The 288,358-nt window shown below is 27.8% G+C and overlaps 14 protein-coding genes and 2 pseudogenes across 30 annotated transcripts; 8 read left to right on the top strand and 8 right to left on the bottom strand.

Moving 5' to 3' along the window:
• Positions 1-2,350: 2,350 nt before the first annotated feature.
• LOC149061143 (uncharacterized) lies at positions 2,351-3,839 on the top strand (annotated as a pseudogene).
• A 12,536-nt stretch (positions 3,840-16,375) lies between these two features.
• On the bottom strand, positions 16,376-29,133 carry LOC149061142 (uncharacterized). The gene is made up of 3 exons (XM_089230854.1): positions 28,644-29,133; positions 26,712-26,910; positions 16,376-16,463 (listed from the first exon to the last, which is right to left on the bottom strand). The coding sequence occupies exons 1-2, from the start codon at positions 29,131-29,133 to the stop codon at positions 26,720-26,722; spliced, it is 681 nt and encodes a 226-aa protein (XP_089086980.1). The 3' UTR covers positions 16,376-16,463; positions 26,712-26,719.
• Positions 29,134-42,447: 13,314 nt separating this feature from the next.
• On the bottom strand, positions 42,448-50,413 carry LOC149061141 (uncharacterized; annotated as a pseudogene).
• A 6,891-nt stretch (positions 50,414-57,304) lies between these two features.
• Positions 57,305-58,787, top strand: LOC149061140 (52 kDa repressor of the inhibitor of the protein kinase-like). The gene is made up of 2 exons (XM_089216217.1): positions 57,305-57,444; positions 57,516-58,787. The coding sequence occupies exons 1-2, from the start codon at positions 57,385-57,387 to the stop codon at positions 58,695-58,697; spliced, it is 1,242 nt and encodes a 413-aa protein (XP_089072343.1). The 5' UTR covers positions 57,305-57,384; the 3' UTR covers positions 58,698-58,787.
• Positions 58,788-82,712: 23,925 nt separating this feature from the next.
• Positions 82,713-84,156, bottom strand: LOC149061139 (uncharacterized). The gene is made up of 7 exons (XM_089230852.1): positions 84,050-84,156; positions 83,881-83,985; positions 83,703-83,801; positions 83,552-83,629; positions 83,240-83,493; positions 82,902-83,079; positions 82,713-82,825 (listed from the first exon to the last, which is right to left on the bottom strand). Exons 3-7 carry the CDS (start codon positions 83,728-83,730, stop codon positions 82,713-82,715), a joined length of 651 nt encoding a protein of 216 aa, XP_089086978.1. The 5' UTR covers positions 83,731-83,801; positions 83,881-83,985; positions 84,050-84,156.
• A 4,644-nt stretch (positions 84,157-88,800) lies between these two features.
• LOC149061138 (zinc finger MYM-type protein 1-like) lies at positions 88,801-90,225 on the top strand. Its single transcript, XM_089230851.1, has 2 exons — positions 88,801-89,960; positions 90,033-90,225. The coding sequence occupies exons 1-2, from the start codon at positions 88,801-88,803 to the stop codon at positions 90,223-90,225; spliced, it is 1,353 nt and encodes a 450-aa protein (XP_089086977.1).
• Positions 90,226-97,512: 7,287 nt separating this feature from the next.
• On the bottom strand, positions 97,513-99,158 carry LOC149061137 (uncharacterized). The gene is made up of 5 exons (XM_089217917.1): positions 98,946-99,158; positions 98,704-98,870; positions 98,525-98,602; positions 98,337-98,441; positions 97,513-98,250 (listed from the first exon to the last, which is right to left on the bottom strand). The coding sequence occupies exons 1-5, from the start codon at positions 99,008-99,010 to the stop codon at positions 97,955-97,957; spliced, it is 711 nt and encodes a 236-aa protein (XP_089074043.1). The 5' UTR covers positions 99,011-99,158; the 3' UTR covers positions 97,513-97,954.
• Positions 99,159-117,405: 18,247 nt separating this feature from the next.
• LOC149061136 (SCAN domain-containing protein 3-like) lies at positions 117,406-118,338 on the top strand. The gene has a single exon (XM_089230850.1). It carries the CDS (start codon positions 117,406-117,408, stop codon positions 118,336-118,338), a length of 933 nt encoding a protein of 310 aa, XP_089086976.1.
• Positions 118,339-118,360: 22 nt separating this feature from the next.
• Positions 118,361-119,212, top strand: LOC107169469 (protein ZBED8L-like). Its single transcript, XM_015519215.2, has one exon. It carries the CDS (start codon positions 118,361-118,363, stop codon positions 119,210-119,212), a length of 852 nt encoding a protein of 283 aa, XP_015374701.2.
• Positions 119,213-120,688: 1,476 nt separating this feature from the next.
• On the bottom strand, positions 120,689-125,912 carry LOC107169475 (uncharacterized). 9 transcript variants are annotated; one of them, XM_089217275.1, is made up of 6 exons: positions 125,816-125,912; positions 125,239-125,505; positions 124,275-124,953; positions 123,466-123,610; positions 122,210-122,383; positions 120,689-122,087 (listed from the first exon to the last, which is right to left on the bottom strand). In XM_089217275.1, exons 3-6 carry the CDS (start codon positions 124,284-124,286, stop codon positions 121,900-121,902), a joined length of 519 nt encoding a protein of 172 aa, XP_089073401.1. In that variant the 5' UTR covers positions 124,287-124,953; positions 125,239-125,505; positions 125,816-125,912; the 3' UTR covers positions 120,689-121,899. The 9 variants fall into 9 exon arrangements, with proteins under 9 accessions (XP_089073401.1, XP_089073402.1, XP_089073404.1 ...); XM_089217276.1 differs by lacking the exon at positions 125,816-125,912 and having other exon boundaries at positions 124,275-124,474; positions 124,584-124,953; positions 125,239-125,623; XM_089217280.1 differs by lacking the exon at positions 125,816-125,912 and adding an exon at positions 122,662-122,809 and having other exon boundaries at positions 120,690-122,087; positions 125,239-125,607.
• Positions 125,913-145,977: 20,065 nt separating this feature from the next.
• Positions 145,978-175,158, top strand: exex (motor neuron and pancreas homeobox extra-extra). The gene is made up of 3 exons (XM_015519219.2): positions 145,978-146,724; positions 170,286-170,446; positions 174,335-175,158. Exons 1-3 carry the CDS (start codon positions 146,103-146,105, stop codon positions 174,686-174,688), a joined length of 1,137 nt encoding a protein of 378 aa, XP_015374705.2. The 5' UTR covers positions 145,978-146,102; the 3' UTR covers positions 174,689-175,158.
• LOC149061135 (uncharacterized) lies at positions 160,215-189,504 on the bottom strand. The gene is made up of 4 exons (XM_089216752.1): positions 189,402-189,504; positions 161,124-161,326; positions 160,881-161,040; positions 160,215-160,795 (listed from the first exon to the last, which is right to left on the bottom strand). Exons 2-4 carry the CDS (start codon positions 161,289-161,291, stop codon positions 160,710-160,712), a joined length of 414 nt encoding a protein of 137 aa, XP_089072878.1. The 5' UTR covers positions 161,292-161,326; positions 189,402-189,504; the 3' UTR covers positions 160,215-160,709.
• On the top strand, positions 187,078-207,679 carry LOC107169470 (angiotensin-converting enzyme-like). Its single transcript, XM_089216750.1, has 15 exons — positions 187,078-187,496; positions 191,139-191,276; positions 194,192-194,350; positions 195,833-195,935; positions 196,019-196,162; positions 196,531-196,722; positions 197,054-197,168; positions 198,718-198,870; positions 201,558-201,682; positions 201,760-201,858; positions 201,932-202,008; positions 203,503-203,663; positions 205,759-205,881; positions 207,110-207,291; positions 207,354-207,679. The coding sequence occupies exons 1-15, from the start codon at positions 187,404-187,406 to the stop codon at positions 207,452-207,454; spliced, it is 1,965 nt and encodes a 654-aa protein (XP_089072876.1). The 5' UTR covers positions 187,078-187,403; the 3' UTR covers positions 207,455-207,679.
• A 176-nt stretch (positions 207,680-207,855) lies between these two features.
• Positions 207,856-210,461, bottom strand: LOC149061134 (uncharacterized). Its single transcript, XM_089230849.1, has 3 exons — positions 209,117-210,461; positions 208,644-208,924; positions 207,856-207,927 (listed from the first exon to the last, which is right to left on the bottom strand). The coding sequence occupies exons 1-3, from the start codon at positions 210,459-210,461 to the stop codon at positions 207,856-207,858; spliced, it is 1,698 nt and encodes a 565-aa protein (XP_089086975.1).
• An 8,834-nt stretch (positions 210,462-219,295) lies between these two features.
• Rab3-GEF (Rab3 GDP-GTP exchange factor) lies at positions 219,296-253,957 on the top strand. 9 transcript variants are annotated; one of them, XR_016189595.1, is made up of 35 exons: positions 219,296-219,464; positions 226,338-226,964; positions 229,551-229,719; positions 229,809-229,941; positions 230,818-230,911; positions 231,115-231,266; positions 231,351-231,495; positions 232,063-232,224; positions 232,316-232,447; positions 232,550-232,620; positions 232,694-232,826; positions 232,897-233,099; positions 233,835-234,286; positions 234,378-234,500; positions 234,608-234,816; positions 236,946-237,122; positions 237,251-237,691; positions 238,578-238,812; positions 238,911-239,006; positions 239,087-239,226; positions 239,299-239,457; positions 239,534-239,713; positions 241,216-241,348; positions 241,739-241,905; positions 242,969-243,145; positions 243,315-243,465; positions 243,581-243,710; positions 243,773-243,989; positions 245,054-245,326; positions 245,827-246,006; positions 248,138-248,146; positions 250,606-250,678; positions 250,751-250,797; positions 252,338-252,483; positions 253,216-253,353. XR_016189595.1 is itself a non-coding variant. In XM_089216747.1 (34 exons), exons 2-34 carry the CDS (start codon positions 226,785-226,787, stop codon positions 253,357-253,359), a joined length of 5,484 nt encoding a protein of 1,827 aa, XP_089072873.1. In that variant the 5' UTR covers positions 219,297-219,464; positions 226,338-226,784; the 3' UTR covers positions 253,360-253,957. The 9 variants fall into 9 exon arrangements, 5 of the variants coding, with proteins under 5 accessions (XP_089072873.1, XP_089072871.1, XP_089072875.1 ...); XR_016189596.1 differs by lacking the exon at positions 248,138-248,146; XR_016189597.1 differs by lacking the exon at positions 252,338-252,483 and having other exon boundaries at positions 219,297-219,464; positions 248,138-248,177; positions 253,216-253,367.
• Positions 253,958-255,207: 1,250 nt separating this feature from the next.
• On the bottom strand, positions 255,208-269,838 carry bbc (choline/ethanolaminephosphotransferase 1 bbc). The gene is made up of 9 exons (XM_015521665.2): positions 269,589-269,838; positions 269,085-269,428; positions 258,942-259,089; positions 258,766-258,888; positions 258,579-258,682; positions 256,181-256,312; positions 255,966-256,124; positions 255,765-255,890; positions 255,208-255,697 (listed from the first exon to the last, which is right to left on the bottom strand). The coding sequence occupies exons 2-9, from the start codon at positions 269,322-269,324 to the stop codon at positions 255,452-255,454; spliced, it is 1,278 nt and encodes a 425-aa protein (XP_015377151.1). The 5' UTR covers positions 269,325-269,428; positions 269,589-269,838; the 3' UTR covers positions 255,208-255,451.
• Positions 269,839-288,358: the final 18,520 nt, after the last annotated feature.

Genomic DNA, 288,358 nt, shown 5'->3' with positions numbered 1-288,358 from the left:
ATATTTCCTTCCATGCACTCCTCGTTAAGTTTCTGTCTTTGTACATTTCTAGAGTTTTATCCCAAATTACTGGCCGTTCTTCGATCATAGTGATCAGAAGTTCTAAATTCACAGATTCAGACATATTTTTATAGATATATGTCTGAATCTCAAAGTTATCTCTGTCTTGTAGAAAAAATTTTAATAGAAAATATGCCACTAGTCACGACGACGATGAACACAAATTGACTAGGTACTAATTACTACAAATACTACCAAAAAACCTAAATAACGGGTACCGGATAAACTTAATCGGATATGAAACGGAAAGTGTGAAAGGTTATATCTATTAATGTAGTCTCGATAAACGTTCCGACGACGGAAATATATCGAGGCAATCCGTCGATTCATCCGATAACGGGCCGGCGGGTTATTTGTCCGTTGGTTAAAACGGATAGTGTGAACGGATAGTATAAATAACTATGTTTCTTATCTACTCCGTTTTCTATTTTCATCCGATCCGTTTCCGTTGCCGTTAAAGAAACGGACTGTGTGAAAGAGGCCTAAGATAATAATACGCGCGCTCGGTTACCTAACTACTCCGTGCGCAGCACCCACACACCGACCGACCTGTGTAAAATGTGTATATGTGTATATCCAGCGCGACGGTAGTGGCGCGAAGCTAAGTAAAAAAAAAGCGAAGCGGTCACTACCGTAGTATATTACACGAGCCAGAGTTTGCCCATTGAATGTGTGTAAATTTGCCCGTTTTCTTTAGCCAGGGCTACAGACCTAATGAATGAACGAATTGGTCTGTTTGTGGTATCAATAGATCGGGCATGATTTGTAGATTATACCTTTGTCATTTTCGAAAAAATTGGTTGAATAATAACGAATATATTAGCAAAAAAATCAAGTATTTTTGAAGCAAAAAGATATTGTGCTTGACCGTTTTTAGTTATTACGTTTCACGCAGCAGCGCACGAGACCGTATTACCCCCTCTATTCCGTATACATTTTCGTCGCGGTCGTACACTGGGCAGCGGTTGCGACTTGCGGACTTGCGGTTCCCGCCCTTGCCCGCGTCTTTGCTTATCGTATTCGTAATTTCTGTTATCGACATTCATCATGAAAAAATAAAAATTTTTAATAAAAATTATTTTGTCACGACATTCATATTTTTGGCGACGTTCGATGTAGATGCGTATAGCCGCCGCCGCGCCGGTAGAAAAACTACGTTTTATCTCATTTTATTTGTTGTAGTTGTAGTAGGCCATACTACCAGCTATACTACTATATTATTTATTTATATTATAATTTGTGATTCTTTATTTCTAAAATGGTTTCTAAAACATATAAACAGAAGTTACGAAAAAGGAAAAACTATTGAGAAAAAAAAAACGACAAATACAATGTGTATGGATGAATGTTTAATAAAGATAATAGATAAATGGCTACCATGTAATTACACTGCAATACATTTTGAACGATGGCCTCGAGGGGGTAAAAATGTACATATCATAATAATGGAAAAAAAAAATTGAATATGATTAAAAAAAAAAATTAGAGTATATTAAATAAACAAACATAATAATAAAATAAATTAATAAAAACATAAAAAATTACATATTACATGCCAGTACATAAAAATATGTTATAAAAAACTACTGATATCCCAACAAAAACACTTCGTCGACTCCGTGTAAAAAATTGCTAAGTAAAAAAACACTAGTCATCTATAAGACTTCAGCATTATAAATATGTGATATCATAAATAAATGCTAAGTTAACTTAAATTTGAATAAAACTAGTAATTTATAATACTTAAACATTATAAAGCTGTGATATCAAGAATAAATGCTAAGTAAATTAAATTTTTAATTAATTGATTCTATCTCAATCATTTATTTACTTGGCTAGAATTTATATATTTCGACAAATAAACATGTCTATTCATAACTGGATTATTTAAAAAATTTCCATGACAAATGATACTAAATTTGTTTTATAAAAAAGTCTTAGTTATTAATTTATAAAGAAAATAAATTCTAGCCAAGTAAATAAATGATTGAGATAGAATCAATTAATTTAAAATTTAATTTACTTAGCATTTATTCTTGATATCACAGCTTTATAATGTTTAAGTATTATAAATTACTAGTTTTTTTCAAATTTAAGTTAACTTAGTATTTATTTATGATATCACATATTTATAATGCTGAAGTCTTATAGATGACTAGTGTTTTTTTACTTAGCAATTTTTTACACGGAGTCGACGAAGTGTTTTTGTTGGGATAGCACTCAACAGGAGGTGGACAGGGTCGCCGAGCAATTTAGCAAAATTAGTGCTTGTTCAGATTTAAAATCTAAAATGTTAGCACAGCGTACAGCATGGTTTAGATCATTGAAAAGAAGTGATGTAGTTGATAGTCAATTAAATAATATGAGGATTTGCTCAATACATTTTATAGGTGGTAAGTAAATTTATCCACTATGTTTAGAGTTTGTTGATTGTAATTTCATAAATAGGTAAACCAGCCAAATACCATGATAAAAAAAACCCAGATTGGATTCCTACAATAAAAATGGGATATAATACTAATAATGGTACCTAATAAATTTTTTCTAGTATTTCATGTGAAAGTATTAATTATTTTTTTATTTATAGACAAAGCTAGTTGTACACCTAAATTAGAGAGATACCACCGGGCAAATAAGAGATATAAATTGAAACCAACTTCTTTGCTTAATAATGTTCCTACAAGTGTAGTCGATTCAGTTGATTCACAAAATACAAAAATTGAAGAACCTATTATTATTCATAGTAATGATAATCAGCTTATACATAATATTGAAACTGGTACTTCTTGCAACACTGATTTGAAAATGTCTGATATAAAAGAATTGGAACAATTAAAAACCAAATATGCCGAATTGCAAAATGAAGTGGACTATTTAAATTTGTCTGAAAAGTCATTTGTTGGACGTGAAAAAATGTTCACTTATTATACTGGTTTAGAGTCAATAGCAGTTTTTAATTTAATTTTGGATCATATTAAACCTGGGCTGAATTCTAAAAACCAAAGACTTTCTGAATATCAAAAATTGTTGTTGTGCTTGATGAAATTAAGATTGAACTTGCCATTAACAGATTTAGGTTTTAGATTCAATATTTCTTGTTCAACTGCTTCAATTATATTTCGTAAAGTCATATATTTATTAGAACACATGTTCAAAAAGTTAATTTATTGGCCTGAAAGAGAAGTTTTGCGTAGCACAATGCCTAGGTCTTTTTTTTTAAACTTTTGGAAACAGTGTTGCTGTAATAATTGACTGTTTTGAAATAGGTATCGAAAAACCATCAAGCTTAAGCAAAAGCTCAAACATGGTCAAGTTAGAAAAATAAAAATACAGTGAAATATTTGATTGCAATAACTCCTCAGGGAGTAATATCATTTATTTCTCAAGGTTGGGTTGGGAGAACCAGTGATAAACATATAACTGAAAATTGCAGTTTACTAAACAATTTATTACCTGGAGATGTGGTATTGGCTGATCGTGGGTTTACTATTAGTGAAAGTGTAGGGTTTCACTGTGCAACTTTAAAAACTCCTGCATTTACCAAAGGTGTACCCCAGCTTCACCCTTGCACCATTGAAGAAACAAGAAAAATTGCTTCTGTACGAATTCACGTTGAACGTATTATAGGTTTGACTCGTTCAAAGTTTAAAATTTTGAACGGTCCTATTCAAATAACCACATTGAAAAAGCAGTATGATGAAACATGTCTTTTAGATTCAATAGTTATTGTATGTTGTGCATTAATTAACATGTGTAGCTCAGTTGTACCCTTGGATTAATTGTTTTAAAGTTAAAGTAAATGATGTGTACCTATTCTGTATTGATAATTTAAATGATTTATAAACATAAATAAGACTAGTAAAATGTTATTGTTTATTTCAACTTAAATTTAATGATATATTAATTACAAATGGGACATTTCCACTGTTTTTTTGTAGGTTTACGTTTGATTCCAAGACATTTGTAATGATACCAAAGATTTGGACAACCCTCTTGAGTACACATTATCATCTTTCCACCTACATTTTTTTTACATGTGCAATAACAATATAATATATTTTGGTTATCTTCCTCAATACTTGTCTCTTCAATGGAATGTCTATTAGTAAAATATCTGCCTTGTAACTCGGGTAATATTGCTTCATAGAAAAACCATTTGGATTTCGTTATTATGTCCATGCATATATCATTGTTAATATATATACGTTCTATATGGTGTTCATTTGGGGACCATACCACAAAATCTCCATACTTAGCTTCACATAACAATAACTGCGTTTGAATTTGATAAAAGTGCTGATGATTTTCTTTAAGTTTTCCATTACTCAAGTAACTAAGACTTTCTAAATCTTTACCATGTGTTAGGTTGTATGGACATTTAATCTCTAAACATCCTTTACCACAACAGTCACAGTACACTATGCCATCTGGACTAGCTCCGATGAATGAAAAATTTGGATTGATGACAAGTCCACTATCTGTCACTGAAAAATTGATATGATCATTTTTTTAACTTGTCAACATACATTTTCTTACCATCAATTTCATGAATTTTACCCCATTCGGTTGCTTTATTTTTAAAAGAATTACTCAACGGATAACAAATTGATTTAATTGAGGCTTATGTTAGACTCATATGACTTGACAGAACAAACTTCCTTTACCCTCGAGGCAGTAATTCTACCAGTTCTGTATAAAAACCATTCTTTAGAATTTGATTGCAATTTTGTTTCTATTTCAATTTCATCACAGACTGATTTAGTTAAACAGAAGTCAATTTTTGAACCAAGAGTAATAAGTTCTTCTCTGCTAAGCTTAGCATTTTCATCTTTATACATATTTGAATAATATTTTGGGAATACATCTGTTTTGAAATTTAAATTATATGGTGAGACAACCTTTAAAATAGCGGCATTGCTATTTATTACTTCTAATTTGGATAAAAAGCTATGAAAAGTCTGATTATCGTCAAGGGTTTTTGATAACTTTATAACAAAATCTTTTTTTTGTTTTTGAGGTTGTATACATTCTGAATTCATTGTTTTTGGATGATTGAAATGAATATTATTGATTTTTTGGATTTCAACATTATTTTTATTTGATGGAGGTACCCAGTATGCTGAAACATCTGTTATTGACTTAGATGATTGTGACTTTTTTAAACATGCATACTCTAAGTAAAATAGCAGTGCACCAACATGTGAACTGCATTCACCTAATCCTGCTATACAGGTACAATGTGCAGCCCAAACATCCCCACAACTCTTCAATATAAGCCAAGGCAAAAGCTTAGAATCATTCAACCGTTGAGAATGAGCCACTTATTGTTAATTAGAAAAATTAAATACTTAATAAATTTAAAGCAATGTTTTACCTAGTAGTAGCAGATTATCTAGTCATGGGTAACAATACATTGAATATGTTATCCTATAAACAAATATTTTAATATTTTAGACACAAACATATTTTAAAAATGATTTGCAATTAAATTAGAAGTTAATGCCATAAAAAAAAAAAAATAATAACTGAATATTTTGTTAACAAGTTGACTGCCATGAGGACCATATTTGGTACTCACGTGGTTTGTCTCCTGTGCCAAACATTTTAAACACGTCTTGATCTACAGGCTTTGAGTATCAATTCTGGTACTCACACCGTTTGACTCTCAGGGTTTGAGGGTCAATATTGGTACTCACTTTTTTTTCGTGATTACGTCACTGAGAACCATTTCTGATGCTCAATTCGTAATGGAAAGAGGAGAAAATTTCAAACTGAATACAAAAACAGCGCTCAAATTCAATGTTTTTTAAAATAAAAATGAAATTATCAAAAAAAAAAAATTATACAACTCGTATTAACATTATACTACAGTATACACTTAAAGCTTTTTAGTTAAAATATTAATAAATCAAACATAAATATATTTAAAAAAAAGTTATGCAACTTGTATTCATATTATACACTTAAGGCTTGTTTAGTTAAAATATTAATAAATCAAACAAATATATTTTTTTTAAAGTTATACAACTCGTATTCATATTATACTCTTTAAGCTTTTTTAGTTAAAATATCAATAAATCAAACATAAATATATTATAAATATTATTATTATTATATAATAGCTATATAATTTTAAATTATATTTTTTTTGTTGAATGCAATTTGAAAAAACAATCCAAACAGAGATGTTTAGAACAGCCTGGACACTTCGTTAGTACTTTACGTGTAATTTTTTGTGCATGTTCCCTTCCACCTTGTTGAACCATTTCGAAATAACAATTTGAACATCTACCACGACGATTAGAATTAACAATCTTATGAATTTCTCTTTCAGTTGGTTTGGGTACCATTGGTATGTCGGCTTTCATTAGTAAAGCTTGAACTCTATTTTCTCTGAATTCTGTCACACCCATTTTATTACCAGTCACAGTATTGAATAATGTCAATGCATTTAATTAACTTGTATTTAGTAGAATTTCAAATGCAATTTTTCGATACCATTTTAAAGATCGACGAAGTGGTGAATGGTAAGAATTTCTCAAATCAGAAATATCGACAAAACCTTTTGCCTTATTATAATCCATTACCATTTTTGGTTTGAATAATTTTTAAGCACGTTTATTAGTTGTTTCTATTAAATTGTCTTTGTGTTTTGTTGACAACATAAGTACATCGCGTTTGTCCTTCCACTTCATAATCACAATTTTATTTTCATTTTGGCTTGATTTTATTTCACCTTTCTTTAATTTAGCGTTTATTACGTCTTTCGGGTTTAACTTCCTGTTAGAACGTAATGTACATACAAGATTTGTTGATCGGCTTAAAAGTTCATTTGCTAAACTGACTGATGTGTACCAGTTGTCTGTAAATATGGTTCTACCCTCATCTAAGTAATCTGCAGCTAACTCCATTACAATTTTCGTTGAAATTGCTACTCCCGGGATAGCTTCTTGACCAGCATATATTTTAAATCCAATAGTATACCCATCATTTATACATAATTTAAATATTTTTATGCCGTATCGATGCCTTTTATTTTTTATGTATTAATGCGTAACGATAGTGCGAGCGAGACTGGTGAAAAACGGCGGCCGTGCAAAATTGTCCGGCGGCGGAGACGATATGGTATCGTTGCATAATAATATTATATTTTATAATTCACATTACAATTAACAAAGATAATCAATAATAAAAATAAATCAGTATGGTATGTGTGTGTGGATCGGTGGCGGTGTCGGCGTGCTGTTTACATTTCGGGCCTCAACACCATGAATCATTATCGTTTTTCCTCTTTAGCTATTATTAATATTGAAAGAGATGTATCGAATAATATAAATTCTGAAGATATTTTAGAGATATTATATTCCAAAGAAAATAGACGTTTAATGTTGTAACAGAAAAAAAAAAATTTTGAAGACAAATTCAGTCCATCCGGAATAGTTTTGGACAAATTAATGAAATTATTTCCCTTTTTCAAGGAAGTTCAAAACGAAATTTTGTACTGCAATCTGTTCTACAATCCTCACTACAGTCACTTTGTGAAACTAGGTGGGTTGAGAGGCATACAGCAGTGACGCAATTTTTGACTGGAATATCGGAAATTATGGATTCTCTTCATAAAATAAGCAATTGGAATGATCGAGAATCATCTAGTAAAGCCAAGGTTTTAAAGAATTCAATTGACTGCGAATTCGTCATCACTCTTTATGTTGCTTCACATATATTTTCAATTACACAACCATTAAGCGTAATTTTGCAAAAAAAAAATTTTGATAAACAGTCTGCAGTTAACTACATAAATAAAACTATTGAAATTTTAAATAAACTTAGATTAGACGGCAAAACAGAGTTTCAAGATTTGTACTTCAAAGCTGTGGAACAAATGGATAAATTAGAGATTACTGTAAAAAAGCCAAGAACAATATCAATACAGGATCACAGACAGAACCCAGGGATTACAAATGTAGAAGACTATTTCTGTGTAACAGTATACATTCCGTTATTAGATTTTATGATAACTGATATAAAATCCAGATTCACAGAAGAAACATTGGGCGTGTATAATCTTGGAATATTTGAATCTATTTGGAATCAGTTTCTAAATATACATGGATTAAATGGCAGATTTGCAAATAGAGAAGCTTTTATTGGAAAGTTGCAAGGGGAAATGATTTGGTGGAAAGAATATTGAAATAGAGAAAAAAATGATATTCCTGATACACCTCTAAAATCATTAGAACATTGTGATAAAGATATGTTCCTAACAATACATATACTTTTAAAGATTTTAGCTAGTTTTCCAATTAGTATAGCTTCGGCAGAGAGGAGTTTTTCCGCCCTTGAAAGGATAAAAACTTGGCTGCGGTGCAATATGTTAGAAGAAAGACTGCCAAGATTGGCGATTATTCATTGTCACCGAGATGAACATGTTGACATAGATGAAATAATAAACATTTTTTCAAAAAATAACAGAAAAAAAGATTTTGTAATTTAAAAATTTTTATTCATTTGTATAAATGTATAAAATAAACTTTTTTCATATATACTGAATGTTTCATATTATATTTAAATGTATGTAAGTACATTAGGTACCTAATTAAAAATTAAAATTAAAAGTAAGTGTATTATAAAACAGTAAATCCCATCATAATCACCAGTATGACTGATTTCTTTATACAACTAATGTCTACTAATCCTATTATTTAATTTTATTCATGTATTCATATATATATAGCCAGATTGCCCCCCCTCCGTTTAGGATCTTTGTATCCGCCCTTGCCGAGAGCTTAGTACAAAAAAACATTACATCGGATATAGCTAAGGTTTTTTTTTATTACCTCTTACTCCGAAACGCATTACAACATTTTAACATACAGATGATTATAGCGTCTCACACGAAGGCTTACCCAGGTTCGGCGTGGAGCGTACGTTGACGAAACTTAATTTTAAGGTTGCCAACCCGCAGCCGAGATTCGAAAATCGGAGCATACGGGATTTTTTTATAAATGATAAGTAACTAGTTAAAAATAATAATTCACACCAGATTTGGGGGTGAGATAATTGTATATTAATGTTTTATTTAAATAAGAAACATAATAATAATAATCAAGTTATGACCAAGAAAAGTCATGTGACATAAAACCCTGGTCTCAAAAAAAAGAGTTACCGACATGAGAAAAAAAACATACAATAATAATAATATAATTTAAATTGCTATATAAGCGCGGCTCTGACGAGCGGTTACCGGCGTGAATAATACCTAAAATGATAGAACACCGGCCAAAGTGTATATTACAATATATACATGTTTTATGTTACCGTTACCAAACCATTTGAATGTCGTCATCAAGATGCCCGTGGTGAGATATTTGTCTCTACACCATCATGGTGTTGTCCGGCAGAAAGGCAAAAAGATACTTAACTTTTTGTGTCGGGCTGTACGCGCCATACACGCACAATCATTATGTGACCATATTGTGTAAGAGGTAAAAAACTTTTGTGGTCGGCCGGTGGTCTTACTATAGATACTTTAATACTATAATATGCGCGGTGATAATGCAGTGTCTGCAGTGTCAGCCGGTCGAACCTACCATGAGTGCTGGGTGGCGGTAATACCTAGTGACGGCTAGTGTGTGTACGCCGGTTTTTGGTATTTAAATAACTGTTATCCTCAGGTTTCAGCATCGGATGTGTCCGCGGGACGGAGAGCGCTATCGCTTATTGTTAAGAGGACGCCACACCCGCATGTGTTGTCTTCGTCGTACAAGTGCGTAGCATATCAAATTTTACGCTCAGCAGATCACGTTTATCTCCGTTATTTTAAAATTTAGAGTAAATTGCCCTATTATAAAAATTAAAGGCAAGATTATTACCGAGTGCATCTAATAGGCTTTTTATTATATTTTAATTTTAAAGCGAGTAATGAGTATTTTAAAATTGTAAATAATTTTTATATCTAAAAATACTCATAACTCGGCTTAAAATTAAAATATAATAAAAAGCCTATGAGATGCACTCGGTAATAATCTTGCCTTTAATTTTTATAATAGGTCAATTCACTCTAAATTTTAAAATAACGGAGATAAATGTGATCTGCTGAGCGTAAAATTTGCTATGCTACGCACTTGTACGACGAAGACAACACATGCGGGTGTGGCGTCCTCTTAAATAATAATAATATGGGTGATCGAATTTTTACCGTTACATGATATGATGTATATAAAATCATAACCTTAAAACGAATATCGTAATCTAAATTAAGACAATATTGAATATACATTACATAAAGTATGAATAATAATATATGTAAAGTACTTAAGTTTTTATTTTGTATTTAGAATTTATTATAAGTTTTTATTTTTAAGAATTTACTTATATTATTTCTGTTTTCAATATTTTAATATTTTGTAAGTTTTATAAAATTATTTTTTATATAATATACAATTATTACAGTTACAAATGTTACAAATTTGAAATAAACCTACTAATTTTTCATTTTTAGCGTTACAACTATGAAGCCTTACAATGCATTTGGAAAAAAAATAAATAAAAAATGGTCTATATTGGACCACTGACTTATATTCATATAACATGTCAAAAACTTGGTCAGTTATTTTTATCAAGCAACATTCATAACATTTTTTAAAGTAATCAGATGGCCACTTATCATCAAAACCATAAAACAATACAAGTGTTCGAACTTGCCGCTATTATTACGCCATGCGGCAACCGGTCCGCGAGACAGCGCATTGCGCGGTCATTGACCTCGGCAAAGTCGTCGCCGCGCCGTCAACTTTAGTCAGTCCTACGCTCACCATTGATCGGACCGTGCGTCTCGTTGTGTCCGGCCGTTCCTTTTGTCGCCCTGTTTTTTTCGCGACCATCTCGTGGCGTTATACTTGTACTCAGTGGCGCCGAAGTCCTAAAAATCTAGTAGGGCGAAAAATATTTCAAGAGGCTCAACATCTTAATATCGGAAAAAATACCGTGGAGAGGAAAATGGTCAATATGAAGCGGCCCTATCTTAAATTTTCAAAGTATGTCGGGCCATGGCCCGACCTTAACTTAGGGTTCGGCGCCACTGCTTGTACTGTATCGTTTTGTTTGTGCTGTCACTTTGCCCGCAATTATTAATTATTATCGACGTGCCATATTCCGCACCACGACCGGCGAATTCGACGTGTCGTATTTATTGCGTAACGGCGCCTTCAATATCGTGATTACGTACAATTGCGCCTTACCAAATACTATAGATTAGAATACGGGAAGCTCGTAGATTTTCTAGGGGACACTGTAGAGGTCCAAATTATAGTAGGTTGCCTATTCAATCCCCTTATTTAGTTTTATGTGTTTTGATTGTTGTGATAAGATAATTCATTATGATGAGTGATAACTGATAGATAATGATTTAATAATTAATTAATTAATTTAAATATTAATTAATATAAATTATAATAACTATACCTACAGGGCACAGATTACCATACAAATTTTAATTTTAATTCAAAATTTAAATATTTATATAACAAATTACCAAAGTATATCAAATGTACCTCTCATGTAAGTGAATATTGCTGTTTTGTTCAACATTACCTATAAGTCAACATCGAGTCATCGACACATAGTTAACCTACAGTATGTAAGTAGTTTTACTTATGTTTTAAATAATTGTCTACGGTTTGAAAACAATATGTTTTTTTTTTTTATTCAAACAATTTATTTATCAAAAGTATAATCTAGTCAGAATAAATATTTATTTTTTGAATGCATTTATTTGCCTTTAAGGCTATAACAAAATAAACCTCTACTATTGATAAATGGATATTATAATATATAGTTTATAATTAATATACCTAATAAATAATAATTTTTTGAAAATTTTATCAAAATATAATGAATATTACTGAATGATTATATAGGTAAATTGATTAATATTGAAGTATATTAAAATTAGGCCTTAGATTAGGTACTTGCATAAGAAAATAAATACATTAGATAAATAAACAACAAAATAATTTTAAACATAAATAAATAATATTATAATATACCTATCTAATAACTTTTTTACTCGCTTTCTTATTAATATTATTATAATTATTAAATAAGATTTAAAAAATAAATAGTTTAATAATATGTACCTATTATTGATAATTATTTTATCATAATACCTAGTACCTATGTTGTATTCAATTTAAATTGTCATAATAAAAATAAATAAGGTAAATTACAATATTAAGTAAATAAAATAAATTCATAGTTATTTCTATACATGGGTTATTTTCTTAAGTTTATTACTTTTGGAATTAATTTTGCAAACTTCTAAGTTATTATTATAATTTTTATATAACTATTTATTAAGACATTTAAAAGTTTTGTTAAAAATTCTACTTTACAGTTATCACATATACCCAAAGGCTTTCTACAAGCTAAATCAATGATCTTTATAATTTCTTTTCTAATAGAAGTCGTTCTATATTTAAATTAAATATACAGGTTACCTTTTTTGAATATTCCAGTGTATTTTTAAAAGGAAATAATAATTTTGCATTTTCATAAGCCTTCATATCTATATGTGTATTGTCCAGGCTGAATTCAGACTATCTGTCACTTGTAGCTGCCAGATTCTGGGTACATTAGAATGAGTTACCTTACTACAAATCCATCCAGTTACATATCCAATGGCACAAGCCTGATGATCCTCCATCAATATGTTTTGGATATTTATTGATGATAAATCTAAGTCTGACAGATCTTCTGTGTTACACAATTGATCTTTATTAATTTAATTTTTATTTTAATATTTTTCAGGTCACTAAATTTTGTTAAAAACTGCACTGCATCAGTTTCATAATTGCTGCTCTCTGGCGGCGTCAATAAACTATTGCACATACACATACAAATGGCAGAGTGAAATTTTGTAGCATCCGGTGTGATATTATTACCTCCTTTACTTCTTACAATAGAAAACACATTTTTCAATGCAGTCTTGGGTAAGCCGTATTATCATTAAAAATTCTATGCCATATTTTTCATTTAACTCATTGTATAACAGTTTTAATGCGTTAATATTCTCTATCCAACCTTTAATACATGGTGGCAGTTTACCCATTCTATTTTTTATCTTCAAATTATTTAAAAATTGTTCAGCTTTATCCAAAAACTTCCAATGACAAGAATTTTTAGTAAGCAGTTTTCTTAATTTTTTAGGATCTCTGTGTGTGATACTATTAAAAACATCAAATAGATTATCAAAAAATGTTGCTGTATGTATTGCAGAAGTTTTCATTTGGTTTAAGGAAATTAATGTCATCATGCCAGAACTCACAGAATGGCTAAGTGTTTGTGTGGCCAAACAAACACTCAGGCGAGAATGGTGGTAAAGTCATATGAATTTTATTCAATTTCGGAGCTAGTCTTGGTTTTTATCCAAATTGTAGAAATCTATTAAATCAGTCCAAGTATACAATTCATTTTCATGACTGAAATCATATTTTTTTTAATTATTTCTCACAGACTTTATTAAGTGAGGACTATAATGAAAAAAATATATATTTTTACCATTGTAATTAATGAATGGCTGACTATGTGTAACATTTAATTGATTTCTCATACCTATGTTGTTTGTTCCTTGGTAGCAGATGATTACTTTGGGAATGAAACCAACATCTCTAACTTTATCAATTGTGTGTATTAAAATGTCTTTAAGTTTGCTACTAGAAACTGGTCCTTTAGAAAAGAAATATCCAACAATTTGTTTCCAGGGCCTTGTTAAACTTTTTATAATTATAACTAGTGCTTGATCACAGCATTGATTGGATTTTATGTCAAACAAACCATCAGTACCAAAATCTTCAAATCCACTAAACTGGTCATTCTATGAGTTATAAGAAATTAGTTTTTTTAATGACATTTCATCCATTATTATTGATACGAGCTTATTTTCTGCTGGAGCATCTAAAAACTTGGTTTTCAAGACCTCCGAGACATTTAAATTTATTCGACAATAAACTTCCAAGGACTGAAGCCAATTTCGTATGCATCTCACTGTAGGAAGACAAGTACTTGCGCATGAAGTTGTACGCCTTTGGTGAATTATAGTACAAACTGTGCGCAAATGATTTTTGATTTTCCTTATATCTGCGACCATATTTGTTTATATTAGATAGTTTTAACTGGTTTTTTAAAATAAAATTATTATTCAATGTTCTTTGGAATAAATTCTTATTCATTTTTAATTTGTTAAGATTCTTTTTTTTTAACATCTGTATCCTAGTGTTCTTTTTATTTATTAACTTTTGCATTGTTCTAATTTTTAATCTTAATCTCTTATTTTCCTGGTCACATAATTGAGGATTATGATAGACATGTAAGCGATAATCTAAACATTGTCAAATAAAATATTCTGTTAGTATGCTAGCCGTTATTGAAAAGACAAATATGTATTTAAAAGAATGGACGCTCTTAAAATAATGAGAACTATCTATCTACAGATTCTTAAAATTTACTTTCTTAGGTTCAATAATGTTATTTTTTTTTTTAAGCTAACATCAACTGACATGGAAAATTGGAAAATAAGAAATCAATTAACATGATATTGTATAAATTCAATTAAGAAAAGTCAATACTAGTATCTTCATAATATTAATAGTAACAATATAAGTATGGGGATAAAATTATGTTGAGTAAAAAAGGTTAACAACGCCAGCTATAATATCATATTTACTCTTTCTATATTGTGTTTCTGTTGTATTAAAATTATACCATATAGTGTATTCATTAACTATTGTTTGTTAAATAATACAAATTGAGGAAATTTACTATATCTTGTACAGTTGTACATAGGTATTGGCTATCCCCACTCAAAGGAACATAAAAACTAAGAATTAAATAAATCTATAAATCAAACAAGTATTGAAATATCATTAAAACTGTAACAGCCATTACACAATATTGTATTCATTGTAATTTTAATCTTCAATTTAATTTGTTGTTTCATAAGACATGTAGTTTTTTTTTTTTATTATTAATGAATAATGATACCCTCGCAACATGGGCCATTGGGTTTACAGTGAGAAATTTATATAAAAAAAAAAATTACATGAATTGTATCTATATCTAAATTATATTAAATTAAATTAAATTTTGGTTAGAAGATTGGCGGCTGTGATGAATTGTATGATGTTGGTAATGGATTGAGGATGGTTGCGTAATATTTCTGAAAGTGATGATTTGGGCAGGTTGAAGCTTGTTCGGGTATTGAGATATGTTCGGCAATCGGTGAGGATATGTTTGATGGTTACTTGAACACCGCAGGATATTGGAGGATATTAGAAAACTGTGGGAGATTTTTGCATGTCCTATTCTCAGTCTGGTTATTATTACTTCATAATACATAAGACATGTAGTGTTCATGTATATTGATTCCATTTATCCGTCTGTGTTAGGTTTATCTCATGACTCATTGATATGTAAATTATATTGATGTACAATTTTCAAACACATACAAAATAAAATAAACAAGTTAATTATTTTTAATTAATAAAGAATCGTTGTTACTTACCATAATTACTAATTGAATGAATATCAATGTGTACAAATAAATAGTACTTCAAAAACGATGTAGGAATTTTGTCAGTGTTATATGAAACGGGAATTAAATAGATGTAAAAAATATAATAATTAATAAAGCTTAGACAATTCACTTAAAAACCAGCAGTAAAATCTTAACAGACATTGGAATCTATAGCAAATAGTAAGTAGTACGCTTTGCTTCAAATGACTATTTTAAAATAGGTTATTGAAGAAGAAATAGTATGTTTCTACCTACCAAAATGTCCACACACACGTCCCTATGTTTTATTAACAATAATATCCGAGAACTCTTCATCCCCATTTGTGCGGTACAATTATGTGGCATTGACATAAAAATAATATTATTGTTCTATATGCCTATTGTGAAAATAAACCACTATCTATCCAGTGAATAGTTTAGATATATCCAACACCTGCATTCTAAATTACTTTACGTTACAAGACATTTACGTAAGTATATAATAATTGCATATCCCTCAAAAGTAATGGAAAAAAAAATAAAAATCCCGAAGCTCAAATTATATGACTTTATAGTTTTTATATTTCAAATACTAACTAGAAACTATTTTTTGATTTTTAGACATTATACAGTAATATAACATTAACTTATGAATTCTTACTAAATCGTATTTGTGTATTTAAAATTAAATAAGATAAAAAAAATAGAAATTAAAATTAAATTAAAAATATAATGTAATATGAAAGCATAATACTGGAGAAAGCCATCTGTTTTCTTCACGATGTAATTTTGTCATTTCTTAAGTCCATGATGTCGTATAACCTCCGCCGCATTAAGTATTATCCATCATCATCTAGGTAAATAATAATAATATATTTTATTATGATTAGTTCGTTAGTATTACCATTGATTAAATATACATAGATAGTTCATATAATGATAAAATATGGCAGCGCTGAAATCACGACTATGGGAGCCAGAAATTTGGTAGTGTGGGAGCCAGACACCTGGCGCGGTGTCTACCTAGTAGTCCAATGGTCAGTGACAGGTATTACAAAACGCAGAAGCCAGGATCGAATTTGCCATGCCTATAAAAAATTTTTGCAACTTTTTTGATATATTTTTTTATTTTTTTATCGATTCTCAGTCAAGATAGAATCTGTTCTATAATTAATGGTGAAATTATAGCAGTGTGAGAGGTCGACTATTGAGTGCACTGTTATGTATTTACTATTTTGGTTTTACCATTGATTAAGTTTATACTATAATTTTCTAAATATAAATTTTACACTATTAATAAAGTATAGACATTGATTAAATATACATATTTAATCAATGGTATAGATTTAATGAGCTTGATTCAGCGATTATTTATAACTGGGTAAATTCAGTAAGAAACTAGGTTTATTATTTTTGATTATTATAATATTATATATTAATTTAACAGTTTGTTTGTGTTCGAACTTTAAAGTGAACAGATCTCCCATAATTACTGTAATAATTATTTATTGTATTAATTATCATCTTAATTGTAAATTGAGAAATTTTAAATCTAAAAAAATGTCACGGAAAAGTGGGAACGTATGTGCATATTACGGATGCGGAAAAAGTCCTAGGAATTATGATGGATTAAGGTTATTTCGTTTCCCAAAAAACCAAGAATTATGTAAAAAATGGATTCAGAATTCAGGTATAAGCTTAACTAATTTTATACATAAAATAATTGTTAAATACAGTAGTCGGATTAGATACACTGATATTGGTGAATTGTTCTTATTAATTTGAACTGAAGTTCATGATTGGAAATACAAATTGTATTACTAGAATTATATTGACTTTGTAATATTTAATGTAGAAATAATATACATTTTATAAGTACCTATAATTAAAATAATTATTAAAGTTTCTAATTTGTAACGATTTGTAATAAATTGTGACAAATTTTTCATGTTTGTCATTACGCTAATTATAAATGATATTTGTACGAAAATATAAACAATAGGTATATATATTCTTTTTCTATTCATAAATAAAAATTAACATTATACATTATTTATACAACATTTTATCTATCTATTTTAAGCAAGCTTGTGAGTTGTGATAGAGATAGAGAATAATACAAAATTGATTATTTTAAACAAATGAATAAAAAAAACTACAGATAAGTATATTCAAATAAAATATAAGAAAAAATAATTGCTTAAAACTTAATTGAATAAGTATATTAAAAATAATTTAAATGATCATATAGGGTACTTATTAAAAAAAGAATTTAAACATGTGATTACGGAAACAGAACTAAAAGCTTTAGCTAAAATCTAAAAATTACCATTAATATAAAATATTTTTAACATTACTTTGCCTAACGTGGATGTTTTATTTATACTGAATATTCATTAAGTTAAAATGAAGTTGGCCTAGATAAGGGGTTTACTGTGCTTTACTGTAATTTCCTTTTTAATAAAACGATTAACTACAAAAAATATAGCAACATTTTTTAAAAGGATTTAATTGGCAATAAGTAGGTACACTCAGATCATTATAATTTTTATTTGTAGAACCGTCTAGCGTACGTTTATTTAAACAGATTTCAACAATATTATTAAGTTAATCAAAAAAAAATAATTTAAAATAAATTTTAATTTTATTGTTTATAGGTACTTGTAATATTATTGTTTATTAAAATAAAACTAAATAATTTATTTTTTATATTTAATTTTATAAATGTATATTATTGCTGCAAATTTAATAAACTAAACATTATGTATACACATAAAAAAGTTATTTACATTTATTGGTACAATAAAGGTACAATAGTATACTAAAAAGATTTATGAGACATAAAATATAAGAAATTAAAATAGGTAATTGTTTTCCTCGATATCCTTATAATATATTTATCCCGTTACTTATTTTAATTATTACTTATTTTTAATATGTTTACAAAATACAGGTAATATTAAGCTCATAGATTTTGATCTCGAAGAGTTAAACAAAAAACATTTATGTATGTTACATTTCTCCGATACTGATTTTACTTTCAATAAACGTAATTTAATAAAATCGGCCGTTCCAAAAGTATTTGAAACTGATAATGTAACTTTAAAAGTATCAACTCCAAAAAAAACTTATATTCCGAAGCATTTTCCAAAAAGCCCCGAACAATCATCGACGTTATTTCAATCCAAAAGATCAAGAATAAATTCTCCAGATACAACTCCCACCAGTGGCAAAGATTATCATTTGAAAAATACAGATATTTTGTATTTACCAACACCAACGAAATCTTCAAAAAATCTTTCATCAAAATCGTACTTATCATCATCATCTCCAAAATCTCCAAACACTAAATCGATAATACAAACAACAATGAATTTTCCAAGTCCTTCAATCACTCCAAAAGTACTTTTTCCAAATTTAAATAGTCAAAAGAACAAAATGAATAAAAAGATACAACAATTAAAACAAGTAGTTAAAAACCAGAGTAAATTATTAAAAAACAAACGTGCTTCAATCTCAAAACTCCGTAAAAATTTGCTAATTTCAAGGTCCAATTTAAGAAACAAAAATATTTTTAATACAATACAATTTTCATCACGTGATTCTAAGGCACTAGTAAAAATGCAAGTTTTAAGATCTAAAACACAGAGAAAACCGTGGGATTTTGATGAAAAACAATTTGCATTAAGCCTATTTTATAAATCACCTTCAGCTTATAAATTTTTAAGAAACTCAAAACAAATTATTTTACCTGGATTATCTACTATACGTCGTTGGATTGGGAGTTCCAAGTTTAAAACTGGTTTCAATTTGGGAATTTTAAAACAATTAAAAATCAAAGCTGATACTATGACTGAAGAGGAACGTTTTTGTACATTAGTGTTTGACGAAATGAAAATTAAAAATTACCTTGAATATTCCAAGTTTCTTGATCTTATAGAAGGGTACGAAGATCTAGGTACTAAAGGTAGATCAAATAAATTGGCTGGTCAAGCATTATTGTTTATGATACGAGGAGTATATTCAAACTGGAAATTGCCTTTTGCGTATTTTTTACCATCAACATCAGTGAGTCATAAAATATTAAGTGAACTTTTGATAGAAGCAATTAATAAAATATTCGAGTGTGGCTTTACAGTTTTATCAATGGTATGCGATCAAGGAACAAATAATGTTTCAGCACTACAAAAAGATTTAAACATGACTAAAGATAAACCATATATTGAAATTAGAGGGAGAAAAGTATTTTCAATATTTGATGTTCCTCATTTATATAAAAATTTAAGAAACAATTTTATAAAAAATAATTTTATTTACAAAGAAAATGAAACATCTTTTCAAGATTTAAAAGACACGTATGAATTGGACAAGAATAGTGGTACAAGCCGTTCACTTTTAAAAATTACCAACAATCATATGAATCCTGGTCCATTCCAATTAATGTCCTGCAAACTTGCCATGCAACTGTTTAGTAATTCCATGTCGGCTACAATGGAATCGTGTATCCTCACTAAACAGCTAAAATCTAAAACTGCACCTCATACCATGGAAATGATAAAAGATTTAAATAATCTATTAGATGTTTTAAACAGTAATAGTTTATTCAATCCAAATCCGTTTAAGTGTGCCATTTCTCAAGAACGTCCTCAGCAATTGCAATATTTACTCGAAGCGAGAAATTGGATTGAAAAACTTGAGAAAAAAATAACAAAAAAACGACAGGATACCAGACCACCATGCTTTGACGGTTTAATTTGGACAATCAACTCAATTATGATGATATATGCTCAGCAATGTGAGTTAGGATATACCTATTTACTCACTAGTAGATTTAATTCAGATGTGATAGAAAATACTTTTTCTGTTTTCCGCCAAAGAGGTGGCTATAATAGGTAAGTGAAATTTAAGCAAATTAATAAAACCTAATATATATATATATATGTGTGCATGTGTATATTGTATGCTATACAATATAAGTAAACGGGGGACATGCTATACTATTTACTATAGCATGTCCCCCGTTTACTTCGTTGTTCGTTATATTGGTGTTAAATTTGGTTGCCATCTACGGTAGTTTTTTTTTAAAAAAAAATTAACTTATTTTTTATAACCAATGGCAACCATTTAAAAAACCAACAAAAAATTTCTATTCGTTTTTTTTAATCAATGCAAAAATCATTTAAATAATGAAAATAATATATAATTTTTTTAAAAAAAAATAGTGTCCCCTGTTTCCACCAAAAATAACGATCTTTCCATTTTCAATACATTCGTCAATACATTTTCCGACAGTCTCCATTATCAGAGATATGAAATATATTATTATATGTTTATTGTATGAACTATAAACACATATTATATTATAAGTATAACTACCAAAAACATTCTTATTTAAAATTATTTATGTTTAATTAATTAATTAATGTTTGTGTAGAAAACAATATTATATTTAGTTATACATGATATACTCAATATGTAATTACAAAATAATTAATTTTATTAGTGTTTAGTAGTAAAATATAAAAATATAGATACAATAAATAAAACAATATTATAATGATATTCAGTAAATACAAAATACCTATTTGGTTATATTAATGCTTAGTAATAAAATATAAGCAAAATAATGAGGGGTTAAAATTCTATAATTTATAACTAGTGATAAAAGAAATTCCGTTTTTTTTTTTTAATTTAGGCAAAAAAAGTATTGGTAACTGGTGACATTTAAAAAATAAATTAAATTGTGAACTACACTCTAATTATGGTACCTTTTTAGGGTTGAAACTATTAGTATAAAATAACTCAGAGAATCTATATAGTTTCTATAAACAATAAACATACTAACTTTTATTAAAATTGGTCCAGAAATTTTTGAATCTATATAGGATAAACAATTATTTATTTTTATATACATTTAAGATTATTATTAAAATATGTTTAAGGAATCCAACGGCCAGGGTATTCAGAACCACATTTAGAATGAATATAAAAATAAATTTAATGAAACCACCTGATCAGTCTAACTGCGAACCTGATGGTGATTTGAATTTAATGTACAAAACAAATATTAATTTAGAAGATGGTAATGACAGCTGCAGTTCAAGTTGCTCGTCAAATCTTTCACTTTCTTCATTGTCATCAATTGAAGTTTTCTCGGAAGAAAATGATCCACCCAATGTCACATTGGAAGACTGCTCTAATGCCTATTTTGCCGGGTATTTAGGTAAAAAGTGCGTTGATAAATTTAAATGCAGCATTTGTGAAGGCAACATGTTGAAAGATATTGAAGATGCTACTTTTAACAATCAAGAATTTTTAATATTTTGTAAAAATTATTCTTCCGAAAATTCTTTATTACATTTAAAAAGGCCAACAGTAGATTTCACAGAGTTTGTGTCCTTAGCACAGAAAATCATAAAAAAAACTGTCGAAAAAATGCCTCATAAGAAAAATATTTCAAAATTTATTTTTTCCAAAATTAAAAATGATTTATCTTCAGTTATAAATTTCAATTCTTCTTGTGAACCACACATCGATTTTCTAGTAACGCATTTAATTAATTGTAAATTGTTAAGAGATTTTAATTGGAAATCAAAAAATATTAAAAGTAATGCTAAAGACAAAAATAAAAATAAGTTAAGTATTTTAAAAAATAATTGAATCAACATAATTTATATTTATTAAAAATACAAATAAAGTAAGTTTTTATTTTAAATTGTTAAAACGTATTTATTTATTTTTTTTATGTCATATTTGTTATTTATATTATTTTATACATTTTCCCATTTAAATACGACGAATACGAAAAAAACAGCTTGTATTAATTCAACGCGTCGAGCTGTCGAACACATTGGATACTATTTCTGGAATAGAAATGGACCCACGATACTACGGTCTACGATAGTTCCTACTTGTCTTGTTGTATTCGTCATGTAGGATCAAATTGTTACTCGTTATCGCAAATTATTTATATTAAAACCGGTATTTATAAGTGTACGACGATATGACCCCCCCGTTATTCTCTGTCTATCTAATTATAATTTTCAATGAACAATGCAACCGCGCCATCTATCGATATTTAATCAATGCCTTAATCAAGTTTCCAAATCGTTCATAGACATGGGCTATCTATGTATATTTAATCAATGGTATTACTAATCATATTAATTTTCTAAACATAATTATTATTAAACATCTTATAAAAAATAAAATACAGTTGGTCAAAAAAGTGTACATACACTTTTTTTAAAATAAACGTTTTTGTATTTCAGAAGTTGCGTTCCATTCAATTAAAATTACATTTTTCAACTACCTACTATTTATTTCGAACATTATGTGCTCAATTTTTCTTCATATTTAATCTCATAATTGTTCGACATGATTCATATCGGTCGATTGTGGAGAGTGAGATGTATGTAGTTCTTTAACTCTAACCCCTAAACCCAATTAGTCCACACGGCTTTTTAAATCATATCTTAAAATATCTAATGAAATATATTGATCCATTATACCATCTATAAACATAAATTTGCAATATTCTTGCTGTTCATTGTTCATTTATTCCTCTACCATTAGATAAAAATACATTAAATTTCTATTCATCTTAAAAAATTACAGAATTCCAGAAACTTGAAGACTTATCGACATGAGCTTTTGAGAAAGCTATAATTCCTTTTTGTCAACAGTACTTATAAATGGTTTCTGTCTAGAAGTACACCCATTATATACAAATATCTTCAATACATTTCTCATTGTTTGTGGCACTTACGTTTACTCTATATTCTTTGTTAACTATACCCGTTAAGTATAGTGCACTAGTCTTGGGATTTTCTACTACAGTTCTTAAAATTTCCTGCCGTTGGTTTGAGTCGAACGACCTAATCGAGGCCTATTGAACCGATAGCGTGTGATTTGTTTACATTTCAAGGAAAGGATTGTTTTTCTTCTCTTAGTTGAATAATTAATATATTGATATTAGTATAGTAAGTACTTCCATGGTCAACGTAATAAAGAAAACTATTTTAATTTATTTAAATATGAAAGACAACAATAAATTGTTAAAACACTCCGTTAGACTACATAACGGTTAGTACACTAAAGGGAAAAATGAATATATGGAACCTTTTTTTGGCAAAAATAATTTGATTAGATGGAATTTTCAAACGATTGTATCTACACTCATACATTTTAATCTAAATTTGTCACAGATATTAAATAATTGATTGTTAAGTAATGTTTTGGTTAATGAATAAACAATGCTGATGTAGTAATGTGTAAAACATTTACTGAATTAATTTTATAAATTAAAATGTAATGTATGCAAACTTTTTTTACCGAGTGGAAATCAATAATATCTATTAAAATTTCTAATTAATTCTAAATTGTAACCCAAAATATTGTACCAGTATATTGAGTTGTATATTTTGATCAGTGAAAAAAATTTGCCATTAACGGCTAGAAAGACTCAAACTATTTAAAAAAAATTGTAGCATATATACATAATAGTAAATAATAACAATAATGATAATAAAATAGTCATAAGCGTTTGTTGAAAATGTCATGTACCTATCTAAAAGTGTTCTGTTTTAATTATACAGCAAATAAGAAATTGTTAATTTGTGGGTGAATAACCTAGTCGGAATTATCTGAACTTCTAACGCTTTAAAAAATGTATGTGATTTTCTAGTATTTTTTTTTTTTTGTGAAGGTAGATACACTTATGAGGAATTTTGTATTGAATTTTGTATACATTTCTAATTCAAAATTTTTTTCAAACTTTCGTAATTTTGACAAACTTTATTAAAGTCAAAAATATTATAGATTTATGTTTAACTTTTTTTTCCATTACATAAAAAGCTAGTAATGTACCTAAGCTACCTTTTATTACATTTTCAAGGTTTTACCCTAGTGAAAAATTATCAATCGACAATAATGAACAAAAAGATGTAAATGTATCATGAATATAAATAGCTCAAGAGTAATTGAAATATTTTGAAAATTTGAATATCTATAGAAAATGACTATACTAATATTTATATACACCAAAAAAATGTATTTTGTCAAAAACTTGTTTTACATAAGAAAACACTTTTTATCTTAATTTGTTTTTGTTTTTCTACATATTTTCAAAATTGCTTTATACAAGTATATTATTATACAATTGTACCGACCAGATAAGACTGAAGTAAAATGTAAAATAATTTTTACTACCTCAAAAAATTATAACAGACAGAAAAAAACACATCAATTATGTAAAATCAATACAAACAATGTTCAGCTCAAAATCTACAATTTATCATAATTATAGGCCAAACACTTCTGGTCTCTTGAACCTCCCGTAAGTACACCACTTTTTGGGAGAGGCCTAGATGCTTTAACCCTCAGTGGAAATTGTATACATCATTATGTCATGTATTTATTTAAAAAATAGTTCATAAGTCTAAAAATCCATATATTTTAAATATAAATTAAAGTATTAATATTTTTATCAAATTGTATTTACAAGTTTATTATTGTTTGTAATAACTGTCTGAAACAATTGCCTGGGTACATAAGTTACAACTGTTGTATATATTCCGATTACAATTTTATTTTAAATAGATTGTGATATATTACGAGAGTTCTAAAGAGAATTTAAAGAAAAAGTTTTCTAAATCAATATTTTCGCATAATATTTTCGTTGTTTAAGATAATAGACAGTAAATTAATTGTTCATTATTTTTATAAAGTATTTTAAATTATTTGATTATTTTTAGATTGTTTATCTATCTATACCGTCAATATTATGTTAAGTACATTTCTTATATAAAACCAAACCTATCCTTAATGGTCAGTCACAGTTACGATCTCAAACATTAATTTTATTTAAATACATGTAAAATAAAATACTTATGCCATTAATGAAAAAGTACAGATAGTTTTAATTTTCAAATTCTATCTATTAATATAGTAATATATATATATAATATACATATATACTATTATCATTGATAATCAATGCTATCATATAATTCATTTAATTAGGCACTCCTTGTCATCCAACAGAATCATGTCTAATTATTACTTGTTAGTAAGTGTTTTTTTGGTCGAAACAATTACAAACACTCAAGGACGTCGTGAGGGGGGGGGTGCAATGCACCCCCTGGCTTAAAAAAAAAATGTATGGTATTGAAAAGATTTTTTGGTATTTGTTTGTTATCGCCCTGCCATAAATAAAATATATTATAATACAATAAACAAATTTAAAAAAATGTATTAAAATTATAAATTTACAAAGGAGGCAATTTAAATTTTAAATTGTATTACAATTATAAATTTAAAAAAATACATAACATAAATTTACAAATGAGGCCAGAATTCAGAAAATATCTTTTTATTATTATATTTTATTAAGCCAGCAACGTACTTATATATTATTATTTATTTGATATTATATTAGTATGGTATAAATATAAAATGTCTCGGAAACTGTAATTATTTCCTAAAATATTTCCCAAAATAGATCATCTATCACGAGCTAAACACGATAACTATATGGCGGGGCGATAACAAACAAGTACCAAAATATATATAAAAAACTTTGTATCCGACGAAAAAACAAAAATAACTTTGTATCGTCATATAATTTGAAAAAATATTTCTCCGTATTTAACTAAAATAATTCAAACATTATTTAGAAATCCTACTATGCATGATGCACCCCCCTGACAAAATTCCTGGCAGCGCCTACGCAAACACTAGTTAATTGTTATATGGTATTTTAAAATGTTTAGCTGAGAAGAATTTAAAAAAAAGCTTAAGCACAGATTAGTTGATTGTGAACGGAATAGTTAAAAACATTTATTGTAAAATTTATTTTATTTCGTATATGGTGATTTTCAGATGAGAATGAGAATCGATTATAAAAATCATAATATAGGTACCTACATATGACAAGTATTTCACCCTGATTATATTATATATAAACGATTACGCTATGAATTCGGCAAATGCAGACAAAGCAGACTTCGAAATTCTGAATTCCATTACTACACTTACACTACGTGTTTGTAAAAATCTTAGTTAAACTTGTAGGTATTTTTGGGTTTAATCGAACACTCACCCTTATATTTAGCCTTTCGTTTTCTTTACCCGTCGATTTTGAAACCAGGTCTTCACTTGCTTTTCAGTAATTCCTAGTTCATTCGCTAAGCATTCTCGCATCATTTTGTTCAAATACTTATGGTTTTGAAATATGCTTTCTAAGATTAGAAGTTGTTCGTTGGTATAATTAATTCGTGTTCTCTTTTGCTTCTCGATATCTAAATATGAATTGATAAGGTATTAAAATGTATTAATAATTATCTAAATGTTTATGTATTTGTATGGATTAGATAAAATTTTCTACAGAATAAAATTGTCTTAAAATAATTCATTTACTTAAAAGATACAATATTTAACTTTAAACATTTTTGACCGGTTACAAGTTACACTTTCAGTTTTAAGTTTAAAGCTAAGGGTAGGTATGTTACTAAATATTTATGTTAATCATTTCAATATAACATTAATACCAATCATTATTTGTTTTAACAATGATTCACACATTACGTAGGTAAGTTATAACAAAAATTAAAATTATTAAAAGATTATGGTACCAAAATCTTATAAATTATAATAAAATAAACTAATAAATACTAGGAATGTACGATTTTAGTACATAGTTATAATATTATATTATTTCGACAAATGGAGTTGACCGTTTTTTGTTGACGAATTTTTAAGTTCCCTACTTATATGATAGAAAACACGCCAAAAACAATAAGGGACTATATTATCACTAATCAGATAATGAAACAAAAATTAAAAAATTAAAATACCTTGCCCCCCCCCCCTTGACAAAATCCTGCGGACGTCCTTGCTTATCCTATAATAATAATAATATATTTTAAAAGCTTTTAAATTTAAAACTAACACAGTAATATGTCTTATGGTTACAATCACCCAATATCTAAAACATCCCGATGTACTAGTCTAAATGTGTCTTTGTTTTAACTACGTTCTCTGACAACTACTTGTATCGTTAGTACGATTTTTCTTTTTGCTATAGTACAGTTATTATTATTGTTAGGTACTTAATTTTAATGTTACTATACATGCATCCTTACTAAAAGCCAATTGTCGTAAAATAGAAATAAATAAATAAAATATCAATATTATGGGGCTAGGTAAATTGAGTCCTAGATAAGTTTGGTACATTTCGAAAGCGGTAAATTGAGTCTAGAGAAAAAATTGGTAGTAAGTAAATATTTTGACTTATGTTAAGCTATTTATATAAAAAATATAATATTTAGATTTATATTGATTAAAAATATTAAAAATATAAATTAATAAAAATAATAAAAAATAATTGTCATTATTATTATACATTACATTATATTATTATACACTCCATTTATTTACAAATTAATAAAAAAAATATATTATCGTTAAAAATTATGATTATTATATTATATATTATGTATTTGATAAAAACTTCATTGATATTAATAATAAACTTAAATGGGGTAATAACATTACTGATGTATTTGGTCATTTGCTCCCTTAGATTTTGTTCCTTATCGAAGGTACGATGTTACAAAGTTATCGACTTTTATTGACTGTGAGTGCTTTGGTATTGTTAAGTGTATCGTTATTTTAACGTTGGGGAAAAAAATAATAATTATATAATTAATAAAAATGCATGTTGCTATTTTCAAAATCATATACATGCTGTCAATGAATGTCCACAAATAACAAATGAAAATTTTATAGTGCATATTTTTAAATTTTAAATGCATATAAATCGTTTTTCCCTGGGACTCAAATTACCTAGGTACTACCTATTTTTCCACGGGACTCAATTTACCGTGTTAGGGTCATTTGGGATTCAATTTACCAATCCCGAATATTATATGTCTGTACTCAATTTTTTTTCGAAGAAATTACTGAAACTGTTGTTACTTATTCAAATAGTTCTAAATATTAATACGTATATAATACATGGATATGAACTCACTCGATGACTTTGAGGTAGATTTTGGTGTTGTGCTAAGTGTGTGGGTCGGGATGGGTGTGTATGAGGGAACAAAAAAACTTTTATGTTCCAGGCAATGGACTTGTGAACCGGGACAAATATAGACGTTATCGGTGGGTGCTGCGCAACTGCATTTGAGTGACATATGATTTGGTAAACTCCAAGCATTCCAGAAAACTGGTGTTGGATGCTGTTGCTGTTTCGTTTCCCACATCCTGTAGCTCATCATATTCCATGTATTTACTTGTTGTTGAAACTGTATCCGTTGATGGTCCTGCCAGATATTTCCCGTACGCAATGTCACCAATGAGTGCTCATGCCAGTTAGTGTCAGGTTGTGGAATATGATTTTCTGCCGCAACGTCATCGTGAATGGTTGGGGGTTCATTGTCAGTAGTCAATTCAGTGACGGGTTGCAAGTCTAAAAAACATTTTAAAACACATTGATATTCAAATTTGGCTTTCTTGCTCATCATCACAGCAGATAATACCACGTCATATTTGATGCCCTGCAACTGCAGCTACGTCTAAAAACAACACCTATTCCACCTAATCGTTCTAAAATAATGTATAAAATGAGCTAAAATCGTGGGTAAAGAAAAAAATATGAGATATGAAAAGGTACACATCAACTGCACCGATCGATATTCGCATGATATAAATTGTGTACGAATTGATACATTTTATGATTACCTCGTTGATACACGAAGATGCAACTTTTCTACTGTATCTTTAGTCATCGTGTAACATATCAGGCGAAAGAACAACAAATGCCAGCGAGCGTTTGGGAAATATTTATATTAACCCCGTCAAAATATTTTTGTTTCTTATGAAGTTTTAAAAATGATACAACTCCAATGATACATAACAATAAATAGCACCGAGAAAGAAAATTGGATTGAAAGTCATAAGTATAATAAACGAAAAACTATAGTTGAAGAAAATATATCCAATTATTTAAATAAAAATTTAGATATGCTAGAAATTGTACAACGGATAAGATACCACTAAAACAAATTTTAATAAGGTAATTAGATGAAGCCTTATTTTAATATCTAAATTTTCTAATTTTAAATTTGTTTTGAAACTTAAATATTGACACAGAATTCAAGAAATTTTAAATTATAAGATAAATTCTAATTATATTAATTATCTATACTAAATTTATAAAAGCTAAGTAAGCTAACTAAGCTAAATTTATAAAAATTAAAATTAACTAAGGAGGTTTGTGTCATTGATTGTTAAAATACTCCAGCGAAATTGATTTATACCTTTTCAATATACTTTTTTTATACCTCTTTAATATACTTTTTTATATTGGCTCAATAGGTGTATACTATTTTAAATTAAAGTCCGGAATATCAGAAAATAATATCACGTAGGTGTCATTTAGATTTTTTGTCTTTATAGATATAATTGTAAGCAACTTAAAAATACTATTATTCGTTCTGTATAGTCCTTAAATATATTTAAAATTAAAGTCAATTAATGCGTTATTACATATTTTTTTTACAATGTTCATTTTAAGGTTAAAAATTATAGCAATAATAGTACCCTATTCTTGATAAATTAACTTAACTCAAATTTAAATATGAATATTAATTGTCAAAGGAGTAATGAATATTCTTAAATAGAAAAAAAACACTTGTATACACGTAAGGGGTAGAGTTAATATTCAAATTATTTTCGTATAAATAGATTTAAATGTAAATATAAATCATATATTTACCGTCAATATTGTAGTTTTCACCGAAGACGTTATAACTTCTGTTAAAATCCATTTCTGAATGCTGTTTTAATATAAATACTTTAGAGAAGAATTGATCAGATGACGATTTTTTCAGCTGTGGGATTCTTCACGATGATATTATGGCCAAGATATCTTATAAAGAATGATGTCGAGTCTGTAGTATCCTTCCTTTTTAAGGCGATGCGAATCCGACTGCGAATCGAGAGCGCATGCGTTATTATTATTATATATTCACATATCTAGGTATATGTACCGAAGGCGTGACTGGGTCGCAGGGATATTTTGACCGCCTACTCCTCTGACCCACAGTCGGCAAATAACCCTTAGCCACAGGTCGAAAAAAATCCCACTCATTCATACACAATAGAGTGGAGGGGATCATCATCATCACACAGTTTTCGAATTTGTTCGTTTTAAAACAAGCCGAGTAACGACCAAACATTTAAATTATTAGTATTTTCTATCATATACACACTCTTGAACTGCCGCCACTGCAACAATCACTTGTTGAAAAGATTAAAGGTTATAGTTACAATTGTAACATAATTATCACATTGTATAAATACATTCACGATACCTATTCATTATAATTATTTTTTTTTTTTTTGGATTGAATATTTACAAATCTAAAATAGATACTAAATTTGAATCGATTTGTGTACTAAAAATAAAAGACAAAATACTCAACAAAGTTTAACAAATAGTAATAATAATTGAATAATGCAACGAACTCTCGTCTTTTATCTCAAAAAACGTAATATGTAGCAATGCAATACAAATAACATTATATTATCAGCATTACCTAGCTTATCACGATTGACGAAACTTCCGAGGACATTAGCTATCTGCTTATAAGTACTAACTTTCAATCCAACAACTTCATTCTTTTCGGACTTATGATCAATGTAATAATAATAATTTTTTGAAAGTTTCTTATATATTGTTCGGATTTTTTTAAATAAATAAAATGATTATTATAATTTATGGTTACTGTATGTAGTTAATTTGAACCGTAATAAAACTGATAAAAATGCTTATTTTCATTCAAAATAGAATGGTTTCATACATTTTAAATGTTTATTACCTATTTTGTTAAATTTGAATAACTGTTTTTAAATAAATTGTGAACATTATAACCATTCGATTTAAATTAAAATCTATGTATACGAACTGTATAACTACATAAGTAATAGATAAATCGCTGGACGAAAATCAAAAGTTATATTTTATTACAGGGTTTGATAACGGTCAGTTATTTCAATACAAATGTACCAATTAATGAGTTAATCGTATAGTACTTATGGAAATTTAGAAATGTATTTGAATTCGTTAATATGTAGTTGTGGCTTGTGTAGGTTACATGTGCATGACTTCAAGGTGTCCCGACAATTGAGCGCGCGACAATTGGGCAAAGACAATTGAGCGCGGCGAAAATTGGGCGCTGTGACAATTAAGCGCTGAGACAGTTGAGCGCTATAACATTTACTGCTGTACACGAAATGACGAAATTAGAAATAAATTTGATCGCACTGTCTTTGAATACCTATATAAACCGTCAGAAAATATTTATGTTTGATGATAATGTTATTACTTATTTGCCGCATCGTTCGTATCGTATCGATACAGTGTTATTAAATCGTTTTTTTTTAGAATAAAATTCCAACGACGATAACGCAGCAGTCGATGTGTAGATTCTTATTGCTGTAAAAAAAGAGGAAAAGTTGAATCGCATGAGAATTCACCAATTTGTTGCAGGCGATGAACCAAAACCAAAAACAAAAATACAAAGATTCAGGATTGAGGATAAAAAATATTTGTGAACAATTTCATTCCAGATCAACTGAACAGTTTTTAAAAGGCATTGCTCATAATATTTAATATTTTAACTTGGCTCATAATGTATTATAAATCATACTATACCTACTTCTTTATTTTTTTAACTTATTATTATATTGTATTATAAACCATACTATGACTTAATTTTTATTTTTCAAATTATTATAATACATTTTTTATTTATTTTTTATTTTTTATATATTGCGCTCAATTATCTTAGCGCTTAATTTTCGCAGCGCTTAATTGTGCGCTCAATAGTCTTCGCTCAATTGTCGTGAATCCGACTTCACATGCATGCACTAAATATCTGTAATATTATTAAAATTATTAAAATAATATATGTATATTAAACTTAATCATAGATATTCAGAGTATAAAAACATAATATTTGTTTCGAAGGCCAAGCGATCGGGCAGTTGTCTACGCCGCAACGATATTGATTTGTAAAATCATGAATTAATGCAAATTTGTACAGGGTAAAAATTAAAACAAGTCAAAACACGCAACCCGCGTTATAGGTAATGGAATAAATTGATGTGATGCAAAGAAACAGATAACCAATTAAATTATTTTGGACGTTGCCGTTACGATGGCATTATAATTTACATTCACCTTCACACGTTTCACTCATTTATTATAACTTGATTACCAATAATTGATAATGTTCGTCTATTTTAATATTTTTACTTGTGAATTTAATGTGTACATACCTACGTATAACATATTGCATGTAAAAAAAAATATGTATAAACAAAATAAAAGTAAAGTAACAAACATTTATAACTATAAGCAATTAATACGATCTATATAGGGAATAGGGCTTTTCGGAGCGGGTGATTTGGAACGGACGTTTTGACGATATATCAATTCTTCGACGTTGTTCGTTTAAGTGCGTGATCTTTTGGATAAAATTAATAGAAAAAAATTGTAATACAATGTAAAAGCCCTTTATATAATAAAATATAAGTAACTTAGTAATTTTAAATCATAAATAAAGAAAAATAATTATAACTATTAAATAGTTAGTAATAAAGATAACATTTATATACAACACGCCATACGTTGAAACGATGATACAGACATAGGTAAATAATCGCCGTATCGCGGATACAGTCACGCGATGAAACAGACTTTATTGTCGAATTGACTTATCGCTTAATTCCTAGATCCCAATCTTTACTATATTATTGTATATAATATCGGTTATATTTTTGTATTGATGTGCACTACTTTATTAAGAACCCACGAACCGTCACTGTTAATATGATAATATTTTCACTCGAGTACGATCAAACCAATTAAAAAAAAAATGTTCTTCGGCTAATATAAAAATAATAATCGTTATCAGTAATTAATAATTAGGCTTGAAATTGTTAAAATTATTAATTATTCAAACACAAACCACTTGAAAGTTTTGTTTGTATGTTCGTCAATCACAGTCATCGATATTATATATTAATATATTATGATGTTAAGTGTAAGTCAGATGAATAGTTGTATAATGTATTTTATAGATCTTGTTATAATATAACATGTTTAAAAATACGATTATGAAGGTGTGGACAAATTGGGCACAGAGTACAAATTATTTTTGGTTTAAATAACAAAATATGGGTAGTAAGTATATCCATTGTATTTGTACATTACAGACGAGTACTCGTATTAAGATATAAAGATATATCTGGTTCAATTAACTGACAGAAATTTAACATTTAGCAAAAATCAGACGCATTATATTATTATCTAAATTATAAATGTATCAATGTATGGCGCCATTCAGAACACGATTTTCTCTATTCAACTTTGTAAAAACTGTCATTGTTATTGAATTTGCAAGCGGTTCATGACAGCGGTATCCGCTACCTATATCCTTTCCTACGGAAGTTTCCAGAATTCCTTCAAAAAGACCTCATTATAAATTATTTTATTGTTAATAAATATAATGTTTCAATACAATCATCGAACTTATCTACGGAAGACGTCAATCTTCCTACAAATATCGTGAAAGGAGACCCATTAATAATAATGTCGTATCTACCTGCACTACCAATGTGTGGTCAGGTATATTATATTGACCGTATAAATATACCTACGCGAAGGATTTGCTGCCGAATGTCCGAGTATAAATATAGGTATAAGTAAATAGTAAGTGCAAGGTAGGTAGTAGGTTTAGCAACACGGAATACGCACTGAATATGAAAACAACGGGAGGTCGCAAAATTTAAAACGGTACCTGTATATACGAAACGAGATTCCTTGTATTGGAACGCAGGTAGCTCAATGTGTATATTATACTAATATAATTAAGTGCAAAGTGGTCATGTTTTTTGTTACTGCCATTTTACATGGATCACTGAATGAACTCGTTCAAATAAACTTGTTATGCAACGATATATAATATGTTAACAATGTTTACATATATATATATATATACGATAGTATATGTATATATAAAAAAAAAGTTTTTTTAAATAAAGCGTGAGCGACTATGGAAATTGGTTGAATAGAATTTTAACTTAATTTACTCAGAAACATATTTAACAGATAACATACGAATGATACGATTAATTAAATTTTACTTATTAATAAAATAAATGCTGTCTTGCAGTTTACTTTGTTCGGGTCGATGGCTTCTGAGTTCTGACAGAATGTTGGATACTTTAGGTTCTTGTATTTTCGATTCAAATATAAGGCGACAACTAGCGTATATAAGTAACTTTAAAGCTTAGTTTTCTTCAATATTAATTTTAAATACAGTTTAACCGTTATAATTATAATTTATAGGATTAGAAACAAATAACCTGTTTGATTAGTGATGGAAGAGGGGGCACGTTTTTCAGTAGACTGCATTTAGGAAAACTCAGACAATTGAATTTTTAATAGTTATTGGCCCGGAAAAATTGTATTCTAAGAAATTCATTCAAAACATGACATTCACATCATATCGTGTGCAGTATAATTTATTAATTAAATTTGATCCCTTCTCTTCAGTATAACTGCAATGATGGAAGGGGGTGTTCGAACAGACTACGGAATCGGTCGTTGTGCGCACTGGGTTCGAATCCTGGCCACGGGGCAGGTGATTGTCTGGAGAGTGACGGCCATCCCCCAACAGACTATGAAAGAAACTTACGGGTGCCCAATTAAAAATTCTGCTAAAAACCCTTACCACACACTTATACCAAACCTACCCAACCAAAACCTACAGTATCCTACCCATACACAGTGGCTTATATTTCCGCGGGTTAATTAATGAAAAAAAAATGTAATATAGCAATAAGCTATAAGCATCGTGGTCAATATGGAGTATTACAAGAAATTTAACTAATTGAGAGAATTAAAAAGTAATAATATATATTTACATGAAATATGAAATATTTTTAGTTTTGAATCACTTGAAAATACTCAATATTCATTATTAATAAATTGTATTCGTTAATTTTATAGTCTATTTTATGAATATAAAATTGGACAACAGTTAACCATTAAGATGAGCTAAACGTTCTACACCATCAGGTATGTTGTATGATTTTATTTAAAATCACAGTATTATATATAATTCTAGATATCGGTTTTTCATATATATATATATATTGGTCCACTGTGTTACTATTCTATTCTACAGTATATTGAGCCGCAGGTTATTGAATGATATGAAGTTAAACAATATATTGGACATTGTTAATTAAAAATCCATCTCATACTTTGTCTGAATTATTATCAAATACATAAATATATAATTATAAGATTTGATTTAATTTGTCATACTGCTAATTAGTGTTACTGGTTTATACCTGTATTGATATATTTTAAAATGTAAATATTTATAATTTATAATTCCTTATACAATTTGGGTCAATTTAAAAATAGTATTACAAAATGTATCATTTGTTAGTTTATGTTAGGCCGTTAAATTAAAGAAAGTGGGCTGGTAACTTTAATCAATTAAATAACGTATAACCCTGCTCCCAATGATATCGGGCGTCGCCCGATTGCGGCTTAAAGTAACCTTTTTACCTTTTCACCTATCCCAATTGCATAATTGTTTGTAGCACTATATTAGGTAGGAAATACTATTGTCAGTAGTTATAAAAATTAAATAAAAATCTCGATTGCGTCCAATACGTATTATGATATAAATATAACTATCGTATTCACAATTTCCAGTCTATTAAAGATAAGTTTCCATTCGAAATTGAATTAACTATTTTATATATCCCATTCAAGTATATTTCAATTCAATTAAAAATGTAATCTACAGTTTATACTCCTCGGGAGACAAAAAAAATTATACAAATCCAAACTACCAAGTTAAAAACTTGTAAATATCTTATTTTGATTTTGTAAAAATAGTGAGTTTTAAAAACCTACATCAAACATTATAACCATTTATTATGTTATTGAATACCTATTATTGAAATCATATATTAATGGTATTTCATATTTTTTTTTTATTGTTAACAATTTATTATTTGACTATTTGTAATGTATACATATACTATATTTACAATCTTATAAAATATAATTTTAAAATTGAATATTTCAATAATACACCCATTCAAAAAGTACTTAAATTAGGAAATATATAATTTGCCATGTATTTAAATTCTTTTTTCATTTTTCTTAATAAAAGTTGGTTTGCAAAATAATAGTTTTTTACGTTTTGTACCTCCAGTGGCGTATTTATGGGGAGGGGATCCCCGGATCTCGACCACCCCCAGAAAATTTTTTTAAAAGATTATAATTAGCTTGCTACGTAGTGGTATCGAGAAAACTAATATTAATTTATATTATGTGTTTTAATGTTTGTATTACAATATTTTTAACCATAACTTGGGTTTAACCTTTGGTTATTTTTTTTATCCCATCGTCGCCATCCGACGACGACAACAACGACGTAATATACAATATACCTATATAATTATATTAGTACGCTATATATTATAGACGATAGTAGACAGTCCGCGATTGTTCGACATTAATCATATTTCGCATTAATTGCAATTTGTTATTGACGGCATCGACATAATATAGTAATCACTATACAAATACACGAACGACAAGCAATTAACAAGAAAGTAACTGCTAATTACTAATTTCTAATTCATTTAATTTACAAATATTATTGTTTCTTATGAAAATGTAAAATGAAAATATTAAAATGATCTGATTTTTATTTGATGCACTACTCAAATTTTTATGCTTACAAATTTACAATGTTTGTATACACTACGTATACATAATACTAATACTGATATTAATGTATTTTATATAATATTATTCCAAACAGATCACAATTATGACTTCTAAAAAGCAACCCAACATTCAGTCTTTTTTCAAATCTACTGTAAATGTTTTACCTACATAAGAAAAAGTTGATAATATACAAAACAAAACAGATTAAGCAGTTTTAATATCAGATACTAATACCCCTACATATGTTTTTGTTTATAGGGAAGATTGAACGGTTTAGCTATACTACAATAAATAAAAACTACTCAATAAAACCTGAAGAAGTTATTAAAGAACTGACGAAAAAAAAGACGTCTACATTTTAGATTCTGAACGAAGTGATGAATGTATTGATTTTACAATGATGTGTGTGTTTTTTTTTTTATGTTTGTTTTTGTGACTACAGCATAACTAGTCGAAATAATGCTTCAATTTAAAACTTTGGGGGTGGTTTCCGATGTAAAAGTGAATATCCTTGGTGCATTAAAGAGGTCAAAAGTAAACATTTACCAACAGTTTTCAAAAAAATCGAGAAAAACAAAAAAAAAAAAAATGACAGAAAAACGGGAATTTTTACGAAAAACCAGTTTTCGACCAAATCGATATTTTTATATGGTTGTAATTCAAAAACTAACCACTGTAAATACTTGAAATTTTCACCAAATGTTAATGTAAGTGATATCAATATACAGTTTAATTTTCAAAAATTTTCGACTTTTTTTGAGTTATTTATAGACCACTGAAATTTTCGATTTTTTTGAGAATTTTTTTTTGAACTGTCAGTAAAAAAATGTTGGACGACCAAAAAAACTTGAAAATTTAATACAAGGTTCCTTATGAGTTGTTCTAATTGTAGATAAAAAAAATTAAAAATTAGTTGTCACAAATTTTTTTTATAAGCGTTTATAGTTCAAAAAATCAACAAATGTAGGTACATAAAATAATGAGAGCTTTCACTTAGAATGATGAGAATAGTAAATAATTATAATATCATAGAATATACATTTGGCACTAAATAAAAGTGGATTGTTCAACAATCCAAGGTCAATCGAAGAAGCTCTCAATCAACATAACTCCGACAACATTCTTAAATTTTTCAAACAAATAGATATAGACAAAAAACTGTAAATATTAGAATATTTTACATTGTATAATAATAATAATAAGATAATCTATAAAGACAATGTCAACTTTTATATTGTATAACTATCATATTTTGTAATTATAGGCTAATAATCCTAGTAATTGAAGCCTTTATGTTAATAAAAAAAAAAAAAAAAAAAAGTGGATTGTGGTAAAAGCTAAAAGTTTACTTACAGAGTCTTTAGATGTTTCAAAAGTCGATTCTGAAATCGCTGGTTCATCATCTGCACTTTTAATTTTTTTTTGAAAAAAAGATAAAATTGAACCACTTCGTTTAGCCATAATGAATTTAATAAAATTAATAATTATACAGTTACGACTTTAGGAGAACCAAATAAAAATTCGTTCGAGATAATTAATATTAATTATAACAATTTATAGTAACTAATGAATATTGATAATAGCAATCGTATTCGTATATTGTACATAATAATTATAGTCTGATATGGACGCGTCGCTATTGCGCATGTTCCCTGTGCTTCGGTGCTACCACGTGCTACGCGGTATGCGGTAAACTATGATGCCACTAAATCGTTTCTAATATTTGACCGCAGGCGTGATAATATGGACTAGTGTATTTGCCATTTGGTTTTGGTATCTCTTATCAGTTATTATGATATTATCATTTATCACAGCAGGAACTTCCAAAGTCAAAACTACACGTCTGACGTCAATCGTCATTATGTGTTTATGTTGATGAACCAGAGATCCAAAATCCACTCGTTAGAAGACTAAAAAAAGCCCACGGAGGGATATATCCCCCATCATCCCCCCTGCGCACGCCACTGTGTACGTATAAAGCACCATACATTTCTAACGAACTCCATAAAACATGTCTTTGTTATTACATTTTAGTCAGTTCGTAACAGCAGTATCCGCCACCTATATCATTTCTAACAGAAATCTCCGGAAACCCTCATTATACATTTATGGTTATATATATGTATATTATATTTTTGAATACAAACACTGAACTTTGACACGTTGGCTGTCTCCGTGCAGGTACTTAGGTATATATATAATATTATATTGACATGCCAACGAGAATGATTCACTGCCGACTGAGAGTATAAAGGTATAATAATGGACAATATAAATGTTACTGTGTAGATATACAATGGGTAAAAACAGGAAGTGTCGACGCCAAGATATAATATAATTTGGTACCTATGTAAAGCGTACATGAATATCTCGCCGCCGACCGACACACACACACAAACAGTCATATAATCTTTGTTATTTTTGTATTAATTATGTGATTGTGAATTTTATTATATAATATGTAGATAATCGCCGCCACCGCACCGGCTGCGCGATTATCATTACTTAACACGGCATCCCAGTCAATCAGTCCGTTCCGTAGTGCCTACGAGGAAGATCCTATATTATTTTATTACGTACGCAAATCGTAGTCAAAAGAAATATATTAATACTGTGCGCGCGAATCGCCACGTATTTTATAATAATATTGTTATATTATAATACCTACTCGTATCATATTGTTTTGTCGGCGCGAATCGCAATAGCTTTTATTATATTGTTCGGTGCAAATCGCCGGTTTATATTATATTTTGTGCGGGCGCATATCGCCAGATTATATTATAATATTGTATAAGGCGCTAATCGCCACTTATTTTTATTATATTTATTAAAAACTGTTCCTAGTTCCTGTTGTGTGTGTGTGTGTGTGTGTGATTTTTTCTTGTATAGCTAGGACCAGCTGGCCAGACTGCGCTATTTATTGATTATTTTTTACATACTATTATTATATTATTAAATTGTTGGGCCAAAAGGGCCATATAGTATCACTGCTTGTTGAGGTTATAGGGGCTCGTATAGCAGCACCCTATATATATATATTTTACCTGTTGGGCCAGAAGGGCCAAATTATTGTATTTTTACTAGTCAGCCATAAGGGCTTTGATTTATTAGTATTATATTTTGTATACCTATCATTAGAAGGTTGCTGTGATTTTTATATTATATTGTGTTATTATTTGAATTATTTGTACATTACAGCAACTTAGTTACCAAAAATCGTGTTACCTTTATTTTTAATTTTAAGTATACACACCTACACACCCACCACACACTAGCACTCTCTGGTCTTGCTCGGCAACCCCGTCCACTTCCTTTGAGTTGCTACACACATATACACACATACACACGGTCGGTCGGTGTGTGAGTGCGCCGCGCGAAGTATTTTGTGACCGGACGTCACGGCCTATTATTGTGTCGTTCCCGGCCCGTACAGGAAGTGTGTATATATATATATATATAATGTACAACAATGTATAAAATACGTTCTAAATCTAGGGACGTCACGAATTCTAAAAACTGTATACATTTAAAGCGCCACCGATTCCTTTCAAAAAGACGCACCTCTTTATGAATGTAGTGGCGGCTCGTGGGTCTTAAATTAAGTAGCGCACATTCATAAAAATATAATCAATATTATGTACAATATAGTATATTTTATACATTGTATTAAATAATAATTGTTTGCAAATGTTAGTTACTTTACTTTTATTTTGTTTATATTTGTTCATATATATATATTTTTTTTTTGATCTAAGACGTCATACACAAGTACATAATATTAAATGCACAAGTAAAAATATTAAGATTGATGAACATTATTAGTTGGTACCTAATCGAAGTACCTATAATAAATTAGTTAAACTGTGAAGTTAAAAATACATTATAACGCCGTAACGACAGAAACATCCAAAATAATTTGCTGGAAACAATTAAATAGGTAATGTGTATGAAATATGAATGTGCTATTCCATTTTATTGCCAGTTGCGTGTTGTCATTTGTTTTTTAATTTGTACCTACCAGTATACCTATAGTAATAATTGTTTGCACTATTGCACTATTATACATATCCGATAGCTTTCCGCAATAACCAACACAAATATTATATTTTTATATAAATAAATAACATTTTAATAATATAGCGTAGGTATATTTAGTTATATTACTATAATACTATGTTTTAATTTTTTCTTATCTGGGTAGGTAGTGCACATATACATGATTAACCCCTGAGTATGGATAATATTATATCAATATAACTAAATATGATAAAATTATCACATTTTTGAGCCATTATTTTACACATATGTATTTCGGAATGACCTTGTCTAATTAAACATGTTATTCAACGATGGAATTGTATTTACAATTAATGTGTATGAACAAATAAGACCCATTATACACATAGGATTAGAAACAAACTCAAACAGTTGGTTATAGGTATCTCATATTATTATTAAAACTAGCTATATTAGCCCGTCGATGCTGGGTTAAAGTAAAAAATAAAATAAAATTGTTGAATAATTATATACATATAAATAACAGTGGTGAATTTATGGAGGGATATGGGGGATAGATCCGCACTTAGTCTCTTATTTGTTACTTATTTATAATATTGTGATGTCAATGGTAAGTGAACTACCCCCTCCTTTTGGAGAAATTAAATGTTTTCAAACGTATATTCCCTTTATGTCAAAATCATAAATACGCGACTGATAAATAAATATGAGGCTTGGGGTGACCACTGTCTTACGTTTAACTGCGGAAACGCTCTAAGGGTACGTACCGGCAATGGCGTGCTGACAAATTCCCAGCTCCGGGTGCAGTCATGAAAAAAACCACCCACCGGCTACTGACTCAGGGACGAGCCCCCCTCTAAAACATAAAAGTGCCTATCATGATGCATTAATGTTACAGTCGTGGTTATTAAGTAATACAAAAAATAAAAATGTTTTCTTTTTGTGTAATCTATAATAATAAAGAGCAAAACAATTAATTTACAAATATTTATTTGAATAAAGGGGCCTCTTCTAGCACTTTAGATGATCTTCCCAGTCTGTCAATTGCTTCATCCATATCAATACTGATGTCTTTTTTGCAAGATAGTAACATAACTACATAAGTGACTCAAGTCTCTCTTGTCCTACCGTTGTCCGTAATCGGTTTTTAATAATCTTAACCTGTTGATAAATAAAAATGAAGTTTTAACAATTATACCTAGGGCTGTTCGATTGTCATAATACATACTCGATTGTCAAAAGTACTAAATAATCGAAAATTTCGATTAATTGAAGATTTTTATCAATAAGTGCTAGAGTGCTCGATTGTTGAAATAGTCAGACATATCGATTAATCTATTAAAAAAATCGATTAATCTATTAAAACAATCAGTTAATATATAAAAACAATCGATTAATCGATAAAAGTTGAATGGTTTTGAGCATTGCTGAATTATATTTCCTGCTAGGTTTATGGTTTACTCATTTAAGATTTTTCAAATGCAATGACTTATCGTTACTCGTTAGATTAATATTTAATATACTTATTTTAAGTACACATAAGAGATGGCTTTCTTTTAAATTATAATTATATATTTTTTTGTAAAACAAAATAAAACACTTCTTTTGGAATTACTGTAATAGTTTTGTAACGTAGTAGTAACGTTTGTAACAATATTTAAATAGTATTTTTTTTTTAGTAAGTTCTGTAACAGTATTTAAATACTTAATCATTTAAAAAAAACTTGTTTCCTTTTAAGACTTAAGTATACATAAGAAATAAGTTAGTTTTACACACTATATAAATAATATAATATAATATAATTTTAAATTATAATTATATATTTTTTTGTAAAAACAAAACAAAATAAAACATTTTTCTTTAGTAATACTTTAATAGTATCTTATATTCTCATGTAATAATATTTAAATTTAATAATCATTTAAAAACTTAAAAAAAACTTGTTTTTTCAATTACACATAAGAAATAACTTTCTTTTAAATACTATATTCCTTTTTAAAAAACAAAATTAAAATTAAAAACAAAACAAAACATTCTTTTTTAGTAATTCAGACTGCAATAATAACTTTTGTACAATATTTAAATAATCATTTAAAAAAAATTAAAAAGGAACTTGTTTTTTCAATTACACATAAGAAATAACTTTTTTTTAAATAATATTTTAAAAAAAAAAAAAACAAAAACAAAACAAAGCAATAGTAACTTTTGTACAATATTTAAATAATCATTTAACAAAATTTAAAAGAAACTTGTTTTCTTTTAAGTACATATAAGAAATTACTTTCTTTTAATACTATAATTTAAAAAAAAAAAACAAAAACAAAATTAAAATTAAAAACAACACTTATTTTGGTAATAGTAACTTATATAAAATATTCAAATCATATATTTAAAAGGAACATTTAAAGTGGATTGCTCACATATTTTTTGTTCATTGACAAAAATATAAGTTGACTACAATGATAATCGGTCAATGATGCCCTAGTGTCTGTTATTATATTCCGAGCACGACTAAAGACTCTTTCTGATGCTACGCTGGTAGCTTGTACACTTAATAACTTTTTAGCAGTCACTGCAAGAATAGGAAACATACTATTATTTAATGACCACCACTTTATTGGATCTTGTTCATATGAAATTTTAGGAAGTTGAAAATAAGAAATAATTTCTTTTGAAATGTACATTACAGGTGTAGAATTTGAATCTTGTAATTGGTCCTACAGTAAATAGACAAAACAATAATAATTAGTACATTTAACAATAATACCTATATATGTATTACTGTATTAGTGTAATAATATTAAATATTCAAATAGTTTAAAATATTCTTACCATATTAACTGTTTCTGAGCTAAATTCAGGGTTGAAAATAGCGGAAAGTGATAATCCTTTAGTTTTTTTTATTTTGATGTACCATTGTACTAGAACTAAATGATGGTGAATCAGATTTGGATTGCCAATATTTCCAGTTTCGTAGACATTCTACTTGTAATGTATATTTGAATAAAGTTTCTTCTGCATTATCAAAATTAAACTGTTCTAATTTGAATCTTGGATCCAAAGCAGTACAAAATTGCAATATTATTGAATTGTTATACCGAGTATGAAGTACATCAATAATTGTTTTGAAAAATAGATTTTTTAACAGGGGTCAAAATAATTATCATGACTCATATCATTGTCAGTTTGTAACTCTTGATATTGCATTTTATTTTCCAACATTTTTATTACAGGAAGAATTGCAGATGCTGTTACATAAGATTCTGCAGATAAATTATCAGATATTACCTGTATTGGTTTCAATACTAACAAGATATTTTTTATTATTTTCATTTCATCTTCTGTTAGCATTTTTTCTTTATGCACACCTTTTTTATGGGTTTTCAGAAATGATGAAAGCGGAAGTTCTTGAGATATAACCACATCCAAAACATCTAGCATAGACCACCATCTTGTCTTTGAAAAAGAGGGAAATTTAGTTAACTTGAATCCATACCTTTCTTGTTCGATACTCAATATGTTGAAATATGCAAATATGTTTTGTATTTTTTTCACTTTTTCTATGATAGGTTTTATTTCTTGTAGAGAAAAAACTTTTTGGACCGAAGTGTTGAAGCTCTGACCAAAACAAGACACATGGGGTACCATTAAATTGTTAATAGCTTTAATGATATTTGCTCCAGAGTCCGTTGTAGCAGCACTAATAGAGATTCCTTTGTCAAATTTAAAATTGTATTCCATCAAAATAACTTGTAAGACATCTGCAATATTTTCCCCTGCGTGACTTTCACTAAGCTCTTCACATCCCAGACAAACACTATCTGAAAGTATAAAAAAAAATAACTTAAACAACATTATTTTAAATACTAGAGACGTTTTAATTAAATATTTACCAAGGTTAAAACATTCGTCCAAAAAGTGGCAAGTGATAGCTATGAATGGTTTATTGGCAACAGAAGTCCAACAATCTGTAGTTATTGATAAATATGGAACTTCTGACAATATTTGTTCAATCTTTAGCTTTGTCTCTTTAAATAAATCTGGAATTCTTTTATTAGTCAGAGTACTTCTGCTTGGTAATTGATAACTCGGATTTAACGCTTTTGTAAACAATTTAAATCATTCTTTTTCTACAATACTATATGGAATCATATCTAATGATATAAAATATGCTAGAGCTTTATCTAGTTTTAATTTTGTACATTTTGGCATAGATTTGAAGGTGAATGCAGTTATGGAAGTTTGCTGGACATGACCACTTTTTACTATTTTACTACTTGCAGCTGAAGTTTGTTCATCTGTTAGACTTGTTTGAGTATCACTTGATTCATTTTGAATATTACTGATATTATCCATTGATAGGTCGTGAGTAATGGTTGAACTAAAAATTTAAATTAAAACATAAAATGTTAATATAAATACTAAAAAACCAAAAATGTTGTAATAAATTCATATTTAAAAACAGGTAATTATTTTAAAAATACAAGTAGGTAGATACTGACCACTGACGTACTGTTAACGTAGCAGATAATTATTAATGATTATGTTTGAAATTAAAAGTTGGAACTTACCTATCTACCGCTGGTTTCTAAATCATCATCTATGTCTTCTGTACCTCTTTTTAATCTGTCTAGTTCATGATATTTATATTTATGAACCGATTTCAAGTGATTCCAGAGATTTGTGGTATTCGTACCAGAGTTCGTCAAGCTTTTGAGACAGATTTCACACTTCGCTCTTGGACCACATTCGGAATTTTTAAAAACGTTTCACACTTGACTCATTTTGATGACTAAGCTTTAAATTCAAGCCAAGCTGCTAAGTAAAAACTAAAGACGAAACGGCAGTCGGACGCTAAAACATATGCTCACTGCTTAATAACACGAATACTGGAAATCAGTTTCAGTATACTTACCTAACCTAACTATAACAACTATAGACTGTATTATCATTTATTTTAATGTTGATAGTCAAAATATGGTATAATATTTTTACCTTGGCGACCACGGTTATACTTGATACCGAGTTCGTTAAAAATGTACATTCGTTTCGGTTAATTGATAATTCGATTAATCGGGTAATGCGATTAATCGGTGGTGAATACTTTTAAAAAAAATAATCGATTAATCGAAACAATCGAACAGCCCTAATTATACCTACCTAAGTACATACAAATTGTATTTATACTCGGAATAAATATACATTTTATTGCACCTTAAATCATTAATTTATTTTTTACAAAAAAGTGACAAAAAATTGTTAATTTTTAAATAATTAATATCACTTTTTTTTTCGTTTCCTAACATTAATTTAATAAGAAGGTTAATAATAAGATATTTAAAAATTTAAACGGCATTCAAATTTAGTGTATGTCTGTATTCAATATTATTACATTTTTAATAATAATACATGTTGGGTTTTGCGACAATAAGGTGAAATTCTGCATTATAATTTTAGTACAAAATTGTAAAAAGGTGCTATATTAATATTTAATTCATAACAAAATGGGTTTAATTATAACATATTTGTTTAGAGCACTTAATTAACATTTCTTATAAAGATTTAAGCATAAGTACTACTCAATTAATGAAACTTCATAATACTTTTGTTGCAAATTAACAGCAGAGCTTAAAAAAAATTAATTAATAATAAGTTAGTAGTTTTACCTTAGAAAATTTGCGTTCAGCAGAAGCAGATGAGGCTGGAATTGTACACATGCCCTTAAAAGCCAAGTATAAGTTTGGAAATGAAGCTAGTAAGCCAAATGAACTAATAAGTTGAATCATTCGTACAGAAAACCCTAATTCTTTAAGATTGTATTTCAAAGCTATCTCATCATCATTATCATTTTTGTCGCTATCAACATTTTTTTCTGCATATCTAGCTTCCAATGATTCAAAATTTGCTGCAAACATTAGATACTCGGACTGTAAATTATCCACATTAATTTCTGGCAACCATTTTGATATATCCATAAAAGTATTTGGAGGAAGTGACACACTGTTTGCAGCATCATTGAGCCGTGAATAAGAAAAAAACTAAGATCAGTCAATACACCGCGATTTGATTTAAAACGACTATCTATAGTCCCAATTATAACATCGAATGTATAAAAATAAACGTTGGTTTTTAATTTAATAATAGCATCAACAGGGGCTTCATCGCTGCAAAATTCATCTACCATTTTCTTCATCCTTCTTATACGTTCTTTTTTTAAATTTGTTTCTTCTAGTTCATGTAGTATATCAAAGTCTTTTGCTTCATTCATTAAGATTTTAAACGACTCTTCGGTTCTTAATTTTATCAATTGCTTTTTGGCACTGTCAATCAAAATTAATGCTTGAATAAAATCTAAAGTAGATGATTGTAAATATCTCGAGAGAGGTGATGTTACATTAAATATCTTTTTCATTAACATCATGGTCAATATAAATTTAAATGAAGTTATATTTTGGTAAACACTTTTAGCTTGAGATGATGTGCTGGTGTCAGTTGATTTTGTGAGGTGTTCTAAAGACTCCACAACAGCCAAGTACTTTGTAAAAACTACATTAATTGCGCGGTCGTGTGAGGTCCAGCGGGTGGTTGATAGATTTTTCATTCTAAATACCCGTGCATTTGGATACAATACAATTTGCGAATCAACAAAGTCTGCTGTCCGTTTTCTAGCAGACATAAATGTAGTCAGGGATTGGATGTTAGAAATAAATGTTTTAATTTCAATACTTGACTCGCAAACATCTACAACGACAAGATTTAACACATGTGCGAAACATCAAATGTAGACAGCTCTTGGATTCTGGGATTGTACATATGTTCTTAATCCCTGATACTCGCCTTGCATTGAACTTGCACCATCATACGCTTGCGAAATAAGTTCTTCTTTCCAATTTAATTTATACTTTTCATAAATATTATTAAAAGTATTGAACAAACCTTTTCCACTAGCCACTTGTAGTGCAAGTAAACGTTCTTGAATTTTACCATCATTAGTTACAAATCTTACTACAAAGGCCAACTGCTCTAACTTGGACAAGTCTGTTGTGGTGTCTATAATTAGAGCAAAAGCACCACTACTTTTTAATTCAACAATTATTTTTTCTCGAACCATTTCACTTAATATTATTAACATTTTATTTTGGGTATTGTTGGATAAAAATGTCAAACAATTTTTTTTTTCACTAATTTTACATAAGTGATGTGAAAGATAAGGATTCTGTGGTAGACGCAGGGGGTTTGGGGGTTTGGGGGTTTGGGGGTTCAACCCCCCCCCCCCCCCCGAAATGAATGGATGATTAATTTAAAACGTAATAGTTATTTTATCTTATGTACCTAAAATTACAGAGTTGTTTTGTTTAAAACATTTTGTTTTAAACATGTTTAAAACAACTAAATAAAACAAATTGAAATTTGTCTTAATCATTTAAAACAGTTGAATAAAACAAACAAAAAAATTATAGCTGAATTTCAATTAAAAAAAAAAAATAAATAAATTTGGACCACATATTAACATATTACAATCGTATTTCAAATAAATTTATATTTTATGGTTTTATGCAATCAGTAAAACAACCGGGTGTTTATTTTCTTAAGAAGTTTCTAGCAGAAGGGGGAAAACTTTAAAATTATGTTCAAAAAGGTTTTTTAAATTAAAATTTGTAGTAACAATTCTATAGCGTTTATTTGTATTAACTTAATAGTTAATTATAAACAGTTGTAAATAATTAAAAACTAAATTAAAAATACTATTTCATAAAGAACAATATGACATAAATTATTGCTTTTCAGTTTTCACTTCTTCAGTCTTTGAAAATATAATAATACCTATTGGTATAATATTAAAAATAAATAATAAAGGTAACATAGATACATTGCTTTTTCTTTTCAGTCTGAAAATTATATAAAAATCTTATTGATAAATTAACAAAATCAAAATTGTGATTAACTTTAACAGTTTAACATATTAATAATTATTATTTAATCATAAGTGAAATCTTTGTTCAGTGATTTAAAAATAGTAACTAATTTTGACGATTTTTAAATTCCAAGTCTGTTTCTTAGTTTCGAATGAACAAGGCCATACGAAGAAAATATGCGTTCAACTCCAGCTGAAGAAGCACTAGCAGTAAATAATTTTGTAACTAGTGATAGCATTTCTGAAGAAACATTTTTTTTTAATGATAACCACCAAGTTAAAGGTTTAACTTGACTGACTGTTCGTTCTTTAAAAAGATAGTCTTTAAAAGGATATGCTTCAGCTTGATATGTTATTATTTCTGGCATAATTTCTTGGTGATATAAATTTATAAAATCTAGAGTAGAATCCATTTGATCAGAATTTAATTTTATTCCTCTATATTTAGGATCCAAAATATAAGCTAATAAATGGTATTCTGTCACTGCCATGTCAAACCTTTTAGTAGCTTTTTCAATCATCAAATCATTGCAAACCTCAAGTTCAAAAAACTGTTTTAATTCCAACCATAAATGAGTTGCTTCACTTAAAGTACATCCATCTGCCTGAACTTTGTCTAATGTTATACTTATTTTTTTTAATTTCACAAGATAGTCTTTTGCAGTCATTTTCATTTCTGTATCTTTAACCTTAGAAAATATTGCAGGATTACATGCAGTCCGGTTCTCATCACACACTTTATATAATATGTGCCAGTTGTCCAAATAACACTGAATCGTGTCTGAAAGTGTATTCCACCTAACATCTCGAGGAATAATTAGAGACTTCCCTCCTTCAAGTTTGTATTTGGCAGCAAAGAAATGTGTGTTTCTAAAATATTTAAAGATTGATTTTATATGACTCTTTACACCTTCAGCTTCTATGTCATGCGCAAATAAATTTAATAAATGAGCTGAGCAGCCGTAAGTTATAATATGTTTATTATTAAGTCCTTCACTCTGAATCACTCATAGCTAAGTTAGTTTTCATTTTACTCATATTACTAGCATTATCGGTAACATCACTGCCAACAGTACAACCAAAACTTTCACATAATTTAATAGTGCTTTCTGCTAATTGAACAAGATAATCCCATGTATGACTATGGTCTTTGGTGTCGATAGTATCTAACAAGTATACAGCATTTTTAGTGTCGCTCATATCAGCTACATCTACAGCTGCACACCAAGGTCACATATAATTGCCGATTCCCCCACTCGAAACCAAACGTATTTTACACAGACAGACGGTGTTCAGACTGAGCTGCACACCAGTTGATGAGTATTTGTTGCATAATTCGATTACATATTAGGAGTATAATAATAAATATAGTCGTTTGTTTGTTTTTAACATTTAATTTTTTTATATAATAAATACAGTTTAACAGAATATATTGTATTAACATTTATTTATTATTAGGTATACATTTTTATTATACATTTTCACTATTATATCTAAGTAATCTATGTGGTGTGCGCACACCTGCACACCTAGGCACGAGCCGCCACTGCATAATCGATATAATATTATTTGCACTGCTACATTATGATTAATGGGTTTCCCTATTTCGTTTACTCGTTAAACGTTAAACGTTACACGTTATAATCTATTGTATTTATTTATATGTTATAATATGACATGTAGTCGTAGTGTATAGGTCATGCGATAACGATCAACAATAGTCAATCGTTTCCTTCGATATTCAGATAATATCAATGTTCCTATGTACCTATATAATATTGTATTACGGTCATTACGGGTGTGCACATTGTCAAGGCATTAAGTCCGAATTAGACATTAGTTAATGTAAATTAGTGTTATATTATTATTATAAAATTGAAAATGAAAAGACAAAATACATCTATAACCGACTATTTTAAAAACTCATCTTCCAAATCCAAAACAATAATTGAAAAAAACGAAGGTAATTACTATTATTATATATTTTTCGTAGTGTCTTAAAACGAATTTATTGATACGTATAGTTTATTATCTTTAATGTATATTGTGTATTAAAAGTGGACAATGACAATAACAAAGACATTGACGACCCTGGTGTCCCCGTAACATTAGAAGAGAGTCCTACAACAAAAAAACAAAAAAATATTGTGTCACAAGTAACTTCAAATCATAAGGTTAGTTAAACTAAATTAGATTATTTTTTTATATCGAAATTTAATATGGATAACATAAACATTTAAACTAACCATGCAAGTATGGCGCGTCGTCTTAAATTATACAATTTGTGTTTTAGTATTTTTAATTCAAAATTATAGACTGAATGATAGGTATCATTGTATACGAAATACGATTCTGAACGGAGATGATTTGTCAGCCTAGGTCCTAAGATATACTAATATACTATATCACATTTAAATAAACATAAACGAATATTTCAAATGTCTATAAATAGCATTAAAATAAGCGAAATATTTTGAAAATTAAATCATGTAAAGAAAATGGCAATCTAAATAACTGTAGAAATTTTCAAGTATCCATGACTTATACTTTTTGAATATTAATAAAAATTTAAATCGTTTGAGGATAAATCGTAATCGTAATTCACGCTACTTCGTGAAAATTTAAAATTTAATTGTGCTTAAAATTTTTTCTGTAATGATGATTCGAGTTTTCTCTATAGCTACTTTAAGGAAAACTTGTGGAAGACATAGTGTTGAATTTTTTATCCTTAGATACAAACACAAAAATTTTATGATTTTTCAACTTCAAAATTATTTGCAAATTTTGGCGATTTTGACATATTTCGTAAAAGTTTTAACTATTAACGCTTATAAAAAAAAATTGTGACTAACGATTTTGGATTTTTTTTAACTACTATAAGAACAACTCATAAGGAACCTTGTATTAAATTTTCAAGTATTTTTGGCCATCCAAAATTTTGAAATCGAAGCATTACCTCGACTAGTTATGCTGTACACAGACACAAAAAAAAAAAATTTTTAAAAACACACATCATTATAAAATCAATACCAAAAAATGATGTTAAATATGAATTATGTTGAATTTCTATTATATCCGTAGGATTTTTAGAATGACATACCAAATTTTTGTCGACAAACATTAAATGATGGTGATAATATAATGTTATAATGCATTCTTGGATGCCAAAAATTGATTTCAAGTTCCCGACTTCAGGCGATCGAAATTTTAAATTTCAGTATTCTTGGTGTCGTTCTTTCGTATGGTTAGTGTATTCAGCTAAAGAAGATGGAGCATATTGCCGATATTGCGTATCATTTGGTTTAAAATCTATTGGTAAAGGAGGTCATGAACGTCCGAATTTTTTTGTTGAAACTGCGTTTAGAGACTGGAAAAAAGCTCTTGAAAAGTTCAGAAAACATCAAACAAAAAAATATCATAAAGATGCTGTGGAAGATGGTCAAAATTACAAATTGGTTTACGAAAATAAAAAAAATGACGTGATCACTGTAATCGACAAGGGAAGAAAAAAACAACAACTTGAAAATAGACAAAAAAAAATTGATTCCTATCATCCGAGCCATTTTGTTTTGCGGTAGACAGGGTATTGCAATGCGAGGTCATCGTGATGATGGTAATTTATTAATAGACATGCCAAAAGAAAACGATGGAAATTTCCGAGCGTGGCTTCGATTTGCTATTGAAAGCGGTGATCATGCTTTGGAGAATCATTTCAAAACTGCGAGTGCTAATGCAATGTACACAAACCATCGCATTGAAAATGAAATTATTGATACATCAGGAAAGTTAATCACAGCCAATATTGTGCAACGAATTAACAAATCAAGATATTTTACTGTGATTGCCGACGAAAGCACTGATATAAGCGGCATAGAGCAATTTTCTATGTGTTTTCGATATGTCGATAAGTGTGATGGTGAATATGTAATTAGAGAAGACTTTGTATGCTTTGTTCCTGTAGTAGACGTTACCGGGAAAGGGCTATTAACTACAATGAAGAACATTGGTATAAACCTGGCTTATATGAGGGGCCAAGGTAAGCCTGAATACTTGACTATGTTTGTGCTATTGTAGTTTTCTGGTTTATTTATTATTACTTTTTTTTTAAACTAACTGAAATGACAGCAGCAGACATAAGGATATCTGCTGAGTTTTTAAGAAATGAATACAGTACAGATTTGGGAACTACATTTTCCAATGAATGTATTCATTTTGGCAGTTATTTAAAAACCATTTCCAAGACTCCTCAAAGTATACGAGATATGTTAGTGTTTATAAGAAAAAATGATTTAAAGGATATCTTTCCTTATGATGTATTGCTTTAAGAATGTTATTGTGTACTCCAGTTAGTAACTGTTCAACTGAGAGATCATTTTCAGCCCTAAAACGCATAAAATCATACTTAAGGTCAAACGAAGAAAGACTATCTGCATTAGCAATTATGAATATAGCAGCTGATGTCACTACCACAGTAAGCTATGATGATATTATCAAGAATTTGCTCAAGACCGTGCTCGACGAAAAATATAATTACCTACATTTTTTTTAAATATTGTTTGTTAACTGTTGAAGTATATAAATATCTATATTAAATATATTTATATTTATTATCTACAAAAAATATTAATTGTATATTTCTTGGTGGGGATGAGGGGGGCGCTAGTAAAATGTTGCCCTAGGGAGCTTAATGTCTAAATGCGCCACTGGCTCAACATCTTTCAAAAGTTATACCATGTACGTCAAAATTTGGTGAGAATTTCAAGTACCTATCTACAGTTTTAAGTTTTTGAGAAACAGCCAAATCTAAAATTCTATTTTGTCAAAAACTGGTGTTGCTAAAAAATACATTCATCACTCCGTTCCAAATCTAAAATAATAAAAATAATAAAATGTCTTGTACTCGGTACTGAAGAAATGAGTAGGTATTAAAAGTGTCTAGGTTACCACAAAAGTGAAATAAAAATTTTGAAGTCACAAACTCCTATGATTTTTACATATAATAATATTTACAGATACAACTTGTATATTTATACTTAACTTAAAACTAAATTTTAATATTTTTTTAAATAATTTCAATTAGTAAAAAAAATATTATATTTTCTAAATTTTCATTACAACAAGCAAATAGCAAGCATAAGTTAAATTGATAAATAATTATTTTTACCTTGTGCAACAGTATCTTCATTGATTGGCAGGGCCGGCGTTAATGGTGGGTGTGGGGGGGTGTCACACCCCCCTACTTGGTATTTTTATGTTAATTAGTCGGCAAATTATTATTTGTATAAGAAGTCGGCAAATTTAAAAATAAAGGTAAAAAGTAGAAAAAGTACCTACTTATTTATTATTGATTATTGATACACAAAAAAAAAATTGTGAATTTTAAATATTATTATTAATTATTATGGTTTCACAATTTTGATGAGTTACAGGTCTGGTAGATTATTTTTTGCTTATGTCATATTTTGAGGCACCCTGAAACGGCTGAAACTACAACAGTGCAATCAGTTTATTTATTATCATCAGTATTGCGGATATAAATAGATTATTAATAGCATTGGTTGTATTTTCCTATTTAGTATTTTACAATACACATCAAAATGTTGTTATCGACGTTATCGTTTTCATTTTATAAATTGAAATTTATTCTATCGACTCCTGTTGTGTTGTTATTGTGTTATATTGTTGGTATTTTCAATTTTGTTAAAAATGAATACGAGTAAAAAGAGAAAAAGGACAAAACTCGAATGCTTAACCTGTGGTAGCACATTCGACGACGATTATAGAAGAAAACATGAATTAAATGTACACGGTGGTAACAGAATAAACGTGAAACATTTTGGCGCTCCTGACAATCCATTTATAGCAGCATCTGCACTGTGTAAAAGGAAAAGTGTACAGCTATCAACAAATAATGAGGAGGTATGATTTGTTTTAGCTTTAGAATTTAAAACCTTCAGATATTTAAGTATATTTATTTATTAGTTTATTCATTATTATTTATTATAAAATAATTTAAACTTTGTGTATAATATAATATAATAAATTAAGATTTTTTCTGAATTTTAAATTTCTGTTTTTAATATGTAGGACAAAGGCCATTTTTCTACCCTATCTTTGGAAACTGTACCTGTACAACTGATATCTTCAGATATACCAAATATTACAAGTAAATTAGATTATTTACACGTTGGTTTTTTACAAAAATCAAATTATATTATTTCAAAATATACTAATTGTTAATAGATAAACAAGACATTGAACTAGTTGAACTAGGAAAATGCATGGAATCTAGAACTGAAGAACCAGAAAAAGGTATGTTAAAACATATCTTATTAATTATATTATTTCAAAATATACTAATTGTTAATAGATAAACAAAACATTGAACTAGTTGAACTAGGAAAATGCATGGAATCTATAACTGAAGAACCAGAAAAAGGTATGTTAAAATATATCTTATTAATTATTTATCATGATATAACTGTAAATCTCTGTAAATATAATACTTATGTATTTTATACCAGATAATATTATAGATGAACTAAAATATGAAGAAAATGGTAAAATAATTGAATCTGATGTCTGCCAACAAGGTGAATACTGAGTTGTATAATTTTTATTTTTATTATTGATAATATTTATTATAAGTATTATTTATAATTAATTAATTTTTAGATACCTACATTTTGCAAAATGTACTATTATATTAAACTAAAATCTATCTCTAAATCAGTACAAAATATTTGTGCTCGTGGATTAGTTTTTGATTAAGTATGTTATATTTATATTTATGTATTATATTTCAACAGGTATTGAATGTATTAGTACAACTAGTCATAATGATTGGGTTGTATGTGCTGGTATGCTTGAATCACTAGTTAACCGTTTTCAACAATGTAGTAGACTTTTAACCACAATTAAAAGTGAATCTTCACCAAACCCAATATTATTTTTAATTGAGACTTCACATATCATAACTTCTATTGAAATTGAATCTAAACAATATTTAATAACAACTGAACAAGTTTTAAGCTCTTTAATACCTAATGAAACTGTTGAATCTGGAAATATTTTGGATAGTTTTCCAGAACATGATCCTGGAAAGAGAGAAATAGTAAAATCATCATCTCAGAGAAAGTATCTTTTGAGTCTTGGGCCATATCAACCTAAATTGGCCAAATATCCAAAAAACTTAAATATTCCTACAGAAAAACAAAGCCAATTTACCTCATTATGGTTCAATGAATTTCCTCACTTGGAATATAGTATACAAAAAGATGCAGCATTTTGTTTTATTTGTTCTCTATTTCCTAATGGCCCTAATAGAAGTTTTGCCGATCCAGCATGGGTTGTAAGTGGTGTTCGAAATTGGCATCAAATGAAGGGGAGGGGAAAAAATAAACAAGGAAAACTGGCTCTACATTTTTCTTCAAAATCACACAACTCAGCATTGATTGATTTTAGAAATTTTTTAACTTCCTCAAACCATATTGACTGCATTCTTAACAAGGTAAATAGACAACAAGCAATTGAAGTAGAACATAAAATACATTTTCATAAAGAAGTGATTACTATATTGTTAGATATTGCCCGTACCCTTGCACGCCAAGGACTTGCGTTCCGCGGTGATATGAATGAGGAGAACGGAAATTTTAATCAATTGGTTCTGTTAATATCGAGGCATAATCCAGCTATGAAAAGATGGCTTGATGATAAAAAATTTAGAAAACACAATGTGACTTATCTTAGCCATGATTCCCAAAATGAATTTATTGACTTACTAGCAGATGAAACAAAGAACACAATTATTGAAGAAGTTAAAAAATCTGATTTTTTTTCCGTGATGGCTGATACAACACCAGATGTTTCACATCAAGATCAATTATCAATTTGTTTACGGTACGTAGATCCTTGTGGAGAAGTTTCTGAAAGATTAGTAGCAGTGTGTGAAGCTTTTGATAAAACTGGTCTGGGAATCGCTGAGAACATTAAAGAAATAATACAAAAAAATGGTCTACCATGTGAAAATATTGCTTTTCAGTCTTATGACTTTGCAAGTAGCATGTCTGGTAAGATAAACGGAACCCAGCAGAAACTATCTGATCTTGTTGGTCATATAATTTATTTTATTCCTTGTCAGGCCCATCGAATAAATACTTTCTTGGAACATAGTTGTGATGCAAGTTCAATGATTGGGGACTTATTTTCTAATCTTGAGGAATTGTATGTTTTTTTTTCATCGAGTACTAAAAGATACGCCCATTTACACTCCAAGTTAACCGAGATAGAAAATTCTTTACATTTACGGAACCTTTCAAAAACCAGGTGGACTGCCCGAGCGGGGTCAATAAAAGCTGTATGGATATCTTATGAGATAATTTTAGAAGCACTTCAAGTAATGTCTTCTGCTCAGAAAATGGATAAAAAAACAAGAACACAAGCTTTTGGACTTTCAAAAAAAATGTTATCATTTGATTTTATTGTTGCTATGTATTTTATGAAGAACATTATGTATAAAATGAAAATTTTAACAGAAAAACTTGAAGCGATAGAACTAAATGTAATTGATGCATTAATGTTATTAAATAATACTATTGAAATTTTAAAAGACATTAATAACGACGATATAGGTATGAATAACCTTGTAGAAAGTTCAATACAATTTGCTTGTAAATTAGGGATTGATCCTAATTACGATTTTAATCGAGTTCATAGAAGACGATTGAAACCCAATAGATTAGATTCAAATCCAATTACACAAACAAACTTTGATATGAAAACATTTTATAGATCAGAATTCAAAAGAGTTCTAGACACATTAATAACATTATCTTCAGAGCATTTAAAGAAATGTATGACTACTATCGAACCTCTTTTCAAAGTATTTTCGACACCTTTACAACCCAATTATATTGCAGACAATTTCAAAAAAATTATTGAACTATTTCCTCCAGGAAGTTCTGCATCCAAATTAACAGACTATGATGGAATTTTTTCCGAGTTTTTAATACTAGTTCATCATTGTAAGGGTATGTTAAATTTATTAGAAATATTAAAAACCTCAGAATCTTTTAAACACCTTTTACCAAATGTGAACATGATGCTACGGTTGGTGTTTACAGCTCCCATTAGTACTGCATCTAATGAACGGGCATTTAGTAAATTAAAAATGGTGAAGAACTATTTAAGATCTACTACGTCTAATGATCGCCTACAAAATTTAATGCTGCTGAACTCAAACAAAGATATTTTGGATAATGTTAATATAACAATGCTTGTTGATAAATGGTCACTTTTGAAAGAAAGAAGAATAATTATGTAAAAATTAAATATCTTATAGAAATATTATAATCTATGTGTATTGTATAACCTACCATATTTTATATTTTGAATGCAAGTAATTTGATAAATACATGAGTACATGACAACATTTTAACAAATTTTAATTATTATTTTTTTTTTTAAGTCGGCAAATTTACCATAGCACACCCCCCCACTTGTTATTCATTCACGCCGGCCCTGTTGATTGGTTTTTTGATTTGATTAACATTGTTGTTTACCATCAGATTATCAATGGAATGGGCTAAAAGTAAAAGTAAAAACATAAGAAATTGTATGTATTTTAATGTCTTGAACTAGCCACTAGGTATTTACTATTTAGCTTACTTTGTAAAATCACATTTTCACTAGCATTGTCATCGATATGGTTTTGATCATTACTAGAATGCACTAAAACAATAATAAGAGAAAAAAATTATATGAAATATATCCAATAGAGCAGTGTTTAAAGTACCTATTTAAGTAGGTAGCTATACTTAAATTGTATTTAATATTTTCTTGAACAGTGTGATTTTAATAGTATTCTAAATAGGTACATTTTTAAAAACCAGAAGAATCTAAAATATACAAAATATTTTCAAAGATTAACTTATGTTATTAATATTTAATGCATATTGCTTAATTTTATAAAATCGAGCAAGTCATAATTAATAAACTAACTAAATATATTAACGAAAAAAATTTAATAATTTGTAATACTTAATTTAATAATTATGACATGGATTTTTCATATTATATCTATTGTACATTGAAAATACTTACATGAAAATTCAGGTTTTCTTTTAGTTTGGTTTTCCAAATCCGTACTTTCTAACTTGTGTTTTAAAGAAGGACTTGGAGTAATTTAACTAAAAAAAGTTGAAATTTTTAAATTCTGTTGCTTTATTTTAGCAACTTTACAAGCATTTACGTGTCGGGACCAATTAATCAAATAAATATTATTATTGTTTTTTCCGCACGCACATACAATTATGTTTTCAGATGAAGACACGATGAATAAAAGTTATAACGAAGTAAAAACGTTGAGGTGGATGTATACACGTCACACAATTACACAAAATGTAACATTACATTATCGAACGAACAAATCGAATGAAAGCGCTTTCATGTGCTTGTTATCTTATTCTTATCGTGCTCGCACCGAATAGTCATTCTAATAATAATCATACACTCGACGACGCGCGTTATAGTTGTTGTGTTTGTTATAGTCTATAAATAGTAAAGACTATGGAAAAATATCTATTATCTATTGGCTATTAGATAGTAGGTACTAAATACCGATCAGCACGCCACTGCGTACCGGCAGGTGTTGCTAGCACCCGAATGGGTGATCATCCTGGTGTTTAGGAACAAATCTTTGCCACACGGCACACATACATTACATATTCCAGACCAACCATTTCCCCCTACAAACAGCTATTAGCCATAATTGCTGGTCATATGATCAATAAACTAATAGAAATAAATAAATAAAATAAATAATTATTAATATTATGATGTATGTAGGTATGTTGTTTATATTTGTGTTATTGTGTAGACCACAGCAACAATAACTTATTATTAGCTATTATTATTATATTATTTATTTAGCATACAATACGGGAATGAGCCTAATTTACGTTTAATATTAATATAATGAAAATTACAAGTGTCCGGAATTACTAGAGCCCAGAACTTGCAATTGCATCTTCTTTTCTAATTGTTACATTCAAGTCTCGTCTTTACAGAAATTTGATTCCTGAAATATACAATTTAATGGTACAATTTTCAATTTGCATTTTTTGCATTTTTACGTAATTTTATGCTTTACGGTCATTTTTTAGTATTTTGGTGTTTATTCATTTTCGTACTTTTTTTTGCATATATTTGCATTTTTCTTGTTTTTCTTGTTTACACTTTATTGTAACATATTCAATTTACATTAGCTTTTCGATTATCGACGTTCGTTAGATTAATCATTTGTTGCTGCAATCTACGATTATTCTATTATTTGATAAACTGTAAGCAGATACTATTTTAGGACAAGTGCACACCTGTGTTATTTTGAAATCCCGTTTCCCCTGCATTATCGCAATGAGATCCGATAATTTTACTGATTCACACGAGACGTACGATATCGCAACAGTGATGGATAAACGGATAGACATTTTACGGCAGTGTAGCTTTGTAAATGTGAAAGACGGACGTGTTTAGTTTATTAATTATCGACTGCCCCGACAACTCTTTGAGTTATAGTATATTTTATTTTAATATTTTATTATTTTATTTAAATTTATTAAATTAAATTAATTTATTTATCGTATAAAAATGCCTAAATACAAAGTTTCGGATAATACTCGATTGAATTCATTAGTAAAGCATTTTGGCAGAGAAGTTTTTTTAACCGATGGTATTATTGTGTTATTTTGTAAAATTTTGGAGGTAATAGTGGTGGCTGACAAAAAATTTTCAGTCCAGCAGCATATTTCTCGTAAAAAACTTGTTAATGGAATTGAACTGAAAAAGATACAACGAGAAAAAAGTACTAGTAAAATTAAACATTTAATTACTGAACCATCTAAGAAATCGTCTTTTAATCATGATCTGTATCATGCATTATTATCCGCAAATATCCCAATGCAAAAATTACATGACGAGGAATTCGAAAATTTTCTGGAGAAATAAACGAATAAAATAATTCCCGATAAATCCACCTTGAGAAAAGGAAATGTTTTTCAGTGCTATATACAATATCGAGAAAATTAGATCTTACCTAGACATTAAGAAAATTTGGGTAACTTTAGATAAAACTATGGACATTGAAGGGCGATATGTAGCTAAGTTGTTGTGGGAACTTTAGAGTTGAATGGCCTCGGAAAATATTTCCTAAGAAATACAGAAGTCTTAGAAAAGGTAAATCATAGTACAATTTCAAAACTGTTCGATGGATCTCTTCAAATTATTAGGCCCAATGGTATTAAACACGATCAAGTACGGCCAATTATTCATAGTTTAATTTTTAAACATCTCAAAATTAATGAAAATGAAAATAGTTTAATGACAAATTTTAAAAGTACTGTTTCACAAGAGCTCTAAGTTCGTTTCGAAATTGGAGAAAATTCTCCGGAAGAAGTTAATATTGCTCTGTTTGCACTAAGGCAGTATTCAGTATATACATTTATTATTATTTATTATATTGTAGCAGCTGCTCACGTTGTCTCCCTGTCGGCTGTGATATTAGTGATATGCTCTTATCAAGTTGATAGTGAGCGGCGTGCGTAGCTCCAACGGTTTTGTTTTATGTATTTTCCTGTCATATTGTATTTATTATGGTTTCTCTCTAGTAACTTCGTTTTCTATTTTTTTTTTTTTTTATTATTTTAGTTGTTTCATTTTTAAATTTAATTCTAGCTATTCTTTTTATATATTATTACGGAATATGATTCGATGATTGAGGATATTAAATACAAGGATTAATTATGTTGTCGCGCAAACGCACGCCGACTGTTTTTCCTTTTTGGAGGTTTCGTGATCATAGCCTTATTACTATAGAGGAAATATGTTGAGTAGAGACAACGGTATAGACTAAGACCAACTATATACTGGTAATATCCTCTGAACTCTATGCCCCGGACAAGCGTGACTAAGCGGTAATGGCGTTTAATTGTTGGCATGAGTAGAGGAGCCAGTGAAGAACCAATGATTCTGTCATTATAAGCAGTCCTGAGAATATTCTCGGATATAGTTATGCTATTATCCTTGTTAATTACCGTTAAGACAACTCCATCTAAAAACCCCTCTAGTAGTAGTGATTGTTCTCTTACGCGAAGGTTATGCGTAAGGGTATTGAGGTCTGACCTTTGATCTCGAATGATATCTTTTGATGCTGATACAATATGTGTTTTATATAACCTAAGATCTGGCTTTGTGAGTTCTATAAAGGTTTGGAAGAAATCTAGGAAGTCTCTTGACTTATGGATCAGCCCTAACATCTCATTAGTGGATATGATGCGTTTAATCAGACTCTAGATATCATCATAGAGATGGTGTCAATCGCCATAGAGTATAAAGGACAATTTTTCACCATCATAAAAACTCTCGAGGCATTCGTTACTGGGGAGATTCTCATCGAGATCGACGACTGGGATAATTCCACCTTCCTACGAAGTGTGACTAGAGATCTCGAGGAGAAGACAGGATATAATTATCGAGGCTCATTGTTGCAAAAGCTTTTGAAAAAATGCGAGATACCTTTACGATACGAGGTAGGATGCATGAGCAAGATACTTGGACACCCATTCGTTGATATGAAAGAAGGTAGTAAAGCTCTACATCAGAAGACTACAGAGAGGCTCCCTATTAATAGCCTAAAAGTAATAGATTGTATTTGTCATGTCAAAGAAAATTATATAAGGAATCACATTGCAAAATATAAAACATGGCCACCATGTGAGCTCACTGGGGACCATGCACCTCGGGTACTAGTTGAAGCAATCGCAAGAAATCTGGATCCTAATAGCCATATTCTGACGCAGAAGTTTACTCCCGTATGCTTATCTGATTATTGTTTTATTACCTTAAGACCTAATCGGAAGTTTTCAAAATTAGAAAATTTCCTTCCATACTTAAAAGACAAAACTATATCACTCCTCCGAAGTCAGATTTTCAATGACCATTTAGATAGTCTTAAGACAGATACTAAGAAACATTGGGCAGACACACGGTTGCTTATCGCCTATTTACTAAACCCAAGGTAGTTACTGACCATGTAGAATACCTGGATGCGTATACTAGATCAGAGACATTAGATGATTTTCTTGATTATCTTGTCATTCGAATTGTACCTAAGGAAAAGAAATTAAAAGAGATGTTTAGGGGGTTTGGATGTAAAACCTATCTCGAGAGGTCAAGGGCGTTAGTGCAAGAAAAGAATACAATGATGTTCCTAGAAGAATTCTCTGATGAACAAGCTATGGCCATCGGGGAGATTGATCTCGGGAAAAAGTTATACGCGTTCCGTACAATCCAGAAGGCCTACAGGAATCATCATGTGTTAAGAATTACAGTAGACGCAAGTGCATGGAACAATCGGCATAGGTCAGAAGTAGTCGACAAAATTATGGCTAAGACCCTTGACGTTATATACGAATGGCCATGTTCAGTAAGACACATCAAAACTATGAGAATAGCGTTTTTTATGTTCCTGACGAAAAATGCACATACATGTGGGATGGTCAACAAGGAGGAATAGAAGGGTTAAATCAAGATACATGGGTAGTAGCGTATATAGCAGAATTGAAAACTGCTCTTGCTAAGTTTAAGCTCAGGTACCATTTACTAGTAAAAGGTGATGATGCCCGCATTATTAAGATCATACCACCTGAATATTTATCTGGGGCACATACTACATTGGGTGATCTCAAGACATCTATCGTAACTGAGGTCTCTCATGTACTAGGACAATTTGGACAGAAGGTCAACATTCAAGAGTCATATGGATCGGAGCATTTCTTTGCATTTTCTAAAGACGCCTCATGCGGGACTATCGAGCTGCCTCAAGCTTATAGGAAAATTCAGAAGTGTTACGGCGCAAATAATGCTTTTTTACCATTCGCCGATGAATATGTAGCAAGCACATTCAGTAATGCACATAGTGCAGCAAAGACCAGTACCAGCACTGTCGCTTGTTATCGTGTAGGTCTCATGTGGGCTCAATATTACCTCATACATGGCTGTGCATTTCATACATTAACAGAGACAGAAAGATTAGCATTCACCTTGATATCGAGTGTTGTAGGAGGGTTACCGATGATCTACCTTCACAACATGTCGGTGCGAGTTGAGGCAGACTTACTAACACCATTTATTGACCTCTGTGAGTATTGTCGTATATACTATCCGAATATATATAAGATTCTCAGACGATTTATGAGAATCTCAAAGGCTAAGTCTGATGATCCTTCAGGTCTTTTGGCTGACCCATATTCTATTCGAATCGACAAACCACCTCTACCATCTACATCCCTTAGACGGATGATATATCCCATTCTTAAGAAGATCATCAGGAATGAGGATATGGTCGACTTATTTGAGGCCGATACTGAGGAGCTTAGAACAAAGTTTATCAAGGTAATTAAAAGCATGAATGTATATAATCCTAAGATTATTGCACTCTTGCAAGCTAGTACTCCACAAGGTCTTATTGATGAATTGATCAGGAAATTTGAGTCATCACGGAGTGTCCAACAATTATTAATAATCAAGTATGGAGTGAAGAAGACAGACGTGTTACTTAGGCGCTTAATCAAAGCTGAATTTCGATTACAAGAGTGGAGAGTGGACCGAGTTAAAAGACACAACTTAGAGGCGAGTACTGATTATGCTGAATGGCCACATCGATGTTCAGCGGAACTTGCGAATGTGGTCAGAGAAGCTAGTTGGGGCAAACCTATTGAATCAATTACAATGCCGGCCTTACAGCATCTGATGATCTACACCACACCATTAGAGAGTAGTGGAGATGAATATAGAGCTCTAAACCATTTCGAGTATAAAATACATCCGATTCTGGAGTCGATCACAAGAACACAGAACCGCCATTTTTCAACATCAGGCTTGAAGCCATTCCTAGGACATTCAACATCGACAGGGACAGTTGCGCCACTAATACATTTCTCCGAAAAAGACCCTATGTTAAGTAAACTCAAATCATTGCTGGAGCTAATTTCACGGACCAGTACTACACATATTACAGAGCAAGGAACTATTTTATCAAGCAACGTTAACCTTCTCATAGAGTATCTTGCTGGTCTGTATACCAAAGAAAGTGTTGAAGAATTAGCACCTTTCGCAGGGAAGCAGAAATCAGGGACAATTGCCCATCACATTAGAGCACCCTCCTTTAGGGAGTCAATAGTCCCAAACTGTTTATCGAATATCTATCAACAAATCACAGGAGATTCAAATACCCATGTGACGTTCCGAACTAAGGCTGATTATTTTTACATTAACTTTCTCCACATACTTTGCTACACCATCAAGATACTCTCTTTCGAACTCGAATTTGGGCCGGTGCTAACCACGCCGCCAATAGTATGGGGAATCACCACTCCTTGTAGCTATTGTAACAGGTCAATAGTGGAAACTCCGATCACAGTTGATCCATCTAAAATACCAGGTCGACGTTTAAGGTCCTTAGCTTCGACCCAAGTTGAAAAGACTGGTCTCAAAATACTTAAAGATTCTTACAATGCATTCCTCGAGAAAGGCGTACATAGGGATGTCACAACTAATGAAGGGCTAATCACTAAACCGATAGCTTACATCGGTATCATGCAAGAGATAGTGGAAGAGTGTTTAGCCTTGCATGACACTTTGGTAGATCGTTACACTCAGCACCACTTGAACCAAGACGGATTAGACCAAAATGGATGCGCAGCTGACGTCCTTTATTTAAATAAAATCAGGTACGCCTCTACGCCAGGGTATAATAATATGGAATAACAATGTATAACAATGTGAATAATAATATAATAATATAGAATAATTATGATAATAATGTGTAACAATATGAGTAGCCCTGCGGGCTCAACAAATGACTATAATGTATAATATAAATAAAAATGCAATATAAAAATATATATATGTGCTTGATTAGCACTAATTAAATGAATATAATATGAATGTATGTATATGTGCTTGATTAGCACTATTTAAATGAATATAATATGAATGTATGTATATGTGCTTCAGTCGGCCAATACAAAAATGAATATGATATAAAAAATGTATATAATATATGCCTCAGTCGGCCAATGCAAAAATGAATATGATATAAAACATAACCAATTGGCACAAAATATAAAATTCTAATAATACAATGATACTATACAAAAAACAAGGTACTCACAAAATACAATTACTTTAATCGGCGGATTTCATCCCACGCGACCGTGCCGGGAACGTAATATAATAATAATAATACACAAAATATAATAACAATGTCAACCGCACACGTGCGACCGCTTTAAAGTAACCGCTGACGAGCAAGCCACAGGAACAAGGAACCACAAAGCCAATACAAATGTTAACTTCTCAAATAAACAACGCATATACAGTTAAGGATTGTGACTTGTATATTTAAAAAGAACAACTTATATACATTTACACAAAAACAAGTACAATAAAAAAATACTACAACATAATATAACGGATTAACATTTAACGCATCAACGCATCCCGCTAACACGTACGCGTACTACGACGACGACGCAACTCTCTCCCTAGACTACCACTCGGTCCATCCTCCTTGTACGACAGCGGACGGTCCCGCGGCGGCAAGACCGACCCGCCATCTAGAGGAGTTTACAAGCGTCCATCCTGGCGTTCTGTCGTCCCCGACAGATGTCGCCACTCACACTCATAGACACTTAACTCTCTTAAAATTCTAAGTTTTACATAAAAAAAAAAAAATAAAAGACAGTTAAACAGACAATTTACTCATTGACATGAAACAATTAATACCATATACAAAGTTCAACAGTAGTAACAAATAACAACTCATCTTCTTAATACAACACAATATATATATATAAACAAACCAAAAAAAAAATCAACAGTAATAATAAGGAACACAATACGTCAGTCCTACCAGGTATAATCTCTCATCCAGGCCGGCTTACGTGCTACACGCTGTGAACGCCCGTCATCAGGAATAGGAGTGCCTAGTGCGACTGGCAGTAAGGAATCAGGTGGGCGTAAGTCTTCAACGTTAGTCAACTCAGTTCCAAGGTTACTCAATCTTCTGTCTTCTTCATACTCGGACGGCAACTCTGCCTCTGGCTCGTTCTGGTCTCCTTCCACTTCATCTTCAGCTGGTAACCTCCACGATTTCAGTTGGGAAACGTGCGCTGTTGTTGCAAACCGACTTCCCTTGGTAGTGTTTAACTCGGTCACCCTGTACACATCTGACGACAGCACTTCAGTCACCACCAACGGTCCCCGATACCTGTCTTGCATCTTCGTTGACTCTCCAGTGCAATTGGGGGCCCTTCTCATTACAACAATCTCTCCTACAGTGTAATGAATGTTATCATGACGATGCATGTCGTAAGCAGTCTTCCTCCTTGCATTTTCCAACTCCATATTCTCTCTAACTCTGGTTTGAAGCTCTTCAGGCGGCGTCCAATCATCTTTGGTAGCGGACAAGGCGAGCAGAGCTCCCTGTTCAAACCTAGGACGATACCCATGGAGCAACTCGAATGGAGTCTTACCCGTCACCTTGGTCTCGCTGTTGTTAAGTAGACGTTGTACTTCTGGCAACATCTTGGCCCACTCGCAACCAGCTCCTCCCATAGTCATTAGTGTGGCCATCACCACACTATGCGTCCTTTCCACCTGACCATTGGCTTGTGGGTGTCGGGACGACGTCCACACTAACTTGATCCCCTGGGCATTACAGTAGTCCTCAAACGCACCAGATGTATAGCATGTTCCACGGTCGGTGATCAGCCTTCCGGGCAGTCCATATTCTTTCACAAACAGTTTTACACATTTTATCAGTGGTTCAGATTTGGTGTCGGGCACAGCATACAACGTAACATATTTGGTCATGTTGTCCACCAGGACCAAAATGTACCTGAGTCCACCGGGTGCCGTTATGAAGGGTCCAACGTGGTCCACATGAACCGTTCCAAACGGTCGTTTCCCAATAGGTATTGGGTGTAACAGACCTGGGCGTTTACCTCTGGGCACACGGGTTAACAAACACTCAAAACACGACCGGATGTGCAGTTTCACGTATCTTCTTATGTCGGGAAACCAGAAGTCCTGTAACACATTCGCTATCGTACGATCCACCGCTGGGTGTCCACTCAAATCATGTGCGGTTACTACTAGACTTTTCCTCATTGACTTTGGCATGACAAATAGTAGTTTGTCCCGAAACTTCCGATACAACAGCTGATCTTTCATAACATAAGACAAGCATATTCTTTCGTCGGGACTTTCTTCGACCATCCTCTTAATATGAGCCACAGCACCGTCAGCGGTTTGACACATCATGACACGTTCTTCTAGCGTTATCAGCACACAAACAGTCTGTCGCTCTGCTAGTGCTTTGTCAAGTGACTCTTCATCGCCCACTGGGGCTCGTGATAAGGCGTCTACATGTGCCATACGCACTCCAGGTCGATACTTCACCTCAAAATCATATTCCTGTAAGGCATCATACCACCGTGCAACTTGGGCGTTAACACTTTTACTGCTGTTCAAGTAAGTGAGAGCTTGACAATCAGTGTATACTACAAACTTTATGCCCAAAAGAAATTGCCTCAATTTATTGACCGCCCATACCACACATAGCAGCTCCAACTTGCTGGAGTGGTATCGCGTTTCTGCATCACTTGTCTTCCTGCTTGCACAATAAACTAGCTTGAGAGGGTCGCCTTCCACCGACGACTGTAACAGCATGGCCCCAAGACCCAACGCGCTCGCGTCAGTATGGAGCTCGGTACACGCAGCTTCCTTCCGGAACATGGTTTGGACCGCGTCACTGGTCAGATTCTGACGTAGCGAGTCGAACGCCACCTGCTGCTCTTCAGCCCAGTTGAACGCTCGTTCACCGCGCATCAGACGGGTCAAGGGTTCCGCAACAACCGCATACTTGTGGACGAACCGCCGGAAGAATCCAGTAAGTCCAAGAAACCTACGGACTTCGTGAACGTCCTTCGGAACAGGATATCCTTCAATGGCACGCACCTTTTCCGTACCGGGCCGTATTTCGCCATTTTCAATGATAAATCCAAGGAAGTTAATTTGCTTAGCGCCAAATGAACACTTCGCGGGTTTCAACGTCAGCTGCGCCTCACGTATTTTCCCCAATACGGCTCGCAAATTGGTTAACATCTCTGTCCAGTCCTTTCCGTCCACAACCATATCATCAAGGTAATTCCGCACGTGGAGTCCCTGGAGCGGACTCAACACACGTTGCATAAGTCGGGTAAACTCAGCGACAGCTCCCGACAGTCCAAACGGCATTCTATTAAACTCACCAGTCGTGTCCGCCGTAATGAAAGCCGTTTTTTCGGAGGCTTCCTTTGTCAAAGGGATCTGCAGGTATCCGCTCGCCAAATCAAGCTGGGCGAACAACCGGCTATCCGCCAATGACTCCAACTGCTCCATCATGTCCGGCAACGGGAAGTGCTGCCGTATCGTCTGTTTATTTAGACGGCGATAGTCAACGCATAACCGGTTCTTCCCCGGTTGCTTGACCAGCAGCACGGGACTGGCATAGGGCGAAGTCGTCTCACTCACCACACCGCACCTTTTCCAGTCCGTGATTATCCTGTGTATCTCTTCACGGTCCGCTTGCGACGTTTTGTACGGTCGACAGACAACCGGCAAACTACCGGGTACCTCTCGTATGTCAACGCGCATCAATGGCGTACATCCAAGTTCGTCCAGGTTCTTGGCGAAACAGCTTCGGTACTCATTTACAAGGGCTAGGAGGTCACTCCGTTCCTCCCGAGTGGCTTCCGCGCTGACATACTGGAAATCGCTCAAGTCCAACATCTGTCGAGCCGGCGGCTCGTGGTCAACCTCCAAGACGTGCAGATAGTCAGACTCCTTAGCGTGACTGGTAACTCCGACCGCCATACTGTCGACACACGTCTCCGCGTTATAGATAAACAGTCGCCCGTGAGCCTTATGGTAGGCCACGGACGGGTGGTCCAACCAAGATCGTCCGACAATCATGTCCGGAGCCTGGACATCGTCGGGCACCACGAGTAACAAGACCTTTCCTGGGTTTACGCCGTCAAGTATAATATTGGTCTCGACTTCTCCCAAGGCACACACCGACGGGACGATCGTACTCACGATCCCGTAAAGCGGGCGCACCGAGGGCTTCACGCGTAAGTCACATCGTAGCGCGACACTCGCCTTGACGAGGGAGTGGTGACTACCAGTGTCGAGCAACACTTCTACTTCCCTATCATTCACCAATCCAACTTTTTTATAAGGATGGTTCAACGCCACAGGTCTCACCTCTGCGCAATTCGTCTGATCCTTTTCCGGGCAGTTAGGTCGAATGTGCCCCTCTACTCCGCAACCAAAACACACAGGTTTACGAGTAGCTTTATCAGGACAGTCACGCGACATATGTCCGATTTTCTTGCACACCCAACAACTGGCGGAGTACGTCTCACTGTTCGACCCACTCGTCTCCATGACAGTCTTGTCGAACTTCTTCCATTTATTAGGGCTCGCCTTTTCTTCAATCCGTTTTCTAGGCAGCTGACGGGTAGGCGTTCCTTTAGCGTGCTGCGGAGCAACATACTTCAGCGCGACCGCTGGCGCATGCAACGACGACATGCGCTCCCAGTTGAGCAGATCACCCAGCAACTCCTCTTCGTCAACATGTGTCCGCCCGACGGCATACAGGGCCATTTCCCTTGATCTAAGTCCCCGCAGGACGTAGTCTTTGGACACTCCAAAACTGTGTCCGATACCCCGACACATGCGGAGCTTGGGCTGCATATACGATATGAGGGTCTCGTTAGTCCCTTGCTTTCGCGCACGCATCTCATCTTCGCGGTCGGCCGCACACGCGTCGCGCACAAATACGAGTCGGAACTTCCGTTCTAATTCTCGCCAATCAGAAAAATCACGACCCGCAAACCAATCCTTTGCTGGACCAGTCAGGTGCATACGGACGTATTGCAATACATAATCAAACGGCCATCGATTAAGGGCCGTCATCCCTTTTATCTCTTCTAGCCAATCTTCAGCTTGCAGTGGAGTCTCGTCTCCAGCGAATGTAGTCATTGCGCGGCTCAGGTCAGGAACTACCCTGTACTCCGGACGCATCGTCGGAGTTGCTACAGGAGCGGGCGCAACAGCTGGCTCGGACACATTCGAAGCACTTAATGTCTTCCGCAGCGCTTCTACTTCCGCTCGCAATATCAACGACTGCTCACTCTGCTGCTTGAGCTGCGCGACGAGATTCACCAATTCCACATATGACGGAGCTTCAATACTAGCCGGTTTCGCGGATCTCTCGTCGTTGTTATCAGCCATCCTTATCAGATCGATTCACAACAAAATATTAACAGGATCTTTGATAAGTACGCTATCAGCCATCTGGTTGTCACAGCTAACCAGGTATCACTATCGCGGTATTCCGGTCACGAGCATAGAACACGTTCTTTGTCCGCTGGTCGCGACGAACCAAGCTAACCTCAAACCACCGCGTAATTTCGGCCGGTAGCCAAAAACACGTTATTATTTTCGAATTTCGAAACTACCGTCACGGCGTTACCTTCGAGTTCCCGAATTCTGATCTCAGCACACCGCACACGGAAACGTATTGAAACGGGTAACTTTAACAACAACGGCGTACGGTCACGAAACGCACTACGCACTACGTTCTTTACGGAACAAATCCCACTTCTGATTAATAAGTATGTTAACTTCTCAAATAAACAACGCATATACAGTTAAGGATTGTGACTTGTATATTTAAAAAGAACAACTTATATACATTTACACAAAAACAAGTACAATAAAAAAATACTACAACATAATATAACGGATTAACATTTAACGCATCCCGCTAACACGTACGCGTACTACGACGACGACGCAACTCTCTCCCTAGACTACCACTCGGTCCATCCTCCTTGTACGACAGCGGACGGTCCCGCGGCGGCAAGACCGACCCGCCATCTAGAGGAGTTTACACAAATAATGACCACCCTGCTGGGAAAATAAGATATAAGATCTGAAAATATTATGATCGTAGAAACGAATACATTACCAAAAGAAATATAATAATGGTGACCGAGTAATAATATAGCAGCTGAACAGCACACGTGGATTTTTATACTTCAAAAAAGCAACAAAAAACGATACGAAGAGTCCCAGAGACAAAAACAAGAATAAAATAAAAAGGGGATCGGAGCTGGTGCGTCCGGACTTTTATAAGCTCGCAGACGGACAGTGTCATCGAAATACAATAAATAAATTAAACTAGAACAATAATTGATTGCACTGCCTCTCAGTAAGCTTGACAAAGAACTTAAAAAATTAGAAAACGAAGTTACTAGAGAGAAACCATAATAAATACAATATGACAGGAAAATACATAAAACAAAACCGTTGGAGCTACGCACGCCGCTCACTATTAACTTGATAAGAGCATATCACTAATATCACAGCCGACAGGGAGATAACGTGAGCAGCTGCTACAATATAATAAATAATAATAAATGTATATACTGAATACTGCCTTAGTGCAAACATGCTCAAATATCTTGTTTGTTAGACCCTAGGTATAAACATTTAAATTTTGAGTATTTGACAGTATAAAAAAAAACATAAAAGAAAAAGTGCGATCAAAAATATTAAATTTATGTACACAATCGGATATCCCAAATAATGTTACACCAACTTAACCTACAGCATTAGACACTTTACTAGGAAATGATTCTGAAGAAAATATTGATGAATTTACAACATACTTATTGGAACCACAAATAAATCATAATTTGGACCCAAATAATTGGTGGTTACAATACGAAAGAATAGCTTTATTGGCTATGCAAATTTTGTCAGTACCAGCTTCATCAGCATCTTCCGATAGAGTTTTTTCAACAGCTGGAAATATAACCACTTCTAAACGCAGCAGATTAGATCCGATCAGCACTTATCTTCTTACATCAAAACAAAAAATTAAAAATGTAAAATGTATTTAATCAATGAAGTTAAACGTACGAGTGTTAATTTATTAATTTATAATGAACAATTATTCTTCTTAAACATATTTATATTTATTTATTTATTGTTGTTACTAAATTATAAATTATATGTTAAACTTATTATTATTATTATTATTATTAATAATTTAATTATGATGTATTTTGCACAATTATATTTATTTTTTTTTGCATTTAAATTTGTGTACCATTTATTTATTTATTATTTTTTTGCTGTAACTTATACATTACTATTAATAATAATTTAATTATGAAATTCGAGTATTTTACATTATTTTTATTTTTGTATTTTAATTGCCCTGTCAAATAGTAAATATCGCTGGCTTCGAGTCCACTTCTCGCAGACCTTTATGCACTATAAGCCATATAATATTATTATTAAACGTTTTGTGTTGCGCGAAAACTTAAACGAATAATTTTCGTTACATATTATATTGTAGCATCGCTGATATTCGAATGTTCTAATATTCAAAAATTCAAATATTCGAATAATTCCCATCACTACTATCTACCCGAGTGGAGTACAAATCAGAACTGCTCTGCGACATACCGACAGAGAAACGGAGGACCTGCAGACGGAAGGATCGAACCAAAGCAACCGGTGGGAGATAACAGAAATTGCCCCCGGACCTTCGATATCATGCCGGTTGGAAATTAACATGCACCCGGGTCGAGAGTCCACAACTAGATCCAGCACATCTGTTGACGAACACATGCGCGTGGAAGGCTGGATCGGGGCCATCCACGGACCAGGCACTTAAAAACCCGGGAAGGTCCCGATATGGGAACGAAACCCCATTCTAAAACCCGTACCGCTTCCAACAAGGATGGGCGCCGCGGCGCAAGTAAAATCTGTCCCGACGACCAAGCCAGCAGGAAACAGGTAGTTGTGGGTACCTGAGAGAACGGCTCTCAAAATCCCATCCCGTAAAAGTCTGGAGAGCCCCTTATCAATTATCAATATTGTAGTATTATATACCTATTACATATCAGAACAAAAAAAATCTATAAGCTTATTCTTAAATCAATACGAAAAAAATGTGTATTTTTCATGAAAATATAATATTTGTATGATGTCGATAAATGCAGCCGTGTATCATTGACTTAAGTCCATTCCACGAGAGAATAATCAGTCCACCGACTGATTTTCGTCCGTGTTTGCGCATGCCACCACTCTGGAGACAACGTTCGAACAGCTTAGTCGGTGAACGCCGGTGGTCGGGCCAAGCCCGGCTATCATCAAGTTGGCCTACTATTGTTGCCCAATTTAATCCAGACCAGTTCCAATATTTAGCAATCATTAAGCAACTAATTGCGACCATCATAACAAAATGTACAACCTACTCTTTTATGGCGAAAATATTATTTTTTGATCCTGAGTGCTAATTTCACTCAGCTTCTTTACAAAGATTTTTTTATTTTAAATTTTTTAAATATGTTATATTCATTCCAGATAATTTTTTTAAATATATATTTTTTTTATTAAATAACGAATTTTTTATAAAATATATATTTTTTATTTAAATATTTTTTTTTTTAGTCATGTTTTATTCAATAAGATTTATTTCAAACATGGACTTCTGTGAAATTTGGTTTATAAAATAATCTATATTTGTAAAAAAAATTGATAAAATCAATCTATATTCCAAAACACGAGTAGATCTCTAAATCGTGTTCCAAAAAAAATTATCTGGATTAAATAACAAATATCTACAAAAATTTTAGTAAAAAATCTATATTACAAAAAAATATATTTTTTTTTGTAGCCAGGTTTGGGGATTTTTCCTTTTTCTGGGGATTTTTAACTCCATAGAGGAAAATGTTGGAAATTTTATTTTTTCTGAGGAAATTTGGCTACTTTATTTATTTTCAAGTTTTTTTTAGGTATTTCTTTTTTATTATCTATGAAGTATTATAAAAATTATTATAAATTAAAGTATTATCACAATATCACAATATTGATAAAAAATTAATATAATAATAATAATAATATTTACCACGGTATTAGACTAAGGGCCGATTTCACCAACACAATTAATCGTGGTTAACGCTTAATCAGCCGAATTTGGCCAGTCAAAACCTATTATCAACTGATTAAAAACGCTATTATTGAGTTATTCGAATGTATATCGAGTGATGAATCAAACACTACCGGATCGCGGATGGCCCAAGAATAAGTCGTATGCCCTTAGTATAGACCCGAATGGCAAAACAAAAAGGAATTCAAAAATTGGTTATGATCAAGTACAAAAGGTAATACTTACTACCATTGTCTATTTTGTGCTGGTCATTATTTAGGAGGGTTATCTGCAGTTATTAAGCATTCTAATACAGAAAAACATTTTAAAAATGCTGCTAGTGTCAAAAAAACAGTTCCTATCAATGACATGAAAATGTTTAAAAAAATACAGACATTAAATAGACAAAGAAAAGAAGCTGAAATTCAAATCGCAATATTTATTACTGAACATGATATTGCATTTCGTACTTCATACTATTTGGTTAGTTTGATTAAAGCCATTTGTCCTGAACTGATGTTGTTAAAAAGTTATTTTGTAACCGTACTAAAACCACAGCCATTATAAATAAATCTTTAGGATGTACATTGCACGGCGTTTGAACATTTAATTAATTAACTTCAAAATCAATATTTATCATTGTAATCGATGAGTCTACTGACAAAGTGTCAGTTAAACATCTGTCATTAATTGTCAGGCTGTTAGACAAAAATAATTATACTGTTAAAGACAAATTTCTTGCCTTAATTAAAGTTTCTGATTGCACTTCTATTGGTATTTACAACGAAATAATTAATTTTTTTACAAAATATGAAATTAATATGCAATGTTCACCATTCAGTTAAAAAGTTATAAGAAGATGATATTCCAAAGTCGTTTGTTATTAAATGCGTTTGTCATTCACTTAAATTGTGTGCTTCGTACGCAGCAGGTAAAATACCTGATTGTGTTGAAAATAAGGTTCGTGATATCTATAGGTAACTACATGAAATATAGTTTTAAAAAACAAAGTGAATTTAAACAGTTTCAAGTGTTATTAAAAATGATTCAAACAAGATGGTTATCATTACATGGTTGTATAAAACGCATATTAGAACAATATTAAAAGCCTTACAATCTTACTTCAAGTCTGAACAACAGTAGGACAGTAAAGCTCATGGCATATATTCAGGAATAATGGATCCAACCTTCGAACTTTACCTTTATTTTTAGATTTTGCACTTCCTATTCTTACAAATTTAAATCAACAATTTCAATCTGAAAAGCCTCAAATTCATAACCTATATTCGAAAATGGCGTATCAAATCGGTGTTTGTTTATTTAGAATTTACTATCTAGGCTATCATTCAATATTTTTTAGATCCAGGGGGCTAACTTCTCGCAGCCCGAATTCATTATACAAACCTCATACCTAATTACAACTGATATGAACAATTTGCAACAAAATGGCTAACCTGTATGTTACAGGTGTAATTCTTTAATGTGTAAAGATGATTATTGATTAATGATTACTATTATAACATCTATAAAATGGCTGAAATATTCCTTCAAAAACTTGTTTGCGCGTTCCAAGAATATGGGTGACTGACTGGTTTTATTGTAAAAAAAATATAGAGAATTTTATCCGTGTTAGTAAGAAGCTCAATTTTTACTTCTTTTAAACATTTTAATTTATATCCTGAATAATAATACCAATTATTTTTTTTTTTAAGTTATTTTTAAGACTAAAAAATCAAAACATTTGTTTTAATAAGCATTTTCTTTATATACAGTGGAACCTCGATAACTCAAATCGGTAGGGGACCGAGTAGCAATTCTTGTATTTAACGTCGGTTATTTAAAACTGTGTTCTAATATCAGTGCTGACACTGTTGATTAACAATCATGAAAAACCCAGACGGTTCAAAGAAGGTTTTGATGTACGACTTATGAACTAATTATTTTAGTTTGGTTTAATGTCGGTTTTATGGACAGTGAACCGTGTATTCAGAATTGAACCAATGTTATTTTGTTATATTGTACAAAATCTTACATTATTAAAATGTAAGTACTTTTCAATTGTTTAATTGTTTTAAATATTAATTATGACTAGGTATTACTTATTTACATGCATGATTAAATTTAATAATTTTCTCTTGTTAACAAAATTATTGTGTGTGTTAAATATTTCTATACTATATTTCTATACTTAATTAATATAATACGTGTTAAAGAACAATTTATGTACTGTGGTGTTAATGGAGGAAAACCGTCTCAACACTAACAGCCAACGTGTCTGACAGGAAATCGGAAGGTTTAAAAAGAAGCAAAGAACGAATTCAAATAACAATAGTTTATTGCACAGCGAACAAACAATACTTTATAACCATATAATTATTACTAACGCGCGAGTCGTTACGACAGCGGTAGGTACTAGGCAGTTCGATCGAGAAGAACAACTTTAAAGCATACCGGTCGCAAAAAAAGGAAGTGAGGAGCCGCGGCGAGCGATGGTGGCTTCGAGCCGGTAACGGCGAAAAAGCTATCGCGCGCGGCGGGAGAAAAAGTGCACTAAAAGTCGTAGCGGGCGACGTAACAAAGAGAATAAACACAAGTAAAATAAGTTAAAATAATTCACGCAGTGAATAATACAAGGAACATAGACAAAAAATACAAGTACAAATAATTCAATGTTAGGAACAACATGGTAACGACAATAATAAACGGACGCGCTAGCGTAAGTGGTGATAACACGTCGTAATCACCACAGTACTTATTGTGCTTATACCTATACACGGCTTTACAATTATTTTTTAATATCTAAACATGTGCCTAAGGGCCCGTATTACAATAGTTGAACTCCAGTTAAACCACGGAATTCGGCTGGTAAAATCAGTGCATAGTTCAAGCATAACCGAGGTTTAAACTATGATTGTAAAACGGGTCCTAAGTGAATTTGTAATAGGTCTTAAAAAAATTACTTATTTTATACGAATCCTATGTTTTTTCTTTACTTATATTATGGAACCATGTAATAATGTCAATGTCATGATCATAAATCATAATATCTACATAACAAAAATAGTATTTTCATAAAATAATTATAAAAAGTGCACATTCATCATATTATGTAAAAATTTAGATGAATTTATGATATGATTGTTTATACTCAAAGCCTATTTTATGTGAAAATTATTGGTATTAGTAAGGACAGTACTTTTTCTTTTATATATTAGATATGTATATATATGTAGTTACCATCTTACAATACAAATAATATGGGGAGAAAAAGTGCATCTATTATTGTTAAATATTAAGTTTTGAAGCATTTGTTGCAATGTTTATCGATACGTTTTATTTGTGTCTAATTTCTTTTACATTCTTGTGTAGATAATACTATAAAATAAGTAGCTTTGTCCAATGAGTTATTTAAGTGTACCAACCATAGAGTGTACTATAGGTAAATACATTATAAATATATAAAATGTTTTTATAATAAAAAAATTTGCAAACTAATGATTATAATATAATATGTTATATACATGTTAACATTTCAGAAAGATTAGTTTGTTGTTTATAATTTCAGAATCCTGACATTTAATTATATTTTTAAATAGGTTAAAGTCTTCCGTCTACCAGATATCGTCAAAGAAAAAGGGTTGCACTCTATGTAACTTCATTACCAGTGTTGGGAATTATCTAGATAAGATTTTTTCAAATAATTCAAGTATCAAAAAAATATTTTTTAATGTATTAAAAAATATTAAAAATAGGTTTTAAATTGCTTTCAAAAATATTTATAAAATGTTAAAATGGCCAATTTTTCATTTAAAATATAATGTTAAAAAAATACATTCCTTTTAAATATTTTTTAAACATTTTTTTTTCTTATGTAATTTTGATAATAAAATAACATAAAAATATTTTTTTCAAATCAATTAAATATTTTTTAAATACCACATTGATGTTTTTATTCCGTTAGAAACACCATTTAAAAATATTATTTTTGATATAAAATTCATAAGATCATAATAATAACTGAATAGGTAGGTGGTTAGATATTTAATAATAGATAAATAATATTTTTTTTTAAATATATATTTTTAACGAAAATATTTTTATTGCTCAAGTTGAAAAATATAATAATATATACATGTTAAGGAATGTAATAACTAAAATGTATATAGTAGTAATACATTGTATTATACAATGATGGTTATAATACATATAAAAGAATGCAATATAAATTCTTATAAATATAATATGTATTATTATAATAATAATAATATATAAAAGAAAAATGTTTATAAGACTTTTTCGTTATTTTTAAATTTTTAATTAATAAATACACAACATACATGTTAAGAAACATAATAATACATATAAAATGTGTGTTTTATAATGGTATAAAATAGTAATCATATAAAAATTAAAAATGATTTCAGTCTGTTTTTTTTTTCTTAAATTGATATATACATTTTTATAAATATAATATGTATTATAGTAATACATAAAGGAAAAATGTCATAAATGGCTCGTTTTTTAAAGTTAAATTTATAAATATACAACTACATTATAAGAAATTTAATAATTTATTATTATTATATAAGTATTATATAAACATATACTTCATCATAATATTATGAAAGTTAAAATATACAATCAAAAAAAATTACTTGTACAGGTATGTCTATTATTTTTTTTTAATTTCAATTGAAATATACTTTAATATTATGTTATAGTGATATCATTGTCATCTGCAATATTATTGTATTCATGATGATGATGATAACCTGCAATTTCTCTATTTTTTTTTTCCTTTGCTGTAAACATATAGAACAATGAGGACAATTTTAAGGGTTAAAATATTAAAATATTTTACTATTTATATTGCGGCTGTATCGATTATACATTGTTTAAGCGTATAGTATATCTTATGCATTAAATAATAATTGTTAAACATAAAAAGTAGACAAAAAAATTGGTTTTTAACAATTTTGATAATTTTTATTATACCTAATCATTTTTATATACCTATACATACAAATTTAAATTATCAATGCTTGTAATATCCAAACAAAGTATCTTATTTAAAATCAATTATTTGCAATTTGTTATTTTTCATATTAAAAAAATAATAATAATTTACTAATTAGGTATCTCATTATTTGGGAATAATTAAATCCACTGTGTTATAATGATCTAGATATTTATAAAACGTTAATATAAACCAACCTTGTTAATCAACAACTTTTTAGTGTTAAGAAATAATATATTAGTTTATTTATCATATATTATTGTTTTTTCAATTACAATTATATTTTCGATTTTTAACAATTAAAGACTAGCTAGGTTATTACTTTGCAATCCTTGTTGGTGCCTGTGCCAGCCATGACATAATGCTATTGATAATATCATTTTTGACATCTTTTTGTTCAGGGAATTTTTGTCTAACAGCGCCTTAAAATAATAACAATTAATTCATAACTATTTCATCATCAGTATATAAAATTATACCATACTTAAACAATGCTCTGTACAATAGTATATTATTGGTATAATAACATATCATATTATAATATAATATATCATCTAATGAAAAAATAAAAAGATACTTTTACCTATAATGACTTAACAAATTTTAAATTCTGAAAATGGGTTTTTTATTTTTTGACCTTTACAGCTGTAATACTTGAGGAGCTCATTAGAAAACATTATTTTTAAGATACTATAAGTGTCTTTGGAAATAAAATACCTCTTCAGAGGCAAAAATTAGTGTTGACACCTATGTAAAACAAAATGTATTTATAATAATATAAAATAGGTATATACAATTATTTGAATTATTCCATAATCATAACAAAAAATACGACATACCAATTTGTTTGTTAATTTTGCAATTTTGATTCTATTTCTCAGAGTTCACTTTCAGTTTTTAATGGAAAACATGATAAACAGTGTTCTTCAGAATTTGTATTTGTCTGACGATTAGATGCCAGTTGATCTTCAATAAAGGATGAAACATCTTGTTTAATATACTTTATACTTGACTTAACTTTATTCATATCAGCTATAAAAACATATTATGTATGGGTTAAAATATTACTCTTGTAATATGTATAAATATAATTTATCAAATAGTATTCAAATTAGTTTTTGGCGCAGTTACCCTAGTAACACAAGGAATCCCAGGGAGTGCCTATGGAATTCTTTTCAGGAATCCCCAGACTCACCTGACCAAATCCGAATTTCCGCTCCCTAGGAGCTCCTTTAAATTACTTGCTGGGACTCCAGAAAAGGAATCAATAGGGAGTCCTTATACAGTCTTAGTTTGGATGCAAATATATCCAATTTTTTTTATAATTTTATAAAATTAATATATTATATATTAAGTAATATAATCCAACTTAAAACAATTAATCCTGAATATACCTGGCACATTATTAAGTATATAATATATTTATATTACCCGTGCCAATACCCTATTCACTATATAATTACAATGTATACAAAAGAAATGTATTTTATAACACTAGGTATATTATTTATAAATATTGACTCAATATTATAATATTATAATAGCATACAAACTTAAAAACAAAAAACAAATACTTTTATAATTAATAATTCATTTTTCCACATGTGAATTATACATATAGGTATATTTCTCCAGCCCCACACATGTAAAATTGAATTTTCCAGGTAAACTGCTAGCAGTAGCGTACACATTTTGTAAACAGTCATACAAATCATGCTAATATTGTGTTAAATATTTGTATATATGAAGAACATTGATCACAATATTAATAATTACGAATAGGATGAAGTACAAAAGTTTTAGATTTAAATCTGAACAAAAATAAACTTCAATATTGATTATACAATAATAAAGCAACATAGCATTTTTCAATTAATAATTAAAGGAACCCATTTAACACCAGAAGAAAAAGATCATATAAATGTTGAATAAATTAACTCTTTCTTTTTTTATTTGTTACACTATTAAAGTGTAAAAAATGTATTTTTCTTTTCTTAACCAACTATAAAACAAAAAATTAATCTAAATAGACGGTTTAGTACTATATTATAATACTTATACTAGTCATTATAGTGTATTGATTATCTTTTAAATATTTATACTTTAAAACAATAGTATTTTTTTAGTAAAAATACATTTTTTTTTACAAAACTATAAACTTGTATCAACTATATAAAAGTTTAATTATAATTTATGTATCTATGTATATTTCATAATAATGCCGCTGAACGTTGAAGACGGTTTATCGAATGACGTGACCAGCTACTTGTTACTTTCTCGGTTTTTTCTTCTGAGAAGTGTGTGCAACGACTACAACCAACATCTAAAATTTAAAAATATTATTTTGTTTTTTAATTTTCAGTAATATGAATTCAAACAATAGACGATTTTTAAATTACCACAAATAAGTTTATACAGCATAGAACTCTTCATTGCATATTTTTTTCCCACCGCATTTGATGGTTTCCTACCAGTGAAGGAAATTAATACACCAATGTTGTCGCTGAATAAGTGATCTAAGGATGACTTCATAAATGTAGTGTCGTCTAACCCTCTAAAACTGCTGATCCTCTTTGCCTGTAATAATATGGTACTAGTTTGAAATTATTAACTGTGTATAATATAATAAAACATTAATATTATGTTACGTGTCACTAACAATCAATATTATACAATTTTAATGATTAATATATAATTTAAGATTAACCTTTTCCTGTGCAATTATTTATATTCATACCAATTTTTCTTTAAATTCAATATCCATTGATAAACGCTGTTCGAATTCATTTAAAGATTGAATATCTTGCAATGGAAAAATTGTTGAAAATTCAATATTCCAATCTTTGTCTGCTGGAGCATCAGACATATTTTTATTTATTAAAAATAAAATTTGTTTTTGGTTGTTTTCTATGATTTCAAACTTTTGAGCCATTTGAACTTGAGATTTGATAAGAAACTTCAAAGCGCCTTCAATGTTGAATTGTTCATTAACTGTAAAGTAAATTTATTATTATTATAACAATTATAAATACTTATGTAAAAATATTACCCTTAATCAGAGTTTTGATACATCCTACTTCAACTGAATTTGTTGGACTTACAGCAACAACTGCTTGCTTGGCCATTTCTGAATATAATTTAAGTAACAAAATATTAAATATTTAGAATTAATATACTTTTATAGTAGTGTACTTAATTACTTTTCTTTGGAGTTTCATTGTGTTCCATTTCGTCTGGGAATAAATCAAAAGAAGTTGTTGATGTAGACGGACTAACATCAAACGTCACAATGCTATTTCCTTAAAAAAATTTGAATTAAATGAAATAAATTCTAAATATTATCAAGATTTAAATAAATAAAGTATTATTAACAATTACTTTTCTTAGTAGTTTTACCATGTAACTTATTATGGCAAAAATCAGTTGAGTTGGTTGATTCTGTTATAGGACTTATTTTTGATGAAGTAATTTGATTATCTGTTTCTTATAAATGTAAAAAAATTGATTAATAGTTCAAAATTGTATTAAATTAAGTTTTACTAATTACTTTTGATTGGAGTATCATCATTATCACTGCTAAACAAAAGATCATTAGATGATTTAAATTGTTCGGATTAGCATTTTTAATATTGCACCACTTTAGAGCTTTTTCATTTAAACCTGAAAATTATAACAAAATAATTCAGTGATAAATATATACATTTATACTTATAGTTGCAATATTAATACTATAACAATAGCTCTAAAAAAAATTTGTAAATTAATAGTTTTTATCATAATTTATTATAAATTAACATTATTTTTGTACTTATGCTTACTTTTAATGGGTTCCATAGACAATGATATGAGATTTGCACAGTATGATTTCCTATTAAAAAAAAACAAAAAAACAATGTTATATTGATCATTGTATAATATAGGTGTTTCATAATTTTAGTAAACAATTTATGAAATAATTTAATATTATCCTCACTCATACATGTAGTCATGGATGACATTCATCAGATGTACAATGTACATCACATTCAAACAACCTGTATAATTTTATCATAGATTTTTAAATGGTGTATTATAATTTATAACAAAATAAATAAACAAATTCATTGAATAATTATAATAAAATAAGAGTGTTAATGTCAATTGATGACTTGAAATTTTTTGAATTAACTGTATGACAGCTAAAATGTTTTTTATAATTTAACTTAGAAAATCACAATGTCGTACCTTTTTTTATAAGAGGTTGTGTAAAACATTTTGGTGGTTTTGGAAGGTTAGGTAACTTTTCAGCATTAATTTTGTTGCCTTAGTTGCGTCTATGTTTTTAACTAAAACAAATTATAGTAAACACATATTATTTTTTAAGATTTAATAAATATGGAAGTACAAAATCGAATTATAAAACCAATAGTAGATAATTTTTTTACTTGATCTTCTTAAATGTTGAACATTTTCCTCATCCTCTAAAAATAACTTTTTTTTTGCTCTATTTTTGCGCTGACTTTTAACAATATTTTCTACTTCAGTATCAACTTCAGACAGATTATATTTAATGGCATCAATCTCTTTCTCTTTAATTCTGTTATAATCATCTACAAAAAATATATTTAAATCATAAAACATAGTACCTATTACTTACAATGTTTAAATCTATACAAATATTAAGTAACTAAGTAAATGTTCTTCTTGAAGCACTATATACCGTCTTCAATGTCAAATGCACTTGTGTTTTCACAAGTAATAAAATAACAACTTTTAAAATATAGCAAATCTGTCTAATAAATTTACTGTTTAATTTTAATATTTCATACTTACTACTTGAACCAAGAATATTTATGAATTTACATAAGGACCAGTTTACTGGTATTAGATTTTTCGCTGTGTATATACACCCGACCATGGTCGGGCTGATAGTAGGCACACGACCATGGTCGGGCTGATAGTAGTCACCCGACCGCATATTACCATTCTGCACACAAAATAAAACCCATATGAAAATATAGCTTTCTCATTGGTTCTACATTTGGCGGGATAAAATATTTAAAATATTTATTATTATTATCATTGTTTTTTTGATTCTAATTTAATCTAATTTATTACTATGTATGTATATTGTATCTAATTAGTATGTATGCTATTTTTTTTGTCGAATAAATTATTATTGTTACCATTAGATAATTGAGAAAAATAAGAATATATAATCTCAAGAATCTCTTAGTTTTTTTTTATACTTTAATTTAAAACGAATTCTAAGATCATTGAAATTGTAATGCTTATAACTCGCATTAAAATAAAAATTTAAAAATATGACATCCATTACATTATAATCTTACTTTTAAATAGAATAACATTATGTATAACAGAGTTTAGTGAATTATTAAGAACATACAATTTGCAGGTATTTTATGTATTTGTAAGATGGAGATGACGAATAATAATTACTAATGACATGTTTTTTACATTTGTATAAAAAGTAACACTATATCAAATAATGAATTGAATAGTTATTTTTAAATTAATATATTAAAAAATTATCAATGATCAATTATATTAATGTAATCTAGACAAAAGATATTTAAATATTTTAAATATTTAATTCATAATCATGCAATAGAAATATTTATTATTTATTAATATTATTTTTGTTGGAGGCTGGCCTTATAATATAATATATTAGTATATTAGAATTAATCTATTGTTAATCTTTATTTGTATTGTTTAAATTTTGTAAATTGATGTGTTGAGTCGCATGTGTTCATTGTCTATTATAACGTTATAACGGTAATATCTCACAGTGTAGTAAACCGACGGAGTCGCTATACTATTTTTCTTTTAAATTACATTAACATATTATAATTACATTCACATTCTCATGTTATATTGCTGTCTTCCTGGACCTTGGGAATGACAGTTTAATCCCAGATACCAGATTCAACCGTGTCTAAATTATAAAGAAGTGCGAAATTAGAATATTGCCGAATGTATGGGCGTTGACTCTCTGAATTACGGAGAATCCAAACGTTCACAATAACAACCACTTTGCGGTTCCCTTTGATCCACTTCCTACAATCTCTACCGTGTAAAAATTCTACATAAATACAGGACTAAGTCCATTGCAGAATCAGAATTAGTTTGTGTCTCACTCAATGTAGAACTTAGTATCTGATCCAAGGGACTCTTGGGAGTAACAAAGTATAAATAAAAATTTGGAAGTCACCCTGCTGAAGAAGTTGTCGAGTGGACCAAAAACAAAATTCACATAGTTAATAATATTTTTGTTACAGATCTATCTAATTTTCACTAAAAAATGTATCTTTTAAATTTATCTAGATAAGTCAAATATTTATCTAAAATAAATACTTAGATAACTTATATTTATTTATCTAGATAAGATAAAAGATAAAATAATTATTATCTGGATAATTTATCTAGATAAATTTATCTAGATAAGTCCTAACACTGGCTATAGCAACACCTACGGGCTGCAAACACTCACAATTTTTATTTTTCTAACCAACAATAGTTAATACTGTTAGTAGTTAAAATTTACAAAATAAGAAACATTACAAATTAAATTTATTAATATATTATTTTGAAATATTTTACAATAAGTTTATTCTTGTAGTGTGGCCACACTGATATATTGTACTAGCTGATCCCGTGCACTTCGTTGCCCGTTAAATGTACTAAATTTATATGGCTCAAACTTTGTTCAATTCGTTATTTAATAATCGGTTTATGGTGTTCAAAACTTATCTTAACTTTTCATGTTACATGGAATAAAAATTCTGATTTGCAGAAGTATAATGTTATCAGGTAGGAAATCTACCTGCTGTAGATCGCGGACCTGGTGCTGTTTGTACGTAAGTGTATGATTTAACTCTAAGTATTAAAGTTATACCAAGTTTCCATTTTTACTGTATTCCACTAACGGTGAATTAATATAATCAATTAATACAAAATCCTTTTTTGTGTTACCTACTATTACTTTTATGTTATCCTTTTTTTTTATATTTATTACAGGCTTCTTTTAGATAAGTTGATCCTAGGTTGCCCATGTATTGTATAGAGGTTTCTGTAATATCTTTTAAAACTAATTAAGTTTTACAACGTCGTTATAACATTATTATATGCATTATCTATACTTATAAAATCCAAATACCACTCACTCACTGATCACTGTATCTCAAAAACTACTCAACGTACAGACTTGAAATTTGGAATAGGGGTTCTTCTCATATTTTCACCGTGCAATAAGGAGGGATTTTTCAAAATTCACATTTTAAATGGTTGCTCAAACTGGGATTTTGAGATTTACGATGGAAATTTTGTATATAATTGGTTGCTATAACAACCTGATTTATGTGTTGACACATTTATTACTTTATTATTACGGATAATAATAATTATTATTCTTAAATGAGTTAGTTAGTTAGAGTTAGCTCTGCCAGTAGTTTGATTATATTAGCCACAAAAGGCAGTACAAACAATACTGTTTATAAAGAGATATTGAGATGAATAAAATATGTCAATATAAATTTATCTTTTTCTGTAATATCTTTTAAAACTAATTAAGTTTTACAACGTCGTTATAACATTATTATATGCATTATGGTGTTATATAAGCCAAAAAGATAAATTTATATTGACATATTTTATTCATCTCAATATCTCTTTATAAATAGTATTGTTTGTACTGCCTTTTGTGGCTAATATAATCAAACTACTGGCAGAGCTAACTCTAACTAACTAACTCATTTAAGAATAATAATTATTATTATCCGTAATAATAAAGTAATAAATGTGTCAACACATAAATCAGGTTGTTATAGCAACCATTTATATACAAAATTTCCATCGTAAATCTCAAAATCTCAGTTTGAGCAACCCTTTAAAATGTGAATTTTGAAAAATCCCTCCTTATTGCACTGTGAAAATATGAGAAGAACCCCTATTCCAAATTTCAAGTCTGTACGTTGAGTAGTTTTTGAGATATAGTGATCAGTGAGTGAGTGGTATTTGGATTTTATAAGTATAGATTGATGATAATAACATGACCGCTTAATATTTGTCGTGATAATGATAAATTGCTAATCTAATCTAAAGAAAAAGTATGATAGTGTTATGTCCAACCATTTAGAAAAAGGTCCCAGAAATGCTTCATACACCAGTAATAGAACACAAAATGATATAATACAGTCAATACATAATGTAATGCTTCGAAAGATTTCATCTATGCTCAAAAATTAATATGTTTCGATTATTGCTGATGAAACCAGTGACTGTGGTCATCACGAGCAGATGTCTATAGTAGTTCGTTTTTTTGATACAAGTTTGAATAAACCAGTTGAATACTTCATGGGTTTGCAACGTCTTTTAAAAGTTGACTCACAGTCTATTTTTGAAGTTTTAAATAATTTTGTTGAAAATATTGGTATATCTTGGGAAAACGTTATTTCTGTATGTTTTGATGGAGCTGCTAACATGTCTGGTTGTCATAATGGTGTTCAAATGAAGTGTATGGAAAAAAATGAAAATATATTTTATGTACATTGCTATGCACACTGCCTGAATTTAGTCTTAGTAGACTCAATCGGAAGAAAAAATGTAGTATTATTTGATTTTTTTGGTACAGTACAACTAATTTATTCTTTCTTAGAAGGGTCTTGTAAAAGGCATGCTGTATTAGAAAAATTTGCAACCAAAATTAATATAAAACTATGCTCACTTAAATCCTTGTCGACAACTAGATGGGCATGCAGACATGAAGCTGTATCAGCTGTCAAGTCCAATTATTCTGCTTTAATACTTGCTCTCGAAGAAATATATAAAGAGACAACTGTATCAGAAGCTAGAGCTAAAGCTCGTGGTATTTTAATGCAAATGAAATCATTTTATTTTATTTTTTCATTAAATATGATGCCCTCAATTCTTATGATAATTGTGAAAGTAAGTAGTAGCCTACAGTCAAAAAGTATTAACCTTTTAACAGCGGTATCTTTAGTAACATCATTAAAAGCAAACATTCAAAAGTTTAGATCTGAAGATGAATTATTTAATAATATATATCAAGATACAGTTCAACTTTGCTCACAAAATAATATAATAATTCCTGAAGTGAGAAAACGTAAAATATCTTGTTTTTTGGATGATAATAAAACTCAAACATTTCATCAGACAAAAGAACATGAAATTAAGATAAATTGTTATTATGTAGCATTAGATGACATGATAAATGGACTAAATACTCGATTTTCTCAGGAAACATTAGGTATTATTTCAGCAGTAGGTAATACTCTTCAACTGATTCCTACAGAGAATGATATACAATTACTTAAAGAAAAACTAAAAGTAAAATTTGATTGTTTTAAAACAGAAATCAAATTACTAAAAGAACTTCCAGATACTCCTGAAAAGACTTCTTCTGAATCTATAGAAAATTGGATAGAATGGTTACTTAAGTTAGATAGACTAAATATATTTACTAATTTTTTTGATATTTTAAAAACATTTTTAGTTATTCCAGTCACTAGCTGTTCTAGTGAGAGATCATTCTCAAAACTTTCGTTAGTGAAGTCAAAGTTGCGGAATACAATTAAACAGGATAGACTTGACTCTTTACTGTTATTATTTGTAGAACAAGACCTATTGACTAAAATTGACTACAATGATGTCATTGAAGAGTTTAAAATATTAGTTCCCGGGGAAAGACGTCTACCATTATAATAAATAATATGTATTAAATAAATGTCATTTTTGTATTAATCAAATAAATAATGTGTATTGACTTATTAAATACCTATAATTTTTAGCAACACCTACCACTAAGTCCTGGGCACGCCTATGATTTATAATGTTATGTTATTTACTTTCTTTTTTTTGTTCTATTGAAATAACTTAAAATATCCAGCTTATAATAGTACAACAAAATCCTAAAGTTTCTATTATAAATAAGGGGCACCAGATATTTTGGTATAGGCATTGGGCAGCTACCCACCCTCCCTATACACCAGAACTACCACTGGTGATACTCATGGTATGTTATGAAATATTTTTAAAATCAGGTCTGGTAGCCAACGTATTAAAGCTAACTCAATATAAACTTATAGGGCTTCTAAAATACTAGTATATCGATATATCGATAACTTAAACAAATTGCGCATCCCTAACCAGGGGGGACGAATTCTATAGCTGTAGTTATGGTTCTATATAAACTATTAGTTCAAAATCGTACCTCCGGTAGCGCTCTATACTTTTCAGTATTATCATTGATTATAATGTTATCTAAGCTAACCTATACTTTTTTTTAAGTTCTTGAAATTTGAATTCTACTTTTCAATTTGTATTGTCAGTGTTCTACAATTATTAAAAATGCCTTCTTCAAAATGTTGCGTTTTAAATTGTAAAAGTGTCGATAGAAAACATGTGTTCCCTCAAACGGACAGCGATTTCATAATTTGGGTTGAGCGATGTAACAACCCAAAACTTTATGAATTAGATAAATCTGTGATTCGGCGCCGTTATGCAGTCTGTCACAAGCATTTTGACAAATGTTGTGAGAGCCCAGGAACAAAAAAATTAAAAAAGGGTTCATTACCCACTTTATATTTGCCAAAAAGTAATATTAATAATCACCATAATATATATGTCTGTAAACTTGTTTAAACTAAGTAGCATGATTGTTCAATGCAGGTAGAGCCTGCATAGGACTCAATACTTGACTGAAATAATTTATTTAAACAAAGTAATAACTTATTTTGTTATAATTGTATTATGTGTATTATATGTGTAATCTCTAAATTTTGTTAAATTAACCAGATTATTGTATTATGTGTAATGTGTCCAGTATTAACTAGATAATTGTAATAATTATATTGTTCGAATAAAATATAGTTATTGTTGGTACAAAGTTAATGTATTTATGTCTGTAAACTTGTTTAAACTATGTGGCATGATTGTACTTAATAAAGTGGCGGATGATCTATCTTCTACTGAGATAAGAAAACAAGAACCGGTTTCTCTTTCATATCCCCCGAATACCCACTGTTCATCTACTCTATGTCCACGGTGGTACTTCCTCTTAAGGTGCGTTTACATTAGGCCGCGAACGCGAACGAATGTATGCGAATGCTACTGAACGAATTCATACGCGAATTCGGTAGAGATTCGGCCGCACCGTTTAGACTATTCGTTCTCCAGCGTTCGCCAATATTTGCTAACCTTCGGTTCGGAATTGTATTTAGTATTCATTCGACTTCTGAGTGAATATGTAGTTTATATCTACATTTTTGTTTAAAATATTAGGTTTTTTATTATTCATAATAATGTCATCGAGTGAAGATGATTTACTAGTAGCGTATGCAAGTTTTGTGATCATGAAGACATTGCAGGATAAAAAAAAGGCGTTGGTGGATGACAACACTATACCGAAATAGAGAATTACATAGCGCCATAGCGGTAGTATATTATTACAAGACCTACAAAAAGAAGACACAGAAGGGTTTGTAAATTTCTGCAGAATGTCGTACAATACATTTAATCAACTCCTCGCCTTGATTTCCCCTAAAATTAAAAAAGAAGACACTCGATTTAGGAAATCTATACCACCCAACGAAAGACTGGCCCTAACTTTGAGATACTTGGCTACAGGTGATTCGTTCGCTAGCTTGGCATTATTATTTAGAATATCAAAGGCATCAATTTCGTCTATTACACCAGAAGTATGTACTGGTATAATTGAAGAACTTCAAGATTATGTACTGGTAACTACTCTTTTTTGATAGTATTAGCATTAATATTTTTTTGCGAATTATACATAAAATGTAGAATATAGATTATAAAAATAATAAATAGATTATAAGCAATTAATAAATTAGCTTTATATTATAATATAAAATATTAACAAAAAACTAGTAATAAACTGTTATACAACATAAATTATAGATATTTGTAACTATGCGAAATAAATAAATGTTAACATATTTTTCTTTGATAAAAAATAATAAATCTCACTTTTAATGAATATTAAAACTTTGGAATACAAATAGTAAAAAAAAAAAAAAAACAATAGTTATACTTAAAATAATTATTTAACTAGGTTTAAACTCTAAAATAAATATTGAATAATATAGTTATATACAACAATTAAATATGTGTCTCGTTGCAGTACCTACCTACTAATGATAATAAAACAATAATAAAAACTTTTAACTTTTCGTCAGTGTAAAAAACATATAGCATGCAAAACATTTTTAAATTAGGAGTGTGTTGATTTAAATAATAACAATTATGTATAGAGTACTGACTGGCTACTTTTTTGTATTTTTTGTAAAATTTTTCAATGAAATAATGAATAATGTATACTAATTAATATTAGTAGGGAATAATATCTCACGTGTAGTGGTTGGTGGTGCTTGTTGTGGTAATTGATACTCCAGTTGATATTCTGAAGATTGTGTGTATAGTGATGGCGATTGTCGTGAAAACTGAATCCCATCCTGAAGCGATGGCAAATTTGTTGAAGATAAATATGCTGATCATGACTGAGATGGGAATTGAGGCATTTCATAAACAGATGGCGAGGGTGAAGATGTAGGCGTAGAGCTGTACAATTGGTGAACTTGTGGATACATACTGTTCATTTCTAAATTGAATAATATACTATTTATCTATTGTTAAGCAATTAAACGTTGACGAAAATCCAATTTTCTAAACTTAGAGGCAACCAATTCACCAAAAATTTCACAGTCATCTCAAAATTTTGGTGTTTTTCTACTAGCAGAAATATCTTGAATGATTTTAAATGTTTCATTTAACATTGAATCTTCTTGATTTTTTTTCCGTGCAAATTTTTTTGGAGATTCAGCCGCCTTTATTTTGTTTTTATTTTTTTGTACAGATACATTTTAAAGAATTGTAGTGGATTGTGATGCAAGCGTATTTTCAGAAAATAGTTCTGGTACGTTTTGTATTTCATGATCAGTTATTTGTGAAATATTTTCTACTTTTTCTTCATGAAGTTTATCATCGGGACTTGTTGATTAAATATTATTGTTGACTGACCGTAAAAACAAATATAAAGTAATTTTTTTTATTTATTTAGTTTTAATATTTTAAGAAAAACTAGTTGGTATTATAAAAAATTTATAAATATTAATTTAGAAATGTATTTAACTATTAGTAATATGAAAATTTGGAACAAATCTACTTTACCAAAAACCCTTTTTTCAATATTTTTTCCGAAATAAAGTGGTTTTTTATGATGAGCAGTAGAAATTTAAGAATTTAAACTATTTTTACTAAAGGTAGAAAATAATTCCCAAATTTTCGTAAACTTGAGAAATACATAAAGCTACGCCCAGAATCTATTATGTAACAAAAATTAAAAATTAATTACCTACAATAGATACTTATGGTGTTTGTAAAAAGTCATCATCAGAATAGTAGCTTGTAGCTAATTGTATAATTATAAATTATAGTACATTATAATCATACATAAATAAAGTGTTTGAACATTTCATGAAATTTAAAAAAATGAAATATTTCAGTATTTTAATAAATTTTGTTTTATTTTTAAATAAGTTTTATATTTACATATAATTGTCAGAAATTACCTTCATAATTGTATGGTACCTATATGTACCTAACCTTTGGTATAATAAATTTCAAATGGTATTCAAAATTTCTAAATATTATAATGTTTAAATGATACAAGTAGGTACACAATATTATACATATTTATTGTATACGTTCTTACACTAGAATTTAGAACACTGAACCCTGTGTTAAAAAAAATAAAAAATAATGTTTTTTTTTGTTTCACGTTTTTGTGATATATTTCATACTTCAAACACTACATACATATAATACTCTAGTTGTATCATAGACCTTATACTCATAGACGGAGCATCACTGGTTGGCGGGGTTGGGTGGTGCGGTCATAGCTATCACCTTAGCAGTGTTGTCATTTCTGATAACATAAAATATGTTTATTTATTTATATTATTAAGATATTAATGTTGTAACATAATTAATAGGGCTCGGGATTATGCATTTGCAAATTTGAAATTTGCAAAACATTTGTCCAGAAAGCAAATAGAATAAATCTGATTCATTATAAATTTGTTTTGGGGTGTCTGGATTTGAAATTTAAAAGTTTTTTGCACATATTTAAGCATACCTACCTATTTCCAACTTTTTCCTATATATGCATATTTTTTAAAATTTATACTGCATATTTTATCTTTTTTTATAAATCGGAATTTTTTTAATTATTTACATAATAAATTAATTTTGTATATGTATAAAAATTATTAATGCAATTATGAAATTCAATTTTCTGTATAAGTATTTGTTTTTAAGGACAGCATTTAAACTAATGAAACTTAAAGACAAAAACCATTATAAATATATTATAGCTAACCAAAGTAAAAAAAAAGTTAACGGTGATAGATTTTTTGATATTTAAAGCATACTCATGATTTATGTCTTCTATAAATTGTGAATAACTTAGATTAACACACATTTTATATTGTTGGATGCTTAAATAGGTACATATATTTTTGATTTTAAGCACATAGTCCCAATTCCAAAGCCCTGCTAATTATTATATAAAATAGTCTAGACTGAATATATATTTGTCTATGGTCTAACGCAAGTTATAATTTTAAGTGGTGTAGGTATAGTTATACTAAAATTTAATCCATGTATTATAGCTATATAGGTATTTGATTGTAAGAAATTTTAGTGTAATTCGATTTTGATATTTCAAAAATTCATATTTTAAAGTTAAAATGCTTATTTATAGAAAATTTAAATTCATACAATTTACATAAAGGTAGTCAGCATAAAAATATAAATACATGTAAAAAAAATTGCAGATATCTTCTGCTAAAATAGGTTAAATAATAAAAAAAAAACTAATGTCATTAGGTATTTACAATTTACACGTTATGTATTAAATTTTACATTTTTACTCATTTCTAAATAAAACGATTTTTGTAAATTTTTTCCTCATAGAATAGCTATATTTTTTTTCTTTTGATGCAGCAGCATGGTGAAAACGAATATTTAGATATGTGAGAATAGCCAAACTTATTATTTGATCCCTATGTGTATTAAATAATTGCTGGCCTTTACAATGGTCATTTAATTCATTGAAAATATTTGGTTTCTTGTATATTTTGTGTTTTATTTTATTAAACATTTTGTGTTTAATATTTGGTAAAAAAACATTGAAAGATCGAAAAGTTCTTTCTGCTTCATGACATATTTCTACTACATCCTGACTGGGTTTTATCAAAGCATTATTTCGATCTTTTTCCTTTATTAATTTGAAATTATGATTTGTGCAATCAATTAAAAATGGGTGACATATATCACAAGTTATTTTATTTTTTATTTTTTTCACCACAAAACCAGCAATATAATTTGTTACCTCATCTAAAAATGGTGTCAGTCTACTTAAAGATTGTAAATAATCATGATCTTGTTCAACTGCATTTAAATCTTCTTCAATATCATTATTTATGATAGAATCTGGGCCCACATTAACCACAGACATTTGAGTGCTATCAAGTATTGCAACACAATTGCCATACTGTGAACCGCTAATTTCATTATGGACCAGTAATTTTTTATAAGCCGATTTAAATTGTTTACAAGATGGGTTGTTGTTAAACCCACCTCTTTGTCTTATTGAACTAAAAAATGTCTCTATGTGGTCTTGAGATAATTTAAAAGACAATAAGTAAGCAAGAGAATATTTTTTTTGTAGACAAGTATACAATTTTAATATATTATCTAATGCTTTTATAAGTCCAACAAAGCCAGTTTTTCTTCCCGATTCTATTACCCTTTTACCATTGGGCAACGATAAACCTAATACATAGTTATAAAACTTCTTGCTAAAATGTTCATATTTTTCAAATTGTTTTTCATCAAGTGCCAGGCAGTAGGAACTTTTAGAATATTTACTTCTGCAATTGAGTATATCAAATGCATCATTCATCATCAAACAAAACTCTGCTGTAGCATCAATATCTTTAAATTCATCACATCCTAAAGATTTGCAAAATTTCAGACCATTTCCAACACTATAACTCAATACCTGTGTTGCTAACTTGACATTCATTTTCTCGTTGTAATAGTATATATGTTTATTCGTCAATTTTGTGGCTGCTTTTAAACCTTCATTTTTTTCTTTGAAGTACAACATTTTAATATGGTCCCAACTTATTTTCTTTCCTTCTTGATTAAATAGACACCCCATATCTCCCAAAGTGTTTCTAACCAACTTGATCATATGGCAAGCATCATAAAATATATATATAGGCTCATTATTATATGGATTTTCAAAACTTAATTCGTCATTCATATCAAATGAAGCACCAAGATTTGAACACATTTTACCATTACTATAAGCTCCATCAAAAGTGATTGAATGAACTTTGGCACCCGTATCACCCATGAGAATTAAACACTGTTTTAATAAGTTACTTCTTTCAGTTCCATTTAGTCCCGCAACAAGAAAATAACCTATGGGCATTTTCCAGTGTCCATTAACTCCTACAGCCATAAAAACTAGTGCATTTTTTGCGTGAACCGAGTTATCGCTCTCTGTGTCAATATTAGTACCCATATCAACAAAGCCATGCATTTTTGTTCCATCCCATTCAATTTTTTCTCTTATGCTCATCTCATCTAAAACAATGTTGCAAATTACAGTCTCATTCTTTGCTTTCTCCTCTATACATTGGAATGCTTCTTGAGTAAAACCTGGGTCCCCATTCACAACTTTATACCATTTACTTATTGTTTTGGGATGTGGGAGTACATTTATAAAACTCTTTCTCACAAAATTATAAGCCTTATTTGAATAAAATTGTAAAGTTATGGCGAATTTCCTCATTTCTGGTGTAAATGGAAGCTTTTTACCCTTCATATTAAGCTCAACTAAAGTACGCAATGATTCAGAACCAATAGACTAAATAAAAGAATGAAATAAAAACAAAATTATTTATTATATTATATATTTATTATAACATTTTATACAATTGTAAGGTACATGTATATGTCTTTTCGGTTGCTATAAATGTTTCAATTTCAATAGTTGATAATTTTTTTTTATAATAATTTAAAATCAAATGTCAATTGTCAATAAACCTAATAAAATTATCAAAATGTTTGGAGCTAGCCATTAGGGGGGGGGGGGGCTAAAGCCCGTTAGCCACCCCCTTGGGTGTGCCCATAGTGTGTTCACCAATTTAGGGAACACTAAATTTCTCGGGCGGATTTTTTTTTTACAAACTGGTGGTATAGAAATACAAATTTTAAAAATTTTGAAATGTATCAAAAAATGTGTATTTATATGCCACCAGTTTGTAAAAAAAATCGATTAATTCCAAAAAAATTCAGTGGTCCCTTAATTGGTGAACACACTGTATATATAAGTAGATCAACAATTTACCTGCAAGTGGACAGATGCATTCTCAGTTAAAAATTGTTTTTGATGTAATTTCAGAACAAGATCATCGTAAGTATTAAGTTTTTCTGTTAGTCTTTTTAATCGTTTTTTGAGGTTTTCATTTTCAATTCGCTTTTCCCTATATTTGTTCTTTACCATGTTTAAATGCCGCTTTGCCTTTCTCGGAGTTCTAAAATGACTTGGTGATAAAACTCCAATTGAATTGGCATTTAACACCTTGCGTTTTATAGGACTTTGACAATGACTTAAATAATCATGGTCAATATCTAAAATTAAATAATTCAATTAATACATTTAGACTGATATGTTATGCATTAAAATAATGTTTGATAATAAATGTATTGATACATGCCTGTACTCGTAGAAGCTTTAGGTTCGAGTTTGACACATGTCCGTTTCATAGGACTTGGACAAGAGCTAGATGTACCAGTACCATGATAGTTCAAAGGTTCAATATCTTAAAATAAATAATATTAATACATTAAGACTGTTATGTTATATATGAAAATAATGTCGGATAATTAATAAATTTATGCATACCTGTATTCGTAGAAGCTTTGGGTTCAACACATGGCCGTTTCATAGGACTTGGACAGTGGCTAGATGTACTATGATAGTCTAAAAGTTTGATATCATAAATTTAATAATATTAATACATTAAGACTGTTATGTTATATTTATTGCAAATAATGTTTTATAATGAATATATTGATACAAACCTGTACATGTAGATGCTAGGAATGGAACAGCATTATTTTTTAGATACCCGCTTGGTAGATAATTTTCTGGCAAAAAATGATCATCGCATATCTTGTAAGATAGTAAGCACAATTTTAAATTACAAGCTTTTAACCACAATAGCTTACGATCTTCATTTTTAGGAAAACTAAAATAATATAACACCAAACATTTAATGCAAATTTAATATTTTAAATCTTCTAATACAAATGATTGTACTCACGAATGAAACGATTTCTCTGATGTCTTAGTATACAATTTTTGACAAACAACACATTTTCTCGTCATTGTTAATACACGGGATAATAACAGTATAATATTAAAAAGTAAAAACAATTAACAAATTCACAATTGAGTATTGACAAACAAGCAAACAACTTACGTCTGACAAGTCACAAGTGACAACTATTCAAATGTTGTTGTTGTTGATATTTTATTATCACGATACTATTGATAATACAATACGATAATAATAAGCGTTTTATGCACAACCTGGTTTGTCCTACGCACATGCGCAGAAGTATGAAACAACATGTGCAGCGCAGCCACCGATTACCGCGGGAACTACTAGCTTGCTCCGTCTATGAGTATAAGGTCTATGAGTTGTATATTTTATATAATCTTAGAATTTACTTATTATTTCATTGTATTTATAGTTATAATTTATTTTGCATATTATTTTCACTTTAGATGCCAAAAACTGAAGAAGAATGGTTAAGTGTTGCTAAAACTTATGAAGAAATTTGGAACTTTCCTCATTGCCTTGGTGCAATTGATGGAAAACATATCTAGCTTCAAGCACCAATTGGCAGTGGCAGTGAATACTTTAACTACAAAAGTAAATTTAGTGTGGTTTTGATGGCAGTCGTGGATGCCAATTACAACTTTATATATACTAATGTATGGTGTCAGGGTAGAATATCAGATGGCGGAGTTTTTTGGCACACGTCATTTTTCAAATTACTCAATGAAAACAAATTAGAACTTCCTCCAGCGACAATTTTGAATGGAAGAGAAAAAGCAATACCTTACGTATTTGTTGCGGACGAAGCGTTCCCTTTAAAAGAAAACATTCTCAAACCTTACCCTGGAACTCACGAAAAGGGATCCATCAAAAGAACGTTTAATTATCGACTATCGAGAGCCCGCAGAGTTGTTGAAAATGCTTTTGGTGTGTTATCAGCTGTTTTTAAGAGTTTTTCGGAAACCAATGTTGTATGAACCAGAAAAGGCAACTATTGTAGTAATGGCATGTATATATCTACATAATTTTTTAAGGAGAGACAAAGCATCTAAGGATATGTATTCACCATCTGATTCGTTCGATCGTGAACTTGAGGGGCAGATAATTGATGGCTCACGGAGACAAGAAGTAAATAGTACCATTTTACGACCAATAGAAAAAATCGCTAGAAAATCCCCAAGAGTTGCAGAAGATATTAGAACGGAGTTTTCAGAATATTTTTCAAATAATGGTGCAGTTCCATGGCAGTGCGCCTATTCGCTAACCTCCGGATCCTGATAGCTTCATCCAGCTGTGCCTCCGTGCTAGCCAACTGTTCCACTACTGTAGTAATAGTAGAACTACTGCCATCGGTGGAGTTCAGGCTTGTGTTGCTCGCTTCACCGGTGAGCTGCGGAGTGCCGCTGGCGCTCCAATTGTGGGACGTGCTAGGCGCGCTCACACTACCCCCATCAACGACCAGGATCGTGCCCTTGTACACCGGAGATTTGGGGCGTCCCACCTAGGTACCTGAGGTGGAAGGTGGGGGGGTTAAAATCGGGCCCCCCATTCAGCCCTTGCTGCTGATAATGGGGTTGGTTCCCATCGCGGGGGTCTGCACCGTCCGCTGCACCCCCGCCGCCGTGCATTTGCATAGTATCCTCCAGTATGTACCGTGGACACATATATTGGCACAATGTCCCAACATTGGTCAGGGACTGCGTGCCCCGGAGCGTCCTGTCCGTATAATACACCTTCAGCGATGCCTCCACCGCATTATCGGCTAGTATCGCTGCTTCAGGGCCTTCATACACCGGTATAGTTGGTGCATCCCAGAATTGTGCCCTACATAGCGCTACCAGCGGGTCCCTGGTAGTGAAGTTGGCCACATCATCAATGTTGCCATTGGCAGAGTGCATCTCTCTATTGTGCGCTCTAGCGCATGCCTGTACCCAGGCATTGTTGTTAACCTTGGGTGACACTATCCTAGTAAACGCACTGAATGCGTCATCACTGATAGTCCATGCGTAAGATTCCGGCTCTTCGATCGGGGCTGTGTACTCCGGTAGTCCTGCCACCTCAGCATATACACAAAAAGGACATACGGCGCGAGCCTGGAGGCTAGCAGCAACTGGGCTGTAGGAGAGAGTTCTTACGAAAGTAGCCCCCAGTTCCCGTCCGTCGTCATAAGGTGTGTCTATACTGGTCGTGCCGGTACTCGGTTGTACGACAACGTCCGTCGTTGGTTCGAAACCCACTATCTCTTCCTCCTGTTTGGCCCACAACTTAATAGTGGATATAGCTCTGTACCTCGCGCTGCCCGGCGTTATCGTCTTGTCCTTGTTCAGACTGGCTATCCACTTTCCCTTGGCGTTAGGCAGCCCCGGCTGAGCCAGGATCCAGCGGCAAATAGCAATGGCCCACTTCCTGTTAACTGAACCCGCTTCCAACACGCCCAGAATACGTTTGTGATCTCCAATAATGCGTTTTCCGAACTCGGCGGCTCTGGCAGTGAGTGAGTCATTGCGCCTATTCTTCCTATTCGTCATCGTCACTGTTCGCGATTCCCCGGCTCTTTCTCCACGTTCCTGGTGCTTATGGGTGGTTACCTGTGAAGTGACCTTATCACCTTTGCTGTCTTCGGGGATCTCAGGCTCGACGTTTTCCTGGTACTTAGTGTGACGCCGTCTATTGCTCTGGGATGGAGGGGGTGGCGCTACTGCTGACATGGTCGACCACAGCAGGACAGCGTCAATTTCTCTATCACCACCGTCTGCGTCAGTGGTCTCGCACCGTACCCTCCTCGGGGTCGACGGGCGGAGGCACAGCTGGCCTGGCCCCATAGATGTTTGCACCTATCAGTGTAGGGTCCATCCCCCTAAGTTTTATGGGGGGAGGACCAGCATCAGGAGAGCGAGCTCGCTCGCTGACGATGTGGTCCGGCAGCCGGGTGGGCCCACCGATAGTGGGTCGACCCTGCTGCCGAACAGGTTGGGGACATACACGATACTGCCCTGTCCCTGGGCATCTGCTGGCCTTATCGGCCGTGCGTCATTGACGCTACCACCACTAATGACGGTGTAATTCGCTGACACTTCACTGTCAGCCCGCCAGTCGTAGTTTGCTCCGCGGATCACTCCACGAACTGCCATCTTACCCTGCTCCGACATGCCTGCAATAACCGACTCAAAGTCAGTACTGAGGGTGCCAGCAGCAGCCTCTCTGCGGTTTCTCTACGCATTCGCATATCGCTCCGCCTTCGACAACATATATCACATATATAATATGGTATCGCAGTAGAACGCTGTGTGTTTCCGTCCGGACTTTCCTTTTTCCTCCACCGTACTTCCTGAAATATTACTATTTCAGTAGACTTAAGTGGTTTGAGGTCCTTCTGGTTACGCTTTGTGACTTCCTTATAGGACTTCCGTAAACACACTGGCGGAAACAATTTCTTGTTTCCAGAAGTAGCCTAGAGATTTTTTATAACAATTTTATTATTGTTTTTTATTTCCTCTTTAAGCTATAACATTACATTATTACATATTTACATTAAAATGATTTAATAATTTGTATTGAATAATAAAAAAATTTTAAAAAAAGTTTGTCTTTCATTATGTAAATATGTTAATTTTTTTACTAGGTTGAGTATAATTTATTTTGGCGGTAATTGCTACTATTAGTATATTATATTGCATTTTTTTTAGTTATAATAAATTATATAAATTGAGGTTCTTATGATTATAATGTCGATAATAATAAAGTACAAATTAAAATAAAATTTTGATTGGATACAAAATGATAGGTAAGTATATCGACGGCTACAGACGAAAACCTCGTAAGTCGAAATTTTCATTTTTTTTTTTTTTTTAATCTATTGGATGCACTGTATTTTTGCGCACATTTTGATATCATAATATCAATTATTTCCCGCTAATTTCATTAGATATCGTTCAATAACAAATCCTCGTATCAATATTATCAATATCAAAACCTCGTAACTCGACTATAAAATTATTATTAATTAATATGAACGCCATAATAATATTATATTGTTATGTTAAATGTTTTGTACGATGATTCATCACCATAACAGCGTTTATAATAAAGTACACTAAGCTAATTTTAGGTTTTTTTGTATTCTAATATTATATTATTATCTTAGGTGTAGTTACAATATTACTACTTAGGTACCTACTTACTGTAAAATAAATTAGAGTAGGTACATAGTTATAATAATTCAGTTACCTAGTAGGTATGTCTCTTTTACCTGACGCCGAAATTCAACAGCTCTTAAATAATGCTTACAGTTCAGATGAGGATTATGGTAATTTTTAAGCTTTATATTACTATATTTAATATTATATTATTTGTGTTGATGTGTAAAATTATAACACTTGATATAATTTGAGGTTGAAAATGTAGTTGAAGCCAGTAATAATATTGATGAATTTCCTACTATTGAAGGTACATAATTATTTAAAGCTCTTTGATTTATAAAATAATTAATATAATATAATATTTATGCTTATATTATGTAAAATTATGATCCTTATTAGAATTTGAGGCTGTAAAATATGTGGTTGAAGATAGTCAAGATATTGATGATTTTCCAACTGTTGAAGGTATATTATAATAATACATAAGGCTATTTGATTTACATACAGATTTTTTATTTTTTTATTTAATATTTATTTTAACTTATATTATGTTAATTATGATATTTATTAGAATTTGAGGTTGAAAATATAGTTGAAGCCAGTAATAATATTGATGAATTAATTGAATAATCATATTCAACTTCTACTGAACCATCGGCCAATGTTTTTGCCACTATGTGTGCAGTACACTTAGTGCCTATAAAAATTAAAAAATGTAATGAACAATAAAATTTGTCTTAAATATCCATCATATAATTTTTAATAGGTAGGTACTAACCAATTTTACAGGATCCTTTTAATTTTAAAAATCGTTTTCTGTCTTCTTCACTCAGTAGCCGAGGATTGCCAGATCTATGACACTCATACTTTGCTTTAGTACCATTTTTGACTTGCCATGAACGAGTATTTTTAACATATTTTGATAAGCTCTCTTTTTCAACTGATTTTTTCCAAATTTCGAACTCTGAAAAATTGAATAGTTAAGAAACATCAAAATATATCTGTGAGGTATGTACTAAAACTAAAGTATAACTTTGATTATTTAATAACATGGTTTGTGAATTTTTTTTATTTTGATTACATAGATCTTGGCACTTACTTGTTAATATTTTCATAAAGAAACATAATTGGCTTCAGTATTTTAAATTTTAAATTTCAAACAAAAAATAATTTTCAAAACAATCAAGCTTCAATTTCAATAAGTATAATATTTTAGTCATAATTAATTATATATTAGTTAAGTACTAGACTAATTAACTAAATACATACCAGATGCATCTTTAAAAGTTTTTTTAATATTTTGTTCCATTTCTTTTTTCACATGGACCTTTTTTATATGAGCCTGAAGATTGCTTTTAGTCGAGTAGGATCTATCACATAAACAACACTTGAATTCAATCTTTTTTTTTATTGAACCTTGCAATTTTCTTTTTTAGGGTGCTTTATAATTGTTTGTCTATACTTAAATACTTTATAGCAATTAACACAAGTAAAGGTTTTAAAGTTGGAAGACATGATAAATTAGTTAAATATAAATAATATAATTTAAGCAATACAATTATTTTATGACAATAACTATAACAAATTTAAATAATAACTATCTATTAATAGATTATTATTATTATTATTATTATTTGATAACAATTGAATGATAACAATCGGACAGGCCACCGATGTTGATAAGTCACCGCGCCTGCGCACAACCAAGCAACCGTTCAAGAAATTACTGCAGCTAGACGCAAGTCATGCCAAATGCCATCAATAGAATTTGGTTCAAAAGCTTCCTCTATCATTTTATCAATTTGGTGGTTTTTAAAAAATGAAAATCTTTGGTAATTTAAGATCAGATTTTGAGTGTGGAAACCAACATTTTCCAGAAACTCTAATTGTCGGATCTTCTTGAGTGTATGACTTATAGGGTATTTTGGCGTATTGAACAAGTATTGAGAAAAAAAGAGTCTATTATTGCTCCATCTCAATACTATGACATTTTTAAAAGGTTTTGTACAGTGAAAGTGTATGGTCAGGACTTCTTCATCTATGATTATAAAAGTGTGGTAAAAAATCTGGTAAAAACCAAATTTGATTTTAAATCAACTGAGCAAAAAATTTATACATACACCAAGCGAGAAAAAACTGTTGGAGTTTCCAAAACCTATGGAGGAATACCGACAAAAATCGTAGTAGTAAAAAGAAACTCTAATCTTGCTTTATTGTTTAATAATCTTGTGGAGCTATACCAAAAACTAACCATGTAAAGTTATCTAAGCAAAACGATGTTAAGAACTTGCTAAAATACTTTACTATTCCTGAAGACTCTACACAGTTTTATGAAGATATCTTCAAAAACAGTGAAGATGTTGGAAATGAAGAGCTAGACAATGTATATGACGAGATAATGATTGAGTTTACTTGACACTACATTTTATATTTACCTAGTAGGCTAGCAGCATTTTTAAATTTAAGTGTTTTATTGTTAATTAATATTATTATTATTTTATACACAATATTAATTGCTATAAAATATGTTAACTATATTTTAACTTTATCAAGTCGAAAGTGTTCCTTTGTATTCTATTCATTTTTTTTTTTAATGAAAAAACATTTTAAATATTATTTAAAACTTAATATTTTAATGTAAACTCTTTTTTTATTATTCAAGTATAAAAGTGTTACTCTAATATTTTATTCACTTTGTTATTTTTTTTTAAATTTTAATGTTTTAATGTAAATTCTATTTTACTTTTTTAAGTAAAATTTTACATTTTCATTTTTTATGTGTTACTTTAATATTTTATTTACTTTGATATTTTTTTAATTTTAACATTTTAACATTTTAACATTTTAAATATTTAAAACTTAATATTATAATATTATAATATTTTTTATTTTTCAAAACTGAAAGTGTTCCTTTTATTTTTATTTTTTTTTGGTTTTTATTAATTATTAAAAGTTATTAAAAAGTGTTATATTAATAAATATTTTACCTAACAAATTGTATTCCTTTCGCCTATATAATTAATAGATACTACCAGTTTTCTGTGTATTATATTATTATTTCTTGATTTAAAGAAATTTAATTGAACAAATATTAGTGAAGTGTAATATTGCACTTAAGCCGCGGTCGCACGATGATAGCAAAACGCGATAGTTACTATCATGAGAATATGTGATAGTAATGTCCAACTATCAAATGTGTTCACACGAGCGGGTGATACTGTGATAGTGAATTGTGATAGTTAGTGGAACATTGATTAAAATTCTTAAAATGTGTATTCAAGTCAATGACTTAATGTTTGTTAAATATTAAATATTAAAATATTAAATAATGTCGACCGATGCAATCGAGCTAGCTCTTGTTGAAGTGATCAATGAATTGATTACTTTAAATAGAGGAAATCGAAGGTCCAAAAAATTATGGGTGCGACGTTGGATTGAGCGAAGAAACCAATTAGGAATTTCAAACACTCTTTTAAAAGAGTTAGCAGTTGAAGACACATCTAGTTACTTTAACTTTTTAAGAATAAACGAAGATATGTTTAATGTATTACTTCAAAAGGTAACTATTTTATAGAATTTATGATTGTTAATGCTGTAGATTTGCTGCGGTATATATAATATATATAATAAGTAATTTACTTAGGAGCTTGGTCAAAAGCCTCAAAATTATCAACTTCTCAGGAGGGATATCTAAACATTCATAAGTCCTGTTTAAATTCATATTTGTTAATTTTTTATCGTAGTTTATTCAATTATCAATATTATGATGGGTATATTAAAAATCAATTGTTTTTAATATTTTCATGATTTTGGTTTACTTAAATCATTTAAATTTTCTAGAAAAAATGTCTTAATTCATTTTGATCTTCACTTAATTTTCTTTGATTTTTCATTTTTTACATTCAAATTAAAACAAAATAATGTTGTTATTCTCAAATGTTATATAGTCTATCTTTTACGTTTGTGAAGTTGGCCCACCTAAGTGATTCAATTTTTTTTAAATCTATATTATTATTTTGCTATTATTTATAATAATTTATTTTAATATCTCAATTACTAATGTAAAATTCTAAGCTTATATTTCATCAATAAATAAAAAATATTCAACAAGACCTATTTATTTTTAAATTTTATAGGTGGCACCTAAGATTCAAAAGCAGAATACCACGATGAGGGAAGCATTACCTGCTAAGTTAAAACTTGAAGTAACATTAAGATATTTGGCTACTGGTGATTCCTATAAAACATTGCAATACATATATAGGGTCGGAAAATCGTCAATAAGTGAATTTGTACCAGAGGTGTTCAATGCAATATTTCAAGAACAGAAAGAATATATTGAGGTAAAACTGGACAAAAATTGAAAAATAATTTTTGTAATTTATATTTTAACTTTGACAGTATGTTACTTACAACTTCAATATAACAACCTAAATAAAAAACTTATATAACTCTTAAGATATTTAAAACAAAATAGTTAACACCACTTAAGATAATTTTATGAAATTAACGATTAACAATCATGATCACTCCAGTTATTATAATACAGTTGTGCATTTGCCTGTGGTTCATTTATAGGGTGAGCGAAGCATGGCACAATTTCAATTGTATCATTATCTGTACTTAAAACATCAAAATCATCATCAAATGTTTGAGATGTTACACTTAATACTGGTGATAATGGTCTAGATATCACGTTTATTCGGGCACTAGTCAACATACTCTGTATCTTTTCTTGGCATACCAATGCTTGCCTTAGTGGTAATTTTTCCAATTGAGCCACTACATGATTACCAAAAATATTAAATTCATTAGTTGTTGCTTTTAGTTTGCATACAGCTCTTAGTGTTTCAACAGCATTATCTAATGAGGAATCAATCTTGATCAATCTCTGATTTTTTATTTGAATTTTGTCCACTTTTTTTCTTCATGCGCTTTGCTAATTGAGCTGTAGATGTATTCGTATCATTTAGTACATCTGTACATACACTTTCAGGCTCTGTAGTAATTATTTCAGCATTGTTATTTGTGCCACCAACAATTGTTTCAGCATCGTTTGAACAGTTTGAAGGTGGTGTTGTGAACTAAAAAAATAGGAGCAATATATTAGAATGAGCAAAAATAAGTTTATAACATCATTTTTCAGGTTCCACGTGAGAAATCTAAATGGAACAAAATAACAGATGGTTTTAATTCATTGTGGAATTTCCCCAACTGCATCGGGGCAATTGATGGTAAGCACATTGTTATGGAATGTCCAGCAAATTCCGGGTCCAACTATTTCAACTATAAAGGGACGTTCAGTATTGTATTATTGGCTCTAGTTGATCATAATTATAACTTCACTTGCATAGATATTGGTAGTTATGGAAGCAATTCTGATGGTGGTATATTTGCCAAATCTGCTTTAAAAAAGGCAATAGAAGAACACGTGTTGGATACACCAACAGATTCTGTGATTTTGGGAGATGATGCTTTTCCGTTACTACCATATTTAATGAAACCTTATGCCAGACGCAACCATTTAACAGAACGAGAAAAGGTTTATAATTATAGGCATTGTCGTGCAAGACGTATAGTGGAAAACGGATTTGGTATCCTATCAAGTCGTTTTCGTGTATTTAGACGGCCAATAACATTAACACCAGAAAATACAATAAAATTAGTAAAAGCAGCTTGTGCACTTCATAACTGGATCAGGAAAAATGGAAAGAATCCAAACTCAATATCTGTAGATATAGAAGATACAGAAACTGGACGTCTTCTTAATGGTTCATGGAGGAATGATACTAGCCCTACTGGTTTACAGCATTTGGGAACAATGTTGCAGCGAAATTCTAATACAGAAGCAAAAGATAAAAGAAATAGTTTGGCCGATTATTTTGTTGGAGAAGGAGCAGTGGATTGGCAGAATCGAATGATTTAATACAATATTTATACATTTTTTGAAAACAAGATTTTATATAACTATAACAGATCCAATAAATTATTAATATTGTAGCAAACAAATATATTTTTAAAAACTTACTAGATTTGTTTCTGATTGTTTAACACCATCATTATTTTTTTTCAAAAAATTGTCTGCATACACAAACCACTGCAGTTTTGGAACATAAACATTTGCAGTACCAGATCCTGTAGACTTTGATTTATTAATTTTTGTTAATTCCTGGTTATATGTACATCTAATAATATATTAAAATCATCATTATTATTATTATCTTTATTGATGGAAAAAACTCCATTTACAAAATACTATATATATATATTTATATAATATACCTATAGGTACTTTATACTAAAGTACGAGGCGTGTCCAGAAAGTAAGTTCCGTTGGGCAATAAAAACATGTAAATGTGTAAATTTTATTATAAATTTTATTTGAATATAAAATACATGTATTACTCTATTTTTCAACATAGTTACCACCATTATTTAAGCACTTATCATATCGAGGTACTAGTTTTTGTATCCCTTCATCATAGAAAGATGACGCCTGTGATTGTAACCATGCGCTAATAGCCTTTTTCACCTCATCATCTTCGTTGAAGTTCTGGCCACCCATAAATGATTTCATGTGTAAAAAAATGTTCTAAATGAGTAAATGAAATAATCTGATATGACCGTAATTAAGATAACATCGTAAACACGATAAAAATAGAAAACGGAACTTACTTTCTGGATATACCTCGTATTATTAGTATATTAATTAAATAAATACTATTAAATTACCTTATACTTCTTATTTTTAGTCGTTGATTTTTTATTGTTCCTAGGCCAGAACCTTCCAAAAGAAGTTGTTCTGCTGCATCTCGTTTGTACCGTAATTTAAAATCTGGGTCGCTTTTTAACCAGAGACATGGAAATCTCTGGTAGTCTTCCAGGAACTTGAAGATGTCGAATGTATCAGACATTTTTATTCGTATAAATTATAAAATACGTTCTTAAATCTTAATTCTTATTTTAATAAAAAAAAAGATGTACTAACACCACAGAATAGACACTACAATAGTACAATAGTATGATAGTAGACTGTTCGCACGATGATAATTACTATCACTATCGTGAAATCTACTCTCACACTATCATGCACGCATGATAGTACGAGAGTCGCTTTCGCGATAGTTTGATAGTCACTATCGATCGGTTCGCACGATGACACTCTCTTGATAGCAGCTTTCACGATAGTAACTATCGCGTTTTACTATCATCGTGCGACCGCGGCTTAAAGTTGCGTCAAAGTATTTTAACTTCTTAACTTAAAATGATCTTAAATAATATTCAATATAAAATTTGATTTATGTAAATAGAACGTTTTGTAAGAATTTTGATAAAAACATACTATTTGTGTTTAAGCGAAATGTACTATTTGGTGCAAATACTACGTTTTGATCCAATTAAAAATGTAATTTTATGGAGTTATGGAGTATGGACTTATCGTTATTAATTTCCATTTACCAATTATAAAAGCACCTACTGGCTAAAATAAACTAAAATAATTATTTTGTTTTAAATTTAAATAAAAAAGAAAAAAGATCTGTTCGTGGGATAAAAAATGTATTACCCCGTAGCTTATCATTCGGGAACGCACGGAGAAGCTATTAAAAATAAAGCCCTATCAGTATTTGGTATGATAAAACGTAATTGCTCACAATTTAACAATCCTTTCACGTTCAAGTGCCTATATACGTCACTTATCCGCTCTATTCTTGAATATGCTCCTATAATTTGGGTAAATAACAGCAATGGCCATAGTGATCAACTTGAGAAAATTCAAAACAAAGTTCTTCGATTCATATGCATTAAATCTAATATACCAAGAACCCCCCACTCAGGATATGAACAAATTTTAAATATATTACACTTAGAATCTCTAAAATTACGTAGAATTAATACATATAGCACCTTTCTTACAAAATTAATAAACAATGAGATTGATGATGCATTTTTACTTAATCTAATAAATTTTAAAACCAATTCTCATAACTTACGCAACAAAGATTTATTTTATCTACCACATTTCCCCCAGAAGTACATGTTGAATGATCCTTTAATCATTTTGATGTCTTGCGGTAATAAACAAACTTTTAATTTACTATTTAAGTAATTGTATGATTGTTATTTAATTCTCTTTAATATTATATTGTACCACATAATCCCACTCTGTCTCCCACTTTTTTTTCCTTTTTTTTTTTTTAGGTTTTGTATCAATGTAATCATTATAATTTGTATTATTATTTTATTCCTTGTACTACCAACTTATATTGAATTTTTTTAAATGTGTTAATTATCAAATGTTATTATATATACTATTATTGTTATTGTTATTATATATTGTAAATTGGACTTTGTCCGTATAAATAAATAAATAATCAAGAAAGGCTGATGGCCTATCCATTATATATTATCTATGAATATACCACATCGACCGATGTATACCGGTACGCGTATTAATATTCCATATGGATTCGTATCCAATTTTTGTTCTAAAGATTACGTACTTTAATAGTTATTTGTTTACATGTCAATTGTAATTGGAACATGTAGTTATTTATTTAAAATTAAAATTATAAATGTCTCCAAACACTCGCAATAAAACACATTAAAATTATTACGAAGATATAATCACTATAATATTGATAAGAAAACCACGTTCAATGTTAGCACACCAGCTCCGTTGCAGGACCTTCAAATAAAAATATAAAGTTTACAATTTAACATTCACTGAACCATTGAACATTGACTCTTTGAACTAACCTAGCACCATGATAAATTTGAAAATAATTAAAAGTTCAATACTTGAACTTAGCACTTTCCATGAACCATTCGGTCGCGTGAACCGACTGGGAACCAACTTATTTTTACTCGGGAAATTATATATATTAAAAACATTAATTTATTATACATAAACCATATAAAAAATACTTACTATACAAGTTGGAGATACTATATAGTAGTCTCATCTTTGAATGTAAATTATTGGAAAAGTTATTATTTATTTTAAGTCGGTTGATCTCTTATAAATCGCTGTGAGCCATAACGAAACCAGGGGGCCTATTCCCGAATTTTGTCGCATTCGACATAAAACTGAACTCGATTGATTCGTCGTCTATGTTATTCTCGAAATAATGTATGACTTTTCTCGAACGAAAAACGTTCGACATTTTGTCTACTGCTATATCGCATTCGACAAGATTTAGTCGAATGATTTTTTTTATTTACGAGCACCATAGATGAAATAAATAATAATATATCCCTTTCAGGCCCCAATGTCATTATAATGGCATTACATTAAAAATAAATGTAGAAATTATAATTGTGTGTATAACTGGAGGGAAATTGGTTTATTTTGTCAACGAATATTTATAGATAATAATAAGAATTATGGTTATATATTTTATCACTAAACTATATTGAAAATCAATGATGTAAAAGAAAAAAAAAATTTGCCGGGATTTTTTTTTTTTTTCTTGTAATAAATATTAATTATTGATAATCAATTGGGAAAAATCCCATATTTTTTTCCCCGTGTCAACACTGATGTTATTGTATTATGCCGGTATTAAAATGTGGTTATTATCTTTTATCAGTGAGTGGTATCGTCTTAAGTAATATGCCATTATAATGGCAGTTGGGCCTTGGGCGTTTACAACATTTTGTGATAACCGATAATATTATTATTCATGTGCACGTGCATTTTGCCGCTGTTATTCGTTATCATTTATCGTTATTCTCCAAATCTCGTCCGGTACTCGAACGAGTAACTCGTTTCTGTTGTGTAGTGAAGAATATCAACTATATTAGTAAGTATTAATTAAATATATTTTAATTAAACCACATAGGTAGATAGTTATAATCAGTTGATTAAATTAAATTTATGTTATAAACTCTAGTTTGAAATGTTAAAAAAGCAGAATCAGCTGCCCTATGGAGACATCATCGAATTGTTAGGTGATGGGAGAGACTCAGAATTATCATCATTGTCAGGCGACGACGATGATTTTGTTGATGACAATGAATTCCCTTGTTCAGAAATTGAAAAGTCTAGTAAAGAACAAATGTTTGAAAATGTACTTGATGATTTTGAACTGTTTGAATTCGAAGATGATGAAGATTTCAACGTTTTTGGCATAAATAATGGTATGTAAAATATTATTTTATATTATTTATTTTTTTGTTTCTAATTATTTAAATTTTCTTTATGAAACAATTACACTGTATATTTTAGAAACAGTTGAAGATGAACAGCAATCAGATAACAATGCTTATGGTAGGTATATAAAATATTATTTTGAATTATTTTTATTTGGTTTCTTTATACATTTTAATTGTTTTAATAGCTAGGCCAAGTACACCTGCAATACCAACACGTCATATAGCAATAAGACCTGTTGTTGAACACGGACTACACCTCAATAACCTACCATATTACACAAAAAATGAAATTAAATGGTCAAATAGACCATTTGTCAGTAATTTCTTAAAGATTTCGCCACCAGCTCCAGAATTATCAACTACTTATAAGACTCTATTACCAATAGAATATTTCAGTAAATACTTTCCTGAGGAAGAGTTTGAAAATATGGCCAAGTACACAAATATATATGCCAAACAAAATAATTTCATAAAGTATGTAGATACTACACCTTCAGAAATGAAGGTGTTTGTGGGTATACATTTGAAGATTGGTTGTCAAAAACCTAGTAGAATAAGATCATGTTGGACTAATGAGGACAGAGTAAATATAATTGCTGATAATATGTCTCGAAATCGTTTTTTTCAGTTGAGGTCTTGTTTTCATGTAATGAATAATGATGACATTCCTGAAAACAATGTTGATAAATTTATAAAAGTTAGACCACTTTTTAATTCTTTTTTAAAACGTTGTAAAGAATTGCCAGTAGAAACTAATCTAGCTGTAGATGAGCAAATGGTCAAATTTAAAGGGAAATTAGGTGTCAAACAATACATGAAAGGCAAACCCTGCCCTTGGGGTATTAAAAATTTTTTACTCTGCTCTGCTAATGGTATGGTTTACAATATGATTTTATACCAGGGCAGTTCAACTGAAATAAATCATGAAATACAAAAAAAATATGGCCTTGGGGGTTCCATAGTTTTACAATTAGTTGAACACATAGATAAAAATGAAAATTATTTATATTTTGATAATTTTTTTAGCTCTTACAATCTATTTACATCACTTGAGTCTTTGGGAATTAAAGCTGCTGGGACAATTAGACTTAATCGTTTTGCTAATCCTCCAGTTGTGAGCGATAAAGAGCTAAATACATTAGGAAGAGGAGCTTCATATGAAGTTACCTCAACAGATGGAAAAGTTGGTCTGATTAAATGGTTGGATAACAAATCTGTTACTCTCGCTTCTAACTTTGTGACTTCAGGCAGCCCAGATATTATTAAACGGTATGATAAAAAAAATAAATGTTATGTTGAAGTAGGTCGCCCTGAAATTGTGAAACTGTATAATGATTCGATGGGTGGGATGGATTTGCACGACCAACTCATTAGCTATTACAGAGTATTTATAAAATCTAGAAAATGGACTCTGCGTATGCTGTTTCATGCCTTTGATATGGCCACTTGCAATTCATGGTTGGAATATAGAAATGATGCTGAAACAATAAATTTACCAAAAAAAGAAGTAATGGACTTATTAGGCTTTAAGCAAAATTTAGCTTCAACATTAATTTCTATAGGGAATTCTGTAGTAACACCTTCCAGAAAACGAGGGCGCCCGTCGTCATCTAACAAAACTATAGTTCAACCTAAACCGTGCAAAAAAATCGTTCAATTGATAGATACCCTACTGATGTGATGAGAAAAGATAACACTGGCCATTATGTATACATGGATAACTTGAGAGATGCCACATTCTGTAAGTTAGAGGGGTGTAAAAAAAGAACCCGTATGGCATGCAAAAAATGCAATGTCCATTTATGTATTACCAAGACAAGGAATTGTTTTTATGATTATCATAATTAAATATTTAAATCATATTATAATTATTTAAATTTATATATATAATTATTAACAATGTAACAGATGATCTTATATTTTATATTTATTTACCTAATGTTATTACTACTTAGAAGGATGTTTTTTATTTGTTTTATCGTTTTATGTAACTGCAAAGACTGCCACAGTATAACCATTGTGATAATGATTATAAACTTTATTTTTTATTGTCTTATTTAATTTTATATTAATTGTTCAATTTTTAATTTTTAAAAATTGTTATTTTATTTTGTTTTTACGAATAAAGATTATTCATACGATATAGTGTGTTATACGTTAAAGCCCAATTGCCATTAAAATGGTAATGTAAGTAATTATATTTAACGCTCAAATGCCATTATAATGACAAGTCACCAAAACTCAAGTTTGGGTAGTCAAAAAATTTCAAAATTCGAAATTTCTCTTAATTTAAGTATGTTTTATGTAAAGAACACATGAATTATTTTTTTTTTTCATCAGATCATAATTCGGGCCTGAAAGGGATATTTCAGTTTCACACTAATCAAGTGCATAACACTATGATTATTGATTAGTCGTATATGCTTGTGTGTAGTTATTAGGTAAATCTTTAAAATAGGTACCTCTTAATTTTGTTGTCTTATAATTATTATTCTGAAAGCTGAGTTAAATATTTTCTACAATGGCGAACGAATATGAAAGAGCCATGATGTTTGCTATTGAAAATATAGGGAGGCTAGAAGCACAAAATGTCAGACAGCCGTTTGGCATTAAAGTAGATCCTTTCTTAGCGCTGAATGATCATCAGTTTGTAAAAACGTACCGGCTAAGTAAAGTATTAACAAATTATCAAATTATTTAATCGAATTAGTCACTCCATTTATGGAATCACCAAAACGCACGTCAGCATTGAGCATCCAGAACAAGGTAATAAATAATAATATGAATAATTAGGTGCCTATAATATTTTAAATGTCGTGATAACAATTATGTTCTTAGGTTTTAATTGCATTGCAGTTTTTTGGAACCGGGTCCTATCAGTTGCCTACAGGTAATTCTAGGTTTAGTGCCGTTTCTCAGCCTTCTGTTTCACGCAGTATAAGCGAGGTATGAAAACCAAGCTTAAAATAAAGTAGTTAAAAATGGGGTACCCCATTTTAACCATCTCTTGGGTACCCCATTTTAAACAAAACTAACAAGTCACACAAAATATTTTCTATGAAAATTTAGATTTGACGATTTAACTTGGAAGTTTTTAAAAACAAAGCTTATAAAGTACTAAATTAATAATAATAATTAACTGTTACTAATATCCGAAAGGAGACCATAAAAACGTGAATCACTGACAGTGAAATAGTTTCTACACTACACGCTAAAAGTTTAATTATTTTTTTTGTGATAAGAATATTTGATTTAGAACAAATATTTAAACATCACATGTTTTGATAAGCCTTGTATTGATAATTTACGATTTAGTTATCATCAATCGATTCCAGTGTGACCTATAACACCTATACCCTGTTTTACCCGACTACCCCATTTTACCCAACTACCCCATTTTACCCACCTTTACCCTAGATTATTATGTATGTTTTTAGTATAGAATATGGATACAAATATTTTTCATCTGAGAGACCAAATTTAATACAGTTAGTGTTGAAAGCAATAGATTAACAAAGTAATCCAGACAAGTTTAAAGTTGAATTAATAAACAATACTTAAAACAGTGAACAAATATCGACTGCCTAATGACAAGAATTGTGTACATAATCATACTCTCGCTAATATTACTAACTGCCACCCACATATACAATATTAAAAATATGTCATATCTGCATTTTAAATTTCTTTATAAATGTATAACTATATACTAATAATATATAGTATGACAATACTACTTATTGTATACAATCTATAGCAACGGTTCTTAACAGGGGCGGTACCGCCCCATTGGGGGCATTTCGGTCTCTCTGGGGGGCGATAGTTTTGAAGGGGGCGTTGAGGGGGCGGTGATCTTTTTCAAACTCGGAGATGAAAAATAATACAATAATTGAAAGTGAAATCAGAATAGTTGTAATTGCGACAATTGCGTACGCTATCGCAACGGCATACGGCATGTTATCTAATCGCATTTTACGTATCGGGAACGTCCTGTTTATAATAGATTTATTTTTACATTCCATAACTGGACTATTGTATACTGTACCTTGCACTCTTGCAGTACGTGATTGATATCGTTACAATGAACGTCGCGTTTTCGAATAAACTAGTGCGTTTTTCTGACAACACTAATAAATATTTTTATAATGAGTGATCATAGTGCAAAAAAGAAGTGCCGTCAGTATTTAGTAGAGTACCTAAAGTTTGGTTTTATTGCATCACCACTTAATGTACAGTTACCGTTGTGCCTTATATGTGAAAAAACATTTTCGAATGAGGCAATGAAGCCATCAAGAATGAAAGATCATTTATCAAAAATTCATTCCGATAAACTGGAGAAACCACTTTCGTTTTGTCAGGCTCTTAAAGCAAAAATTGAAAAACGGTCTACTGTGAATAGTTTATTTAAAAAACAAACATCTGATCTTGAGAAAGGACTTGTCGCTTCGTACAAGGTGTCTTTATTGATAGCAAAAAACAGTAAACCTCATTCAATCGGTGAAACTCTTATTTTACCGGCTCTCAAGGAAATAATCGATACTATGCAAGGAGAGGGTACTAGCAATAAGATGATTAAGTCAATTCCTTTGAGCAATGACACTGTCTCCAAAAGAATTGATGAAATTTCAGATGACATCGAAAACAAACTTATAAATTATTTAAGAGAAAATAATTTTGCACTACAGATTGACGAATCAACTGTGACAGATAATAAAGCTATATTACTAGGTTATGTGAGGTTCATTAATGAACGTAAAGAAATCGTCGAGGAATTATTGTTTGCTACAAGTTTGATCACTGATACCAAAGGGTCGTCGATTTTTCAAGCGGTGGAGGAATATTTTACCAGAAAAAATGTCCCCTTGACAAATATTATTGCATGCGCAACGGATGGCGCTCCTTCGATGACCGGTCGTCATGTTGGGTTTATAGCCCATCTAAAAAAAGCTGTCCCAGGTGTTATTTGTGTTCATTGTGTTATACATCGCCAACATTTAGCTGCTAAAAACTTAAGCGGTGTGCTGCACGAAACCCTTCAATTCGTCATAAAAGCTTTAAACAAGATAAAACAAGATTAAAGCAAGTTCACTCAATGACCGCATGTTTCGAGAACTTTGTCATGATAATGATGAAGATTTTGAAAGATTACTTTTGCATACTGCAGTAAGGTGGCTTTCCAAAGGAAAGTGTTTGTATCGTTTTTTTGCATTATTTGACTCTATCATTGAATTTCTCGATAAAATTGATCCTGTCTTAAAAGAAAATTTGAAGCAACGAAAAATTGAGATTGGGTACCTCACAGATATTTTTGAAAAAATAAATGAAGTCAATTTGAAGCTTCAAGGGAATAGGATGAACTGTATTAAAGCCAAAGGAATAATTTCCTCATTCATTTTTAAATTAGATCTGTACAGAACAAACATAAATCGTCAAGAAATGATTCAGTTTCCGAATCTCAAGTCATGTTCAGACGCAAATGGTTTAATTCCAGAAGACAAAATTCTAATTTTCACTGATCATATTTTGCAGCTCAAAAAAGACATGAAATCAAGATTTCAAGACCTACTTGAGTTACAAATCTGTAATTGGATTTTAGATCCATTTTCTTTTGAATCTGTGGAAGATCTCGAACCTCATTTACAAATGGAATTTATCGATCTTAAACACGACTGTGAGGCACAACTTGTTTTTAAGCAGATCGGTTACGAGCTTGCCTGGATCAAGCTTAAAGACACTTATCCACAACTATGGCAACAAGTTAAATTGTTGCTTCTCTCTTTCCCGTCAACGTATCTAGTTGAAAAAGGATTCAGCGTTGTTGTTCAGCTTTTGACGAAACAAAGAAATCGGTTGGACATTTGCAACAAAGGTGATCTACGTTTAGCTTTGACCAATATCAAACCAGACATCGTTAAATTAGCAGCTACTCATCAGGCTCAGGGCAGTCATTGATAGGTATAATTTGTATATTTTATAATTTTTTTTTTATAGTTCAGTAAATCTTTTTGTATAGTAAAGTATTAAATTGTTTTGTTAAGTGGTGTAAAATATAACCATAACTATCTAAAAATAAGAGTTTTTACTTTAATAGTTTAATTAATAATGTTATAATATACTGATGAATAAATAAATATACAAATATATATATACCTATATATATATTTATAAGAAGAAAATTTGATTTTTCACGAGGGGGGGCGTTAGCAATTAGTTATTACGATAAAGGGGGCGCTGAACTAAAAAAGGTTAAGAACCACTGATCTATAGGGTAACAACTAAATTATAATTTAATATATTTTCAACAGTTAGTTCGTTCCCATGGCTACTAATTAACAAGAACATAAGTCATAGACTTTCCTTGTAGATGAAAAATATCGAGTAGAGTACAACTGGAAGGAGTTTTTTGAAATTTATTAAGAATGAAGATACCTAATCTTCAACTGATATAGATACTTAACTTGTAACCAACATAAACGCTCATGACATACTGGTTAAGTATCGTACTGAGATCAACACCTTTAATTAAAGAAATATGTATACTACCTTATTAATATTATAAATTTTTGTTAAAATAAACGATGGAGGAGTGAGCATAGGCGAGTGACGAAAACGAAAGTCGAAAGGACGAGACGAAATAGGAAATAAGGAATAGACGACGGTCGAGTTAGACGAGTAGATTGTTTATTCGTTTATCGTACAATTTTACAATATTACAATAATAATGTGATTAGTATCAATATATCATATTTAGGCGGAAATATTTCTGATAATAAATACATTTTAGGCTATACCATAGCTATACCACAGTGGTTCATGCGACAAGCTTATTACTAGTCGACATAATCTCGAATGCGACTAATTTTAGTCGAATGCTATTGGAGAATAGCGTTTAGCAGTCGAATACGACATAATCAATCGAGTTTAGTCGCACACGACTTCTTGTCGATCGGTTTCGAGAATAGGGCCCAAGTCTTTTACGTGCAACTCAAAATCAAGGTCACATGAGTTGAATTTTTCCCTAGCTAAGTCTATAGAACAAATAAACAAACAAAAATAACAATTCTTGCTGTACCTACATTTTTAACACAATATTTAAATTACCCTTCATGATGCTCATAAACCAAATATTTTCGAGTCTATAATTATTTCGAAAACCTGTCCATGAACATTTGGATGATAGCTCATTACTGAAAATTCTTTGAAACACACGTTTAATAAAATTCTTGATGTCAGTACCTCCTATTCTAGTAATAAAATTTGTCTGGAAAATTATAGTATGTCTTATATTATAGGACTATATTCGAAATATAATTATGCATTAGTGATTTGTAGGGCCCGGAATTATATGCACTAAAAATGTACAAAATATGCATGCATAAATGATTTTTATTCAAATATGCACTTAAAATATGCATAAATATCTAAACAAAAATGTATTTTAATTAAATTTATTTAGTTTAAAAATGTATATAAGTCATTTAATAGGTAATCAATATGGAACAAAAAAATGTGTTAAATGCCTAGTTGATATAATTTTTAATTGTATTTTGTATGATGTATTCAATTGAGTATGTTGCATTTTGAACATCCACTCATCTAAATGAAAACTCGTAAACAAAAATCAATAAAAACAAATTTAGAAGGTATATTTTTGTAATACAATATTTCTATGTTACCTGGAGAGTTATAGTTAACTTTAAACTGCTAATGATTTGGATACATTTTCAAATAAAAATGCATGTCGATTTTTAGCAAAGCTTTTTCTTTTCACATTCACAGGTTTTACATAGGACATAGCGTTAAATCTTAGTATAACTTAATAACTTAATATTATTTTTTCATAAATATGCATTATATTTAAGAAAAATGGTAAAATATGCATAAAAATTAAAAATGTTCCAAATCTGCAAAAATAGCATCATATTAGGTTAAGATTCAAATGTGAGTCTTATTATCACTTTTATCTAGCTAATTTTTAATTTAATAAATAAAAGTATGCAAATGCATACAACTCCGGGTCCTAGCGATTTGTAATGTAACAGAAACAAACATAAAGGATAACATACATCATTTGAAACAAATTGGTCAAAAAAAAAAAAATTTAAAAATTAAATATTCTTAACACGTTGAGTTTAAAATCTTGATCATTTTTAATACGAGTGTCAAAATCTTTAAGTGAATCAATATTTTTTAATGGAAACATGGCTAAAAATGTACTATCAATAGGGTTATTAATATTTGGGGTACCAGACATATTTTTTATGATTTGTTCTAGGCTATCAATTCTTCCATCAATCCGTTTTAAATATGCATTAGTTTCAATACCTTATTCGTATATAAGATTCAATATATTTGACTGAATAGCATCTTAAGTAGATAAAATATTAGTATTTAAAAAGTTATTATATTACATTATATTATATTATACTAAATACAATAATAAAAGTAATATATTCAATATATATACTTTTTAATTTAAATTAACAGTTTTTAGTTTTAGCAAAGCATAATTTATAAATAAAATACATAAATGCATCAATGTTATTTGCAGTAGTTAAGTGGTTTTAAACTGTCACCTTTTAAATGTGACTTATTATTTACAAAAAAATCTTAAAGTTAAAACATAACTACCTACAATACTAACCACAATTTATAGCAAAATTGTTAGAATTATTATTGAGAATAGCTGAGGCAGATAATATTGGACGCGGTGTTGAAAACTGTGAACTCTGTATTATGTTTGTGTTTTCAGAACACATAGGAGATACAGACTCATAATCGTTTAAATGTTGATCATTTGGTATGTTTAGTAATGTGTTCATTGCAGCTAAACAAATTTTAAATAGGCACATTAAATATACATTTTATAGTTATAAAATGGATTAATTAATCTATTAAATTTTAATTGTTACATGGTGGTATAAAGAATTGTTTAATGATATTACTTACATAACATATAAGTGTTGCTAGACATTTGTCCAGGAGGTTCCGGTGATGTGTTTGAACTTTGATCAATATTGTACAATATATTTTCTTGATTGCTGCATGTTGAGGTAGAAGCTAAAGTTTTTTCTTCACATGACTTTTCCAATATTGTTTTAGAATATTTATCATGATTTGTGACTACAAATAAAAATAAAATTGGTTAAGGTAAAAATAATATCACACACTGCTAAAGTATACCCAACAATATCAAATATTTTCTATAAACTATAATGCACTATGCTAAAGTCTAGTACAGTATAGGTAAAAAAACAGAGTGATAACTGTAAGTATAAAAAATAATTTTATTTAAAAATGCATAGAAATTTTGGATATTTAATATTTATTATTAGAATTTATAGTTTATCCCTAAACTAGGTATTATATGAATAGGTATTTAAGAATAAATATATAATTACTAGAAGACATGGAATCCAATGAATTTGGTTCAACTCTATAAGAACAAGACTCTCCTTGAATACAAGTCATAGCATTTAACACTAGACTTTTTGTTTTATCATTATTTTTTTTTGATTACCACTAGAGGTTGATCATCATCACTGCTGTCTACAATTAATATGAAATATTATGTTTGTTGAATTGTAAATAAACTATAAGAAATATTAGTAATGTTGCTGCTAAAAATTCAAACTTTTAACCCTCAATAACTACATATTATTAAACTTATATATTTATTGCAATAATCCAACTTTGGATGGAAAACAGTTAAGTATTAAAACTTATAAATATGTATTGAACATAAACATAAGATTATTACCTATTACCTAATTATTTAAAAATATGATTGTTTTTAATGTAATTAACAACAATTATTGAATATATATATATACAATAATAATATAATATAATATAGAGTAACACGCTAACACAATACACAATTAATAGAGTAGACAATATGAAATTATAATCGACACATTTAAAATGAAACAAACAAATAAAAATGTGTATAAAATATGTATATATTTTATTCTTTGTTTCATTTTAAATGTGTCGATTATAATTTTATATTATCTACTCTATTAATTGTGTATTGTGTTAGCGTGTTACTCTATATTTATTTATTAAAAGTTATATAAATAACAAAATATATATTTATTATTTACTATAATTTAGGATAATAATTCATATTTTATTTTAAGAATTTTAACTTATAACTTATAAATACTATTTGAATTTAATGTGTATTAATAAATAATACTTACCACTATGATTGGTATTATCAAAATTTCCAAAAAGTTTTTTTCTAGAAGTAAAATCATTAGGCTTAGCTTTTTTTACAATTTCGATCTGATTCAGAAGCTGACAGGAATATCTCTCTTTCTCTTTTAGCAGCTTTATCATAGTTATCTACATATAATCGAATGTTTTATTAATTGTGCTTATATGTATGTTGTATTATACTATTACCAATTATAATAGCCATTAGGTATTCTGATCTATGGTAGCAACAAAAACTACATACATTTTTTTAAACAAACATCTTATCTTTTAACCATAGGGGTTTTAAAATATAAATATTAAATATAATAATAAATATAATAAATATAATAAATATAATAATATGATACTATAATAACTATATGGATAAAATACTTAAAATAATTGCATAATAAGTATATAAAAAGAGCCATTCACTTGACAAAAAACTGTGAAATTTTTGAAAAAAAAAATAATTTGTATAAGTACAGAAAAATGTACCTACCTAACATAATTTTTATGATATGAATACATTTTGTCATTTTATGAAGTAGAATATAATATGAGATTTCTGTATTATTAAAAGAAGAACAATTCAACTAATATACGACATATTAATATGTATTGTAATAGAAAAATAGAAACAATGTAAAATGTCAATTGTTAAATAAGTTTAATATCATATTCATTAAAAACAAATAGCTGCTCTAGGGTATTTTATCACAAAAAAATATTCTACCAAATACTAATTTACTCCAATATAGGACTTAAATTATTGTTTTCATTTTATTTAAACTTCATTATGTATACATACATACCAAAACATAAGCTGTCAACTAAATGTACTGGATACAAAGACCAGTTACTTGAGGGTTCTATGGCATTATTTAGCAAGGCTGGTGTAACTTTTTGCTTCCTAGGCCATTTACAATATACTTTTTTGTCTTGACGACTAATCCAATTATTAGGAATGACAGAATAGGTGTTTTCTTCTTCAAAATAACCCACATATCACTGGAATTATAATTATAACAAACAAGACCAAATAGTCGTATACAAATTTGAATGAATAATTATCAGGATTACCTATTGTAAGCGATCATAGTTTATTTAAGATACCTACCTATACCTATATAATATAACAAAATAAAACTGGAGTTTTAATTTGTACCTATATCTATGTTTATTGGATATTATTAAGTATAGGTGTTTTCTAATTTTAGATTCTGAACGTATGATTCAGAAGTTCGGAGTGATGAATGTATTGATTTTACAATGTGTGTTTTTTTTTTTGTGTGTCTGTGTACAGCATAACTAGTTGAAATAATGCTTCAATTTCAAACAAAACTTAAGAACTTCAGAACATAGTCAATTTTATAATACTTCATCTGCAACTTTCAATAGAACACCCACAAATTTCCGTCCACCATCATCTTAATCTGCTTTGTCTTATTACACTCAATTCTCCAGTGATGAGTTGTCAAACGAATATACTATGGAAAATGTTAGTTATTTAAATCCCAGTTCATAAATATATTTTTTTATGCAATATTATTAAAAAAGTAATATATTATAATATACCTATTTATTATAAATACATATATCAAGTTTACTTTTATTGTCAGTCATTAGCAAATAATTAATTGTATTATCTATTTTTAAAATACTTCCTAACAATATACATTGACTAATAAAGTAATTTAATAAAAATAAATAAAATACTGGAATAATAACTTATTTTTTTAAGAGTAAATTTTATTACAAAAATACCTACATACCTCAAAGTTATCACCAACATTTCTTCGGGCTGTATAGCTAATCGCATATTGGTATTTTGTAGCTGAATATCATTTTTTATGCACAGTAAAAGTTCATCGAATGATCTTACAGACATTCGGAAGTAGTTAAAAAATTTTGACGAATCTTCTCGAAGTTTATAGTACAACTTCACGTAATGCCCATTTGTATATCGTTCACAATTTATTGGATGAACCCAATGTTCCTTTTTAGTCCGTTTTTGTTTTAGGTATAATTAGGTTAAAGAACTAAAGGAAAAAACTTCGTCTGAGTCCATATTTAAAAAAAAACTTTGTGAAAACAGTACGCAATACGTCTTTACAACTTTACAAACAAGTAAATACTAGATAAGATACAAAATCAATGATAACACATTTTTAACGGACGTCATATTGACGCTCGTGTGCCCGCTCTAGTGCGCGCGTTAAATAGTACGTCCGTCGCAACGCGCGTACGTAGTGCGTCCGTGTGGCCCCAGCCTAAAACGTTTTGAGGAGTGGCTTGTAGAGTAAGCGAAATATTGGTTAGGTTAGGTTTTAATTATTGATTCAGTTATACCTGTGTGGAGTGTAGCTAAGACATCATGGGTTGAATAATTTTTGCGGAAGCCGCATTGTTGTTATGTGAATTTTTTGTTCGTTTCGAGAAATCACACTAAGCTTTTGCTTATCATTTTTTCAAGTAATTTGCTTAGGGTACTGATAAGCGAAATTGGACGGTAGCTAAGAATATTAAATTTATCATTGTCTGGTTTTAGTATGGGATTACGAGTGCCTGTCTCCATTGATTAGGGAAAATTCCATTGTTCCAGATTAAATTGTAAATTGCGAGGAGAGTGTTGATAGCATTATCCGATAAGTTTTTCAAGAAGATGAAAGGAATATTGTCGGTTCCGGGACTTTTGCTATTACAGTTGTGAAGTGCGAGGTAGAGTTCTTTTATATTGAATGGGTGATTATATTCCGCGTTGTCGGGTTGAAGATAGGGGTTAATTGTGATGTTATTTTCAGTTTCATTCTTGAAAATTAAGAAATTCTCCTCATAATTTGCATTGCTGTTGTTTGATTGAAATACCTCAGCAAAGGCATGGGCAATTTCGGAGGTTGAATATAGTTCAGTTTGGTTGTGGTGCATATGGTTAGGAAGAGGTTGGTGTTTACATCCTTTGAGTGCACGAATTTTGTTCCAGATTGCTGATGGGTGGGTTCTGATATTGATTATAGATATATATTTCTGTCAGCATTCTAGTTTACTTTTTTTTGTGATGTATCTGGATTCAGCTTTGTATTTTTTAACTAGTATATGGTCTGTTTGTAAGTGGGTTTTTTTTAAGCGGTTGAGAGCTTTTTTATATTTTGTGATTGCGTTTTTACAATCTTCTTTCCACCATGGTACTGTTCTTTTGTTAAGAGGGCGACTAGATTTTCCAATCGCTATATTAGCTGCCTTTATTATTAGCGTTGATAATTTGTTAATCAGTTCATCAATGTGGATTTGGTTTATGGGTAGCATATGTTCAATGGGAACTTCTAACTGGTTTTCTGTGATGTACTGGTCAACAAGGCAGGAGAATAGTTCCCAGTTTGGTGATTTGAGTTTCCATTTATTTATAGAATCTGTTTTAGAAGATTGGTGAAAAAGTTGTAACTGTATTGGCCAGTGGTCGCTTCCATTATAGGTTGGTAGGGTCTTCCATTCGATACTTGGGGCAATGTTTGAGCTTGCTCAATATAGGTCGATTGCTGATAGTTTTCCGTTAGCTGCGTTATGTCTGGTAGGGCTACCATTGTTTAAGAGTATTATGTTCGGTTCTTCAAGCAGTTTCTCTATTGTTTTTCCTCTACTGTCCGTATAGGAGGAGCCCTATAGTGTATTCCGACTGTTAAAGTCACCAATTAATACGAAGGGTTTTGGTAGTTGGGAGATAATGTGGATAAGGTCATGGAGGCTGAAGTTGGTACTGTCAGGGATGTATATATTGCATACGCATAATTTTTTTTTACAAGTATTCAAATTTTAATTTTGACAACATACATAAAAATCACGAAAATTCGCAAATTATTTTTAACTAGAAAATTCATAATAATCTATAATATATCCTAGACAGATAAATCGCTTCCGCTCAGATTCGTTTTTCGTATATCTACAATGATATTGTGTCATTGGATTCAAATTAAATTCCATCCATTACAGTAACCCACTTGCAACCTACTTTACAGCAGAGCGACATCCACGACTTACCCGCTTTTTTAATACTACAAATTTAATATCAAATATTTAAATTTGTTAGCTTTGTTCTGTACTGTACAGTAGAGTGACATCCACGAAAAGTGGGTAGCTTTTTTAAATTCGATTTTTTAGCTAGGTATGGAATTTATAAAATCTAATAAAAATAAACTTTTACGCGTGTATAATAGTTATACTTATAGAAAGGAAAAAATGTACAAGGAATCGAAGTATTGGAAATGTATAGATATGCAATGTAAAGGTCGATTTACAACTGCTAGTGATAATAAAATTAAAAAAGAGCCTTCAGAGCATAACCACGTTCCAGATATCTGCAAATTAGAAGTAAAAAAAGAAGTTGAGAGATGAAATCCCAAGCGCTATCGTCACAAGATAACCTTCAACAAATAATCGCTTCATCATAATTAAATTCAGTGATATCAAGTGCATTACCCGAAATATCTAATTTAAAACACACGTTAAGAAGAGTACGCCAACGTAATGGTTGCGCACCACCGAATCCTAAGTCACTTTTTAACCTTTAAATACCTGAAAGGTATACTTTAACTAAGGATGGAAGGCAATTTATGCAGTTCGATAGCGGCCCATCAGATGAACGTATTTAAATATTTTTTACTAAAGAAAATCTAGAATTAATGGAAAAAATTAACTATTGGTTAGGTTAGATTCGACATTTTCATTACAAATACGGCTCTTATTAGCATTAGCATATGTACCAGAAAATTATGTGATAGATGCGTTTGAAGAATTAATAGATTCACAATATTACACAGATAACGAAAACATTTTACAACCACTTGTTGACAAATTTGAAGATACCTGGATAGGCCGCCCAATGGATCAAAGAAAGTGTCGTAGATTACCAAAGTATTCAATTAGTTTATGGAATTGTTAAGAATCGGCAAGTACTTTATTGCCTTACTAGCAATACAGTAGAGAGTTGGCATAGAGGTTTCAGTTAATTACTTGGTTAGTTTTTTAGATTCTGAGCGGAGCGAATGAATGTATTGATTTTACCATGAAGTGTTTTTTTTTATTTTCTGTCTGTCATCACGTTTTGGGGCAGTAAAAATGCTTCGATTTTTGACTTCAGTACCTCGTTCGATCAGAAAGTGAATCTAGTTGGTATTTTGGGGGGGGGGGGGGCAAAAGTAAAAAATTCTTAATACTTTTCTAAATAATTGAGAAAAACAAACTAAAAATTAAGGGAAAAACGAGAAATTTTACGCACACTCATTTCTCGACAAAATCGATTTTGGTTTTTGATGTAACTTTAAAACAAATGACCATAGATACATGAAATTGTCACCTAATGTTTATATAAGTATATTCTATCCACCATGCAATTTTCAAAAAATTTCGACTTAAGTTGAACTATTCATAGGCATTTCAAATTTTCGATCATTATTAGTTTTTTTTAAATTAATATCGATAAAAATTTATTTGTTAGGCAGAAAAGCTTGAAAATTTAATACAAGGCTCTTAACATGGTTAGGTTACAATAGCAGTTGAAAAATTCAAAGTTTGAATTTTGACAAAATACGTAAAAATCACGAAAATTCACAAATTATTTTAAGCTAGAAATTCATAAAAAATTTTCTTTTTAAATCTAAGATTTAAAAATTTAATACAAGATTCCTTACAAGTTTTTCAATCTTTATCACAAATAAAAATTCCACCGGAAATTCAAATTAAATTTTTATGAGAATTTGAAATTTAAATTTTTACAACATTGGATTTTCACTTTTAGCGATTTCTTTATTTTGGTGTAACTCTAAAACAAATTACCGCAGATACTTGAAATTTTGACTGAATGTTTATATAGGCGTTTTATATATTTGATAAAATTTTCAAAATATTTAGATTTGTTTTGAGCTGTTTACTGACATTTTAATGTTTCAACTTTTTTAGTTTTTTTTTCTATAAATATCGATAAAAATTTATTTGTTCGGTAGAAAAGCTTGAAAATTTAATACAAGGCTTCTAACACATTGTAACAATAGAAGTTAAAAAATATTAAAAATTCGTAGACACGATTTTTTTTTATAAGCATTTAAAGTTCAAGTTTTGACTAAATACGTAAAAATTACGGCAATGTTCAAATTATCTTAGATAGAAATTCATAAAAGTTTTCCTTTTTAATTCTAAGATTTGAAAATTTAATACAAGGCTCCTAACATATTTTTACAATAGCAGTTGCAAAATAAAAGGAATACATAGTCACATTTTTTTTTAAGCATTCAAAGTTTGAGTTTTGACAACATATTATGTAAAAATCACGAAAATACAGAAATTATTTTATGCTAGAAATTCATAAAAAATTTTCTTTTTATATCTAAGATTTGAAAATTTTTAATAATCTATAATATATCCTAGACAGATAAACCGTCTTCGCTTAGAATCGTTTTTTTTATACAATTATATAATATGATTGGATTCAAATTTAATTCCATCCATTACAGTAACCCACTTCTAACCTACTGTACAGCAGAGCGACATACACGACTTACCCGCTTTTTTTAAAAATATATTGTTAAAAATATTTTATTAAATTTATATTTAAATTCAATACAATTTAAAATGTAATATTAACTATTCATCGTCCAACTGGACCAACTGTATGGACATTTATTATCGATGTGTTGAAAGATCAGCAACATTTAGAGGACATTAAACAATAAACAGGAACAGTTAATTGCTGGTACCAAAATACATCAATAATAAAAAAAATATTAATAATATTTCAGCTTATTTAAATGAATTAAATATTAAACATCAAAAACAGCCAAAAACTATTTTCTAGCTTATAAATGATGTAAAATCTTTTGAAATGAAATAATAGCTTTTTAAAAACCAAATATTAAAGCAAAATTTTCTACATTTTAAAACGTGACAATAAATTAAACAAAACTCTTTTATTAATGTTCTGACAAATCATTTTGTGAGTATGTTGGAATAATTATCAATAGAATTTGAAAACCGTTTTCAAGATTTCAAATTACATATGATTTTATTTCAGATAATTGAAAATCCATTCCTGTCTGATGGAAACGAAGTCCAAGAAACTGTTCAACTTGAACTTATTGATTTAGAAACAAATAATCATTTGAAAGATTTAATAAAGATATCACAGATTTAATTCATTTTTATAAGACCCTTTCTGACTATTTTCCAAAAATAAAAGAATTATCAATACATTATTTGGTTCTACTTATATTTTTGAACAAATGTTTGCACGCGTGAATTTCGCAAAATGTTTTACTGATAAACACTTACACTTCTTATTAAGAATTGGAGTTTCACATTTCATTTCAAATATTGAAAAATTAGTTAAAGAAAAACGATCCCAAATTTCACACTAATATATTTCTATTAGTATTATAAAATTCAATACATTTTTTTTATATTAAAATTATAAATTATTATTTTTATTTTTTTTACACCTATGTTCTATACAAATTTTTAATTTTTATACAATGGTCTGGCCGGTTGGAATACTTCGGTGACCCGCGGGCCGGGCACGCCTGATTTATGTTTTGTGCAAAGCTATTTTTAATTTAGATAATTTATTTAAAATTCTGTAATTGATTGCATTGCATTTGATTAATATTGGGCACATGAGACATTGAATAGAATAAAAAGTCAAAAAAAAACTTATGAATTCAGCACATTTTTCGAAATTACAATAGAAATTTAGGAAGTATGTTTAATTCACTACAGCTGTTAGTAGTTTTATAGATATGCAAACAAAAATATATTTCATTTTCCTGTTTTTTCCGTGAGATAGCGACAATTGCGTACGTGTGCGAAAATTACAAGCGATACGGATTACACATTAATGTTTTATGTTTATTTTAGATTTACTACTCACGCATTATGACAGCCAAAAAAGGTACATACTACATATGTCATATGAATTGCCTAAATATTACTCCTTTAAACATGTTACACTTCACACCATTTCTTAAAAAAGTGTAATATACATATTATAGTTAAACTAATATAAGATTTAGTAATATAATAAATAAAATGTTTGAGGTAAAAATTAATTCAAACAGCTGTATTATGAATAAGATAATAAATTGCCTACTATCTAAAATATCAATATAAATGTACAATAAATTCAGTAATATTATATGCTGATCGACGGTCTCCGCTCGGAATCGTCAATGTATAGTACATTATGGCAATATGGCTTATGCATTTGCATGCACTCAAAATATATGGATTAAAATAAAATAAATCAGAAGTATGTATATGTTTTATGGTTTCACTGGTTGTTTAATCATTTTATTTTTAATAATTTTACGATGCAACAATTCCCATGCATGTTTTACAGTGGATATTATTGCAATTTTCATCAAATTTTGGCCAATAAAAATATTCTAAATTTGCAAAATAGTACTTCTCATAGTTCACATAAATTTCTAAGTTACCTAGCATTTAATACGACTTGATTAAGATTGATATGTTAATGCATAAAATTATGAGCCCTGGTAATGACCTAATCAATGACGAAATTCTGCAGTCAACACCTATCGTACAGCAGTATTATAAGTATACCTACCTACTACGCATAAGCACTTATAAAATAAAATGTGTTACTTTTTTTAATGTCAATTCTTCTCCTTCACTTTTGGTCTGGAATAAAACATCCCGTCCTTGGTCCCTGTGAAAATGTCTTTGTAATTATATAGATAAGTTGGTATAAAAATGATATTATTAAAATAACAGTTATCATTATTAATTTATTATTAATTAAGTACTATTAAAAAGAGTGGACGGGTCACTGATTTTTATACGGACTGGTACCTACCTAATAGTATTGAATTATTCGCTTATTCATTCAAAAATATGGAATACTTTTTATTCATCTATCCCAGTAGAAGTCTCGCTTCGTTTATTTTGGCGATCAACATAGGATAGTTATATGTCCTCAATTATTAATATATATGAATTTATTTATTTATTTCGCCAACAACAAAAAATTATGCGCACATTGCATGAATTATGACAATATTTAGTAGGTATTAAATATTGAATTTAAGAACGGTTCAGACCCAATCTTTTAGTTATCGCTTAGGTACCTATAATTTACATCGCATATTCTGGAAATCGAATTATTTCTATAATGTTTAATGTTAACCTTAATTTTCGAATAATCATTATAAATAATTAAACAGGTTTTATTTATTTTGAACTATGGAAATATTATAGTTAATAATTTTAACTTGATTTCCTATATTGTGTTCTGGAAAAGCGATCTATTCAATTCGAGTTGCCCGAGGTACCACTACGACACAGTTGAAAACTTTTATCTTGCTAACTACAGATACCATAAAACATTTTATGAATCATTAATTATGGCATACGTTCGTTCTTTGTTCACTTTTAAAAATAAGTAGTATTATAAAAGTACTTATATATTATAGGTAAGTATACACTATTTTCTATATCTACGTTAAAATCAATTTTTAAATTCGTCGGTTATACAAATTTTGACAAGTTTAGTTGTTTTTAAATAACCCAAAACAATTTTCATTTACATATTTCTAACTGTGGTGCTTACTGCTTTATTATTTCTTATAGTATCTATTATAGCACCACAAATCGCTTCGAATCCTTAAGACAAAAAAGTTCGAGGATTTTTAAAATATCAGAATAAAATTGTGTGGCCGTCCACGTAGGTAATTTATACTTTAAAATATGATCAGTCAATAGCTTAACGTATCGTGCAAAAAGTGTAAAATAAAATAATGCCATAAATTCTTCAAACACCAAAATCTGATTGAAATAAATACAGATCTAGGTAGGTAGGTATAACGTACAGTACATATAATGTTAACAAGAAATAATAAATATATATGTACATATATACAGACATTCACAAATTGTATCATTTTATCTAACACTAACAGTATAAGGTTTGCCAAACAACAATTTCCGATATGTGACTTTTGTATTCGCACGTGATTAGATTACGGTGATTGGTAACAGCAGTTTGGCTCCTCACATTCTCGCCACGCACAATAAAACTATCACTCAGTCTGTTCGCACACAACTCCTAACGAGATTAAATTTTGTTTGAAAACATCATATGTTGTATTATTATTTAATATACTCACCATAAAAAAAATCATTGAATACATATACAATTTCATTATTATGTTCACATGCCAGAAAAAAAGTACTAATCGAATAACTATCATTATTAGATACCTGCCTGTCCTACACAATATTAGTTAATTTAACTTATTACTTAAAATATATATTATATTACGAGTTATAAATAATTATAATATTCATATGTATAACTATAGTTACATATGTAGGTATTTAAGAAATTAATCATCGTATTATAGGTATCTAGTGAGTATCTAATCAGAATAATTGTAATTTTTAAATTATTGTTAGTGCTTATTTTACTCATACTTTTTCTTTACTTAGATATCATTTAGGTACCATCCTTCAGCGGTTGAAGTTTAATTATCCCATTAGCTTTTGATATTCATTTACTTATTATATCTTATATCTATGTATTGTTATAAATGAAATAAAGTGATACGCAAATATAACGAAGTCGGGCAAGATGTTCGGTTATGTGTTTTTAGATTCTGAACGAAGTGATGAATGTATTGATTTTACAATGATGTGTGTTTTTTTTTTTTTTTTGTATCTGTGTACAGCATAACTAGTCGAAATAATGCTTCAAGTTCAAACTTTGGGGGTGGTTTCCGATGTAAAAGTGAAGATCCTTGGTGCATTATAGAAGTCAAAAGTAAACATTTTCTAACAAATTTCAAAAAAATCGAGAAAAACAAAAAAAAAAATGACAGAAAAACGGGAATTTTTACGCAAAACCAGTTTTCGACCAAATCGATATTTTTATATGGTTATAATTCAAAAACTAATCACTGTAAATACTTGAAATTTTCACCAAATGTTAATGTTAGTGATATTTATATACAGTTTAATTTTCAAAAAATTTTGACTTTTTTTGAGTTATTTATAGACCAGTCAGTAAGCAAGTAAGTGTCAGTAAAAAAATGTTGGACGACCAAAAAAACTTGAAAATTTAATACACGGTTCCTTATGAGTTGTTCTTATTGTAGCTAAAAAAAATTAAATATCGTAAGTCACAATTTTTTTTAATAAGCGTTTTACAGTTCAAAATTTTACGAAATCTGTCGAAAACGCAAAAATTTGCAAGTAATTTTGAAGTTGAAAAATCATAAAATTTTTTTCGTTTATAACTAAGGATTAAAAATACAAAACTAAGTTTTCCTTCAAGTAGCTATAGAGAAAACTCGAAGCATCATTATAGGAAAAACTTTATGTGCGTTTGAATTTTAAATTTTTACGAAATAGCATTACGATAACGATTTATCCTCAAACGATTTTAAACATTTATTATTATTCAAAAAGTATAAGTCATAGATACTTGAAAAATTTTACCAGTTATTTAGATTAGCATTTTCTTTACATGATTTAATTTTCAAAATATTTTGACTTTTTTGAGGTATTTATAAACAACTGAAATTTTCAATTTTTCTGAAAATTTTATTTTGAAGTGTCGATAAAATTTTTATGGCCCTATCAAAATACTTGAAAACTTAATGCAAAGATCCTCATAAGTTATTCTTATAGTGATTAAAAAATTATAAAAATACATAGGCACGATTTTTTTTATTAGGATTTGAAGTTCAAATATTGACTTAATACGTAAAAATTACGGCAATTTTCAAATTATCTTAGATCGAAATTCATAAAAGTTTTTCTTTTTAATTCTAAGATTTGAGAATTTAATACAAGGCTCATAATATATTTTTACAATAGCAGTTGAAAAATAAAATAAATGTATAGCCACAATTTTTTTTTTACATGTATTCAAATTTTAATTTTGACAACATACCTAAAAATCACGAAAATTTCCTTAAATTATTTTATCCTAGAAATTCATAAAAACTTTTGCTTTTATACCTAAGATTTGAAAATTTTATACAAGGCTCCTAAAATATTTTTACAATAGCTTTGGAAAAATAAAATAAATATATAGTCACATATTTTTTTTATAAGCATTTACAGTTCAAATTTTGACTAAATACATAAAAATTACGGCAATGTTCAAATTATCTTAGATCAAAATTCATAAAAGTTTTTCTTTTTAATTCTAAGATTTGAGAATTTAATACAAGGCTCATAATATAGTTTTGCAATAGCAGTTGAAAAATAAAAGAAATATATAGCCACATTTTTTTTTTATAAGCATTTAAAGTTCAAATTTTGTCTAAATACGTAAAAATTACGAAAATTCGCAAATTATTATAAGTTTGAAATTCATAAAAAAATTTCTTTTTAAATCTAAGCTTTGAAAATTTAATAAAAGATTCCTTACAAATTTGTCAATCTTTATCTCAAAAAAAAATGTCCACCAGAAATTCAAATTACATTTTTATTAGCATTTGAATTTCAAATATTGACAAAAATTCGTCAAAACCATGAATATTTGCAAATTATTTTGTAGTGCAAAATTCATAATATTGTTTGTATTTATATCTAAGGTTATAAAATTTAACACCAAGTTTTCCAATAAGTTTTGCTTCAAATAAATATAGAGAAAATTTGAAGCGTCATTATAGAAAAAATGTTTTGAGCATTTGAATTTTAAATTTTTATGAAATCACGTAATGATAACGATTTATCCTCAAACCAGGTATTCGTATATCTATGATAATATAAGGTATTATGAATTATGATAACTACATGATAACTACACTAATTGATTAACCATGCCATATGCAAAATGCGTCTTAATTGAAAAATAAAATATTTGTTTCAAAATAGAATATATGACAATATTTAAATATAATATATCCTAGACTGACAAATTATCTCCATTCAGAATCGTTTTTCGTATACAATGATACCTATCATTGCATTCAAATTTAATTCCATCCATTACAGTAACCTACTGTACAACAGAGCGACATCCACGACTTACCCGCTTTTTTTTTCTATCATCAGAATTATAGACTTCTAATACCCAGAAAAGTTTTGAATTTTGTAATTTTTTTAAAAATTATATTCGATAAAAACTTGAAAAAAAGGTTGAAAATATACTTATAGATTTATTTTACGAAAGTTCAAAAATATTAGAAGAGCAAAGGCCTGATTATTTTTTATATGCATTTAAAGTTGAAAAGTTGAAAAATTCATATCTAACGTTAGAAATTTTAATAGAAGATTTATCACAAATTTTTTTATCTTAAACAAAACAAAAATGTAAAGTAACTTCAATTTTTTAAGAACGTTTGAATTTAAAATGTTCACAGCCTCATAGGCAAGTTAATTTATTACCATCCATCCATTTTTGATATTTTGTTAAATACTCGAAATGTTCGCTAAGTGTTAAAATTACCATTTATGATAAAAATTTTCAAGCTATTTTGATTTTTTTTGAGCCACAAGAATTTTCTAACTTTGTAAATTTTTTTCAGTAAATAATTCATAAAAGTTTTTTTTTCAAATTAGCCCCAAATCTCCAGCTACCTATTTTGATATTTTAATAACTTAATATTTTTTTAGTAATTTTTTTAGTAGGTAACGAAAGTTTTGTTTTTCCAAACTTTAACATACGACTTATAAACGTAATGACGTAATGTCATGTTTGAATACAAAATTTCGGAATTACGTTTGAAAGAAGGCTAGTGAAATGGTCCTAACTATTAATTAATTAATATTTATTTATTTATTACATTAATTCTTGGGCGAAAAGGTTCACATTATGTATTAATTAGTCTTTAATACTAAAATTATCATAGTTATTTATCATTAAGATATTTACAGATAGTTTAGAAAAAAAAAAAGTTGAAATTAAGAACAACATTTTTATACCTAACATAAAATACATATTCAATATTAAACAACAAAATCATCATAGAATTGAATTTGTTCATTATAAATATTTGATAAGAACGAAAATTAAAGAAGGGACCAAATATCTGTAAGACTAAGCTCCAGATATTTTTTTTTTAAATTACCTAGTAAGTAATAATTAATATCATAATTTGCATGTAATTTAATTTAAACCTTTTCTTGACGCAATCAACCTATTTAGTTAGGAAAAAAATGTTTATTTAAGTACCTACATTCAAGTTGAAAAAATGAAATAACTACCGACATAATAAAAAGTAAAAACCAGTATATTAAACTTTTGAGCACGAAATTCTGTAGTAACGTTGCCAGCAATATAGGTAACTGTATTACATATTCAAATTTTTAAAGTTCACATTTTAACTCTTATATATTCCTAATTTTCGTTACTTTCATTATTCGATTAATGGCGAATGCCCAATACAATTGAATTATATACTTGACTTAATTTATTTGCTGAGTTTATTTCTTAAATCGTGTTGCCTATACAAGCGACGAGTCATCGAATTAGGGTGTTCGATATGTCCACCATGCAACTTCTCGCATATATGACAATAGATGATTAAGATGATTTGTTATCAAATCATTATAATATTGTGTTTTGAACATTAAATTATTGTATTGAAAAAATAGTATAACATCTATGTATTCTAGTAATTTATGTAATATCCACAAATTAATATGGTACCTTATAATATTAGAATGATTCTGTAATGTAATAACCTATGAATAATTATGCGAGAAGTTGCATCACGCATGCACATATTGAAAATTCAGAGACTCGTCGCTTATTGAAACACAATAATACGTTGCGACTGTAACTATTATATTTTATGATACAAGGTTTATTTTATACGATATTACCCACTAAAATTAGACAGTATGTTTCTAATCATTACAGAAACTAGACAACAATTTAAAATATATAAAAAATACCATTAATATAATAATATAATAAATTAATAAAATAAATAAAGAAGATGGGCAAGTAATAATGGCCGGTGCTATACAATAAGTCCAGAGTCGTCGTAATAGATGTGTTAAATTTAAAGTCAGTGATGTATAATGTCTCGTTATACGAAAAAGTAAAAACGATTCTAAGTGAAGACAGCCTATATTAAGTATATTTCATGATATATTTTTTGATATTAATATTAAATAGTAACTCATCTTATTAAATATAATAATATTAAACGTACATTGAATTATTGTATTGCAAAAAATTGAATTCATAATATTAATTTTTAATTATTACGATAGTGTATATTTCTATCGTCGTATTATTATATTATAACTAAATTTTGAGTTAATACCAGAAATATCTCCTTACCCACCGTAGAGCAATATGAATAGGTTTATGGTATAAACTATAAATAGGTGAATAAACAATCCAATACTAATCCATTTACAAATGGAAAAATAGTTTAAAATAAATCCAAATATTTTGATTGAATACATGTTAACATTTTAAGTCCATAAGAATAATTTATTTGAATTCGTACAAAACTGTTTAAAAGTGTTTGATTAATTTAGCTAGGCTGATATGTTTATAAAAAATAATGTAGTTTTAATATCTTTGGAATTTTTGGGTCTAGTAAAAGATTTAAAGATATTCTTTTACATTTTCAAACCTTAGCTATAAAAATTGAAGATCTTATAAGCTTTTTACTAAAAAAAAGCTAGTTCTTGATTGAATGTTCGCTATTTTAATGAATTTTCCAAAATTAAAACTTCAAATGGGTATTAAAACAATTGGTTGGTGTTTGTGAAAAGGTACTCAAATCAGTTTTTAAAAATAGTATATTACACTTTTGTTTTATAACTACTGTATCTTTTCTAGCGTGAAAGTGAATCTAGTTGGTCTAGACTGTAAATAGGTAATTCAAAACAAGTCAAATTATTTTGACAATTTTACCATGTATGAAAATTGATAAAATAATGATTTGATGAAAATTTCAAGTAACTACGGTTAATAGTTTTTGAATAACAACAAAATAAGATAATCGCCGTATGACTTTTAATTTACGAGCAAATATCCAATTTAATATCCTAAGTTCAAGCGTTCGTATCAAACTAATTTGACTTTCCAGTTAACCTTATTTCTTGAATGTAAGAAAACTTAAAAGATTCTGGTAAATAAATTTCAAATTTTAGATATACATAAAACAATTTTTATGAATTTCTATCTCGAAATAATTTGTTAATTTTCGTGGTTTTTATTAATTTCGTAAACATTTTTACTTCAGATGCACATAAAAAAATTTAGATCTACATTCAACTTTTTTTTAATTCAACTAACAATAACATGCTTTGGGGAACACGAACACTGTACTATATTTTTTCAACTATTTTGATAGAGCAACATTTTTTATTGTAATTAAAAGAAATTAATATATTTCAAAATTGCCACAATGCTTATAAAGTTATAAATATAAAAATCTTAACACAAATTGCAATTTTTTGTAAATTGTTACAGTGCATAGAAGTCGGTAATTTAAACATTCGGTAAAAATTGCATAAATACAATTATTTTTTTTAGTTACTTCAAAACATAAAATAGTTTTTTCAAAACTGGTTTTGTATAAATTCAGTTTTTCATTCATTTTTTGTTTGTTTTCTTAACCCTTTTGAAAACTATTTGGAATTTCTACCTTTGACCCAATAGGCTACAAGTACCAACTAGATTCACTTTCCTACTATAGAAATGATGTGATTAAAGAAAATCAAAGTAATTTTTACTTTCCCAAAAAGTGAAGAATGAAGATTAAAAAACATAAAAACACCCATCACATTATAGTAAAATCAATAAATTCATCGGAGCAGCTCGGTCTCCAAAAAATATCACGAATCATACTTTTTAATGTAGAATAAGTTATCCTAGATAACATACCGTCATTGTTCACAATCATTTTTTGTTTGCAACGATTGATTTTAATTGAATTAAAATTTAACATAATAAACATTATAGTGTCTTACTAGTTACTAGGACTTCCATCTCAATTATGAGGTACCTACACTTGACACCTACAACTGTCCCTTATTATAATACTTATTAAAAGGAGTTTATTATTATCAAGTTTTTTTTTTAATCAAGAATAATAACTTATCCTATAATAATTATAATTATTCTTGTATTCATATTTGTTGTCTAATAACTATAATAGCCTCTTATATATAACATAAATAATTTATCAATAATAAATACACGATACACCTAACCGTTTGATTTCAGCCTCCCATACCTTCCAAACTTGGGTTAAAAGATTATATAAGTTATAACTATATACGGTTATATAATTAACTCAAAACAAAATAAATGTTTATGTATGTGAATATCAGTATTTATTAGAGGGTGAATAGGAATATTTGAACCCACAAAAAAAAATTCTGGATACCTACGCGACCACACTACTGAAAATAACTGTAGCGTAAATGAAAATATGAGTAGTAAGCTTATACGTAAGCACGTATATATATAGTGTGGTGGGAAAATTGTTTTTCCCTCTGGTTACACAAAGCTAGGGAGGCGTAGGTTAAAATCAAATTATGTAACGCTTCGTTAGATTTTATTTTGTTTCTTGAGCTCAGTGCCAAGTTGCGTATCATCATTCCAAAATGGCGGCTTCGTAATGAGACTTCTTTTTTCTGCCGATCATGAATCGTTTTTATATTGAATTGTTTTATGTACATCTAGCGAATATTATATTATTACGCTTTCATTTATAAATAACGTGTTTTAGAGCTAATAATTTTTATTGAATTCTCATAGATCGTAAAACAGTTTTGATTTTTTTATGATATATAAAAAAAAAAATTTGTAGTAATAAAGTTATTGAAACTTTAAGCATGTTTATTGGTCTAATAGATAGGTAATGAAATAGAAGATTAGTATTATGTTTTCGATATTATTCTTAAATCTATATAGAAGGTACTTAGAATAAAATTTATTTTAGGTATACGTATAATATTTATGTATATAAGTGTTTAAAAATAAGTTTCTTAAGCCCTTAATATCATAAATAAATGAAAAAAATAATGTCATTTTATTATATTATTTTCTATATTATATAGGTATAAAATAATATAATAATGTAGGTACATTGTAAACATTCGTATATTATTGCTATACTATTCTAAAACAATTTTGAGGAGGATAATTTAAAGCCATTACATGTATCATAAATTGATATTATAATTGTAAATCATATTTAATATTTTTGTATTAACTCAAATATAGTTATAACATATATATGATCAAAAGGCTTGGGACTTATATTTATTATAAGACGCACAATTATAAATATACAGACATGAACCAAATATGTATTTCTACATATATCAATATCAACCAGTCATCTAATAAAAACAAGTTTATTAATTATAGTATTATATCATCGGTGAGTGTGCAATGAAGCTTGAAAAGTATTCAATATGTTCACATAGGCACCCTTATTATAATCGTATATTGGCTTTAATTTTTAAATTATATTTTTACGAACGATTTTTTTTCCGTAATAGGTAGGTATAAACTAAAGAAAAATCACTAAAAAGCTAGATAATACTGCGATGAGTAAAAACCATAAAATATATAAAATAAAATGTTAATAGATTTTTATTTCACACTACAATTATTTAATAAATTATCTAAAAACGAAAAATAAACTAACATGAATATGAATTGTACCTATATATTTTGTTATATTATTTTTTATTTAATAATGAAATAACAAGATGCATAGGCGCCCGCAGACATTCTTCTAAGGGGGGGGGGGGCAATGTTAGGATTTGAGGATAAATATTATAATTTTACTGGGTGTTTTAAAATAATAACCTTTTTTATTATACTCGTTTTGAATATATTTTATTTTATTATATTACAAATTATTTTATAATTAATATAGGTATTAGATACATAGGTATAAGTAAAAGGTAAAGGTAACTAATTCTCAAAAAGAAATTGTAATCGTCTCACATCTCTTCCGAAACGATCAACAATTTCTTCATAATATTTGTTATTATTAATTAGATCAATTAAATCTAATCTAATGTTTTTAATGTTTCTAATAGTATATTACTATTTTTATAACCACTTTCAACTTGTTATATAGTATATAGTAATTTATCTTAAAACATTCAATTAAAAAAAAATATTTTGAAAAAGCCAGGGGGGAAGTGCCCCAGCTTGCCCCCCTGCGGGCGCCTATGACAAAATGTTTATCTAACCATATTTAGTCATTAAATTGTCTTTTGATATCTCAAAAATACAGATAAAACTAATTTATTAGATTGTAGGTTTTAGAGTGTCATATAATTAGGTATGGTTTTTAAATTTTTAAATTTTAATATAAGTAGGTACATACTCCATAGCTATATATAGGTATATATAATACTTCGACTATCCTGTGCTAATCACGTGATTATCAATATTTTGCGTACAATAATGTAAGCCTCTATGAACATTTCAAGGGGAACGACAAAACAATATCAGTTTTACATTTATTTATTATTTTTACCACTTCATCATTAGTACAACCTATAAGTACCATTATATAGATCTGATTGCTTTAGGTGGGGCTAAATTCTAAGTTCATACACCTCAAAATTAAATTAAATTAACAACGTCATTATTCAGTAGACTAACCTATAAATAAAATGTACACATTTACTTAACTTATTTGAATGAACTCACTGCTAACGCTTAGAAGATTTTATTTTGAAATTCTTAACTTTATTCTTTGCCCTTGTTTAATGGTGTAGTACCTACAATATTTTGCAACTAAATGAGTAGATAATTGGGATCTGATGGTATTTAAGTACTTACTATAAATGTCTGTACCTGTATAATGGCATGGATTTTAAAATCAATCATGTAGTGTTGTTAATATTTCTTACATATTATGTGTATTGTTTATACAAATTATTGTTTATAATATTATTCTGTTTAATTCAATACTTAGTTTGAGAAATCTTTTATATAATATGTTTTTATTATGAACGTTTACAATGAGAATTAATAATACTTAACAATATATACTTATATTTTATATGATAGGTACATTATTAATACACACCTATAGTAGGTACTTATAGTAAATCATAATTTAGATTTTAATAGAATTTGTAGTTTCAAGTATCTACTTTATATATACCTAATTAAAAATTAGATATAAAAAGAGTTAACATTTTAAAGAAAGAGATAAATCGTACTCTATAATATCTTAGAATATTTAGATACAAAATAAATTATTACATTTTTTTAAATTAATGTTTACTATATGTATGGAAATTACAATGAACTTATTGATTTAACAATAATAATGATAGATAACTTCACTAAACCTAAATTATTTTTAGAATAAATAAACATTTAGGGAGGTAATTTTTTATAAAATAATAGTTAATTGTATATTTTCATATATTACAAAAATTATAACATACTAACATCATAGTTTTTTTAGATGATCTTCTTTGAATTTAATATTGGTTCGTCATTACTTATAATTTAAAATTAAGCTTACGACACAAATGTTCAGTATAGGAACGAATAAGAATATCAGTGTTAACGCCTCGTTTAAATTGATTATTTTTTTTTTTGAAGATTTGTTTTGTCTTACAAAGTGTTGTGAATTGTAATCTCAATAAAGGGTAGGTATGCGTACCTAGTTATTCTTAGTCACAATAATGACTTATGCACAACAATGATTTACCGGCACCATAATATTTTAATGTACGCCTATAATACAATATTACAATATACTATACATTTTCGTTTAAATGAACATAGCTTTTTTTCTCATGATCTATTATTTTTAAAGTATTTTTGTAAGTAACATTTTAGGTTATTTAAACATATTAACAATTAAACTACAATTTTAAACTACACCAGCAGTCAAAATACTCGTCAAAACGTGTACCTATATCTGTATATATTAACGCTAATCATAACGCAACAATTCAATTACACGCTGTTGAGAAAATTATTGTCGATTTCAAAAACAGCCGTTTATATTAGTCTCGAACTGAACAACTTATTCAGCTCAAACAGTTGTAATATTTCATTCGAACGATCACAATGGAGAATTCGTATACATTATCATGCGCAAACGACGCAAAACTTAACTATAAGTCGTCGCGGAAAACGATAAATAGCTTAATACTCGCACGCCAGCCTTCCCATTCGTACGTGACTGGAATTACGAAAACTATGTTTGTTTTCGGCAGACCGTGCGGACTCTGATTAGATCAGATCCGCCGCTTATTACCCGTAGTCCCTGCAGGGTATATTAGAGCTTGATGTTCGCCAACAAGACACAAGTACACTTATTTACTCAGCATATAGTTTGGTAAAGTAAAAAAATAGAACGTAAGCCTCGAAGTGGGTAGGTATCCAACAACGGAACAACATTGGTCTTTTAAAATATATATATACGCCAGCTGACTATAATATTATGGTGTAATAAAAATTAAATTAAATTACAACAGAACAAAATAGATTGTATATTAAAATATTAATGCCTATAGACATTTGGCAGTATACCTATCTATAATAAGAACCTATTTTCTACAAGTATAGATACTAATATAATACTATAATACCTACCAATAAATTTTATTTTTTATTTTTTATGAATTTAGCAGAATACCATACAACAACTGAGGATAAAAAGATAAAAAAAAATCGTCACAGCTTTTATTTGGTCCGTATAGCTACGTTTGCGTGGATCAATAAGATTATATTTATATTATTACATAGATATATACGCAATAATAATATTTGTAATCATTATATAAAACAGTAATATGAAGGATAATAAATGCATTCAAATTCAAATACGGAAAAAAGTAGCAACACAACTGGAAATCAAAAAAAAAAATGTGTGAATTAAAAAGATAAATGTACATTTTAATATTATAATAGAGAAACGATTGTAATTTATTATGTGATAGCTTGGTTTAATGTATTGCATGTCAATTAATCAATAACAATATTATGCAAATATAAAAAAGTATATTGTATAAGTGTAGGTAAAATAGGTACCAACATATTATGGTGTATTATAGTTATATAAATTATGATAATTTCTTAAAGCTTGTATAAAAAAAATACTAAGCGCGAGAGCAGCGTGTTGTTCATAATTTGGTTACTCATATTTTTGGCTACTCGAATAATGTTTGTTAGATTTATAAGCGTGACAAAAAAAAAAAAAAAAACATAAATAATGCGATATAAAATCACATCGTTCTCGTGAACAGAAATGAATAAGCCAAATAATACGATCAGTGCGTTTGGTAAAGATACTAACAAGTTGTTAAAAGCCCGTAACCCCGCATATATGTATACCAACTACTAAAGAATAAGAGATAGAGGCGTGGCCCTCTATACAAAACGGCAACCAATAAGGTCGTTCCGTTCACTTCCCTTTTCTCACCCCATGTACTGGTAGTTGTTTCGCCAACCCTCGCCCCCTTGTTAAGTAGCCGAATGGTTTTTACAATCGTTCTCTGTATGATCAACTCCATTTCGTAACAGTCGACCACATGTGCGCTGTAGAAACACATCGATTGATGCTGCAGTATTATTTCGCATAAATAAACCAATCAAATTAATTGATCATATTAATTACCCATTTATAAAATAGCTGCTGAAAACGCGAATCATTTAATTATGTCGCGGTCTGATATCGAAGAAGACTCGTGTTCCAGAGTACGGTACTCGGCGAGCCCATTAGATTTAAAACAAAAACCAATAAGTGATTCTCCGTCAAAATCGAAGAAAACTTCGTTTTGTATTGAAGCGTTGCTAGGCCACCGTGAAGTTTCCCGCAAGACATCATTGACCGCGTCATCAGACTGTTCGTCTACCCCTTGTTCAAGCCGCAGTGCTTCAATATCTCCTGGGCCGGAACAACAATACGGATACGAAGGTAAACACAGCGACGAAAACGATGCGATTTCGACCACGGCAATGCGATCATTGACTTACAGTTCCAACTACTTGAAGTCTGACTTCCCAATCACTTCATCAGCTTCCGAACTTTTAACCCGCGACCATAGACGGAATGGCGGGTTTGGGTTTATTCACGGATCTTCAGCATTTCAACCATTACCTCGTATAGACACGAACACCAATAATAATTCTTCAAGCTCAACAATCGCAACAGTTTCAGCCACAACTGCAAATCCCAATCGCTCAAATGTATCTGCTGGCCAATTACAACAGATGCAACTTGAGTGGTTTGCTAGAGCAGGAATGTTTTACGCTGGACCTAGATTGCATGATTTAGCAGGTAAAATATATTTTTCGTTATAATAAACAATATAATTTTTATGATATTTAATAAGTTTAGAGACTAAAAAACTATTTATCTGATTAACATATATTATTATTTTCATAAAGTATAAAGATTGATTGAGTTTAATAAATATAATTATAATATTAAGATCACTATAGGTGTATTATATTATATAAAAATTAGAGAATTCATTATTTTAAATGTTTTAAAAAAAAATGTCTTTATAATAGCGTTACACAAACCGGAAAAAATTCTAAATACTTCTAACCTCTATTATTTAATATTGATTTCTTTGTAATCGTTATTGAGTCTACGTTCTGTAAGGATTTCATATAAAAATGTGATTATTACAATAATTTACTTTGTAATATACTACGCTTAATTAGTTAAGTTATATTTAACATTATAACATTAGTAGGTATATTTATACTTTTTCCAACTACCTGAAAGTTTAGTTTATCATCAACTAATAGAATAAAACCAAAATCATCATTATTTTATTAAATTAATTTTTTTAGTTGAAATAAAAAATAATAAGTATAATATAATATTTCTAAATCAATGTTGATAGTCTTACTATTACTTACAATTTTATCATTAATATTTTTAAAAATGTTTGAGTGTTAAGACCTCCCCTATAAACAAAATAATAAGTTTTACTTCTAATTTTGAAGTACTTAACTAGCTCATAAAATTATAGAACTTATAAAAAAAAAAGTATTATTGAAAAATATAATCTAAACTAACTTATTATTTTATTTCACACACTCACTTTATAATGTTTTACTTGTAGTATTTAACTTTTTTAAATATCAATACAATACTTTTATGTTCTAACTATACCTAATAATAGATTGTCATCGAATTAAATCTGTTTATAATACTAAATGTTCTCCAAATAGTGAAAGGTATTTACTTATCGGTTTTAAAATCTAAACTGTATTCACATTTCATGTCATGTAAGTTGTAGATATCTACTTGATAAATTGAACAAAACTTTATATCTTAATGTGATGATCCAAATTAAATGAGATGAATTAAATTATAATTTTTCATAGAAATAGGAAAATTGTTTATTTATTGATTTACAATATCGAATAGTTTAAAACAAGTATTTCAATCATACGTTTATTTTTATGAATAATATATAGATGATAATATATGTTATAGCAATTTTTGGTTTACATGCAAACAAAATAAATAATTGGTAGATATGAAAGACTGAACTTTTATTGGAATTATAAAAATATATGCTAATCTTACCTATATAAAGCTGAATATACAAACACTAAAATACATCAAAGTTGGATAGTTATTGGTAGGTACTATGAAATTATCGCTATTTGCTGGTAATAATATTTAAGTTGTTCATAAAGTTAATAGTTTTTGTTTTAAATCAGAAATCGTAAGTTCACATAATTATTCTCAAGTATGATCCTACTATTAGGTCAATGCATCGTTATCTGTATTGATGGGTTTTCTTGTTTGCATGATATTGAATTAAATCGGATAATTCTAAATACATATTTTATCAAATTTCAATAAAGTATTATATTTACTATATTCAGCTATTGATGGATGATGATTATAATCGAATTTTCTATAATTAATAAACCGAAAATTAAATACAATAGCAGATTAATAAAAAATATAATCTTTGATGTCTGAATTGATCTATAACATAATGAATTCTTTATTCAAAAGAATAACTACCTATATAATTTTAATTGAGTTCTTAAAATTCAGATACAAGAATGTCAACTCACGATGAGTCAAAACAGGTGATCAAATGACCATATAAATCTATCATGATCTTAAAAACGAACATTATATTTAACAAATACATAATATTATAATATGATGTTATACGTGTTTGTAATCAAATAGATCAAAAATGTATCATAGGTATTAGGTATAAGTAACCGCCAAACGTATATAGGCATCAACTTAGAATCCACATCAATTCGGGAGTGTGTGAACTCTGAATATACAAGTATGCTTCAGCTATTTCATTCCTGAGGAATGATTCTTTCAAATCCCTTGTTCAAACATCTTATTCGTGCTCCGCTTTTATTTATTTATGTATTATTTCAGTCAACGCCAAGCAAACGTGTAAACAAACGCATACCTCAGTTTTTTTTTTCATGAAGTTCTTTTCAGTGTAAACTATACGGCGAAATACGAACCTGATAGTGATATCTTGCAAAATGGCGCTTGTATTGATTCCGACGTCATATTCTTGTATAGGTACCTATTGTAGTTGAAGAACGGTCAACGGGTCAATCTAACCTAACCGGTCTGCAGACTACGAATCCGCCTTTACTCGATTTCAGATTTGAACTTAATAGAGTTATTATAGGTGTTATATACATCACGAGTATAGTTATGTAATGAGTGTATTAGTTTTTTTTTTAGAATTTTCTCAATCAATTGCAAGTATACATGACGTGTGCAATAGGTATAGACCAGAGATCGGACAGTTATTGGTATAAAAAGGAATTTATTTAACATTTTTGCTTTCAGCCGTAAGTATATTCTGAGTTTTGAACTAATTTCTGTCCTCAACACGCAACGACCACTTTGATTTGACTGTATAGATAGGTCATGTGTAGGTATAGTTGAATTTGTTTGTAGGCACTGTGGTTCGGTGCAGTATAAATGCACCTTTCTAGATTGATCGAAAGTTTGATTGGTTTGTAATTAGCAAAGCTCATATTCAGTAGCCTATAGGTGTTGATTCGGCATAATATCTGCAATCGACAAACTTTTTTCAACAAACGCATTGTCGCACGTGTGCCGTCGGCGCTATTTAATACCAAAATTATTGTTGTTTTTTTTGTCAGTTTATTGTATACGATTTAGAGTTAACGAAAGAGCATACGTAATTGCATAAATAAAACATTATTAAGTTATGGAATGATAAAAATACAAAGAATAGGTTTTAATGTGCTGTGCGTTTATTTATTGATTTTGTATCAATGTATCATGATTTGCTTCAATAAAACTATCGTTGTTAATATGCTTCAAAGCATAAAACAGTGAGCTTTTGTATGAACACTGTATCTAAAAATATACATACAAAACAGGCATAACATTTTGTTTAGATAGTAAAAAAAAAAATTAAATGTAAAATATATAATAATTGTCTATTTATTTTCGATAAATTACTAAAAATATTATTGAGTTAACCCGCTATATTTTATTTGGTTACAAGATTTTTACAATCCATAAAATTAGAATTTATTAAGTTAAATATTTCAAATATATTATTAAATAAAAAAAATTTCAAATACTTACTACTTGCTCATAGTATGAGTTAGATTAGGTTAGGTATTATGGGTATTGGTTATCACAGAATACGGGGTTTTCAATAATATTTTGGCGAACATTTTACTAATTGTATTTTTTAATGTCTTACAACAGATTGTAAGTATTAGGAAATTAAAATTTTGGTGAGTTTTTATATCTCTTAATAACTTAACATTTTGCTAATTCAATCACTGCCTTTTTAAATATTAAAAGTCCAATGTTTGTAGATTGTAGGCAAGCCTACTTAAAATTACTTTATACTTGGCACAGCCATAGTAACTGATTATGGCGCTGATTTAGATGGTCACATTTGATGAAGATGATAGAGCTAAGTATTATTCAGGTCTCCAATTTAATAAAGCATTAATACAAATCTTAAAAATGTCGTTAATATCTTGAAAATTCAGTAATTCATTAAGGTACACCAAAATCACAAATTAAATTCCAAATCTTACACTCTATCAAATATTGTTACTTAAGTAACAATATTTAAATACGCGCTGAATGTCTAAAATATTTATATAATAAAAAAACAATTTATAAAATGCGTGTAAGAAGTTTCAATCTACTGAAATATACTGAAATCTACTTAAAAATATGAAAAACAAATAATAACAAATTGAAAAATAACCAAAAATATTTAAGAAATCAAAAATGCCAATTTAAAATTTGTGTTAAGAAATCTGTATTTTACGATTATAACTAAAAAAAATCCATTTTTCTACAAATATACAGCCCTATAGATGTTATCAACTAGTATAGTATATGGTACTTATTACTATTAATTTATTGTACTAGTTATTAGATATTTTTATACCTACTTATGTATATATTCAAAACTACATTTTCCAATATGATTCCGAACATCTTCTTAACTTTTAGATTCTTAACGGAGCAATGATATCGTTAGTTTAAATCGTTAAAGGCGTATAGTCCAAAATAGTAAATTTTACAGGAGAAGAAATATTATATGATTAATTCAGATCAGCTAAATGAGATTTTCTTTAATTTTCTTAGTTTGAATTATTTAATCACGCCATCACGATGTTGACTTCATGTGCAAATTTTGATTACTAATATGCCAAATACAACTCAAAATACTTTAATTGTTCTATATAAAGCGATCATAAAAAAAAAATTTACAAAATAAAACAAAATTTAAAATACCTATTAAAATCACTTATCTCAGTTTTGCACGATAAATACCGTCCACGGACTAAGATTTTAGTATATGATATCATTGTTATTTTTATATTTTATTAACACAATTTCCACTATTCCGTGGAAATATATAAGTATAGAGATATTATTAGTATAGTATATAGTATAGTAGATATAGTATTGTAAATTTGACAATTCTAAAGCTCAACTTTATGAAATTTTCATACACAAAACCAGCATAAAAAGGTTGTATAACAGCAATACATACACTCCAATACCTTCCTCATTACATTTATTGTATAAAATAAAATAAATTTATACATATGTTAACTTACATTATTTGTTTTATTTATTTTCTTTACTTAATAATGTTCTGTATTCTAATATGAAGTGTCAAAAAGTTAACCATTGAATCCTTAATACTCTCTTTTAGAAAATATTTCTAAAAAGTGAATAATTACTTTGTCTGGAAAATAAAGATACTATTGTCCGACAAAGTAAATTAACCTTAACATTATTTAATATTTTATTTAAACATCATAAACAAGTTAAACTTACATATTTGAATGTTTCTCAAAAAAATGTTTAATTATCGATTTCTATTACACTATAAATTACTAATGATATCAATAAGAACCCAGATTATTATTATTTCTACATTCCAATCATTTGTTAGTTTGTTACTATCACTCTATATTTCAAATTACGAATTGCCTTTATTTAATTATTTACGTAAACCTTCCAAATTGTTCATAATACCGAGTTTGAAAATGGAATCTAGTTAGTTATCAAAACTAATAATCTGATACTAACAATCCAAAAGCAAATTTGGTGTTTGTTTTAAAGTAATATTATTGGTTTTGTCGTCTGGTTCCGCCGCCATGACTGCGAGACCGGCAGGGTTGCTATGGTAATAATTATATTTTCCTCCCTTTGACCATTTGTCCCTTCGCATTCCGGAATATAACACCGAGAGGTGTACCTATCAAGCCATTCATTGAAATAACGTCTGAAATTATCATAAATAATGGTAATTAAATTAGTACATAAGCTTATATTCTTTAATCATTTTTATTATGGAAATTTAAAAATACAATATTTTTATAAAGCTATAAATATATTACACCAATATATATATATATAATAGATACAATTAATTTATAATTGCATATTGCAATTACATTTTAATTTTGAAACAAACAAAATTTATGACAAATTATACAGAGTTATTTATCAATATGTATTAATAAGTAATAGCTGATTGACATACATACAATGACTTATGACTAACCTACGGAGGTATATTTTTTGAAAAATATAAGAACATTTCTAATTGTATTAAGTTGAGATTATAAAAAGTACTTTGAATATATTTTATGTACATTATGTTGTGTTATCATATTAAATAAAAACTGATCTAAATGAAAGATAAATCATATTTTGAAGGCATAAATCTGTTAAATTGTTGTTATTTTGTGAAAACGTATAGTCGTATAGATGTTAAAATATCATATTTTATTATTTAACGTCAAGTTATAAATATGCATCGCCTATCTATAATCCAGAATTATTTGTACTCGATAAATGCTTTTAATGGATAATAATTCATGGCTAAACATGATATATAACAATAAATACAATTTTAACAAGTTCCAATCGAAGCTTACGAATAAAACATAGCTATCGATTAAATTTAAGTGATGGTATAAATTTAAGCAAAATAATTTAAGTAATAATCTTGAATATTAGAAATTAGTTATATCACTGCAATTATGTAGGTACGTATAAGTGTACCTATAACTCTCGAGTTAAGAAAAAATACTTTTTGTTTGTTCAAATAGTTACACTTAAGTAACACTTTTTGTTGTTGCAATGATATTAATCTGCGTATATTTAAATAGAACATGTATTAAACATGTAAATATTAAAAATATTATCTTGAATTCAATTAATTAGGTATCTATTCAGTTTTTCTACAATTGTTATGAAAACATGTCATATTCACTCAAGTTCATCATTAAATTAATATGAGACTTATCGAGATAATTACACCATATAATAATTTAGATGAACAATAATAAAAAAAAAAATATTGGATTACATTTTGAGAAAACGTTTAAAAGAACACGCAAAGTATTTCAAGACAATCAATTTCATTACCTATTGAGTAATTTCTAACCAAAGCACGTTATATTACTTCCGTCTGATAGGAAAAGGTTTCAATATAAACTCTTCAGATAAATTAGTTTAATCAATAAGTACTTTGTGCCTTTGTCAATGATGAAAAAAAAATCCTCAGGGTATTTCGTTCATTAATTGAATTTAATGTGAATTTCAGTATCCGTTACCTAACCTACATATAATAAAATGTTCTCTTCTAAAATGATGTCTGTTTAATTCTCTGTATAAAACTAAATAATATGTTATTATTTATGAAGTAGGTACACTTATTAAATTTAACAGTATATTAACTGAATTATTATTTCTACGGAAAAATAAATGTTAGAACCCTTCATCATATTATATTGTTAAATCAAATTTATCAGCAATGGACTTTATTAAAACTGCAATTTAATTATTTCCGCTTATTCAAGTTATAATTTCAGCAATTCTTTTATTGTTAAGATAACAATTAAAATAATTAATTTATGAGGGGTACCTACCTGAGATATATTTCACTTTTGGAAATATTTTTCACTTATAGAAATTATGTTAAAATTACGGGTGTATCAATAATACAATTCACAGATTAATCTACTTATGAGTTTAGACTTACCCAATAATTATAAGCTCTATGTATATTATATTCTTACATCACACAAGTAAGAGCGATTTCGACAATGGTCTAAACCACAAGTGTTAGGTTTAAATCGTAACTTATTGCAATTTCAAATTTGTATTGTTATTTACCAAGTTAATTGTCAGTCATATACGCCTGTTGTTATTTAATAACAATAATATAGTACACCTACAAAAGTGAAGATTTCATCATTTAAAAATCAAAGGACATAGTGCTAATAGAATTTAACTCAGTTAAATACTGAAGGTAACTGAATAGAGTGTATTGGCAACGGTTAGATTTATTATGCAGATGGTGAAAAGCATTAGACTGTATAACCATTCGACCAACGTCAGTTTTCAATTCTTGATGAGGGTACGAATACCTACGACAGCGCTGCTTTGTCTTTAATTAGAAATGATAATGAATGTGTATACTTCAAATAAAAAGTTTCATTATGCAGTTCTGACTTGTCGTCATTATTTATACAACAGTTGAGGTAATCTTAACCGGGAGTAGTATTATAATTTTAATCGTGTTAATTAAAATAAAATAAAACGTTTGCAGTACAAAACGCAACACAGATTGCACATGAGGTACATCTATTATAATATATTATAAGTAATAAATTATGGCCTTATAAAATTTAGTATGTGCCTATCGATGATAAACAAAAATTACAAAATAAGTTTATTCCTTAACAAATAATTAATCTTTAAAATCATTATTATTTTTTTTTTTTTTATTAACTACTTCATAATAATTAATAATAAGTAGTAGTTATAATCATCGAGCTGAAAACTTGTCGGGCATAATCTTTGAATTGAACGATAATTTTAAAAAACGTCATATATTTAAAAAAAAAAAACTATTATATGTGTTATATATTACGCATATTTATATTCCCCTTTGCAGAATATGATATAAAACTGTTTATTTAGTTAAAATAATACATCTCATTCAAAAAGTTCCATTGTTGTAGATACTTACATAAACAGGAATTTATATTTAATATTTTTATGATGAGTAAAACTTCTTATCGTCAATTTAGTGCATTGTTATACAATTTTCGTTACTATTCGCGGTGGCTTGTTTGTACCAACTTATAGTATATAATTTTAATACTTATATTCTATGATGAATACAACATTTAATGTAAGTGCCTCCATTAAAATTATGAAGATAACACTTTCTTCAAACATATATTTAATATAATTACTGTCCCCTAAAAATAAAATATTATGAACTTTTACATACTTCAATATTAATCATCACAATTTTACAAAATATGTAATTATGTATACCTATTTAGTATTAAAATATTTTAAATATTGTAAGATCATCAAAATGTACCTATAGATTTTAAGTAACACCATTACACCAGTATTAATAGTATCATATATATATAATCATAGATTCATAGCTAAAAATTACAACTTATATCTAGCTAATTAACTACACAAATGGTTTACCTTCTCCAAAGTAAAAAATATACACAATTTTTTTTTCAAAGACAATTATTAAGTAAAGAAAATCACAAAATACAATATCAAATTTAAAAAAAATATTTAACATGCGCATACCTACAGCATATATAAAATGGATTATTATTATATTTTTTTATTTTTAAGAGATAATTTCCTGATTACGAACTGCAACTTGAAATTTAACTACTCACTTCCAATTATTATTCCATTGAAATACTTAAATTGTTCTTTTAAATGCTGATGGAAAACAGATAAGTATATACCACCTAAGTAGATTTTCATCACGATAATTTGAAGTGCTTCGAAATTTTCACGACATGCTTCTTTGTTTTGGACAATTTCACGTGTCAAAAATCTTAACTATAATTTCTTTAAGCTTTCTAAAAGGTTTGTTTATCAAGAGTTTCAAATCATTATTAAAATATACGAAACACTAAATGTCTACTATATATTAAAAAAAATCGTTATAAAGACACAGACATTTTATAGTTTATACAAAAAGTTAATCTTTTTTTTCTGATTACGGCTAGCATAACTGAGTAGTTTGTGTAGTTTCGAAACATGTATTCTGAACAATATAGGGGAAAATGTACGAGATTTCATATGCCAGACTATTTGGAATTGCAGATTTTTTTTCCACGGCAGTTGCAACAGGGACGATAAAACGACTGAGCTGAAGAGAAAACATCTCGAGGGATTTTCATGTAAAATTTATAGCCATTATGCTAAGTACACCAAAAACCCTAACAGTGACAGATAAACAGTTAACAAAGCTTAACTACAAAACATATACAATCAAAGACGATCAGTTTTTCAGCAGTTTAAAATGTTCTTAAATTCCCTTTACCGTTTATTTTATTATAAAATACAGTTAATGGAGTTAATTGATTACATTATAATACCTAAACTCTTTTCTAACAATAATACACTCAAACATAAAATAACAATAAAAACTATTTAAAAGAAATTAATAAATACATTTTTATAGGTGTAATGTTCTCACCTAAAATTTATATCCGTCTAACCTTTTCTGTGGGTTTGCTTAAAATGATTTATACCATTTACAAATTCATATTCTTAATTCTTAACATTCATAAAGATTAATTTTTTATAAATAGATATTTTTCACTTTTCACTGTACTCAACGAAATAAAAATCTATGGAAATAATGGTGACAGATGGTACGAACGCATGCGGCTCATAGACATGATAATAATATATATATATACCAATTTATTAGCAGGAGAGGTTATAGTGATACGCAATTATTTTATAAAATCACTGCTTATATTTATTTACGGTCCAAATAATTGGATAATCTGATGTATGAAAATATTATTAAATTGTTATAATATAAAATAAGAACCAATAAAATACTGAAATCACGTTCGATAAAAATGTACATTAACGGATAAGATGTTTTCTAAATTGAATTTACTTAAGTAATAAAATAAAATAAACTCAAGAAAGTAATGCGACGTTTTAATCTTATAAAAACCAAAAACCTTCAAACGCGGCGTGTAATTCCAAATGTTTGATGGACACCATACCTAACTATAAATTTTGTTATAACCAACTTTCAACACGTTATAAAAAATATCTGAATGGAGTTAATCGTGTTTTTTTTTAACTCAGTTCAAGACAAATGGACGAAGTTAAGTAGTAATTTCACCACATAAGTGTTTTGTGATTTTTTTTAAACGATTGATCTCAAAATGTAAAGAGTAAGGACTTTGTACCTATAAGGTGCTATACTTAAAATTTTGTTTTTCGCATTGAAACGCTTAGAAAATATTAAAATCTGTACAAAAAAAATACTACCAATAACATGTTACACTATTATGACGTGATATAGTTTTATTTGTATGTTAACATCACTATTAGAAACTTTATAACATAAGTGTTTTTTATATAAATATTCAATCTATGAACTTGAGTAATATATAGGATGTTTTACATAAAACTTGAAATATATAATATATAGTATAGTATAACATAAAAAGTATTCACATATAAAAAAAACCATATTACTTTAAGCTTTAACCAATAACTTTCTCACTATCAGATTGTAATAACATATAAAAGAGATAAAAATATTTGTTTATGCATTTATTGCAATAGTTGGAACATATGAGATATATTTATATTTTTTATTTTAAATTCGTTTTATGACAATAATAAAGAATAATAACACAAAGTTTGCGTATTAAATACATTTTTTAAAGTTTTTCGGCTTACCTAATGTGATTTGATAAATGAAAGAGCATTTTAATATTAATAATTAATATACTAAAATAAAATTGTGTAATGTACCTATTAATATATATTTTTTGCATTTATTATTTCTGATCATAAAAATAAGATCGCCGAAAAAGTTGACTTTGAGTAAGGAACATTATTTATCTTTCCAGGACTAGCTATTTCAACATGTTTGTTGATATAATGATAATAATTTCTAATATATTGTTTGATGTGGATTGTATTGGAAATTTTTGAATTTCTTTCCCTTCAATTCGTGTTGTGATGGTCCACAGCAAAAGCTAAGTGATTAAATTAAGTAGGCAATCCCGCCGTCCGGATTCGCTCCTCCCCTCCTCGTCTTCTAAATGGCTTTTGGCTCGACAGAATGCTATGCAGCGACCAGTTTTATTTGTTCTCTCCCGGGCGTCGTCCCTTTTTATATTGCTTTGAAACCCTGGTAGAAAAAAACGTTCAACAGATGCGGACAATTTGCTCTTTGTAAACATTCGGCAAACGTCCTAAATTACATCCCCAAAAGCGTCTATCAATTATGCCATCATTCTTCTCTATTTAATCTGTATAGGCAAGAATCAAAATTACCACAATTAAATTATAAATTAGGAATTGAAATGTGCAGATCAACACTCATTATAGTGCGATTGTTATGAAAAATAAAAATAAAACAAATCGTTTAGGCTGCAATTTAGTTTATTGTCTGCAGGTCGTTTAAAAATAATGTGCGAAAAAAACATTACACCGAGTCAATAATAATCACATCTTATACTAAACAGGTACTTAAGTCTTTAATATCCAAAAATAGAAGAGATAAACACGGTGTATCCAATCCATTTTATTTTTACGAATAAATAAAGATATTAGGCGTCTTTGACAATCATAAGCAGGATATAAATGCAAAAGTAGTAGAAGGTAGTGAGTAAAATAAAATACATGATAAAAACTTAATTATTACTTATTATAAATAAATAATACAATTATAATTGTAATTATAACGTATATAATACTATCATAATATTATACAAGTATAATAGTTTTATATTTGCATATGTATAAGTATTACATCTATATTATTTAAAACCTGCAGAATTTATTATAATAGGTATTATTGTCACTTATATGCGAGTACCTACACATTTATTAAAAATTATTTTAATCATTTTTATAATTTCTAGCTACATATCTCCATACTATTTTACTGAGAGTTAAGAAATGATGATTGAATGTATTTTTATCTGAGCTTAATGTATTTAAATGTCGTCAAATAATAATTTTAAATTCATTAAATTTATGAATTATTTACTTAGTATGTAATATACAATATACATACCAGTAATAATAGGGTTGTCATCGTTATAACCCTTTAAGTAACATTTTTTAAATTATTAAATTGATCGATACTTGACGTGTTATAGTAGGCATTATTAGATTGAATAAATGATACACACCGAAAAATCATATAGATCAAATTCCTGGTTGAATTGACAATAATCTTGTTAATATAGAGCCGACAATATAGGTAGGTATTACTATCATATTGATAATATTAATGTTAATCATACATATCTTGTAATTTATTACAACAATGTTTATTATCAATTTTAAAGTCAGTATTGTACTATTAACGATTGTAATGTTGTTAAATTCATAATATAAGTTATATCATTAACATATATTATAATTGTTAATAGTACAATATTAACTTTAAAATTGATAATAAACATTGTTGAAATTACAAGAGTTGTATAACGACCATTAATATTATCAATATGAAACTAATATATTGTCGGCTCTATATTAACAAGATTATTGTCAATTCAACCAGGAATTTTATCTATATGATTGAGATTTATTGTAATAAGAGTTGCAGTAAAATACAATAATTTTAAATTGTATTTTAATACAACTTACAATCATATCAAATACTCCAGACAAAGTACCTATTCAAATAAATATAATTATACAATATTATCATTTTAAATACTTTATATATACTGGTATATATATATATGATGTATATATGTATTATAACTATATATATAGTTTTATATATAATATATTTGAAAAGTAATATATATACATAAATACATATGGCTAGAGTAAATATACTACACTAAGAATTTTTTTTTTAATAAGGTAATAGGTAGTTTTATAAAATACAATTGAAACCATAAATACAAATGAAAAAAATTATTACTATTCCAAAACATTTTTCGAAAACATAAATTTTAAAAGCTTACAAATTTATATAAATTAATAAATTGAAAAATATGCATTGCTTACTTAAAGATGATTTTTTCCTAAATTATGACAGGACAGGGTATATCACATTTTAAATACAATACAGATTCGTTATAACTAATATATAATTGTATACCGTTAGAATATATAACCAATATATTTTAAAAATATTCTAAATATTTGGCTGAAGTAAATACGAAAATCTATATGGTATGATTTTTTTTTTTTTTATGAGGTAATTGGTAGTTTTAAGAATAAAATTAAACCCATAGAATCAAAAGGGAAAAAAATGATTATTCCAAAATATTCATTAAAAAGAAACATTTTTAAATTATACTTATTAGTATAAATTAAGTACTTAAAAAGGAATCATGGCTTACTTAAATCTGATAGTATTTGTCCTAAAGTATGACAAGGAGTATCAAATTTTGTGTTTATATAATAAAATAATTTTTATATGAATAGCCATACGTAACATGATTCTGTTGGATACTCCAAATTAAATAAATGGAATAGTTTGAAACAAACATCAATTGTATTTAAAACAGAAAACCCTTTATATTTTATAGAATCAAAAAAAAAATTACTATTTCCTTAGGATTCACTGGTATACCAACAATTGATATAAATGGTCGAATTGGATTTTTCTAATTTTTCCGTACAGTTATATATTCTTCTAATTCGCACACAGAATTTTTAAAAATTATAAAACTATTTTGAGAACCTTTTATAGTGTATCTAACTAATCATTTTTTTTTCAGCATGATCTTTTGAAAATCGTTTGGTGCAAATATAGCATGTAACAAATAAAATAAAATCGTATGCATTCCATCTATAAAAACAAAAACAAAATATAAATATATATGAATAGAAAGTAAATTAAAAATGTATTTAATAAACCTAGAAAAAATACACACTTATGTTTGAATCATAATCCTTTTTGGTTTCGAGTAATTTACGGCTTGTCGTATCTTTGGTTTTTTCATCCAGTATTTTTAAGATGTTTGATGATTTTTCTTCAAGTATATTCATTAAATTTGGGCTATCTGGATACAATGTATTGAAATCAATGTCAACCTAAAAAATTCATACTGGTTTTATATCAAGTAACTGAAAAATTAAAATACAACAATAATGCAATTCTGCTAAATAAAATGTACCAGTCTGTAACCAAGAGGTTTTGTATAGCCGTTCCATTTATCGAGTATGTCAATAGTATTCAAAGCTTTTTGGATTTCATTTAGTCTAAACTTTGTAGTTGCTTTCAAGTTTCTTTCCAGCTCTTTCCTGCAGGAACGTGTGGTAGTATTGTGATGAACAGTTTCCATCCGTTCCTCGTTATTGAACAGTAAAAGTAAGATATCTTTAGATAATAAATTGATAGTAAACTATAAATAGATAATGATTTAAAAATTATGTACAGATAGGCTCAGATAAAAATATTATGTACCTAGTTGAATCGAATTACAGACAATAAGACAACCATAAAATCAATATTTTTACGAATAAATCAATTAGTCAACGTACCAATTATTAAATTAGGTACGTACCTCAATATTCTTTTAATGATCTTCGAGTGTTTTACGTTTTAATTTAGCCAAGTTTTTTTAATCAAAATGACAGTCTTCATTCATTTTGGAAATAAAAAAATCACTGACCAAAAATTGAACTGTACTGATTGGACAGAGGAAAACAACTAATTCTTATTTGTTTTGTCACGGTATAAATTTACTTGATTTCAAAATTAATTGATCATTAAATATTACATATTAATACGTATTATTATTTCACTCGGTAGTTATTAGTTCTAATCGATTTATGCATGCATAATATAACCACTCATTCCATAAACAAAGCTAGTCAATGTAAACATTACGAAAAAAGAAAATAATATAATATACCTATAATGTTTTGATCGAATGATATTGATTTTGAAAAAGAAATTGAATCCATTAATTTATTTAATATAGTTTTGTTCGGATAAATAGATTTGGGATTTTGGAGTCACAGAATAATAAAAATTAAAATTAATTTTCGAGGAAAATACTTGGAAAAGAGGCATGTAGTGTGTACAAACCAAATAGGTTTCAAAGTTAAAATCAAGCTGGTAAAAGTATATTTATTTTCTTCTTCTGATTGATCTATATAAGCAAAAAAATTTGAGTTATACTGCAGCCATTTTAAAGAAAAAACCAAAAAATTTAAAAATATATAAGTTAGGGATGTGTACCCATTAAGACATTTACCATTATATACTTTAACGGTACACAATATATGGCATGTGGTGGTTAAATACATAAAACTTTTGTGCAAATAAAATTAAATATGGCGTGCGCTTATTATTGACTTTTAAACTTTCCTATTCAAGACGTACCCATCATACAAAAAGCGGTATTTATTTATTTTATTTTATAGGTTATAAATTAATTTTGTATCTTGGATTTGTGATACGTACAAAATGCTGTATATTTTATTGATTAATTTTCACTGAAATATAACCCTAATTTTAAATGGCATTAAATAATTTATTTAAAAACCATTTAATTTAAAGTAAAATTGATATTAACTAAAATCAAAATCGAAATATTTTGACATAGACATATTAATTGCGCTGCAGTATGTTTGTATATGCACTACAAATATGAAATAGTCTATATAATTATTTAAATTATAGACAAAAACAAACTTCAGCACAATTGAATATTATATTAAGCAATAAAAGTTTGAATTAATTGAATATTTTGGTTTTTTAATATAGGTGGGCATTTAAAATGATTTAGTAATAATAGGTAATTTTTTTATTTATTTTATTTTATTTATTTATTATTACCTAAGGTAAATAACTAAACCATTAACGGCATTAATACCTTCAGACAAAAGGCACTAAAAACAATAAAATCAATCACTTGATTTTATTATTTATTCGTATGGCAATCACTTGATAATTTTAACGGACAACAGAATCACTCTTTTAGTCTCAGTTTGTCGGTAGATCCTTACTGTTAATTATAGTTTATAGTGTATATCTGAACTGGCTGTCCTATATTAAGTAGGTATGTTGAATATTACAATAATAATTTATATTATGCGATTGGTTCCTGCGAAAATTCAGTGGCGCCCACTTAGGGTGCCAAGTATTGCAATATTGTACTGGTTTTAAGGTCAAAGGTCCACTATGATGTAAGCGCTATAAATAACTATAACTATGATAACTAATACAACTGTATAAGTTAAATAAATTTATAAATAATAAACTTAGAGGCCCTATGATTATGACTGCATTCGTTCATGGAAAACTTGTGGGCGCCATTGCGACAATCAATGATAGAACCAATGTAAATACATAATTAAAAAAATTAAAATTATTTCATAATTACATAATATTGTAGTATACATTCTCTTCTTATTTCTCCTTATTATTATTATTATTATTATTATTATTACATTGTAGGTATTGCTTATTTGTTTTTCATAAAATTCAATTTTCGTTATCTTTAAAACTTTTGCTACGAAAATTGTATTATTTAAATATGCGATTAAAAGTTTAGAACAATATCCTGCCGGATGCTAAATAATAATATGTACAATATGCATATATATATATATATCAATTACAAAGGGTAAAGCCTCACCTAAAAGTGTGCGATATATAATATGTATTATGCTACTCTTAAAAGTGCATATATATATAGGTTACCGCATATATTATACTGATCGCTTGATGTGCTCCGCGAATGTTCGTTTGATTTAAATTGAATTATCAAAACGTAGGTACCTGGGCTATTATAATAGTTAACTATATTACATATAAATGAATATCGTGAGCACTCGACTTTAAAATGGAACTGAAAGTCAAATGTACGCGCGCCAAGGTCTTACACGAGGATGGCGTTTTATATTATGATGTGTGTGTGTGTATGTGCACATATATACCATGTCACCACAAAATTATAATATACTTTAACACTGACTCATATAATATAGATGCCTGTATACATATAAATAGGAGGTATATGCGTATAATAATGTATATATATGTGTGTATATAAACACGCGTGTTGCGTTCCCTCGTTGCAATTAGGAGGAGCGTCCAATTAATCGCGAGAGGGTCACGAGAGTAGCTTAAAACGGACAAGAACCGTCACCGGTTTAAAAGTGGCGAGGTTGAGGGGGGGAGCGGTTAATAGATAACGACAACATTGACTAAACGTTTAACCATTGTTCGCGACAGTTGCCATTGTTATGATAATTTAATTCTCGGATAAACACAAATCATATATTATATAAAGGGTGCGATTAGAAAAGGCCAACCGCCCCATAATAAGCAGAATCACCCACACACACACACACACACACGGCGTGAACGTACGAATATTATTATATTATAATATTATATCCACCGGGGCCACAATGGGACGTCATTTGGCGTGATCTTATGTTTACTCGCGGCATGTGGTTCACGGCTATCGTGTCGGCCCGCCGTCGCCACCACCGTCGCCGCCGCCGGCTGACCCCATCGCGCACTTCTCATTATCGATTGTTCAGGCGCGGTGTACACGCCAACGACAAAACTCTTTTCGAACGATAATAACAATAAATAATAATTCAATGATAATAATACCATCGTATTCGGCGTATAATGTAATTGTGTACACACCGCCGCACTGCACCAGTGCACCATACATATTGTATTATTATAGTAGTGACAAATTTGTCGACTTAACAAAATTAAGATCGTATTTTAAACGAACGGACGTACAATACAATAGTATTATTATATTATTACATACATTACTGTTACTAATTTTTTATGTATACCTACCGTGTTACGTATTGCGGGGAAGAGAGCAGGTTAGAAGGTTAGATCGATCTCTTCAGATGGTTTCAAAGTCCATCATCAAAATTATATATTTCTGTATTTTGTGTTTAAACTTATAAGACCATAAAACTTTTATTATATTTAAATACCTTCTGACTACTGTACATATTAACGTGACACATATAAGTGACTATCAATTTAGAAAAGTGTCATCAATTAGCTACAGCGATCAACTATTATCCAGATTTTTATCTACCGTTAACAAGCGATGTCATACTTTTCAACTAAACATCATATTATTACACTAAACACATTTTTATAACGTCTTTATAAATTATTTGATCGGATTAACTAATTTCAGAATATTTATTAATAATACTGATTAAAAATTACTTGCACTGACGTACAAATTGATCTACAATGGAAAAATAAATCAAAGATTTTATAGGTTCAAACAAAAATAGTTTAACCACCTTGTGCCTTGGTTTTTATACCTAAATGGTCTCCGAAATGACCAAATATCTCTAACACTACCTATATAATATGATCTGCTCTCGTATCAATCGGTGTTGTATTTACCTTTAGCAGTGTTTGAAATTCGATGATAAAATAAAATAATAACGCTGATATAAGTTTGTTTATATAAATTATGATTCTTTTATCATAAATAACGCATTATTTTCAAAAAGTATTAATGTTTTTGGACTTTTTTTTACATGGTTTCAAGTTGTTACAAAACAACATGTACTTTGAAAAATTATGTTTTTTACTTTTTTGAAAAACGACGTCCAGTTTTCATTTTAGGTACCTTCGAAAGAAAAACATTTTTCTACTACTCCGCTCATCAAAACTTTAAATATACATAACTCATAAGCTACTCGCAGTAAATTCGATATTTATACATCAAAATACTTGAGAAAATTCTCTGCTTTAAAGTGTGAAATTAAAAATTGCATTATGATATTCAAACTCAAAAAATTGGAGAACTTAAAAAATTATAAGAATACAATATGCATATAATATTATGCAAGTGTATTTTAAAAATGTTGTTTTACCGAATTAAAACCCTTTAAAATTTTTTTTTCAAAAACAATTTTGATTTGATATAGATAAATTATCTTAACATGTGACATATGTTTTTAAACGTAGTGATTTTAATTTAAAATACCATACACAAAGTATATAAGTTAATTAGGTATATTTATTTTATGTCATTATATTTTCCTTACAGGCTATTTTTTTGTAAGTGTTTGAAGTTGAAGTAAGGTTAAGTTCTTATTTCAGCATTCGACTTTAGTTTAGATATTTAATCACTACGACTATAGATCTCTTTTTATAAAATATTGAAGTATACAATATTGATTTTTAAGTCTTATAGCTGTTTTAAGAATTATATTTGAAATTCTCTATAGACTATATAGTTATATAATAATATTATTTTCATATACACATATAAATAACTAAATTTTGAAAATAGTTAATTTAAATTATTAACATAATATAGGTATAAATGAAAAACAGAAAGATTAAACAACTCATCTATAATTTATACACAACAAGTTATAAAAGTATTATGATTGTTCAAAATAATTACGCAGTCGTTTCACTATGCCCAACTCCAACACCATATATGTAACACAATAATATTACAGTACTACGGTAGGTACATACAAAGTTAGTAAAATAAGTTATAATGACATTTTTGAGGTTGCACATTAAACTCGTTATGTTAGATATAAACAAAATGCTTGAACATAGAAAAATAAGAAAATTAACGATTGTGAGTTGAATACATCCAGAACAATATATAACATGTATATATTATTAATATGAACCTGTAGTAGAAATCTTTTACTTTTGAAAAAAATATTTTATAAAATGTTAATACTATAACTAGATATAGAACGTTAGTTAAAATGTCTTAGTGATCAGTGATCACTAATTAAATTTTGCACTTGCGTTTGCTAAGGTACTACATTTGTATAATTGTATTCAAAACTAATAAATAGTACCTATGTGTTTATCCAAAACGAATACCTCCTCGTGTAATCTTATTTATATCAATATTTTATAATTATGTATTACTATACTTTACTACGTATAAATAATTCAAGCAAAATAGTAAACAAATCGTTTTAAAAAAAGGCATATATCCCTGCAATCCAATCTGCCGCATAGTTACTAACTAAAGCTTAAAAAGTGAAACCCAAACACTAACAAAAAAAAAAAAAGAGAGTAGATAGTGGTAACCATTATGTTTTACAGTAGGTGTCGACTGTCGAGTGTACCTCATCATTGAGTAAGTCACTGTAATGTAAGTGTTAAATTCAATTTCAAAAAACAATCCAAAAAGTGGTTCTGAGCCGAAGATCTGTCAACTTATACGAGTATAACACTAAGAATATTTTGTGATATATTTATATTGCATCTATAAAAATTTATTTTACTAAAAGTATTACGGTTCAAAGATTTTAATTATTTTGTTGTAATAATATTAATAATTATAAGGTGGGAGACTTGGAATTTTTACATGATATATTATATTTAAAAAAATTAATCTTTCTATTTTTTATTTTTTATTCTACATTGAAAATTTGTGGATTATAAATGTGGTTTAGGGGAGAGACCCTGAACTTTGTTTATGAATTATTAAAAAAAAAAAATACCAATTATAAAAAATACAATTAATTTAAAAATAAAGTCAAAACATATAATTTGTATTGAATTCATTATGTGTAATGTTTTTTATTTTACAATTTACATCAATACATAATTATAGGTACTTAAAAGTACCTAGTCAATAATAAGAAAAATATGTAACATAATTCATTGTACTCGTAGTTATTATTGAAGCAATTGATTGACATTAGAGTTTGTTTTGTGTCCTGACGAATGAACCGATTTATATTTCTGATGACGCTTTATATTTAATATTAATTTTTTTATTATTATTGTTAATTTGCGTTTCTATGACAATAAACAAAGCGTTCAGCTAAATCAGCCAGAAAAAAGTTATGGCTATCCCAAAAACATATTTTTTATAAAAATAGACTAATAAAAATTGAAAATATCAAATGTTTAGCACAACAATTTTTTTAAATATTTTTTGAACTTTATTATTTATAAAAAATGCTAATAATCACTTGAAAGAAACGTCAAGTATCATCTACGGTCATTCATTTTTGAATTGCATAAATATAAAAATAGTCGTTTCATGACAAATCGTTATTTTTTCGTTTAAGTAATAATAAGTACCTATATTCGTTGAAATTTAAACTTCAAATAACTCAGAACCTAAAATAAAAAATAAAAAGTCCTAACTCTACTAATTTTTGCAGTTTAATATATGAACTATTATAAAATACATTACTTATTAGTTATTATATTTATTTAGAGCGAGAAAAAGATTAGTTTCACAGAAGTTTTGAAAAAGTTATGACTTACCTAATTTAAAAGAAGATGTTGGTGTCTAATCGATTTATTAGTAATATATACTTGAACTTTCTATAAGTATAATATGATATTTTTATTTCGGAATATATAATATAATAAATTCAAAGCTGGTATTTTAATGCGCTATGAAAATATTTTCCTTGTTTTGATTTAAATCGGTGTTTGGGTTAAATAATATTTATTTAGTTTCGGACAAAATCACAATTGACTCACCAAATAAATATTCTAATACGAGGCATTAAAATATCAAATGAGTAAATGATTTCAATATTCATCGCGTAGGTATACATATTAAATGCATATGATTATGTATTACTATTTACTATCAGAATCCGTATTGGTTTTTTAACTTTAATTATAATAAAAAGTTATCAATATTATTTGTTTATTTGCGACCGTTTTAATTGTATAATACTAAAATATTTTATGATTGTTATTACCTTACATATTTGAATATTAATTTATACTCTGTACATACAACCTATATAATTAGGCAGGTAACCAATAGTTTAGAATTAAAACTTTGGCTTAATAGGTAAATATTAAATAACATATAGGTAATTTTAGAAAGAATTAAATTTATTTATATCAATTCAATTTGCAGCACAATTATTGTATGATAATTGATAATGCTTCAATATTTAAAGTTTACACTATAGAATTGACATTTTAGTGCAAAGTCATTAATTATATTCATACATATACTTATCACAACTATAAAATTATAATAATTGGTTGAAAATTTGATATGAATCAATAAATATCTCAAACACCTTATATAGGTGTTATAAATATTTGATTATTCGAAGTTTGATTTATATAGGTACATTTTTCAAATCACGACAATATTAAATTTGTCAACAGTTAACATACATAAACTTAGTTTCAATATTACCGATTACTACTTTAATCATATGTAATGTTGTTAATGTTAACAAGACCCTCATACATTGGTATGCAAATTTGGTTTATGATCACTTTAAGTTGGAAAACGACAAACACTTTAATAAACCAGATCTTCCCTCAGTTTTATGTTTCGTACGCGATGATTCATCATTGCTTTCAAATCAAAAATGATAATACAACATTATCCTGCGTCAATGACGAACGAAGCGTAATAAATTCCCAACACTCACTAGCTGTTTGTATATGTGATAGGTTTTTTTTTTTTTTTTAAATAAACAATAATGAAATGTATAGAGGCAACAAGAATACATTTAATGAATATCGCATTCTGGTTTGTGAAAGTTTCACAATCGATTTCCGGATTTTCATCTCAAATATTATCTACTATAATATAGGTTTCCTAACCCAACATATGATTATAATGAAATACTATGAAATTTAAACATTATAATTTTATCTTTTAGTCTATATGTATATGTACATAAAATACCCTAATATTATGTTGCAACATGTTATTATCAATCTTTATATTTAATTTAAAAAAAATTATTAATAAAAAATATTATTATAACTTATAATATCCAGCGGGTTTTACGATCGATACGGGCTTATAGTATTCTTTATAGTTAATCCTTACACAAAAATTATAACGAGATATGAGAGGTAGTTTGCAGATAGCATATTACTAGAAGTATTAAGTCATATTAATACATTTTTTTTCGACCGGTTGAAATATGTATGTATAATTATATGTATCTATAGTTTTTAGTTTGAAATTTGAAATTTTTGCCAAAATATGCAAAATAAGCATAAAAATTTTTAAAATATGCACTCTCCTACAAAATCTAACAAATATGCAAAAATATGCACATTCGAATTTTAGATCTGATATCATGGCAACAAGAAATGAATTTATTTCGCACTCTGCTATATTTAACAATAATTAAAAAAATATGCAAATGCTAGAAGTTCCTAAGCCTAATTATAAGCACTATATAGTCTGACTGAAATGACTTTTGGTAAATGGATTTCAACAAATCAGTGGACACAAAACATTAGTTATTCTGATTACAATGTATTAAAAAATGTACACACCTACTTTAATTATTTTAACAATTATAAGAAAACGATTACATTTTTACAGGTCCACACCCACACGCTTTACTGGGGAAGACAAGACGGCCAAGAACTGCATTCACTAGTCAGCAGCTTCTAGAGTTGGAAAAACAATTCAGACAAAATAAATATTTATCCAGGCCAAAAAGATTCGAGGTGGCGACTAATTTAATGCTCACCGAAACTCAGGTAAGAATATTTAAATAATTATTACTAATATAGGTTTGTAATTTAAAATAACTGTATCATAGAAAAAATTGTAAATCTTCTTTGTTCGCCATTCATCAGTCATTTTTAAGCTTTTAAAATATCAATAAAGCAGCTTTTAAATAATCTAAGAGAATATATACTTTTACAAATGTGTACATTAAAATTTTAAAGATTGTTTTAGAATAATTTTTTTGTTGACAAACACAATTTAAAGGTAAACGTGTACTTTACAAGCGTTTCGATACACTGTTGTGTGTTTACAGTTGAATTCACACACTTTGTTTTAGTACATACGTTAAGATTTTATCATATTTTATGTAAAATAACAAATTATATGTATCATGCATAATGTATATAGGTACCAAAGTTTAACACTAAAATATAACAAACAAAATGAGTTATATTACTTATTATTTACTATTTATTTAAAGTATATAAATGGTAAATACGCTAACACGAATACACAAATTACATAATAGTTCATTAAATAATAATAAATGATAACAGTAATAATAATAATTTAGTAGTAGGTACACTCACAATGTACGTTGTAGGGGATTATAATTAACCTATTCGTCTGCGCAGAGAATACTGGGATTTTAGACTCAGAGTATTATACTGCAGTTATACAGTGAAGAATACAATATTTGAATAAAACAATGTACTTTTTTAGTTTTTTCTGATATCAGCAAAGTGCTGTAAAATTTGTACTATTTTTTACTATACAACCTACAACCTATACACCTATGGATTTTAAATTAATTATTTTCACAATTAGGTGTGACCATAGTAATTTTTCTTTAAATCAAACATGTAAATTTGGTTTTAATATTTTAAATTTCAATAAACGATTAAAATTTAATCTTACTTAATTTTTATTACCTAGTTATTACCCATATACCTATCTAGATTCTAATTGATAATTATATCATCAAATTATAGAAATCTGTACTGAAAATTGGTTTTTTACATAATTGTTTGAAAATTTAAGTATAATAAATATTATGATTATTTTAAACATATATTTGTACTTCAGAGTTTATTAATAAATAAAGATTTTTTTCGAAGTTTGAACGTATTTGAGATACTTTACTAGGAAAACAGTTTTTTTTTTTTTATAAAATGTATATGAAAATATCAAACGTCAAAATTAATCATTAATGAAAAACTTTAATAATACAGTCACTTATTCTTACTCCACAATAAATCTAAATAACCGTTGGCTTGTGAATCGTGACTTATATTTAATTTAAATAAAACTTTTTCAGCTTGTATTTAATATTTTAGTGCCATTAAATTATCAATTATGATGTACTGATATACTTTCTTATCATTAATCATTTTGCAGTTTTATCATATTAGGTATATAATATATGTATCCAAATAATTTGTTATATAATAACATCGTAAGTTATGGTACACAATAATTATCATATGATGTTTGCACATTTTTGGTTTAAAGTTTATACTTAAATTATCTTCAATTTGAATAGATATTGCAACGGAAAAATGCATCATTTATTCATTTCACGCCGCAGTAATATTTAATTATGTATAAAACAGAAACTCAGCAGTTCGTAAAACTTTCTTCATCTTTTTACTTGTATTTTTATAATTATATACTCATCTAAATATTTATGGATACCTCCGATGCGTAGTATACACTGCATAGTGCGCACATACATTCGCACCACCAAGTCCCCTTTTAGACTTAATGGTCCTTATTCTGGTAAATTCCTGAAATGTTTATATTATACGAATGTTAATTGAAGCAATAGCTAGATGTAGAGACTATAAAGATACGTTGGTCGTGATACTTTCATCACGCTCCTCCGAGGCTTCAGAAAGTACCCATCTATTCGACTATCCATGTAGGTACGGTGTACGTTTAAAAATATTGTATACTACACCTACCATCGACAGAAGATTAAAGTCATAACATCTCAGTAACTCAAATAGCCGCACATCATACGTTATTATGTTTATGACCTTTAAGCATACATAATTTATTAAGACCAGTATATCATGTATAATTTTTTCGTACTATACAATAGTGTTCGTTATTTATCCTAATTAAACCTTCTTAAGGTTAGGTTGATTCATAGTTGAGAAAACATACCATCTTGACAAACTATAAACCTATAATATTTTACTTGGGTTCTAATTTGTTAGATGAACAATACAAACAATAAATCGTCAGTGGCATATTTACGGAGTGGTGAATGGGATGGAAACGCCCCCCCCCCCCCCGTTAAGATTTTTTTGTTATAAACAATCATATTAAAATCGTTATAGAGGAAAATTTTAAGGTCATGTAGTCTTATTGTTAATTCATTGAGAGAATTAACTATTGACATTTCTGAAGTGAAGTAAAAAATTTAAATCAATTTGATTTTATAATCTTACTATTATATGCATTAACTATACATACATATAATTTGATAAACTTTTCACCCCTTCTCCCCCTAAAAATAAGTTGTAAATACAGCACTAGCAATTAATAATTCTACATCAAAACTTAATTACTTTCATAGCTTCTCAACTCATTTCATCTGTTTTAAGGGAAGGTATAATATCTATTTTTTTCTCCTGTTGGATAGACTTACAGGTATATAGAGGCTAGAATTTTTCGCCTTAAAAATATTAAGAATATTACGGTTCTATGCTCTAAAATCTCATTGAAATATTATTTTATACGAGTATAAATTCTGACGTCTATTCTTCAATTGGTATTAAATAAAGAAAAAAATATATTTTGTAATATTGAAAACTAAACATAGTTTATTTCATAAATTTAACGATTCACTAAACATCGATTTGAGTTTTATTAAGTCTTGCTAATATAAATCAGACTATATAAAAAAGTATAAAATGTATAAAATATTTTTAATTTTGTTACACAATTTAGGTTTTCTTTAACATCAAAACATACATTTTTTACGCAAATATTGTGTACTTACTTATTCTGTTATTCATTGATGAACTTATATATTTGAAGGTACTTATATAAAAACGTGTAATTATGTTACTTCGTATTAAATCGTATGTATTTACCTATAATACGTACTTAAAATGGGTATTATTCTGAATAATAATAAAACTTTACGACCCAATATCTTTAGATAGTATATTTATTATTTAAAACTTATAAACAATTATTAATTAATTAATCAATAGGAATATAATATTTTTAATTTTTACTAAACATTATAACTTAGTTATAATAACACGTGTCGACGGAAACAGGGTATACTCTTTATCATTAATTTTCCTGCAAATATTTTTTAATTCTGTTTGGGGGGCATTAAAATATACCGATGTTGTTCATGAATCCTTATAACTTATAATTTTTTAACACATGCATTTTGTGCATGTGGAATACAACTTCTTTTTTTCAATAAAACCCCTATTTTAAATTAATTTTCGGATTGATTGATTCTTTTCAAGTAATATTAATCTATTAAATTGTATTCAAAACTTGCAAAATAAGAGCTTAGTATAGTTTTTTAAAAATGTATGTTAAATATTACCATTCTTTTTTTTTTAATTCTACGTATTTTTTTTTTCATTCTAAGCACCACAGTACAATCAAAATTACTATTGTTAAAGTAATACATTATTCATACTATTTAAGAATTATTACATTATTTGATTATTTCATACATTATGGAATAACATAATTTATTATAAAAACATGTATTTTCAGAAAAGACCTATCATTATAGTTATTTGTTATTACACTCATTATTTATTTTAAATATTAATTTTTCATTCTATTCGACTGTATTTCTGTACTAACGAAAATAACTTGATTGCCTATCAACATAATTGCAGATAATAGTTTGATCCTAATATTCTATATTTTAGGTAAAAATTTGGTTTCAAAATCGACGAATGAAATGGAAGCGCAGTAAAAAAGCTCAACAAGAAGCTAAAATATCTTCGAGAGATGAAACGGCGTTGGAAAAACGAGGAACCGTAAATATTCGAACATGTGGTACTGGGAGTAATGATCTACAAAGTAACTCCAACATTAGATCTCCTGATGAATCTCGCATAAAAATAGACTGCCCAACATCTTCTGCTGCCACATCCATTCAAACACAATCTCATCATAACTCTACTGCTCAACTAAGCCATAATTACCACAACATAAACAATATTAGATCGCACGAGCAAGACGGTAATTGCGAGTCATTATACAGACCGTACGTATCATAACAAATTTTCGAGTAAATTTTTTTCATGTATAAAGTTCCGATCAAAATGATAACAACGTTGGTCAGTTTGTATTATAAACATTATTAACTGGTTTTAATTATTTTATAATATAATTATAATAAGATCAAATCGATATACATTATATTGTTTTTTATATACCTATCATAATATTTTACTTTTAAATAAAATAATAATTTATTAACAAGACAATTAAAAAGTAATGTATTCATTTAAACATATTTCTAAGCCTTTAGAAATTATTTGAAAATCATTATATTTAACAAAACATGTATACCTAACTAAAAAATTTTAATTTTATGTAATGAATATATTAATCCAAGTTTTCAGTAATATATTTGTTTAAAATAATCGTCTGAAATAGTATATTATCATAATTCATGATTTATAATATGATAAACACATCGTGCATACTTGTATTTTAGTAAAATATTGTTATTTACCGAGTTTATTTACTTTTACATAAATTTAATGTTCTTTAACAATATTGTAAAATATTTATTTTAGTTTTACGAGAGAGATAATTGTATGTTTTTGTGTGACTGTTTTTATTCGTACTTACTACCTACTAATTTAATATTATGAAATATTTTAATAATAGATAATATGAAGTATATTTAATGGATTTAAATGATAGTACTCAATCAAAATCTGAAAATTGTTTAAGTGCACGCTTTGTTCATGTAAACTGTAAATAACTTATGATATGTGAATATTACAGAAAAAATAAAATAAAATATTATATATAAAACAAAAATTGCTTAAATTTCTCATCAAAATCTGATGTAGGTACCAAACACTGTATTAGAGGCTCTTACAATATTAATTTATCATCTATACTCATTTATTTTATATGACCTACGCTATAATACAATAAAGTCTATTTGGTTATTAGTTTATGTGTAATTAAATAAATAAGCAAGCTATAAACCTTCATAAAATGTCCTTTTAGGATTCGCATTGTTGAATTATGGAGATACTGTATAGTATTTACTAGTTTCACCATACATATGTAATTCCTACAGTAATTAACATGCGTAGCCACCTACCAAGTGGTATTACCATACCACTATGCAATACAAGTATACAAAACACCTAGGTACAATGGTACCATTATTGCGAAATCACTGTTCAATTAATTTAATTAGGTAGAATTTCATAGTCCAGTAATCCAGCGCTGAATTATTTGAATAGATCATATTTTAATGTAATATATAGAAGTAGGTAAACAGAATTATCACTAGGTTACTCGTTAAAGTATGCAGGTAAAACAATATTAATAAATAATTATAATTATAATTAAATTGTAATAAAAATATAGAACTGTTTCGTCGTTATTAACCCCGTATAATTTAATAATCAAAAATCAAATTTCTGTTAAAAGAAAAATAACGCTATTGATATTTGATACATCAATAATATATAAAACGGGCTTACATGGCACCGACAATGTGAAAATTATAATACGCAGTAAATTCAATTAATAAAATTGTGTTATTAATAACATATTTTACAAGATTAAAATATGTTCTCGTTAATTACAGTATAAACGCATTAATTCAATAAGTTAAATGTGTGACATTGATCCTAAATACATACGAACGATGGTCCCGTTAAAGAAAACAAATGAGCTAGGGCGAGTTTACAATTTCCTTCAGAGATTAAAAAGTGGTTTTATGTTAGGCGGAGCAAGCAAGGAGCGGTCCACCAACGTGCCAATGTGAACAGGCGGCGTTTAGGGGAGGGAGGAGAGTTTTCGCCGCAGCTCTAATTAGCTCCAGATTAAAGTAATGTCGAGGGAGCTATTAGAGACATTTAGCTGTTAATTAAAACTGTTTTCCAGCCGGTCCAACTGCGGGTAAACGTGGTAGACACAGGGGAAAACGCTCGTAAAAACTTGTGATTAATGATCAACGAGAGAGGAATAAAACTGTATTCTACTGGCTAGCCATTTGATGAAAACGACTATGGAATCGCTTTTCTTCTTCATTTTCACCCTCGTATAGTTTACATACAATACTCTAATTGAAAAAAAAAACCAAATAATATTTTATTCAAATTCGATTTTTCCCCTGTACCTACCTGGTGTACCTATACTAATTTTACAGACAAATTTAAACCGACACTTGCTTTTATATTGTTCATAACTGTTAACATAACTTGTTTATAATTTTGTCGACTTTGCACAAAAATTTATTATTTTAATTTCCATGAATTGGTTATAAATGGTAAAAAGAACCAAAATCAATTCATGATGAGACCTAAAAAACGAAAAGAATTATTGTCTTATAGATGTGTGTTTTTTTAAATATAATTAGCCAGAACTCTAATTCTAATAAATACTACGCACGAATAAAAAAGTCATTATATAATAATTATTAATAATCAAAAACTACAATATTATAATTCTAGATTATTAGTTAAGTAGGTTCCTTTATTACAATGGTTTCACGTATTCATTGATATTTTATTACTAGTTCAAGGTAATTTATTATAAGTTTTTCGTGATTTTGATACTTCGTAAAATTATTGAGGATTTACACTTAAATTTTTTTTTTATTAAACTAATAAAAAATTATAAGAAACATTATAATAAATTATTAAGGTTTTTGACCGGGCAAAAATTAACAATAATTGAAAAAAAACTGAAAAAATCTAAAATTACCCATCATGACTAAAATATAGTTTAAAAAAGAATCAAAATATTTAAAGAATATTATTATGCATAGAAAATGGTTGAAATTTTTTTTTTAAATTTGTGAAAATAACATAAGTATCCATTGTTATAAGTTTTTGAGTTACACCAGTTTTTTGGCCAAAAAAAAAAATAAAATTGATTTTGTCAGAATTTGGTTTTGTGTAAAAATTCCATTTTTCTTAAATATTTTTTTCTTCCCATTGCTTTTTCAAACTACAAGGATTCTTTTACTTTTGACCCTCTTCCTAAGTTACCAACTAGATTCACTTTTCTTCCAATATAAATGCTTAAGTTGAGAGTTGAAAATGTTTTCTATTATAAAAAATTATTTTGTTATAATTCTAAAATAATTTGTGAACTTGAAACATATATCATCAAATTTAAGTATACACAATTACACAATCATATTTTCAATTTATTTTAAAATTTTACACTATACCTATTTTAAATTTTAAATTACCTACATTAACTTCCTCAATACCAATATATATACTCGTCCACACCTTCTGTACAGCAGATGGTTATAGTGGTCACTTAATTTCCCCCTTTATTTTTTTAATGTTTTTCATATAATTCTAACTTAAGGGTAACACAATATTTCGTATAAATTTGAGTGAAATACTGACATTTATAGTTATACTATCCAAAATGAAAGAGCAAATATTGTATTATCATCATCATTAATCAATCAAAAGTAATTTTTAATAGATTAAATGTGCGTGAAAAGAAAAACATTATAAATATCATGGTAATATAAGTATATAAGTACAATATAACAATATATTAATAATAATTATAGTTTTTTACCAATTTGTAAATGTTTAACCTAAAATTATAAATACCTACTTGTTGGATAATTTAAAAGCTTTTTCAGCTAACATTTTATTGTTTTTAGTTAAAATCTAACTTAATTGCTTTATCTTTATGTGTACGATAATCATTAAGTATAAAATAAATTATCTGCATATGATGATAAACCAGCACAGCTGAAGGGATTTATCGATAGTATATACTTAAGATTTAAAGAATAAGTAACTGGCACTCATAACGCTTCACTCATCTTGGTATAATTCTGTGCTGTTTTAGTATTTTAAATTTAATAACTATGATTAGATTTGCAAATTTCGTAAAGTAGAAAGTAGAAATAACTTCACATTTATTATGGTTTTACTTTTTCCAAGATAGGTATGGGTTAGAAATTGTTTAAAAATGTATTCATACATATTATATTATAGGTACCTACTAATTTCCAATTTTGTAATGTATGAATCAATATTAGATTAGGAATATTCCATTCGAAAATTAGAAAAAAATAAAATTTTAATTTTGTAGTTATCACTTGCCTGCATAGTACGTATAGTACGTACAGTAAGATATCTGTATATCATATTTATGCTCTGTTCAACTTAAGAAACATAGTCGGTGGCGACCAGTTTTCGTCCGTCCTCAGTCAGGTAAAACTCGCTTGTCATTCTACCCGATCGAATATCTGTATACCTGTCATGTAATATTGGCCGCCGACTACGTTTCTTAACTTGAACAGAGTATATAGTCTGTCACATTAGGACACCCATAATTTTATCTTTTGTAGAACAGAAAGCGTTAAAACAAAATACGGACCTAATGACAAATTATTTTACTCAACACATGAGTTAAGTTTGTAAAAGAGTTCAGTTACCCGTAAATATAACCTAAACAATTTAAGGAATTATGTGTGCGTAAAACAGTTGTCCAATTACAGTTAAATTTATTGCATTATTCGCAAATTAATTACCTATTGAAACTCACTGGATTAAACAGCAGCCTTAAACACAAGTTAAATTTTCCATTTTGGACTAAAATATTGTTGTACAGAAATATTTTAATGAGGTATAAAATCATTAAGTTTAAATATTTTATTTAATAACGGTCAACCATTGACTTATTGTATAGATAGTGTTTGTGTGACTATGAATCTGTAATAATAGAGACCGGTTTACGATTAAGCTAGCCGCGACCTCATCATGTTATAAAAATAAAAAAAATTACTAGAATAAAATAACCAAATTGTATTTTGTATATTATTGCATAAAATATTTAACAATGATCCATCCATCATAGGCCATATTATATTCCGTTTATGTATATGACATGTAAACATTATGTGTTTTAAACTTGAGAAAATTTTTAATCATGTGAAACACTTACTAGGTAGTAGGTACGCGTTGTAAAATTGATTAATATGGTATTTTTTTCACTTTTTTAAAGATATTATAACATCTGAGAAGGTATCTGACTTGAATCATTGTTAATAGTACCTAATATTTTTTTCAAAATAGGTAGGTACTAATGAATTTATATAAACCAAAGGTTAATAATAACTAACCTATATATTCTATAAATAATTGTAAAATAAAATATTATATTTTAGCAATGATAAAATATGGAAACACAAGACAAGTAGATAACTATATAAATATAGGTAATATATACATTCTATAGACCTTCTATAAAAGTAAACCATAGTAGACTAGGTAATTGTTTTCAAAAATTGTAACGGTATTGCATTGTGCCAAAGAACCATAACATAAAAAGTAGAGCCATCTTATAATCTTAACGTTTCAGGCCGATAAACATTTGCAGGAAATTACACTTCCTGTTATTAAAATATCGAAGGCACAGCTCTTCTTTACAAAAATTGTATTGAAAAAAAAATTACAAACTGTCAACTCGTGTTCACTGTCACAAAGGTAATTAATGTACAAAATATTATCGTTTCGTCGCTCTCAAATGTATATTATAATAAGAATAATACGCAGGCGCATTAAAAATATAATATGCACATATTGTGCCAGTATGTAAGCGAATAGCGAGACGGCTCGTGTCCTGTCGTCGGTCACATACCTATATAGTCATATAAGTATAATATACCCAACATTAACGGTGGAGAGAGCTGAAGGCAACCTTAGCTGTAACGGGGTTCGCCATTAATACTGTTCATATATATTGAAACGTTTAAATGTAATCAGATAATTGATGTAATAAAGTACTTAGAATATTATAAATGATAATACACGTATCCTCATCTAAGAGTGCTAAGACAGAGATCGGCGTTGCAAAAGATTGATAAAAAATAAAATTAAAATAGGCTGTAATACCTGTTTTGGGTTTGTTTATAAATTTAAAAAAGTAATATGTTATCAGTTTCAACTGATGTGTTGTAGAAAAGTTTAAATTTAAAATAATAAAAGAGATATAATTACTTTGACAACAATAATAAACGGTTCATGTTCGTATAGATATTTTTAGATATTATGTTACAAAAAAGTTTTTTATAAGTAACAGAGTAATACAATATTTAAATTTAAATTTTTATTCTTAAGAAATCCTGGCTATGTTACTGGACTCATATATTGTGTATAATTATAATTTTCACAAAAATTAATATCGATTATATACCTACTATTTATACGTAATCACTCAATAGTCAATAGTTATGATTTTATAAGATTAAATATATTATAGGTATCTGTTTAAGTGGCTGTTAGAACTATGATAAATTCTAAGCTTAAACGATTAGCCTAACTGTGGTAATAGGTACATTAGATAAATTTGCCGTGAAATGATTCACAGGTAATTTAGGTTAATGCAGTTGATGCAAAGTCATTGACCAGGTAAGTAGTCTAAATATTGAATGCAATTTAACATCTTGAGAAGTTATTGACATTTTCCATTAAATTATCAATAAAACTCGAACACACTTCATTAAGTATTTGTATAAATGATATAATCCAATGTTTTGTATTTTTCTATACCAACGCTGAAAATGCAAAATGAAAATGATCTCCTAAAATATTATTAACTGCAACTTGTACCTATTATATAGATATAGTAGGCATTACAAATTGTTCTTATAGCAACATAATTAGACTTAATGAAACTAAACATTATATTATATAGATTGGAACATACATATATGATATAGGCTAATAATATGATTAGGTAACCAAACATTTTCACTTCAATAAACAAAATGTTCAATCTCTCATATTCAATGGACGAAATATTCAAATACCGTAATATAAGCTTCGATTAAAAACGAAATTCGGATGTTCAATATATTTTATTTTATATATCAGGAAATGACAACAATATCTGTAGGCACACCGTATTTAATGAGAGAGGTAGTAAAAGTTTAACAACGATTTTAATTTATCCCTCTGCAATCCAAAAGAATGTCTAACTCATCAAAACATTGCTCTCGCTGTTTCTATTGAAACAGTCATGTGACATAAATACATAATGCTTTCTAACATGTGAATTACAAGTCGAGCACGATGCAATCAAAGAACACTCTTAGTCGTTAGGCTTATAATTTTTAAGTACTATATAGGTACCTAATATCTGCGCAATAGTGCGCATGACAAATATTAAAAAGTCGGAACCTCCGACACAAAGAAAATGAATACTATTTTAATGGAATCGCTTATTTTTTATTGGTGGCCCAATGGTTACGCAGTTGACGCTGTGTGACTTTAGTTTCGTCAACTACATTTTCATGCCGCATCTTAGTAATCAATGACCTAATTGTTGAATGCTTGTGATTCACTTAAATAACACTATATATTTACTTTGACGTGGATGACGCAAGTCATCATATGTAAGTGATTACAGTTGGCGCAATATTAGTGGAGCCATTGAAAAATTTCCCTCTATATACCAAGTAGAAACTTCAGTTAAATATTTTAAACCATTATCTGTTGTGTAAATAATTATTCGTTCAGTTTCGTTAATTTCAGTATCGGCAACAAAAATTGAGTTGAATTTTCACCCAAAAAACACCAACCATTCTCAATAACTAATTGATTAAGAAAATTAGGATTTATTAGATTGTTCTTCGATTTTTTTCTCCTTAATCTTCTTTTCACGATTTCTTCGGCTGGCATCAGAACTTTTGTTTGGTTTCAATTCAGTTTTGTTATCACTTCAGAAAATATTTGCCCTAGCTTCTTTGATTATCATTTGAAACTTGAAGCATTTCATTAGGTAACACATTTTGACATTGATTTCCCCTGTATTTTTGGTACATTTAATCAGATGTGTTGTGATGACCACACGTTCAGAACAGCCCAATTCAGATTGTTATATTCCTGGAAATCTTAATGAATTTGATTTCATGCCATGCCATGACATTCTTTTAATGCCTTTATATTTTATAGTATACATGTGCCCTCTAAATAAGGCTTTTAATTTTTTAGTCATCTATGTTTGACCTATTTATGTCCATTTATTAATTTTTATTAAATTGTTTAAAATTTAAACTTCATGAAAACCGAACGACGTTGATGACGATGAAGACAATAATGACTTATTATAAATTTATAGGTAATTATAACTGTAATAAATTTTAGATTCTGAGCGGAGCGATGAATGTATTGATTTTACTGTGATGATGTGTGTGTTTTTTTTTTTTTTTTTTGTGTGTCTGTCATCACGTTTTGGGACAGTAAAAATACTTCGATTTTTGACTTCAGTACCTCGTTCGATCAGAAAGTGAATCTAGTTGGTAGTACTTTGGGGGGGTCAAAAGTAAAAAATTACTAATACTAATTACTAATACTTTTCTAAATAATCGAGAAAAACAAACTAAAAATTACGGGAAAAACGGGAAATTTTACGCACAATCAGTTTTCGACAAAATCGATTTTGGTTTTTAATGTAACATTAAAACAAATGACCATATATACATGGAATTTTCACCGAATGTTTATATAAGTATATTCTATCCACCATGCAATTTTCAAAAATTTTCGACTTATGTTGAACTATTCATAGGTATTTGAAATTTTCGATCATTATTAGTTTTTTTTAAAATTAATATCGATAAAAATTTATTTGTTAGGCAGAAATGCTTGAAAATTTAATACAAGGCTCTTAACATATTGTTACAATAGCAGTTGAAAAATAAAATAAATTCATCGTCACAATTTTTTTTTAAAGCATTCAAAGTTTGAATTTCGACAAAATACGTAAAAATCACAAAAATTCACAAATTATTTTAATCTAGAAATTCATAAAAAATTTTCTATTTAAATCTAAGATTTGAACATTTAATTCAAGATTCCTTACAAGTTTGTTAATCTTTATCACGAATAAAAAGTCCACCGGAAATATATTTAAAGTTTGAGTTTTGACAACATATTATATAAAAATCACGAAAATTCACAAATTATTTTAAGCTAGAAATTCATAAAAAATTTTCCTTTTATATCTAAGATTTGAAAATTTAATATATGGCTCCTAACATATTTTTACAATAGCAGGTGAAAAATAAAAGAAATATATTAGCACAATTTTTTTTTACAAGCATTCAAAGTTTGAATTTTGACAACATGTGTAAAAATCACGAAAATCACGAAAATTCGCAAATTATTTTTAACTAGAAATGCATAAAAAACTTTTCTTTTTAAATCTAAGATTTGAAACTTTTTAATAATCTATAATATATTCTAGACAGATAAACCGTCTTCGTTCAGAATTGTTTTTCGTATACAATAATATAATATCATTGGATTCAAATTTAATTCCATCCATTACAGTAACCCACTTGTAACCTACTGTACAGCAGAGCGACCCGCCTTTTTAAGTTTGAAAACCAGACACTAAATATAAGTAGTATAGCGTTAGGCCTAACCTAACCGTCAAAACGTTATAGTCCGTATAGCCCTATAGGTACATTTAACAAAATCTAATAATAAATAATAATCCGATAAAATTATTAGTCACTCACAATCGTCGATAATATAAACGATAAGAATAAAAGATACGTATTTCGTTTAGAATACAGATATATTATGGCATGGAATCTCGTGAAATTTTCAGGTTAAGATACAATATTATTATTATATATTTTTAGATTTTACCTTTATCGTAGTTGTGTACATGTGTTTGTATACAGCGCGTCGATCTACGAGCTTGGTGAACTATGCTAATATTAAAAAATATTCTACATTGTAGGTAGTTTTTATTTAATCTATACATTTTTGTGCAGCAGGCCCGTATACAAAGGGGGGTGGTTCAACCCACCACTCAACCCCTCCCCCCCCCCGAAATTTTTAAAGTAGATATATATTTATAATTTAACAAAACGTAACTATACACACGTCTTTATGTATAAATGTATAATTGTACGGGCGCTCGGGAATTGGGCCACATTTTAACTACCTGTTTCGTATAAAATATTTATTGACATTTTACTACCCGGAGATTGGGCCACAAATTAAATCTATATTTTTTACCCGGAGATTGGGCCATAAAAGTATAGCACACAAATATACTATTAATATGAATAAAATTATAACGTTTATTAACTAATTATTATTTTTTTTAAATACTTCCATACAGATTTAACTAATTTAATATATAAAAAGGTCCATAAAATTAGTCAAATATGAAATAATTTTTATAAATAATGCCAATACTCATTTTACAAATATAATACAAGGTCCATAAAGTTAGTCAAAAAATAAATGTAGTAATAAAAAGTGGCCTACCTGTAATAAATATAAAATTTTAGTGGCCCAATTACCGTATACCTTTGGGAAAAAAGGTGAATTGTGGCCCTATTCCCGGGCGCCCAATTGTACAACTACAGTTTATTTTAAGTATTTGTACATTTCCCTCTACTCATTACACGTTATCTGTTTTAGAAATTGACAAACGTATAGGTACTATTATTAATTATTACGTTATTGCAATCTTGTCGGAAGACGGACTTAACCGCTTTATAGATGTTCAATTGTTTCGTGTTCACCAATATTGTTCAGTATGTTTTTCAGAAGTATTCAGTAGGTAATGATATAAAATATAACGTGTATTTAATTTAATTATATTTCTTAATAACTGTGTGTCCGTGTATCTGTTAACTGTTACATTATATTTTATTCATTTTTCGAAAAATGAAACGAAGTTTGCCATCTCAGTCGTCAATATTTAATTTTTTTCTTAAGAAAACCGATCAAACTGAATTGGATTCAGTATTACTACAGAAGAAGTTCCGTGTGTGTCTACTACTGCATCGAACGGTGCAATAGAAAGTACTGATTTACCAGAACTTCGAGATATTGGACGGTATGTAGATGTTAGAATAACTGAAGATAAATTAAAGTAAGATTTATTAAAAAATCCGTGGCTTCCTTCTTCAAATTATAATTTTCCAATATTGTCAAAAATAAAATTAAAATTCCAAATGTCTTGGTTAACACGGTTTTCTTGGTTAGTTTATTCAAAACAATTAGAAAGAGCATTATGTAAAGTATGTGTTTTATTTTCTAATGAGTGCACCGGAAAAGGTTCAAATCAAAACGTGGGTACTTTAGTAAGTAAACCTTTTATTAAATGGAAAGATGCTTTAGAATGTTTTATAAATTGCATTCTCATACAGAATACCATAAATTGTCTGTTATACGCGTGGATGAATTTTTAAAAATAATGAATAACAAAAAACTATAATAAAATTATTATTATTTATTTTATATTTTGTAGTGTATAATATTATTAATAAAATTATAATATAATTATGTACTTTTAGTTCATGTATTAAAAATATTTTAAACCCCCCCCCCCCCCCGAAAATTGATCCTGGATACGTGCTTGTTGTGCAGTATATATTTTGTGCTATTATTAGGTACAACAAACGTAATTTATTTCATTAATCTTACGAGTTGATTGAATAATTTTATATTTGAGCTAATTTTATTACGAAGTAAAGCGTAATCTACTAATTTTTCTAAAAACGAATACATTTTTGGTTTAAGTATTTTGTCCTTGGATATTTTGACCGATTGCCTTACAACTTTAAAAATTATGAATTATAATGAAACAAGATCACAGTAGTTAGGTATGGTTTTTATAAAATGCATTTTTGAAAATATTTTGTTAAGGTACCTAAGCAACTATTTCCTTTAAAATGTGTAATGCTATTTTTATTAGTAAAAATAAAAATAAGATACGCCGTCTATAACTATCAACTCGTAAATAAACACGATTTAATAATTATATTATGATAAAACCTACCTATAAAGTTTGTATTGGTGGGTAAATAATATTGTCATTCACACTTCATTGAATCAAAAATATAATAGGTAACAATTGTTATTTTTAAAACAAATGAAATAAGTGCTAAGATTACTGTTATTGTTATTATTTTATTAACCATTGTTGTACCTAGGTACTTCATTATGATGGTGAAAGGTATGCAGGCCAACTGGAACTGGCTTGTCCGAGCTTTACGTTTCATAAAACATTGATGTTTTGGAAGTACAAGAATCTCACCAGTATTATTTGAATTATTGTTCAAAGCATTTATGTTATTTATTTGTCTATATATTATAGATATTTATCTACGTAAATTGACTAAAACTTAACTTGTTAATCAATGTTTTATTGTTACAGCCTAACACATACTATTTAAATCAATAAAATATGTTTTCAATACTTTCTCAACATTTATTTTCTTTGGAGATCAACTGTATAGTCGGATAATTATTTATTTGACAAAAAATCATTTTAATTCGTGACGAAATTAAATTAGCTTTTTAAATGTTTAAAACTATATGAACACAAATTAAACAACGAACGAAAATGGTGAAGGTATGTAATGTAATTGTTGCTCGTTACAGATGATGATCACAATACAAGTTATTACAATATAAACCTAAAGAAATACGTTCAAATAATTTTTCTTTGACAGTTGCCATTTGTGATCCAAATAGGACATACATACGTTGTTCCGAGTAATTTAATTAATGTTTATAAACATAATTTATTTACTATTTTGTGCATTTCTATAAGTGTATATTTATTTTTATAAAAACATAATATACAACTACCCAATTTTTATTTTGTTTAAACAAATTTTGCATTTTTGTAAAGGTTATTTTTTTTTTAAATATAGCGAAGTACAGAGTGTATATATATATAATTAGAAGATAAATCTCACTAAAATATTTATAGAATACAATGAAAAATTCTAATTTCTCAATGAAGACTATTCTGGTGTTTGCAGTATACTTAATCAAATATTCTCAGGAACTAGATTATTCAAAAATACAGGTATTTATTTTAAATTTATATTTTACTCAATATGCTACCATATTTGACGCACATTGTTTTATTTATCATAGATATATAATATACAACCGTCAGAACCCAATATTTTTATATTTAATTATTGTTTTTTTTTTATACACATATTATGAACATTAGGTAACTGAGTACTTTTTTTTAAATTACATAATAAAAAAAATATTAATTATCATTAATTAGTTGAATTTTAATGTAAAAATGTATAATTTGTTCGTGTTTTGAAACATGTTAAGTAATATATTTGAAAATTAATGTAGTGTTGAGACTTATCCACTTATCTAGATAAGATATTTTATCTTTTATCTTATTTATAGATAAATATTTATGAGTTACCTACAATGTATATCTTAGATGAAATAAAAGCTAAATCTAGATAAATCGATGTATAGAATTTTATCCGAAACATAAATATTAAATAATTAAATAATTATGAACAATATTTTGAATTTTCATGAAATAATTAAATTAACGTTTTATTTTGTATTTTCATAAATCCAGTTAATATTATGTGGTATTAAAAATAAAAAAACTTTGTTTTAATTTTTTTAATCCAAACCAAAAATTTTGTTCACATTTTTGTTCATAATAAAATCAATTTTAAAGTATTCCAGATAATTGACCAATCAAATAGTAAGCAATAATCACTCACTATCAGTTGTAAGACTCGTATATATATATTTTGTCGTACATTCGTGCGTATTATTTTTTTAAATTGCAAACAGAACAAATTATCATTGTTGCTAATTGTTACTTTTCATGTCTTTAAAGCGTACTATTATAGCACTTATATTAAGATTTAAAAGGTCATATATTATAGCACATATTTCATTTATTTTTAATGCTATAAAATTCCAGCACTGGTCATATAAATTTAAACCACTTTTAAGTAGAATAATAATGAAAATCATCGGTTTAGAATTTTGAACATTTTTAGAAGGCATGTTCAAGAAGAAAGAATTAGATTATTTCTTGGACGATTTTCTTCTTATTATTGTGAAAGATTTTTTTTAAGTAATAAATTTATTCTCGCATTACTGACGCCTGTTGAAATTTGAAAGACTGATTACTGGGGAGATTTACAAATCTTTACGTCCCCCTCTTCTTCAGACGAAACCATCTTAATAATTAATCGATCAGTCTTTCAAAATTCTGTTGTGCTGTAGATCCAATAACTTTTGTTTAGAAAAAAATTGAAATATGACCTACATGCATTATGCATAGTTAAGTAAAAGGTGGTAGTAAAAATGTTTTAAAAAATAAAATAGTTACAAATCATTTAAAATCATTGATTGATCAAAAAGTTTTTCCAAATCATTCTAAATTATTTAATATAACAATAATGTTACCAATTAAAAGGACGTTACACGTCAACCATTTGTTGTTTCCGTCTTACAAGTGCATAACATAACAAATTTACACTCAGTAAATCACGTTTATCTCCGTTAGTGAGTAATCGATCTATTAAGGAACTTGATGTAAAGAACATTATCTGTGTTTGTATATGGAGTTTTTTACGATAGTTCAATTTTATAGCAAGTTATGCGTGTATAAAAAAAGGCTGTAGCCCATAAGCGCAAAATATGACCCAAAAGCGCAAAAATAAATATCCCATAAGCGTAAAAAAAATTACCTTTTTAACAACCCATAAGCGAAAATTAGTTTTATAAAAAAAGTGTATTTTATTAAAATCATATAGTTAAAAACATATAATTAAAATCATATAGTTATTAATATACTATGCTATTAGTGATTATAAAATGTGTATTTAAATATAAAAATACATAAATAATTATAAAAATTGTATTTAATTTAATAGCAACAACTAATAGATGTTTTGTTTAAGATCAATAAAAAAAAATAATAAATAAGTACCTATTAATATTAAATTTGAAATTTGAAGCCCACAGTTTTTAAATAATCCAATCTTGAAATATTTTTCATCGTCATTTGTTACGATAATATTCGTTAATACTAAATACTAAATTAAACTGAAATAATACTACTATAATAATTTTAAAATGAACCTGTAGTGTAATAGGTACAATATTGTATCAAGTAATACAATTTATTTTTGCACTTTTATACCACTACCAAGGTACAAAATCGTAAATTCGTTTTGCGCTTTTGGTTTATCGAAAAAAAATTGACCTTTTGCGCTTTTGGGCTTCACCAATAAAAAAGCGTAAATTAAAAATGCTCATGACGATTCACTTAAAAACTAAGTTATCGTAAAAAACCCACAAACAAACACAGATAATGTTCATAACATCAAGTTTCATAATAGGTCAATTTTTTTTTTTATTGACGAAATCTACAATCTATACATATTCTGTAATATAATGAGTAGGTTTGATAAAAGGCAAAAAAAAAATAAGTTAAATAATATGAATCGAATGATTAGGAAGGATACCCTGCAGTGGTAACACTCTATAAAGTGACAGCGTGTAATAAGTCAATTTACTTCTATTTTTAAACTAACTGAATAAAACTTGATCTGCTAAGCGTAAATTTGTTATGTTACGCACTTGTAAGATGGAGACACCGAATATTCGTGTAGCGTCCTCTTAATTCTGTTACATGCGAAAGATCATTTTCTGCCATTCGAAGATTAAAAACTTGGATTAGGTGTATGATGTTACAAAATCGTTTTAGTATAGTTTGGGCTTATTTAGTATAGAAAAATACATAAATATTGATGTGGAATCGGTCTTAAATGATTTTGCGAAAACTCATTGAAGAATTAATTTAATTTAATAAATATTGATTATAATAAAAATTATGCACATTTATCATTTTATATGATTGCGAATTTTAAAATTTAATTAAGCTTGTATCTTTCAACATTACATTTAGTGATTATATTTTCGTAATAATAATAATTTAATTATAATTTTAGATAATTTAAAGGTAAACGGAGACAAAGCCTCAACTTAATCTTTAGTAAAAAAAATGGTATAGGGCTGAAGCCGCCATATTTAAATTCCCTATTAATTGTGCCTATGCAATGGATAGTAGGTTACCTATATATTAGTATAATATATTTTTACCCTGACAATAGATAAGATAATATGCGTACGGCTAATTTATGAACATTTAGTAGACATTTTGATACAATTAGTAATAATTTGAATAAACAGTAATATAATTAATGAATAAATCATACATTTTAAAAGTAGAAAAAACTGAATTTAGTTCAATAAATTATTTCGGAAACTGGCTAAAGCCTAAAATATTTAAATATTTAATATATTATAATATCAATATTCGCCTTTACTGCTATTATACTATACCATTGATTAAATATACATTTATGTTTATTTAATGTACATTTTATACATTTAATCAATGACTATACTATTCATAAACAAGAAGTTAATGTTATCTATATGCTAAATGCTAATCTATATTATTATCTGGATAATATTCAGTTATTATATTTAGGTATTTTTATCTATATTCATATTCATATTATTATTATTATTTTTTTTTGTAATCAGAAATCAACACTGTATATATTTGGTTACTTAAATGTAAATATAATTAAATTTTAAATATGTATATTTTTTGTGTATGTGTGTCTTACTAGTAATACATATATTAATATTTTAGGGGCTTAATACTAACATGGAAGAAGCTACACAGTTCCTTCGTGAATGGGAAAATGAAGCAGTAGCCTCGTGCAATAGATTGGCGATGGCACAGTGGACATATGCAACAAATATAACAGAATATAATAAAAAGCAAATGGTGAATCTATTAAAATTATGATAATTTTAAATTTCACTTTATAACAAAAAACAAAGATAAATGAATATAAATCATTAATTGAATATAGACATATTATATAATATAGTGGTTACCTACTTCACAATAACAGTATGTGGCACATGCAGACTGCATGTAAAATATATATAATTCATAGGTAGTCATCATGTAGTATATTATATAGGTAATAAAAATAAATATTTGGTTTACCTATAGGTACCTACTTAAGATTCTGGGTGCCGGGTGGTTTAATTGTGTTTTTTCTCTGTTTGTCTGCAATTAAATTCTAATGTATATAAAGGTATCTAATTGTATTTTCTAGGTATGAAACAATTTTTTTCAAACAATTTACAATCGGGTGACATTTTTGACTGCCTTTAGGTATTTTTCCAATGGATGTTGATAAATTGAATTGTTTTTTTTGGTCCAAAATATTATAAATGTAATACAAAGTTTATCACAAGTTTATATCGCATATTAAAGGTATAGAAAATATAACACACCCACAATCTTTTTTATAATCATTTGAAATATACCTAAGTTTCTACAAATGTTCACAAAAACATACTATGATATTATATTATGAAAGTTATTTTGTAGCTAAGAATTCGTAAAATTTAATAAAAGAATCTTTAAAAGGTAATTCTACCTGAATTTAAAAAATCGAAAATAAATTTCCAACATTTTTTTTTACTTACAGCTAGATTTTAAATTTTAGCAAAATTGGTTATTTAAACAAAAATATCGGTTTTTTGTTTAACAACTTTAGTTTTTATTTTCACTATTATGGTTTATTATGAACAATGACCATTATTGTTTTCTATATCATAATAGGTGCATAATATTCAACCTTAGCTACGTATATTATAGTATATATATGAATCGCTGTTACACTGTACGTCAGTATTGGCTTATTAGTTATAAACAATATAAACAATAGGTACATGATAAAATATTGTAATAGTTATAATACTATAATATTCTATGCTTTTAACAAATATAAGTTTAAGCTATATAATTACTAATATAAAAATAAATAATTTTTAAAATATCCTTAAAAAATAGAGTTTGTCTACTCAGGATCTAACTAGAAAAGAAGATTTATTTTTTATGTCTAACACAACTACACTTATATTCTTATACTTATAACTTTAATTTATTTTCACCATCTTTTGACCCATCTGAGGTGCAATTTCCAATATCAAGATAATTTTTGATTTTGTACAGACCCGATGTCCACTACAGGCACTACAGTGATCTTTTTTCTATACCTACTAAAGCCCATATAACTCTAAATCAATTATAATTTAGAAGTGAATAGACGTGTGTTTGATCATTTATATTAGATACTATTTAGTAGTTTAGTAAGTACGTATTTTAAAAACCTCAATTCAATGAAAATTGAAATGATATTTACTAATATTTAAAAAGAAAATAATAAATTACCATTACATTGATTACCAGGTCAACAACACTGCAAAAGTAAAAATTGACTTGGGCACTAATGCAGTTATAATAACTGTCCATTGAAATGGGCATTGAGCTCGTATAGTATTAAAATAGTAAAATATTACATATTACCAGTAAATTGTTTGTGCCTCGGAAGGGTATACTCATGTTGAGTTATAAAAATAATAACCAAAATCCCAGAGTTCGTAAAATATTCGTATCGAAAAGAGAAATGGCCAAAAGGTATATATTCAAAATAAGGTTATTTTACAACATAACAAATATTGTATTATGGTTTATAAGTGTGCTAAAACTGAAACATATACTAAATATTTCTAGAATTTTTAAGATTTAAAGAGACATTTCAAAATTTGTTTAATTTCCCCAAATCTTCACATTTTCTCAATTTAAAAAAAATACCAAAAAGACAGGGTAACAAATAGTATTAATTACAAAGTATAAGCTTATTTTTAAATAATAATTGATGAGATCAATATTTTCAACATCAAAATTCAAAAGATGTAGTTCATCAGAAAAAATACCATTGAGTATTTAAATCATTACTATTTGAAATTCCTACATAGATAGAACATTGGAAAAACACATCTCTGCATATTGTTATACAATAAATAAATTTTTTGTTTATTTTCAGAAAACGGTTTGATACCAACATACTAAGTTATCTCTTTAACGTAAAACACTCAACATTTCAATATTTATAACTATTAACATTTTTGAAAATATTTTTTTAAATAATAATTTTAAGAAGAACCATGCATTTGTTGTCTCCGACTTACAGTCGTAATTTTCGTTCCCTGATTTCAGTAGTGTGCTGTTAGTTTTGATATTAGAGTGAATTAATCTACTATAAAATTTTTAGGTAAGAATATTATCTGTTATTTTGCATTTGCGATTTTTTCGATATTTTAATATTCAAACAAGATATGGGTAGATAGTGAAATATTATAATTTGAAAATGCTCGAATTTCGTTTGAAAATAAAAATGTCGAATAAAACTCAACACTTAAGTACAATAAGTCATGTTCTTAGATAAAAGTTTTGTAACTGGTCAGTTCACTCAAATGCATTGGTAGCGTCCACTTAAGTTGTACAAGCGAAATTATTATTAAAAAAATACTTTTTACCATAACAATTATTTATTATTTATTTTATTTAACAACAACATACATTTTTAATTCTTTATTCCAAAAAAAAAAAATATTTTATTAGATAACTTCGAAATATAAAAATCGAATGTTGGATGAGTATTTAGTTTTCAAGAGCTGAGTGGAGTGGTTAACCCACAAAATTTTGGTCTCTAAAAATTTGTTTTATTTTATTCAATAATCAATAAGTATAATAATAGTATTATTAAATATCTATTTTTTTATTAACATTATAATACTAAACTCCTTTATGTTAAATATGTTCGTATTTTTACTAAAAAGATAGATGAACAAAAATTGAACTCAAAGTTTAATAGAGTATCTTGGAGGAAAGCTTCTGATTTCATGTGGACTCGTATATCTGATCCTATCATACAAAGACAACTCAAAATTTTGGCACTGAAAGGCCAATCGAATGTACCAGATACAAAACTAAATCAGGTAAATATATTCATATTTATATTATTAGCTAAAAATTAATATGTAATTATAATTCCACTGCTCTACACGAAGTTGAATATTGCTTAGCTCAAAATAATCCATAAAAGTAAAAGAACCAAATGCTCGTTATTTATAATCAAAACAAATGGGTATTTACTACAAAAATTATTATTTCTTAAAAATAATTTAAAAAACTTAAATTAAAAAGGTATAAATACAAACATTTGTGTAACTTAAGTTCTATGACACCCATAAATTATTAATATAAATTATTATTAATAAATCTTAAAAGAGAACTCGGGCTATACAGTTGCAGAGAAACTACATTTATACGATACAGAAGACAATACTTCGTAGGTTTTCGTTTTATATCGTAAGAATAACGTTTTTATTTTTTTAATATAATTATAAAAAGTTTATTTAAGTTTTAAAAACATCAAAATAATGGTTTTAAAACACTAATAACTTTAATTTTGATATACAAAATAATGGAAAGGGATATATTAGACATCTATAATAAAAAAATATGGGTTTACATTTTGAATTTTGTTTATATTATCAAGATATTTTATTTTAATTAAATAACCTTAGGTCTTTAAATTAGGTGCGTATATCAAGAATATACCTAATCATCAGTATTAAAAATAAAAAATAAAATACAGTATATTTTATGAACGTTTGAATCCTGATTTCGAAAATTGTGTTATACGATTCCATTAATACTGTTTAGATGTTCTTTATGACAAACTAAAACACAATCCAATACAAAACTACATAAGTTTATACAACAAAATATGTTAATAAATATTATATTACACTATACGTCATAAGCGTGAGCTATATGCCTATATTATAGCTTTCTTTTCTACGTACATTGGACGCCGCTTATAAAACTCACTTTGGCACCAGCACCTAGTCTTAACCTAATGAATCTGATAGACGAAGTATAAAAAAAAAATACTTATGAATTTTATTTTATTACATAATATCTAGCTTTTATTTTAAACTACTTAAATACATATGTATACAATATACACAACACTTATAAGTAAAGAAATAAAAAAAAAAAAATCATGATTAAAATTAGTACATACACGCATGAATCGAAACCAGAACAATCAACAAAAATATGTTGTTTATGAAAACAAATTTATTTAAAAATTATTATTTTCTACCAAATTTTATTATAAAATTTAGTCTTTTAAACGAAATGGTGAGCCTTAACCAAATTTTTATACTGTATTTTGACACGTCCAGACCATTCTAGACGATCTTGAGTTTATTAAGCAGCCATTGAACCTAAGTACTATCCGTGAGTCTTATTAGCTGCGTTCACTTTATTATGTTTGAAGAAGGTAGGTATTCAAAATATAATTTTGTATTTTTACAAAATTATATTTTTTTTTTGTCAAAATTTAATACATTATAAATATATTATTAGGGTATATTAAATAGGTACATTAATCTTTTCTCGTTTTGTAGATGCATTCAATTTTAAATGAAATGAAAGATATTTATGCTAAAGCGAAAATATGTCCATTCAGTTATAGACTGACATCGTATTGTGAACTAAGTCTAGAACCAGGTATCAATAATTCATTATTTATAATATAAATAAACAGTCATATGCATAGTAATATGATAATTTTGAAAAAAAAATGCAAAAAGATTTAGTAAGAGTAATGGCTAACTCAAGAGATTTTGAAGAACTATTGTATACCTGGCGTTCGTGGAGAGATAATATTGGACATGAAATTCGGCCAAAATACATAAAATATATGGAATTGGTTAACGAAGCTGCTATAGCAATAGGTATTGTAATATTTTTAAGAATTTAAAACAATTAGTTATGGTATAGTTAATAATGTACATTAAATAATGAGACATAATATTGTGGTTAAAAATGACTTGCTGACTGCGCACAACAATACATTATTAATATATTTTAGATTCAAAACCAATCATGGAATTTTAGGAACTTGATAATCTTATAAAATAAATGTGTATTTTCTCTTCCATTTTTTTTTTCAAATCGGAATCATTTTAAATGTTAACATTTAAAATTCCCCAATATTAACTCAATATTATAACATGTTGAACATTTATGAAACCATACAGTTAAAACATTGGTCAACAAGCAAGTGCGATAAATGGTCACATTTTTTTATTATTAACTCTAGGGTTTGAAGATGCGGGTCAACAACAAATTGCCATGTACGAAGATGTAAATTTTAAAGCAAAACTAGAAAATTTATGGGCAGCCATAGAGCCTATTTATAAACATCTTCACTCTTATGTTCGGCGAAAATTAGTTTCTCACTATGGTACACGCAGGGTTCGAGTCGACGGACCGATTCCAGCGCATTTACTAGGTAAGTACCATACGTCGTATAGGCATACAAAGTGAATATAAGAACAAAATTTAAAATTTTGAAATTAATAACTTTATACTTTTTTTTCAACTACCTATATTATTTATTTATTTATAGAATTCTTTATAAAAATAAACTAAATAATTATGTTCGAAATATAAATACATTGTTTAATATTTATGATATTTACTATTGTAGATACCTATACATATTTTGTTCAAGGTCAATAGTGTTGAAAATTTTGTTTTAATATTTTTATTGTATTAACTAACAAATATTTATAATATTATAATCAACAATGTATTTTATGAAGTTCTATGTTTTTGGTAAGGTAACATGTGGGCACAGAACTGGAAAAACATAATAGACTTAGTGATTCCATTTCCGAAGAAAAGACGTATTGATGTTTCCGGTGAAATGTTACGTCAAGGATACACGCCTTTAAAGTAATATTTCCATCCAAATTAATATATCTAAACAAATAACAGCAGTGGCATGACCTAAATACATTATTTATTTTTAACGTACCTATCAAATTATGATTAACAGGCACATAAAAAACAGAAAATGTTCATTCTTATTTTCGATGTCAATCAACATTATTTAAACATCAACCCGGCTCCACCCATAAAAAAAACAGTTATTAAATACAAATTTAACAAATTAGGATCTAAATTTTTCGAATACATTATTAACAAAAATATATAAAATTAACCAGATAAGTATAACTTTGAAGAAAAATTTTATTTTACTCTCAAGTTTTTCTAAAATTGTTCCTCAATAATATTAAATAATAATTAAGAGTTTAAGACCAATTTACATGTACGCATACATTAAATAAACGCAGTGAAATGGATATTTAATTAACTACTCGATCGATCTCCGAAATCTGAAATATCGAAACCAAATATAGCTAAGGTTAGGTTTACCAATACAGAATAACTTAATAAATAAATAAAAACCATAAATGAAACCATATAATAATAACTCATTAATATTCGTATACATAATAATAACATAATTTTACAGCCAAGACTCGTAAACTTTGATATCAATTAATAAGCGAATAATTACTTTTTAGTAATTAACCTATTTTGGTATTATTATTTTGTTCACCTTTTTAATAAAATCAGAGTAGATACTTATTTGAAAAATCCATTTAACATTTGGCTCTAATCAGAGCCAAAGTAAACCGTCTAAAACGTGATAAATTTAAATCCTATGTACATACAGTTTTAACCTGGTTAATATATTATGAGTAGGTATAAATCAATAATATCCACTATTTTTTTAGCCATTTGATAAAGTACCTTAAAAAAATCAGATTATAATCCTTTAAGCAATGCGCAAATACTCATTAATAATTCAAAGATTAAAAATATATAAGTACCTTAATTAAATTAAATTGATATAGATAGAAAATAAATTAATGTTGATAATTATTACGAATCGGAAACTACTTATATTCAGATTATTAAAGATTTCTGTCCTATTAAAATAGAATTACGTGTATAAGGGAATACAAATATATCAATAGAGGTACATTTATTCAATAATTTGTAAAATAATGAAAAACAGATATTACAGATCCAGGTATTATTGGATTATTGAATTTCCAAGCTAAGTTACTCAAATTGTAAGTCAGAAAATACTTAACTTACATTTACTTAACTCACTCTTAACTTGTGTATGCGGAAGAATATGAAAGTATTTGAAATATTTAAATGCTATGCACAATGTGTTGGATAAACCAGTCGTTGCGTTACTTCAAAAATAGATTTGAAATGCCCAACTCTTGACTTATAATTTAAATTTAAATTTTCACATTGCAATATTAAAAAATAGGTATAAAGTTAATCGTTGGGTATTACGGTGGGTTAGGCTGACCTGGACATATTTTACACATAGAATAACAAAAGTCAATAATTTACCTATACGTTTTATTTGAATGAATTGACAAGTCATACATATTAAAACATATCTGAATAATATTAGGATGTTCCAAATTTCTGAAGAATTTTTCACATCACTTGGATTAAAAGCGATGCCAGTGGAGTTTTGGCATAATTCAATTTTGGAAAAGCCAACAAACAGACCAGTGTCGTGCAAAGCATCTGCTTGGGATTTTTGTAATAAATATGATTACAGGTAAATATAATTATATTATTATATACATTACAAATTACCATTAGTCAGCTAAGTTGTTCTATTTTTGATTTAAAGAGGAATCCACTTAAATTTATTTATTTTTTTTTTTATTAATGATACCCTCGGCAACATGGGCCATTGGGATATTTTTAAATTAAAATATCTTAAAGTTCCATATTATTTTATTCTATAATACCTATTACAGAAAAAAAAATCCGTTCATAATTTTTATAAACATAAAATATTACACACTTGATATTTGTATTAATTTGTATTATTATTGTTCATTAGTAGGTATTTTATAATAGTAGGTATATTCCAGAGTTTAAGACTGGTATAAAGTATAAATTATTAATGAAAATTGACAACCTACTCGAATAAAATTGATTCTTATTGCAAAATAGTATAACCTAACTATAATATAATTATAAAATAAATTAGCGATTAGCGTCTTGAGTTTGACATATAACACACTTGTAAATATTATTAAAAGTTTATTAAAATATCTAACTCATATTCCATCCCATTTTTATACAGTGATGGGGCCCAATGCGGGTTTATACATTTCCGCAATTTTATTCTATACAGTTTGATAATCATATTTTATATTTTAATTGCCAACATAATTATAATTATTTTCCTCAAATCTACTGCTGGATACCTATTTAAGGAAATTAGTTACGATGTATTTTAAATTCTCAAGCTTTATAGGATTGTCGGATTTTAATAGCTAAAATATTTTTATCTGCAAAAAAGAAAACTTTCTACAAGCTATATTGAACTTTATTTTTATTTTAATTTGCTATAAAATAATTTTTGAAAAAACGTAAAATTGTCTTATTTTTAAATACTATTACTAAATACTACCTAGGTATTTAAAAGTTTGAAATTAAAATACTGAAAACGGAGTTTAATGCAGCCTGTAGAATATTATCTTCTTCAGTTAAAAAAATGCATACACAATTTTTTTGATTCTACAGGACATGATCATTGATCATTATTTTCGTGGAGTGTATTATTGTGGACAATATGACATTGGTACCGATTGCCTTAATATAATACTGTTACGTGCCTAATGTTGACTCTCTATATACCTACATAATTATATTGTCATATACGAGATACTCAGATATTATCATATTGTATAATAATTATAGGCCGTGAATGGAAAGACATAACAATTATAACAATTCAAATACTTCTGATGTAAACAAATACACAAAGAGATGATGTATAACTCGCAGGTCGTAATAGTAGTCAACCTTGGAGAGATCATTGGAAATCTCTCTATAACTACTCATTTTTAAGATCACTAGATAGATTATAAGATTCGAAGGAAACATTCGAATAAAAAGGGGTTAGTATAACCACACAAAGAATATAAAAATGTACACAATCAACGTTGACACTGACAAATGATTGTAATACAATTATATTATTATATTATTATTTAACAACTTCATAGTACATTAATCAATAATGCACCTGCAGCTAGAAGCACATGCGTGTGTGCAAGTAGTTGGTAGAGATCAATTCTATTGATAATATTATGCATAATGTAATGTGATAATCTGTGGGAACGACAATTGTTATCGCGATGAGGGACAAGAGAGGCTTGGTAGGACATGGGTTTATAAGAGAGCCTAGAATATCTCATATTTTAAGACCAGTCTTAGCTAGGTACCTAGTATTCCGAATACTTTTCCTAAAAGTATTCTGAATAATTATTTAGAATATGTTATAAAAGTATTTTATTTCTATAAAAAAAAAACTTTTTATCTCCAATAATAATTGTTTACTCGTTTTTCTAGATTTTCGTACAATATATAGGTATACCTATACGCATTTTTAAATTTAAAATCAAGTGTGAACAACTTGATTTATATTATATTTAGAATTACTAAACCATATATTTTGGAGCTAATTATAAATTTTCTCGAAGAAAAGACGTATTGTTAGTCTAATATTTAAAACAAAAACTAAAAAGTATTTTAAACGTACCTATTTAGAAACTTTTAAAGTATTTTAATGAAGTATTTGATATTATCTTCGAAATATTATTTTTCATAAGTATTTGAGTATTCTTTCCAAATACTTTTTTAAAAGTACTTTACCCAAGTCTGACTCAGACGTAATATTAAGCTGCGTCCTGAGCACGCACAGACCAAGCATGTGTGCTCATGTTGTGCGTTCTACAAATTTACATGATTTTGACACACAGCGAACGTGAGCCGAGTCGGTCGGCTCGGCGTGAGCACACATGCTCGGTCTATGCGTACTCAGGTGTGGACGCGGCTTTAGAGAGCAAAATTCAAGTGAGCACCTTCGCATGAGTCGAGTTTTTGAATTAATATTTTGAACTGAAAATAATTACGATCAACATTATTTTGCACTTAGAAAAAAACGACTAAAATTGTATAGATATTTTTTAAACATATTATGTAAAATATTTTGGTTCTTCGAATAGATTCATAGTTTAAATTAAATTTCTTGAATATTTTACTGTTGATGATAAACGCATTGAAATTTACAATTGTCTAAAACTTATAACAACTCCTAGACATTCTTGTCCATCAAACGGTAGGTACTCTATGCAGAGGGATCAATACAATATAAAGAATAAGAGAAATTGTACCATATACGTATAATTATTAATTAAATAAATGAATCAATTATTTTTTTTTTAGAATAAAACAATGCACTGAAGTTTCAATGGATGATCTATTTTCAACACACCATGAAATGGCTCATATTCAATATTATCTCCATTATACAGATCAGCCACTACTGTTTAAAGAAGGGGCGAATCCCGGTTAGTGCCTATACTAAATATTGTATTATTACATTTATTTAAAATTAGATTGACTTCATACATATCAATGTATTTAGGTTTTCATGAAGCTTTAAGTGATGCAGTTATTCTTTCTATTTCCACGCCACGGCATTTACATAGAATTGGACTATTGAATAACATAACCGACGATTATGGTACGATTGCTATTTAAAATTTAAAAACGAAATATTTTATGAATCAAGTTGAATTTATTTTATTTGTTTACAGAAAGTCAAATAGACTTCTTAATGGAAATGGCTTTAGACAAAATTGCTTATCTACCTTTTGCCTATTCAGTTGATTTGGTAAGTAGTGCTAAATAAAATATAATGATGCTAAAAAATAGTGTAGGTATAAACCACAAGATAAAAATGTTTATCAAAACAAAATGAAAAAATGATTAAACTGGGTGGCTTTACAATATTGGTAATTTTGCAAAGAGAGTTTTCTAGGAAATTTATATAACTTATTTTTATACTGGTTTTCGTGATAACTCACATATTCATCACAGGTCTTTGTGTGGTAAACTGATAAGTATAAATTGACTACCTACGTTCGTGTGTGAAAGTGCATAATATAATTATTTTGCTCAGAGCACTCACGTACTAGCAAGAATACGTAAAATTTTTGATAATAGGTATATACGAGTACGTATTACGTATAGCATATGGTATAACGAAGCGGTCCTCACTAAAATTTTAGAAAAGTCCAAGTATAATTTTTGAAAATCACTTGCGGATTGCTTACGTTTTTCTTTCTTATTTTCTGTCATATTTATTTTAATTTTTACAATCTGTATAAAATATTTTTATAATAAGCACAATAGATGGAAGGATACATAAGAAGGCTTGGTTGAAAAAACTATTCAGTAATAGTACTTCATGCTTATATTTTTAATGATCATAATTAAAAATATAAAAATGTACAACTGTTCACTGAATTTATTGAAGAATAGTAAAAATAACAATAATAATAAAATGAGAACACAGGATATTTTTTTTAGAAAAGGGTATTGTAGATTAATTCAAATGGTTTTCTTGAACTTTGGCCGATTTTTGATTTTAGATGTACAATTTAATTTTAGTGCGGGCCGCGTAGTGGGGACCCCTGGTATGACACAATCGTATTTTTTTTTGTCTTAAAAACTGCAAAATCTGTGATAAAAACGTGGGACTGAGAATAATACCTATATAATTTAAACGTCGGGTAAATTACTAGAGCATTATATGAAAAAAAACCAAATAATTTACCACTACTATCAATATTTATTTTTGTTTATTTGGTTGTAATTACTTAGTATAAAAGGTTCTTAAATAATAAAATCTTAATATATTAGATTGCTCTCTTTGATATTTCCGTCCAAACATTCGTAACTCACTTTTTCATGGCATTACCTATTTAACTTTCAAAATATAAAGATTATAATATAATTAATTGTATTAATATAGATTACAACTTAAACTCCTAACTATCGTTTGTATAATTATTATTATTTTTTTTTTAATGTGATTTGGACTATTTAATTAAAATGCCTTTAAAGACATTTTTATATAAGTTCTAATTAAAAACATTTTAAAAATAATAAGTATGGACATTTTTCATTAATTCTTTTAATTCATCGATTATTTACTATTTAGTTAATGTATTTTTAGTATCGAGTAGGTATCTATAATTGTAATAAGTACTTAAAATACAAGTAGGTACTTATCTAATATCTCAATATCTAATGCCTACTCAATTTTAGTATATCTTACCTATCTTTGACTATTTTTGAGATATCTATAAACGTATAATTACAGTGGCGATGGAGTGTTTTTTCCAAAGGTGTACACAACTTAAATGCTCGATGGTGGGATTTAAAATTATTGTATCAAGGAATCATTCCACCGATTGCAAGGGATGAAAATGATTTCGATCCAGCTTCTAAGTATCATGTGATCGCTGATACTCCTTATATAAAGTATGTATAATACCTACACGTAAAGGCTTTACGGTAAAGCTATAAGTACTTATAACCAGTTATAAGTTATAAACTTATAAGTAATAGGTAATCAATTATTATTTATAACAAATTATAGAAGTAGTTATTGACAAATCCTTATAATCATTTAATAATAATTATCCGTGTGACTTTCTTATTCGTATACTTTGATTTTTCAAATTTAACATGACTTCATAATTTGATTGAAAAATTAAAAAAATAAATATGGAAACTCTCAACTCAAAGAATAGTAGATTTTGAATGTTCCCACTTCATGAGTAGACCTCAGTAGGTATTGATTTTTTAAATTTGAATTTAATAATTAATGAATCTGATAACATACGAAAAACGATTCTAATTGGAGGTCTGTCAGTCTCTATTTTTAAGGATATTTTATAATTTATTTATATTACTACTAACATTAAATGAAAACTCAGATCGACTCTCAACCGCGATAGATGTAGTACACTTACAAAATATGTAACCATCAGTGACATCTATCGGTATTTGGTTGTATCCAAATATTGTTGCTCAAGTTAAATTGATGCTACGTTAGCAATGAGCATTAATATTATTGTCCTTGTCTTACAAGTGCGTAACATAACAAATTTACGCTCAGACGCTCAGTAGATCGGTCACGTTTAATATCGACAATATAGTTAGTCTAAGAATAAGAGTGAATCGATCTATTATGAATCTTGATGGTAAGAACTTTATTTGTGTTTGTAGGTATGTGGGTTTTCTACGATAGTTCAATTCTTTTCAAGTTTAATAATATACCGTAGGTATTAGCGTAAATCAAAAATGCTCATTTGTAAATATCTGTATATATTATATTATCTTGTACGCTAATGTTATAACTTTAGGCTAATAACCTTTTGATGTTGAAGCCTTTACCTCAAAATAAAAAATAAAAAAAAATGCTCATAAGTTTACTCGATCTCCTTACCTACGTTTGAAATATTTTTACTACTTTAATACGTGATAATAGACATACCTATATCGTTTTAATCACATTATTCATCATTGTAACCAATACCTACAATCGTCAATCACCATATTCTACTTTTGAATCTAAAATATTTTTTTAGTAGGTACAATATTATACAGCATTACAACATAAAATAACTTGCCATTAATAACTAAGTGATTCATTATCGCCTAGCCAGAACCACCGAAGCTATTGGTATTAAATTTGGTTAGTAGTTTCGTTTTATAATGTAGAAACTCACTAAGAAAGAATTTTTCAAAATCGACATTTTAAAGAGGTCCTCAAACAAGGATATACGCTGGAAATTGAACTTGTTTTTGTTTGTAAATGATTATCATAAGTTACTCGAGTAAATCAAGTATCAGTATGCATCAAATTGTCGCGTTAGGTTTTGGTTAAAGAAACTATATTTTTTAAACCAAATGTATGTTTGTAGATTTTATACTCAAAAATTACTCGATTGATTTTGTCGAAAATTTAGTGAATAAGAAGTTTAAACCACGTTAAAAAATATACTAAGTGCTAAATCCAATCCGCAATTTTTGGTTTCCTATCTAGGTCAAATCATTTCTAAAAGCTATGTACACTAACGCCGATTTATCCAAGAACTGAAGTATAGCCAGTTAGGTAAACCAAAACTGAGATAAACTCTAAACCAAGATAAACCTTTATAGCATGTAGGTAGGCTTTATAGCCTATAAATTATAGGATTTGAAGCCCAAAAAACTGCTCACGGACAAAGCCTAGTTATTCAGCTAGTTATGTTTATGAACATATAAATAAGCAAATTTGAAATCTATAAAGCATTTAATTCTGAATTCATTTATTCGTTTTTTACTCGATAAAATATTTTAAGAATTTCTTTCACTTCCACTGTTCTACTCTCACTAGGTAGGTAGGTAGGTAGGTACTTCGCTAGATGCTGTTATTTTTCACTTCACACAATCACGTGTATTCTATAAAAGCAGCTTGCAAAATGTGTGTCACTACATAAGTTTTAGCATAATTTAGACTTCTATGATCTGTAATTAAAGTCTATAAATATTGAATGATTAATTTAATTTAAACTATCACATATTTCAGATACTTTATAAGTATCATACTGCAGTTCCAAATACATGAAGCCTTGTGTACAGCAGCAGGACATATTGGTCCATTACATACTTGTGACATATATCGTTCAAGAGAAGCTGGTCGAATATTGAGGTAAGTACCAAAATACATTTAATAACGTGTCTACTAGAGGTCCAAATGATTTTACTTGTGATATTTGGCCCGGAGTACAATAGTTTTCAATATTGCAACTTACTAGAACGGGGGACAAGTGATATTCTTTTAAATTAGATTACAATATATATAAAACAGAAAATTACCATTATGCGTAGGTATTTATTTTAAAAATTATGAAAGGTAGTTAAAATTATCATTAAGTATCAAAAAATTACAAAAATTAATCAAATTTAAAAGTACATTGAAATGAATTTATGTTTTTTCAACTTATTTAAATGCTGGTTTACGATAAGAAAATATATAGGTGACAAATATTTACAGGCTGATAACAGTATTGTAATAAAATAAAGTAAATGATATTATTAAAAAAAGTCAAATCAAATAATTTTTAATAGCACCGACTGGATTGAATTTAAACAGGACCTGGGGTAAAACTGTTTTATAATTTTTGATTTATACGAATAATCGGAGAGTTGGATTAAATCACATACAATAAAATGTTTTAATTAACAAAATAATATATTATATAAAAATGTCTGCCCCAGAACGAAAAAAAAATACAAATAATAACAGCAAAAAAATTAAAGAAACTAAAATTTAAATTTTTATCATCGACTTTTACGTGACGTATCAAACAAAAGTAAATACATTTATTTATAAAATACATTATTTGTATTACTATATTTCAAAATCAATCTTTAACGTACAATTTATTAATTTGATACTTTTTGTTTCTTGAAGTCAATATAAACTACATTACAATATATAACTCCCTAATATAACCTTATATAATAATAAATAAATAAAATATGATGAAAATGCACACTAGTTAGACTAATGATATTTTAAATTGTCATCTTTTGGCAATAAGCCCTCAATTCCTAGATAGGGAACAAAATTGGGACCTCAACAATCATTGGGAATAGCCGGTACAGCAAGTTCGACTCTGGATGATACGTACAAAAATGTTAACTAACAGTTTACTTTAAATTAATTTTTGTTCCATGCAATTTAACATACAGTATTGTGTTTAAAAAACATATAATATACTGTATTTTTTATACTGTAAAATCAAAATTAATTTACCTATTTTTCATCAACTATGTGACTACTGATTTAAAATAAAAATATGCATATTATGATGTCTAATAAAACTCAACTATTTATCTACATAGTACATATTATTATGTTTTGTCTCTATTAGCGAAATAATGTCAATGGGCTATTCAAAACCATGGCCACAAGTTATTAAAATCCTTACTGGAGGAAAAACGAGTGAAATAGATGCACGACCTTTGATTGAATATTTTAAACCACTCACACATTGGCTAATTAATGAAAATAAAGCAGAACGAATAGGATGGTCTAGATTAAATGAAGACATAGGTAAAACAAAACTAATCCAAAATGATATAAGACACTAATCATATTTGTTTTATTGATTTCAGCACTATTCGAGCCTTTATCAAAGGCTAACAATTGTTATTCAGTCAACAGCTACTTAATTGCATTTTTGGTTTTCAACATATTAAACAATTCGTACCATTAATTTGACATGTTTAATAATATTTTACAAATTTTTAATTGTGATTTTATAATGTAGTTTTAACCCAATTTGTTCCATATTATTTAATGTTGTATATTATTGTAACTCATTGGTAAAATATTGATATAAAACACATTAAAACGTTTTAATTTGCTTCTATAATATAATTTATCTATTAAAGTATTAACTTAATTTATAATAAAATGAAGGATTTATTGTTTAAAAATATTTGTTTGTTTAAATTATATGTGTTTGTATTGTTTGTAATATTAATAACTACAAAGAACAAATATCACGATATAATATTGAAGAACTGTCAATTATATAATATTATAACGGTTATAATACAATAGATTATAATATAACCATATGACTATATATAAAAATACTGCAATTGAATAAACCTAAGCACATAAAGGGTTCGATTGATATGAAATATGATACACACCACACAGAATTTCAATGCCACTAGGAATCTAGGTAAGCAAACCCAAACAGATGTACAACAAATAAAGGAATCAATATTTTTTATTATTGTCAGTTCAAAAAATAAAAATTATATTACTCGTGTATAACATTAGCTAGGTATCTATACTTGATCTAGGTCAAAATATCCTGAACTGAAATATCCAAGTCTAAAAAACCAGAATGATTGAAAAAGTCATATTATATAATCCCCAGTATAAAAATAAAATAATAATAATAATTAGATTACTTTAGTGTATGATGATCCAAATGTCAAATGCTTTCAATATCTATTTATTATTTGAAACTATTGCTACTAATACCTATAATATTATGTAAATGTAGTTTAAGAATCATATAAATTGTTTTTAAATATTTAATTGAGGGTTTCAAATTACTAAGGTGAATGTGTTTATAGACTCATCACTGCAGCATCGTCGTTTAATTCTATAATGTTTATGTATTACACTTTGAATGAAGAAAATAATTTATCGGTTTTACAGAGCTGTCTTATTATAATTATTATCTTTATTTTTTTTTTTTTTTTTTTTTATTAAGAGAAAAGCCTCGATAACGTGACCATTGGCTTATTTTTACATCAAATGACGACTTAAATTAAATTGTACAGTTCAGTATCTTTCAAAAATAAAATTATGTTTTGGGTGGATTTTTCGTCAGGGCCCAGTGCGTCGTGAAGGTGTTCCGGTATGTTGAATTTTTGTCTTGCCTCTTTTGTGTCTCTGCATTCGGTGATAATATGTTTGATTGTAGATGTAATTCCGCATGTAAGGCATATTTTTGGTGGCTCCTTTTTCATGAGGTGACCATGTGTGTAATGCGTATGACCTATTCTGAGGCGATTTAGTACGACTTCCTCTCTTCTTTTGAGCGACATAGGGTTATTCCATTTTTCGATAGTTCTTTTTATCTCATTTAATTTACTATTCATTTTGAGCCATTCTTTTTGCCAGATATTTTTGATTTGGTTGTATATAATTTTTTTAGTATCTTTGTCGGATTTAATATTCCACACAGTTAGTTGATGTAGATTATTGGCTTTTTCCTTGGCAAGTAAGTCGGCTCTTTCATTACCAGGTATTCCGCAGTGCCCGGGAATCCATGCGAAGATTAAGTTATCGTTAAATTTATTAGTCAAGTTAATTATTTTATTAGTTATAACATTATTGTTATTAATATTACTAAGACTAGCTAGAGTGCTCATGGAGTCTGTAAAAATTATGTACTTATTATTATGCAGGTTGGCACTTATTATATAGGATAGTGCTTTATATATAGCTAGTGCCTCAGCTGTATAAATGCTACAATTATCCGACAACCTTTCAGAAAGTTCGGTTTGTAGGAAAACTGCAGCAACACCCACCCCTTTGTCTGTTTTTGAGGCGTCGGTATATATATGTATGTAGTCTGGTAAAGTGTTTATTAATTCATAGAATGCATTTTTGTATGTAAGATTTGTGGTTTCTTTTTTGTTGTAAATCGCTATTGACATGTCAAACGAGTACTTTGTCGTTGTCCATGGAGGTTTTACTGGTATTTCTCTAGTCAATATATTACTTATTTCTAGTTTTAGTTCTCCCTCTTTTTCTTTTATTCTTTTGTACATAGGTTGTATTAATTTTTTGTTGTTGTTAAAGGTATTTTCGAATCTGTTATTGAATACTGTGGAATACGTTGGTTTGTTCGGGTCGGTTGCTATTCTTACCGCGTATTGCAACATCAGTTGATTTCTCCGATTATTAAGTGGTTGTTCTCCTGTAATGTTGAGTATGCTGTTTATGGGACTACTTCTAAATGCACCAGATGCCATTCTTAGGCCAGCATTATGGATAACGTCAAGCATTGTCAGTGCTGAGTTTTTCGATGTCATATATAAGGGGGATCCGTAATCCAAAATTGATCTGATTAGTGAATTGTAAATGTTTATTAGGGTTTTAGAGTCTGCTCCCCATTTCGTACCTGAAAGTGCTTTGATAATGTTTAGTCTTTTTTTGGCTTTGTCTTTTAGCTTTTTTATGTGTGTGGTCCAGGTAAGTTTTTCATCGAAGGTAAGACCTAATATTTTTAAGTGTCTTGTGTAGGGAATTATTTTGTTGTCCATTTTTAAAGTTGGTTTTTTTTTAATTTTTTTGTGTGAAAATATTATGAACTGGGATTTTTCTGGTGCAAATTTGAATCCTGTATTTTTGCTCCAATCGTGTAACGAGTTGGTGTATTTCTGTAATTCTTTTCCTAAAGTGTCAATATATTTGTGTCGAAAGAAAATATTGCTGTCGTCCGCATATATTGTAATTTTTCCAGGGGTGGGTATAAGTTTAGATAAGTCATTTATTGCAATTAGAAATAATTTTACACTTATGGAAGAGCCTTGGGCAATTCCGTTATTCAGGTTATATAAGGATGAATGATGTCCATCAACAGCAACTTCGAATGTTCGGTCAATAAGGAAATTATGTATGAAATATAAAATGTTACCTTTAACGCCCCAGTCTAGTAAGATTGATATAATTCGGTATCTCCATGTCATATCGTACGCTTTTTGTATATCGAAGCTTACCAGTCCCATGTATTGTTTGCATGCAAATGTTTCACATATTTCTGTATCAATGTTTACAAGGCAGTCGTAGGTCGATCTGTTTTTTCGAAATCCAAATTGTTCTTCGGCGAGAAATTTATTTTTTTTCTAGAAACCAATTAAGTCGAACGCTGACTATTTTTTCGAATATTTTACTCATTGTGCATAGCAGCGATATAGGCCTGTATCCTTGTACTGCGAATTTATTTTGGTTAGGTTTATGAATTGGGATAATGGTAGCTTGTTTCCATTTTTTTGGGAACTTGTGTTGTGTCCACATTTTATTAAATATTTTGAGTAATGTAATTTTTCCTATTTCGGGTAGATTTTGTATAAATATGAAGGGGATGTCATCGGGTCCACAACAGTTGCTCTTATGTTCATTAATATTATCTTTATTATAAATTGATAATAATATGTTTTATGATGAAATTTTTGTAATGCGGTCGGCCCCATGCATAAATCCGGCGTAATGTGACTTAAACCTAGATGTATATTTGTAATCATATTTGCCTATCTACGAGGGGTAATAGTTAACGATGTTATTTCTAAATTCTAAAATATAATATTTTATCAGCATTCAGCACTATGTTGGACAACACACAACATAACACTACGATATCTTATTAAATATGATCATTAGGGCTCGAATGTTTTTGCACTAAAAATGTTATAAAATTGATTGCATTATTGCTGTGAAAAAACCCAAAATTGCACTTAAAAATTGTAATGAACAAATATTTTTTTCCAAAAAAATTTTAAAAAATCGGGTAAGTGGATGTCACTCTGCTGTACATTAGGTGGTGGGGTGGACCTCTGACTAGGGTAAGTTAAATTTGAATGCAATGATTGGTATCATTGTATACGAAAAACGATTCTGAACGGAGATGATTTGTCAGTCTAGGATATATTATATTTAAATATTATCATATATTCTATTTTGAAACAAATATGTTATTTTTCAATTAGGATGCATTTTGAATAAGGCATGGTTCATCAATTTTTCCAAAAACATTGCATGTAGTTATCATAATTCATAATACCTTATATTATCATAGATATTAGATATACATATATCTGATTTCATAAAAATTTAAAACTCAAACGCTCAAAACATTTTTCCTATAATGACGCTTCAAATTTTCTCTATAGCTATTTCTATTTGAAGCAAAACTTATGTAGTTAATTAGTTATAAACACAAAAAAATTTATGATTTTTCAACTTAAAAATTACTTGCAAATTTTCGCGTTTTCGACAGATTAAGTTATATATATATATCATAAGTTATCCTTAAGATGATTAAAAAATTATAAGAATACATACGCACAATTTTTTCTTATAAGCGTTTATAGTTCAAATTTTTACAAAATCTGTCGAAAACGCGAAAATTTGCAAGTAATTTTGAAGTTGAAAAATCATAAAATTTTTTTTGTTTATAACTAAGGATTAAAAATACAACAATAAGTTTTCCATAAGTTTTCCTTCAAGTAGCTATAGATAAAACTTGAAACATCATTATAGGAAAAATGTTAAGTGCGTTTGAATTTTAAATTTTTTCGAAATAGCGTAACGATAACGATTTATCCTCAAACGATTTTAAATATTTGTCATTATTTAAAAATTATATGTAGTAGATACTTGAAAATTTTACCAGTTATTAAGATTGGCATTTTCTTTACATGATTTAATTTTCAAAATATTAAATATTTTAACTTTTTTTGAGATATTTATAGACAACTAAAATTTTCAATTTTACTGAAAATTTTTTTTTTAAGTGTCGATAAATTTATTTTGGCCCTATCAAAATACTTGAAATTTTAATACAAAGTTTCTCATAAGTTATTCTTATAGTGATTAAAAAATTATAAGAATACATAGGCACAATTTTTTTTTATTAGCATTTGAAGTTCAAATATTGACAAAAAATCGTCAAAACCATGAATATTTTTTTTTGTGTCTGTCATCTCGTTTTGGGGCAGTAAAAGTACTTCGATTTTTGACTTCAGTACCTGATTCGATCAGAAAGTGAATCTAGTTGGTACTTTGGAGTACTTTTCTAAATAATCGAGAAAAACAAACTAAAAATTAAGGGAAAAACGGGAAATTTTACGCACAATCAGTTTTCGACAAAATCGATTTTGATTATTGATGTAACTTTAAAACAAATGACCATTGATATATGCAATTTTCACCGAATGTTTATATAAGTATATTCTATCCACCATGAAATTTTCAAAAATTTTCGACTTAAGTTGAACTATTCATAGGTATTTGAAATTTTCGATCATTATTAGTTTTTTTTAAATTAATATCGATAAAAAAGCATTTGTTAGGCAGAAATGCTTGAAAATTTAATGCAAGGCTCTTAACATATTGTTACAATAGCAGTTGAAAAATAAAAGAAATTCATGGTCACAATTTTTTTTATAAGCATTCAAATTTTGAATTTTGACAAAATACGTAATAATCACAAAAATTCGCAAATTGTTTTAAGCTAGAAATTCATAAAAAATTTTCTTTTTAAATCTAAGATTTGAACATTTAATTCAAGATTCCTTACAAGTTTGTCAATCTTTATCACAAATAAAAAGTCCACCGGAAATATATTTAAAGTTTGATTTTTGACAACATATTATGTAAAAATCACGAAAATTCACAAATTATTTTAAGCTAGAAATTCATAAAAAATTTTCCTTTTATATCTAAGATTTGAAAATTTAATAAACATTAAATAAATTAATATAAACATTTTCCAACAGTTTTCAAAAAAATCGAGAAAAACAAAAAAAAATGACAGAAAAACTGGAATTTTTACACAAAACCAGTTTTCGACCAAATCGATTTTTTTATATTGTTTTAATTCAAAAATTAATCATTGTAAATACTTGAAATTTTCACCAAATATTTATGTTAGTGTTATCTATATACAGCTTAATTTTCAAAAATTCAAAAATTTTTGACTTTTTTTGAGTTATTTATAGAAATTTTTGAATTTTTTTGAAGTGTCGGTAAAAAAATGTTTGACGACCAAAAAAACTTGAAAATTTAATACAAGGTTTCTTATGAGTTGTTCTTATTGTAGCTAAAAAAAATTTAAAATCGTAAGTCACAATTTTTTTTTTATAAGCGTTTATAGTTCAAATTTTTACGAAATCTGTCGAAAACGCGAAAATTTGCAAGTAATTTTGAAGTTGAAAAATCATAAAATTTTTTATGTTTTTATAACTAAGGATTAAAAATACAACACTAAGTTTTCTATTAGTTTTCTTTCAACTAGCTATGAAGAAAACTTGAAACATCATTATAGGAAAAATTTTAAGTGTGTTTGAGTTTCCAATTTTTACGAAATAGCGTAACGATAACGATTTATCCTCAAACTATTATAAACATTTGTTATTATTCAAAAAGTATAAGTCGCAGATACATGAATATTTTACCAGTCATTTAGATTGGCATTTCATTTACATGATTTAATTTTCAAAATATTTTGACTTTTTTGAGGTATTTATAGACAACTGAAATTTTCAATATTTCTTAAGTGTCAATAAAATTATTTTGGCCCAATCAATATCAATATCCAGATTGACAGTTATGACCTAATAAGTTATGAGGTGTTGAGTATTTTGTATTACGGTAGACCTTTAATCCATAATATTTGATCACCTATTTCATAATTATTAATATCTTTTTTTAAAGATTAATAATAATTGTTATTATGTACTTATCCATAGGAAAAAAGAAATATGAATAGGGACAATATTATTATAGCGGGATATCGGTATTTAGCATTAAATATTTACTATTTAGGTATATTTTTATCTCTATTTTGTCATGTATACTCAGGTTGATGAAAGATTAAAACCTATTTATATATTATTAAGCCGGCCCCACACGCATAAACTCAGTGAATATTTGTCAATCGTGCTTTACATATGTATAAGTATAGGAGATATTTACAACCTGTCACTGGTTGTAGGCAGTAAACATCAAACATTGAGTAGTTAGCAAATATGTGTTATGATTTATGATCTTTTAGATTACTATTCGTGATGGGTTTTTAATTAAAACACAATAATTAAGCTTTCCCTTCGTGTAATCCTACCCCTATTTAGGTACTCAAGCCCTGTCCGAACTGATGTAAATAATCGAAATTTAATTTAATTTTGTTTGTTATTTTATCTTTTCAAAAATTCTTAATCACTAAATGTCTTGTTCTTATTGTAAATTATTATTTTACTGATTGTATAATTTTCTAATTAAAAAAAAAAAAATATATATATATATGTATATACATTTTAAGTCAATCAACGAAATTAGAGTTTATAATAGTAAAATTTGTTAGTAGCAGTGTACTAGTATAGGTTTGAAATAACTTTAAAATAAATTGGTTTGAATATAATGTAATGTATATAATTTTTACCTAAAAAATAATGATGAAAAGTTTCAAATTCGTACAACTAATATTTTTCAATTTTGAATCACAAAATAAAAACTTAAATCATTGGAGGAAACCCCTATAATTTTTGTATAAATATTTCGTCAACATTCTAATTTAAATTGTGTATAACTATAAAAAAGCAATACTATATATTATGATGTATAATTTATGATAATTTTAAAATTCTGTAAGAAAAACTTATGAAAAACTTGTTTTAAATTTTCAAGCTTAAGAACTAATAAAATTATATATTTCATATATTTTAATTACAAAAACATTTTGTAATTTTTTGAAATTTTGAGAAAATGCTTATAAGGAAATTGAGCTATCGCAATGCTAACCAGATGTTAGATGTAAAACATAGAAAATTAATAAAAACCATTCTTTATTTTAAAGGTGTATTATAGATGTTTTGTGCTTGTGGTTACACGCGCGTTTCGCACTTTATGTGCTTTGTGCGCTTTGTGTACTCTTTGCGCATGCGCTTGTTGCGTGCGTCGCGCGTCGCCAGTGACGGCAAACTGTTTCTCCCACAGCATTTAATGTTGTTTCACATCGAAAAAGTCGTGTCCATGAATATTTTTAATATTTTTAAATTGTTAAAATTACAACTTCTGTGGGATCTTATGAGCATTAATACGCTTATTCAAAATATTTTGGCTCTTTTGGAGCTATTTGTAGACATTTAAATTTCTAATATTTTAATAGTTGTTTATTCTACAAATGTCAATTATTTATCGCTTGGTCAAAAAGCTTGGAAATCTTACAAACAATTATTAAAGAGTTGTTTTAAAAATTTAAAAATATTAGCAAATAATATGTAGTTAGAACTTTAGAAGTTATAAAATGTTCAAATTTTATATCTATATAAATTAAAAGTTTAAAACTTAATTTTTAATAAATAATTAAAACCAAAAAATATACAAAAGCATAACTTTACCTATAATATAATAATCACATTATCATGATAACTTGCAAATTAGTAATTAGTTTCTAGTTAAAAATCTATATTACTATCAATTTTAAAAGCTCAAGCTTGAACACATTAACACGTAATTTATTCCTCTTACAGTTCAAATCTTACAAGAACCAAAAAATCTCTAATATACAAATGGAAGCTTTTATAAGAAAATAAAAATTAATATTTTAAGTAAATTAATTTTCCAAGTCAACCATTTACTGATATCGGTACTTATCCTAAATTAATATTTTAGGTAGGTACCTACATCGTAAACTATGTATTATATAACAGTACAATGTACAACATATTATGTATAGACGTATCACGTACCTATCGTATAACTTACGTTTAAACGTCGATTCGTATTATTTCTCGTAAAATTTGCACATCCATTCCAAATTCCAATGTACATCATGAACTTAACATAGATAATAGATAATGATAATTATTTCTACTTTTATTTGTTCTAAACATTCTTATCGTTGCTAATTAAAATTCAACCAAATTAACATTCCTAAAACACATCAAAATACATTATAAAATTATTATTATTATTTTATGATTATACATTATAAAAGAGATATTGAATTGTACATATTATAATATAAAGTCGTACAGGAATGAAGACAATAAAGTTGATGTCTTTAGGTATATATATTATGGTACGCGATCTCTTAACGAATCGAGCAACTATTTTCTACTTAAGTTCAGTAAAAATAACCATCAGTAAATCAAATTATCAAATACAATATAATTATTCACATAAATATTCAGTAAATACCAAATCGATTCAAAATAATAATATACTCCTAATTCAATTAACAATTCACATAATTTTAACATAAAAAAAGCTGGTAAGTGAATATGCTCTGCTGTACATTAGGTTACAAGTGGATTACTTTAATAGTTTAATGGATGGTATTTAAATTTGAATTCAATGATATATAATATCATTGTATACGAAAAACTAAACTGAACGGAGACGGTTTGTCAGTCTATGATATTTTATACCATACTAATTATATTGTTAATTAAAAAAAAAAAAAAATGTATGTACCTAGTTACCTACCTATAAAATGAATCAAATCAGATTCTTTGATTCTTTATGTACCTGACTCACTCGGTCATTCATAGTATATACAATATAGAATGCACTTTAAGGTATTATTATAATTCATTAACGGAATAATATTTTTAGATTCTAACAATTTAACCAAAATTGTTATTCACCTCTTGGTTATATTTAATAACCAAATTTGAACTTAAAATAACTGTAACAAAAAAACTGTGTATTTACAAATATTAGATTTCTTGTTGCAAAATTAACTACTGACCTGGAACCTTGATTTAAATTTTCAATCCTTTGCTATACAAGTTTAAACTGTTATACATTTATAACAACTATATAATTTTTCGATTTTCAATTTAATAAATTTTGTCAACATTTAAACTTTAAACGGTTGTAAAAAAACGTGCCAATGTATTTTTAATATTTTCCAACTACTATTATATCATCTTATGAGGAACCTTGCATTAAATTTTCAAGTTTTTTTACCCAATGAATTAAATTTATAGAAATTTATAGAATAAAAAACTAAAAAGACGGAAAAATTTCAAATGTCTATTAATAAGTATTTTTTAAATTAAGTATATAGGAATTGATTTAATAAACAAATAGTGTAAATTTCAAGTTTCTACAGTTATTTGTTTTTAAATAACAACAATATAAGAATATCGACACAAGAGAAATCGAGTACCGCCTATACCTAAATTGTAAAAATTTTAATTCAAATGCTCATAAAAATTTAATATGACTTTCCGGTTGACATTTTTCATTTGATAAAAGTAAAAAAACTTATGTCAAATCTTGTATTAAATTTCAAAATCTTAAATTGAAGAATAAGATACATTTATGAATTTTTATTTCAAAATAATTTATGGATTTTCGTGATTTTTAGATATTTTGTCAAAATAATCACAACAATGTATTTTTAATATTTTTAACTGTCATTGTAACAATTTAATTGTAACAAGAAGCCTTGTATTCAAATTTGAAATTTTTTTTATTAAATTAATAAAATTTTATTGACATTTACGGAAAAAAAAAGAAAAGAATTGAAAATGTCTATATATACAACTTAAAAAGTTAAAAATATTTGAAATATTTTCAAGATTTTACCTAGTATAGAAAAAAGAATATAATAGAATTTAAACATACAACATTCAGTGTACATTTCATGTATCGACATTCGACAGTAATGTGTTTTAGAATTACACCAATATCTAAAATCGATTTTCTCAAAAACTGATTTTGCGTAAAAATTCTTTTTTTCCTTAATTTTTTTTTTTTTTTTTGTTTTTCTGGCACTTTTGAAAACTACTGGGAATTTTACATTTTTACCTCCCCAATGCACCAACTAGATTCACTTTTCAACCGGAAAATCTATTGAATATTATTTCGACAACTTATCATGTAGGTACACAATTTCTATTTGAAAAAAAAAAATATCAACGTTTGATAAACTAGTCACTGGTTAAGTTATTTAGATTATTGTTCTGTGAAAACTAACTTTTTGATTTCAAGCGCAAAGAAAACCGTGTTCGTACACTATTTGGCCAAGAGATAATGCTAGTGTAACCTACCTACGCATTATTCACATTTTGTAATATTATTGCAACTTTTAAACTACTACGTGTGCGTATTATGTATAAAAAAACTTTAAAAAAATAATTTTATAATCAGTATATTTTCTAGTTTTATCCTATATACAAAGTATTTTCTTTAACCATAATTTATAGTTGTTAAAAATGGTAAAAATTGTGTTGAATTTCATATTAAAATATTACAAATAAATGCGTCAAACGGAGTTGGTTATTTCACGCAACATTTGTAGGTGTATAGTTCTTACAACTTTTCCTAATTTATTTCAAGTTCTTATTAGTGCCATTATGTATTTGTTGTTCAATTGCGGGTTTTATTTTTCATCGAACGCGACTTTTTTATAATTGATATTATGGTGACAAAACAATTCGCGGAAGCTGAACATGACGCCTGTATACATAATAATATTTCTATGTTGTATGTTTACCAATTAAGTTTTCTTAATTTCTTTGGCCCGTTTCCCAATAGTTTTCCAGGAAATGTCATAAAACAGTAGCCTAATATCGAACGGAAACCGCGAGAACCCTGATCACCATTGTGCGGGCCCTGAATTATATTATTTTGTATAGAACATGCCATTATAACTATATATATATATATGGGTGGGTCACACAGTAAGGTTGAGGCGACTAATATTGATTTTCTCGAAGACCGACTGCGATTGCGCAAGTTCGGCGGCACACCGACCGACCTGCCGTGAACTTATCTTGGCCGTAATAATATACGCTTACAATATTGAGTTTGTTGGTCTCCGTCATTTAGCTATAGAAGGGATGCTGAAATTAATTTTTTTAATCGCAAATTTTAACGTATTTTCGTTTTTACTTTACTGAAAAGACTGAAAACATTATATTATTTTATTTGCGAGACACAACAGATAAACAGCATACAAGGTAAGATAAACTAAACGATAAAAACCTTCATCAATTCGTTAAAATACGTAATTCATCGAAATATTCTTTTTGAACGCCTCGAAAGTAAAACTTAATAAAATATTACACTTAACTGTTTTACATCGGTAACTAGATATTTGAACTAATGTAGTTTGAAATAATAAATGTATATAATTATTATACTTAACATGTATTGTGATGTAGTAACTCTGTAATGTTTACCTACCTATAATAATATAATATTATTGTATTGCGTATGGGAATAATGTTCACTTGTTCAGTTCACAATATTGTCACTGCTATGAAACATTATTGGAACGATTTAAATTATTTATTTATTTAGATGTACTTCTCTTATTAATTAAGTTTTATATTTCTATCAAGCACATGTATTACTTATTTAGTTGTAAGCCATAATATTATTTTGAGGTGGAAATTATATGAATTATAACTTTTAACTATGTTTAATTTGAATTTTGTGTGTGCCCTCCCTCCCCATAAGACATTTCTAAACACGCCCCTGGGTACCCATATATATGGGTATTATATAGTAGCTATACGTTTTAACAATTATATAGGTAATATTTTATATGGTATATTATACCAACTGTTACCAACCATTGTTTGAATAATAATCATAACATGGTTATACCTACCGAACAAATTGTCGTAGTTTAAATAATTTGGTGTGCCCTAGTTTCATTGCTGTTTGTTTTATCATCGGCTCACCGCGCGTCGTCGGTGCCTACGCCTACGTGTTTTCAAGGTTTTAACTATGATATATACACGTAGTATATCATTTGATGTCTGTTTGGATTTGTTAGTATGACTGAAAGGCTTGCGCGTTATGGGGGAAAAAAATAGTGAATCGGGTCTCCGGTTGACAATATTATATGGTATATTAACTTAATAAACAAATTAAACTATATTGATTAAACACCAGTGACAAAGTGATTTCATCTTCAAGTGGTTTAATAATGCGACATTCACATCTAAACCTCTATCGGTAAAGGTTTTATTAGCATAATTTTATTTATTTTAACAATTAGGTAAGTAAAATAAATATTTTTAAAAGAGAAATAAATCTAAATATATTAATTTACTTTTAAAATTTTATCAAATTGAAAAGCTATTATAAATATAATCTCGGTAGATAAAAAAATAATAGGACATATTTAATATACAGGAAGTTTTTTTATACCTACAGCTTACCAATACCAATATATGGTATTCAATAAAAATATAATACCTAGATTATAACTAATTTAAACTATTATAATATATTGGCCCGTATTTTCATAAATATTTATATATTATGCGCTTATATCATATTATTGTTTTATGTACAAATGGAATACCTTTGTTTATAATATTTACCTACTAATCTTTAAAAAGAGAAATCCTTTCGGCACCGATTTTATTCACATTTTTATATGTAGGTACCTTGTTATAGATATTATTAATAATTATAACTGTTTGTTATTATCCACATTAGTTGCAAGCTTTCAATTCACATTTAGTAAAAACTTTCTGTTCTTAAATATTTTTATTACCTAAATCAAAATTATATTAGTAATTTATTATTTATCATTTTATTGTTGGCTGAAACTGTTTATTTCAATCTGCATAATATAGTAGGTACATCGTACATCACAAAATATATTAAGCTGACATTTTGTGATGAAAAGTAATTATGAAACAACGATGAATAATAATTAATTTAAATAATATACATAAATATAAATTAAATTAGATACATTGTCTAATTAATTAATTAGTACTTACCCACCCTTTTAAACCACACGCGTAATGTAGGTAGATCATCCAAAAATAAATGCTTATAAAAAAAATGTATCTCACAGATACTCATGCTAGTTGGAATTAAATATGTATTTCATTTTACTCAATATAAAGTAATTATTATGAATGAAAATATACATATATTTTATAAATGCATTTTTAATCTCTTATTAGATATATGGATATATATAAATATATATATATATATTATAATGAAATTATGTAATACAATTGAGCTATTAGTACGTCTATAAAAATATTCATTCTATTATTTTTCTTTGTTAATGTTATTTTGCTTATTTATTCATTATCATAATTGGCATCTTCTTTGTTTTTCGATAGCATTATATCAAATAGTAATTGCCTTTTTTGCCCTCCTTTAATTTACTTCTATGGTATACTTAAGTGTTTGTGTCATACTTCTATTAAGTCCTTTATTAGTGTTAAAAAACATTGTTTAATTTAGATATTTTTACTTGTTTTATATGATAAAGTTAAAATATTAATAGAAATATTCTGATTTAAAATGTTAATTTATTATAGATACTTTTATTAATATATAACGTTTTCAACAATGTATTTTGTATCAAATAAAATGCAAGTCTGATCATATATGCATAACCTATTATTCGTCAGATATTTGGAACATAGACATAAAAGTTCCCCAAATTTCGAAAAAGTATCATAATTATCTTATTGTAGATAGGTACTGAAAATAATTACAAACAAAAACTATAAAAATAAAATATTAATATAGGTATATATTTAAATTTAATAACATGAAGTTATTGACATCACTTATATACATTTTATGTAAAATTTTGAAGGTGATGCATGTGCAATGTGCATTATATTATGCATGACCCGTATAATTATATAATCTGTGATGACCTAAATGCTTCATGCAAAGCACAAAATCAACACGCGATTGTTATGTTTAATAATAATATATTATAATTTATCTGGAATCTTTGTTACAACTTGTTCAACGGTTTCAGCTTTTAATAGTAAAAAAGATTAATTGTTGTTGGTGCTTAGGTTTTTTCAAGGAAATACTTTTTAACATTTTAATTGAAATATCAAAAAACGTTGATTTTTATGTTTCTTATTCATTCCTCATTAATGTATTAAGAAATATACTGTGTTAATTATATTAAAAAATATGCGTTATATTGGTATAAATGTCTTGACGATTGAAGAACTGAAATTATTTAATTTATACTCAATTTAAACAATGGTTGACAAAACTTATAAAACAATTGGAGATTTGACGTTAGTTATGAGCATCACTATGGCTTTAATTCGATGAGGAAAAATTTGATTGTTATATTATACCATTTTTTAAAATTTCTGTTTACATTTCTTAATTTCTTCTTAATTAATATTATAATGAGCACCATCACCATCTGAATCGACCAAAAAAGTTTGACCGTTTTTGTATTTTTATTGTTTTACAAACAAAAGTAATTTTGACTTTCATACAATTTACGCTGACAAGCTTACGTCAAGCTTATTCAATATATACCTAACTTGTTTTCATAAGCGTGCGCACGGGGGCTTCCTCCCCTGCGAGATTTTCTTCTTCACCAAAATATAATATTATACCTACCAATTGGGGAAAATCTGCTAAGCTAAGGTATTGCCTCCCTTGCCAAGAATACCTACGCACGATTATGCTTGTTTTCATAAAAAGTTATTTTGAATTAAGTATAATACGTTTATACCTATTAAATCCCTACTCTTACTACCCTAACGGAACATTACAACGTTATTAATGTTGTTTACTACTTCAAATACATCGCGTTTGACTTTTGTCATTATTACCAATAGGCCATTACTTATTAATTTATTACTATAGACGAATAACGATACCTATTGCAACTGTAGTTTCAATACTAATTTTATTACATGGCCAAATAATATATACAAGCCTCGGTAGTGGTATTTATATAAATGATTTATGAGCACAGGCCGTACTTATATTGGAGCACACCTTTTGCGGGTTATCCCTCTATATAAGCTTTAAAATTTAAATGCTTATTAATAATTTAAAAAACTACATTTTGTTTATAATTGATATTAACAAATAAACTTTTCTTAGGAAATAAAATTGTCTGATTATGAGTATAAAATACAGCTAGTTAAAAATTTTTAAATAATAATAATTAAATTAAATTTTTGAAGACGCCACCCCTCGTGTTGTTTCCAACTTACAAACGTGCAACATAGCATATTTTATTTTGGTATTTTTAAATTAATTTAAAATTTAAATTGACCCTTATAAAATTTAAAAATTAGAGTTTAATTAGTTATTATTATTACTATCCAAGGCATCTTTAAGGCTTTTATGATATTTTCATTACGAAACAAGTAATGAGCATTTTACAAACTGTCAATTTTTGTAAATTTTTAAATGTTTAGAACTTGTTTCGTAAAAAAAATATCATACAAGACCCTCCTGATTCCCTAGATAATAAAAAATTATGAAAAATTAAATAATCTTACCTTTAAATTGTATAAGAGGTAAATTAAATTAAATTAAAAAAATAACATAGTAAAATTTGCTATGCATTTATGAGACGGAAATGTGTGGGTGTGACGTTCTGACGTCTGCTTGAAACAAGAATTGTTTATATTTTTATGTAAAAAAAAATGAAAGAGTTGGAAAACCAGGTATAACAATAATTTTTAATACACATAACAATAATTATAATTAAAAAATAAAATTGAATTAAACATATTAATAATATTTGATAACTAATAAAACCATTTACTTGTCAATTATGACCTAGATAATGAATATAGACAGATTAATGGATTACAAGCGTATCTCAACTATAAATAGTGGATTATGGATAAAATTAGATATGTCTGTGATAAAATTAAATTATATCTAATTCCAAGTAATGAAATCGTGGGTGGATTGGGCGATACCGTCACGGTTGTCAAATACAATATAGATAATGCTATATTATATCATAATATACAATGTATACTTATTACTTTCTAGTTTCTATAAACATAAAACATTAAAACGTAAAGTACACATCTTTATTTTATATAAAATAACGTTTAATAAAAATGTACAATCTATAGTATATGTACAATTATGACTACAGTGAGTAAATTTGAGAGAGTGATGACAGTGATGGAGTAGTGAAAAGGGAAGTTTATAGTTGAGCTACCTTTAAATGAATCTTAAATTTGTATAACTCAATTTTTGAAAAGGTCTTTGGACCAATTTCGATTTAGACGTCGGGTAGGGTTGCCTGGAAGAGATTATGATTGTAGTTGAGATATAAGTTGGTTTGGAGTACCCGAGTACATACATATAAATAAATATATTCGAGTGATAATTTCATATTAAACGTTAGACATTAGACACTTTGAATCTTATTTAGTTTTTTTGACAAATTAGATGATATGCATTATGCCGTAATACCGTGCATTATATTTTAATAATTTTATTATTTATTTATTTTTTGTGAGATTTTAAACACAGCTCTTTTTTATATTAAATAAAAATACAAAACTTATAATTTAATTATTTAATTTGATTAGGTAATTATATATTTTTTTTAACGACCCTATTGTTTAAAGTAATATAGCCAATATAGGTAATATAATGAATAATTTATTGAAAATAAAATTTTACTTGGGGGAAGCGTTTGTTGTATTTCCATAGCATTATATCTATACGACTATATTTAATATTGATAAGTCAAACAAACGCTTTAGAAAAATAAAACATCATAATAATTATTTTTACAAATATTTGTGGGTGGATTATTTAGTTATTATCTACTATTGACATAAAATAATCTATTTTTAAAACCACGGAAGATAACCATTCAATTAAATACAAACAAAGTTATCTTAGTACAAACATTTTACCCTAAAAAAAGACTCATGAATCACAATCGAAATGCTATAAAATTACAACAATAAAATTAAAAAGGTGGGAAACTGCATTAGCTTTTGCCAAGTGTATCGCAGTAATTGATGTTAAATTTTAATTCAATGATATAAAATCATTATATATTTCTATACGAATAACGATTCTGGGTATTTCTGTTACGCTATAATAACACTATTTAGGTGTATTTGATGATGTTATTGTGACCAAAGTAATTTGTTTTATTATCACCAATTAGTATTACAGTGTAGGTTAGGTTAGATTCATTTTTTTACGAAAATATTGCATTTGAAAATGTATGGTGTGTATAAAATATAATAATATACTCTAAAGTTTTAAGTGGGTATCCAGAAACCCCTTTTGTCTACACTGACCCAGTTATGTAATTACTAATTATTATTATAAAATATGTAATAGTCAAATATCAATTAAAAATTAACTAGGTGCAAAATTAAAAATATAAGCCGATCACTAGATTTCTATCTTAACATCTAGAGCATAGGTTTAAATTTTAAATTTTTACTATGAAATTATTTTACTAAAAATAGCTGATAATCAAATTAGTACATATCTATAGGTAAGTTTTAATTTATTCAATTTACATCATAATTCTTCATAATTCTTCATAATTAATGATTATGATTATGAACATTATGTACCTAAGGTGTATAGAATAAAAAATAGACAGCATAATATTATTTATTTTTAAATGTAATAAATAACCTAATGTAGTCATAAAATGTTTTCAAAAAATTTTCTTTTTTATGAATATTATATCATAGATATCCGTAAATTTTAGTGTTGGATATGTATATTTGGAAAATGTTCATGAAATAATTGCATATTAATATTTTTATGGGTATATTAGAGTGCATATTTAGAACTCTCATAAGCATAACGCATATTTGCATTTTTTTATGAATATCTATATTTCGTGGAATTTTGATGCACATAAAATATGATTAGGTTAGGTATAAATGGCAAAAATACTATTAAACAGTAATAGCCTGTTTTAAATATGGAGATGGTGTGTAGCCATGTGTGTTATAATTATTTTAATTTATCGTAGAATAGAAAGAGTTCAAACTTTGGACAAAACCCAACATACATATTGATATAATATTTATAACATCATGATTTAAATAATATTTTTACAGAGTTGACAATTTATGAACGGCTGTAATGCTTGATTATGACAGACGAAAAATTTCAATACGTTTTCCAAACAAATCAGAAATACTGTTTAGCTGTAGCTGCCAAGATTCATGAAAAAAATGTCTTCAACGATGTAACATAAAACAGTTATCAATATCCAAATCATAATAATTTGTTTATTATGATACAAACACTTCGGTGGCAGGGCTATCCGGTGATGATCTCACGACTGTATAAATACATGTTGAATTTTTCATAGTGTTCTTTTTTTGTTAAACTTTAAACTTGAGCAATACTTATTATATGTATGTAAATACGTAAGACAAACAAACACTCCAAACTGTGATATATCTCCTATATTTTTGTTACGTAAAGCTGCTTAGACAGTACATTTAGCTATACAAAAGTACCTTTATAATATATTATACAAAAAATTACACTTACGTGCTATGAGCGAGAGCCAATTCTTTTGCCCTCGGCTGATCGACTATATAGCTATCGTCGGAGCTCATCCAAATTCTTCGAAAAGAAGTTCTTTATACGAGTTACAAAACAATGGATCTAACAACAACGAATACAGCGGAGTCAGTTCAACTGTGTCCAGTAATGATGAAAACTTTTATATTCAGGTATCTACATTAAATTTTGCATCTTATTGTTCATTAATTAATCATTTTTAAGGAACACTATTTAGGAATACAAAAACTAAATTACCTATATGGTAATATAGGTGCTGCCTACCATCTCGGGTACTATTTATTTTGTGATAGAATATCAAGTGATACTTAAATAATAATTCAGTTGATTTTATTAATTTTATTTCAATGCGTATTTGCTTAGAAAGGAACAGGTTAGTTAGATTTTCTCTGTTTTTTTTTTTCGAATATGTTTCCATGAGCCTGGGGTTCAGAGATTAAGTGCTAAGAAAAACAAAAATTGTTTAATTCATATACAAATAAAAATTTACAATTGTTAGATTGAATTACGTACTTGAAAGTTTACACATTTGGTCATTTGGACAAGTATATTATATTTGATCGAAGGTACTTGCCGTTTTTCCCGAATCGAAATTCCCTAATGGTATTTTACTGAAAGTTCATAAACCTGATAAACTTGAAACTTTTTTATCCTAAACTATCTTAATATTTGAGAAGGTGGCAATGTTAGGTACTAATTATCAGCCTTCTGCTTCAAAGAATATTCGATGATCTCTGTTTCACACTAGTCTTAGTTGTGTACATAAACGTGATCGTCCACAAATTTTTATTTAAAAAAATATTTAATGCAGTAATAATTATTGCTCTGTATTCTCTACTCTTTCTTACGTAATTTTTAACATTCCCAGTATGTTTAGCTTCTGACTAGTAGTTAAGATGTAAGGTCTACACATAAATAAAACCACTATTAATTAATTATGTCATATTCAAACATCATCTCAAATTCCAATTTCATCTATGATAATAAAATAATTAAAAAATCTGTATTAATATTCTATAATAATGCCTGTATACAATTCACATTAAAACGCACTCATTTTATCAAATATCGAAGATATTTTTTATCTTTCGATATAAAATATAAGTCTTCTACCTGTTTTTATTATTTGTATTATTAAAATTACGCAATTCTTAAAATTATTACTGTTTTTCATACTTTAAAAAAAAGCGGGAAAGTGGATATCGCGCTGCCATACAGTAGGTTACAAGTTAATTACTGTAATCGATGGAATTAAATTTGAATCCATTGATCATTGTACACGAAAAACGATTTTGAGCGGAGACGGTTTATCTGTCTAGGATATAATATAGATTATTATTACTTATTAGAATACTTGATTTTCCGGTGGACATTTATTTTTTATTTTTTTTTTTTTTGATAAAGGTAGACAAACTTATAAGGAATCTTGAATTAAATTTTCAAATCTTAGATTTAAAAAGAAAAATTTTTATGAATTTCTATTTAAGATAATTTGAACATTGCCGTAATATTCACGTATTTAATAAAAATTCGAACTTAAAATGCTTATAACAAAAAATCGTGTATATGTATTTTTAATATTTTTCAACTGATATTGAAACAATATGTTGGAAGCCTTAAATTAAATTTTGAAGCTTTTTGACCCAACCAATACAATTTTATTAACATTAATAGAAAAAAAACTAAAAAAGTTGAAAAATTAAAATGTCAGTTAACAGCTAAAAACTAATTAAAATATTTTGAAAATTTTATCGAATATAGAAAATGCCTACGTAAACATTCAGTGAAAATTTCAAGTAACTGCGGTTATTTGTTTTAGAGTAACACCAAAATAAGAAAATCGCTATAAATGAGAAATCTAGTGAAAATCCAATGTTATAAAAATTTCAAACGCTCATAAAAACTTAATTTGACTTTCTGGTAGATATTTATTTTATGATAAAAATTGACAAACTTGTAAGAAATCTTGTATTAAATGTAAGATTTGAAAAGAAAATTTTTATGGATTTCTAGCTTAAAATAATTTGCGAATTTTTGTGATTTTACGTATTTTTTCAAAATTCAAACTTTGAATGCTTATAAAAAAAATTGTGACTATTTCTTTCTTTTATTTTTCAACTGCTATTATAACAATATATTAGGGGTCTTATATAAAATTTTCAAGCTTTTCAACCCAAAAAATATATTTTTATCGATATTAATTTAAAAAAAACTAATAATGATCGAAAATTGCATATGCTTATAAATAGTTCAACTTAAGTCGAAATTTTTGAAAATTGCATGGTGGATAGAATATACTTATATTAACATTCGGTGAAAATTACATGGTCATTTCATCATTTGTTTTAGAGTTACATCAAAAACTAAAATCGATTTTGTCGAAAACTGATTGTGCGTATAATTTTCCGTTTTCCCCTTAATTTTTAGTTTGTTTATCCTGATTATTTAGAAAAATATTGAGAATTTTTTATTCTTAACCCCCCCCCCCCTTCCCCTAAGTACCATCCATATTCACTTTCTGGTCTAACAAGGTACTGAAGTCGAAAATCGAAGCATTTTTACTGCCCCAAAACGTGATGATAGCCACAAAAAAAGCACACATCAGGGTAAAATCATTACATTCCTCGCTCCGCTCAGAATCTAAAATGTTAATAAAATAAATTATTTTTTTACTTCAAATTATATAATTATATACCGACCTACCAAAAATATTAACTTGATGGCTTGGATAATTTTAGAACCCAGAATTACTCCGACGGTATCCAGCAGAAGATCATAAAGATTTTATATTACCAGAAACAATGTCATATTTTTGTCAACCAGAAGGATGTGTTTCCTTCAAGCATAGCCGATCTGAATCGAACAAAGTTACGTCATTTGTATTTACCCTAACAGATAAAGATACAAGTTAGTATGATTCAGCTTGAGAAATCTAATCATTCTAATAGTACCGTAATATATTACATTTTTATTTGATACTTTTTTTTCCTCAATAGCTCGAACTAGATACGGCGTGTGTGTAAATTTTTATAGACGTGTTGGTCAATGTTTTACGAATACATCAAAGAATATCAATGAAGATAGTGGAAATAAACCACAGAACACTCATTCGTCAGTATTTTTAAGATGGTAATACTTCAATATAACTTAATAAGCAGGACATCTAATTTTGAAAGTGCTCATAAAGACTTCTTCAGTCAAAAAAAAAATTATTAATAAGTTTTCTAGTGTATCAAAATACTTAAATTATCAAGGTATAATATACAGGTATATATATAAAAAAAAATTCACTGTTAGTATAATATAAGACAGTATACTATACCTAGGTTTAACAATAAAGTGACATTGTTGAAATACAACATATGATTTTGTTTGCAGTGTTTGCTTTGCACTAATTACTTATTAGTTAGTTAAACTTAAAATTGAAAGCCCTTAAAAAAAATCGGTCACTGCACCATTCGAATCGTATACATTTCTATTCAGTCAAAACAATTAGTTATCTCTAAACAGGTGATTTTAACATAAAATTTAAATAAAAATATAGAAGTTCAGTAAGGTACCTAACACCCTCTTTTACAAGTTTTGCACTTGCCGAAAATAAAATGAGCTTTGCCATTTATTACTTTTTTTAATAAATGATTTATAAATCAAGGAAATTACCAAAAATATGCTAATAAAGTAAATTTTAAATTTTCATATCATATATATTAATTAATAATTATTAATAGGTGAATAATGAATCAATGTGCTACTTGCGTGATTCATATTAATAGATCATATGTATTTGAATATTCATTATTTTAGAATATGCTAAACTTCGGCATATTTTATAAATACAATTAGTAGTTAGATATAAATTAAATGTTCAACTTAAACTTACTTCCTAATTTAAAATATTTAATAAATTAATATTTATCTTGGCAGTTATAGCGAGCCAGCCAATATAATATCTTAAAACCAATATTTATTAATTCCAAAATATATATTAATTTGTTTTATATGCAGTCATTCTTCAACATCCTTTGGCAAATCAATGTCTCAAGATTACCCAACAGATCAATCAAGCGATACAGTTACACAAAATATTTCACCACAGCCGGTAATTGTTCGATTATTGATTTTCATTTAAATTAAAATACTTGGAGTTTTGAACACATCATGTATTTTTATTCATAGTCAAAGAATTAAAAAGATTAGTCTATTTCATTAAATAAATGTTCATTACTAAAAGTATATAAATTATAAATGTTAATTCAATTGTCATGCCTATAAAAAATTATTAATTTTTATTGTACATTTCAGGGATCCCAAGATTTATATTCTCTTACATCTTTGTGTCTTCTTTCTCATCATCCTTTATTTTCTAGTTTTCGTACATGTTTGTTTTATTTAAAAAGCCTTATTGATTCTTGCAATAAAAAAATTAATCGTAGCAGAAAAGAAGGACATAAAAGGTAAATATTAATATAATTATATAACAGTTAACGAATGCCAAATTTTCTGTTTTATAATCATTGGCTTAATGATTCTGTGTATAGAAAAGAATGTATATGGAGTTTATTGACTGGACTTTTAACTCAATCAAATTCACCTAGAATTATAGGATTTATCAAAGAACTTGAAATGTGGATATTACGTTTGCTCAGCACTCCAGTTCCTGTACCAGGGAAGACCAAACTGGAGGTAAGATAAAATGGATTAGAATAACTATCCACGGATTTTTTACTCAAATAATTAAAAAACAATACTTTCCAAATTAATATTTAAATAAATCTCAAACACTTTTAAATAATTAGCTACTGGTTACATTAATTGTGATTTCATTAATTACTGTTTATTACTTTCCAGTCTGTTTTTAATTTAAATATTTTTGGTCAACGGAGCATATCCACAAGTATCATCATAATCGTAATTTTCCTAGAATAAATATTGTAATTTATAATGTACCTTTTTAATTTCATTCCATTATTATTTCATTTTCCCTTAATTTCTAAATAATTTATTTATATAGGATCTATAATACCAAACAATTAATTTAGAATTTAAGCATTTAACCTTACTAAAAACGTACAAAACACATCAGCAAAAATATTAATTTTTTTAAACTTTTTATTCGGTTTATATAAGTCTTAAACTTAAAACGATTGATCTATTTGAGTTCTTCGTGCGTTTACACTTTATTTGGTTTAAGATAAATACTTACTTATACTTATAAGTTATAATAGTTGTGATTTATATTTGTACCTATAGGTTTATTTATTTTCACGAAACGAGCGACAGCTACCATTAGTCATCGCGTTACCCGACCACACGAGATTTTCACTGATTGATTTCCCTTTACATTTACCATTAGAGTTGTTGGGAGTAGATACGTGCCTCTATGTATTAACTATTATATTATTAGAAAGTAAAGTGAGTACTCTACATAATAAATATTATATCTAAAATTATTCGATTAATTATCAACTACCTTGTATTTTACTAATGTTACTATAAACTTTAGGTCGTCTTCCAATCAAAGGATTATAATGCTCTCACTATGTCAGTAATGGCTTTAGTGGCCCTTATGTATCCTCTGCAATACATGTTTACTGTTATACCATTGCTGCCTACTAGTCTACCAAAATCGGAAATGGTATAATAATTTTAAAAAAACACAATATTATATTAATATACTATTTCACTTATTTGTTAAATGAATATTTTATAATTAAATTTCTATTTGTGTAATTTTCAGCTATTCGAAAGTCCCGTGCCTTATGTGGTTGGAGTTCCGTCCAGTTTTTTTTTAACAAAACGAGATTTCAGGTTAGTTGAGGGTAATCTACCAATAAACATGTTGGTGTTATTGTATTACAATAAACAATCTTTTATGTTTCAGATTTCCAAAAGACGTTTGGATAGTAGATTTAGATTCGAATAAAATAACACCACCTATAGTAGTTAACCGAGAAGATGCTATACCACAGTTACCCAAATCTGAATCGTTAATTTTGAAAAATAATTTGAAATCTGTAATTATTATCAAAACGAATAAACTTGATAATAAAATAATTCATTTTTATTTAATTTCTATTAAAATAGGCATTAAATGGACTTTCACGAATAAATATTAACAATAAAGCAACAAATAGCTTTCCAGAAAATGAAGTTATGTCAACAATGCGGCCTGCGATGGAATTTTCAAGTACAGGCGAAGATATCTCAAAAAGAAATATGGAAAACTTTCAATCAAGAAGTAATTTCATAAACACTGATAACAGTGCAAATCGAGGAAACGAAATAAGGTAGTAATAATATTTTTTTATTGGAGTGAATTCTGCTGTCTAAGCTGCATACATATTATACTGACATACTTACAGAGTATCTGCTATCAAAATCGACTCTAATAATTATGTATGTAGGTACCTACTTATTCTCAATGTTTCTAACACTAATCAACATTTATAAAAATTCTTCTATTTTCATAATAAAAGATACAAAAACATTGACTTTAAAAATCAGTAATCACTAATGCTAAATATTCAGCCTTTTCAGATTAATTTTTTGTAAACGATTACTGTTATTAGGGCAACGGTTAGGTACATATTTTGTTATTACTTTTCATTCAATGGCTGTATGATGTTAGCAAAAAATATTTTATAATTGTTTAATACCTATATAGATTTGATCATTTTTTAGTAAAACCAGACTCATAAATTGGTAATCTTAAATTGTTAATATGTTAGATACACCAAAAAAAAAAATTGTTTGTAATATGTTCGTAAACATAATTGTAGCTTTTCTGTTGACAATTTTAGGAATCTGGATTTAGAAAATTGAATTTAAAATAGTTATTAGGTATAAGTTGCCATGTAATTTTAATGTATTTTACTATACATAATACTTAGGTACTAGCTGTTGGTAAATTTTCCAATAATCAAATCATTGAATTAAAGGTTAATTAGGCATCCACTGCACTAACTATCATACATTTACTTTTCCTTCAACAATAAAATCGTAAACTTGGTCCTTTTTTTTAGAAGACAAATCTCGACGAATTCAGCGTACAACACAGTCGATATCGATTCGGTGGATATTGCGATCAGGGTGGCTATGGTTCGTTTCTTTTTGTCCGGCGACGTTTTGGCTAATCTAACAGAACATTCACGGACATTGAGGCTCTACCCTAGACCTGTAGTATTCTTTCAAATCAATTCTTTTCTCAAGAGCAGGCCTAACCCGTCACTTTTCACTTGTCAACTGTCTCGAACACAAGCAGTAGATTATTTCGCCGAATGGGCATTGACACCGAACAACGTAGTCTTCCAACGAATTCAAACCGGTGTTAGTGACCCATCCATGATTGGCGATAAGCTTAAATGGTTTGCGAATACCTTAGAGCCTGTTGTATTTACCGTCTGGCAAGAAAATTGTTCGATTCAAAATATTATGAATGCCAATGTAAATTCTGAACGACCTTCTTTGGCATTGGGTAATAGCATTTCTGACTTATAAATTAACACACAAATGTTTTATAATATATAAGAGACAAATATATAGATACTAATTTTGTATTTACATAGCTGATGGGAGTCGTCGGTCCGACAGTGACGGTAGCGATAGTAGTAGCAGCGAAGACGAGAGACCAGAAATTTATGGTGAAGATTTCAAAGCCAATGTTACTAGTGAAAAAATTCTGAAGATAGGTATTTATTATAATAATTTGTGTAATATTCAAATATATGCTGACATGCTGTAATATATACTTCTTTAAATTTTATACAAATAATAAATATTAAATATATGTATTTAGAAAGTCAAAGACTCAATATTGGACCAATAGTACAAGGAGTACACACTGCTTATGAACCTCCAATAACATTACAACTACCAATGGCATCAGACGATAGCCCAGATGAGGATGGAACCGTAGAATCAATTGGCAGTAAATCTATCGGATCCTCACCGTCCAGTAGCCACAGTGACATGAGCTCACCAATGTTTAAACCCGAATCAATAATAGTTTGTATTTTTTATTAAACTATTACAGATCTAAACTATAAACGAGTGCTTGAACATAAAAAGATCATTTTTAAAGATCGATAATTTATAATTTAATCGACATTCATGAATACCATATCAAAATAATTAAACTATATCTACCAATGTACATAAATTATCAAGGCTAGAATTATTACTCAATAAAGTTACCTACAATTTAAATAAATATCGTAATAAAAAACACTTAACTGGATACATATTATTTTATAGAATAATACCTATTTTACACAAGCTTATGAACAAATATTAATAATTAATACATTTAATTACAACTATTATATACAATAATATCGCATTCAATTAAATCGGTCAATAATAATTTGTGTACAAAATATTTATTTAAGAATTCTGAACATTAATAATTATACCTACAATCATCATCGTATTAATTTTTTGTTTGAGTTAATTGTTATATTATACAAATTATGTAACTAATGCATTAATTTGTTATAAAACAGAAAATAGATAAAAATATATGGTAATATTATAATTCATAGTTCAATAGCAATTCCTACGATATCTTAATCATTGTTCTTATTATTTTTAGATTAAGTACTTAGGTAGTACCTATTTATAAGCTATAGACAATAGACACTATACCTACATAAAATACAACAGCCCATTGATTAAACTTGGCAATTTGAGCACATAAATGAGAACAATAAGGATTTCAACGAGTAAATAATTTATTGAGATCGCGTGATAGTTATTGATGCGCATATTGCAGCAAAAAATATATTTAGACACATAAAAAGTAAATTACCTACAGACAGTAAAAATACATATTATAATTTTATATTTAATTAGTATTTATAGACATTTTATTTCAGTTTTATATTTAAAAATGATTTATATTTATACATTATTTAAATGTTAAAAACACAAAATTCATACCTGGTTTCTCAAAATATTGATTAACTTAAAAATCATTATTAATTTATATATTATATGTATAGAGATATTAAATACCACCATTGAATTTCATATAAGTAATAAAAATTAAATTAAATATATATTGGATCGATTGTCATAGAATAGTTACTGGTTACTGACAATCATTAAAATTATTAAAATTATTTTAAATAATAAAAATACGAACTCAAGAAAAGCCACTGTTGAATTCAGTCCTTGTATTTGACTTTCAGAAATAGCTGCATTATTTTTTATTCTATTAAATTCTTCTGCTATGGATTCTTTTACTATATACATGAAAATAAGTTCTTCATTAAGTTTTAACAAATATTCTTGAAGTTCCTATATTAATTCAATATATTATGACACATTTGATTAAAAAAATATATTACCCATGAAAAATTCTTGTTGTGAACTGAATAATAGGATTTTATGTATTCAGTTATCTTATGTCCTCAAGTTTGATACCACCTACTAACCATACTTGGCGTAGTCTTAAAAACAAAAACCCAAGGTAGGTATTTAATTTTGATATATTCTTAGAGAACTCTGAACTTATTAAGACCCAGATTATTTTGTTTATTAGTAAAATAACCTGGAACTATATTGGTTTAGACATATTAAATTTGATTTTAAATCTGCCTTAAGTAACCTCAAGTTTATCAGGCATTAAACTTACCTATTTAAAAGCTTTGTTGTTGTTAATCTGCTATCACAGTTTTTAGAATTTTCAGTTAAAAAAATTGAATTATTTCCTATTATTAGTTATCAAAATAGTACATATAATTGAAACAAATAGTCAATTTTGTAAACTTGAATCTTTACGTATGTATGAAGTGAAATATCTTTACCTCAATGTAACAATTAAAATAATTATAGCTTTTAAAAACTACAGGTTCACAATCTATAGAATAATATGATGTTAAAATTTAATGAATATAGGAATGTGCTCAACTTGCCATACTCAAATAGTCAAATTACATATCATGTAGAAATGTAGAGTACATATTTTAGCATAATATATTAATTTATTCCAATGAATTAACGTTTCATATCTTTATAACCTACTGCTCCTCCAACCTTTCACAATTCAACATTATAAATTATAAATTAAGTACATTTTTAACTTCAAGTCATTAATATAAATACAATCCGCAAATATATTTATCAAATTGTAGGATATCGTTAGATGTAGCCAATTTCAACAATCACCTTCACAATTGACTGCAACTGTTACGGGTAACAAACTTCTTCTAAGCAGACAAAGTACAGGTGGTAGTGATTCTGCTTTAAACCATGTAGTTGTAGCACAAAAACAAAATAGTAATTTTAGACCTACATCACATACATCTACAGTAAGTTGAAGCAAAAACTGTACACTTAACATTATGTTATAAATAAAATTATACAGAAATAAGACTTATCAAATTATGATAATTGTATTTATTTAAACATAATTTCTGGGTATTTTTTAATATTTTAGACATCTGAATTCTATCAAACATTACCAGTAGCAACAGAAAAGAAACAAAATATTATACCTAGTCCACCCTCATCAAGAAAGGGAAGTTTAAGTAGCTTACACCAACAATTGACAAGACAATCCAGTCAAAACAATTCAATATTGGAACATTTTGCAACTCAAGCAAAAGAACTTGTTAGAGAAACAGCCAGGCAAAGTAGTCAAGAAGGAGCTGGAGGAATACTAGCGCATGTAGCAGATAAACTGACCACTCAAGCAAAAAAAGCTGCAGGCGAAGCTACAAAATCTGTACATGAAGCTAGTAAAAGTGCATTTGAAGCCAGTAAAACAGCGGCTGGTGTTAGTAAAAACACTTTTGATGATTTAACATATGTCGGAAAAAGCACAATTGGTGATCTCACAAAAAGTGCAAAACAAGTAGCATCAAAAAAAGGATTTAAGGTAGGAGCTATATTTGTATAGTTTTTATTAAAAATCGCTTACCTATACCTATGTCCTATAATATTTATTAAGCTTTCAATGTCAATGTTTATTTTTAGCAGTTATTATATTATTTTTAATAGGTAGTTTTAATATAAAAACATAAACTGAAACACTAAGTCTAAGTGTAGGTATCTCCATAATTATTCTATACATCCAGTTAAAAAATAAAAATGTATTCATTCAAGAGTCCAGAAAAAAAGAGTCACATTAATATTTTCTTTACTGATGATACTAATCAAATAAAAGTATGATATTCACTAAAATTATGTATACCATACAATACCTTATGTACCTATTTTAAAAAATAATCATAAATTAAATATAACAATTTGATTACAGAAAAAAGTATAGAAAACAATTATTTTATGGTGGGTAGAAAATGTACAATACATTTTATTAATGAAAATATGAAAATAATGAATAATTATATAGTTATATTATTTTAATTTTGAACAAATTTAAATTATACCCAATAAAAAGAGTAAATTGTGCAAACACATTTCAGGTATATATATTTTTGGCATAAATTGTATAGACTATATGTACTATCCGACACATTTAGGTACATTGTTGTCTAAATCAACGTAACTCTCAATGTCTGATAAATTTTGGTACATTTGACTTTGGTTATATGCGTAAGGTTGGCTCAATTAAATAATTTTATTATTTTTATTTAAGTGTAAAATAATAAAAATTATACTAATTTTTTTGAATTCTACTCTGAAATCTATTACATATGATATATTAATATAAATAAATATTACTTAGTGTATCTGTATAATATAAATAATAAACATATTACATATTATTTTGTATAGATTTAAAATTCATATTTATTTTATAGGTAGGATTATTAGGCGAATCTACGTCTTTAAGTTTACAGCAGCTGAGTTTTGATGATGAAATAAATGAGAATAATCCACCATCTAATCCAGTTTCAACCAGTTCTGTTTCGGAAATTAGAAAATCATCAGTAACATCAATGGGAACTGGTGCCACAAAAGATTTTTTTTCAAATATATCAAATGATATAAATGGATTGGCAAATCAAACAACAAGCATGTTTACTGATTTATTTGGTAAGGTTTTGCAAAAAAAAATATGTACATTTTTTCAGCTACACGGAAAATACTAAATAATAAGTATGGATTTAATGAAATTTAATATCATATATTAGGTGGTAATAAACAACAAAAAAATAGTAAATCATCGCTTACATTGCCAGTGACTAAAACTAAGGAACGGACTTCCTCTGGACCTTTTCCAACAAAAGGTAAAACCACTTTTTTTAATCTTTTCTTTATTATAAAAAATGTTGTATTTATATTTAATGTTGTATTTTTTTATTTTTAGCCGGGCGTAATGATTTAGTTGAGAAATCTACTTTGATCCGTCACTCAAATCCAAGAAAACTAAGTGAAACATCAAAAATACCAAATAAAAAATCAGTCAAACCTAACAGTCACATGGACAATGAAACATTTTTAAAGGACGTATGATGCACCAACTTATCATTTTTAATAGATAAATGAATGTATAACCTAATTGATTGTTGTAAATCTTAGGTAACAAAACAGATTCTTGATGGAGATGGGATAGGTTGGTTGAAGCTCAGTAGATTCAAAAAATTAATGGAAGAAGAGGGCTACCGGAATTTAGTAGTTAGTAAACTTAACCGGACATTGGATAATAAAATTAGTCCAAGTGATCACATTGATGATGTGGTAATGATTTAACACTTATTTGCTATGAATTTCCATTTGATTATATGGAATTAAAATGACATTTTCTCCCTTTTAGTATATAAATAGATTTGTTTGGAAAGGGATGCTTAAAGCCTTACTAGCAATTATCCATGGATTAGAAGTATCTTTTGGTAATCAATGTGGAGGTGGTTTAGCATCTGCATTCCAAGTATTAGAAATAGCTCATACTCATTATTGGGCTAAAGACATATCTATGACTGGTTTTGAATCTCAAGTAAATGTTCACATTTTGTATTTTTATATAACATTGAACGATAGATTAATTTTTAGTTTTAAACAGATGTATTTGTTATCATAAATTGCAATTAAATGCATTTAACTCATTTAAGTAAGTGTTGGTTATTATTGAAAAAATATATTATAATCCAAAATTTTAAATTGCAATCAGATAGGTACATAGAATTAAAAAAAAATAATTGTTTGAATATTATGGAATTTTGAGTAGTTGAGTAAAAATATTACCTATATTTTCAGCTGATAAGCGTTTAAAAAAAAAAACAATTCTAATACTATTATATTATTATTTAAACAATATCCATTTAATATTATGAAAATAACATTATTCCTGTTGTTTAATAATCCCTATCTTTCTCTAATTTTTACTAAGATTTTCTAAAATTATAAAAGGTTTGGTTTTAACACTGTTATGTAATATTGACAATATTGTTCATTAAAACTATTGAATGGATTCAAAAGTGAGTTCTTACTATTTAAGAAATCTTGATTGTTTGAAAAGGTTTTAAGTATACCTACTTCTATAGATCTAACTTTTATTTCTGGAAAATTGATGAATGAAATTGGATATGTCCATGGTGCATTTGTCTGGTTTTTATAACGGCTTAAAAAAAATTCTTCATAATCATTCACTAGATATTATGTTTGTTTTACCGTATTAAAAATATACTAATTTATTTTTTCTTGGGTGAAAGTACACATAAATCAATAATATCATGAAGTTATTACATTTAAACCAAAATCCAAAATATACCTAGTGCTATATCCAATACAAATTTGCGCACAAGCCACAAAGTGAGGTAAACCAATGCCGAGTTTCCCTAGAACACAAGTTATTTACACTTAAACCAAATAACACTGAATGCCAGATTTTATAATTGTTCATTTATCCTTTGATTAATGTTGGGTAGTACAGCTAGTATATCATATAATAGGTTAATAAAGAAATATAATTAAAGTTGATCAAACTTTCATTTCTTGATAATCCACAAAAAATATTGCAAATGAAATAAGAGCTAAATAATATTTTTACTGGCGATTTTATTATAACAGAGCAATTAATTTAGTCCATGAAAGACGTAGAAAATATATAGTTTATAGCTAAAATATTTTGTATAGGTAATATAAATAATGCAATTTTTCGTCATCAAAATGTGTGTATCATTGTGTGTTCTTAGTTCCTTACAAGTTACAAGTTACAGCAAAAGAAAGATCTAAATAGTCTTTGCATTAAAATTACATGTAGGTTTTTATTGCATCTGCCAAATTTTTAGTAGGTACTACACTCCTAAGAGGAATAAAATTCATCATGATAGATTAGATAGACAGGCATACTATATTTTTAAGGTTCTTTAAAATTATTCAGAAAATTATATTTTGTTAATTTATTCTTTCACTAAATAGTTAGATAATTATACCTAACTTATTGAATTTCAAGATCAATTATATATCTATCTATTTTATTATTATTTTCATATATAGATGTCCAGTCCATACAGTAGCCGTGAAAATGTACAATCACCACTGCAGAGTCCAAGTATTGCTGGTTCACCAATATCGAGTGTTTATCAAACATCTAGGAAATCTTCTCAGACCAGTACATCTGGACTATCTGGTAAAATTTTTATATATGTTTAACTATGAAAAACATATTATATATCAATATATACAATGTGTTTCTTTTAACCCTATACAGTTATAGGAATAGGATAAATAAGTACTAACCTAATTAATATACTTTTATAATCTCCATTCATCAAATTTATCAATAAACTATAAAATATGTTATTTCTATTCAAATATATATGTATTTAAATTTACCAATACCAGAACAATTAATTTGCACACAAAAATATTTCCAAAACCAGTTAATATGTATTTTTTGAGAAAATGTAAATGTATTTTTAAAAGAATCACTTTGTATATGATAAATACACACTTGAAGATACTTTTCTCAAACTGTATTACTTTTAACTAAATCATAATATTCAACATTGTTGTTTAGAATGTAAAAATAGTGGAGCTGGAAAATTTTCCCATGAATTTTCATTGGTTGATGATGGTGAAGGATCAACTTCTAATCCTTCTTTAAATGAAACGTTCAATGATTTAATAAATATCGAAAACAATAAACAAGAACAAATTTCAACAAATCCTTTTTTGGAAAACGAAGTAAATAATAATAATTAGTATTATTATATATTTAAATTTATTGTACATTATATGATTTAACCATGGTAAATTTTGTATATGATTTTAATTAATTTTTACTTATAATATATAAGAATATATATAATTTATAAATTGAATGAAAAGCTGCTTTCAAAAAGATCTGACAACCATATGTTGTATCATCATGTTAGGAAATTATATTATGAGCAAATGTAAAAGTTCAGTAAAAATATTTTGGTAATTAGGTACTTTTAATTAATATTTTATTGAAATAAAAAAAAAATTTTAATCAAAATTATTTACATAGGTACTTAGTATTATAAAAATTACTTTTAAACTACTTAATTTGATGAAATTAGTATAATTAAATCTTAAATAATTAAAACTAAAGCTTAAGACAAAATACAAATATTATTCACTACTCGTGCAAAAAAAATTAATTTAGATATATACTATCTCATATTTAAATGAAATATTTACCAATTCATTGTTAAATAAAGTTATGAAAGTTGAAAAAATGTCTATGAAATATTGACGCAAATTATAAATAAGTTGTGCATACTGTTTAACGGCTGCATAAATTGTATGTCAGCGGCCTAAATGCAGCTTCAAGTACATTAGAAACGTTAGAGTATAACCTAGGTATTTTGACGTTGATCAGAAGATTAAATCAATTATTTGCTTCATAAGCACATAGAAATAGAACTGACAATCAAAGTGATGCAGTGTTCATATGAGATTTATAAAATTTGATGGATAATTTGTGTTATTCAAATAATAATATTTTATGATGATAGAGAGCAATTATAGTCTTCACAGACATTTTTAATGTCAACACATTTTAACAATCTATACCTCAAAATAATACTGTACTTACCTGTAATTTATTAAAATTGGTTATTTGAATATTTTTAAATTTAAAAAATTAAAACACTGGGATACCAATACAATATGAATAATCACATATTTTGAATTAGATATAATGAATAATTGTATTGATGGTAAAATAATTTTAACCAAATATTTTTGGAGAGTACCTAAAAACACATACTCAATTATTTAGGGAGAATTATCATCCATTGGACCGATAGTAGTATCAGATGAATCCAGTTGTAATAGTAGTTCAGTTCTAGTTAAAAATCCATCATTTTATTTGAAACGGATGACAAATAATAACAGCAGAAGTAATGCATCATTCTTTCGAAGTGCTGTATCAGACAGCGAACTTGATAATACGGGAGTAAGTATAACGAAAAGCTTAAATTGTTTCAGTGAATTAGAAAACACATATAGTATCACATTTTATTAAAATTAGTACTTAACAATTTAAAATAAACCTAACAAAACCTAAATTATTTTAGACTTTACTTACAATTAAAATATAGAAAACAAAATATTTCCCATTACAGCTTTTCAAGGCAGCTAACAAAAATCGCACTCAAAGTATTTGGTCCAGTAAATCATCACTAAGCGCTGGATTTCGATATCATGGAGGTAATTTGTTAAATACTGCATCTGGGTTCCCTAGTCCAGAATCGGGGCGTACTTATTTGTTTGAAGGTATTTATATACATTTATGATTAAACATTTAAAAAAATATTAATTATTTAAAATAAAAAATGTAAAAAAGACAATGGTTAAAAAATAAAATTATAGTTATAATAATGTTATAAAGGTATAATTGGAAAAGAACGTAGTACAATTTGGGATCAACTAAAATTTTGGGAAGATGTATTTATTGATGCTGTTAGCCAAGAGAGAGACATGATAGGCATGGATCAAGGACCAATAGAAATGATGGAAAGGTCTATAATAATAATAAAACTTATATTTTTGAATTGTTGATGTATTAATAATCATCTAATAGGTATAAAAATCTTAACCTAAGTGAGCGGAAACGCCTAGAATACGATGAAGACAAGCTTCTATCCATAATGATATACAATTTAATTGCATTTATGATCATGGTAAATGTTCCAAAGGAAAGCATCATGAAAATTGTTAGAACTTTAGTCGGGAAAAGTAGAGTAACAAATTGTTATGCTACTGAAATTACAAGCCTTATGTCTCAACTATCCAATTTGGTAAGTTCCAACTTCCAACATGCTTAATTTTTTATTTGATATAAGCTTACCAACCATAGATTCTACCATTTTTGATATATTAAATAACTTGATAACCTAGTTTACTGTAAAAAATCTATAAAAAAAAATTCTTACTCAAAATAACATTAAATATTTCAAAATTATTGAATAAGTATACCAATTAATTTATGGATAAAATGTAATAGATTTAAGGTTTATTGATATTTATATTTTTTTAAATTTAATAATGTTTAAAATTGTATGTGCTTTGCTTCTTCGTAACTATAAATTGTTAACACTACATTATATAAACAATTATAATTTAAACAAGGATAATTGATTGGGAGGGGGATAATGATTGCTACTCGTTGCTATACTTAATAGCATAAAAAAACATACACCTAATCTAAATTACTATATTTTACGATATTTATAAACATTTTTAGTTTTCAGTTTACCTACTTAGATTTTGTTCTATATCAATAAAACTATTTTTGATTGGTAAAAAACTTATCACAGAATTCCTCATAAGTTGCTATTATAACAATTTTAAACTACTAATGATATACTTATAGGCAATTTTGTTTTTTATTATTCAAAGTTCAAATTTTGACAAGTGTTCAAAAAATTACAAATCATTTTGTAAGTGATTAAAACCTTATAAATGTTCAATTTTTATAGCTAAGACTTGAAATAAATTTAATATAGTGAAAACTCCATTAACAGACAGCTTTAATTAACAGGCATATCTCAATAAATAGGCAAAGATTACTTTAACCTAGGTACCTATCATATGATAGTGATATAAACTTATAGGTCATCTTGATCAGGATCGTTTTTCGAAGGCAATGATTTGTCATTGAATTCCAAATTTAACACATTCATTACAGTGGTCCTGGCCCACTTAACATCTTATCCCACATTATGTTTATATTTAAATTAAACTGGTATTAAACTCTATTCTATATATTTTATACAGCATACAATACTATAGTACATTTTGGTCTAGAGTTAATTATTTGATTAATATTAAAACAAAACTATTTATTTTGTGTACTATATAGAATGGCAATGACGTTGATTTGAAGCCATCAAATTCAAGACAGGCACATAGGCAAAGCTTTGCTGTACATTGTGGTGATTCTACTGGGGAATTGTTGTTCTTAGAAGTTAGAGATGACGGACTAGTTCTGAGATCAGTTAGCGGAGTGATTGTCAGTAGATGGTGGTATGAACGCATTGTAAACATGACTTACAGCCCTAGAAGTAAAATATTTTGTCTTTGGAGAACCGCCAACGGTGGTCAACTTCAACTGAACAAATACTATACAAAAAAAGTAAGTGCTAATTACATTACCAACCAACTAAATAATATATTCAATGAAGTAGTGAACTTAAATTTTGTAAGCAGAGTCAAATATTTTTATCTAAGTCTCATTCACTAGGTACAATTGGGGGGGGGGGGGAGGCTTAATAGTTAGTACTGTTAGTAGTTACCTATTACAACTATGTATACTGTTTGCATTATATTCAGCGATATGCGAACTTTTTTTTTTTAATATTACAAAGACATTAGTTAAAGCAACATTTCTCAAATGTTTTCAATCCTAAAGTTGTTAAAATAGATCTATGGAGCCCCAAAATCCACTCTATATTTACAGAACTTCGTCTTTAAGCAATAGTTATTAATTTAATAATATGATTAAAAATTATTTTAACTACATTATGATCCATAAAACCAGCAATCTTTAATTGGTGTTCTTATACACAAAGACTTTTTTTTTTAAGAAACATGAGTAATTAAGAATTTTTTCATTCAAAATTTTACGCTATACAGTGCAAAGATTTATATGCACGTATCAAACATTCCATGGAAAAAGCCGCAGAGAGAGGTCAGGGTATCATTCCTGGAGTTGAATTAGGAGGCGAGTTTCCTGTTAAAGATATGGCAACTGGGGAAGGTGGTATACTTCAAGTTTGCATGGAAGGTGTTGGTTTATTATTCGCTGATAGTAAGGTAAGTAATAAATAAATTGCATGTTGCAGCAACAATGATATATATTACTATTATGCGTTTTATTGTTGTTACTATTACTACTACTATTAAAATTATTGTTATTGTTGTTGCTGTTATTATTATTATTATTAATACAATATTATTATTATTATTATTATTAATAACAATATTATTATCATTATTATTATTATTATTATTATTATTATTATTATTATTATTATTATTACAATACTACTATTAATATTATTATTTTATTATTATAATTATTTTTTATACATATTATTATTATTTTGTTATTATTAATGACATTTTTTTTTTTTATTTTTTTTTTAGTAGTATTTTTTTTAAACCCTCCCTTCTAACTCAATTAATTTGTGGTTAAAAGAAAAAAAAGTTACCACCACATCATAGATATATATGTATATATTAAAATATCTCTTCATGTAACTTAATAAGTAATATTTATAATAAATGGGATAAAGGGATGTCTACTCATAAAATTATAAATATTAGGTAAAACATGGAAATCAATCAGTAATAATCATTAAACATGAATAAATTGTTAATCATCTTCTTTTAATTCTAATTTTTCTAAATTTTAATAATTAAATTTCAAACATCAGTAGGTTAATACCTACATATTATATCAAATATCTCAATGCATATTTTCATGATCATAAAATATTGTTTTACATTTGGTATCGAGTGGGTTAATTTTATCTAACTTTTTTAAAATTTTTCTTATATTTTCTATTCTATAGAATTTACAAAAAAGTTATATCAATGTACATTTAGTATATATATATATCTATATCATTTTTTTTATCCTACAAATTTAATCAAAACATTTTTTTTTTCTTTTAACTATATTATGGTTACTAAACTTGCATATAAAGAAAGCTGTTAATTACAACTTACTACTACAAATTTATATATTTTTAAGGACCTCTCAAAACTTTCTTAAAACATTATTGTTGTGTTGATATTAAAACATTAACACAATAAATGCGTAAATGAAGCTGCAATACATTTATGTATAATATATTGTATCTATTTATATTCAAATTGTCCCATTTCAAATTCGGGTCGTTGGTATAAATTAATTACATTTAATACTTGATGAATACACGATGAAATAAAAAAGTACCTAGTACCTACCTACTATCATATCATTGTCGTGGATAGGCGTGTATATTTTCTTTAAGCTTTCTATTAACGCGATTTTAACAGAAAATTAGGCATGCGATACTTTATATCTTTTCTGATCTATATATTTTTTTTTATATATATTTACATAATATATATTTTATTTTGTGTGATTGTATATACATATATATATACCGTGTGTCCTAGAAATACAGAACCATTCAAAATGTCTCTTTAATGAATGAATATATTTTATTTATACGTTTAAGTATTTAATATCAACAAATTTGGGAGGAAAACTATACGTATTCACAGCAGATGGTTTAATTTATATCTCTTTTTATCCCAAACTTGTTTGCATTAAATAATTAATGTGAGTGATATTTTGAATGGATCGTGATTATTATTTCTGAGACATATTGTATAAGTATATTCAATATTCAATATTTTTGGATATTTATATTTACATTTTTTTTTTTAACAATTCAGAATGTTCAATACGCTTTATAATTTATTTATTTATTGTTATTTTTATTCTCAAAGTTTTATTAATAACACCACGCTCGTTAAAATATTATACTTCACACGTGTTATAACGCTCATTTATATCTACATATTTATAAAAATATATAGATATATGAATACATAATATATTGATATATGAATACATATATATAAATCAATAAATGTATACAACGGTATGATCATTTTTTATTATCGCCTTGAATTAAATTGAATGTTTTATTTCAGTCAGAAAAACACGTCGTGTTGTTATTTCTCCTGTTAACTGCAAAGTTTAAGAAACTTTTGAGATGGTCCTCGGTCAGGTCGATAATATAATGATTATCGAAACACGATATTATATAATAATATTAATTATTCGTGTTATACCTAATGTTTAGTTGTGTTTTGTTGATGATTTTCAATTGTCCTTTTTTTTTTTTTTATGAAATGTCATAACGCGATGGATTGTTGTCTCGTTCAGGACTTTGAGGTACCTATATTAGCAACATTTACGTTAAAAAGTACGGTTTTGTCATTGGTAATAGATATTATAATATAGTTTTGATTTCCTGTTTGCTATAATAAATCAACCACTCTAGTGCATATTACGTATATACGATTGGACTGTAAAATATTTCGTTTATTTATTTATTTTTCTTTTATTACCTATATATATATATTTATATATATAAATTATGCAGACGAGTAGCGTCACTGTATTTTTTTCTATTATTATTATTTTTAAAATAACTGTTCCTCGGCCGTTCTACCCTACACACACACTAAAAATGAATAATTTAATAATAATGCATTTGTTTAGGAGTTTCTACAACGGGGAGCATGGCTGTAATTGCACAAAACGTTATAAATAAAATTATATTTATTACATATTACATATATATATGCATATAACATAATACCTATTATGTATTCATATACATATACCTACTACCTTAATAAATACCTATCTATATATATGTATATGTGTTAGTGTGTGTGTGTATGTATGTACCTATGTGTGTGTGTGTGGGAGTGTAAGTGTCTGTATAGCATGTCATTAAAAATTAAGTTACCTCAATCAGGTATACATTTCAGTTAAAGTATTTAACAAAAAAATAAATATAATATATTATGTTTATGTATTACTTAAAACACCTTTGTTTTTCAGTACCTACCTACCTTATATATACATATCTATCTATCTATCTATCAACATATATATATATATATATAAAATAGATATATCTGACGCATGTATGTTTACATGTATCTACCTACCTATGTAGTATGTATGTATAAATATGTATATGCATATATTTATACATGTATATCATCAATGTGTATTGATAATAACTATGTGTAACGATTACCTATATAATTATTTACAGTAACTGCCTGGCCATCTCACTAGTTGACTTAAGCTTTGAATTTTGATGTTTGTGCTTTTGTCCGACATATTACATTTCATTATTTTTAACAAAAAAAAAATATAAATCAAAACATTGTTCAACCATATACAATATGTTTTAAGTATTATCACTGTTCTGTGTTTAACTATAGTCTTATTACCGTAAGTGTGTGTACCTATAGAACTATAGTATAATTATAATATTATGTAGCTGCACTGAATTGTTTTTACATTAACTAGTTTGCGCTTACATTTTGTATTACCCACTATTGTGTTGCATGTTTATAACTGTATTTAATTTTAATAATTAACTAGGTATATAAAATATCTGTATGTGTTATTATTAGATACACTAGGTGTAAATTGTAAGATATTTTAAGATTTAACGAACAATACCAATAGGTAGGTAAACCCACTATAAACTCACTTACGATGTGTTACAATACATAAACTATAGCACCGTTATTACAATACAATGGTCAAAAGTTTCTTACCAACATTATATTATCATCTACTTCTTCTTTAAAGCATTAGTTTTCACTAAAAATGGTGTTTTCCTATTTTTGTTCTAATAATAATACTTAAATGTATAATTGTATTTATATATCCAGTCAACACTAAAATTATGTTAAGAATTTTAATATCATTTTTTAAACAACCAATGATTACATAGACATAGCCACATAGGTGTATTTACCATATTATAATATACAAGACCAGTGTCTAAAATGTTGTTTTTTAGAAATGAGATATTTTATTTTCATTGTGTATTAGGTATATGTGTGACGTGTAGAACTGACACATATTACATATTTTTAATAACGATAACATATTATTCGGATAAGATGCTTTCAATTTTGCCCCCGACGTCTTTAACTCTTAATCTGTCAGCGTATAAACCTAATCATTTATCTTAAAGATTATAATTCAAGGGTGCATTGCAATTTTCAATAGCATTTTTCAGAGTATTGAAAAACTATCTATATACAATTAAATCTAAATAAGGTTTGAAGAAAAGTGGGCATTAATATAAGCATGGAACCTATTGAAGAAATAGGTCAGAGAGACTAGATAGTGGTTTTTAATTACTCAGCTTAGAATCGTTCTTTAAATACCATCGTTTATTACTTACTATATCACCTACCTACTTTACGCTAGTTTCTTTAACTAGTTCCTCCATATTTTTAAACAATGGGAAGTCCAAGTCCTTCAATAATTGCGATCGATGTATGTGTTAATATTATGTATTTACCTATAATGTATAAATAAAACATTTACCTAAGAATAATTTAATATTATAATACTTTAAATGAAGTCACTATTGTCTTGATAACAATTTAATTAGTTAGTAGTATAATATACATATATATATATATATATAAAGATCAGTTAGGTGCACACTTTTAAAACCAATGCCGTTGGCAAGTAAACAATAAAATATTGAACAACTATACATAATATATTGCATCATTAGCACATCTAGTCACCACACTTAAAATATTGTTTACATTAAAAACTAATAACTAATTGTTTCGTTTCAGTTTTTTGTTCGTCTTGATCATGTGAGAAAATGTTTTACAGTGCAGAAAAAAATATTTGTTTTGGAAGAATACAGTGAGTAGCTTTATTTATTAGTTTATTTTTAATAACTATTGCAAAAACCCTAATTTTTAAATATGTTTAAAGATCCAAAATTGAAACATATTATTCAAAGACAATACGAATCACCTATGGTAAGTTGCATCTTATAATGTTAAGTTCTAGAATTTAGGTACTACATATAATATAAGTACATGTGAAAAATTGTTTTAAAATAAGTATGATGCATGCTCAAATAAATCGTAGGTAGGCTATATATCGCAATAATATTGCATGATGAATGCTTGTTTAAATTATTATTTATTACTTATTATAATTAGATATTTTAAAATGTTCAAACTACTTTAAAAGAGTGTAATTTTTCAACATAAATAACCTTTAATTATGTATACATTTTAATTAACTAAAATAGATAAACTCAGAAACATTCACATCATATTTTAAAAGGAAATTGTTTATAAATAATTAGTAATTACAATTTATATATTTTAAATTCTACACCTGTTGTTATAAGTATAATATCGTTGTAGAAAATTCTTATCCTACGTATTGCCCTAGACCTGCATAAAAAGGGTGCATGGGAAGCATATGAAGCGAGTATTTAAAATAAGTAGGTATAACCACACACCAATGTTGTTCTGGTGATAATTTGGATGGTTAACCTGCATACCATCCTCACCACCAAGCCAATTCATAAAAGTACATTAATAATTTTTAAATTATAAACAAGTTTATTGTTAAGATACTTATCTGCGTTAATGAGTTGTTTTATTTAATTGATACCTAATAACCAAGCTTTATTAAATTTGTAATTATTAAGACAAAATTATGACTGTTGGTCAGAAATTGAGGAATGATAGAATGTATCTATTATTATCCATATATTTATTTTAAAAGTGTATTTAAACAAAGCTGTATTGTTATATTTCTAAAATATGAATTATTTATCATATACTCTTATTTCCTTCCCTTTGACTACCAACCCAGTCAAAAGAATCTGTGCACCCCTATTTGTGTTTATATAAGTTTTGCCTCTGAGCTATGAGTATGATTTTACTGAGATGTGGTAAACATTTAAAAGTTTAAAACAAAATTTATTTTACTTAAGATGATGTCGTTCCCGCATAAGTTCTTTTGTCTTATTAACCCATAATATACCAAAATATATGTCTAGCAGTTTAAATATTGTATAGTTTGCACAAATATTAGAATGTCAGAGTAAATTGAAATTAAAATGTTGTAAAAACTAATTAGAAAACACAAATATTGTTCTTACTCGTATATTAAGGTTTGATAATACAATTTATTTTAATATGGTTTTATACTCACTGTTATATTTAAGCTAACAACACAAAATTAGAAATGCTGGACATACATTTTGATATATTATTTAAGAAAGATGGAGAGAACTCATGTGGGTAAGATGTCCTCGCATCATTATAACAATGACATTTTTATAATAAGCTAATGTTTATAGCCTCATGCTATTAGTTATAGTTAAATATTTATTAATTTATTTAAATATAAATTAACTGCATCTGCATGACAAAAATTGAATTTGTGTTTATCATGTACCCAAAGAATAATTTTTGCTATGAAAAATGTGTTAATATTGTCGATGGTGATTATTTAACATCGTATTTTTTTTTTATAGTTAACATTGTGTTGTTTTAGGCTAGCGAAATGTTATTGTCTTTGCACCGTATCATGTCTATTGTATATACGCAAACATTGATGCTGAGAACGATGAAAGTCACGGAGAGCTAAATTATTATTATAGTTTAAACTGGAATGTTCTTGTTTGTCACTCCCATATTAAGGTTTTGTTTTGTTTTTTTTTTTTTTTTCATTTACCTTTTGATTTATTATTTCATTACAAATACAATATATCTACATTAATACAAAGTGATCTTTTTTACTTCATGCTACCTACATTCATTTTCTCAGTTGAATTGTCTATTTATAAGTAATTAATAAAAATTTATCTACCAATTATTTATTTATTATTTTATAGCAATAATTTATTATTAATGTATTAATACATAATAATAGATTATTGATATAATAAATAAATCAAAAAAATTATATTCTTTATTAAGTTACTTACTTTATTTTATTATACTTAAAGGTTTAAAAATTAATTTTTTTTTTTTTTGTAAATATGGAATGTCTTTTTATTTAATTAATTAAGATACCATATTTTGATACATGAATTACTTAAACAGAAAATTAATAAAATTAGTATTAGTATTGATATATTACCAATAACCTTATTAAAAAGTCATTTCAAAATAGAAAGTTCCCTGAATTATGATATTATAATCCTTCAAATAGTTACAATAGAAAGTAAACAAATATTAAATTAACTGAGAAAATGAAAGTATAGATTTTATAGATAAGCTATTCATAAATCTCTTTTATACAACTATAAATTATAGTAGCTTAGTTAATGAATTGAATTGCTTTGAAATGCATTGATTTGTCAATAATTCTTAAAATAAATACATTTTATGGTACATACATAACTATTATATCACATTTGTTTGTTTAAGGCTGGACAAATTTGCTATGCAGTGTTATGTGTGTTTTCATATATTGCTGCCGGGCACAAACGGACAATTAGTCAAACGTATAAAGACAAAGCACAACGGAAATTGTCAACATATTCAGCCGAATCAAGTGAAAATAAATGCTAATGTCTCTATACTATAAAATTCAGAAACTATTAAAGTGTTTAATATACCTAATTAAATATTTAATAAATATGGTATTTAAAATTAAGTAAAACATTCTTTTTGTTTATTATCATATAGTTTTAATGTTCAAGGGCCATTTGTGTAAAAATGGATAAATAACTTTCGTAACACCATTTTTTTAAATTAGATTTATTCAGATTATTAACTGTACTGCAGAATATGTTTTCATTTAAAATATATAGAATAACAACAATTATAATAATTATTGTTATTATTATTTATTATCATAAGCATTATAATATTAGGGAAAGAAAAAAGTACCTAATAACAGAATAGTTATATTTTCTTAAACTTATGCAATTGTTATATTTCTTGCAAATACTTAACACATTTGAGCAACTGTGTTATGAATATAAATATTGATAATTATAGATACATACATCTGTTTAGGGCATTATTATAATGTATAGTTGTATCAAATTTTGTTTTAAAATTGTCTTAGTTAAAGTGTTGTACATTTAGGTTTAACATGTGAATGTTAACATTAAATGTGGTGTTAATTTTATCAAATAAAATACAAATACATTGTTTACTACAACTATTTTTTAATTATTATTGTAAATTCCTGCTATAGTTTATGTTTAAGATATTGAAAAAAATATTTAAATTCATAACACAATCATTTTTTTTTATAAAGTTTAATTAAAACTAGAATTCCCATTAACCATTCGTTTTAACATTAAAAAATATAAACATTGATTGATATAATATACATTGTATTCATTAATAAAATGTATAAAACAATAATTATACTACTTGAACTGTTTCTAAGATTTTTGGATGGTATTATGAACAACCTCTAAACTATAACCAAGACTAGTGAAGTGTTACATCTCATCTAGAATGTGCCCTGGCGTTTTCTAGCTGTCAAGTAACTATCAGACATTGTATGACATTTGTGAAGGCTGATTGAAAACAATCTTAGGGGATCCTTAGACAGATCCCAAGAATATATCATCTCGTCAAATGAGTTATGGCTACATACAATTTGCTGTGCTAATTTTAAGTTAGTATACTTATTTTTCTGTGTACCCTGCAGTTGTCAGCTATTGTGTAAAATGTTTTCTAAATATGACTCAGATTTAATGAGTATATAAATAATAGACAATAGTTAAATGGTCGTGTACTACTATATGATAATCTTCTAAATTGTTACATAAGAACATGTAGTCCTTAACAAATTATATTGATTTATGTTTTTTATTTTTCTAAATTTAAATACTTAAGATTGTGGACTAAAAATCTATTTGGATAGAAAAGAGCAACACAAGTCTCATACATCTCTATTTAATGATAGAACACTTAAGACCAATTAGAAGTTTTTGAAATTAACTATAAAAACAAAAATTCTTACACAATAGCCAAATTTTGAACGGTCTATTTAATATAATTTATCAAACAATAAAACTTCAAAATAGTTACAAATACAGTACAATTTTTTTATGAACCACCTATACAATTAAATTATGATATACAGTATAAACATATTCATTTAATAGAAATTATATACTTTTGAATTAAGCACTATAAAATGTTGAAACAAATGTTGTTCTTTAAACTTATCGGCAATAGTGAACTTGTACTCAATGTAATACCCTAATAATAAATTTATATTAATTATGGGAATTCAACATTTCAATACAAAGTCCATAATATTGTTTTGAATAATGTTTTATAATCAATATTAATTACATAGTTAACTCAAAACCTATCCCATTATTTACTAAATGTAACCACTCAAATTGTATATACTAATAATATAATATAAGGCAAAGACTACATCTCACATAAAATAACAAACAGTCATTGTTAATATATTTATGTACAATTTGGCAATAGTAGGTTATCATTTCACCTAATATACATGTGATTGCATTAGCCGCGTACTCAGTACGAATAAATATAATAACAAATATAATTACATTAGAAATAAAAACCAAAATATCAACAAACACTTCAATATTTTTATATTGATTGCTTATCGTCGACAATGAGATTAACAATGATTAACACTACAATTAACTTAATGCTATTATTTTGTTTTCGTTTTTGATGGATATATAAAACTAGTAAATGTAGATGGATATTTAAACTGTTGGTACAAACCACTTGAATTGTTGCTCCCATTTTTACTATTTGTACCTGTAATTTTAAAAGATGCACCAGATTTTGCAGTTGATGTAGTAGTAGTTATATAAAATAAATAAACTCGTAAATGATCACATATTTCTTTGCAAACAAATATTGAGTATATTGCTAGATCAATAACGGTCCAAGCCTGCAATTATTAATTCCAATTTAACAGAATATTTAACAAAAAAAAATAGAATATTTCAAATTATTACCATGCAAACACACAGCACATAGTATTCTGGTAAAATAGAATCAAAATATTGATTTAAAAATAACATGGCTGGGCCTATTAGCGTGGAATCGACATATTCAATTGGACTTTTAGTCATATGAGCAATCTAATAACAGAAAATAAGACAACATAAAATCGTTTAATAAAAACAAAAATGTAATACAGAATAAAGATTACTTACCACAAGTTTATTTGTTATTTTAGCAGTAACTAAACCAAATGCCATTATATAAAGTACAGGATGGGTTTCGTAAATATTTTCGGTACTCTTGCAAGCAATGATATACCCAGGCAGGACCACTAATATAAGAGGAATAGCAGGAGACAAAACACTTGTACCCTAAAATAAATAAATAATGAGGATTTATTTTAGTCATAACTAGTTATTTAACTTACGGCAACTGAAGATCCATTTTTGCCAATTCCACCAGTAAGTATGACAGATAGATTTGATTTGGCTAAAACCATCGATATAGCTAATGTCGTAAGCAATAATATAAACTTCAGCTTGACATTAAAAAGAGGCATCTAAAAATAAAATAAAAATATTCATAATATATTATTTACGGTATAAAAATATTATAATATTATCATGCAATACAAACATAGTTTAAAACCACTAGTGATACAGAGAGTAATATTACTAAACTAGATATGCACATTGCACATATCTCATAAAAAAAATGATAAATAAAATCTATTACAACAAAACAATATCCTGTAAGATAACAATATTATTTCCTTTCTGAGATACTATAATAAATTATTTACAATAGTATCACAGTATTTATTGGCAACAGTGCAAGTATTTATACTTATACAGCTTAATTAATATATTATTATATATTATTAAGGTTAGTTGAACATAAAAATAAGTTTATAGGGTTCAGATTTCTTAATTATAATTAAAAATGACTGTTTTTTAACACCCTAAATAAAATATAGCATAATAATTTTGACCTATCAACGTATATATTTTTAATGATCAATATTCCGTGAGAAATATGTTTAATCAATCATAAATTGTAATAAATAAGTAATCAATTTGCCATTTCTGTTATATAATCAATTAATTTAATGATTAGTTGCCAAAATTAGTATTGTTTGTTAGAAAAAAAATATAAAAAAATATATACATGGTGCCCGTGGGGATTTACACATTGTGATATCTCACGAAATAATGGATATCAATATTCTGGTTTTATAATAAGATTCACAGGGATAAGAACTACAATTATTTCATTTTTTAATTTATTTTAATGGTTTTGTAGAAAATTCAAAATGTTTATTGAATTATTTCCAAAAAAATTATAGATACCATTAATTACCTAATTTTTTAAAGTTTTTCTAGTTTTGAAGAAATAAAATATGATTATAAACTATTAGGAACACGGAAAGTATTCGGAATTAAATAAAAAATATATTTTTTAACTTTTTTACCAAAACATTAAAATATGAAATAACTGTAGTTCCTATCCCTGTGAGTTTTATTAAAAAATCAGAATTTCGATATCACCATTATTTCGGGAGATATCGCAATGGGTAAATCCTCACGGGACACCCTGTATAATTATTTTATAAATAATAATAATTCAGAGCTCGGGACTTAAAGCATTTGCTTATTTTTATGGATTGACTTAAAATGTAGCATAGTGCTATGGAAGTGTATATCATGTTATAATACGTTTAATTATGAATTTTGAAAGTGCTTTTTTTCGCTTGCTTCAGCGATTTTTCAAAAAATGCTTATTTCCAGTTTTTCTGATTATTTTTGCTTATTTTACCAGTATTTCTACGTTTTTACAATGTTTTCAACTATTATAAATATCGTTTACATTTTATTTTTCAGAAAATCCCTAAATCCTTAAAGTCTCGAAAGTGAAGTTTAATTTATTTTATAATATAAAGATAAAGATTTATTTTTATTTTGTTTGATTTTTTAGTTTTTTGATAAATATTTTTGCGAAATTTAAGTTTTTTAAATACTTATTTGAGTGCTTATAAAGATGTTTTTAATAGCTTTTTAAGCGCTTATTTTAATGATTTTAAGTACTATAAGTACCGAGCCCTAAATGTTTTAGTAGGTAATGGTTAATTAGAAACACATTTAACACAGTTGGACTATAGCTACATTCAACACATCTGATAAAACTAATTGATCTAGAGGTCTTGTATGACTAAGAGGACGCCAATCAGTGCACCCATGCACAACACAGACAATTTTTGTAAAGCAGAATTAACCTCCTTATGTAGTTAGCCTTAATATAAGAAAAGACCAATCATCAAATTTAAAGTTAAGAACATTATTGATGTTCTTAAGTTGGGATTTACAAAATGTTTACATTTTAAAACAAGATATGGGCATTTTCAAATTCAAACACATTTAAAAATTAAATTACTATAAAAAAAATCCAACATAAGAACTCCGATAATGTTCTTAAGTTAATAGTAGCTAATTTTGCTCAATTTACAAACAATTAAGCTATAACACAAGGTCAAAGCTACTCAACGTAAATTTACTATGTTACTTGTAGGTAATGGCTGGTAGGCCACAGAGAAAATACAAAAAGTAAGCTGATATTCTCATAATATGTATGGCAACCCCTACACTCTCGGAAATTTTGGCGATAATCAATACCAATAAATAATTATACTGTTCTTGAAACATTTATATAATGACCATGTTTATTTCCTGATTTATTTAATTATAGATGTTTGAAAACATTTTTTCTATAAAGTACACGGTCTTGTTTAAATATACGTATTATCTACTATCATAGGATATGGTACTTACTTCATAATCCCAAATACCGGTACCAAAAACAGCGGACATTAAATGAAGAAATATAATAGATAATTGAGTTTCTGTGACATCAAATTTACCAAAACGTAATGTGCCTAAGTCATAGGAAAAAAAACAGCAAAACATTACATAATACTTAATTAGAATACCATTACTTTTTTAAATATTTTTAACATACCAGAAACATAAGTCTGCCAATGAGCAAAATAAAATAAGGCAACAGCAAAAAAACTTTGAAAAAACATCCATGATGGGTATTCTCCAAGTTTTACTGACACACAGGCTGACAATGTTATAAACACTGAAATAAAAATGATTAATTTGGATCTAAAATAATATTAAAACTAATTTTACCAGTAGAAACAGAATCACAACCATGATCAAATAATTCTCCTAAAGGTGAAGAAGAACCAGTTCTTCGAGCTTGCTTCCCATCAATGGCGTCTAAGCTCTGATAAACAAATAAACCAAAACCACACAAAAAGCTTGCCCATCTAGGTATCTGAAAATGTTATTACAAAAGTTTAAAATTAAGATTTGAGTAAATATACAATTGAATCATAAAAATATTTTAATTTAACAACATTACATTACATTCAGATATCGAGCTAATATTAAATCATTCACAGTGACCTTAACTGGCTCTTCATCTACTGAAATATTTTCAGGCGGAAATATTCATGAATGATTTATGTTTTCTATGCTCCCTTGGTTATTAGTATATAACATACAATATATTACTATGTACTTTAGATTCTTAGCAGAACGATGAATGTATTGAATTTATAATGATGAGTGTCGAGATAATCCTTTAATTTTCAACTCCAGTGGCTTTTCCGATGGAAAAGTGAATTTAGTTGGTGCATTGAGAAAGTCAAAATTTAAATTTCCAAGTAGTTTAAAAAAGTGCCGGGGAAAACGGAAAAGAGTTCACTGAATATTTATAATTATAATTTCTTAAATTATTTTGATTTATTTTAAGCTGTTTACGTACATTAAGTTTTCAATTTTTTTTGTTTTTTTTTCTATAAATATCAATTAAGTTTTATTTGTTGGATAAAAAAGCTTGAAAACTTAATCAAGGTTCCACATAACTTTATATAATAACAGTAGGAAAATATTAGAAATACATAGGAAACTATATTTATAACCATTTAAAGTTTGAATTTTGATAAAATACGTAAAAATCACAAAAATTTGTAATTATTTGGACATAGAAATTCATAACAATTTTTTAATTTATATCTAAGATTTGAAAATTTAAAACAAAATCCTCATACATTTTTTTAGCTTTATCAAAAAAAAAAAAAAAAATGCTATATATTTTTTTAAGTCTTTGAAGTCCAAATTTGTACAACATTAAATATTCCATTCGATTTCGCATACAAAGATTTTCTTATCCTGTTGTTTATCAAAAACTCTAAACCGTATGAACTTGAAATTGTCACCAAATGTTTATTTTATAATTTTCTTTAAATGACAAAATGTTCAAAATATTTCAACTCTTTTTAAATTATTTATAAACATTTGAAATTTGAAATTTTAGATTCTGAGTGGAGCGATAAATATATTGACTTAACAATGATGTGTGTTTTTCTATACTTATATTTCTTGTGTCTATGTACACGATAAGTAATCGAAATTATTTTTCAATTTTCAACTTTAGTATCTTTTCAGATGGGAAATTGAATCTAGTTGGTGCATTGGGAAGGTCAAATTTCCCAAAAATTTTCAAGTTTTTTTTTTTATTTAAACTTTGTGGATACAATTAGTTTCAACAATTACGAATTACAAAATACAAATACAGTAAATACCGTTACAAATACAATAGAAACAGTACAATATAAAATTAGATTAAAAAGCATAAATGGTTAAAGAAAGATAATATATTTAATATGATATTTTTTTGTTGGTTTGAAAGTATACTTATAGAATCGAAAGGGATGTTGTAGGTACTAAAAATATATAATAGGTGGTCACGATGTGTGGATAAGCTGGGACAGATGAAGAGTAGATGGTTTATATCACAGACCATTGGGTCATTGTGTAGCGTGCAGAGAGAGGAATCGTTCAGTGACAGTTAAAAGGAATGAGAAGGAAAACGTGTGCGTCCAAACCGGAGGCGGGAGAACGATGTTATGCATTTATGAGAAAGATCGAGATTATGAAACTATGGTAGTGTTGGTATGGTTGGAGATATCATTCTGTACCAAGTGGCGAAGTGAGTAGGGAGTGAACCCCAATGTTTAATCCAAAGATTAGATTAGATGTACAGGACCTGAGAATGGGGATAAAATCAGTCCATGGAATTTTCGTACTTGAAGGGAATCTGAGGGAAGCAGAAGATTTGGCTAGTTTGTCAGCGAATTCGTTTCCCGCAATTCCAGTGTGGCCTGGTACCCATATGAATTGAATGTCCAAGCTAGATTCCGTAAGGGAGAATAAAATATGTCTGATAGTGATTATGAGAGGAGAGAGTTGTGATTTGAAAACATTAGAGGAGAGGGCTTGAAGACAGGACAGATAAAATTGTGTAGAGTGCATCAATTCAGCTGTGAAAGAGGATAAGGTGGGAGGTAGATTGTTAGAGAAGGAAATATGAAAATCCGGGATATAAAAGGAATATCCAGCTGATAGGGGAGACAGGCCGTCCGTGAAAATTAGGATGGAGAGCGAGGTGTTATGGATGAAATCAAGAAAGATATTGTTCACATAATCGGGTGGTGCGGAGATTAGAAAGGTTCGTGAGTGATTTAGAAAGTTATTATTTAGGTGAGTGATGGTGGGAAAAGTAAGGATTTTCAAGAGTTATAAAAACTAAAACAAAAATTTAGAAAAAACGGGAATTTTTACACAAAATCTGTTTTTGGATATTGGTGTAACATTGAAACAAATTACCATAGATGCATGCAATCTTCGCTGTGTTTATATTGGCATTTCCTATAATTGATAAAATTTTTTAGTTTTTTTTCTTTATAAATGCCAATAAAATTTTATTCGTCGGGTAAAAAAAACTTCAAAATGTAATATAAGGCTACTAATATACGTATTGTCACAATAATTTACAAATAACACAATAATTCAAAAATATTAAAAATACAGTCACATTTTTTTTAATAAGCATTGAAAATTAGAATCTTGACAAAATACGTGAAAATTACGAAAATTAACTAACTATTTTGGGATAGAAATTCATAAAAATTTATCTTTTTAAATCTAAGATTTGAAAATTCATTACAAGATTCTTCACGTGTTTGTCTACTTTTATCAAATAAAAAAAGCTTACCGGGAAATTAACTTAAATTTTTATGAGAATTTGAATTACAACATTTTTACAGTTACTTTAAGTTCAAATTTGAATGAAATTACATATTAAATAACCAAGAATAACAATTTTAGTTATGTTGTTGTAATTTAAAAATATAATTCGTGGGTACTTAAAATTTTTAAAGTACATATTATATTCTAATTGTAATAGTTGATGTCGTTAATAACGTATATTAATATATTGTATATAGACCACTTTTTTAAAAATATTCATTAAATTAAATCCTAACTTTAAAAACAAGTCTACAAATATTTAGCTTACGTTATTTTATTATCAATGGAACTTTATTAAAGACCAGACATTTATAGTACTCTTTGTAGAAAATTGGCTACATGTTACTTGCGTCTAAAATGCTCGGACGCAACTTCCTATCATACGTATTTGGGTAAAACACAAATGCGTACGTTCATTACCGGCGATACCTTTTTAAGTTACACGATTCCGTATGATTTTACCTATTATTTTACTACACGATTGCGTACGAAGTTTTAGGCGTTGTTGCCAATTTTTATACCAGTATATAATATATATATCACATAATATATGACCAGGGTTGAGATTTTATAGCATTCGCATATTTCCAGGGCGGTGCGCGGTGGAAGGCACGTGCGACTTGTGCGACCGCACATATTAGAAAATGACAAGTGTCAAGTTTCAAGATTCTCGGCAACAAATATTAAATACAGACTAATAGATTATTTATCCATGTTTTGGCAACATGCTTATCTTACAAATCATATTTTTTGTTTATAAAGTAAAAATTAAAGGAGCAGCTGCACTATGTCAGTTGGTATAGAAAGCGACTTTCGGGTGCACAATATAAGAAGAGAAAAATTTTAAATGTAATATAGCCCAGTTTATAATTAATTTTGTTAATTTTGTATAAATAATACTATGTACTAATTACATAGCAAAAATTATTGAAAGGGGCCGTATTTTTTTAACTGCACGGGTCGGCAAAATACTTAGCGCCGGCCCTGCATATTTCTTATGAGATGCTTAGAAAATAACAAAGTAAGCTAAAAATGTATTTCATGATACAGAGAACACAAATTAAAAATTTTAATTTTATTTTTTTTGCATATTTTTTAATTTTTAGTGCTTTTTGCCATTATTACTTGTTTTTGAATCAAAATTGGTCTTATTTCATGAATTTATATATTTTTGTCAATCAAATTATCAAGTATTTTTAGTACCGCAAATGGACCTAAAAGCTTTCATAGGACTTATAATGGACAATTTCAAAGTGTTCATTCTCCAACACATGTTATTATTCAAATATTGAAAGACACTCAAATGCAAACCAGATGAATTATACAATCGGTTAATAATGGGAGAATAAAGAAATTGGCAAAAAAAGACTTAAACAGAATTCAATAAAGGATTAAATACAGTAAAGGATTATGATGAGTATAAAGTCCATAAAAATGTAATTCAATATTTAAAAGTATAGTATTAGGTTATAGATGTAAAGGAATCCAAATTTAAGCATTTAAAAAAAAATTATTTACGATAATTTTATTAAAATAATAATTGACGATTTTATTTGTTTATTAATTACTTTTTACTATTAAGTTAACCTCATTTTATTTATTATATTATTATTATTATATATTATATTATTATTTATTTTATATACGATGAAAATGACAACGTTGCATACAATTTCATACGCAATCGTGTTATTTTTATTTTTTCTTAAAGGTACTTTTAAGTTTTAACCCGTCTACAAACATACGCAATCGTGTTGCCAAAAAAGATAAACGTACGCCACCTCTAACTTCATATTTATTGGCGGGTTATTTGCGTCCAAACGATTGAGAAATTATGTGTATCCATATATTAATAGTCAAAAAGGTATCGTTGAAAATGATATTATAATGACCATTCTCAATCATAATTTCTTATCGATATAATTTGGCATTTAATAAATTAAGACAAATACCTTTAATCTACCTCTCATGGTGGAGGTGATATTTTAGAGATATACAAGTCTATAGGCATCTGCCTATGAACAATTTGTAGTATCAGTCAGTGGCGTGCGCAGGAATTTGGTATGGGGGGGGATGTCATAAATAAAAATGTATTATATTTATGTTGATGAACTAGAGATCCAAAATCCACTCGTTAGAAGACTAAAAAAAAGCCCATGGGGGGGGGGATATATCCCCCATCATCCCCCCCTGCGCACGATACTGGTATCAGTTTCAGTCAATACTGTATACGACCTACCAACGTACGTAATTCAATTAAATATGGAAACTCAGATTGGCAGTTTAAAATTGAATAAGAACTTCGAGGTTGTAAATGGGTATAAATTTGGATTTCATAAATTTTTAAAAGGAAATGTCTTACGATGGAAGTGTTCTAAAAAAAGCTTTTAATAGTTACTTTAAAAATAATGATCAAAACAAAGTTGTAAATTAAGTCACTTAGCATAATTACGAAGTTGAAAATGAAGAATCATTAAATCGACAAATTGTAAGTAATGCAATAAAGCGTAAAGCATTTGATATATGTGTAAAACCATCAAAATTAATATGTACACGACTTAAAAATGGTCCAACAAATATTACTCAACCAGGTATGCAGCTAATTCGAAAAAATATTTACAATGCTCGACAAAAAATAATACAAAAGGTTCCGTCCAATTTGACTGAAGTTTACAAGTTATTACGTAGGTAATGAAATAATTATTACTGCAGAAAAAGAAAATTTTATTACCCGATAAAGAATCAAATTCTTATATAGAAGCTATTAATTATATAAATGAAAAATGCTTGAAATTCAACCAAGAATTTTCACCGAAATATATTTATTTCGATTTTGAAAAACCATTCACAAAGCTGCAATTTAAGTATGGCCGAAAGCTGATATAAAAGGATACAGATTTCATCTGGGACAGGCATAGTAAGGTGTGCAATTATAAATTAAAAATGTTTGTTCATTTGATAATGTTTTATGAAGGTGGCGTAAGATTCAACCTCTCGGATTATCAAATGAGTATAAGTCAAACACCGTTAACGGACAATTTTTGAAACAGTTTTTGGACTTACTTTTTTGCTACCAAAAAAAATAAACGTTTTATGTACAATCTATTGACAATTATTTATCCTGCTGACAAAATGTATCAACAATTTTGCGATTATATTCTAAATAATTAAATCTCTGAAGATTCGAATTTCCCTCCTCAAATATGGACTGAGTGTTCTTCTAGTCTTCGATGAACCACTAACTCATGCGAATAATTTCATTTGAAATTTAATTCTTCATTTTATCATCCACACCCAAGCCCGTATTATTAAAAATTTCCGCCAGGGACCACATAAAATTTGCCACCCCACTCTCCACAAAAAATAAAAATAAAGATATTTTACTTTATTGATATTACACAATTGTAATAGTAAATAGTTAAATTAATATAAAATAAAACTCAGTATAATAACCAATGTATAATATTATTTAAAACAATTTTATAAAATGACACAACAATTTGAAAGATAAAAATGTTCAATTAATTTATAACTTCATAAATTTTTATTTTACATTTTTGATCATTTCAATATTTTGACGCCCCTAAACCTAATTTTTTAACATTGTCACCAGGGGCAATTGCTCCTCCGAGCCCGACCTTAAATACGAGCCTTCTCACACCATAAAATTTTCAAGTTCATCAAAGTACTAAAAGAATTTCAAATTAATATATATATTCTAATGAACAGATCGAATTAACCAAAAAAAATTATAAAAGTGACCAAAAAGATAAAATAAAATTTATCAAAACTCAAATTGCCAAAACTTAACATCAAAGAAATTAATAGTATGTTATTTATAAATTTATAATCATAACTACCTAATGTATGTCATACATTTTTAGGTAATATTGATTTATAACAACTATTATAGTTTTTTTAAGTTTATTTATTTTTTTAAATTATATGACAGTATACATAATTGTGTTTTATTTTCGTATTATCTACATAATATAGATCTGAAATTAGTGATTTTGTGAAATATTTTTTAAATTGTAATATAATATAAGCAATTTTGTGAAATATTTCTAAATTTAAATTTTTTTTTATTAATTTAATAAATAAAACAATTTACATACTTAAACCTTTTTTTTTTCTTATGTAACGTATGCCTAACTATAAAATTATATTGTAACGAAATTATTATTCGAGACACGATTAACACATCAATATTTACAAGTAAGTTGCGTCCAAATTGTTCAGACACAAGTTACCTGCTATTATCAATTTAGGCACAAGTAGTATGCACCGAGAAAATTTAAAAATAATTTTAATAGTTTGGCAAAATATTTTAAAGGTAACTATGTTATAAGGTTTTTATTAACAATCATGTCTATGGAGGTTAAAATTTGAAGTTATACCACTTATAAAACTGCCATTAATAAAATAATGACTACGCAACATATAATTGTGTATAAATAAATATTAAAACAGAAAAAATAATGGATGTAAAATAAGATATACGTTAAAATAAAAATAAAAATCATATTGCAATAAAATAAAAAATTGAATTTTATAATTTTATAAAAAACAATAACTAAATAATTATCTTTGTAGCTTTTTTAAAGAATAATATATTGAATAATGTGGGTTCATTCAGACTTAAATCACTTAATATAATAATTTTATATTTATCATAGAGAAAAAAATAGCCGAATTACTGGACGTACCATATTAGAGCACAGCAATATTACTGAGTCTACTGAAAATAAGAAAAAAATACTTGCAATACATAACTATACAGTTATAAAATAAATATAAATTGAAAAAAGAATGATACTTATGATTTAATCACCAAAATAAATGTATTAAAAATAAATTTCACTATGTTTATGAAATTAAGTGTATGGTAATTACTAGTTAATGCACAATATGATCTTTCTTAATTTCCAAAATTCAAATTGTTTTAATATTATTACTGCTAAACCATTAGATTTATTTATATATAAGTAATGTATAGAAACTAAAATTGTCAATATTTTTAAAATAATGGATATATATACAGGGTGATTTTTTTATCATGAACCACTCATTATTTCAAAAAGTATCAATGTTTTTTAAAATATTTTTTTACAAAGTTTCATATTGTTAAAAAAACAACGTTTTTATGAAAAAATTATATTTTTTAATATTTTTTATCCTTATAATTTTTTAAGTTTTTTACTTTTTTGAATGGCAACATAGAGTTTTAATTTCATATTCCAAAGCAGAATATTTTTCTAAGTATTTTGATACGTAAAAATCGAATTTTGGACGAGTAGTTCATGAGTTATAAGTATTTAAAGTTTAGACAAGCGGAGTAGTGGACAAACATTTTGCGGGGTAACCCCGTACCACTCCACTCCGCCAATCTAAACTTTAAATACTTATAACTCATAAACTACTCGTCCAAAATTCGACTTTTACGTATCAAAATACTTAGAAAAATATTCTGCTTTGGGATATGAAATTAAAACTCTAGGTTGCCATTCAAAAAAGTAAAAAACTTAAAAAATTATAAGGATAAAAAATATTAAAAAATATAATTTTTTCATAAAAACGTTGTTTTTTTAACAACATGAAACTTTGTAAAAAAATATTTTCAAAAACATTGATACTTTTTGAAATAATGAGTGGTTCATGATAAAAAAATCGCCCTGTATAAGCATCATGATTACATCACAGTAATATTAGATACCATATTTAACCTGACAAGAAATTTATTTGAAAATGAAAAAGAGTAAAAAAGAGCAACAATTATAATTTTAAATATTTTTTGATTTGTTTAAATAAAAAATTAAATTATGATTAATGATGTTGTTGTGTTTCAAGATTCTTTTGACATCAAGTTTATTTTCTGAAAGGTTTTAATCAAATATTTTTAATGGTGTAATAAATAGAGTTATTGTGGGTAAACACTAAACATATTTCATACAGATATGGATAAAATAATAATTGTAAAAGTTCCCTTCAAGATTTTAAATCCCTAACAAATTGTTAATTTTTAAAAGTGGTATAGATAAAAAGATTTACAACGTTAAAGTTTTAACTCAAATGAATATTTAAATAATCATGTAAATGTAAATTATTTTAGGTGGGATGTAGATATATTTATTACTAAATAGAAAGTACTACTAATAGATCTAAACCAAACAGTGAGTCATAACTTAGTAAAATTATAACTCAAAACAAAAGTAACATATTTTTCAAACAATTACTCACATATAATGTTCCAATTATTTTTAAAACAATGTAAAAATAATGTAAGATAATATCAAAATAATACAAATATAATACTCAATATACATATTTAATGTATTTAAACATTATTATTATATCATTGAAATTTAATAATACTAATAATAATAATAATACACTGTTCTACATTTTACATTTAAAAATAGTTTGAATAGTAGAAATGATATTTTATATATTTTTATTTAATAAGTACTAAGTAGTTGATATTCAAATATGTAGATTTTGTGCTCATTGATATTTTGGACATTTGAAAAGGTCTATCTTCTAAATTCAACTAATTATATATATTATGAACAAAGATTATACACATATTAAGTAATAAACAAAACAAATTCTAATATTTAGATACACATATTGATCCTTATAACAGTGAACATTTAATATTTCAAACAGTAGGGACTTGTTGCAAAAATTCAAGCTATATCAGATTCTAACATGATGGAATCAATACATAAAACTAATAAATAGGGCTTGGATTTCAATGCAATATCTTTCTTTCCAGAAGCATTATATATTAATATTGATTTTTTTCCATAACCACTATTTGATGGTCAACTTGTTTTTAATCTAAACAATTATTCCACTGAAATATTGTTGGTTTTTTAGGTTATAATAAACATTATTTAGTAATTTTTGGGACATTAAAATCCAAGCCATATTAATAATGATATCATCAATAAACATGACAGTAAAAAATTAAGGGTAACATAAATAAGGTGTTAGTTAGAGACCTAGAGTCACATTTACCTTAAATTTTCAGATAAGTTAAGACTTTAAAAAATAATGAGTCATCTCTTTTAAAAGAATAATTGTGCATGGTTAATTAAATAATGTGTATATATTTTTCAAATATTTGGTCTATGTTAATTTCAATTAAATGAAATTGAAATATCCACTTACTTCTGAATTAGCATCTGGACTATAACGTATAATCAGCAGTGTAGTGACAATATTTACGATCAATCCAATAAGTGTTATTAAGTTTGGTGCCATCCATATGGGTGTTTTTAATAGTAGCCAATTCCAAAAAGGTTGCAGGTACACATCAGTAAGACTTCGGCTCTCACATTTATATGTATGCTCGCCTAGTTTCTTGAGTTGAACTGGTAAGAGTATTTTATTTTTCGTAACACAAAACATTTTGGTAATGATGCTTGAGTACCGACACTACATCAATGACTAAGTAACGTTAGATGAGTTATGTTTATAAGTTTTGGTGTCGCTACTGCATCGTGAAGATATGTCTAGAACAAAAATTTAATCTCAGTACTCACGTAAAATAAAATTTAGAGTCGCGAAAAGGAAAACTGACACCAGCATTATTAATATTATGTAATTATTGTATTATTGTCTCTGACAAAAGAAAAAACAATAAGGAATTAAGAAAAAATCATAGGTACTTACATCATATTTTGTGTGGTCAACAACGAGCCATTTTTATTCTTAGAAAATGTACAAGCATTGCATTTATCGCGACCTATCTAATAAGTACGTTTAAACTTTAACCTCTAACCGAAACACGTTCAGACTCGAGTTAAAAGCGAAATAATAATGCGTTCAAAAACTATTGTGAAATATTACGTGAAAACGATGAAGAGCCAGTATACATTCGTTATCGATAAATGACGATAATGCTCGCCGGATATCAATCAGACCATATTCGTTCGACTAGTGATAAGGCCGCCGCCGTGCCAAAACGTCTCGCCAACAGCGTGCTTACGTCATTCCATGAACAAAATAATATCGTTATATTGTGCCATGGCACGTCGCTCGTCGGCGGCAGCAGCTGCAGCAGCTGCTTAGCAAATCGCAATCGATTAATTTCAACAATCGACAAACTGTCGACAGATGCATTGTTGGTACAAAAAAATAACTATTGAATACAATTTTTCAATTGAGGTATTTTACAACTATACAATTTTAATTACATAATGCGACTTTAGACTTATCAAGGTAATTGAATTAACTAATAAATAAATCATATTTATCTATCAATATTACTTCCATAAAAAATTATTCGACGATAATATTTTAATGATATCTTTTTAATTATATAATATATAGCCATCATACAGGTAATTAATGAATACATTACAAATTCTCGAACTGAATTCAAAATCGAATAGTAATCGATGATAACCTCAATATAATTACTGATATTTTCATTGATTTTGTTTTGCTACAAATATAAAAGAAATTAATTTAATTAATTACTTTGCCATCAGAAGCTCACTGTCGTGAAACTCGGGGGGGGGGGGGGGAATTTAGCCGTGAAACTTGCCAAGAGTGGATGGTAGACACAAAAATGTTTTTTAAATTACTGATAAATGTCGTTTTTGCCGTGGTGGTTGATTAAAAAAACAACAATTTGAGGAGGTGAAAACGTTAAAGTTTGCATGGCGGTCTAGTTTCGAAAGCAGGGTTGTTTAAATATCAAGTTAGAGTGTCTAGAAATCTTACAAAGCCGTAAAGTCGGCAATAATTGAATAATACGATCCGGTTCACAATCAGCATGCCCGGTGCTTTTCAGTGGCGGCGCGAGGTAAAATTTATATGTGGGCGAAGTAGAGGCCGTTTTTTAAATTTTTTTAGTAAACAAAATTTTTGTGTAGAACTATAGATGCTTCTCCCATATTTTTCTATGGTTAATTATAAATCCCTTTGAAGTGCGAGGCCGTGGGCAATGGCCCACTTCGCCCACGCCTATCGCCGCCACTGGTGCTTTTTCTTATGTAAAAAAATGTAAATTCGAAATTCATATTTTTTAATAACTGATAAGTCACCTTAAGCGAAAATCGATCAATGTTCGAGTTATCCACCAAGATAGGTAGTCCGACATTATGCAATCGCGGACAATGTGCTGCAGCATCAGGCTATAATCATAGATAATAAAGAAATTATTATCTTTATTATCTATAGCTATAATCGGGTAGGCAATCTTCCTACCTGTGGTAGATTGCGAACAATACAAACCCTTCGTTCCGGGGCTATAAGTGAAATTCAGATACCTTGGTACTTGGGTAGCATATTCCTCTTTTATACACGCATTACGCATAATAACATATAAGTATTATATGTTACGGTGGGAATTCTACCTAAAAGTCCGATGTCGTTAAAGTCCGGTTTACTTATTTAATTTTTTTATTTAATATGTATTATAAGTATACATTTTTCAACTTAAATCAATATTAAAAATTCAATAAAAATAAAAATATGACATTATAATTGTTTATCAATATAATGACCAATATATTAGGTATAATTATAAATTAAATGTCAATGTTTTGTACTAAATCTAAAATAATATACACTGTATACGACTAAAGAGGAGTTGTGAAACTTTTTTTTATTATTAAATAAAAGACTATTTACAATCTATAATATTTAAATACAATACAAAAGGATTTAGGACAATCGGTCCCCAGACAATTGGTCCCCGTGAAAAAACGCAGAATGCGGACAATTGGCTCCCGTCATAATTTTATACACGGACAATGGACCCGGGCTTAAAAGTTAAATACTTAAATATAAAATACCTTATGAGTAAAATATATTATGGTAAGATACAAAAATTAAAATAAATATGATGCTTCACGAGAATAAAGCCACGATAGTGTTCATTGTTCATTAATTCATTTGTTCAACGATGTTTTACAGCAAGACTTAAGGAATAAAAATAATTCAAAAGTTAATCTTTAGAAAGTTAATGTCAAAACTATTACAAACGGTATACCGAAAAAAACCAAAATAATAATATAATCAGAGAATTAATATAATTACAAAATATAATATATAATATATTTGCTATTATCAATATTATCAATATTATAAGTTATGTACATTTATTATGCCTACATTTAAATATAACACTATTATATATTATTATATTTTATCCAATTTATTACTAAGATATTAATTTATTTTCCAATTTATATAGCTACTATAGGTTTTATAATATGAAAGTAATAATAATTATATATGCTTATAAATCATGTTTCAGAAAAATAAACATAACTATATTTCATTTACATAGACTTTATATAGTATAAGCCTAAAGGTCTACGATAGGTATACTGTTGAATAAAAAAAAAAATAAATGATATATATTTTTTATTGAAAAAAATACAATTAATGAGCATAATTAGTAAATTATGTGATACAATATAAGTTATGATCAATATTCAATATGTGTGTAAAAATTGGTTTAAATTACTATTACCTAAATTTTAGTAAATTTTAGATTTACTATTGCTTTCAAAAATTAAAAATAACTTAATAATATAAAATATATAAGTCTATAATTGATATATAATATAATAGACAAGTTTGACAAATAAGTGAAATTAATCTCATAATCTGTCAAGATTTATAGTTAAAATTGGGTAAATATAATAAGATCATATCAAAATTTTGATTTTTTTTCTAAGGTTTTTTCCTTGGACTTTTTCTGAGATTTATTACAAACAGATAACTTTTAAGCCGCTGACGAATTGGCCATGGGTAAGATTATGACGGGGACCGATTGTCCACACTACACGGCATTTTTATGTGGCGACCAATAAATTGTCCATTTACCTATATAAAAGTTTAATTTTGTGTAACATAATATAATTAACTTATAAATAAATATGTATGAGTAATGTATAAATAAATCGTACTTTTTTACCGAACTTTTGTTCGTAGATTCATTATGGTGAATAATGTAAACCTGATATAAATGACATTATTTTCCGGGGAAATGTTGTGAATGTAAACATTCTACGGTTATTGACATTAATCCCCAATTTAGTTGGAGAATGATGTTCAATAATACATTTATGTCGGTGTGAACGATCAGTAACCGATTGTTTGAACCAGGTACAGGATATGGTGTGTTGGAAAATGTCCTATAGCGAACATTTCCCCATGCAACAAAAATTTCTAAAACTAGACGAAAAAAAAATTAAAGATAGGGAAATAACATTACGTGAAGCCGCTGGACATGGAATACTCAGGAATAGCGAGTAATCAAGACTTCAATCGATGCAAAATGGTTGTGACACTACTGGCACTAAAAAATGTGTTTGCAACGCAGGAGAAAGGTTGTGCAGTTAAAAGTATCATGGTAAACAAATTGCACAAATAAATAATTAATAATATGCACCTATTTTGTTAATTTTAAATACCAACCTATATCCTTTCATTAGTTTTATTGAAATCAAATTCAAATATCAATCATCCATCAACAATAAATCATTATAAAATATAATTGGTACCTATGTTAAAAAAAAATCAATTATTATTTAAGATTTATCACCATTTACCACCAGTTTTGCCAAATTACTTTAATGACCGGTAAAATATGAACATTTGAATTTAAAATACGTTTTTTTACAACATTTACATACTTAATTGAATCATTTTAGTTAATGACGTCATTGGCCTAGGAATGACGATACTTACCAATTTTTGTCTTTCGCCGTAACATTCTATAAATTACCATACGCATAATATAATCGTATTTGTCCAGTGCATTAAGGGGGGGGGGGGCACTGGCTACAACTGCCCCGGGCGTCCCGGTGCACCAGTAATAAGGGGGCGCCAAAATGTCGTGGTCAGAAATTTTAAATTTGTTCACTTGTGAAAATTTAAAACTTCTAATTTAAATTATTTTAATAACAGTATTATATATATATAATATACATAAATATGTTTAATGTTAATGTATTTTACTGTTTGTAAGATTAAAGATAAATGTAACTATAATGTATTTATAATGTATTTATAGCAATATTATACCTATCAACGATGAGAATGATTAATATCCCAAATTTTCAAATCATTTTCCCAAATGGCCAAATATGAAATATGTTATGATTATTCGTATGTCAATAGACATTATAATTATTTATAATATGGCATATTTTGTTATCGCGGGTGGTGTGCGTTATTACTTATTAGTTATTACAAAAATACACATAGGCACCCGCAGAAATTTTTCTAGGGGGGGGGGGGGCAATGTTAGGATTTGAGGAAAAATATTATAATTTTACTAGGTGTTTTAAAATAATAACCTTTTTTATTATACTCGTATACAATGTATTATATTTTATTATATTACAACTTATTTTATACTTTAAATTTGTTGTATAGTATATAGTCATTTATCTTAATACATTCAATTAAAAAAATATTTTGAACAAGCCAGGTGGGGCAAATGCCCCAGCTTGCACCCCCCTGCGGGCGCCTATGAAAATACAATTATTACTTATTAGTCAACAAACTTGAGCGTTTCAATCCTCAGTATTTGTAAATGATGCCAATGTGATTAGTGATCCCGTATTATTTTATTTCTTTAACTATTCGGCGCTGTTAAAACGATTTATTTATTATTATTTATTATATTTGTTTAATATTATATTAATTATGACCGGCAAAAAAAAGCTAAGTGGATTTCAAAATCGTAAAAAACTTTGTTAAAACACAAAAATGAACTTAATGTTATAAACAAATGCAGAAAAATTCAATACATGTTTCGAGAAAAAACATCTACAGTTGAAAGTAAATATATACACTATATAATATAAATTATACTGATGTACAAGTTACAATATACCTATGTACCTATTAATCAGAGTTCTTAGTTTTGCACCACCAAGCTTAAAATGTGCAAAAATAAATAGTTAAAAATATGTAAAACCTTAAATCATGTATGTACATAGTATTAAAACTTGATAAAATGTCTCTAGATAAATTAAAATTAAATTTGTATTATCAATCCATTAGTTAGTAGGTAGATACAATATAGAATGATACAAACAATTAATAATCTGGGTATTTATTTTTTCTAAAATATTTATTATTTATGAATTAAATAGCATGACTGACATGTCCGTTTAGTTTATTCCCCTGTTTACCAAAAAATTGAGTTATCATATTATAATATAATTGTATTATTGTAGGTATAACACTAACTCATATCATAACTAATTAATTCATAAAGAAGTATTTAAATATTTTTATTTATATTGATAATATTATATTCAAAAACAGAAGTCCCAGAATTACTTGAGGTTAACATTGAACCATCAGATACAAGCACATATTTTCCAAAAGTAGCAGAGGCTGTTTGCAATGGTAGTAAGCTAATATTTTATATAATTTTGGCTCTATACCGACTTTACCTATTTGTATTTAAAATAATATATTTTAAAACAGAAGTCCCTGAGGAAATGGAGATGGGCATTCAACAAGATATAGAACAGGAAATATTTCCAAAAGTAGTATTGATTGTTTGCGATGGTAGTAAGCTAATATTTTTATATTTATTATAAACAGTGTTTAAGTGATATACATTTAAATATATCTATGCGGAGATCATGCAGTTATTAAACAATATTATAAAAAAAACACAGAGTATAAAACAAATATTATTTCCTTTGCTTAAAATTTTAAAGGTTCATGAGGATCTATCTCTTATATTCCTTATGGGTAGGCCCTTAAAAGGGCACCGTTTTTTTTTTTTGCACCAGGGCGCAAAATGTCTAAATGCGGCACTGTATTTGTCATCATGTTAACCTAAGAGAATCTAGACGTTACCTAACCTCCGATACAATGGACGTCCTCCTACGAACAGGACAATTTCCCCCAGAAAAAAAAAATTAAATAAATACATAAATATAATTCAATAATACGCCATTAGTTCATAACTATTACGATTTGACATTACAAAATTCACCAATATAAATTTTAAAATATTAAACAGTATACAAAATAGAAATACAAAAAAATAATTAATGTAGTAATAATCCGGTATAATAACGTCATAATAACATTATTGATATTAAAATATACAATTTAATAATATGATAGGTATAATAGGTATATATAAAAATACTAATATAAAATAAATGTCGCTCTGCTGTACATTAGGTGGTGGGGTGGACCTCTGACTAGGGTAGGTTAGATTTGAATGCAATGATAGGCATCATTGTATAGGAAAAACGATTCTGAACGGAGATGATATGTCAGTCTAAGATATATTATAGATAATTAAAAATTTTCAAATCTTTGATTTAAAAAGAAAATTTTGTATAAATTTCTAGCTTAAAATAATTTGCGAATTTTCGTAATTTTTACGTATTTAGTCAATATTTGAACTTCAAATGCTAATAAAAAAAAATTGTGCCTACGTATTTTTATAATTTTTTAATTACTATAAGAATAACTTATGAGGAACTTTGTATTCAATTTTCAAGTATTTTGATAGGGCCAAAAAAATTTTATCAACACTTCAAAAAAAAAATCTCAAAAAAAAATCGAAAATTTCAGTTGTCTATTAATATCTCAAAAAAAGTCAAAATATTTTTAAAATTAAATCATGTAAAGAAAATGCCAATCTAAATAACTGATAAAATTTTCACGTATCTACGACTTATACTTTTTGAATAATAACAAATATTTAAAATCGTTTCAGGATTAATCGTTATCGTAATGCTATTTCGTAAAATTTAAAATTAAAATGCACCTCAAATTTTTCCTATAATGACGCTTCGAGATTTCTCTATAGCTACTTTAAGGAAAACTTATGGAAACTTAGTGTTGTATTTTTAATCCTTAGTTATAAACACAAAAGATTTTATGATTTTTCAGCTTCAAAATTACTTGCAAATTTTCGCATTTTTGACAGATTTCTTAAAAATTTGAACTATAAACGCTTATAAAAAAAATTGTGATTAACGATTTTTAATTTTTTTTAGCTACAATACTCATAAGGAACCTTGTATTAAATTTTCAAGTTTTTTTGGTCGTCAAACATTTTTTTACCGACACTTCTCAAAAAAATTGAAAATTTCAGTGGTCTATAAATAACTCAAAAAAAGTCAAAACTTTTTGAAAATTAAACTGTATGTCTGTATATATATAACACTAACATAAACATTTGGTGAAAATTTCAAGTATTTACAGTGATTAGTTTTTGAATTACAACCATATAAAAAAAGCGGGTAAGTCGTGTATGTCGCTCTGCAGTACAGTAGGTTACAAGTGGGTTACTGTAATGGATGAAATTAAATTTGAATCCAATGATATTATATCATTGTATACGAAAAACGATTCTGAGCGAAGACGGTTTATCTGTCTAGGGTATATTATAGATTATTAAAAATTTTCAAATCTTAGTTTTAAAAAAAAAATTTTTATGAATTTCTAGTTTGAAATAATTTGCGAATTTTCGTGATTTTTACGTATTTAGTCAAAATTTGAACTTTAAATGCTTATAAAAAAAAATTGTGACTATATATTTATTTTATTTTTCAATTGCTATTGTAAAAATTTATAATGAGCCTTGTATTAAATTTTCAAATCTTAGATATAAAAGGAAAATTTTTTATGAATTTCTAGCATAAAATAATTTACGAATTTTCGTAATTTTTACGTATTTAGTCAATATTTGAACTTCAAATGCTAATAAAAAAAAATTGTGCCTACGTATTTTTATAATTTTTTAATTACTATAAGAATAACTTATGAGGAACTTTGTATTCAATTTTCAAGTATTTTGATAGGGCCAAAAAAATTTTATCAACACTTCAAAAAAAAAATCTCAAAAAAAAATCGAAAATTTCAGTTGTCTATTAATATCTCAAAAAAAGTCAAAATATTTTTAAAATTAAATCATGTAAAGAAAATGCCAATCTAAATAACTGATAAAATTTTCACGTATCTACGACTTATACTTTTTGAATAATAACAAATATTTAAAATCGTTTCAGGATAAATCGTTATCGTAATGCTATTTCGTAAAATTTAAAATTAAAACGCACCTCAAATTTTTCCTATAATGACGCTTCGAGATTTCTCTATAGCTACTTTAAGGAAAACTTATGGAAACTTAGTGTTGTATTTTTAATCCTTAGTTATAAACACAAAAGATTTTATGATTTTTCAGCTTCAAAATTACTTGCAAATTTTCGCATTTTTGACAGATTTCTTAAAAATTTGAACTATAAACGCTTATAAAAAAAATTGTGATTAACGATTTTTAATTTTTTTTAGCTACAATACTCATAAGGAACCTTGTATTAAATTTTCAAGTTTTTTTGGTCGTCAAACATTTTTTTACCGACACTTCTCAAAAAAATTGAAAATTTCAGTGGTCTATAAATAACTCAAAAAAAGTCAAAACTTTTTGAAAATTAAACTGTATGTCTGTATATATATAACACTAACATAAACATTTGGTGAAAATTTCAAGTATTTACAGTGATTAGTTTTTGAATTACAACCATATAAAAAAAGCGGGTAAGTCGTGTATGTCGCTCTGCAGTACAGTAGGTTACAAGTGGGTTACTGTAATGGATGAAATTAAATTTGAATCCAATGATATTATATCATTGTATACGAAAAACGATTCTGAGCGAAGACGGTTTATCTGTCTAGGGTATATTATAGATTATTAAAAATTTTCAAATCTTAGTTTTAAAAAAAAAATTTTTATGAATTTCTAGTTTGAAATAATTTGCGAATTTTCGTGATTTTTACGTATTTAGTCAAAATTTGAACTTTAAATGCTTATAAAAAAAAATTGTGACTATATATTTATTTTATTTTTCAATTGCTATTGTAAAAATTTATAATGAGCCTTGTATTAAATTTTCAAATCTTAGATATAAAAGGAAAATTTTTTATGAATTTCTAGCATAAAATAATTTACGAATTTTCGTAATTTTTACGTATTTAGTCAATATTTGAACTTCAAATGCTAATAAAAAAAAATTGTGCCTACGTATTTTTATAATTTTTTAATTACTATAAGAATAACTTATGAGGAACTTTGTATTCAATTTTCAAGTATTTTGATAGGGCCAAAAAAATTTTATCAACACTTCAAAAAAAAAATCTCAAAAAAAATCGAAAATTTCAGTTGTCTATTAATATCTCAAAAAAAGTCAAAATATTTTTAAAATTAAATCATGTAAAGAAAATGCCAATCTAAATAACTGATAAAATTTTCACGTATCTACGACTTATACTTTTTGAATAATAACAAATATTTAAAATCGTTTCAGGATAAATCGTTATCGTAATGCTATTTCGTAAAATTTAAAATTAAAACGCACCTCAAATTTTTCCTATAATGACGCTTCGAGATTTCTCTATAGCTACTTTAAGGAAAACTTATGGAAACTTAGTGTTGTATTTTTAATCCTTAGTTATAAACACAAAAGATTTTATGATTTTTCAGCTTCAAAATTACTTGCAAATTTTCGCATTTTTGACAGATTTCTTAAAAATTTGAACTATAAACGCTTATAAAAAAAATTGTGATTAACGATTTTTAATTTTTTTTAGCTACAATACTCATAAGGAACCTTGTATTAAATTTTCAAGTTTTTTTGGTCGTCAAACATTTTTTTACCGACACTTCTCAAAAAAATTGAAAATTTCAGTGGTCTATAAATAACTCAAAAAAAGTCAAAACTTTTTGAAAATTAAACTGTATGTCTGTATATATATAACACTAACATAAACATTTGGTGAAAATTTCAAGTATTTACAGTGATTAGTTTTTGAATTACAACCATATAAAAAAAGCGGGTAAGTCGTGTATGTCGCTCTGCAGTACAGTAGGTTACAAGTGGGTTACTGTAATGGATGAAATTAAATTTGAATCCAATGATATTATATCATTGTATACGAAAAACGATTCTGAGCGAAGACGGTTTATCTGTCTAGGGTATATTATAGATTATTAAAAATTTTCAAATCTTAGTTTTAAAAAAAAAATTTTTATGAATTTCTAGTTTGAAATAATTTGCGAATTTTCGTGATTTTTACGTATTTAGTCAAAATTTGAACTTTAAATGCTTATAAAAAAAAATTGTGACTATATATTTATTTTATTTTTCAATTGCTATTGTAAAAATTTATAATGAGCCTTGTATTAAATTTTCAAATCTTAGATATAAAAGGAAAATTTTTTATGAATTTCTAGCATAAAATAATTTACGAATTTTCGTGATTTTTACATAATATTTGTAAAAATTCAAACTTTGAATGCTTATAAAAAAAAATTGTGACTATGTATTTCTTTTATTTTTCAACTTCTATTGTAAAAATATGTTAGGAGCCTTGTATTAAATTTTCAAATCTTAGAATTAAAAAAGAAAACTTTTATGAATTTCTATCTAAGATAATTTGAATATTGCCGTAATTTTTACGTATTTAGTCAAAATTTGAACTTTAAATGCTTATAAAAAAAAATTGTGGCTATATATTCATTTTATTTTTCAACTACTATTGTAAAAATTTATTATGAGCCTTGTATTAAATTTTCAAGTCTTTGATATAAAAAGAAAATTTTTTATGAATTTCTAGTTTAAAATAATTTGAGAAGTTTCGTGATTTTTACGTGTTTCGTCAAAATTCAAACTTTGAATGCTTTAAAACAAAAATTATGCATATCTATTTTTTATTTTTCAACTGTTATTGTAAAAACTAAGACAAGTGTTAAATTTTTTTTTAAGCTTAGATATAAATACAAACAATTTTATGAATTTTGAACTACAAAATAATTTGCAAATATTCATGGTTTTGACGAATTTTTGTCAATATTTGAAATTCAAATGCTATTAAAAAAAAATTATGCCTATGTATTCTTATAATTTTTTAATTACTATAAGAATAACTTATAAGGAACTTTAATTGAATTAATATTTAAATTCGTTTGACTCGATTCAGGATAAATCGCTATCGTTACACTATTTCGTAAAAATTTAAAATTCAAACGCAATTAAAATTTTTCCTATAATGATGCTTCGAGTTTTCTCTATAGCTACTTGAAGGAAAACTTATGCAAAACTTAGTGTTGCATTTTTAATCCTTAGTTATAAACGCAAAAAATTTTATGATTTTTCAACTTCAAAATTACTTTCAAATTTTCGCGTTTTCGACAGATTTCGTAAAATTTTGAAATATAAACGCTTTAAAAAAAAAATTGTGAATTACGATTTTTAATTTTTTTTTAGCTACAATAAGAACAACTCATAAGGAACCTTGTATTAAATTGTCAAATCTTAGAATTAAAAAGAAAAACTTTTATGAATTGTTATCTAACATAATTTGAACATTGTCGTAATTTTTATGTATTTAGTCAAAATTTGAACTGTAAAATCTTATAAAAAAAATTTGTGACAGTATATTTCTTTTATTTTTCAACTGCAATTGTAAAAATATATTATGAGCCTTGTATTAAATTCTCAAATCTTAGAATTAAAAAGAAAAACTTTTATGAATTTCTATCTAAGATAATTTGAACATTGCCGTAATTTTTAAGTATTTAGTCAAAATTTGAATTTTAAATGCTTATAAAAAAAATTTGTGACTACGCATTTCTTTTATTATTCAACTGCTATTGTAAAAATATGATAGGAGCCTTTTATTAAATTTTCAAATCTTAGATCAAAAAAGAAAAATTTTTATGAATTTCTATCTAAGATAATTTGAACATTGCCGTAATTTTTACGTATTAAGTCAATATTTGAACTTCAAATGCTAATAAAAAAAAATTGTGCCTACGTATTTTTATAATTTTTTGATTACTATAAGAATAACTTATGAGGAACTTTGTATTCAATTTTCAAGTATTTTGATAGGGCCAAAAAAATTTTATCGACCCTTCCGAAAAAATTTTCAGAAATATTGAAAATTTCAGTTGTCTATAAATATCTCAAAAAAAGTCAAAATATTTTGAAAATTAAATCATGTAAAGAAAATGCCAATCTTAATAACTGGTAAAATTTTCAAGTATCTAGGACTCATACTTTTTGAATAATAACAAATATTTAAAATCGTTTCAGGATAAATCGTTATCGTTACGCTATTTCGTAAAAATTTAAAATTCAAACGCAATTAAAATTTTTTCTATAATGACGATTCGAGTTTTCTCTATAGCTACTTGAAGTAAAACTTATGGAAAACTTAGTGATGTATTCTTAATCTTTAGTTATAAACACAAAAAATTTAATGATTTTTCAGCTTCAAAATTACTTGCAAATTTTCACATTTTCGACAGATTTCGTAAAAATTTGAACTATAAACGCTTATAAAAAAAAATTGTGCCTATGTATTCTTATAATTTTTTAATCACTTTAAGAATAACTTATGAGGAACTTTTTATTAAATTTTCAAGTATTTTGATAGGGCCAAAAAAATTTTATCGACACTTCAAAAAAAAAATTTCAGACAAATTGAAAATTTCAGTCGTCTATAAATATCTCAAAAAAAGTCAAAATATTTTGAAAATTTAATCATGTAAAGAAAATACCAATCCTAATAACTGGTAAAATTTTCAAGTATCTAGGACTTATACTTTTTGAATAATAACAAATATTTAAAATCGTTTCAGGATAAATCGTTATCGTTACGCTATTTCGTAAAAATTTAAAATTCAAACGCACTTAAAATTTTTTCTATAATGATACTTCGAGTTTTCTCTATAGCTACTTGAAGGAAAACTTATGGAGAACTTAGTGTTGTATTTTTAATCCTTAGTTACAAATTTTCGCGTTTTCGACAGATTTCGTAAAATTTTGAACTATAAAAGCTTATTAAAAAAAATTGTGACTTACGATTTTTAATTTTTTTTAGCTACAATAAGAAAAACTCATAAGGAACCTTGTATTAAATTTTAAAGTTTTTTTGGTCGTCCAACATTTTTTTACCGACACTTCAAAAAAAAAATTCTTAAAAAAGTTGAAAATTTCAGTCGTCTATAAATAACTCAAAAAAAGTCAAAAATTTTTGAAAATTAAACTGTATATAGAGAACACTAACATAAACATTTGGTGAAAATTTCAAGTATTTACAGTGATTAGTTTTTGAATTACAACCATATAAAGACTAGTTATGCTGTACACAGACACAAAAAAAAAAAAAAAAAAAAAAACACACATCATTGTAAAATCAATACATTCATCACTTCGTTCAGAATCTAAAATCAATTTGGTCGAAAACTGGTTTCGCGTAAAAATTCCAGTTTTTCCGTCATTTTTTTTTGTTTTTCTCGATTTTTTTGCCCCCAAAGTTTAAAATCTAAGCATTATTTCGACTAGTTATGCTGTACACAGATACAAAAAAAAAAAAACACACATCATTGTAAAATCAATACATTCATCACTTCGTTCAGAATCTAAACAATATAAATAAAATTTTTTATTCTGGTAAGATAGTTCATAGAAATTAAAAAATTAAAAATATTATCATATGATAACTTAGTTTTAGAAACAATAATAGATTTAATGTTAACATCAGTTTTAATACTTCCTTGACAACTATTTTCATTGTTTTTATATTTTTTCATACAATTCCATTAATTCCAACATGTATTATTCACTATAACAAGTTTTTGTTCAACATACGAAAATTATTCAATATACGAAATTATCAAGCTTACAAAATCACAAGGCTGGGCAAGTTAATGATTTTTTTTTAACTCAGTTAGGTTAAATATTTATTGTTCAATTAAATTATAAGTTAAGTTACTACATATTTTTTAATACATCAATTAAGTTTAAAGTTAATTTTGTTAACTTAACTTAACTTCAATTAATAAGTTAAGTTAATAAAACAAAAAATGTATTGAAAAGGTTTTAAATAAGTGAAAATCACAATTGTATAATACTCCACTATTTATGGGTAGGTAGGTATTTTTGTAATAAAATGGTCACAATTCATGATAATCGACAATCATAAAAATTATAAAATAAGATATTAGGTAATAAATATTAAGTAATAATAATAATAATTAATGAGTACCTATCAAGCCTGGTATTATTAAACGTGACATCGTGAGCTCGTATATCTATTGATATATCTTATATAATAATAATGGACATACAGGCGACTAAATATCACATTGTTACAATGTTATTACTTATCTCTATATTATAAATTATTATTTTATTAGTAGGTATATACTAAATTAATATAGCATATTAGTTGTTGCTTATAAAAATAATTACGAAAATATATTTTTTCCAACAATATTTTCTAATATTCTACGAATTTTAAATTGACGAACCGTTATAAACTAAAATATATTCTTGATGAAACGAAAATTCAAAATTAACTAAATTGGTAATATTAAAAAGTAGAAGTTGATTTTTATCTACGTTAACTTAAAATCAACTTCTACTTTTTAATATTACCAATTTAGTTAATTTTGAATTTTCGTTTCATCAAGAATATATTTTAGTTTATAACGGTTCGTCAATTTAAACAGCGAACTAGTAAATTAAGTTAATAAGTTAAAATTAACTAAACTCGTTAATGCCCAGCTTTGCTTAAAATCATGATTTTTTACCACCTCTTTTAGTTCATATAATTTCCATGACAAAATACACAAGAACAAACAGTTTACACAATATCTCGAAGAACTAAAATCAATATGTTGTTAATAGTTTAGATATAATGGCCAGCATTCACTTTCAGGGGGTGAAAATATTTTTGTCCCTATCCCTAAACAAAAAAAATTAAATTAAAATTTAATACTATACTTTATTATATTCATAATACTAGCTGATCCCGTGCACTTCGTTGCCCGTTAAATGTACTAAATTTATATGGCTCAAACTTAATAATAATAATAATAATTACATACAATGCCAATCACAATAATATACGACGTTTGAACTCCGCATTAAATTGTCTGTGCGTTAAGGGGATGCCACCACGCATACCCTGTACACCCCTGGCTCCGCCTATGATTTTGAGTTTGGTCCATCAATCATTACCCATTTAATCGGGTAATAAAAGTAATAACTTCATAACGTGAATAATGATAGTCGACATAGATACCGATATGATGATCGTAAATTTCGGGTAAAACCAAAAAAACCTATTTTTCAACCTAGTATTATGTTTAAAAATATATATATTGATTCTGGGGGATAATGTCTCAGTCGGGGCGACGTCCAAAATATACCAACCAAAAGGGACTTGTACGTCTTATCACTCTTATCGCTGGTAGACTGACTTAACATTGCCGTGTATCGTGGACTCCAGTACTCCACCGAGTATTACAACAATATGAATGCTTTGTCGACGAATTCCTATTTCCCGACGAGACACAGAATAGTGAATACGATTCCCAACGACCAGACACTGTCTTTTATGCAATATAATTCAAGTATATAATGTTCATGGATTTGTAACACTGTCAAAAACCTTAAACATTAGTACAATGTTCCTTATAACAAGTTAATACTGGAATTAAAAATTTAATGCTTATCATTAATTTTTATGAAATATAATTTTTCTATTTAGGTAATCCATGATAGGTTCATTTCAACTTTTTTAAGATACCTACCACAATTGTATTTATGTACTAGGTAATAGTAACGAGTTTTCAGTGATTATTTATTTTTTATTACAAAATTTCAATTGTTTATTCAGTTACCAGGTACCTTATAGTACCTTAATATTACAAAAATTATTAATATAGATTAAACTTAAGAATTTAAAATATCCCAATCTCATCAAATGTATTAAATTTTAATAAAAATACAAGTAAAATAATAATAATTTAATTTAACAGATACTAATATTTCTTATAGTTTCTTATCGTTGATATTACTTATTAGTTTTTGAAAAAAAAATTAAGGAATATTATTCCAAAGCAAACCTTTTCCATTGTTCTGATTATTTATATAAGAACAGATCTTTATTTGTTGTTTCTATAATTTTTAAATGATTTGTATAACATGTGATGTATTAAAAAATAGGTTAAAAAAAATGATATAACAATTTCTTGTATCTAAAGTAAGTTAATCTTAAAACGTTTACAGTATATTTTTAAATTTAAACTAATTTTTTTTCTAGAAATAATTCCCTTTTTAATAAAACCTGAGAGAAGCATCTTTTAGAAAAACTTAATTAATTTTCATAAAATGCAATATTTCCACAAGACGTGCCTAATTTTTTCTTTTTGCTAAAATTTTTACAGAAGATGAAAACTCAAATCTGTTATACCCGCCTAATAACGATTTAATATAAAAAAGCATAGTGTACGTATGTCAACGTTTGGTGCATTGATACCAACCATGGACGTCCGGTTTCTAGTGTCAACCTGGGCTCTCACAAGGGGAGTCAGAAGGATCCCTGGTACTGGCACCCAGTGTTCATGCAAATAATTTAATTAATTCAATATAAATTAGAAAAATGTTTCTAAATTAATTGTTTTTAAGTGGGGCCCAGATTTAGTTCTGTACCAGGACCAAAAAAATTATGGGAGAAATTACTTAAAGTTAAATCCTCAACGTGTTAAATAGCGAATGACTGAGCAATATTTATTATTATTTAAAAAAAATACTTAAGAGCACCTGATTACCCTTATATCAATTCCTGAAGCAAGGATATCCACTTGCCCCCCTTCCCTCGAGAACCGGCACTAGGCATATATGTTTGAAAATCAAATAACTTTAGTAAATACCTAGGTAGGTACATTTGAAAATTTAAAAACAGCATCCACTTAATTTCAGATTGTTTTTTGAGTCACGTTATTTATAGAATTAAAATCAAATGCTTGAACATTGATTTCAATATTTTTTATTTTCTATTTCTTAAACAACTGTTTATTGTTTCATTAATATTTAAGTATTTTAAAATTAAAATATAACAAATTTTTATTTATTTTTATTTTACAGTTTAAAATTAAGTACCTTAAATAGCTGACAATAAAATGTTATGAATGTTATGATAATATTTGAAGTGGTTCCGGTCGGTAAAAAAAAATAATTTAGTAGTTAGACCAGTAGTAGCAAGATTGTGGACTGCGAATGGTTCGATTTTAAGAGGACGCTACACCCGCATGTGCTTTCTCTTCTCCGTCATGTGTTATACGCGTTGACTTACTGAATAATCGTAATAATTAAATTCAGTCAACATATCACTAACTTGAACGGGCTTATCGTGTGTTTACTATATAATAGTAATTAGTATTGTACACCATAAAAAGGTATTCATGTTGTATGCGGTCTACCACGCATGCGGTATACCACATAGTTAAAAATATGAATGAATACATAAATGTAGGGTCAGGGGCGTAATTTGGGGGATGGCAGGGTGTGTGGTTGCACCCCTTACTTTTAGAATGTTACAATTGGCCTGCGCCTTGCTGAAGCCTAAAATAATGCACGAGCCACGAATGCACAATTATTTATATGATTAAAACCAAATTGTAATAACCGGTCTATAATGTATGGAAATAATTGAATGCAGGATAATATACATAATATACGTATGTATATCTATTTTTATATGGCCTGGTGAAATTTCAAAATGGCCTGCTTGAAACTTCGCACACCCGAAAAAAAACCTGAAATGACGCCCCTGTGTAGGATTGCAATATATTTATTAATGTAGAATTTCAATATAATATTTAATAAAACAAAAAAATATATAAAAATATGTATGTAGATAAATTTAATTAGTATATGTATTAAAAACTAACTGACAAAAAATGTAAAATTATATAGAGATACGCATTAATGAGCAATGATAGAGATGTACCATGCATTTTTTTAATAATTCAAAGTTTTAAACCAAAATAATGATCAAAAAAAAATATAGATACGCGGCAGTAGACCGCATAATATGACGTGTAAAAACATACGTGGTAGACGACAAATGTGCTGACGTGCGGTAGAGTCGATAGACCCAGTGGTGGCTCGTCAAGGGAGGCAAGTGAGGCTCAGCCTCACCTAAGTATTGTAAAGTAAAAGGAGGGACATATTCTATAATTTATGTTATTTCCAATCGAATTCAAGAATATTAAAATACTCAATAATATATTATACATTTTAAAATACAAAATCTTTTTGTTATTAATGTTATTATACATTATTATAATGACAAAAAAAAATGTATTTTGTCGTGTATAATATTATTATGATAGTACGTCATACTTCGTCACTGTTATCAAAAATCACGTCGAAGATGTTCGTTGAACGATAGAACGATCTTGACGAAAACCGAAGAGTGCCGAGAGGCTAGTAATATTTTGCCTCAGACGAGTACGATTATAAAATATATCATGGTAGAGGGGGAAGTCGGAATTTTATTATGAAATGAGGCAGAATGATTCGGGCCTCAGAGGTTTGTCAACATTATCCATTAGTCATTTCAGCTCATTTGTC

The sequence above is a fragment of the Diuraphis noxia genome, unplaced genomic scaffold, assembly GCF_037042655.1.
Source record: "Diuraphis noxia isolate RWA-SAM2 unplaced genomic scaffold, SU_Dnox_SAM2 contig0001, whole genome shotgun sequence".
NCBI lineage: Eukaryota > Metazoa > Arthropoda > Insecta > Hemiptera > Aphididae > Diuraphis > Diuraphis noxia.
This window is presented reverse-complemented; position numbering and strand designations above follow the sequence as displayed.

Bases quoted from the DNA above. Each gene is read 5' to 3' on its own strand.
- LOC149061142 (XM_089230854.1), bottom strand. From the start codon at position 29,133: ATGAGCAAGAAAGCCAAATTTGAATATCAATGTGTTTTAAAATGTTTT. The intron at 26,911-28,643 runs GTGAGTTCATAT...ATTCATATTTAG, and splicing joins ATCTACCTCAAAGTCATCGA to ATATCGAGAAGCAAAAGAGA.
- LOC149061140 (XM_089216217.1), top strand. From the start codon at position 57,385: ATGGTCTACCATGTGAAAATATTGCTTTTCAGTCTTATGACTTTGCAA. The intron at 57,445-57,515 runs GTAAGATAAACG...ATTCCTTGTCAG, and splicing joins CTTTGCAAGTAGCATGTCTG to GCCCATCGAATAAATACTTT.
- LOC149061139 (XM_089230852.1), bottom strand. From the start codon at position 83,730: ATGGAACACAATGAAACTCCAAAGAAAA. The intron at 83,630-83,702 runs GTAATTAAGTAC...AATTATATTCAG, and splicing joins CAATGAAACTCCAAAGAAAA to AAATGGCCAAGCAAGCAGTT. The intron at 83,494-83,551 runs GTAATATTTTTA...TTTACTTTACAG, and splicing joins TATCAAAACTCTGATTAAGG to TTAATGAACAATTCAACATT.
- LOC149061138 (XM_089230851.1), top strand. From the start codon at position 88,801: ATGTCTATAGTAGTTCGTTTTTTTGATACAAGTTTGAATAAACCAGTT. The intron at 89,961-90,032 runs GTTAGATAGACT...TCCAGTCACTAG, and splicing joins TGGATAGAATGGTTACTTAA to CTGTTCTAGTGAGAGATCAT.
- LOC149061137 (XM_089217917.1), bottom strand. From the start codon at position 99,010: ATGACGAGAAAATGTGTTGTTTGTCAAAAATTGTATACTAAGACATCA. The intron at 98,871-98,945 runs GTGAGTACAATC...ATATTATTTTAG, and splicing joins TCAGAGAAATCGTTTCATTC to TTTTCCTAAAAATGAAGATC. The intron at 98,442-98,524 runs GTATGCATAAAT...ATTTATTTTAAG, and splicing joins CAAAGCTTCTACGAATACAG to ATATTGAACCTTTGAACTAT.
- LOC149061136 (XM_089230850.1), top strand. From the start codon at position 117,406: ATGAGTGATCATAGTGCAAAAAAGAAGTGCCGTCAGTATTTAGTAGAG.
- LOC107169469 (XM_015519215.2), top strand. From the start codon at position 118,361: ATGTTTCGAGAACTTTGTCATGATAATGATGAAGATTTTGAAAGATTA.
- LOC107169475 (XM_089217275.1), bottom strand. The intron at 122,384-123,465 runs GTAAGTATTATT...TTTTATTTGTAG, and splicing joins TGATAATACCAATCATAGTG to TCACAAATCATGATAAATAT. The intron at 122,088-122,209 runs GTAAGTAATATC...AAATTTGTTTAG, and splicing joins TAGCAACACTTATATGTTAT to CTGCAATGAACACATTACTA.
- exex (XM_015519219.2), top strand. From the start codon at position 146,103: ATGTCGCGGTCTGATATCGAAGAAGACTCGTGTTCCAGAGTACGGTAC. The intron at 146,725-170,285 runs GTAAAATATATT...ACATTTTTACAG, and splicing joins TAGATTGCATGATTTAGCAG to GTCCACACCCACACGCTTTA. The intron at 170,447-174,334 runs GTAAGAATATTT...TCTATATTTTAG, and splicing joins TAATGCTCACCGAAACTCAG to GTAAAAATTTGGTTTCAAAA.
- LOC149061135 (XM_089216752.1), bottom strand. From the start codon at position 161,291: ATGGAAACTGTTCATCACAATACTACCACACGTTCCTGCAGGAAAGAG. The intron at 161,041-161,123 runs GTACATTTTATT...TGAATTTTTTAG, and splicing joins AACCTCTTGGTTACAGACTG to GTTGACATTGATTTCAATAC. The intron at 160,796-160,880 runs GTGTGTATTTTT...TTGTTTTTATAG, and splicing joins GGATTATGATTCAAACATAA to ATGGAATGCATACGATTTTA.
- LOC107169470 (XM_089216750.1), top strand. From the start codon at position 187,404: ATGAAAAATTCTAATTTCTCAATGAAGACTATTCTGGTGTTTGCAGTA. The intron at 203,664-205,758 runs GTATGTATAATA...CACATATTTCAG, and splicing joins GCTGATACTCCTTATATAAA to ATACTTTATAAGTATCATAC. The intron at 207,292-207,353 runs GTAAAACAAAAC...TATTGATTTCAG, and splicing joins TAGATTAAATGAAGACATAG to CACTATTCGAGCCTTTATCA.
- LOC149061134 (XM_089230849.1), bottom strand. From the start codon at position 210,461: ATGACATGGAGATACCGAATTATATCAATCTTACTAGACTGGGGCGTT. The intron at 208,925-209,116 runs GTAATATTAATA...AATCCGACAAAG, and splicing joins GAGCACTCTAGCTAGTCTTA to ATACTAAAAAAATTATATAC. The intron at 207,928-208,643 runs GCAAGACAAAAA...TTGCTTACCTAG, and splicing joins AATGCAGAGACACAAAAGAG to ATTCCTAGTGGCATTGAAAT.
- Rab3-GEF (XM_089216745.1), top strand. From the start codon at position 226,785: ATGAGCGAGAGCCAATTCTTTTGCCCTCGGCTGATCGACTATATAGCT. The intron at 234,287-234,377 runs GTAATAGCATTT...GTATTTACATAG, and splicing joins ACGACCTTCTTTGGCATTGG to CTGATGGGAGTCGTCGGTCC. The intron at 238,813-238,910 runs GTAAGGTTTTGC...ATCATATATTAG, and splicing joins CATGTTTACTGATTTATTTG to GTGGTAATAAACAACAAAAA.
- bbc (XM_015521665.2), bottom strand. From the start codon at position 269,324: ATGTTTTGTGTTACGAAAAATAAAATACTCTTACCAGTTCAACTCAAG. The intron at 256,313-258,578 runs GTAAGTACCATA...TTTTATTTTTAG, and splicing joins CCGGTATTTGGGATTATGAA to ATGCCTCTTTTTAATGTCAA. The intron at 255,891-255,965 runs GTAAGTAATCTT...TTCTGTTATTAG, and splicing joins AAATAACAAATAAACTTGTG to ATTGCTCATATGACTAAAAG.